Here is a 288,358-nt window from a genome sequence, read left to right as displayed (position 1 = left end):
TCAATCGAGAAAACAGGAAGAAGTTGTGTGGAAAACTGAGTAGTCCATGCGGAAGATAGGCAACATCAAGGATAGTGTGAGCTCAGGAACGCCGTGGTCCCGTGGTTAGCGTGAGCAGTTGCGGAACGAGAGGTCCTTGGTTAAAGTCTTCCCTCGAATGAAAAGTTTAATTGTTTATATAATCAACTTCGCTCTCCAAAATTCCGGGACATGTTCAGATTTGCTTGGACATATGCAGGATTTGACGGTCTACACGCGGAAAAATTTGAAAACGTTAAAAACATATGTTTTGACAGAGCTCAGGGAAAACTGCGCGACTATGAAACTGTTGCTTTCATTTGTTGCAGTTTATGTGACAAACACTTATGTTTTCATCACTTTTTTGGGAGTGATTATCACATCCACAAGTAAACCTAAATCGGGCAAGATAGAAGAATCTTTTTACCCATTCGCCAAGTGTACAAGTTAGGTGGGTCGACAAGATATTCCTGTTATGTGACGCACATGCCGTCACCAGTGTCGTATAGAATGTATCAGACGTGTTTTCCTGTGGAGGAATCGGTTGACCTATTACCTTGCGATCGAATGTTTTCGGTTCCCATTGGAGAGGCACGTCCTTTCGTCTACTAATCGCACGGTTTTGCGGTGCGGTCGCAAAACACAGACACTAAACTTATTACAGTGAACAGAGACGTCAATGAACGAACGGACATATCATAACTTTGCGAAAATAAAGAAAGTAAACATTTCACTGGAGGGAAGACTTGAACCAAGGACCTCTCGTTCCACAGCTGCTCACGCTAACCACTGGACCACGGCGCTCGTAAGCTCTTATTAGCCTTGATGTTGCCTATTTTGCTCATGGACTACTAAGTTTGTATATTTTGCTTTTTTTTTTCATTGTTCCACACAACTTCTTCCTGTTTTCTCGATTGATCTGTGTTCCGTTTTTCAAGGTCTATCCACTGTGCCAACTTGTAACTAAATCTGAGGGGAGTGCGATGGGGAGGTTCCCTTGTTAGTAGTAGGGGGTGCGTGATATGTCTGCATTTGAGCATCAGGCTTATAAAGTATGTGTTTGTGTTCCCACATATGCAAAGGAAATGACTATGTCCAGTCGTAAGAAGGGTATGGATTTGACGTGGAGTACTGTGATAGCGTGGGAACAGTATGTAAAGTCATAAGAAAGGTGCTGATATTTCTATTTCCAGAGCCACAGCCATCAACAGAGTGTATTTCCGATACTTCGCTCATTGCCGAACGTCGTTCAACTGAGACCGCGATCGTAACATTTAGTTGTAAGTACGGGGATAAAACATATATGTGACCGATTTCTTAGGACAAACATTGTACCTGTGCGTGCTCGGCCTGAGGGGGTGATTCACGTTTCCCATTAACGGTAGGAGCTGTCAGACTGAAGATGACTGTTGGAGTGTAGGAATGTATATGAATTAACCGTGTTGTCCTCTAGACGACCGAACAGCGAACTAATACTTAGTATGTGTTGGATAGCTTTCGCGAACACGTAGAAATTTGAGGAGATTCAATATGGACATGTGTTTGTGCTAGGCCATTATTCCCTCCCAGCCGGCCGAAGTGGCCGCGCGGTTCTGGCGCTGCAGTCTGGAACCGCGAGACCGCTACGGTCGCAGGTTCGAATCCTGCCTCGGGCATGGATGTGTGTGATGTCCTTAGGTTAGTTAGGTTTAACTAGTTCTAAGTTCTCGGGGACTAATGACCACAGCAGTTGAGTCCCATAGTGCTCAGAGCCATTTGAACCATATTCCCTCCCACGTGAATTGTTTGGTTTACTGTTTCTTCACATTTCCTGTCTTTATTTATTTGAGAGAAGATCGATTGCTGTGTGCGTGTCTAGCAGGCAGAAGCCACGTTTGCAGGTTCTCTAGACATGAGAAACAGCTTAGTTGACTCTGTAAATTATATGGATGATCTGGAATCTACTACATAACTGACATCTGTATTCGAGAGTGGAAATATCTATTTTCTCTATTTGTTTCGAGTTCTCAAATAAAGGTCTTCGCAGATGGGATAAGTTGCTAGTTGCTCAGTGGTCTAGAGCATGCTCCACATAGCTAATTTTTGGGGTTTGTTGAGAAAAATTCCCAGTCTGCATCTTTGGAATTATGTTGCGTGAGCGATCGGTAGGATACTGTTGTGTGCAAACCATGCGAAAATATATTTATTCTTGTAGTCCCAGAGTCTGGAGATGGGTCTAGAAAAAACCAAGCAGGGAAGCAGGTCCGTACCAGAAACAGTATCGCGTTTGTGCCTAGGGGGAAACGAGCCAGTCTTTTCACAACAGTTCTGAGAGTAACTTCGATCCACTGACGGCTTTCTGATGTAAAAGGGGTGATTTTGTATGGTGGAGGATATGAATTGTATGTTTACTACATCGACATGGTACACGGTAATATATTGCTGGGTTGGAGATGGGTTTCACATTCATGTCCTCAGTTGGAGAGCAGTGCAATTGAGAAAGAGTCTTTCCATATTTGACGATACGTATGGCACTTTGCGAGGTTTAGTTGTTGGTGCAAATGGCGATCAGTGTAAAACAGCTTTTTTGCTGCTGAAAGTCACGTCTGTAGAAAGAAAGAAAAGGCGGATCGTGCTTCCCTAGGACTGAGGAGAATCGTGACATATAGCCAGTGCAAGTGTAGGCATACCATAATTTCTTCGGGTGCTGTACAGGTATAAAAGATAACTTCACTGTTTAAAATGTGTATATACTGCATTGTAAAGTTACTGTCGCTTATGTTGTTTAAAATGTGTATATATTGCATTGTAAAGTTAGTGTGGTTTATGTTGTGGCATGACAAGAGACGATGACTGCGTGTGCTGTGGTGAGGGACTTACAGATTCAGCACATCGATAACCGCAAGGGTATGAGAGAGATTTTGTACGTGCAAAATCATGTGCGCTACAAATACTGAGATTCGTTCTACAAGCACAGCCGTCATGAGGAGACATTACCTGTACGTCGATCGGTGTCAGACTGTAGCAGCAATCGTAATATTTAAGTGTAGTTACACTGGTAAATATGTTCCTGGCTTCCAGTGTTCTTGTGAGTTTTGTATGTATTTGATGATCTGTAGAGAACTTTGTGGGTTTAACTGTCAAAGCAAGCCGGCTGGTGGGGCCGGGCAGTTCTAGTCGCTTCAGTCTGGAACCGCCCGACCACTACAGTCAGTTAGGTTTAAGTATTTCTAAGTTCTAGGGGACTGATGACCTCAGAAGTCAAGTCCCATAGTGCTCAGAGTCATCTTTGAACATGTGTAAACATGTTCTGTTAGGGCAACAATTTCCGTGCATACAAGCTGAGACATCACGAAAACTCCTAAGAAAGCGCACGTTAAGTATTTCTGGGACGCTATGCAATTTACTAGAGTAGGACTTGGTTATTATTTTAAACAGCCATGTGGCTTCAGTATAACTTTTAGAACGTTCCTAGATGCGCTTGCGATGGTATGTAGCTAATTGCGGAGATGCATCGGCCACACGTCACGCATGGTCCGTTAGAATCGCTAGGGAGAAAGCAGCTTGTGCCATTCTGGAATGGGTTTCTGCAGCGTCTTTGCCAGACCACAGGTAGAGGGAGGGTATGAAAGGGATATCGCCACCTCGTGTGTGGGACTCAAACGGGCATCTGTGTGTGGTTTGACAGCTGATGGCCGCATCACTTTGTGGGGCTGTCGTTATCCTCCTGTGCGGTCTGGTGGATGGGGAATGGCGGGCAGTGTCTGTGTACGTTGTTTGGGTGTCTGTTGCATTATTTTGTGAGCGGGTCTGTGGGCTGTGCTATGTGTTATTTGGATAGTTTATGAGTTGATTTAGTGTCTGCACATCTGTGTACTACATTATGTAGAAGGAGTTTGCATGTCTGTACTGAAATAATTTCAGTAATTTAGGAGCTGTTTTCGTGTCTGCAGAGCGTTGTTTAGGAGTAGTTTACAGGTCTGTGGGCTGTGTGGGGTGACCTCAAGCATGTCAGAGCGTGTGTTCTGTATCAGTGTGATAAATATACTTCAACCCTAAATAAATTGTTCCAAAATAAATAGAGTACGCTGCTTCCTTATTCTCCCCAGCAGCCCAGCGCAGGCTGATTTATTTTCGCGCCATTTTACCCCTCCAGACTACCATCTTGGATTACATCACAGGAGGGATGACAGCACTCTCTGGTGGCAGTACTGTGTACTAGGTCAGTTGGACTATCCCGTGGTGGAGAGACTGCCTGCAAAATAAAGACCCATGTCCAGCACAGGCAGAGTCCTTTTCCAGCACCAGAATATGCGCTAAAAGAAACTCAGAAAAGTATGGGAGGAAAACTATTCGAAATATTTAGAACTGCTGATAAGAGTTAATGCATATTTATAGCACTCATCGACTCCACAAGCGATTCTGTCTTTTTTTCGCTTGCAATGATAAATTGCGATTTGCACGAAACCTGACTGATTGGCTTTATATACAACTTAACATGGGGCAAAAAGAAGATTCGTGTTCACAATCTGCTATGAATTTCTTTATAATATTATCTATTAATGACATCTCTACATGTTTACTTGAGGGAAACTTCGTTTTGTTGCGCCTTTCTTTTCCGTATAATTTCCTGGACCTGTTTAAACAGGTAGAAGAAGCTATGTCATCAGTAAACCTTTTTTTAGAAAATATTTGCAGTGCGTCTTAGTAGCTAAAAGTTTGACAGTGAATTTCTTTCGGTGCGATTTCCTGCGATAGGTTTCGACATGTCGGACAGGACCATTCCCTTGTGAGTGCATTTCGTGAGACACTGCTTCTTCAGCTAGCCGCTGCACCACGTGCACAGAGAGATGTCATCGCACCGTCCGCTTAACGATACGTGTCAGATATCATGCATCCCTGGCACGCATCGACTTCTCTCCATACTTAGTGTGCTCCCATTCCAGTTTAGCGATTTTCAAATCGCATAAATTATACGTATCTGGACATTAATATGAATCAGAAACCCTCTTGAAATACATCGCCAGAATAATTCACTCACAGAACACTTGAGGACATTACACAGCCTGCAAACAGCAGGGTTGGCTAGCATGAATTTATCGCGGAGCCTTAGGCATGGTTAGTAGTCAGTAAACAGTGGGCGTTTTTCAGCGATATATTCGTGAAAAATGCAAAGTGAGAGCGGTTGCAGCAAGTCATCTGGTCTAGATTGCATGCCACTTACGGTTCTTTCAAGGTACACTGATGAAATACGTGTACATTTAATAATCATATACTGCCACTCGCTCATCGGGAGATTTATAGCTAAAGACTGGAGAGTAATCCAGTAGACAAGAAAGTATCACTGACATCAAATCTGCAGTAAGATTTTTGAGCATGTACCGTGCTCAAACATTATTAAATATAAGGTTCATTCAAATGAAACCTGGTCAGTGCGTCTACCTTTGCCTTACACGTAACTGGGGGTATGGTGGCGTCACTATTGGTAGAGAGACTGACATGTGTGCACCGTTTGATGTTGCATATAGCGCCAGTGTGGTTTCACGCCGAAGTGAAGGTGGTCACAAGTTATCGTCTACTACCGAACATGCAAGCGATTAAAGAGGAACAGCGAGGAGTGATTCGATTTCATGCCCAGTGTTATCAAGTCACTTCACAGAACTTTAGACGAACCATCAAGTCGAAACGCCGAGGCATATTGTCCAATGGCGTTATCCTCCTGCATGATAATGCTCGCCCAAACACAGCCAATGCCATAAAGACGACATTGCAGCAGTTTCGATGGGAAACTCTGGAACATCCACCGTACAGTCCCGACCTTTCACCGTCTAACTTTGATGTGTTTGGACCTCGAAAGTAAGCTATTCGCGGACATTGATTCGCAACGGACAACGAAGTGTGTGACTGGGTCCAGGCCTGGATCCTACAGCAGCCAACTAACTTCTTCAAGGGTGGAATTGACCGACTAGTGTCGCAATGGGATAAATGAGTCAACAGTTTTGGCGACTATTTTTGAGTGTGTGTACTATGTATAATTACATTTTTGAGTTAATATAATCGTTACCGTTACTTTACACTAGTGATCGGGTTTCATTTGAATGCCCCCTATACATCGTAGAAGGCGACACAGTCAGAACGTCGTTTGAAGAGTTGCTGCCGCAAGTACTGCGCTTTTTCCTTTCTGACGACAAAAAACTCATATTTTACACATCGAACGAACTAGACTGTAGAATAGATTGCATGACGCAATTTTGTCTGGTGAGCAAATTGCTCAGTAAGCGTGTAGATCGATTTAAAACTTCACATGTCTATTCGCCAGTTTGCACGCCGTCTATACCGTCATTCATTTGTTCATTCGTGATTTACCACGGGTCTTAAGACATGTGGGATGTATTCGCCTCTCACGGTGTGCAGATGAAGAGATCGTTCTCTAAATAACATTCAGATCTAGATTTCAAGTGACAATACAGCAATCATCAGTGTATTATAAGTGGTCATGTAGATTGAACGAAGTTATAGCGACATATATTCCAGCATAACTTAGGCATGCACAAGCATTAGTTCAACAAAGTTGTACATGCCTAAGGTAGATTAGAACATGTCTCGCTGCAATTATATTCAGTCTACATGACCGTGTCATATGATCTTGCTATAATCAGGGTTCATTTGTCAGTAGCTCTAATCAACCTGTGCCTAGTGTAGGATGCAAAACATCTGCCAGAGGAGACAATCCGAAGATGTTCCGTAACACCTACGCTACTAGCCTTGCCTAGTGCATAACCGAATGTGGTGCCACCCTATGCCATGCATAAGAAGTCTCTAGAATGTTATGCACATGTAACATTCCAACACAGTAAACTACTGAGACGAAGTATGTTACATCCTACGCTGTACCATTACCCTGTAGGTGGTAGCCAGCATGGATACGTCTAAAACAGATGCACACTCCACCAGCTGTTTTTTGGTATCTAACTCACTCACCTCATTACTATTTCAAGTCCACAAACATGTTATCCACACCTCTGGAATGTGATCTTTTGGCTGTACTTGGAATTCAGGCATAAAGTCTTAAGCCAATTACGGTAATATTCTATGGAGTTCGAAAAGTTTTGCAGACACCTGTTCGCACACACATTGGTGATAGGCACAAGCTGGCAGTTGCATTGTCATCGTCTACTGGAGTGATCGTTCTATCACTCAAAGTAGACACACATCTGATGGTAGCCCAGTAATACTGTCAGCGTGTTGCTTGCTTCCAGGTTTGGTGGAATGGAACTGTGTCTGTATTCATCAACGCCATTGTGCTCATCAATGCCCCAACTTATATGTACATATGCATTAATTCACCAACAGAAAAAAAGTGTTCTATTAACTCAATCAACCTCTGCAATAGACCGCAGGGAGAACATGTTACTTCCAGAAAGTACATGATACCACTCTTTCATACACGATCTTTGCTTAGAGATTACAAGAGCACAAGTTACTTAGTTATTTCGTTACATGTTCCATAGATTATTTGAACGATTCTTTTATCTAAATGATGTGGAACAAATAGTTTACAGTATATGTATACATGATTAGAGCTAACATTAATGTACACATTATTTTTGTTAGGCCTACTCGTGCAACTACAGTTATGAATAAGCCTCTTTTGTTTTTTCTATCACTAGCTACCAGCTTTCAAATAGAAATTTGTTACTGGAAGAGAAGGAGTTGTCGAGGAGAAATGATTTTAAGATTTAAAACTTGCTTTGCTACCTGTCACACATTTTATGTTCTTTGTCAATTGATCAAAAATGTTTCTTGCTGCATATTGAACTTCTTTCTGAGCCACTGACACTTATTAATGGGTAATAAAAATAATGCGTCCCTGTAGTGTTGTAGGTATGAACATCACATTTCTCCTCAAATTGTGATGGCTTATTTATGACGAATTTCATTAGCGAATATATGTATTGTGATAGCACAGTCAAAATGCCTAGCTTCTTGAAAATGTACCTACATGATGACTGTGTCTGGACACCCCATATTATTCTTACTGTTCGCATTCATGCAATCAGTACTTTCTTCCTAAGTGATGAGTTACTCCAGAAAATTATTCCATAAGGCATTACTGAATGGACATATGCAAAGTGTGTCAGGAAGTCATTTCCTTGTTTCTAAGATTATCAGTTATTCAAAGAACAGAAATAGCTAAATGCAACAGTTTGAGAAGTTCAGTAATATGCTTCTTCCAGTTCAAGTTTTCATCAGTATGTACATCCAAAACTTTGGAGCATTCTACACTATTTACTGACTCTTCCTCATGTGCTACATCACTTGTAGGTATGACTAATTATGTTGTATTCGAATCGAACGCAGTGTGTTTTTTCAATATTTAGGGATAGCGCATTTCCAGAGAACTACTTTACAAATCTTTGGAAAATATCACTTACCATGTCTTTCATTGCTTTCTCCCTTAAAAGGTTTTATTATAACACTGGTATCTTCTTCAAAAAGCACCAATTCTGATTCTTAAATCTTAAGCAGAAGGTGATTCACATATATAAGTAATAGGAGTGGACCCAAAATTGAGCCCTATGGGATTCCATTTGTGATTTCTCCCTAGTCACTGAAATTTTCAACCGCTCAACATTGTTTGAATTCTTCACAACAACCATTTGCATTCTGTTTGTCAAGTATGATACAAACCAGCTGACCATGAAGCTATTAACTCTACAAAACTTCAGATTTTCTAAGAGCTTAAAATTTTCTACACAGTCAAATGCCTTGGGAAGATCGCAAAAAAAAAAACAAAAACAAACAGGCTAAATTTTGTTATTGAAGATGCATACTGTTTGAGGAGTGGTTGTATAAACTGCATTCTCAGTCAAGCAACCCTTCTGGATTCCAAACTATGATCTGTTACGTAAATTGTTTGCGCTTAGGTGTGAAACTACTCTTGAGTACATTACTTTTTCGAAGATTTTGGTAAAAGATGTCAGTAGGGAAACTGGATGATAGTTGTTTAAGTCTGTCCTGTCACCTTCCTTATGAATAGGTTTAACAACTGCATATTTTAACTGGTTTGGAAAAATTCGCTGTGCTGGTGATGCCTTGCATCATATATCACTAACAAGGAATCTCTTGAATGCGAGATCGCTAAAGGCCAATGGTGTTTATGGCATTAGAAATCCCCCCCCCCCCTTCACATATTGTCTACCATGTAACCATAATATTGGCTGCTAATGACAACAGGGAGCGGGACTGGAGTTATCCAATGGTGGGGCTACAGAGAACAACTGACTGCTTAGTCACCGAGTAACTCACAACACTGTTACAGTGCTAGTGGTGTTGATACGAGGTAGGGCAATGGCAACGATAAACAAAGAAAATATTGCATTATATTTACAACAACAGTCGCCAAAGTTGACATTTCGTCACTAAGGAACCCAAGGAGTTTCAGAGTGAGAAAGAAATGGCACATTAAATATTAGCGTTTCTGCAAGATTAGTCAGTGGAAAGTATCGTATAGTGTTGTATACGCTCGGCTATGTGGAAAATGTACATGAGGAGTACAGTGTGACGATATATTCTTAAGAAGTAAAAGTGATTTTGAAACAGGTGTCGAGCCAAGTAGTTTATCACCCTTATCGGGCAAGGAGCCACAAATTCCGTCTCCAGTGAAACGTAGTAAAGGACAATTGTTGTCCAAGTAAACGTAGCAAATGACAACCGTTGTCCAAGGAGCGGGTATTAGACATAATTACGTACGTGGAAGATTATTCACAGCACAGTAAAAAAAACGGTTATGACCAGATTTCGAATAAATCTGTAGCGATGTGACTGTGTAATGCATAATAAAAACTACAGATATTCCAAGGAGCACAAGGCGTACTTGTTACAAAAACTGGCATTTGTTTCAAGGATACTCAGTACAATTAACAGGATGTTCATGATAGTGACCTCCTACATTATGCTCGTCAGATTGTGCACGACATAGATTACAGTGATTTCAAGGGAAGCAGTGGACAGCTGCATAACGTCAAACGGTGCTACGGAATTAGAAGACTAAGGTAAAAGAATTTTCAAACAAAGAGTCAACTTAAGGATGCCTGCGGAATCGGCCCAAAAATCTATAGATGAGATAAACGAACTTACCCCATCGTTCAGTAATGAATTTGTCTTCAACTCCGACCAGTCAGGATTTGAAGAGGAAATGTAATTGAAAGCAGCCCTGGAAATTAAAGGTATAAACAGAGTTGTATTAAGACCAATTAACATCAATGCCTTAAATCATTCGTATACAGTTTCGATAACTGTCAAATTGGATGGTAAATTGGCTGGAAAGTTATTTATTGTGCTGCAAGAAGTTGGAGGTGCTCTGTCCCCCACGATTCTTTCTCATGTGCATGATTTTGCAAGGACAGTAGAGAATGTTTGCGTCATAGCAAGCAAGAGTGGCAAAATGGGCGTAAGATAACTACAACTATGGTACGAGCAGTGCTTTTTGCCAATAGCTGGAAGAAATAAGTTGCTTTTGCTTGATTCCTGGTCTGAAAAAAAAGTCATACCTCTTTAGAGCAAACTATCCCTCATGAAAACAACGTGGGATTGCAGATCATACCACCTGGAACCACTGCACAAATTCAGGCACGGGATGTTGGCTTCTTCCTCGCCTATAAAACATATTATGTTACTATCTGCTGCTATGCCTTCAAGAAGAGGCAGTTTCACGATAAACTCCTTGACAAACTCTTTCGCAATCTATTGCATGCATCACAGCCCATCAGTTCTCATCACCCAGTACACCAATATGATTCCATATGCATTTTTTAAGAGTTGCATACCTAGCTGAACGTCTTGCACGATTTGTAACTCCCAAGGGGTTCACCTTCAATCTTGACGGTGCGAACCTTTGTGATCACTGTGGGGTGCCTTTTTCCATCCGATGTTGATGGTGCAAGTTAATGGTTTGTTTTGAGCATTTCTTGAATGCCGACGACGTCCATTTTGTGAAGTGTAATACATACATCCCACAGAAGGTCGATCTCTTCACTTCCTGGACACTCATTACCTGTCGCCCTCCTGATCTACATGATGAGTGATTAGCAGCCAACATTTTTCCTGTCATAATTGTTAACACAACACTTTCAAATGAGCCAAACTGAAGAATGAACTTGCGACCTTGCGCTCAAGGGGTTCTTTGTAAGAATATAGCTTATTAACGTGGAACAACTTTTCAGAATTCTGCGTTAAATTCCATCAGCAACACATGATGACTTCTGAATTCCTGTAGCGTCATAGCACATTCTAGGGTGGATAGCACCGAATCGGTGATCACGTACATGACTGCAATATGATGAATCAGTCGAAATGGAACGCAGAGTCATCAGTTATTCTGTGACTATGACAGATAGTTTAAATGTAGAGCACATGAATCACTTTCGGACAGCAGCTTGGAAACTCTCCACAACGCCGACAAACTCTACCAGTTTCCTTATGTTGTAGCTGTCTTTTATTTAAAATCATCCAGTGTGTGTGGCGTGTTATGGTAGCCAGAGTAACAAGATAATTTACACCGTGCGATGTCTAGTTTTCTGCGAGGGGCTATGGATGTCAGTTTAGAGCCTGACATAGACCTTGAAGTCGTGGCGGAAAAACAAAATGTATGGCAGTGTACAAAGCGTGTTACAGCAGGATAAAAAACAATGTTTCAAACAACGACACAGGGTCACAGTGAGCTTATCACACCAGGAAATAACATCTTAATAAAAAGTCCTTCAATATAGCAGCTTTTTAGCTTAGTATTCACATAATGTCCTTAAAACATGTCTGCAACGCTGCTGGTCCAGAAGAACTCAAAGTGTTGACACTTATGTCATATCATATTATGGGGAACTTTCTGCAATATATACACCTAAGACTGAAGATGACTAAGTTAATCGAAAGTGTCAAGTTCAACAAATTGTAGGTACAAAATAAAGTGGTCACAGCCTATGTATCAATCAAGATCACAACAGCACCAAAATTCGTGGCGAGGATCAAGAACTTGGAGCAAAATTTTAGATGGAACAGGAAATCAAGAAAAAATTGGCACAGAAAAATCTTTTGAGTCAAAATATGGATGTAATACACTTGTGTTTTTGTAATAGCAGCAGTCCATCAATTCATGACCAGTTATCCAAATTTATATATAAAAATGTGTCTTATATCAACAAAAATGTACGACTAACCCATAAAAACAAGCCGCAACGCTTACAGCGCACACCTTTCCAGTTCCACACAAGAACCGCAAATCTAACAGATGTCAATTACACGATTGATTAACAAAAATATTTGACAAGGCCATAAAGTATTATTTTAACCCAAACCGAACTTGAAATCTTTGAAACATCTCATAGCTACAACCAAACTCGCAATCGACACAGCATAATTGACAGTCACGTAACAAAATAAAATAACAGTACTAGCATCATGCATTACAGAAAAAACATTATCTCAGAATCATAGATACAACCAACAGGCAAAATTGGATTACTCTTCACTCAAGAGTAGAAACCAAAAACTCATCACAAACCGTGCAGTAGCAGCTACAGCACATAAAGGAAATAGTTTAGTCATAATAAATCACAATTATTATACAGGGTGAATCACCTAAAACGTGCACCGCAAATATATTGGAAATGGAAAGTGCTATTGACTTGAGGTTTTCATAGAATGATTGGTAGTCAGGGTCTGGTATTTCTAGACAATAAAGAGACTGTAATGATACTTATAAAGAGTATTCTTTGTGCAGACATACACTTTTTTAAATGGAACAGTGCCTATTGACATTAACAAACTAAAAGTACGGTAAATTAGAATATCAGTGGTGTTTGTTGTAGGATCCTAGTGCGAGTCGTTTTCGAGAGGTCATATTTTGAAAAGTTTCCGTACCGACACTTTTTTGTGCCATTGAACCTCTGTATGGTGCCTGAAGACGGCAAAATGAATTGCCGAAAGTGGTTGCTTTCAGAATAAAATAAAATATTTTAATGTATACGGCTGTTGGTGCAGTTTATTGACATTGAAAAATTCATTTTATGTCGATTTTGAGGTGGGCACAGGGCCGTATAGATTTTTTCAGCGCCTACGTGACGGAATATGTTTCATGTTGCAAAATCGGCCATAAACCGTCGAAAATGGCTATCGAAAATTGTGTTCGGTTTCAGTGCAGCTAACTACATGTTTTCTTCGGGTGCAAAGTCCGCTAAATGCCCAATAGCCGTGGCTGTCACTCTGCCATGTCCTTATGCAAAGCACGTGAACAGTCATCAGACTTACCAATATGGACATTCAAAGCTATCTTTCAGTCTGTTACTAATAGAAAAGATATTTTTCTTACTGAGCTTTAGGTTGGCTGCGCTGTAACAAATTCGCTGCCAATGCATTGTCTTTTGGATGGGACGAGTGTTTTGTGATGATTATCTCAGTGTCACGTATCATGCGGTTATCAAGCTTTGCGTCTGGGCTATTCAGCTTTCAATATACCGTATGTCATAAAACATCTAAAATTACCTCCATCATTATCCTCTTATTCAAAATTATCGCCAGGATCGTCGGACAGATCGTCAATTTCAGATGAATTGAGGAGCTCTATAACTTTTTCTTCTGTAAGTAGCCGTCGTCTGTCTTGGACTTGAGGCAATGTGAAATCACCGTAAGATGACTAAAAAGACAGCGAAATAATGTCCTAAATTTCTATGTTATTACAACCTTTCAATCACAATGTTCTCATTTGGAGACATGCAGAAAGTTATAAATACGTAATTTACCTTTCGTTCTGAAAGACACCTTTAGTTTTCCCCTTCAAGAATGCACCTTTCTACGCACAAATACATTTTTTTTACCTTAACTCAGAAGATATTAACCGGCTGATGGGAGGTACAAAGATGATTGGGAACCGTCCATGTGACTGTGCACATTCAGTTTAGTTTTGTGCTATCACAGATTGACAGAAGATGTCGACACTGTTCTTAAATAAACTCTCTGCTTGTGACAATATGAGGACAAAAATCAGAAATCGTAAAATTTAACGAATTTTAATATCTTAATAATTTATTTAGTATGTCCTTATATGAGGACACCATGACCGAAAGGTTTAAAAGCAATGACATAGCATAAGACTCAGTGACGTAACTATTAGAAAAAGTGATTATAAAAAGGTATGAAACGACTGAGTGGAAAATTACCGTATCCTAGGTGCACATTCAGTCACTAATACGAATGCGACCCACCATATGTTTTGGTTACTCCAGTGGATGACTGAATAATAAATGAAAACCATACTATCACTGGAACCGGGATTAACGGTATTGTGCAACGGTTCGTCGCATTTGCAGATATCAACGTTCACCTATCACCAGTCTGATGCATATTCTCATCGATCTCTCGGCGTCCTCAATGTTTCCAACCGGTGACCTTTCATCTTCCACATCCAAATCAAGTGTATCTATATTCACGTGTCGCTGCTCCCGATTCCGCTGCTTGCTCCGTGCCGGCCGCAACTGCCAATCAGGAAAAATGTTGCTGTTTTCTGCCAGTAGCGTGAAAAGTGGCACGTTTAATAAATTCTCACCACAGAATGTCTTCAGTCGTAGGCAAGTTCGCCAGTTTGCTCTAGAAATTCCCGTCTGACGTCAGTAGGCGATGGGCGAATCAGAGCATTGTTTATACACTTCCGAATTTCCAGAAGCTTAACCAATGTGACGGGAGCTCCGTGAAGCTCCTCCGCCCTCTGGGTAGGCCAGGCGTTCCAAAACTTGTGATTTCTCATCATAAATTATTAGGTGCCAGTCAGCAATTGAGACTGCCGCCCCCAGCCTTCTACAGAGCCGAAGCCTTCTACAGAGTTGAACCGTGCCGAATACCGTGAACCCCGTCTTAGCTTGATTGACAAGAGAGTTCGGTGAGCTCTATCAGGTGGGTCCTTGACACACTTAAGGCAGAACAAAGACTCTGAATGCCGTGTGGTCTCCCCTGTCACTTTCAAAGTTCTGCGCGAACTGAGAGGTTCCCACGCATTCTTAGAACAGAACTACAACACTCCACCGACAGCCGTTGCACTTTTGTGAAATACATTCCCCAGCATTGAATAACGCCATGAGACTTTTAGCAGGATGAAGCTAAAGTGTCCTGCTTATAGCCAGTCGTGACAAGGAGCAAATGAATTTAGCATATAAATGGACGGAGGAAAGTCAGATAGCTTGGATCTTTCAAGATTCCATCGAAAAACGCAGCATTGCTAGTTGGAGACTTTAATGCACAAATGGGCGAAAAACGTTAGCACAGATCAATAAGAAAATTTGGTGCACATAAAAGAACCAACGCAAACGGAGAAAGACTCTGAAGCCTGTGTAGACAGCATAATACAGTACAAAGATCTACATTCTCCAAAATACTTCCTGGAAGATAAACTACATGGGTATCACTAAATCCGATTTGTAGTAAAAAAAATAACTCGATCACGTTGGTATAAGTAGACAGATACTCGGCAATGGAGATACTCACAGAGAAAGTTTCCAAGAGCGCTGGTTTAGATTCATACCACTATCTTTGTACCATTAAATTCAAAGTTAGACGAATATTATAAATAAGAACTAATATCAGCCCAAAAAGTTCGATGTACAGAAGTTACCGGTATCTAGAAAAAATGATTACCAAATGCAGTTGGAAAAAAGAACATCTAAACGTTGGGAAGAACGTCAAAAAGACATTATTCAGACTACAGAAGAAACTACTCCTCTCAAAAAGAAATCGAAACTCGAGACACAACTGGGAGACTATTAAGCAGGAGCTAGGAAGTAAAAGTCTTGTGTAGGGCAAACACTAAATCTAAAGCATAAAGAAAGAGGACCATCAGAAACTTAAAATACAGGTTAACTTTTTTATACTTTAAAAAGGCTAATGACTCTGGTGATAGACATTTTCGAATCAACATTATAAAGGAATTCGGACTCGACAATAAAGAAACAGAAATAATTAAAGGAACTTTAACAAGCACAATATCGAAAGTAAAATTTATGGGGGAAGTGTCAAAACGTCTGGAACTAGAATCAGGAGTAAGACAGGGAAATGGTTTATCACTCCTACTCTTTGACTGTGCGTTAGAGAAGATAGCAAGAGATAGGAGAAAATCCATCAATACTAAGGGAGTTCAACTAGGAAGAAGCTCATATAAAAGCATTATAGATTTTCTAGCTTTTGCAGATGACATGGCATTAATTACTGGCCCACTGGATACTTCCAAAGAATAAATAAGTGAACTACAGAAACAAGCAGACAAAACAGGACTAAAAATATCATTTAAAAAAACATACATCGTGACAAATATCACTGATGCCCCTCCAGATCTTCCAATTAATAACAATACAATATCTAAAAAAACACAAACTCTTTTAAATACCTAGGAGAATGGATGCCAAACAATACAAAAGAAATGATAGTTGTAAAAAATAGAGTACATAAAATGTAAAAGACATTCCAGATGTCAAAACATATATATAACAAAGAACTTTGTCCTGGAACACAAAACTAAGACACTATCAAACAACGGTAAGGCCCGAAACACTTTGTGCAGCAAGAAACACTTAAACTAACCAGATTTGGGATCTTTAAAAACAGGAAAAAGTTGGAAGAAGAATTCCAGGGTAAATATTGGGGCCTAGTAGTAATAATAGTAGTGAATACAAATTACGATCAAACAGAGAGCTCTACTTGAAAAATGGAGACAATAACTGACATAATGAAGGAAAGAGGACTACAGTTTTATAGAAACACTTACCAAATGGATAGTAACAAATTAATCAAGCAGATCTTCAACTAACTAAACAGCCAGAAATCCAAAGTCGCATGATTCACCAAAATTGACAAAGATGTGAAAAACACTAGCATTAGAATGGACATAATAGATAAAAGAATACTTTTCAGAGAAGCAACTCAAAAACAGTATTTCCGGAAAGAACGAGGTCTGCGAAAGGAAGAAAATGGACCCAGGAAGAAATGGGGTAACATTCTTGTAGCATTAAGGAAGTCTGTGAGCAACGAAAATTAAACACAAACAAGCAAAACCAAAGTTGATTTATCGTACCCTCCAAAATAGTTATTCGCATAAATAAATAAAGTGTAGCTCCTCACAGAGGTCCAGAGCGGTCTGTAATTATCGTATGACAGCGAAACTTGGTAGATATGCTAATACCTTAATGCGGAACCAGTTTCCACTGGAAAAAAATTAGTTCTAATTTTGGTCAACAGGAGAAAATCCGGCTCTGTACACTGTTTGTATGATAGTATAAAATCCATGCTATTATTTGACAAGGCATAACGTGAGTGAACAGTATGGCTGTCGAGAAGAGAGATCGTGCACTGTTAGTGAAACTGTTTTATGTGAACAGCAGCAATTACAGTGCTGCATTGACAGAGTATTGCTGACTGAAAGGTGTGAGGAGTGGCCCAATGTCATTATATTGTTTAAAGAAGACGATAATGAAATTCGAAAACATGAGTGAGCTTGGTGTGGCAGCTGGAAGAGGAAGGTGTCCTATCCCACTGGAAGTTCCTGACGAGGTTGCTGTTGCTGTAACTGACTATGCGGCATGTGCATCGGTTGGAGCTAGTGCTCGTGCAGTGTCATGATAATTGACCTGCCCATGGTCACCACTACAGAAAGTTTTGTGGTCTATTCTACACTGGTACCCGAACAAGATCGAGACAGTGCAGCAACTGAAACCTCATGATCCGCAGCAATGTTCTGAATTTGCTCTTTGGTTTCTAGCACAGGTCAAAGTTGGTGACATGTGCCAGGGCAATATTCTATTGAGCGATGGCGCACATTTTACACTACAGGGTGCAGTAAATACACAGAACTGCCGAATTTGGGGTACTATTAAACCGTGTGCCGTGCACGAAGAGCCATTGCACTCGCCGTATGTGACTGTATGGTGTAGATTCACAAGCACTTTTTTCCTCGATCCGTTCTTCTTGGAAGAGAAAACAGGCAGAGGGCCTGTCAACTGTACCATGACATCTGAACGTTATCAACACCTCCTCGTATAGCATGTGATTCCTGCTTTGGAAGAGCGAAACCGCGTTTGTACGTAAGATGGAGCATCACTACATGTCGCTCGCCCAGTGAAAGATCTACTTAATGTAACCTTCCACAAACGTATTATCTCAAGAAGTTTTCCATATGAACAGCCTGCAAGATCGCCTGATCTGAATGCATTTGGCTTTTGGCTAGGGGGATATCTAAAAGGACGTGTTTATCAGGATACTTCCAGTCTCTACCTGATCCGCAGGCCAGTATACAGGAACACGTTGCTCATATTCCACCATAAATGCTGCAAGCAGCTTTGATCACATAGTTTTACGGATGCAGCATCACGACGACGTCTCCAGTGCTCATACTGAACAAATCGTGTAAGCAGTGGTTAGTAACAAAATCAACATCATGCCTTTCCCTCTAGCTTAACCTTTTCAGCACACTTCCTGTTCCTAATCCATTACACATGGAAAGATTTCTGTACCTTTTTCTTGCATTCACAGCCCCAGATTTGCTTCTGGTGGCCACAACTCGAACTAATTTTTTTCCAGCTTACATGGGTTCTGCATTAACACATTAGCATACCTACCAAGTTTCACTGCCGTACGATAATTACAGCCCACACTGGCGTGAGTAGCTGCACTTTAATTATAACTATACGTTATATTTAGCTGTATGTGTACATTTTGTGGAGACTGTAGTTTTCATGGATTGTTCGGTAGTGGTAGGATGCAATACCACAGATCGGTAATCTACTTAAAAAGAGAGGATCCGGACCTACAATGGTATATGTAACCATTAGCCGTATACCTATAGTTTTAAAGTGGGAATCGATTGCGCAAAATACAGTGATACTGGCAGTTATTTTGTAGCCAATCTAATCGTGGAATTCAACGTTACTCCACCAGATGACTGAAATCAGTTCGTCTGCCCTCGCTACTTCTTATAGAACCAAGACTGGGAAACATGTTTAATTATTCACTCGCAGCTATGGCTGACAGAAACATAGCCTTCCCAGATGTATTTCGGTTCCACCACGCAGTGCTAACGTCAGTATGGTGTTGTAAATGAGTACCTAAGATTATCCATTGAATCTATAGTTATTTATCACATACATAACGTGTTTAGGATTTTCGTGGTGTGTTACGCCAAAATACGGGATCTGATAGACAGTCTGAAACACTTAACAGGTTGGATTAATGGATGTGAGCTATAATTATCATGAGAGTATGGTACCTTGTGCGACTCACAAAAACGATGCTAGAGAGGAACATGTCTATCGATACTTAATTTCTCTTATGTTACGCAGAATGTGCGCTGGCAACAAATCTAACCTCACAGTAGTGTTTTCGCGAAAAGAGCGTTGTCCAATGTGAGTTCACGTAATACCAGTGTGTTGACTGAACCTACTGGTACCAAGTCTAGCATTACGATTTCTTTTCCGGGAAAAGTCTCCTGTTCAGTAATGGCTGTGTTACAAGCAATAAAAGATTAACTGATACGAACTATGGCCAGCAAGCTCATAGAACTGTGGTGCCCCGCCGCGCAGCCGTGCGAACGCTGGAACTTCTATCGTGGCCGACACAGCATTCGCAGCGCGCGCGCGCCGATTTACCGTTAAGCCGAAAGCCCGGCAACGGCGCGGCGCGCACAGGACATGTGAAGACAAAGCGAGAACGAGTGCGGGCCAGGCATCAGAAAGCGCCAGACGCATCGCACGAAGGGCTATGCTGCCTAGCACGTAAGTCGAGCGATCGCGGACTCCCCACATGTGCACACGCAGAAGCCGGCCCGACCGTTTATGCAGCCACTTCCGCCTCGCCCGCGAAAAACGCCGCACTCCACGGATAGTTCCGGGAGCCGGCCGTACAGAGACTTGCCCGCGAGCACACAGCTTGACAAAAAAAAAATAGAGATGGGGCCCCTCCACGCCCGCACCAACGTGGTGACCAAACCAAAATTTCTACTGTCACCTCCGTAAACATGTTAGTTGTCTAGTAAGTGGATCACAGGATGCTGGGCTGTGATGTTGTCCGTGGGTCTGGGTAAGGCTACGCATTAACACAGTCCATCAGGTGATAGATAGTGGACGAAACGCGAGTGAGGGTAGCGATTTGAAGAGCAGAGGGAAAAAAGTGCCATGGCTCGTGCCGTGGGAAGAAAACCTCTGCGACAGTGGGATGGGTAGTAAGAGCAGTAGTGGCTTACTAGCTGCGATAGCTCATGCAAGGTTGGATTTGTTAGTATAGGTATCATGCATCATTACCATGACAAGCGATGGCGATGTGTCCCAGTTGCTGCTGCTGCTGCATTCCTGGAACAATCAAGATCGTTATACAGTAGTGGGAGATCGGCCATAGATCATCTCACTGTGTGGGGGATGTGTGGAGCTTGTTTGCATGCAGTGTACGGTACAGCTTCCCTGTGTGGTGCCAGTTATTCGGCAGTGTATTCCAGCTGGATATCCAGTAATGGCGTCTGATTAACAGGGGCTCGCCTGTGCCGTTATGTTTGCGTATGGTTGGCCATAGATGTTATGTCCTTACAAGTATGTCTTTTGGTCTTTTATGTTGCCATCTATGGTTGTGGTCGTAGTTCCCCAGATTCAGAATAAACGGGTTCTGCGAATGTCTGGAGTTTCTGTATAGTCTTGTGATGAGTTTGTGGATTACCTCCGTGAGAGTCTCAAGTCGGTATTCCCGATAAAGGTCCGCGATGCGTGTGTATCGTGGAGCATTGCTTATGATTTTGAGTACTTTGTTTTGTTATGAGCTGCAGACGGCGCAGGCGTGTAGGCGCAGCGTATCCCCAGACAGGAGCTGCGTACGTCATCAGGGGTCGGATAAGTGTCATGTACATGGACCTCGACACCCTTCTGTTCAGTGTGCTACGCCTGTTGAGCATAGGATAGAGCTGTTTGAGCCTCGCGCTAGCTCGGTTGGTCATGTATTGTATGTGGTCCCCCCAGAGTAATTTCCGGTCCAGCCAGACACCGAGGTATTTGACTTTCTCGCGGAAACGTATTGGACGTGCATGTAAAGTTATTGGTCTGCAGTAGCGGTGTTTGCGCAGTTGCTTCGGTCTTCTAGTGAACAGAACGGCTTCGCACTTGTCGACGTTTACTCTAACATGCCATTTCTCCAACCAAGGCTCGGCCACTCTGAGTGCAGTCTGTAGGTGTGACGTAATGTTTGATGGTTTCCAATCTTGCGCAAGGATGGCTGTGTCATCCGCGTAGATTGCCATCATTGTGTTGTGTGTGGTTGGAAGATCGTTTATGTAGAGGTTAAACAGTAGGGGCCCTAGGATGCTTCCCTGGGGTACTCCCGCGTGTATACCGTGTCGTGTTGATTGTTTTCCCTGCACGTCAGTGTTGAAACTCCTGTCTGTGAGGTATGAGTGTATTAGACGCAGCAGCCCGTCAGGGAATCCCGCGTCCCTGAGTTTGCGGATGAGGCCGTTGTGCCATAGACGGTCGAAAGCCTTTTCGATGTCCAGGAACACTGCCCCTGTAGCTTTGTTTATGTTGAAGCCATGTGTTATACGTTCAACGACCCGTAGGAGTTGTTGTGTTGTGGAGTGGTGATTCCTGAAGCCGAATTGCTCCGGTCTCAGGATGTCATTTGTTATGCAGTGCCTAGTGATGCGTTTGAGAATCACCTTCTCAACAATCTTACTGAGCGAGCTCAGAAGGCTGATGGGTCGGTAATTTTTTGGGAGGCTGTGGTCTTTCCCCGGCTTCCTGAACATCAGGACCTTGGCCGTCTTCCAAAAGGCGGGGAAGTGTTGGTGTTTTAGTATGGCATTCGTTATGTGTGTTAGGTACTCAGTTGCTTTATCCGTGAACTCCTGGAGGACACAGTTTTGAATGCCATCATGACCAGAGGCTTTCCTAGCAGCGGAATGCATTATAGCCCAGGAGACTTCGGCTGTGCTAGCATGTCGAATGTCGTCGCGCGATGGTTGGGCTAGAATGCGTGTAACCTCTTGGCCAGTAGCAAGTGTGAACACTGGATCTGTTGGTACCAGGTTCGGTGTGAATGACGCTGCGAGTGTTCGAGCCATTAGTTCTGCTTTCTCTTCCGCTGAGTATGCAGGTCCGTCAGGCCCTTGAAGCGTTGGGGTGTATATTTTCTCCCTGGTGAAGTGTCGGGCTAGCTGCCACACGCCAGGTCGTGTGGTGTCCAGCCCTTCGAGTTTTTGATTCCACTGTTGTGTTCTATGTGTTTGTATTTTATCGTGTATGATGCCCTGTAGTCTGTTAATGTGCCGTTTGAAGTACGGACGCCTGGTGCGCTGCCATTGTCTCCTGAGGCGATTCCTCATTGAGATTAGGCCCAGGATTTCCTGGGGCAGGGCCGCACTGCGTTGTTGTGAGGTGCGAGCAGGTATGGTGCCTGCCATTGCGTCCCGGACGGCGTTAGTGAGGGTTTCTACTGCCTCGACAATTTGTCCTGTTTCGTTAATTTCGTGTATAGGTGGGATGTGGCTATCAAGCGTTTGCTTGAACAATGTCCAATTCGCACGCCCGTAGTCCAACATCTTGCGTTGTTCCGTGTGCTGCAGTGTTTCCTCAATGTATAGTATTACAGGTTGGTGGTTTGAGGGCAGATCGTTTTCAACGGCAACGTTGAGTGTCGCTGTAATGCCCTTGATGAGGGCCATGTCTATCACGTCTGGGCTGTGTCCCCTCTGATAGGGAATGTGCGTCGGTTCAGTCGGCGCTAGTATAATGTAGTTTCTGCCTAGCGAATGTTCGTGCAGTTTTTTGCCGTTGGGACTTCGTATGCGTGAATTCCATTCTGGGTGTTTTGCGTTCAGATCTCCAGCGACTATTACTCGCGGTGAAATGTTGAGTAATGTGCTGATATCGCGTGTTGAGATGCCTACAGGGCTGTTGTATACCGATATCAGTGTGGTGTAGGCTCCGTTGAACTTGACTCTGACGGCCGTAGCCTCGATTTTTTCCAGTTCAGGGAGCTCTATGTTTGTGTGCTCAATGTCTTTGTGTATGACGATTGCAGTTACACCTGCCACGGCGTCGCCCGGTCGGTCCGTACGATAGACACAATAGCCAGGAAAGTTTAACTGTTTGTGCGGTTTAAGTTTAGTCTCGCTCAGTAGCGCGACAAGGATTCCCTTGCGCTCCATGAACGCGGCAAATTCTGTCCTTTTGTTGTGGATCGAGTCTGCATTCCAGAACAGGATCTGTGATAGTGTATGCGGGTTTGCATTGTGGGCCGGGTGTGGTATATTATTCATGTAAGAGTGTGAAAGAGTGTTGTGATGGCAGTGTGTATGACAGCCCAGTATTGCCCGGGTTCGGCGCTCATGAGCTGGGTGATGAGTGTAGTGACGGCCGTCAGCACCTTGGTAAGGATTTGAACGGTCGTGTGTCGGGGGAATAGTGTTTCCAGTATTCCCCCAGGTGGTGTGTTGGTGTTGGGTGTGGCAGCCTGAGGTGCTGTTGTGGAGTTAGCGGCCGCTTGTGCGGGAATTGGTGTGTTGTTAGGAGCGGCATTTGTGCTTTGTGACAGAGGTTGTGGCGCCTGTGTTACTTCTGTGGTGAGGGGGATGGTAGTGTGAGTTACAGTCTCGGTGTCTTGTTGACTGTTTTCCTGTGTGTTACTGTTCTGTTGTTGCTGTGTGGCCTGTTGTGGTGATTTCGTGTTCCCCGCCCTGTGTTTGCGTGTACGTCTATTCCTCCTCTAGGCTTGGGGTTCGGGGGGTTCTTGTGTGGGTGTGTTTTCCTGTATATGGTGCGTTTCTTCGCAGCACGTGATTTCCGGGAGTGGGGTCGTGTTGTTTTGGGGCATAGGTGTTGGTACCGATGCTTGTTGGGTTTCAGGTGTTGCCTGTGGCTGTTGTGTGGCTGTTGCAGCGGTTCTTTCACGTGTGTGTGTAGGGCGCTGAGGTCCCGCAGCCTGTGCCGTTCCGCCAGGGCGTGCAACCGTGGCAAACGTTACGCCGTTCCTTACTGGGTTCGGCGCTGGCCTTGGACGTGGTATGTCGTACAGTACCCTACTTTTGTCTTGTTTTCGCTTCAGCGCCTGTTTGTATGAGTTGCACTGTCTGAAGTTTGCCGCATGGGGCCCACCGCAGTTAGCACAGCGTCGCTGGTTTGGTTGTGTTTGTGTGCAAGTGTTGGATCTGTTGTTGCCAGCGCATCCGCGGCAGCGAGTTGCCAGGCCACAGCGGAGGGCCGAGTGGCCGAACCGCTGGCAGTTGTTGCATTGTTGGGGGACGTTGGGTGGTTCGTAAAGTTCTACACGTACGTCCATCCGCAGAAAGCTCTTTATCTGCAGGATGGCGCGGGAATCAGCCGAGTCGGCTAACTCAACCATGTAGTGTGGTAATGGTGCGCGTGTACGGAACCCTGTCATCCGGGAGGCACTTTTACAGTCGAATCCCAGATAACAAAGGGCCGCATGTACTGTCTCGTTGGGGGTACTGGGATCCACTTCCTTGATCACGTACTGCTGGGTTCTCTCGTCCAGCGTTCTGTACGTGTAATGTTCGATCTTCCGATCTTTGAGGAAGGTCAGAAGATCTTTATATTCGTTGTCTGTGGCAACGTACAGTGAGGGCCTATCCCCCGAGTACTTTGCATGTAATGTGCTGTTTATGTGCCTTGCCGCGAATGCAGTGTTAAGGGCACTAAGGTTCCCATAGTTTTGTATAACAACTGGGGGGAAACCAGTCTTGTGTTGTGTGGGCACTGCTGTGGCTTTGTGTGCTTTGTTGTTGTTCGCCACAACTGTGTTTGCGTTTTGTTCTGTGTTAATGTTGCTAGCCTGAGATGAGTTAGTGGGTGTAGGCAACAGCGCCTTTCGGTTGCCTAGCGAGTTTGGTTGCTCGCTTGTTTGTGCTGGTGTTTTTTTTTGGGTCTGCGTTTTGGCCCTCCACCTGCTAGGGCTCTGTGTAGTGGTTTTCTGTATCCACATCCGCCGCCGCTGCCTCGGTCTCTTGAGGATGCGGCGCCGGTGGGAGAATGGTACATGACTGTCCAGTGACAGGTGAGTGTAAAGTGATGTTGAGTGTAGTTGTTTTGGTGGGAGAGACGTCCGCCCCGAAAAGTTCGGTGATTAGCCGGCGCGACTCGAGCTGCTTTTGCGCTTTCGCGCCAAGCTGTCGAGCGTCGCCAGCCGCTCCCTTGCCTTCGGTAGCGGGCGGGGCGCGAGTTTCGGCGGGTGCAGTCGATCCTCGCGCCTCTTGTGTTGCAGTCTTGCTGCGGGTGATAGCAGGGGAAGTGCTAGTAGCGTCCGCCATCTCGCACTTAGGATTATTTATTGGGTGGGAAGGGGGAAACGACAATTTTACTTTTCTCGATAGGAGAGAGAAGTGTTACTTGTTCCCTATTGAAGTGGGTGGTCCCTACTTTACGCTAACATGCGCTGTTCGTGCAAGCGCGGCACCTAAAGGAGGTGCGGAAGAAGAATGGCCTGCAGCACGCGGGCTTGGTCCCGTGAAGGAGCCCTGGTACTGCCTCAGAGTCCCTAAAAGAACGTGAGAATCACGTTGGGGGCGTTGGGTAACCGGAGGCTATCGGGAGCTGTGAGCCGGAGCTCTTTCGCGGCAGTCCGCGACTGGATGCGCGGCTTTGCGTCGAAGGGGAGCAGGCTCAACCCTTCGGCACTCGCTCCACCTCAAGCCGTCAACAGCGGTCACGCAGTCTGCGATGGACTATATCAAGCTCGACTGTATGCGTCTCAGTCACTGTAATAAATGTGTTTGCCTCACGCCGGCGTTTCATTTGTATTCAGTCACCTTGGCCTCTGAGCAGTGTGTGTGGCGCGACTATAGGGTTGGCTCATCGCACAAATAATCGTAAGCGGAATTACGAGCAATCCCGCTAGAGAACCACATTATGGTATTGGCTTGTCTGTCTGAGACCCATATCCGGTTGGGTTAATAGATGTGGAATATAATTATCGCGCAGAAGAGTCCAATAAGAAAAAATATCACGTGCAAGGCTTAAGGGCATTTTTTTTAAAAAACGTGTTGTTGCATTTACCACCTTAGAAGAGAACGATAAAAAGATTGAGTAATATCTTTCCTATAGACTCCTCCTCTCAGAAGCATCAGGCTCTGAACTTGACTTCGGTATTAGCTTATTTGCACTTCATCATCAATGACTATGTCGTAGATGGAATGTTGTTGGAGCTCTAACGATATATGTGAACCATGGGAAAGTTTGATTCGATGCAAAATCTTAAATTCGAACTCTTCACGCCTCATGATATTATTGTAATGCGTTTTTGCTACAAAATAATACGTTTTTGTTAATAAGACTGTGTGCCAGGTGTCCACGCGATTTGGATTAGCATGTCTGCTTGGCGGGCGTCGCAGTAGTGATGAGGCGGGGGCGGGGGTGGGTGGGGGCGAGGTCGGTCGGCAACTAGTCTTACGTCATGGGTGTCCAACCTGCTGGCAGCTTGCAGTCCAATACAAGTATCAATGTGGCCCAAGAAGTAAGTGAGCATCTATCACACAGTCGACAAAAATAAATAAAAATATAAACAAAAAAATTAATAAATTCGTCCATTGAAGTTGTGATAAACTGAATATTTTCAATTTCAAACTTCTGCTATACGATGCTATTCTCTCACTTGCCCATCCCGTTCCAATCTTAACATTGCCGCCCCTGCTATTCTTGAATCCCGAGTGAATGCGTGGCATGCTGATATCGCATATTTTACAGAAGTAAGGTGGCTCAGTCGATGACAGATGTTACGAAGATGGTATAGCATGATTAATGAAATCAAATCGTTCGTTGTATCAAAAGCAAAATCTGTGCTACAGTTTGACGATGACAACCAGGTGGCAGATTTAATATTTTTGATAGGTGTGGCTGCTCATTTAGATGACTTAAACAGGTATCTCCAAGGTAGAAATCTACGTACCAGTTCAGTGTTTCAAACAATAAACCAGTTCCTAATGAAACTGAAACTATGGTAAGCACGAATAACACAAACAATTTTTTTTCATTTCAACACTTTGGCCTAACATAATCCTAAATTCAGGTTAAAATATGCAGCCATACTTTCCGATCTGATGCAAGAATTTGAAAATTGATTTCAGGATTTTCGAAACAATAATCAAAATTTTTGTATCTATGCGACACCGATTACAAACAATGTAGATTCTTTGCCAGAAGATTTTCAGATGGAAAGCATAGAGTTGCAGTGTGACACTCAACTAAAAGTAAAATTTGATCATGTATCTTTGTTGGACTTTTCCAAATCATACCTGTTGAGTGACAAATATCCCTTGCTGAGCAGTCATATGCTATATACTGTAAGTCATCTTTGTCTGGAAGCACGTACGTTTGTCAACAGTTATTTTCAAGAGTAGAGTACACAAAGAATGATAATAGAACCAAACCCTCAAATGAAAACCTCGAGAACACCCTGAAAATTGCAAGCACTTTGTTTGGACCTGATATTCATACATCACCAGAGGCGCTTGAAATTGGTGGTAGCCAACAGGAACGCAGCATCCGATCACAAGGATATAAGGTGGGCCGAGCGGCTCTGCAGCCTCAGTTGCAGTCAGTCACCCAGAATGAAGCGCCAGTCGGGATCGTCCAGTGCCGTTCAGCCACAGCAACAGAATACGAAGAAGCCCCGGAAGAGTAAGTACCCCCTCCTTAATGTCTGTGTTTACTGCCGTGTGGGGGTCTTAGTGCTTCTATCATCGTTTGTAATGGTTTTTCTTTTTTACTCATCAGCAGATGCGACGTCCTCCAGCCTGTCGGGGTTTGCAACAGCAACGTGTTCCAGACTGTCGGAACCTGCAACAGTGGCAGCATCCTGGGTCATGTCGCGCACCTGGTCAACTTGATGGAGCAGAGCAATCAGCTGTCAATGTCGGTCGAAGACACCCAGCCAGCGCCTGACTCGCTGAAGTGAACCGGGGGTCCTAATCAGCATGACGCAGGTCGGTACTGGCCTCCATCATATGCGTCATCATAGAATATTCTAGTGATACTGCATAGACAAAGTGAGGATGTAGCGGATGAGAAGATACCAATTAAGCATTGTGCACCATTAATATTCTGTTCAGCGTATAATTTAACCACTAGTGGTCTGAAACGTTTACATAGTGGTATAGAAGCAACCACAGAGTGACGTATTGTGATAGAGCTCGAGAATGCAGCTAAAAGTACTAAAGTGCGATTTACGGAGGCGGAATAGGATGGACTCTGACGTGCAAAAGCGTATATCATGCAGCAGTTAACCACCGAGTATCATCCGAGCTGTCCTCCTCCAGACATTTACTATGCTGCTCCAACTCTATCCATTACAACAGTGTACAATGACTCTGCAATCCGTGTGAAATCAGGTAACACATCAATTTATCTACAGCACTCCACTGTTCAAAACTTTTTCTATCTACAGATGGTATTAGCCATTGCGTTGGAAAGACTTAACAGATGGCTGCCTTGTGTTAAAGCTGTATATAGATACATTGCAGAGTATCTAAAAAAGTATGAACAAAGTTACAAGAAGGTTTTATTTTCTATATTCTGTACTGGCGTTAAGATAAAGAAATAACCAGTTGATGTAGTGCATCCTGCGAATGATTACTGTATAAAAAAATGTATATAACCATGTATGTGTTTTTTTATTTTTTATCTCTTGTTATACTGCAAGTACTAAATCTATTGCCAAGTATTTTCACTGGAAACATGCAACAGCAGAAAATTATTTCATTTAACTAAAATCTCTGTAAAAGCCCATTGCACACCAGTATCTGAGATGGTTGGTATCATGGAAAGGGTATAGTGTTCATTATTTTCTACAAAGCCCAATGCATGCCAGTACCTGACCTAGTAGGTATCATGGCAGGCTGGGTGAAGCATCAAGACTTTGTTGTAAGCGACTGGAGTTGTGACTGTGCGCAAGAAGACTGGAAGAAGCAGAATGGCGCCCTCCTTTCCAACAACATAAGTGCAATAATTGTAGGCCCATTCAACTGCGGCAAGACAGATGTTCTCATGCCACTGCTAACAGATCTGGACAGAGTCCGTTAAGAGCATGTACGTATATTTTCAAAAACACTGTTACAGCCCAAATATCAACTATTACAGGATATTCTGCAGGATGTAGATGGTGTGACATACACGAAATTCAGTGAGAGCAGTGATATCCCTCCACCGGAGAAAGTAAAGCCAAACACGGTGTTCATATTTGATGATGTTACTGTGGAAAACCAAGATCAAATTAGGGGATATTTCTGTTTCGGTCGCCATATGGCTGCTGATGCATTTTACCTGAGTCAGACATATTCCAGAATCCCAAAACAGCTGGTGAGGGATAATGCAGACCCAATTATAGCATTCAAACAGGAAAATCTGAATTTAAAACACATTTACCAGGCTCATGAAGGAACCGACATGTCGTTCAATGATTTTGTAAAGATATGTGCAGATTGCTGGAATCAATCACAGTATGGGTTTCTCGTTATTGATAAAACAAGAAAACTGAATGATGGCAGGTACAGACGCAACTTCCAGGAGTTCCTATATATATAGCCATGCAAAGAGGTGAGTACATCAGCATACGCATCACTATGGATAAATTTGCACGATTGCCAGGAGCTGAGTTTGATAGGATGGGTGTGCATAGACAAAACATTCGCTTGTACGTGGACGCGAAAATTCAAACTCTCGAACATAAAGTTGGAGGTGTATGCAAGGAACTAGGGACGTGGACGCCTTCTGAGAGTGATCAATACACTGAATGATCAGGTTAACGCAACTGAGAAGAAAGTAAACGGCTTAACTGAAGGGGGAATAGCTGTTATTGAGAACGGGACATTGTATGAACAGGTTAACGCAACTGAAAAGAAAATAGGCGACTTAACTGAAGGGGAAATTGCTGTTATCGAGAAGGGGGAGCAGCATAAGAAGAAGAAGAGCATATACATAAAACCTCATGCTGCAAAGAAGTCCGATTAGTATACACTGAGATGTCAACTAAGCATAAAGTAATTGAGGCACAGAAGGCCGTTCGCGAAAAGTTAGGGCTGCTGAGGTTAGTGCATTTGAAGCGGGAACAGACACTGCAAGAAACCTTTAAACCAGTTATTGAATCTCTCGATGAACTCTCAGCGAAATTCCACAACTACGACGATGACACTATTGCCGATTTCATTAACTGTCTCAGCGACACTAGGTTAGACAAAACATTCGCTGTTAGTGGTGAGAAACCATATATGTTGGGCACACAGCCTATAACTTTAAATAAAAAACGATACAGAACGGCGATAAAAAAATTCAAAGAATGCCCATCTAATGAACCTGATTTTCCTAAAACCCACAAAAACTCTGAAATTATTCGCCTAAAGATCTGTAAATGTATCGTGAAATATCGCTTTTAATTGATCTGCATAAGAATACAAAAAGTCGAAGCAATGTGAAATACAAATCCATTATAAGACCTATTTTGGACGGTGAAAAAAATAGCAGTAGTGATGGTATTGACATTCAGCATCAAAGAGTGAGCAATCGACTCCCACAGTATATATATTATGATGACCCGAATGAGATAATAGGGGTTGTGTTGTTTGGGGGAGGAGACCAGCCAGCAAGGTCATCGGTCTCATTGGATTAGTGAAAGAAGTCGGCTATGCACTTTCAAAGGAACCATCCCGGCATTTGCCTGGAGCGATTTAGGGAAATCACGGAAAACATAAATCAGGTTGGCCAGATGTCTGATTGAACCGTCATTCTCCCGAATGCGAGTCCAGTGTGCTAGCCACTGTGCCACCAGTTGTTTCAATAATTTCTGAGCTTAGAGAGAGAGGCATCATCGAGTAAGTATGGAGACTGTAGTTCGAGAACTGCACAAACCAGCATGCGAAACATACCCTCGAAGATACGTTATCATTAAAGGTTTGGACGACTTGTGGCAGGTGGATTGTGTAGACATGAGGGAATATTCACGTGTGGATTATGGACTCAAATATTTCAATGCTCATTGATACTTATACTAAATATGCACGGGCATTACCCATGAAAGTGAAAACAGGGAAGGAAGTCGCACATGTGTCCAACTGACCTAGTACACACTACTGCCACCAGAGGGCACTGTCGTCTGTTCCATTACATAACCCAAGATGGTGGGGAGGAAATCGCTGGAAACAGTGTAGTTGCCACGAGGTCTGGACCTAGCACACAGTACTGTCACCAGAGGGTGCTGTTGTCTGTTCCATGACATATCCCAAGATGACTGTCTGGAGGGGAAAATGACTCAACCTGCGCTTATCTGCTGGAGAGAGGAAGGGCCTCATAACAGGAAATTTAAGGGTATACTGTTTATTTATTAAAAAAATTAATTTTGGGTGGTTGAATTTCTCTTGCTCATCATTCTCTGCTGTTTGGAAACATGTAGGTCTTGTAAGAAGTAATTAATGGAGCAAACATGCATAACCCAATGTTCGGCATTGTACTCTGGGTGTCTTAACCTAATGATTGGCCGATTGTCGGCACTTAACCTATGGTTCTGTTAAGTGGTTTTCCATGTCAGCCCCATTTCCTTAAACTATTCTACCACCTTTGATACCAAATTAAGTAATCAGTTATGTCCTCTCACCATTTCCTGGTGTACTTTTCGAATTTCACATGCTTTTGAACGTCATTTCTGGGGCATTCTTCTTTGTCACCCACCCCCTTAAACTATTGTACTGCGTTTTGCATGAAAATTATGCAAATTAACCTGTTCTGCACTTAACCTGCTGTTCTGCTCCATGTCACCCGCTCATGCACACCCTCCCCTTAATTATTGTACCACTAACATCATGTTGATATACAAAATTTATGCAAATTAATTAAATCGATATTTTTCACATGTATGGGATTGTTTTTTTAATTCACAGCATCCTGTTGGTCGGTGAAATCGATAGTATACAGTTTGAACAAAAGATAGCTAATAAAAAAACACATACCGCCACTTACCGCCTGATGCCGACGCCGCCACTGCCCTTGGCCCCGACCACACCCTGGCTGCAGCTTCCACAGCATTGCTCTGGTGTCCATGGGCTGCCCTCCCTCAGCCTAATGGGTTAGGGCTGCAGCAACCAGGCTGGTCGCAATGGCCTGATTCCGCAGTGTCTCGTCCTCCACGGTCACATCCTCACTGATCATGTGAGGTACAGCACAAAGCCCTGTCCACCTCACCACACAACTCCAAGGTGCACTCACACCGATCCCATACGCAAAACGCCTCTAGGCAGCATGTGTGTTTACCGTTGCTGACACTATACCTATGGATACCGATGTCACAGATCGCGCTATAGAAATCTGTTCTAGAATAGCACAGGCTGCTTTCTCCCTAGCGATCCTACTGGAACATACGAGCTGTGTCCAGCCATGCTTATGTGCCCCAGCATGACTGACACCTTGCCGTGAAACGTCTGCATGGACACTCACCATTTAAAAGGTTCTTAGTGTTTTTCTGACGTCACATGGCTATGTAAAATAAGAGCCATGTCGACCTCTCGGAAATTGTATAGTGTCCCAGAAACAGTTAACACTCGCTTTCTTGATGTCTCAGCTTGTATGCACGGAAATTCTTGTCGAACAGAACCTGTTTACGAAAATAGCATGGAATAACGCTGAATGCATGCTTCCTCATGGTCCTAACATGGCACCCCGTCCATCATGTTTTATCCTTACTGCTTTCAATATACTAAAACGTTCTCACCGCTATGTAGAGACTCCTATATCCCAGCACAAAGGATCTCGTGTAGAAGCACCATCCACCTTTTCTGTCTTTCTGCGGACAAGACTTTCAGTGGCAAAAAAAAAAAAAAAAAAAAAAAAAAAAAAAAAAAAAAAACCTTACAAACCACCCTACATATCGTCAAATACGGAAAGACTCTTACTCAAATACACTGCTGTCCCACCAAGGACAGAAGCTTGAATATTAGAATGTGAAACCAACCTGCAACCCATCAATATATAACCGCATACCCTACACATCGTAAAATACGGAAAGAATCCTACTCAATTACACTGCTCTCCCACCGAGGACAGGAACTTGAATATTAGAACGTGAAACCGATCTCCAACCCAGCAATATATCACTACGTACTGTGTCGATGTAATAAACATACAATTTGTATCCTGAGCCAAACAAAGTCAGCCCTTTTACATCATTTGTACATATGTAGCAAAGACAGACAGGACAGTACGTATACTCGCGGCACTAGATACTTACTATGAGGTCGGGTGGGCATCCACACCCAATGTGTTACCAGAACGCCCTCAGTGGATCGAAGTAACTCTCAGAGCTGTTCTAAAATTCAGGCTCGTTCCCCCTTGGCACAAACATATTACTGTTTCTGGTCCAGACCTGTGCGCTTGCTTGCTTTTCTACACCCATCTCCAGAATCTGGGATTACAAGAACACATGAATTTTCACATGGTTTGCCATAATATTATACCATTTTCGTGGTACTTTCCGATATCAAACACACAGTAGTATCCTACTGATTGCTCGCGCAATATAATTCCGAAGATATAGACTGGAAATTATTTATCCATAGAAACCCGAAACTTCAGCTAGGTGGGGCATGCTGTAAACCACTGACTGATTAGAAACGTCACGTCTGCGAAGACATTCACTCGGAAACTTGAAAAAAAAAATTAGAGAAAACTGATATTTCCACTTGCAATTAGTGATGTCGGTGATGTAACATATTTCCAATCATCCCTATAATTTACAAGGTCAACTAAGGTGTTTCTCATGTCTAGAGAACCAGCAAAAGTGTCTTCCACCTGCTAGATGCATACACCACAATCGATCTTCTTTCAACTAGATAAAGCCGCGAAATGTGCAGAAGAAATCAACCAAACAATACACATGGGAGCGAATAACGGTCCAGTGCAAACACATGTCTATATTCAGTCTTCTCACATTTCCACACAATCACGAAAGCTAGCCAACACATACTAAGTATTAGTTCGCTATTCGGTCGTCTAGAGGACAACACGGTTAATTCATCTACATCCTACACTCCAACCTGCCTCTCCATTCTGACAGCTCCTACCATTAATGGGAACGTGAATTACCCCCACACAGGTCACCGGTGCTGCAGGCCAAGCACTCACAGGTAGAATCATCATCCTAAGAAATCGGTCACATATATATTTTATCCCTGTACTTACAACTAAATGTTACGATCGAGGTCCCAGTTGAACGACATTCGAAAATGAGCAACGCATTGAAAAATACACCCTGTTGATGGCTGTGGCTCTGGAAATATCAGTACCATTCTTATGACTTGACATACTCTTCCCTTTGCTATCACAGTACTCAACATCAAATCCATTCCTTCCTTACAACTTGACATACTCATTTCCTTTGCATATGTTGGAACACAAACACTTACTTTATAAGCCTGATGCTCATGGAGAACCTATCACACAACCCCTACTACTCAGTATAATACTTCATCAATAACTGATCGCTGGCAATACGAAATAATACCAACTGAAAATCGACTATGGGAAGATGGACATGTCTAATAAGTTTTTCTTGCAAGTACTACCTCCGTGTCTTAGAAAGAGAGGTTTAATCGTCTTACACACCACCAGATATTAAAAAACCCGATCTCAACAACTATTGTATGTTACAGTCACAAGCGGCCTTCATTCTACATGTGCACACAAGCACCCATGTTAAAAGCTATACTGGCTTTTTAAATCCACATACGGCATCACCTACAAATCACGTGGTTTTTCCAGGCAAATACCGAGAATGTGATCGTAGGAGTGTATATTATAACACCAGCAGTCTGGTTACACATAGCCCACGATACAACCTCGTCATAAAATCGCTGAATTTTGAAAGTGATTCAGCTAAGGAACGTGGTACGAAACCGCTATTTGCAACCCTCTCACGCTGCTGCAACTAGATATTTCTCCAGTATTTGTAACTTATTCTTTCTCATTAACAACCGGGAAGTTCGAGCGTGGGACACTTGAACGAGCTTCAATGAAGTCATATGCAGTTGCTTCCCCGAATCCAAAGCGGCTGTATCGACTGCGGTGTCACCGCCAGACACCACACTTGCTAGGTGGTAGCCTTTAAATCGGCCGCGGTCCGTTAGTATACGTCGAACCCGCGTGTCGCCACTATCAGTGATTGCAGACCAAGCGCCGCCACACGGCAGCTCTAGAGAGACTTCCCAGCACTCGCTCCAGTTGTACAGCCGACTTTGCTAGCGATGGTTCACTGACAAATTACGCTCTCATTTGCCGAGACGATAGTTAGCATAGCCTTCAGCTACGTCATTTGCTACGACCTAGCAAAGCGCCATTACCAGTTACTATTGATGCTGTAAAACATGTACCGTCAAGAGCGATGTTCACCATTTACGGATTAAAGTTAAGTATTCCAACAGCCATGTCCTTTTTGCTAAAGCCTAACTTCCTTGTCCTGTTCCAGACCTCACGCCAGCCTGCGTGAGCTAAAACGCATGCCTTTCGGCTTCCTCTCATAGTGGGTTGGCTCTCTTGCCAATCCACAACATTTTGGCGACGAGGTTTTCCGCGTTCTTATCGATATTGCCCTGATTCACTTGTGTCATGGCTTCGCCACCATCTCCAGATGTACTGTCCGAATTTTATCGCTTACAGAATCAGCAGACGCAGGCATTACTGGATGCCCTTGTACAGCTCGTCCAGGGTCAACGTGCAATGCAAAACGAGGCGGCAGCCGCCGCTCCACCGCTCACGCAGCCACCACACGCAGTTCCACCAACTTTTCGTCCTTTTGATGCTGCACTGGAAAGCTGGACGGAGTGGTCACGCCAATTTGGATTCCATCTCGCCGCCTACAGAATTCAAAGTAATGAGCGGCAGCCTTTCTTATTATCTTCCGACGGAGTGACCACGTACCGTGTGATAGTCAAATTATTTCCCCGACGCGACGTAGCAACTCTGTCCTATGAAGAAATTTTGTCTGAATTAGATGCATATTTCAAAGAATCAGTCAATGTAGTTGCGAAAAGGTATACCTTCTTTCGTACAAAACGTACGGCAGGTCAGACTAATCGGGAGTGGGTTGCAACCTTGCAAGGCCTTACTGGGGATTGTGCTTTTGAGTGTCAATGTGGACTCCCTTATTCAGATACTATGGTACGCAATGCAATTGCACAGAACGTTTCTGATGTTTGTATAAGGGAACAGATTTTGGAACTAGTCAATCCCTCCCTTCAACAAGTGATGGACATATTGGATCGGCAGGACACACTTGACTTTGCTCAGGAATCGTTTGAAACTTCACCAGCCATGTGTCACATTAACCGGCCCGCCAGGCGAGCTGCACGGAGCAGTCAACAGCCCTCGCGCCCGTCCGCGCAGCTGCCCCCAGGCTCTCAGCCACGTGTGCTGCGCAGGCAAGCTAATGCAGCGCTAAAATCATGCCCGCGGTGTGCTACTAGACATTCGCGTGAGAATTGCCCGTCACGCCAGACTATTTGCTTTTTCTGTAATAAAAAAGGACATGTCCAGAGTGTTTTCCAGAAAAAGCTCGGACACTCACAACCATTCCAGGCCCTTTGCTTCGCGCCGGAATCGGAATGGAACCAAGGATACTCAGGCTTGCGACACTTCGCCCATGGAAATTCATATCGTTCATGCCCACTCTCTCTAGCAGTGTCTGTGTTCGTCCCACAAATAGTGTGCGTCGACATCGCAGGAACTCCCGTCAAGTCGCAAGTGATTTTGCACCAGTGTCAGTTCACGCTGCACGAGACAGTCGCTCTTGTCGTCAGCAGGACAATAAACTTTTTATAGACTTGGACATTAACGGCAAAGTGATACTGTTCCCGCTCGATACCGGAGCTGCAGTTTCATTGATCAATCAAGGCACTTACAAACTGCTGGGCACACCTCCGTTGCGTGCCGCAAATGTTAAGCTTACTAGCTATTCCGGTCAGCATATCCCTGTGTTAGGACAGTGCAGCCTTCTTGCAACATACAAGGGACAAACAAAACTTGTGTCATTTTACGTCCTTTGTTCTTCTGCTGCAGTGAACTTGTTTGGTTTCGATTTATTTCAGTTGTTTAACTTGTCTATAGTAAATCAGGTCCTATCATTGAACCAGACTGTGCCTTCAGACAGTGTTTGTCGTCTATGTGAAGAATTTGCAGACATTTTTGCACCGGGCCTCAGTTGCGCTAAGAACTATAAAGCACATTTGGAACTGAAAGTAAATGCGCAACCGAAATTTTTCAGAGCGCGCAATGTTCCCCACGCATTGCGTGATGAGGTCGCCAAAACATTACACGATTTGCAATCACAAGGTGTAATTGAACGTGTGCAGGCTTCTCTCTGGGCATCACCCTTAGTAATTTTGCAAAACCTTCCAGAAAATTGAGACTTTGTGTGGACTTCAAGGCAACAATGAATCCACAACTAGTGATTGCAACTTTTCCTTTACCCCGCCCGGAAGATCTTTTTGACAAACTGTGCCCGGGTAAATATTTTTCGAAGTTGGACCTAGCAGATGCGTACTTGCAAATACCGGTGGACGAAGAATCCCAGCGCGTTTTGGTGGTTAACACTCATCTTGGTTTGTATCGCTTCAAACGACTGCCATTCGGGTGTGCATCCGCCCCTGCATTGTTTCGGCAATATCTACAAACTGTTTGTGCGTCGGTCTCTACTGCAGCAAACTATCTGGACGATACTGTGATCTCGGGAAAGACGGAAGAAGAACATTTAGCCAATCTCAGAACATTATTTCAGGTCTTGCGACACAATGGTCTTCGCTTGCGGAAGGACAAATGTGTGTTTTTTGCTCGTGACTTACCCTATCTGGGACATGTACTCAATGCCCAAGGCATACATCCCAGGCCAGAGCACCTCCGTGCCATACAAGACTTGCCTTCGCCGCAGAATTTGAAGCAGCTACAGAGTGTGCTGGGAAAAATAAATTACTATAACAGATATGTGCCACATGCCTCTTCCATTTCAGCTCCGCTTCATCGCTTACGCCGTAAGGGTGTTCCGTTCGTCTGGACGACAGAATGCGAACGCGCCTTTCGCCAGATGAAATCGGCGTTGCTTTCCAATACTTGCCTTACGCCATTCGATCCCCGGAAGCCCCTTTTGTTGATGGTGGATGCATCAGATTTCGGGATCGGTGTTGTGCTGGCGCACAAAGATCGTTCGCACTATAGCCCTATTGCCTTTGCGTCCAAATTGCTCTCGCCTGCAGAAAGAAATTATTCACAGATCGAGAAAGAAGCATTGGCTCTCGTATTTGGTGTTACAAAGTTTCATGATTTCTTGTATGGTCGTCACTTTACCATCATCACAGACCACAAACCTTTGACATCGCTTTTTCATCCGACCAAGCCCGTACCTCCACGTACAGCGCAGAAATTCATTCGCTGGTCTATTTTCCTCTCGCAGTACCGCTTCGATATCTTGTATCGGTCCACTGCTACTAAGCACGGAAACGCCGATGCGTTGTCCCGTTTGCCTGTTGCTGAGGATAGAGCATTCTATTCCTCCGAACTTGGTTGCATGTTCATTGATTCGGAAACCGATGACGTGGTCGAATCGTTTCCGATTGATTTTCGTCGTGTAGCTACAGCCACAGCTGCCGACCCTGTCCTTGCTACCGTTCTGCGTTTCGTTGCTACTCAATGGCCCTTGTCAAAGTCACGGATCGGGGATCCGTTGGTTCGCCGAATTTTTGCTCACAAGGAGAGACTTCCTGTACGACGTGGTGTTTTGCTGTTGCGTTCTGATAATGATCAGTCCAGGGTCATGGTCCCACGTTCGTTACAGTCCTCTGTCTTACGGCTTCTCCACCAAGGACATTGGGGTATAATGAGAACGAAACAACTTGCTCGCAAGCACTGTACTTGGTTCGGAATCGATGCTGCGATTACGCATATGTACTCTTCTTGCATAGCGTGTGCCGAACAACAATCAGCACCACCGTGGAAATTCTTTGCATGGCCAAAAGCCACTTCCCCTTAGCAACGCTTACACATCGATTTTGCTGGTCCATTCTGGAATGCTCGATGGTTGGTTGTGGTAGATTCATTCAGTAATTTTCCTTTTGTTGTCCGGATGTCTTCCACGACGTCATCTGCCACCATCCAAGCGTTATCCGCTATCTTTTGCATTGAAGGTCTTCCACAGACTATTGTTTCCGACAATGGCCCACAATTCATGTCCGCAGAATTTTAGTCACTCTGCAAGGCCAATGGTATTCAACATCTGACGTCCGCGCCGTTTTCGACACAGTCAAACGGTGCCGCTGAACGTTTGGTCAGGACTTTCAAGTCACAGATGTAGAAGTTGAAAGCGTCGCATTCTCGGGTGGACGCGTTATTGCTCTTTTTGTCCTCGTATCGCTCTCAGCCCCGAGATGGTCGCTCGCCGGCTGAGTTGCTGCACGGTCGCCCTCATCGCACCTTGATGTCTTTGCTACATCCGCCGCATCAGGTTCCTGTGCAGCGGCAGACACCTGCTTTTGCTGCAGGCGACATTGTCTACTATCGCAACTATCGAGGTTCACGGCGTTGGCTCGCAGGGCGCATTCTTCGCTGCCTCGGCCGCGCTATGTATCTGGTTTTGGGGGCCTCTGGTGAGGTGCGTCGGCATCTCAATCAGCTGCGCCTCTGTCGTCGCACGGGATCTGCCGCTCCCCGTCTGCTTTCAGCGACGGTGCCGTCCGGTCAGCGCCCTGGGGACCCATCTACTGGCTCGCCTCAGCCCCAGGTGTTACCGACGCTGCCTTCCATTTTGCCCCATGGCGACGCGCCGCCGCCGCCGCCGCCGCCTGTTCTCCCGCCGGCGATGCCCGCAGTGAACGCGTCGCTGCAACCGCCGGGCGCCTCCCTGGGTCACGCGCCGTCGATCGCTTCTCGTGACCAGTTGTTCTCCGACATGGAACTCTTGCCCGCTCCGGACCATATGTCGTCTTCGCCCGTCGGGTGCCCCGGCCCGATGGAGGTCGACCCTTCGGCCCCTCCTGTCTCTCTACGGGCGCATACACCGCATGTTGGCGTGCACCCTGGAGCAGGTTTTCAGGCGTTTCCTAGCTCCCCTCGGTCCGAATGGCAGGGTGCGGGTGGCACAGCCTCGCCTGTTGTTAGGCTCCCCACCTCGTCGCATACGTCTACATGGGGTCCTCCCCACGGCGGGCGGAAGCCTTATGCCACTACCGTACGCCGATTTGCGGGGGAGGAATGTGGTGTCACCGCCAGACACCACACTTGCTAGGTGGTAGCCTTTAAATCGGCCGCGGTCCGTTAGTATACGTCGGACCCGCGTGTCGCCACTATCAGTGATTGCAGACCGAGCGCCGCCACACGGCAGGTCTAGAGAGACTTCCTAGCACTCACCCCAGTTGTATAGCCGACTTTGCTAGCGATGGTTCACTGACAAATTTGCCGAGACGATAGTTAGCATAGCCTTCAGCTACGTCATTTGCTACGACCTAGCAAAGCGCCATTACCAGTTACTATTGATGCTGTAAAACATGTACCGTCAAGAGCGATGTTCACCATTTACGGATTAAAGTTAAGTATTCCAACGGCTACGTCCTTTTTGCTAAAGTCTAACTTCCTTGTCCTGTTCCAGACCTCACGCCAGCCTGCGTGAGCTAAAACGCGTGCCTTTCGGCTTCCTCTCATAGTGGGTTGGCTCTCTTGCCAATCCACAACATCGACATCTGCCAGAGATACGCGGAATTACACTCGCGGAGCAATTCGAGCAAGTATTAACGTCATATGCAGACCGCTAGATGGAATTACAAGACAGTCCTGATCAATAGCAAGACTTGTGGTATAGGAGGAGGTAACTATAATTTACCTGCAATCATTACTGGTACCAGCAGAATTAAGTTGTCAACACCAATGCTGTACTGGCCAGACAAACCTGTGAGAATCATACCTACCCAGAATCTAACCTCTCTTAACGACACCTTGTATCCAGAATTTCTATACTCGATCGATAAGCTAATCACAGAAGAATAGGGACGTAATGTTACAGAACACATGTTCAGGATCAGAATGTTATTACTATAAGTGTTTCTACTACTAGCATAATCGTTTTCCTTATAGAAACTTGTATGCACTACTTACACCTGAGGCGAAAGTTACCAGTCCTTCAGACCTATCATCGCCTCAGACCCCTGTAGAATGGGTTGATGCTGTGTGTAAACAACAAGAACTAAATTTATACTTGTCGTAATACTTGATATAAGATTATAGTAATTAAAGATTAAAACTAGATTTTAAGGAATGGAATGGTAATGAGCAGTAAAAACCACTCTCTTGAGTTGTTAAACAATAAATGCTGCCGGCCGAAGTGGCCGCGCGGTTAAAGGCGCTGCAGTCTGGAACCGCAGGACCGCTACGGTCGCAGGTTCGAATCGTGCCTCGGGCATGGATGTTTGTGATGTCCTTAGGTTAGTTAGGTTTAACTAGTTCTAAGTTCTAGGGGACTAATGACCTCAGCAGTTGCGTCCCATAGTGCTCAGAGCCAGCCAATAAATGCTAAATTAAAACCTTTGTAAATATTACCTACGTATATGGAGTTGTTCTAGGGTAACACCAACCCAAAATTCAGGGTGAATGTTTTTGAGAAGAGAGGAGTGTTGCACAGCAACCCTGTTCCATGTTGCACTAATAGATTTTCGAAGCTGTTTCTCGATACAGACAGTAGAAGAACTAAGTCCGGCTCAGACCACGTGTCACAATCGTAATCTAGAGCACGCAGAGGATGCCAATATTGTAAAAGCAGAGCAACGCCCGTAATTCATTGCCACACGGCGAGGACAGACATAGAAAGAAGGGCAAACAGTGCAGTATGACAGCTCTCAAAACATCATTCAGTGAACTGTACAACAACATGGAACATCCGAGCTCCACCGATCCAAGATGTTTTAGTACTAATGACAAATGCAGAGGCAGAGAAAATGGTTCAAATGGCTCTGAGCACTATGCGACTTAACTTCTGAGGTCATCAGTCGCCTATAACTTAGAACTAATTAAACCTAACTAACCTAAGGACATCGCACACATCTATGCCCGAGGCAGGATTCGAACCTGCGACCAGAGCGGTCGCTCGGCTCCAGACTGTAGCGCCTAGAACCGCACGGCCACTCCGGCCGGCGCAGAGGCAGAGAAAACCGCCCATAATTGAGACACCACTGAATTGAGACAGTACCGCTGACACCTCTGGTTCAACGAGGACAAATGGCAGCCTAACTTGCTCCAGTGACGTGATGTCTGGCGTTAAATACTCCTGTTTCAGACATCTTATCCTCAGTCTCTGCATCACCGATCATGACGAAATGACAGTATCACTAGTTACAAGTTAACCATGCTGGCGAAACATGATGTAGTGCTTGCTGCCTGATTGGAGACTTTAACTACGAGACTGCAGCCTGTGATTAGACTTCACCACTCCTCTTCGTCGCTACCAGCCGTGACATAGAAGATGCGGATCTACAGGCCTGCCTCTTGTGAAAGACCGAACTGACTGACTCGGCGCTGCCATCTTCCATTAGCTGGGTGGGCACCTGCGTGCTGCCTCCCAGGCTGTGCGTTTACTTCCTGGTTGCATGCTGCATGTGCTGAGGAGCCCCCGTGGGTTTCCACCTTAACGACAATTGCCATCCAGAAGATGTTGTAGGAACAGGTCTAGCTGCACGTCCATCTTCCAGAACACTGAGGCCCGTTATTCCACAGAGGCACGTCCGTGGACTACCTTGCTACCACCTGCTACCGCACCCTACGCCACCTTACTGTCAGGCAGTGCGCCTGACTTGCGACACGCTATGTGAGCTGCTGGAGTCTGTGTCTAGCATTCATCGCCAATGCCTAAGCGAGCAGCCCGGACCATTTCGTGCTTGCCATGGAAGACAATTTCATTATAGAAATCATGTTGATAAAATGTTATTACAGATACCATTGTTTCACTAATGCCTTTGGGTGTAGGACGCAAAACACGCCAGTTCTCAGAGCTCAGCCTCCAACACTTGTGTTATCACGACCTCACCTGTTCAACCTCGACATCCAGTGAACTCCTGGCCCGAGGGGTGACCGATACAGTTGACATGCTTTGCGTATTTTCATTCTGTAATATCATAAGGATATAATGTTCATGGGTAAATCAACTATAAGAAAGAAAATGTTTATTGCTCAAAAATGTGCTCCAAGAATAATGTATGGCGCTCGCCCATAAGAATCTTGTAGACATTCATTTACAGAGTCAGGCGTTTCGACTACTGCTTCACAGTATTTTTATTCTCTTGCGAAATTTGTGCCACATTAAGGTTGTCTTCCGCACAAAAGGGATGCACAGCGCTGCAACCAAAATTTTTGATTACTTTCCAAGTGATATAAAATGTCTGACAGACAGCCAAGTAAAATTTGAAAATAACCTGAGAACTATTGTTGTCATGTGTAAGATGCAGTGTGCAGGAATTACTACCACGTCTACATGTTTAAAAAAAGAACACCACTGTAAACGGTCAACATGTATCCAGCCATATTTGTAAAATGATTTGTGATGTGAATATAAAATGGCTCAAGTCACATAATTCATCATTAAGATTTATCATACAAATGATCTATAGAAACTAACTAACGGACCAACTAACTGGCACAAATGTCAAAGTCACATTTGCAGAAAATACACATTGCTTTAAACTTATTGCTTTCTATTGGTCAAAGCCACAATTTCCAGTTTTTTGAGTCATTATGTTGTAGCTGGTTGTCATTGAAACTGCGCTTCCAAGGCAGCCGAAAAATTTGTGAATCATCCACTGCAGTTTTTAGTATCTGAAATTAAAATAAAATTGTAAAAGAATGTGTACATAGAGACCTATTAATTACACTGCATATAGCCGATCATTGTGTGATTAGGTGAGGGGAGGGAGGAGGGGGCTGAGGTTCAACCTTTCACCACGTACCATGGAACAATGAACATAAACACAAATTCCGTTTTAATTGAGAGAGGTAAACCTTTCCCTGAAATAAATTAATAAATTATATTTTGTTTGCTATATACACTGTTTTTACAGGATTTAGTCTATCAGTGAACACCAAAATGTCATAAAGCCCTATGTCTGGGTGGACGAAGGTTATTGGTGATATTCGTTTTATGGGTATAAGACTGTTGTCCACGGCATAATTCTCTGCCTAACATTGTATCTTCCAATGCTGGAGACATCATCAGAGGCTGTGATAACTTAGAAAGCAGTTACAGTTTCAAACAAGCTCAGCAAACCAAGGTATTTATATGTATCCATGCAACGGTCAGTTCGTAGCATCATCAGACCACTGCCTACGACAGCAGAGTAGTGCAGAACTTGTAGGGGGGGAAGAGTTGGAGCTGTTTGTTTTATTTAGCAAGATCTAATCATTACTTTGCTAGGATGTACAGGGGGACTACAGAAATTCAAAAGCACTAAAATATCTTTAACAGAATAGAGGAGGACTGAAATTACACTGATGGAAAAAAATTACAAACCGAAGAAGAAGTTGTGCGACGTAAACGAAATCTGGTAGGTGTTTTTCTGCCTCTGAAAGATTGTGTCTGTTCAAATTTGGCGGCAGTCTCATAAGAGTGGCGCTAGTAGCGCCACTATGAAGATGCAAATCAGGTTCGGTTACACCGTACGTGGTGAACTGATTCCAGTCAAGACTGCCTTTAAGGCAAAAAAGGCGCCATTATCAACACCTCACTGAGTCTGAACGAGGTCATATAATAGGGCTACGAGAATCTGAATGTTTCTTCTGCGACATTGCAGAAAAACTTGGCAGGAATGTAGCTATTGTACGCAACTGCTGGCAGTTGTGGTCACGAGAATGTACAGCACATCGAAAAAGTGCAAAGAAGGGCAGCTCGTTTCGTGTTATCGCGTAATAGAGGTGAGAGTGTCACTGACATGATACGCGAGTTGGGGTGGCAGTCACAGAAACAAAGACGGTTTTCATTGCTGCGTGATCTATTTACGAAAGTTCAATCACCAACTTTCTCTTCCAAATGCGAAAATATTTTGTTGACACCCATCTACGTAGGGAGAAATGATCATAAGAATAAAATAAGAAAAATCACAGCTCGAAAGAAAAGATTTAGGTGTTCCTTTTTCCCACGCGCCATTCGAGAGTGGAATGGTAGAGAAGTAGTATGAAAATGGTTCGATGAACCCTCTGCCAGGCACTTAAGTGTGAACTGCAGAGTAACCATGTAGATGTAGATGTAGCAAGAAGACTGGGCTCCAGGCGGCCAAGTGACAACACAGAGAGGAAAGACCATCATGTTCGGTGTATGGCTCTGGCACGCCATACTGCATCTGCAGCAGCAGTTTGAGCAGCAGTTGGCACCACAGTGACACAACAAACTGTTACAAATTGGTTACTTCAAGGACAGCTCAGAGCTGGATGACCTGTAGCGTGCATTCCATTGACAGCAGGAGCACTCTCGTGGTTATCACACACACCCTGATTGCAAAATTGCACGTCAATCTGTTGAGTCGACCTGTTGTGCTGCCATTCAACAACATTCCAGGGGGTGTTTTCCAACAGATAATGCTCGTCGACACACCGCTGTTGTAACCCAACATGCTGTACAGTGTGTCAACATGTTACCTTGGCGGCCGGCCGGGGTGCCCGAGCGGTTCTAGGCGCTACAGTCTGGAACCGTGCGACCGCTACGATCGCAGGTTCGAATCCTGCTTCAGGCATGGATGTGTGTGATGTCCTTAGGTTAGTTAGGTTTAAGTAGTTCTAAGCTGTAGGGGACTGATGACCTCAGAAGTTAAGTCCCATAGTGCTCAGAGCCATTTGTTACTTTGGCCTGCTCAATCACCAGATCTGTCTCCAATCGAGCACATATGGGACATCATCAGATGACAGCTCCAACATCATCCAAAAACAGCATTAACCGTCTCTGTACTGACTGACCAAGTGCAACAGGCATGGAAAGCCGTCCCACAAACGCCGGCCGCGGTGGCCGAGCGGTTCTAGGCACTTCATGTCCGGAATCGCGTGACTACTACGGTCGCAGGTTCGAATCCTGCCTCGGGCATGGAGGTGTGTGATGTCCTTAGGTTAGTTAGGTTTAAGCAGTTCTAAGTCAAGGGGACTGATGACCTCAGATGCTAAGTCCCATAGAGCTCAGAGCTATTTGAACCATCACACAAACTGACATCTGGCACCTATAAAACACTATGCATGAACGTTTGCACGCTTGCATTCAGCATTCTGGTAGGTACACCGGTTATTAATGTTCCAGCATTTCACGTTTGTAATTGTTTATCTCGTGCTTACATTAACCTGTGACCTCGCAATGTTAATCACTTAAATATGTTACCTAGACAAATGCATCCCCGAAATTTCATTACCCCTACCTTAATTATTTTTTGGTGTTGTGGCTTTTTTTCTGTCAGTGTAGATAAGTTGTGGGTCTCTGTGCTAAATAAAATAAAGTGCGCCAACTCTTCTCCACTACAAGCTCAATAACATACGTCTGTGTGACTGCGATCTTAGGCAGTGTTCTGACAATATGATGAACCAACTATTGCATGGATACACACACTGATAAGCCAAAACATTTTGGCCACTGTCCACTGCGACTTTGGATGCCGCCTGGTGGGGTTGTGGGCATGTGTCGTGGTAACAAAAGTATGCAAGTGGAGCAGACATGGATGGGGGATCAGTCTAGCGAAGATATGGGCAGCAAATGGGGAAATTCATTGAGATAAGCGACTTTGACAAAGGGAAGATTATTATTATGCAGAACCTGTCAACGAGTATCTCGGAAACGGCGAAGCTGGTCGAATGTTCATATGCTGCTGTCATGAGGATCTACAGAAAGAGGTACTATCCATGGAACGGGCACAATGCTGGTGCATGCACAAGTGTTTCAGAGCACATCATTCATCATACGCTGTTAAACATGGAACTCCACTGCAGACCGTCCCTACATGTTTATATGTTGACCCAACAACATCTTCAATTACGACTGCAGTGGGCACTGGAGCATTGGGATTCGACGTTGATCAATGGAAATGGGTTGGCTCTTAGGATGATTCACATTTTTGTTACACTAGATCGATGGTTGTCTTGACACACACCATCATCAACGTGGCTAGAAATGTGTAGTGTGCTGCAGATGCAGACTGGCGGGAACAGTATTATGCTATGGGAGACAATCTCCTACACTTGCATAGGACCTGTGATAGTAATCAAAGACACACTGACAGCTGCATACCACTTGCATCCCTTCACACTTGATGTCTTCTCCGAAGTCGATGTCATCCTTCAGCAGTATAACTGTCCGTGTCACGGTGACAGAACCTTGCTACAGTAATTTGAGGTGCATTATAGCGAACTCACATTGATGTCTCGAGACCAAATTCGCCTGACGTAAATCCCGTAGAACCCCTCTGGGCCGCTATCGGGCGCCATCATCACATACACAAATCAGTGGCCTGTTATTTACGCGAATTGCATGACATGTGCATACACATCTAATGCCACATACCTCCGCAAACCTATCAAGAAACTGTGATATCCTCGATACGCAGAATCAGTGATCTGTTTCGTTCCAGAGACGGACAAACAAGCTATCAAGCAGGTTGTCATAATGTTTTGGCTCATCAGTGGATAAATAGTTCAGCTTGCTGAGCTCGTTTAAGACTGTAACTGCTTTCTGAGTTGTTAAAGCCTCTGATGATATTTCCAGCACTTGGACCAAGGACTTATGCTCATAACACAAACATCAGCAAAAACACAAATCCGGACCATTAAAGTCTGCATTCAGTTTATGAACATTTTTAGCAAGTATTGTCTCAAGATTACCATCCATCATACACAACATTCTGATGCTTAGTTTTGAGAGGAAAGAATTTTATGGCTCTCTTCATGTTGCATTCTTAATATGTTGTTAAGTACGAGATTTCGGATTTCTGTGACTTCTCGTCTTTGAACTAAGGTGTTCACTCACACACTCATTTACACGGAACTTTTCTGTAAATGGTTTTATGGGTCCAGAGCAACATATTAATATCCACTAAAATATCTAAATCGAATTTTTGATCGAATGCTACGCGTCCACCTACTGCACTTATTCGTCCAGGAAGAGAAAGTAATAGGGTATAGCACCTAAAATTCTAGCTCTTGTGATTACACTATCTATTTTATTCCTCATGTTGATATCAAAAAATATTTCCTCACCGACAGTGTTTAGTGGAAACCCGGAGTGGCAAATACTTTTTACGACAATGAAAGTTTTCATAGTTAATTATGAATTTCATATACATTACATTCTTATTTCGTTTTATTTCATTTATCTGTATGTCGTTACTGAAACACTTCTAATATTGTTCGTTTGATAAAAGCCGGAGTACCATCATTATCGAGACAGATATTTCCCGTGAGCACGGGCTATTACCAAAAGCACAATGCATGTGGTCTCGACCATATAATAGTTGACATTATCAGGTTCGGATCGCAAGGATTCATTGTATATTTTGACGCAGGTTCCCAGGGAAAAACTGTCTGTCATTTTTCGTACTTTTTTTAAGGCTCAAGCAAATTTCTGACTTTTTTCCGCTTGTCAAAGATGACATACGTCATGAATATTATTTGTATTGATTTTACTTATGTGGGTACTGAACTAACTCTATAAATCTTCAAAATAGGACACACGGAAAACAAAACAGAGCATTTTTTACATCAAAACTGCACAACCAGTCATGTTTCTCAAACATACTAGTTTTGACAATTCTATTGAAGATGCTACCTTTCAGTGAAATTGTTTGTATAAGCATGAAGCCAGGCGTTGGTCTTACAGGCCTTTCAATCTCGATTTTCACTTCCAGCTACCTACAGATAATGCTTATGAACTGGACTATTTATAGCATTCATTCCACTCACAGTTAATTAATATTATTAGGCTATTTGTATTTTGTAAAACACTAAAATCTCACATAGCAGGAAGAAATCGAACTTATAAAAACACAGATAAGCATATACAACTACAAACTACCATGTACTATTATAGCGCGGGAAATTCTTTGGATAGTGAGCAATTTATTTTACTCTAATCGTCATTAACGGCTTTAAAACAAAATTATAATTACAGTAATTTTATATTAATTATTAAAAATCTTTAAAGAAACATCTTTCCAAAAACGACGTGGATTAAAGAGATTTAAATGATAGAAGGAGTGGACAGAATCAAACTGATACTCCTCCAGATGCCAGCTCTTTCTTGGACACACCTCATATAATCATTTATAGATATGCAGTAGTTGTGGTCCAGTCCACAGACTGATCTGATGCAGTTCTCAATATTGGTTATACTGTGTAAGCTTTTTCATCTCTGTGTAACTACCATATTTGCATCCATTTGAACCTGCTTACTATATTCAAGCATTGTTATACCTCTACAGTATTAAAACTTCACACATCCTTCCATTACCAAATGGACAATTCCTATGCCTTCAGATGTGTCTTATCAACCAATCTCTCCTTTTTGCCAATTTGTGCCATAAATTTTTCTTTTCTGAAATGTGATTCAGTACCTTCTTATTTGTTATTCAATCTACCTATCTAATATTCAGCATTTTCTATAGCATAACATTCCAAAAGCTTCTGTTTTCTTCTTGTCTGAACCATTCATCATCTATGATTCACTCCCATGCAGGGCTACACTCAAGACAAATATCTTCAGACTACACTTTCTAACATTTAAATTGATGTTACATGTTGGCAAATTCCTCTTTTTCAGTAACTCTTTTCTTCCAGGTGGCAGTGTTAGCAATGGAAGGTATATGTCATGTCACAGATATGCAGAAAACAGTGCGGGCAGCCATTGTTGTAATGCAGAAACAGAGTGATTTATCTGGCATGGATAACTCTGTAAGCTGTTTGTGTGCCATTGTAGTTAAAGTACATGGCAAAATGGTGCTATCCAAAACTGACACCGAGGCAGCTGTGGCGCATCAGGGGCCACAAATGAAGGGGATGAACAATGGCTGCAGAGATGTGCACTGGTGAATATACTGGAACTACTGAGCAGCTGACCACCAAGATGAACCAAGGGGCCACCAGCAGTCTCCTCTCAATGACTGTTCCCAAATGTTGCTGCATATGGGCCTCTGCAACAGGTCCCTTGTTCATGCACCAATGCTGACTGCTGCTCATCAGTGACAAAAGCTGGAATTTGCATGCCAGTACGACAACTAGACACTCACTGGGTGGCGACAGAGGGTCTTTTCAGATCAATTACTTTTTGTGCTCCAATGGACAGATGGCCGTTGGCATGTACAGCATGAAATGTCTGAAGAAAACACCCCGTAACAATCACCAGAAAGATCCGGGCTGGAGGAATCTTTTAGTGACATTTTCTAGGCGATCTCATCATTCTGGAAGGTGGAAGTATGCATCTGTCCTTGGGGATCATGTGCACCCTGAAACATGGTACTTGGGAAACGGAGGATTTGGTGTGGCCGGGGCCTTACCCAGTTACCATTCGTGGCTCAGTTTTTTTTGTTTTTTTTTTTAATCGCGTACACTTTATTTGGAACCAATTGAAATGAGGTTGACAATAAGGAACAATTATGAAATTGGATGTTATGACACAATGTCTAAATAAAAAAATTCTTAAGCAAGTTGAACTCACGGCTTCGGGCCTTATTGACCAGAAATTCAAATTATTTGTCGGCTGAAGGAACCAATAGTAATAACTCAAAATTAAAATATTTTTTTTAAACAATCATCACAATCTAATCAACCAAGAGAGAAATGGGCCTCAGACAGTGCTCCAAGGATTGGCCTGGGAAAGTTGCTGAACTTCTTAACCGGTGAGACAGGCAGCCAAGAGTTGTATTCACTTAACCGGATGGCAACTAAAACTAGTGACAGTTTAATGCAGACCAACACTCTTGCAAAATCTACATAACGTCTGATAACCAACACAATGATGGAATAACCCAGGCAAGGCGGAACCGGCAGACAGCACTGCGTCTTCAGAATCCGGCATTTAGAACATCCAGAAGCAGAAGGAACCACTATGACCAAAGCAGTCCAACAGAAAAACATATCCAAACCACAATTAAGGAGGCTGTCTAACTACATGCCTTACCAGACAGCAGTGGCAAGGTGAGGAAAGGTACACTGCCGTGAAAATATGCTAACCTCCAGGGCAGGTAACTGGGGCCTTAGCGGCCACTAGGCAGAAAAATACCGCTGATTGAACTTCACCAACAAACACAAGGAATTCAATGATTAATAATAAGAAGCAGAGGATGGCTAACTAATTTCACCAACTCCAAACACTTCACTCTCGCTCTTCGTCTCAGCGACCCTGCGAGCAACAACATGCGAAGAAACGGCGTGATCTCAAGATGGTGGAGGTTTCACTATTAGGTTAATGTTCACTCAACTCAAACATCCTGGGTCTGGTGGACAACGAGGTTGTGGCCCTCGCAACTACAGCCCCTCAATCCAGCAGTGCCTGTGCGCCACCAGCAGTCCCGGCATGTTGACACACTACCAGACCTCACTGTTGCTCTGTCCCAACCGAACTCCCCAACATACTTACACCCGGAAAACACTTTATGTCCTTCCAAAGATAGTACCACGGTACTAGGTATCGATAACCGCTGCTGCTGCCATTCACAGACAGACAACTCTAGCAAGCTTAGTGGCGCCAGTAAAAACAACAAGCAAATGAGGTGCCACTATCACTATTACATGATGCCAACCTACCAAGGGCACCAAAGCAAGCCACAGCACAGCTCACACCCCTACATGCAATTTGTTTTTCCTTGGCATGCAAGCATCTACCAGTAGGACTTGCAACATGTCACACAGCTCGCAGTGTACATGCATGGTTCAAAGAGCCTTAGGATGAGTTTACCATACTCCCTGTCCACAAAACCCCCTGGATTAAAACCCAATCAAGGATCTGTGGGACTACCTCGATCACAATGTTTGCATCATGGATCCTCAACCAAGAAACCTAGCACAGTTGGCGAGAGCAATGGTGTTAGCATGTCTCCACATCCCTGTTCGTACCTTCCAGAACCTTGTTGACTCTCTTACTGCATGTTCACACTGCATAAGGTGGTTATTCAGGCTTTTGACAGGTGGTCACATTAATGTGACTGGACATGTATTAATCGCTGCATGTCACTCTCATTATAACTATTGACTTCTTCTCGAGTTGTGCGCTCCACCACGGTACTGAGGATGTGTGCTGAGCATGAGAATTCCTTATATTGACGAAATGCTGTTAGAGTGTTTCTATCTCTGTCAGCAACAAACACTACATTGTGCGCAGTGCTAAATAAATTGGATGACCATAATATCTTTATAAGTTCACCTTTAATATTGTCTCTAACGTCCTTAATCTCACTCTCGATCTCACTTGTGCACAACACTCAATTCTCAAGTTTTCCGCCTTCACTTTTAATTTAATGTTCAGTCATTCACGGGTAGTTTATTTTACAGAATGAATCACACTACAAATCGACTGTTATTGAGCTTCCTATAAACCTAAAAACATTCCTCGCCGGTCTAGAAACAGCTTCCCACAGACACTCAGTGTTTTTCCTCAAATTTCTTGAAAAGGTCATTGGTTGAGTAGCAATTCCTTGTCACCCACTGCACCATGCTTGCCTCCAGATCAATAACGAAATGTGCCTCTTGAGAAATCCATTTCCACAAGCAACTTCAAAACGTAACATGTCTTTGTTGACAAGATTGATTTTTTTAAAATTTTTGTTGCAGCTACCTTCAAATTTGGTGGGACTTGAGGAGCTTTTATGTCTGCGATAGCATTTAAAAAAGGAATTGTACTATTTTGTCCAGCCTCACATCCATGTTTTAACAAATCTGAAGACCCAGATTTCTGTCCAGTGTAAGACCACACATATTTACCTACAAAACAAGCCACAAAGCCTGTGATTTTATCATTGCCATCAAATGCATAAATCAAATTTCTACCAAATCGATGATTTCAACACGACTTTTTGCAGTGATGTGAAACCACATTGTTTCACCTTAAATGAAATTATGTCCGTGGTGTGGATTTTATTAAAGCACTCTCCATAATGTTTACTATCATGCATTTGTTACACAGTCGCTCAGTCACAACAAAGCATTAATTGAAGGCAGCAGAAAGTTGGCAACTTGCACTTCTCATTTTTATCTTCCAGAATGTGCTTTACAGACTGCACGAAAGATAAGGTAGCAGCACCACATAGTCACTAGGTGCAGGCCACTTTGAAGCAGCTAAAGTGGTCATAGCCAAAAGGTAAGCATGGAAACAGACTTCCACTGTACATGGCTACAGAGATTTCAAATATACAGATAACATTACAACAGATGTACGGTACTGATTCATGCAATCTCCTTCACTGACCACAATTTCATGAAAAGCATATAATAAGAGGTTCATCGTCCTTTAATTCTGACTACAAAGCAATCATTATTTCAGATATCCACAGATAACCTACAGATCTCCTCAACAGCTTACATTTTTACTGGCAAAGTAACAATTACTGCAGATATCCATGGATAGAGGTCTGCGCGGATAAGAAAAGTGCAATCCGCATCCGCAAGGTCCTAGCCCACAACCGCATCCGCAGTAATTAATCCGCATCCGCAAGTTCCTTATCCGCATCCGCATATATTTAAGTTTTGGATGAGTAATTAATAGTAATAGACAGTAGTACTTAGAATTATGGTATGTAATGACATAGTTATTGTTAGAGTGCCATTTCTGCGACGACTTAACTACTTTTGACTTCTGAAATCACAGGAAATGCTCTATACCTACTCTAAAGCAGACAATTCCAAACAGGAAAGCATTGGCGTTCCGGAGCACACACAGTAGCAGCTCGGATCTCGTGAGATTGGAAACGCATTTAAAAAATAAAATTCATTGTAATAGCATTAAATGATGAAAATACGTGTATCGAAACAATTATATTTCGCTGCTCTTGTGCCAAGGCAGCTGAAAATGACGATGGTTTTAAACTGTTACTAGCATATTGCATCATTTACCGACAGTTTTTTTGTACTCACTGCTTGGATGTGTCAAATTTTGAAGCCATTCATGTCAGCTGATGATTATATTATAGCTTACGCGTTCAGTCCTCGTCATTTCCAGGTGAAAATATTTACAGTATTAGGCCTACACTACAAAACGCTGGCGCACCTGTGAAAAAGTTAAACTGCCAGCAATAATTGACGTTGTCTGGAAGAAATAACTTGTCTTCCGAAGAGTGACAACAAAATCAGTGGTTATAGAAATTAGGAGTCCATTTAGCCTTAGCTAAAAACATGATTGAAATCTCGAACTTCACCTTTTGGCTGATTTATCGAATTAAGACCTAGCGATAAATGAAATGTCTGTTTCATTCTCAACTAAACAAAGTTTTTCACACTTTAAAACATCCTCAACATTGGTCTAAATTACTAAGACAAAATTTGCAGTAGATTTCGCAGTTAATACTTTGAATGTTAAAAAATATTTTTTTTTCAGGGTTTAATGGAACTGCAAACGATTTCAAGATGTCTATATAAAAACCACTGTCCTATAACTTCAAATGTTAGGCACTGTTCCCTGTTAAGCAATACCGAGTTACAGTTAAAATGTTTAATTTTGTTACGAATTTCAGCCCTTATCTTTACTAATTGGCTGGTAAATTAAAAGACACATTATTATTTTGGATGATTTGAATATTTTCTAAGTTTTCAATATGATCAGAATAATTTTGCACGGGCTATCGCAGTCACAGTTTGTTGGTGGTCGTGAGCCGTAGTTTGAAGTCCCACTTGTAATTAATTACGAGGCCCGCCGTGCCACCGCTCCGACCGGGCTGTTTCACTGTTCACAAAGAGGGACAATGCTCGGCGGCTACAAATGTTACTGTAGCGCACGCTAAAATTTAGGTAGGCACTTATGAGATCATCATTACCTAGTTTAATAATATTGACGTGTTAGCTGTTGAATGTTCTTGTTGCGAAGAGTAAAAACTTAAAATTGAGCTCTTTAATATGAAAAATACAACAAAACAAATTGCTTGTTAAATATTTCCTTCTTTTACCTAATACTACTTAAATGTTCTTGTTGGCAATAGTAAAAATACTAACAATATGTCGAGGAAATTCTTTACTATAAATATTGCAATAAAAACTCACAGGCTTCAGATTAAATATTTTCATCTTCTGCTTGCTTCTGATTCAAATTCTGTAAAAGAAAGAAACAGATGAAAAAATTGTAACTAATTCAGATAAGCCCAAAAAATACAGTGAAGTAAGAGAAGCTGTACAATTACCTTTTTACTTTGGAAGATTACTATGCAGGAACATGAGCTCATCAATCGTCTGTGGCTTCAAAGACGTGCGTTGGTCCTGCATGATTTGTCCCGCAGTAGAGAAGCTTCTCTCAGATGGCGCGCTGGACGCTGGAACGCAGTGCACGAAGTATGCGAGTTTGGAAAGACGCGGATAGACGTTTTCACGTCCATGCCACCAAGCTATCAGGTCGATGCCTTCCGAAAATTGGACTTTTTCATTCGTATATCTGAGAATTTCATCTGACGCAAAGTCAAGATCTCTCGTCGATTCATCTTCTGAGGAATCTTCGAATTCATTAAAAAGTACGTCAGACTTCTGTTTTTTTGCAGGAATTCCAAATGTTGTTTCCTCCTTATCTTTTAACTGTGGACAATTTCTCGCAACATAATTTTTCGCTTCCTTTACAACTTCATCTTTTTCGGCACTGCTAAGAAATTTTAGGTTTTCATATTTTGGATTCAAAAACGTTACATGTTTATGGGTTACTGTTATGTCCCATTTGCTGATTAAAATAGATTTGGCTGTACTCTTTAAATCTATCAGAAATGGCCTGTCGTCATCATTTTTTTTCAAGGAAGGAGAGAAGTTTTAACTTCCACAACACACATAAATAAAGCGTAGGGGTTTTGGAGGCTTCGAGATCACAAGAAGCTATTTTAAATGGTGTCAGAAAGGTTATTATATCTTCCAACATCATCTTGTCTATAGAATCAATCAAATTATCTTGATTTTTCTCTGACAAAATTGACAGAACTTCAAACCATTGTGAATTAATAGACTCAAACATATCCAATTTACTGTTCCATCGTGTGTGTCTATATCTCCTTTCAATGCCTTCTGAAGGCGATTCTGAAGACCAGATCTTTTAAAGAAAGTTGTGATAGCTCGACAGGAATTTATTAGTCGCTACACGTCACTCTTCTCATCATTCGCGTCTCCTCGAGTCGTGTGCTCCAGCACAGTATTAAGAATGTGTGCTGAGCATGAGAGCCTCTTGTATTGGCGAAGTGCTGCCACAATATTTGAACCTCTATCCGTAACGAACACGATGTTATTCACAGCACTGAATAAATCGAACGACCGTAGTATATTAATTAATTCAAGTTTAATGTTTTCTCCTGTTTTTTTAATCTCACTCTCAAAAATTCTGGTGCACAACATTCGATCCCCAAGTTTCACTTCTTCATAATTAACATAATGTGCAGTCACTCCCATATAGTTTATTTTACGGTACGAATCAGTCCATAAATCGACAGTTAGTGCTCCACCTATATCTCTGAATATATTCTTCACTTCTGCGGAGACAGTTTCACGCAGACGATCGGCCGTTTCCTTCAAATTTCTGGATATGGTGGTTGGATGAGGTAGCAGTTCCTTAGCACTCACTGCACCGTACTTGGCCCCCACATCAATAAGAAACTGTGCCGTCTCGAGAAACCCAGATCCACACGCAACTTCGAATGGTAAAATGTCTTTGCTGACAAGACTGATAAGTTTTGCTGTCGCGGCTGTCTTCAAATTTGGCGGAACTTCAGGAACTTTCACGCCTCTCTTGGTATTTAAATAAGTAATTATGCTACTTTGTCCAGCCTCACACTAATGTTTCAGCAAATTTGAAGTTCCACTTTTGTGTCCAGTGTAGGAATATACTTCTTTACATGCAAAACAAGCCACTATATCTTTTATCTTTTCGTTGCCATCAAATACGTATCCGATTTTTTTCCAAATTGGCGATTTCAATTTGTTTTCCTTCAGTAATGTAAAATCACCTTTTTTCACCTTACACGAAATTGTATCCATCGATATGGTGTTCATTTGAAGAAAGAACTCTCACTGATATTTGCTACGATGCACGTTGTCACTCGGTCACTACAAAGCGCTAACTGAAGGCAGCGGAAAATTGCAACGGGCACCTGTCTGGTAGACAGTGGGCAGGTTTGCCACCCAGAGAACACTTCACGGGCCACACAAAAGACACGGTCACGGAAACGGATTAGGCGCAGGCCTCTTGGGTACAGCTACCTCAATCGTAGTCAGGGGCTGAGGACAACAGACATCCGCTCTACCCGGGCCCTGCAAGATTCCAAGAATGTCAACAGACTTGAAGTTTTCAACTAACATTGCAACATACGTACTGTGCAGACGCCTTGCTCATTATCTGCAGATGACCCGCAGATATCCGCGCAGGTCGCGATTTTATCCGCCAAGTAACAAATACCGCGGATATCCGCATCCGTGCGGACCTCTATCCATGGATGTCTGCATCCACAGAGACCTCTATCCTTGTGGCATGTACAGTGTTTGACATAAAACTTCACCGCCAGATGGCTGCCAGGACAAAGTCTGAGCCATTAACTTCAGGCACCTGAAAAACTGGCTCCTCTTCAGAATGCATTTACTGGTAACACTGTCTGTTGAAGTTCCTGGAAGAGATGTCTTCTGCTTGAGTGATTGTTCTGCTGCATCTGCTCAGGATCCAGTGGTACATGTTGCACTATGTAAATGCAAAGTTGAGGTTTTGAGTATACTCCTTCCTTTATGTTTTAAACCAAATTTAATCTGTCTGCCCAAAGCTATGCTGGGAGCTTAGAGTTAATTTACTTCACTTCCTAACCAATCAGTAATAGCAAAACCTTACAAAAAAATTCTGAAGAACTTTTGGCTGTCTGTAAATATCAGAACAACTTCTGCTCAAGGGTCTCTTGGTGCAGTGGGCAACAACGACCAACTGCTGACCATTTGATGCTAGTCAGCATCCACTGAGGTGAATGTGATGCATCGCTCATTGCATTTGGGTGATATCTGTTGCACGTTTCTGCACTCTAATTGGTAGACATATAATTATTTATTGCTGTCGTGTGTTTTTCTGTGTGAAACAAAAGCTCATAAAGTGTTGATAGAATTTGAAACAGAAATCTGAAGAGTTGTTCTAACTTGATAAATACTGTCCTTAGTGATATATGTAATGCCTCACTGGTAAAGAATTTTTCCAGATGCATTAAAAATGCTATTGTTAACCTCAACATAAGAAAGATCCCAGCAAAGAAGTAAACAAAATTATCATCCAGTTTTTCCTGGTATATTTTCCCAAAATATTCAAAAAACTAATATACACAAGAAGAGTCTCACAGTCTACTAAAAACAATTTGTTTTGCGCTTTGCAGTATGGTTTTCAGAAGCATAGTAAAACATTGTCAGTTTTATATATTTTGTGATCTGTCCAAGATGTTTCACTCTGTAGATCTTGTTAGCCATTTAGAAAAAAATTAATTTTGATGGCACTGATGACTTTAAAAACAATTACTTGAAACATACTTTTCAAACAGAATGCAAAGAGTTCTGCTGAGTAATTCAAACTATATCAGAGTCAGAGAAAATAGTAGTGATTGGGGAGAAATCACACAAAAGGAGTGCTAGAAGGTTCATTTTTGGGTCCACTCTAACTGTTACACACTCGGGTGGTAAAAGTCATGGGATACGTCCCAGTATCATGTCAGACCACCTTTTGTCCAATGTAGTGCAGGAACTTTATCTGACATGGACTCAACAAGTTGTTGGAAGGCCCCTGCAGAAATATTGAGCCATGCTGCCTTCATAGCCATTATAATTACGAGTGTTGCCGATGCAGGATTTTGTGCACAAACTGACCTCTCAGTTATGTCCCACAAATGTTCAGTGTGCTTCATGTGGGGCAATCTGGGTGACCAAGTTATTCCCTTGAATTGCTCAGAATGTTCTTAACACCAGTCACAAATAACTGTCGCCCTGTGACAATTCCATCATTTTTTGGGAACATGAAATCCCTGAATGGTTGCAAATGGTCTCCAAGTAAACATAACTGTTTCCAGTCAATGATCGGTTCAGTTGGACCAGAGGACCCAATCCATTTCATGTAAACACAATCCACAACATTATGGAGCCACCACCAGCTTGCACTGTGTCTTCTTGACAACCAGTGTCCATGACTTTGTAGGGGCTGTGTCACATTTGAATCCTATCAGCTCTTACTGACTGAAAATGGGACTCATCCGACCAGGCCACAGTTTTCAAGTCACATAGGGTCCAATTAATGTGGTCATGGACCCAGGAGAGGCACTGCAGACAATATTGTACTGCTAGTAAAGGCACTCACATCGGTTGTCTTCTGCCATAGCCCATTAACGCCAAATTTCACTGCATTGTCCTAATGGATACATTTGTTGTACATCTGACATTGATTTATGTGGTTATTTCATGCAGTGTGGCTTGTCTGTTAGCAACGACAATTCTACACAAACGTTGCTGGTCTGTCGTTAAGTGAAGGCCTTCGACCACTGCATTGTCTGTGGTGAGAGGTAATACCTGAAGCTGGGTATTCTCATCACACTCTTGATACTGTGCATCTCAGAATTTTGATGTCCCTAACAATTTCCAAAATGGAATGTCCTCCATATATAGCTTCAACCACCATTCTGCATTCAAAGTCTGTTATGTGCGGCCATAACCATGTCTGAAACCTTTTCACATGAATCATCTAAATACAAATGACAGCTCTGCCAGTACCTTGTGTACATGATACCTCTGCCATCTGTATATTTGCATATTGTTATCCCATGACTTTTGTAACCTCACTGTATAAATGTAAAACACCTTCCACTTAACACTTATCAACCAGAATTGGTACTTTTACAGACTACACTGTTGTAAAAATAAATCCCATTACAGAGAAAAACAATAGATGATATCCAAATAATTATTAAATGGTTCTCTGTAAATCATATATCCCTTAATTATGAGAAAACAGACTATATTCAGTCAGCACAACAAACAGAGTCATATCAATGATAGAGGTAGAAGTCAGTAAGCAGAGTAGAAATTTCCAAGTTTTTCTTTTTCTTTTTTTTTTTTTTGTGCATATAAAGATTCAAACTTGACCTGGAAGAAAAACGTTACTGAGCTGCTCAAGCAGTTAAATTAAATTCCTTTCCCTCTTAATATAACTGCTAGTCTTGCAAACAAATGAACTGACCTCCTAACATATTCTGCATATCTCCACTAAACAATGTCTCATGGAATAATTTTCTGTGGTAACTCATCACTTAGAAAGAAAATGGCAATTGCACAAAAGTGTGCTGTAAGAATAATAAGTGGTGTTCACCTGCAGTCATCTTGTAGTACCTCTTCAAGGAGTCAAGTATTTAACTTGTTTTATTCTGGGTGTCCCTCCTACTGGCTGTCAGGCAGCTTTTCTGTGGTGTTTCAGCAGATACTTGCAATTATGTTTTTGCAGTGTGTAGTCATCCCAACCAAATACTGCTCATCAAGTCTTTCATGCAATGGCCAGTGTTAACAGAAAGCATTGGTTTGTTTTCCATTGCAAACAAAATTATTTTTAAACGGAAATTTTATATGCTCATTTAATAGTGTGGTCGCAGATCACTCTAGTGCAATATACTTTTTATCCATCTGTGTTAACAGAGACATTAAAACATGAAGAATAAGTAGCACTCTAGCAGCAACTGAGCAGTGCTGTTGCATGTTGGCAGCAGTCGGCCCAGGGCAGGGTGCTGCTCAGTCATTGCTGAAGTACTGGTTATTCTTTGGGTTTTCATGTCCCTGTTAATATGTATTGATGAAATGAGTATCATACTAGACTAATGTGGGATTGCTCTATCTATCTAATGGGCACCTAGAATCTAATGGGCACCTAGAAAGACAGATAGAGTGAGTTTTTGCTAAAAGGAGAACTGCAGGAAATGATCTCTGATAAGGATAAGGAGCAAGAAAGGTCACATGGTCAGAAATGCATGGGTTCTATGCAACACAGTATTTATTAATTCATTGTGCCAGTACAGTACAATTGTATTCATGACATCTGTGATGAGACCCCGTTAGACAAGGTGTTCGAAGTGGCCCACTCGGGCCTCTAAGCATATGCGAACACTGTGCTGCAGCGATCAACATACACATTCAAATGTGCCATCCTGCAACTGAATGGCATCACACACAGCATGAACATGTTGTTTCAGTGTCTGCATGTTCAGGATGGGCTCCAAATATACGACTTCTTTCAAGTGCCCCAACAGGTAAAAATCTAAAGGGTTGAGGTACGAGGACTGCGCAGGCCATGCTATTGGACCCACTTGTCTGATTTGTTTGTAGGGTAGATTATGTTGAAATGCCTCTGCACAGAAATGTGGAAGTGAGCAGGAGCACGATCATGTAGTAGCCACATTACCCTTCACTATGAAAGACACGTCTTCCTGCATAAGAGGCAGGGCCACCTGCAGGAAGTGTAGATATTGTGTCACCTGTGAGGCACTGTGGAAGAATGACTGGTCCCATGAGGCGGTCACCAATCATTTCTGCCCACCTATTGAGGGTGAACCATTGCCGACAGTTCACTTCCACCATACAACGGGAATTCTCCGTAGTCCAAAGATGGGTGCTGTGAAGGGTGACGATACCATCCCTCATAAAGGTAGCTTTATCTGTGAAAAGGATAGATAACAGACACTCAGCACCACAGTGGCCTGTACAACAAAACGGTGACAACACAAACACTGCAGAGGCAACACTGTCGTCTGGTTATCCCATGCTGGTGGGCCACATGCCTAGTGCCGATACTGGGATAATATTCCATAGTGTTCCACATCTCTTCCTCTATGGCCCGTGTACATACCAGATGCACCTGCTTTCAGGATTACCCAGTCTGGTAAAAGAGACTGTCTCACACAAGTAATGAAAAAGTGCTGCAAACAGTTTATGGTGCACATGCTGTAAAGCAGCGACACTTTTTCCAATAGTAACGCTTTCACCCAAACTTTGCCACTTGCCTGTCCATGTGTAAAGGCCATGTCATCCTGTTCCTCATTTGTATACCAGGCCATTGTTTCTCTGCACAACACACGTCCACACCAAAGTGATTTGGCAACAGTGGTCAAGTGGATGTCCGCTACAGCTGATGTGCGAGTCTGTTGTCTTCATGAATGTGGAGCTAAAAACACAAGAACAGACAGAACATTCAGACTTGCCTGGTGTGTTCTCATGTGAATTTGAATCATTGAAACCTACAATGTCGCAGACCTTTTATCTCCAGCTTCAAGTGGGTGTACCTTCCATGGAACTTATTTCTAAACATACATACAAAAGACCTCCTTTCTCCTTTTCCTGCAGTTTGTCACCATTTGGAAAAAACTACTCTATTGTTTGTGTCTGAGCATCACCAGTGCAATTTTTCTTTTTGCTATGTGTAGCTAGAGTCTGCCCGAACAAATACTCCTCATCACACCTTTCATGTGATGCACAATGATGAGAGAATGCATCAGTTTGTTCCCTTTATGAAGGAAATGATTTTTAAAGCAGAATTTTACATGGCCATTCAATAGAGTGGTTCCAAATTAGTCTAGTGCAATATTCATTTTATCAACACGTATTAGCAGTGACAGCAATCTGTGAAGAATAACTAGCACTCAGCAGCAACAGGAATGCTTTGGCTTGGACTGACTGCTACTGCCATGCAGCCGTGTTGCTCAGTTGCTGTCAGAATACTGGATATTCTTCATGTTTTAATGTCTCTCTGAATACATATCAATAACAAAAAAATTGCATTGCACTTATCTGGGACCACTCTATCAAATGGACATGTAAAATTCCACTGTAAAAATAATTTTGCTTCCAATGGAAAACAAACCAATGCTTTCCATCGACAGTGGCCATTGCAGGAAGGATGTGATTAGCAGTATTTGTTTGGGTTGATTCTCACTACATATTTCAAAAATGAAATTGCAAATATCTGCTGAAACATTAGAGAAAATACACCTGGAAACTCTTAGGAGGGTCACCCAGTATGAATTAGGGAAAGCCATATAATCAGACATTCTGTTAATCATTTTTCATTAAGAGCAAATAAATTAATTCATCAGATGAATGTGAGAGTTTCCCACTTAGGCTGTACATTTATTGAGACCACTTCTTAGTTACAAAACTAGCTCAGGTGTCTAACTATGAAGAGGCCTTACAAATATTCAGGCTAAGTGGAATAATGTCGCCATCAATCAACAAATTATGGATGTTTTGCTCACTATGAAGAAGAAAATAAATAAATGTCCATCACTACAAGTAAGACATTACTGAAGAAAAATAAGTATCTCTCACCACTTATACCAATAAAACTGCCATTCACATAACTGGCAACATCTGCAAGTAACAACCAAGACATTGGACATTGATTACCACATTTCAAACGATGAGTGTCAAGTAACTGAAAACAGGGTCTGCAAATCTTTCCTTCGGGAACTAGTGATGAGAAGGAAAGTAGAAGTAGATGGTAAAAGAACTCAAGCCCTCCTATACATCTGGTGTTTTTTTTTGTTAATATCTGTTTTGTTAGCCACACCCCAACACCATCACTTTTCAGCATATCTATGCATCTTCTTAACCTTTGCCGTTAGCTCAGTCAGAAAATTCCACAGTCACAACTGTTACAGTTTTATGTGAAGCGTGTATCTAGAAAACAACAATGTTCAGTTCTTTCTTAAACATATGGTTTTCTTTATTCACTATATTCACACCAATGCTTCACAACATTGTGTTCTACATGCAATTTTATTTAATAGAGATTCACAGTATTATTTGAATATCAGACTTTATAATGATTACAAAACAATCACATTTACTGATTTAAGAACCCAGTAGTCACACTCTGTGAACAGCATATAATGTTTATTAATGTCCCGACAACCACAATTAATTGGCATGTTACCAATAAGTTATAAGCCAAAGAAGATTTACACAGTATGTACAGTGAATACAGCAACAGCTTAGTTTTTCATGTTATGTTGTAATTACAAAATGGTGATGACATAAAAATCACAATCACAATCAAACAATTAACAATGAATAAAAAATCAAACATTATTCTCAAAAAATTTAACAAATATACAAATTTTCATTGGCAATGCATTAATCTCATTACATAAAATACAAACTAATAAAATAGTTAATATGCTTTCAAATAAATATAACTTAATACTTGGAATGTGTCATGATGGGGTTTGTCTTGCATAGGGACTCCACAAAGTGAAAGACAATGTGCAGTGGCACTGTGTTTTGCAGGAAATATGCTCACCTCACAAACTACACAATAAATATAAAAATATACAAAATCAACTTAATAAGAATTCCATTACATGAAAGTGTGCACAGCGGTGACTGATTTAGTGAAAAAGTGACGCTAATAGTAAAATGCTGTGTATACGGGGAACTTTGAACTGCAGATATAACTAACTGCTTTTTATGAAACCTAACTGCAGATAGCTGGAGATAGGAAAGAACGAGTAAAAGGGGGAGGGGTGACTTACAAATGCTCAGTTATAATGTGAATACTGTATGTCCATTATGGGAAAGTTTTCTATAAAAGAATGTAGCATATATAAGACTATGTGAAACATTGAAATACAAGGCTACCACGTAAAATATTACCCAGTTTTGTGAGTTATGAACATCAATGTGAGAGACCACATACGGAATTAACCAGCTTTTGGAATCATAGTGTCTGCAATATTAGCAAGCTTCAATGAAATAGAAGCAACGGTATCCACCAAAACAGAGATCCTGATGCCAAAATGAAAACTTCACAGTGGGATTGATTAGAGTCATAGAATGAGTTACACATTATGTGAAATGCTGAAAACACACACACACACACACACACACACACACACACACACACACACACACTAAATACATTTCATGTGGTTATTTTCCACAGGCCACGCTGATTTTCATTACATATAATTCTCTGCCTTACAGCACCTATTCTAGGAACTTGAATCATCATAGCTGTATACATTATTTTAATCTACAGCAAATCCTGTCATGACTTATCTTCTTCTCTCACCATTTGTCACATTTCATTTTTGTCCAATAAACCTCAATGCACTTATCCAATTACTTTAATTTCCATCTTTCGTTTAATGGAACTTCTATCTTTCTTTTCTTTTCACCCATAAAATCTCCTCTGGATGCTTTTTTTCATTTTATGCAGGTACTAACATTCGTGTTAAATTGTGTCTGCATGTTCAAAATTTAAAGAAACTGAACAATACATATCATATTTTACCAATGTAACCTGATAAAATTGTTAATGAAACAGTAATGATTATTAATGAAAAGACACACATACATGATAAATAGGTCTTGTATAATTATTTTAACACAAGTTCATCGAATTACATTTAATGGAGTAACCATATTCTTAGGAAGCTTATTAAGGATTTCATTGCCCAATGTTTCTGAAACTTCAAGCCATGTGTATTTGTCTATTATACCAACTTCTTCGAGAGGTTTGCGAAATGAAACAAGAATGGTAAGGCAAACTCCGTCATTTATACCTTCAGGTCTGCCCGAAAATTCAACACTTAACACTCCATGTGGCTTGTGTGGTGCCACATCTGCACCAAATATTTCCTGAAAGCAACATAATTTTTATTAAACTCATTATTATTATTGATATCACCATAATCACATATACTAAACTACTTACACTGAACAACCTTTTCACTTTGAAATTACCTGACCACATAATCTTGTTATATTCCTGTGTGATGAAGATAACAAACATTCAATGGGCGTTACTTATTAGCTAGTTTGGGAAAGGGGAAATTTGTTGGCTGGTGGGAGGGGATTGACACCTCTACCATGTTACTAACAGCTAATTACAAATTAATGTAGGGAAAAATATGGATAGCACAAAGCTGTTTTACACTTGTAACATCATTCTCTCAGCACTCATCTGAAACATCACCATGGGAAACCTAAATAGTGTTCTTGTATTTGGATATGAAACTGACTCTCCTTGAAAAGTAGTAAGTCTAGTCTTCCCTGTTATCTCATTTGGTGGCTATTAATTTCATCTTATGTTTCCCTCCATCTTGAAATCAACAGCAAGAGACTTGCAAGGAAATTAAAATCCTTGTCTAGGACAATTAATTTCTGGTTGTACTATGAGGGCAATCTCAAAAGAAAGGTTTCCAAAACATTGGGGATGCACAGAAAGTGTGTGGCTGTTGACTACACTGTTGTGATTGGTGCTATCCCTCGCCCAAATTAGCATGCACACATGCATGTTGGCTGGATGCACTGTCTCGGCTTAGCAGTCATTCAGATTGGAGCTTTCGTTGAATGCTACCAACAACTGCATAGTTCATGCAGTTATTTGATTTATGAATGCAAAATGTTTTAAACTGCTTGAAATACATCATCAACTGACAGAAGTGTATGGATAGTTGTGAATGCATGTCAAAAATGTTTGCAATTGGTGTAGATAGTTTACAGCTTGTTGTACTGAAATTCAAACAAATGAACAGTAGGCCATCAATGTCCAATGTGACAGTTGAAAAGATTGAGGAAATCATGCATAAAGATGGGAGGATCACTCTGAATGCTCTCTGTATTTTGGTACCTTAGGTTTCCTGAAGCATCATCCACAGGGTTTTAATGGAAAAGTTGTGATATCAGATGGCGTGTGCAAGATGATTCTTCTCTTGAATTTCTTCACCACTATGCAGATGAAAAGGACAACTTTGTGGACTCGATTGTTAAAGGTGACAAAACCAGGACAATCAACTTTACACCTGTGACAAAACAAGTCAAAACAGGGGTGGCATCCCTCCTCACCAAAGCAGTAGAAATTCAAGCAAACACAGTCTGCCAGTAAAGTTACAGCAACTGTGTTTTGGGACCACAGGAGGATGCACTGTTGTTCAACTTTCTGCTTGCTGGGACAACGATAAATGCTGACAGGTATTGTGAAAAAATGAACAAACTTAAAATAACAATTCAGAACTGGAGAAGATGAATGTTGAGCAAAGATGAAAGCATTCCTCATGACAACACCTGCAAACATGTCACCCATCAAACTGTCAATCTCCTGTAAAAAATTGGTTTGAATGTTATCACCCACACACCATAAAGTCCAGACTTGACACCACCTATTCTCTTAGTTGAAAGAACGTTTGTCTGGACAGTGCAAAGCTGGTACTTTCTGCCGATGATACAAGTACAGCTATCATACTCAACAGACAAGAATTAACTGGTGAAATTGAAACTTCCTGGCAGATTAAAACTGTGTGCCCGACCGAGACTCGAACTCGGTCCCGAGTTCGAGTCTCGGTCAGGCACACAGTTTTAATCTGCCAGGAAGTTTCATATCAGCACACACTCCGCTGCAGAGTGAAAATCTCATTCTGGGAACTGGTGAAATTGTAAATGATGTTTTTCAGAAAATCATTAAGTGGTTCTCTGCAAATGGGCTCTCATTAAACTTTGACAAAACACAGTACATACAGTTCCACACAGTAAATGGAATGACACCATTAATAAATATAGTCTTCAATCAGAAATCGGTCGCTAAGGTAGAATATTCAAAATTTCTATGTGTATGCATTGATGAGCGGTTGAACTGGAAAAAAAAGACACTGAAGATCTGCTGAAACGATTGAGTTCAGCTACTTATGCTATTAGGGTCATTGCAAATTTTGGCGATATACATCTCAGTAAATTAGTTTACCATGCCTATTTTCATTCTCTGCTTTCATATGGCATCATTTTCTGGGGTAACTCATCATTGAGTAAATGAGTGTTCATTGCACAAAAGCATGTAATCAGAATAATTGCTGGAGCTCATCCAAGATCATCCTGCAGACACTTATTTAAAGAGCTAGAGATCTTCACTGTAGCATCACACTATATACATTCACTTATGAAATTTGTTATTAACAATCCGAACTAATTCAAAAGTAATAGCAATGTATATGGCTACAATACTAGGAGAAAGGATGATCTTCACTGTTGTTGTTGTTGTGGTCTTCAGTCCTGAGACTGGTTTGATGCAGCTCTCCATGCTACTCTATCCTGTGCAAACTTCTTCATCTCCAAATACTTACTGGAACCTACATCCTTCTGTATCTGCTTAGTGTATTCATCTCTTGGTCTCCCTCCACTTTTTTACCCCCCACGCTACCCTCAAATGCTAAGTTTGTGAGCCCTTGGTGCCTCAGAACATGTCCTACTAACTGGTCCCTTCTTCTTGTCAAGTTGTGCCACAAACTTCTCTTCTCCCCAATTCTATTCAATACCTCCTCATTAGTTATGTGATCTACCCATCTAATCTTCAGCATTCTTCTGTAGCACATTTCAAAAGCTTCTATTCTCTTCTTGTCAAACTATTTATCGTCCATGTTCCACTTCCATACATGGCTACATTCCATACAAATACTTTTAGAAATGACTTCCTGACACTTAAATCTAGACTCAATGTTAACAAATTTCGCTTCTTCAGAAACACTTTCCTTGCCATTGTCAGTCTACATTTTATGTCCTCTCTACATTGACCATCATCAGTTATTTTGCTCCCCAAATAGCAAAACTCCTTTACTGCTTTAAGTATCTCATTTCCTAATCTAATTCCCTCAGCATCACCCAACTTAATTCGACTACATTCCATTATCCTCATTTTGCTTCTGTTGATGTTCATCTTCTAGCCTCCTTTCAAGACACTGTCCATTCCGTTCCACTGCTCTTCCAAGTCCTTTGCTGTCTCTGACAGAATTACAATGTCATCGGCGAACCTTAAAGTTTTTATTTCTTCTCCATGGATTTTAATACCTACTCCAAATTTTTCTTTTGTTTCCATTACTGCATGCTCAATATACAGATTGAATAACATCGGGGAGAGGCTACAACCCTGTCTCACTCCCTTCCCAACCACTGCTTCCCTTTCATACCCCTCGACTCTTATAACTGCCATCTGGTTTCTGTACAAATTGTAAATAGCCTTTCGCTCCCTGTATTTTACCCCTACCACCTTCAGCATTCGAAAGAGAGTATTCCAGTCAACATTGTCAAAAGCTTTCTCTAAGTCTATAAATGCTAGAAACGTAGGTTTGCCTTTTCTTAATCTAGCTTCTAAGATAAGTCGTAGGGTCAGTATTGTCTCACATGTTCCAACATTTCTACGGAATCCAAACTGATCTTCCCCGAGGTTGACTTCTACCAGTTTTTCCATTCGTCTGTAAGGAATTTGCGTTAGTATTTTGCAGCCGTGACTTATTAAACTGATAGTTCGGTAATTTTCACATCTGTCAATGCCTGCTTTCTTTGGGATTGGAATTATTATATTCTTCTTGAAGTCTGAGGGTATTTCGCCTGTCTCATACATCTTGCTCACCAGATGGTAGAGTTTTGTCAGGACTGGCTCTCCCAAGGCTGTCAGTAGTTCTAGTGGAATGTTGTCTACTCCCGGGGCCTTGTTTCGACTCAGGTCTTTCAGTGCTCTGTCAAACACTTCACGCAGTATTGTATCTCTCATTTCATCTTCATCTACTTCCTCTTCCATTTCCATAATATTTTCCTCAAGTACATCGCCCTTGTATATATATATACTACGAGGGCAGTTCAATAAGTAACACAACACATTTTTTTTCTCGGCCAATTTTGTTTAAAAAACCGGAAATTTCTTGTGTAATATTTTCAAACATTCCCGCTTCGTCTCGTATAGTTTCATTGACTTCCGACAGGTGGCAGCGCTGTACGGAGCTGTTAAAATGGCGTCTGTAACGGATGTGCGTTGCAAACAATGGGCAGTGATCGAGTTTCTTTTGGCGGAAAACCAGGGCATCTCAGATATTCATAGGCGCTTGCAGAATGTCTACGGTGATCTGGCAGTGGACAAAAGCATGGTGAGTCGTTGGGCAAAGCGTGTGTCATCATCGCTGCAAGGTCAAGCAAGACTGTCTGATCTCCCGCGTGTGGGCCGGCCGTGCACAGCTGTGACTCCTGCAATGGTGGAGCGTGCGAACACACTCGTTCGAGATGATCAACGGATCACCATCAAACAACTCAGTGCTCAACTTGACATCTCTGTTGGTAGTGCTGTCACAATTGTTCACCAGTTGGGATATTCAAAGGTTTGTTCCCGCTGGGTCCCTCGTTGTCTAACTGGACACCATAAAGAGCAAAGGAGAACCATCTGTGCGGAATTGCTTGCTCGTCATGTGGCTGAGGGTGACAAGAAGGCGATGAAACATGGGTTCATCACTTCGAACCTGAAACAAAACGGCAATCAATGGAGTGGCGCCACACCCACTCCCCTACCAAGAAAAAGTTTAAAGCCATACCCTCAGCCGGTAAAGTCATGGTTACAGTCTTCTGGGACGCTGAAGGGGTTATTCTTTTCGATGTCCTTTCCCATGGTCAAACGATCAACTCTGAAGTGTATTGTGCTACTCTTCAGAAATTGAAGAAACGACTTCAGCGTGTTCGTAGGCACAAAAATCTGAACGAACTTCTCCTTCTTCATGAACACGCAAGACCTCACACAAGTCTTCGCACCCGAGAGGAGCTCACAAAACTTCAGTGGACTGTTCTTCCTCATGCACCCTACAGCCCCGATCTCGCACCGTCGGATTTCCATATGATTGGCCCAATGAAGGACGCAATCCGTGGGAGGCACTACGCGGATGAAGAAGAAGTTATTGATGCAGTACGACGTTGGCTCCGACATCGACCAGTGGAATGGTACCGTGCAGGCATACAGGCCCTCATTTCAAGGTGGCGTAAGGCCGTAGCATTGCATGGAGATTATGTTGAAAAATAGTGTTGTGTAGATAAAAGATTGGGGAATAACCTGGTGTATTTCAATGCTGAATAAAACAACCCCTGTTTCAGAAAAAAATGTGTTGCATTACTTATTGAACTGCCCTCGTACATATACTCCTATATACTCCTTCCACCTTTCTGTTTTCCCTTCTTTGCTTAGAACTGGGTTTCCATTTGAGCTCTTGATATTCATACAAGTGGTTCTTCAAAGGCCTCTTTAATTTCCCTGTAGGCAGTATCTATCTTACACGAAGTGATATAAGCCTCTACATCCTTACATTTGTCCTCTAGCCATCCCTGCTTAGCCATTTTGCACTTCCTGTCGGTCTCATTTTTGAGACGTTTATATTCCGTTTTCCTGCTTCATTTACTGCATTTTTATATTTTCTCCTTTCATCAATTAAATTCAATATTTCTTCTGTTACCCAAGGATTTCTACTAGTCCTCGTCTTTTTACCTACTTGATCCTCTGCTGCCTTCACTACTTCATCCCTCAGAGCTACCCATTGTTCTTCTACTGTATTTCTTTCCCCCATTCCTGTTAATTGTTCCCTTATGCTCTCCCTGAAACTCTGTACAACCTCTGGTTTAGTCAGTTTATCCAGGTCGAATCTCCTTAAATGCCCACCTTTTTGCAGTTTATTCAGTTTTAATCTATAATTCATAACCAATAGATTGTGGTCAGAGCCCACATTTGCCCCTGGAAATGTCTTACAATTTAAAACCTGGTTCCTAAATCTCTGCCTTACCATTATATAATCTATCTGATACCAGGATTCTTCCATGTATACAACCTTCTTTTATGATTCTTGAACCAAGAGTTAGCTATGATTAAGTTATGCTCCGTGCAAAATTCTACCAGACGGCTTTCTCTTTCATTTCTTACCCCCAATCCATATTCACCTACTATGTTTTGTTCTCTCCCTTTTCCTACTCTTGAATTCCAGTCACCCATGACTATTAAATTTTGGTCTCCCTTCACTACCTGAATATTTTTTTTTATCTTGTCATACATTTCATCAATTTCTTCATCATCTGCAGAGCTTGTTGTCATATAGACTTGTACTACTGTCGTAGGCATGGGCTTCGTGTCTATCTTGGCCGCAATACTGTGTTCACTATGTTGTTTGCTGTAGCTTACCTGAACTCCTATTTTTTTATTCATTATTAAACCTACTCCTGCATTACCCCTATTTGATTTTGTATTTACAACCCTGTATTCACCTGACCAAAAGTCTTGTTCCTCCTACCACCAAATTTCACTAATTCCCACTATATCTAACATTAACCTATCCATTTCCCTTTTTAAATTTTCTAACCTACCTGCCTGATTAAGAGATCTGATATTCCATGCTCCGATCCATAGAACACCAGTTTTCTTTTTGGATATAGTAAAAGGGTAATTTCCCCAACCCCCACAAAAAAATAAAATAAAATAAAAATATTAAGTGTCATGTAATATTTTGTGTAATCTTGTATAGACACCTTTTATTAATCTGACAAGTTCCACATCATTACGAAGTGTCGTATTTATGATCTATGGAACAAGTACTAATCCAATCTAATCTAATCTGGTTCTGCTCTGATGATCGTTTGGAAGATGATTCAACTCTTGCTGAAGGTCTTGGCAGTGAGCTGATATGAACTGGAAATTGCAAAAATGTCTCAGCATCTACAAAAATGCATTGACCAAAATGGCAAGTTTAGATTCTTCAACTTATAAAATGATGTAAATATTATGGAAAATAAACAGTTGTTTGTATATCTAAAATAACATGAAGTCTTACTTTTCGGATTGCCCCCATAATTAACGTTATTTTGTAGCAGAGTTCCATCTACTTAAATATCATACTTACAGTTGCCAAGAGAGTAACAATGAAAAATGAATTTATGTACTTCAAGGTGTTCCTTCTGTTAGATGTGATATCAAAAGTTTTATCTTGCTATTCTTCAATGGTTTTGAGTTTTTTTTACAGAAAATACTGTGGATCAATTGCACAGACTAAAATTTATTTAATTTTCTGCTAACTTCTATGTGTAAATATGAAAAGGTTTCTCAGAAACTGCTACATCATATGTATACTAACATTACTTGAAGGAATACAGTGATCTGCCACTCTTTTGTAAAGCTTTATGTCAGGATGGATTTCAAGTTTTCACCCATTTCCAACTGTTACGTTACATTATGTATACTTTCTTCAGCACAGGCTTTTTATCAACTGTATTTTGAATGTCGCAGCCAGAGATCTGCGAGCTGGGCATTCTGTTCATTCGTACTCACTCGAGTGCATGAGAGAGAGAGAGAGAGAGAGAGAGAGAGAGAGAGAGAGAGAGAGAGAGAGTGTGCAGGCCGGTGTTGCTTCTGTCATATTCCCACAGCTGGTGGAACTACACTCATATGATCCATTAGAGAAAACAGCTAGCTTTAGGCAATTATGACAATTTGGAAACAGTGTAGAGTTTCACAAGAAAACTATGTAACTACCAAATTTTGTAATGATGGTAGGTATCTGAGTGAAAAATTACATTGCTGTTTTTTCTAACCATATCTGCTTTATCAATTCAAATTTATGTTTATCAGTTTTATCACATACCAAATTAGAAATGTAACAGGAATAAAACTGTCTCCAAATTATTATCTGCTAGTGTTGTGATTACAGTGAACTGTCAGAATTTCATCTTCCCTTTTGGATCATGTCTGCTTTGTTAGTCCAAGATATTCTTCCATGCTTACTGAAATTTCTCTTGCTAGTCACATTTGAGGTTGGAACACAAAACATTCTTCTTGCTAAATTAGATAGCTTGAGAACTGCTATGCTTCCAACTCCCAAGTGGATAACTGTTGCATAAGATTGAGTATGATGTGGCCCACAGTCTACTCACTGCAAAAACATAGACTTTATTTTTTTGCTGTTGAGTGTGGCTGACATTCTCTCAGTGGCCCTAAATAAACAGTTACAGATATCACAAAAACGGAGTAAGTTTTTAATAATTAGGCAATCAGCCACAAAGATGTTACTATTGTGTACAATGTCTGAAATTCAACTTCCTTCTCTGTGAGACAGAGACAGCGGACTTTCAGCACTCTTAGAATCTACAGTTAATACATGATAATATTACAGTTCTAGTATACTACCAAACTACTAGTGACACTGACACTGGCGTTTTGCAGTTAAGAAGTATAATTTTCATTTGCTAGACACAAAGCATATACTAAACAAGAAAACTAGATCTACAGTAATGTAAATATATATCTCTGTATCTTCAAGCCCTGTGTTACAACGACTTTTCAATTTACACATCCACTCAAAAACAAACTGAATTGTAGGATATTTCTCACCTTTGAGCACTTCTGGGGAATCTTAGAATATTTCCAAAAAGTCATGAGCTCTTTTTCAATGTCATTGATATAACCAGTACATTTTGTACATTTTACAAAGACACCCTCCTTGGCAAGTACATTCGCAATTTCATAGTGCTGCCTACTTGCAAACAGTACCATTTTAAACAAGCTGTTCCACCTAGTCTCCATTTCTTGTTTCTAACTTGTCTGTACTGAATTTATGTGTCACCAGTTTTCTTCATGAAACAGCATATCTGGCACCATATGTCATGGAATAAACTACTGCAACTTCATTTTTTAAAGACTCATGAATTAAAATGTATTTCAGATCTGTGTTCAAAACATGTATAATGCATGTATAATGCTGAATGGATTGGAATATCTTGCATCTATTTGTGCCTCAGTCTACAACACTGGAAATCTTATTAACATGCCATGGATTTACTCCTAAGTTAAATGATGTTTCCATAATGTAGTTTTCCATAAATTCACCAGATTTTTTTCCCTTAGAAAAGTAAGTTTTCACCAATAACATACTGAGCAGTACCCAATACTGATATAGAAAGGTATCACCTTTCCCAATACGTATCTTTCCACATATTTGCTGTACATGCCCATGCATGCACAACAACATCCTGGACAACTTGGACAATGCTGGACATCATACTCAATTGTTTTTCATCAGTTTCTTCTGTCTTAGGATAAGATAAAATGTTGTAGAGTCCACATGTCCTGATTCTGAATCAACATTTACAACCTCCCGACATAAGGCATGAAATCCTCCGTCTGATTCTAATATAAATGGATGAAGAGCTCTGACACATATTTCTTCAGACATTTTTTAGTTGCCGTAGCTTTGACTTAAAGTGGTAATGATTCAGAACTTACACTTTGTTGCATTCTTCAAACATGTGTCTTCAGATGTGTGGTGGTAGATCTGTAAGGCAGAGAAGCAGAGCACCTGCCACAGTATGAGTACATGTAGCCTTACCAGCCACTAATAAAAATCACTTCCAACACTACTATGACCACCATCTTTTACTCTCTTACTTTACTTACTTTACACGTGGCTAAGGCCTTATCGACCATACACCTGCTCTACGAGCCTCTTCCAATTATTTCTATCCAGGGAAATTGTTGTCCAATCAGAGTTGATGCCCATCCTGGCTGCATCTTCCCGGATATTCTCCATCCACCTAATTCGAGGTCTTCTTCTTCTTCTCTTTCCTTCTAATTTCTTAGTGGATGCTATTTTGGGTAGTCTGTTCTCCGGCATCCTTGCTACATGACCAGCCCGGTTCAGTCTTCTCTTCTTTAACATTTGCACAATGGTACTATGTTTGTACAGCTCCCGTAGTTCTTCATTTTTCCTTATCCTCCACTCCATGACATTTTCATCGAAGATTGGTCCAAATATTTTTCTTAGTATTTTTCTTTCAAATATCAACAGTTTTTCTTCATCTTTTTTCCTGAATGTAATAGCTTCACATCCATATAATGCTACAGGTACAATAGTTGACTGATAAAAACGGATTTTGAATTCAGTACTAAGTGATCTCATCCTTAAAATTTTGATAAAGCTGTAAAAAGTTCTATTAGCTGCTGCTAGACGGGCATCTATTTCTATTTCTGCTCTATTGTCTCTGCTAAAAAGACTCCCTAAGTACTTGAAGTGGTCAACTGCCTTGAAAGTGAGGCCATTTACGGTCAGTGGTGTATTCTTTTGGAGTTTTTTACTTATGACTAGATATTCTGTCTTTTCTTCATTCACATGAAGCCCAGCTTTCTCAGCTCTTTTACTCTCAGGACTTCTTTTTTTAATCTAGTTGCATTTTCACAGTTTTCTATGCCTCACATTCACACACCATGTTCTTGCAGCTGGAAACTGATCAGGTCATTTAAACATAGCATGTTCAAAAAAGCATGAAGGGATTCAAGTGCAGTTGCTCCACAGATCCAAAATACTTCCACTGACCTCTGCCAAACTTTCGTGGAACTACATGCACCGAGCAATTTGAGCGAGTGGTCAGCTATGTTCATAGACCTAATATTGCTGCCTCTAAAACTAAACAAACACCTCAGTATGATTAAAGAACTGCTCAGTATACAATATATGTACTGTAAAGAATCACACATTCTTTTCTGATGTAAAATGACTTTTAGCAATTAACATGAAAGGCTATCAACTTAGTATTGCCGAATGATAGCTAAATTATACTGAATATTATTAAAGTGATATAGGATGATTTTATCCCCATAACTAGTGATATCACATATTATACGGATAGCTAATACCTTTGCACACTGGACTAATATTTTACAATGAATAAAGCAATAAGTAAATAACTTCTATAATATACTGTTATTAAACTTTCACTTTGGGACAGAGGACAGAAAATTATAGTCTTTATTTATTTATTATGTTGCTGCCATAACTGCACTTTATGTTTAAGCTGTACACGCAGTTTATGGAAATTTCTCAGAAAAAATGTTTAGTAACACTGTTTGATCATTTATGTCATTTGGGGATGTGTACTTGTATGAATAAATTTATGTTTCTTCAAGTAGGTCCATTTTTTTTGCCTTTGGTGGCCAGGTGCAGTATTTGTGGATTATGTATTATGTCTGTCACTTGACAGCCATCTCCAGCAACATGTAATGTAGCATGGATTTCTTGGATTATTTTTAAATGTAGAGCATCCTTATGTTTGTGGAATCATATATTGAAGTTTCTTTCTGTTTGGCCTATGTCATCTTTGGGCATAAAATGCAGCTTAGCTTGTAATCCAAAACCAATTGTATGGCTTGCCATTGTTTTTAATACTATGGGTGACTTTACCCTTTACTTTATTATTTGTGCAGAAGCTAATTCTGTTGTTTGAACCACCTCAGAAAAGGTTTGCTACTTTACATGTAATTTTCCCTACCTATGGCATGCTCACATACTTATCTGACTTATCTGTTAGTTGTGATGTAGCCTTATTTGGTGTTGGCTTGTCTTTGTCATTGGGTATGTGGGAATTTATTTTACTGTTTAACTCAGGTATTAATTTTGGACTCTTAAGACGATTTCGTATATTCTGTTGAGCATTGCTCTATGTTATGCCATTTTGAACTTACCTAGGTGGCACGAGGTTTATTTCATTGTGACATCTGGTTGTGTTGGTCTCATGTATACTTGAAATTTATGTTTGCAGTTAACAGCTGTTTAAAATGATATCCAGGAAATTTAAAAGTTTGACTGTCTGGTGTTCAACAGTGAACATAATATTCCAATGCATTTTATTCATATGTTTTCCACGGGCTTCAGATTCTTCTATTGTTATATTAAATAAGATTATTATTTCCAGTAGTAAGAGAACCCTCAGACAGTTAATAAAGAAATATATTGAAAAAGATATGAAGTCAAACAAACCTGTGACCATTTTTACTGCCCACCCTTTGGCATATACATTCAATACTGACAGTATTCTGAGACATGTAGCAGACATGGTTCTTATAAAATTCAAGTCTGTCATTTGCTTTACCTACACCTGAACCTGTGTGATCATTCCATTTCTTATCCTCACAAATTATTACATCCAGGTATTTGTATGAGTTGACTGATTCAATTTGTGCCTCACAACAGCTGCCCTGAGAAAACTAATCATTTGCATTCTGTCAAGGGCACAATTTTAGATTTTTAAAAATTAAGAACAAGTTGTCAATACTTGCACCATCTTGAACTCTTATCAAGATCCAACTGAATATCTGCCAGATTTTTTCAGATAGTGCAGCATTTGCAAAATGTCTGAGATTACCATTAATACTGTCTGCCAGGTCAATAATGTACAACATGCACAGCAAAGCTCTCAACACATTTCCCTGGTATATCTTAAGTTTCTCAATACGGCTGACATTAACATCTTTATCACTAGTTTATGGAATGGTGCAAGAATTAAACAGGGGCAGTACTCCCACATCTTTCCCCACTAAGGAACATTTCAAAATTAAGTTCAGCATTTCTACTTTCCTTTTGCTGCCATCAATGAGTATTATATGAATCTTGCATAATTCAGTCCACTAAAACCTAGCACCACAATTAAATGACATAATTAACCTACACTAGCAATTCGAAGTAACTCAATTACAAGAAATGCTCTACAAATACCTTGAAGTCTAATTTACTTGCAGTCTCATTTACTTGCATGAACTCTTACTTGATCACATTTGATTTCTGCACACAGTTCACATGAACTTCTAACAATGAGATGTGACTATACTTCTTCAACCAACTTGCACTCTCTCTCCTGTAGGCCTGTCACTGGCTTGATCCAGTTCAATTTCTGCTTTATTTGGTATGTGTGCAAATGTTTTTGTTCTTCATGTGTCCATTATTCCTTTCTTTTTTCCCTACCCATGTCTTTTGCAATTTTTTACTCTTTTCTTTAACATCATCTATTTGTCATATCTGAACATTTTTATTTACTCTTTCTCTGCATTCCTGCATTTCTATATATGTGTCTGCAAATTCTTGAAGCACTCTGCAAGGGTGCCTACTTAAAACCTTTTGGGAATTGTTCTCACTTCCTCATCTGCCTTCTGTTTAGTTACTGAGTGTGTGGTTTTTTTCCTTCTTCATCACTGTCTCAGAACCTAATTTTTATCAGCATCATCTCAAAAATGGCCTTTGCTCCAGAAAGTACAATGACCTGAATTTTTTATGCATATAGATGTTCTTTGCATAGTTATTTTCACCACCACTGATTAAAGGCTTTATATAGCTTTAACTGTACCTGTATTTGTAACTTTCAGCTGTTATTTCTATACAAGGTAAAACCTTATACTTACTGTCATAAATGTCTTCAGTATTGAGTGTAAGCTCTTCCTTGGATTTATTTCACAGAGTGGTAAATGTATATCATTTTTCTCTGACAGCAATATGTGAACACGATTACTGGAAATTATAAAATAATTATGAAAGTCCATATTTTTTATATTACTTTACATTTCTAAAACACTATTTAACATATACTTATTAATTTCTGGTCAATCAGCTTGCAAGAACATGCTTATCATGATTTTTCATCTGTTTAAATTTGAAAAGTTAGTTTTATGAAACATATGTACATACGCAATCCATTAAATATAACTTCCTAACTGCCTTTTCAGTACAATAGACGTTGCAAATTTTGCAAGCTCCTTGATAGAAATTTGCTAATGTTTTGTCAAATTCATTGATAACTGAGCTTAAGTTTGTCACATGCAAGAGCATTAATAGTAATTTTAACACAGTAAACATCTGATGCAAAAAAGGTAGTCACAGCCTAAATTTTCTCAGTCTGAGATCGTCTTTGACACTACCAAGCAGTGCACGTGTTTCAGCTGGAGGGCTGAAGATCAGGACATTATCTCCAGCAGGACTCACACCTGCTTCACGATTTGAATACCTCCATAAACAACTATACTAGCAAGGACATGTCACGTCAGCAGCAACACCGTCACCAAGATGTTTCTGCAGCAGTGGGCAAAAAACACTTACAAGATGTATGTTTTAGCTATTCTCTTGCAAATACACCCCAGGCTGTGGAAGTGAACCGAGTGACTGACTGATCTATGGAAATGCAAACTGGTTAGACGTAGTCTAGAAAATGTGTTTAGACACAGTCATGCCAAACACCCACCTGCTTTGAACCACACCCCCTATGTCTTTTCCCTTGGCAATCACTGCTTAGGCGGACAGGTTGTAGTGGCATCATCCAGGAGGGATTTGGGGGGAGGGAGGGATATATAGTGAAGTTACCCTATGTCACTATGGAAACCAAACAGCTGTTGGCCACTGTGGTGCAAATATCCACAGGGCAGCTGTCGTCAGGAGCACCCTCTGACAAGACCACACCAGAATCTGGCATATAAGCTGGCCCAGAGCCAGTCTGAGACAGTTGTAATGTGATATGGAGAGTGTGTGGTTAATGTAACACATCAAGCTTTGCCTAATGAGCAGTACAATACACATGTTCAATACACAATACAATTCTAAATTTCATTTTTCATTGCTGATCTTTTAATTATTCTATTTCTTCAAAGTACTACATTAGTGTTATTGAATTGTGTTCACTTCTCCATATTTTTTCTTTTATTTACAGTTCTTATTCTATAAATGAAATAATTGACCAAATGAATCAAAAACAGGGATATGCAAGACACTGAATTGTACCTTAATGACCATATATGGGCATATTACTGAGAGCATGAGCAGTGTATTGCAGAAACACTGATGGCTGGTGAGTTCAGGATGTTGTCACTGTAATAACTCAATAAGGCCAAAGTAATGTTGTGAGCCAGGCCACCTTGCTGAAACAGTCAACTCAATGGTATTGCATAGTCTAATGCAGCAAGGGGCAAAGCAGATTTCCACACTGACAGTAGCAGTACTATTTTAACATACGTGACTGGTTGTAGCAAACATGCACAGCAAGCACGCTGCTGCTAATTATAAGCACTGGTCATTTTTGTAATAGAATTTTTCCAAGGCTCACAGCCCTGCCAGGATGATAGGACTCTGCCAGACGAGGAGTTGGCATGGGCCTGCCACTAGGAGTCGGCAGTTCGAGACCACAGCAGGGCGATCATTCTATGCGCTAAGCCCACCCCAGACTTAGTGCCATGGTACAGCAGGCCACACAAGGTCATATTCAGGGGTACAGCTGACTCTTGCTTGGGGGGGGGGCAGCAGGTTGCTCCCCGTGCACACGAGCCATCTACTGCCATAAGAGGATGGGCGTCTCAGCATGGGGCATCCTCTACCACGATGTGGCCAGGTGTTGCCAGGGCCCGCAGCAGATACGCCATCATCGAGAACACACCACATGGTATGTAAACCACAAGGCTGGCTTATGTAATGTGGCTGCTGGTGCGGTGAAGTAGCCAAGTCAGCATCGCAGGGTGTGCAGGCAGCCAGTCCAGCAGAATTCAGCAGCTTGCCAGCAACTGACCCAGTATATCGAGCAGCACAGATGCATAAATAAAAGCACTTGTTACATTTGTAGCTGCCTTTCTCTGGAGCCTCCTGCATCCCCACCTCACTCCACCATCCTGGCTCATAGCTGCTCCACATTGCATCAGGGGCACTATAGTTTGGTGTCAGAATTTGCAGCATCGTCTTGAATCAGGACAGTGTCTGGACCATGGCTGGTGTCAATATCGTGCAGTGAGTGATGAATCATTTGGTTATGTTACGGAGGGTGTACAGACACGGAAGGAAGGCATGACTGTCATCATAACTGAAAGGTTACCTTCTTTAGGCCGGCAGAGCAGACTGATTTATCTGAGTTTAAGGGTAATGGTAGAGAGCAGTATTTGGTGTCTGTAGGGTGTATGCAATGTAACTTAGCTGGGCGTACTGTGCCATGCATGGAGGCAGTGCCTCTAACCTTTTATACATGTCATCAGTATGGTCATAATGCTAGGCAGTGTAGAGTGTCTAGGTGACTGACGACAAAATGTAAAGACTAACTTCTAGTGATCTTTTGGCATTGTAATTAATTTTTGTATTACTGTATGTAATGGAGAGTAAGTGTTCTAATGGCAGAGTCATAGATGAAAAGTTTGCTGAAGCCGGAAGCAGTATGGATATTGTTAGAAAAGACAGCACAGCTAACAGCAGATAATATGCAGTTACATGGGCAGTTGACAGTTAAGGATGAATAGTTAGCAGTGCTTCAGGTACCTCAGTATGAGAAGGATCCAGCTACTTCAGGATTAACTGTTTTCCCTTTGTGAAAAATCATCTCAGGATGTACAGTCATTCTTAGAGGACCTTAATATGTCAGCGGAGATGGGTGGCTAGAATGATAGTCAATTACTCAAAAAAATGGTTCAAATGTCTCTGAGCACTATGGAACTTAACTTCTGAGGTCATCAGTCCTCTAGAACTTAGAACTACTTAAACCTTACTAACCTAAGGACATCACACACATCCATGCCGGTCGCGCGGTTCCAGATTGTAGCACCTAGAACCACTCTGCCACCCTGGCCGGCAGACAATTACTGTTGGTAGCAAAATTGTGACCAATTGGAGAAGCAATAACATACATGAGGTGTATAGAATTGCTATAGAATGCAGCAAGAACACAGCAACCTTTGAACAGTTGGAGAAGGGGCCTTTGAAAAGGTATCAAGAAACATTACCATGGAGGTATTTTCGGGAGCAGTTGAGCACTACTGTGAAGAGGCACGGAGAAACAGTGGCAGATTCCATGAACAGGATAAGGAAATGTAATGAACATGGGTATGAGTCATGGCAGAGTGATGCAGTAAACACAGTTTTGTTGCAAGAAGCTGATCACAGGACAATCAATGCTTTTCTGAGGGAATTGCTGTGATACAAATCAATAAAGGTGCAGACAGGTGCAGCAGTGCATCTGCAGTCTGTTATTAGGTTAGCGATGGAATGTGAAGAAACTGACATATCATGAGGGGTATGAGATAGATGTGGGGTATTTTCTGTGAACAATAAGTGTTATAGGTTTGGACAGAATGGACATTCACATAGGCAGTGTCAACAGCCTAAGGGAAACAGAGGAAATTGAACGTGTCATCAACAGAATTTTGGTAATGGATTTAAGGATGACACAGCAGTGCAAGTATCAGTTGCCAGTAGAGACTTAGTGGGTCAAAGACAGTGGAACCTGCCATGTTATAGGTTATGTAGGGTCAGTGATAATTATGTGAGACTGTTGAGGTTGGCGGACATAGATTTATACATAGGGGCTGTTTGATTTGAACAGAGGATATAGGTAGTACAGCATCTAAGTGAGACCTACAGCATAATCCTGGGGTTAGAATTTTTGCATCATCATTGTGCTAAAACTATCTTCAGAAATGTACAGTAGAACTTACAAGGGAATAGTCCAATATGACTTCTCGAAACATGCCCTGAAATTTTTTATACATGAAGAATATGCATAAAAAAGCAACATCACAATGTCAAAATTTTAGCTGTTAAAACACTAGCAAGTGTTCTTTAAAAAAATGTCAAAAACTGCCAAATTCGTAGCTCGCCACGTGGCTGGAAAAATGCACACCCCTACCACAGCTGTAGTATACAGTGAGTGTGTGCAGCACAGCAAGTGCACGGCCTTGGTTGATGGCTCAATGGTAAACAGATAACATAGCACAATGCAATCATCATTTGTAAGGCAAATTTGAGTTTCCATTGATAATTTCTCTCACACAATTGTTCACAGTTACTATTCACTCAAATTTGCAACTCAGTTAATATCCATAATACACTACTGGCCATTAAAACTGCTACACCAAGAAGAAATGCAGATGATAAATGGGTATTCATTAGACAAATATATTATACTAGAACTGACATGTGATTACGTTTTCACGCAATTTGGGTGCATAGATCCTGAGAAATCAGTATCCAGAACAACCACCTCTGGCCGTAATAACGGCCTTGATACGCCTGGGCATTGACTCAAACAGAGCTTGGATGGTGTGTACAGGTACAGCTGTCCATGCAGCTTCAACATAATACCACAGTTCGTCAAGAGTAGTGACTGGCGTATTGTGACGAGCCAGTTGCTCGGCCACCATTGACCAGACATTTCCAATTGGTGAGAGATCTGGAGAATGTGCTGGCCAGGGCAGCAGTCAAACATTTTCTGTATCCAGAAAGGCCCGTACAGGTCCTGCAACATGCGGTCGTGCATTATCCTGCTGAAATGTAGGGTTTCGCAGGGATCGAATGAAGGGTAGAGCCACAGGTCATAACACATCTGAAATGTAACGACCACTGTTCAAAGTGCCGTCAATGCGAACAAGAGGTGACCGAGGCGTGTAACCAATGGCACCCCATACCATAACGCTGGGTGATATGCCAGTATGGCGATGATGAATACACACTTCCAATATGCGTACACCGCGATGTCGCCAAACACGGATGCGACTATCATGATGCTGTAAACAGAACCTGGATTCATCCGAAAAAATGATGTTTTGCCATTCGTGCACCCAGGTTCGTCATTGAGTACATCATCGCAGGTGCTCCTGTCTGTGATGCAGTGTTAAGGGTAACCGCAGCCATGGTCTCCGAGCTGATAGTCCATGCTGCGCAAACGTCGTCGAACTTTTCATGCAGATGGTTGTTGTCTTGCAAATGTCCCCATCTGTTGACTCAGGGATCGAGACGTGGCTGCACGATCCATTACAGCCATGCGGATAAGATGCCCGTCATCTCTACTGCTAGTGATACGAGGCCGTTGGGATCCAGCACAGCGTTCTGTATTACCCTCCTGAACCCACCAATTCCATATTCTGCTAACAGTCATTGGATCTCGACCAATGCGAGCAGCAATGTCGTGATACGATAAACTGCAATCGTGATAGGCTACAATCCGATCTTTATCAAAGTCAGAAACGTACGCATTTCTCCCCCTTACACGAGACATCACAACAACGTTACGCTGGTCAACTGCTGTTTGTGTATGAGAAATCGGTTGGAAACTTTCCTCCTGTCAGTACGCTGTAGGTGTCGCCACTGGCGCCAAGCTTGTGTGAATGCTCTGAAAAGCTAATCATTTGCATATCACAGCATCTTCTTCCTGTAGGTTAAATTTTGCACCTGTAGCACGTCATCTTCGTGGTGCAGCAATTTTAATGGCCAGTAGTGTAATTAGCAGTTGCCTTTTCAATATCACTTAAGTGTTAGCAATGGAAATAAAACTGAATTAATATTCTTTGCTTGCTAATAGCATCTGTCATAATGTGAAATCAAATTAATGTTTTCAATCTTGCAAACATGAAAATTGAAGGACATGGTTTACAGTCACAATCACCTACTTTTCCTGAAGACCTACATATGTATTATTTATTAGTTCATTTCTGGTACATCCATTAGAAATTGTAGAAATGCGAGTTTTAGAAGAAACAGGAAATAACTTGGACAATTCTGTGAAACATAGTTTGAATGATAGTTAAGTCCAGAACAAAAACAAACTACCTTCCAAGCCCAAATAAAACATATGCATAGCTTTCAGTGATAAAAGAAAAAGTCTGCAAATTTTTTGGTTAAATGAAGGAGGGAGAAAATCTTATAGTTAAGCAGTGTACAAAACCGGTCTCATTTTGTAAAAGCTGAACATGAACTGTATAAAAGGAAGAAAGATTTATAGAAACTATTATGTATGTGCCCAAATTAAAATCACAAAAGTTTCAAAGAAAAACTATTCCAAAGATATAGAACTGCTTGTGATAGTGGAATGTTAGTGAGGGAGATCTACAATACTGCAACAATACAATACTGAATTGCACATGGGATGAACATTATGATTTCCTGGCTTCTTTGACCTAGTTACACAGATTCGGGAAATTATATGGATAAGGAAGTCACAAAATTATGACTTTTACTTCAAGTAAACATGTAGAGGAGATGTCATTAATAAGTCCTACTACAGGGAAATTCATAGCTGATGTAAACTGAAGCTTTTTGTTATCCCCTAAAATGCTGTGTATAAAGCCAGCCAGTCAGTCAGGTTTTGTGCAAGATCAGGGTGCAAATCACAATATATAATCTGAGCAAAAAAAATGAGTCGCTTTGCACTCAGTGAATGCTGTGACACATTTGTATACAAGAATCAGTAATCCACTGATAAGTATCAGTGGACTACTGTTTCCACAACTTTATATCTTTCTTTAGGGACCTTGAGGCAAATTAGGAACAAAAATTTTAAAAAATAACCATTTAGTTGCAAAAAATCTTGTAATCAACATGGCAAAAACTGGAAGAATGGGTGAGAGACAGTTTCAATATTACATCCAAAACATCTTCATACTAGTCACAGAAAATAATTCATTGTTCTTATTGGACTCTTCACCTAGACATAACAACACCTTTGTCTTTAGGAGGGCAATGAAAAGACTTAATGTTGTGGGTTGGCAGGAGAGCCAACACCGGGTACTAGAGGAAGCCGAAAGGCACGCGTTTTAGCTCACGCAGGCTGGCGTGAGGTCTGGAACAGGACAAGGAATTTAGACTTTAGAAAAACGGACGTAGCTGGTGGAATACTTAACTTTAATCCATTAATGATGAGCGTCGCTCTTGACTGTACATGACTCAGTATCAATAGTAACTGGTAATGGCACCTTGCTAGGTCGTAGCAAATGATGTAGCTGAAGGCTATGCTAACTATCATCTCGGCAAATGAGAGTGTATTTTGTCAGTGAACCATTGCTAGCAAAGTCGGTTGTACAACTGGGGCGAGTGCTAGGAAGTCTCTCTAGACCTGCCGTATGGCGGCGCTCGATCTGCAATCACTGATAGCGGCGACACGCGGGTCCAACATATACTAACAGACCGCGGCCGATTTAAAGGCTACCACCTAGCAAGTGTGGTGTCTGGCGGTGACACCACACTTAATATAATTCATATTCCACCTGGAACTAATACCATGATTTAGTCTCCCGATAAAGAAATTTTTCAACAGTGTGAAGCATTTTTCAGAAAATTGTCAACCAGTACAACTGCACTCTATGTCATTTCAGGTTTATCAGTGCAACAGTATTGTTAAACTTCAGACAACTGAGCAGTGTCAGTTTGCATCACCATGTTTTATGAATCTTCCTCCATCCCTATTCTGTCTAAATAAAACTACTAGTTACTGAGAAGTGCCAGAATGCATTAACTTTTCTTTACTCAGGTGTGCCTGATGTAAGGATAATGTTTGTTTTTGTCATTCAATAGACATGTTTCACTTTTGTGATGACAGGGAATAAACAAGGGACTGTTTCGTTGTTACTGAAATACACATAACTGAAAAATATCATAATAATTGTGCTATGAGGAATCGTTATATTTCATGTCAACAAATTAATGTGCTGATTAGGAGGAAGTTGTCTGTAATGTAACATCATACACTGCCTTGATTTTCTTTCCTCTATTACTCACTTGTGTAACAATTACATCTGCAAAAGTTTAGCTGCCAATATGAACTTTAAGTTACTCAAAAAGTCAATTATTTGGGGGATTTTTGGTATTGTTTAAGTGCTTAAAATTTGCATGTGTGCATTCTGGACTTCATGCTGTGCAGCACTACCTTCTCTCATCCTAACTGTAACTGCTTATTGGCCAATGCACGTGCTACATGGGAAGTACAAACAACTGTTATAAGCGACTCTTTGTGCGACAAAAATAAGTAATTTTAACATTAAAAAGAAAAATACTTATAATACAACTTAGCAGCTACAAATCTGACAGTGCATTTATTTTGATGTATTCTTCCTGTGTGAAAAATTTCACAGTAGGTTTCAATATGTTGGACTGGACCATTTCGTTCTTAGTGCAATGAAATTCTAGTTAGGGAATCTGTTACCAGCGTAGAACTGTCGCAAGGGACATCTAGCATATTGGACAAACCAGTTGAAATGCGTAAAACTGCACTAAGGCTTGATTCACATGACTGTGTGCCAAGTGGTATGGGGAAGTCGCTTTGGGTGAAGGTCGAGCCAGATCTACCTTTGAGTTTGTAATGTACTGTAGAGCCTCTGGAGGAGAATGATATACTGGATCCAGTTTATTGTTTTATCAAGAGGAGTGTTGCCCATGTACATGAGCAGTATGGTGGGAGAGTGGTATCTATAAATATAGATAATTTTGGCACCAAGGAAGTGAAATTATGGAGGGGGTGTTAATAGTGAGTTTAGACATTCCGTAGGAGGAGTGGTGCACAAGGAGTGTGAACCTAAAGCAGCCATGAGCTGCTGTTAAGACAGTGTTATATACAAAAGTGGAGCATCTAAAGGGAATAAAGAAAGAGTGGATAGAAGAACTGCTGTTTGAGTTTGAAGATTTAATTTTTGACGGGGTCTGTTTCCAGCAACACCAGTGTCTCAGCACCAAATACCAATAGGCAACAAAGCACCGGTACACCAGAAACCAGATCTCATTCCTAGGTATTTACACCCAATTGTGGATGATTAACCAGCAGTTAGTGAAATGGTCATGCAAAAAAAGTCAATGGGTGGTTCTAGACAACACAGGTTCTGCTGTGATTACCGTCACGTGAAGAGCAAGACTGTAACAGATGCATATCCCATCCCCAACATTACTGAGACTGTCGATAACTTGAGACTATGTCAGTACTTTTTGACCATGGGTTTGAGGAGTGGTTACCATCAACTGGAGGTTTTTCATGAAGACTGACCACAGAGAGCATTTTTGGTACTATGGGTGCACTATCAGTTGAAGAAAATGCAGTTTGGATTGCAAAATGTGCCTGAAATATTTCAGAGATTATTGGACAACATGTTATGTCATTTGAAATGGCATCAGTTTATTGATTACGTAGACAATATTATCGCCGTAGTCTCAAAAGAAATGGCTCAGCATAGACAGCTTCTGAAGGAAGTGTTTAAGAGATTGTGGGTTGCATGTCTGACATTGAGCAGAGAGGTGCCATTCTGCATTAGAAGAGGTTTTGCGCATGTGATAAGTAAAGATGGTGTAAGGATATATCCGAGGCAAGTGCAAGCAGTAACAACAGATCTCAGTGTCTAAGGCAATTAAGGAACAGCAATCTTCTTTGCGGATCTCAAATTACTACAGCAAATTCGTGAAATGGCATTATCACACATCCAGTTGTTAAGAAGAGGTGTGTGATTCATATGGACAGAAGCATGTCAGGACATGTTTGAAGAAATCAAGAGTGTTTTGACGTACTACTCAGTTCTAATATTTCCAGATTTTCAGATGGAGTTTATCCTTTCAGGTGCCACATCTAATCATGCTTTAGGATGCGTTTTGAGCCAGGAGATTTTAGCGGTGAAGAGCATCTTGTAGTCTGCATGTCAAGAGAGCAAAATGCACCAGAGAAGAACAACAGAGGAGGAGATGTTGAGCCTCATTGATGGTGTCACATATTTTAAATGTTATCATGAACTGTAGTGGCAAGGTTGTTACAAGCATTAGCGAGACACACAAGGGGTAGTGACAAACTTGCATGGACAACCGAGTGCTAATCTTTTGCCGCCTGAACAGTACTTGTCCAGGTTACAGAAAGCAAGGAGCAAGCTACTGCCTGAGTTAAGCATCTCACAACCACAGTTGTATTGGCCAGTTGTACCAAAGGAGTTGTTACTAGCACTGACGATAACATTTTTGAATCAAATTTTAGAACCTGACCTAATTCATTCTGTGGATCAATTCGTTGCTGGGCCAATGGATGCATTTCAACTGAGCAGTTAATGCAATACATAAAGTAGTTCTGAGAACGACAATAACTTGTGATGGTGATTTTGAATGCTGCAATACTAAGCACCACAGTGGCTCTAGCTCTTCTCTGAATAACTTTTATTATTTGAGGTGGAGAGCCAATTGTCAGCATAAACCACTAACAGAACAGATTCCAGTAGACTGAATACCTAGAGAATAAGAGAGACTGAGAGTATAACCTTGTAGTGTGAATGCAGGATAGGTGTAAATTTATGTTTAAGAGAAAAGAAGCAATGGGGCAGGCAGTGAAGGTTTCAATTGCCAGAAGTGAAAACAAGTGTGATTTCTACACTCATAAGAAAACAGCATAATAAGAAAGATTGGATGCAATACCTAAGACATGTGAACAAGTCATCAATTGTGTTAGTTATAAAATTTCTCCATATTTTGTGCAAACATACAGCATGAGGTGAAACTTGTTTTTAAGGTCAACTTTAAGAACTGGGTCTTGTTCACAGAGGGGGTAATGCAGCGTAATGACCATATATGGGCATAATAGTGTGATCCTCAGTGGTGTATTGCAGTGCTGAATGCAGGCAAATGCAAGATGTAGTCACTGTAGTAATTTAACAAGGCCAACACAGTGTTGCAAGGCAGATTAGCTTGCCGAAACAGCAAACTCAGTAGTACTCCACCAACTAAAGCAGCAAGGGGCAAGGCAAATTTCCACAATGACAGTGGCAGCAGCCTTTACAAGACTGGTAATGGCACATGAGCACAACAAGTGCGGCACTGCCAACTATAAGTACTGATCACTTTTGTAATAGGATCATTCTTGCAGCCCTACAAGGACGGCGAGGCTGCACTAGATGAAGAAACCACATGAACCTGCCAGCAGAAGACACTGGTTCAAAACCACAGCAGGGCAACAGCTTTACACACTAAGTCCCTCCCTGGATTTAGTGCCATGGTGCAGTGGGCCACACCTAGTCGCCTCCAGCAGCATTGCTGACTCCTGCCCAGGGGGAAGTGGGCTGCTCCCTGTGCACACAAGCTATCTACTGCCATTATGGGATGCGCATCTCAATGCAGTGGACATCCCTTGCTGTTACACAGCTGGATGTCACCAGGAGCCATAGCAAATACATCATCGTACAGAACATGTTATTGGCGTAAAAGTCATGCGACTGGCTTACATAATGAGGCTGCTGGCACAGTGATGTAGCCACATCGGCATCATGGGGTGTGTAGGCAACCAGCCCGACAGAATTCAGCTACCAGCCAGCCACTGACTGGGTGTATCAAGCAGCACAGGTGCATGAATAACAGAACTTGTTACATCTGCAGCTGCCTGAGCTCCCACCTCACCTCAACTATCTGTTCGCACCATCCTGGCTCACAGCCACCACACCCTGCACCAGGGAGTGTTATAGAATTTTTAATGTTTCATAATACATGAAATTTTCTTTAAAATACAATCATTTTGAAAAACTTACAATTATTGGAGAATGCTAACACTAATTATTATTCTAATTCTTGTGGGCAAATGTCAAAACCCAAAGTAAATAAAGAAAAAAATATTAAAATACCTTATAGGTGAAAAGCCTGGTAATTCCATAAAAAAGAGAAAGTGTTGATAGAAATCTCCCTTGTAATCATATTTCTTAAATGTCAAGTAAATTTAACATTAAATGTGTAAAAAAATCTTTTGGCTTATGAAATTGTAATTACACAGTGTGTTCAGAAATTCCCATTAGAAACTTCTAGGACTTGTAGGGGAGAGTGATTACATAACATTTTGAATAGGAACCCATGTTCAGAAACGTACTGTTCCATTCTATGACAGTTTCAGCTCAAATGTTGAACTCATCCACTTCCATTTAAGTACATTTGTTTGTATTAACACTTAAGCATTACATGTTTAAATTATTCCAAAACAAAAAAGAACCCAGTATACCGCCAGTGCAGAATTGTACCGATGCATTACAACAGCGGCTCGATGTGGCAACCACCAATGTCGTTACAGACATTGTACCTACAAGGCACGTGCTGGTATGCACTCTCCGTCCCAACTGGTGTCTCTTCAATTTCTAATGCAGTGGCTAGAACTCATGCCAGCAGATCTTCCTCTGTCTCTACAGGCATTAAATAGGTCCCACAGCAAGTCAGATGTTAAGTGCCATCAGATGACCGTCTGACATAGTACACGTCGTCCTGTCTACCCTATTGCATATCAGGAGAAGCAACTCTGAGACTTTTCTCTTTCCCTCAGCAGATGCGGATGCATTACACACCTGAATTGAAACCATCGTAGAATGGAAATGGTGCATTTCTGGACATGGGTTCCTATTCAAAATATTATGTACTCACTCCCCTCAACAACTCCTAGAAGTTTGTAATGGAAATTTCCAAACACTCTGTATTGTAAGTCATAATAAAATGGTTCAAATGGCTCTGAGCACTATGGGACCCAACACCTGAGGTCATCAGTCCCCTAGAACTTAGAACTACTTAAACCTAACTAACCTAAGGACATCACACACATCCATGCCCGAGGCAGGATTCGAACCTGCGACTGTAGCAGCAGCGCAGCTCCAGACTGTAGTGCCTAGAACCGCACGGCCACCACGGCTGGCAAGTCATAACAAAGAAGTAAACTTTCTGGATTGGTAAGATATTATACAGGGGATCGCAGCGGCAGCCATAGATGTGGGACTTTCTGTCAAGGAGTTGAGTTCAATTCAGTTTGTCTTTCAGTGAGAGTCAGGGAGTGTAAGTTTGGTTTGTTTGTTACAAAGAGTTGTTATGAATAAACAAATTTTTTTAAAGTAACTGAGTTTTCACCAGACTTTTATTTAGCAAAATCCTTGCAATCACATAAGGATATGAAATTATCCAAAAAAATCTCCTTGGGACTTCTGCAGCAAAAATGAATAATATTGATATATGACCAACAACTGTACTCACTTCCAAGTCAGTATTGTAAATAACTAATTTTTTATGTAATTTTTTCCTGCTCCAAAACTATTATTTACTATTTTGCAAGAACCATGATATCATAATGTGAATACTACAAATGATAAATATTTTTTAACTAAAATTTTGACTAGATTTTTCACCTATAATGTGAGCAAGTGTGTCATAAGTGGTACAGTTAAGCTGAAATTACCTCTCAGATCTCATATTCTTATATGGGATTTTTGAGTTTTTCAAGTAATGCAAAATACTTAAATGAATTAACTGTAGAAATACCGTATTTACTCGAATCTAAGCCGCACTTTTTTCCGGTTTTTGTAATCCAAAAAACCGCCTGCGGCTTAGAATCGAGTGCAAAGTAAGTAGAAGTTCTGAAAAATGTTGGTAGGTGCCGCCACAACTAACTTCTGCTGTCGAATATATGTAGCGCTACATAGGCATGCTTTGCAGGCACAAAGATAAATACTGGTGTCAAAACCTCTGAGTCAGTAAATAAATTTAAAAAAAAAGGTGGAAGACGAGCATTTTTCTGCGCCTCAAGTTTCGACCACTGCATTTTCATACATTATCCTACGAAGTAAATACAAATTCCGTATTGTTCATCTTCGAATGTAGCAGAATTCCAATGTACTACGAAAATCCGACTGGCAAAACTGTTTGGGATGTTTGTCAATATGGCCAACTCTACGTTCTGAATTTTTTCCTACCTGTGAGAAGAGATGGTTGGTAATAGGAACCTGATGAAATGTGAATCACATGCAGTATTCTCTTCACCATAAGAATAATACAAATATAAACAGTTTGCCATGTATTCTTTCGTATTTTCTGCTATCTCATTTAAGTCCCGTCTGCCTAATAAACTACGAAACTAGAGTGAGACAACAGCAAATGCGGAAGAATATGCATATAATGTCATGTTTATATTCGTATTATTCTTATGCCTAATAGTGATACAGTCAGAAATGAAGCACAACAATTGACTAGATTTTTAAATGTAAGATGACTCTAATTTCTGTGCAGAATGTAATGTACTGAAGAGGCGTCTGCAAAGATTTTCAAACGGAGAAATATTTTCCCTAAACTCTCGTTCAGACCATCTGCTATCATACACAGTCTATTACTGGGTTCTTGTTGATCATTATCAAAGAAAGCAGCAGTGTAACAACAAATAGCAGTCTCTTGCCATTGTTTCGCTAATAAGACTACTACTACTACTACTACTACTACTCTCTCTCTCTCTCTCTCTCTCTCTCTCTCTCTCTCTCTCTCTCTTTTTTTTTTTTTTTTTTTTTTTAATTGTAAGCGGTGGTAGCACGCACAAAAGCAAGCCATGCCACGAGCGGTGACAGGCCGTAAACACTCATTATCAGAATGCGACAAACAATGCATGACACAGTACAGTAATGCATTTTCAGCCTAGAGTGACGTAAACACCTATAACACAGAGAACGGCACTTATCAGATCAAAGAAAAATAAGCAATCAAATCAAACCAGATGAAGTACGTGAAAAAGGAAGGGCACCTGTATAAATACGGACGGGGAGCCAGACGCATAGCAATGACTACCTGGTAAAGCTTAACTGCTAAGCTTACGACTCGAACCAAACTACTGCAGCTGTGTCATCATTCATTCGACCTAAATTGTGTCTCATATTACAATGGACCAACTTTGTTTCGATCTGGAGGTGCGGCCTAAAACTTTCCTCTCCCCTTGAATTTCGAGTCTCAAATTTCAGGTGCAGCTTAGATTTGGGAAAATTTTTTTTCCTTGATTTCGAGTCTCATTTTTCAGGTGCGACTTAGATTCGAGTGCGGCTTAGATTTGAGTAAATACAGTATGCTCAATTACATATTGGAAATAAAGCCAAAAAATATCGATGATGTGAAAATTGGACTTAGTGTTGTAGACTGCACTGTTTTCTGTCTTATGGAAAAATTAAAAAGATAAGCATTCAAACTTAATTTTTATCATCATTTTGTCTTCAGTGAAGCAGAGACTTTTGGGGAAACACTGCATGTGATGTATTTTTTCTTTCTTAATTTTGACCTGTTAATGCACTCAGATGTGATGAAAACAAGTACTGAACTTGTACTAAAAGCAGTGGTGAGGGATCATTTCAGTAAGAAGTGGAAATACTTGAGAGAGAACTGAGAAAATTAAAAGATGATTTGAGAACTGAAGATATTAAAAGATGATTTTTGTAGACAAATATTATAATCATTCAGATAGTTAAAAATTTGGATAATAACTTAGAAGAAATGTGTAATGGACTGGATAGTCAAATTAAAGAAAGGTATAACAACACAAAAGAAATGAATGTGAACTTGGTTGTCAATCAATGGAAACAAATGACAAAATTTTACCATTAAATTATGAATTAAAACATGAAATATGTGTCAATATTGTAGAACCAAGAAACAAACTAAAATTTGAATTTCAGAACAGTAACATTCAGCTTGCAAAAATGAAACCAGAAATACTACAATTAAAACTTACTATTGAATCAGGGCAGAAACAGTCAAATGCTCATGTGGTATTTGGTTTGGAACTTGAGAAAATTACTGTAGGTAATGCTGAAAAAATGGTTCAAATGGCTCTGAGCACTATGGGACTTAACTTCTGAGGTCATCAGTCCCCTAGAACTTAGAACTACTTAAACCTAACTAACCTAAGGACATCACACACATCCATGCCCGAAGCAGGATTCGAACCTGCGACTGTAGCGGTCGCGCGGTTTCAGACTGTAGCGCCTAGAAGCGCTCGGCCACTCCGGGTGGCCGTATTGCTGAAAACACTGATGTACTTGATGTAGTTAGGATTGATGGTGTGAATTCACATAATGATTTGAGTGAAGCAGATGAAAAAATAAAATGTTTTCTCATTTTAAAAGATGAGTTTTTGTCAAAGGAAAGTGAAAGTGTTCTGTTCGAGTTATTAAAAGCACATGAATTTTCAGCATTAACTGCAGAAAAATACTCAAAATCTATTGCATGTAGAAAATTGCAACTTGACTTGTGGGAGAAGTATCAGAACAGACTTTGTAAACAGTTTAAAAGTAATCTGAAAGTACTTTGTGCAATTTAGTAGCTGATGTAAATTTCTACAAAATTTTCTGGTGGGAAAATTCATAATTTTGACTTGTCAATTACTTTAAGGTAATAAGTAATTGAGTAACTGAGTATGTGGAAGTAGAGTTATTTTTGTTTCTGTTCAAAAGGCACACAGTTGTGGTTTGATGGCTGATTTAATGGAGAGAAGCTGTAATATGTAAAAGTGGGATTGTGTATAGTTATGAGATCACGATGGAAAAGGTACAAATTGAGGCGATAAATACTTTTTCACTGTGATCATGTTTTGTGTGGTCTGTCAGCATAATTTGCTACTTATTTGATTTTCATTCAAATAATTATTAAGCTACATCTTATAAAATTATAGTTATGATAAAGCCACTTAATGGGAAGACCTGTCAGTCTGTCTTTTTTTTTCTACAGTAATGATACAGCTATGAAGTCACTCCTATGGTAGAGCAGATTTGATGTCAGTCTCAATGGGAGTATTTATTATGGTGTACAGCTTCCACTAACTACTGCACTCATACACTGATGTGTTTATGATGTATTGGAAAAGAACAAAAGTTTTGGGCAAAGTGAGACTGTGTAAAGTAATGAAGAATCTTGTTATGATTAGGATAAAGTAATGTTGAATAAGCACTGTTGATGACACTGAGAATGTTTTGTCTGTATTGTAGTGTACTATTTTCATGATGTGGCAATCAGTGAGAGATATCTTTGAGCTGATGTGTTTAAGACTATTACGAAATATTGAGGATTTATTATGGGATATGATTGTGATGATGTGTTACAGTTCTTCCTGAATAATTAATCATTATTATTATTATTATTATTATTATTATTATTATTCTTTCTTTCTTTTCTCAAACGTTATGTCTGGTCAAAAATGGAAAGTAACGCGGACCTTGATCAATTGTGACTCCCTTTTAACTGTACAGTATATGTTATATTGCATTTACGAACTTTCGGGTAATTGAACATGTATCAATAATTATGGATTTCTGTAGTTGTATATATAAGTTTGGATGTAGCTGTATTGCATTGATGTACTGGTGGATATTGTGTGGTATGACTCCTGTAGTTGACAATATAATTGGTATAATGTCAACTTGATCCTGATGCCACATGCCCTTGACTTCCTCAGCCAGTTGGATGCATTTTTCAACTTTTTCTCCTGTTTTCTTTTGTATTTATAACTTTTGTCTTGTTTCTTGCTGTCAAATCTGTTTTCAGTATTTTTGTTAGTCTTTGTCTATATTTTTCTTTTAGTTCTTCTTTAATATTTGTATTATCTATTCCTATTTTTTGTCTGTATCCTAGATATTTATAGGCATCTGTTTTTTCCATCGCTTCTATGCAGTCACTGTGGTTATCCAATATGTAATCTTCTTGTTTAGTGTGTTTTCCCTTGACTATGCTATTTTTCTTACATTTGTCTGTTCCAAAAGCCATATTTATATCATTGCTGAATACTTCTGACATCTTTAGTAATTGGTTGAGTTGTTGATTTGTTGCTGCTAGTAGTTTTGGATCATCCATGTATAGCAGATGTGTGATTTTGTGTGGGTATGTTCCAGTAATATTGTATCCATAATTTGTATTATTTAGCATGTTGGATAGTGGGTTCAGAGCAAGGCAGAACCAGAAAGGACTTAATGAGTCTCCTTGGTATATTCCACCCTTAATCTGTATTAGCTGTGATGTGATATTATTTGAATTTGTTTGGATATTAAGTGTGGTTTTCCAATTTTTCGTTACTATGTTTAGGAGCTGTATCAATTTAGGATCTACTTTGTATATTTCCAATATTTGTAGTAACCATGAGTGGGGTACACTATCAGAAGCTTTTTGGTAATCAATGTATGCATAGTGTAGCGACCTTTGTTTAGTTTTAGCTTGATATGTCACCTCTGCATCTATTATCAGTTGCTCTTTACATCCTCGTGCTCCTTTGCAACAGCCTTTTTGTTCTTCATTTATAATTTTGTTCTGTGTTGTATGTGTCATTAATTTCTGTGTAATGACTGAAGTTAATATTTTGTATATTGTTGGTAGGCATGTTATGGGGCAATATTTAGCTGGGTTTGCTGTGTCTGCTTGATCTTTAGGTTTCAGATAAGTTATTCCATGTGTAAGTGTATAAGGGAATGTGTATGGGTCTGCAATGTAACTGTTAAATAATTTATCTAAAAACACAGATGACGTGACTTACCGAATGAAAGTGCTGGCAGGTCGATAGACACACAAACAAACACAAACATACACATGAAATTCAAGCTTTCGCAACAAACTGTTGCCTCATCAGGAAAGAGGGAAGGAGAGGGATAGATGAAAGGATGTGGGTTTTAAGGGAGAGGGTAAGGAGTCATTCCAATCCCGAGAGTGGAAAGACTTACCTTAGGGGGAAAAAAGGACAGGTATACACTCGCACACACACACATATCCATCTGCACATACACAGACACAAGCAGACATTTGTAAAGGCAAAGAGTTTGGGCAGAGATGTCAGTCAAGGTGGAAGTACAAAGGCAAAGATGTTGTTGAAAGACAGGTGAGGTATGAGTGGCGGCAAATTGAAATTAGCGGAGATTGAGGCCTGGCGGATAACGAGAAGAGAGGATATACTGAAGGGCAAGTTCCCATCTCCGGAGTTCTGATAGGTTGGTGTTAGTGGGAAGTATCCAGATAACCCGGACGGTGTAACACTGTGCCAAGATGTGCTGGCCGTGCACCAAGGCATGTTTAGCCACAGGGTGATCCTCATTACCAACAAACACTGTCTGCCTGTGTCCATTCATGCGAATGGACAGTTTGTTGCTGGTCATTCCCACATAGAAAGCTTCACAGTGTAGGCAGGTCAGTTGGTAAATCACGTGGGTGCTTTCACATGTGGCTCTGCCTTTGATCGTGTACACCTTCCGGGTTACAGGACTGGAGTAGGTGGTGGTGGGAGGGTGCATGGGAGAGGTTTTACACCGGGGGCAGTTACAAGGGTAGGAGCCAGAAGGTAGGGAAGGTGGTTTGGGGATTTCATAGGGATGAACTAAGAGGTTACGAAGGTTAGGTGGACGGTGGAAAGACACTCTTGGTGGAGATGGGAGGATTTCATGAAGGATGGATCTCATTTCAGGGCAGGATTTGAGGAAGTCGTATCCCTGCTGGAGAGCCACATTCAGAGTTTGATCCAGTCCCGGAAAGTATCCTGTCACAAGTGGGACACTTTTGGGGTTCTTCTGTGGGAGGTTCTGGGTTTGAGGAGATGAGGAAGTGGCTCTGGTTATTTGCTTCTGTACCAGGTCGGGAGGGTAGTTGCGGGATGCGAAAGCTGTTTTCAGGTTGTTGGTGTAATGGTTCAGCGATTCCGGACTGGAGCAGATTCGTTTGCCACGAAGACCTAGGCTGTAGGGAAGGGACCGTTTCATGTGGAATGGGTGGCAGCTGTCATAATGGAGGTACTGTTGCTTGTTGGTGGGTTTGATGTGGACGGACGTGTGAAGCTGGCCATTGGACAGGTGGAGGTCAACGTCAAGGAAAGTGGCATGGGATCTGGAGTAGGACCAGGTGAATCTGATGGAACCAAAGGAGTTGAGGTTGGAGAGGAAATTCTGGAGTTCTTCTTCACTGTGAGTCCAGATCATGAAGATGTCATCAATAAATCTGTACCAAACTTTGGGTTGGCAGGCCTGGGTAACCAAGAAGGCTTCCTCTAAGCGACCCATGAATAGGTTGGCGTTAAATAGTTTAGTTAGATGTGAATGTGTTGAGGTGAATTTCTTTAGCCAGAAATTTGCTATTTTATCTTTTCCAGGGGCTTTCCAATTGTGAGTAGAATTAATTGCTTGGGTGACTTCATGTTGCAAAATTAGCCCTTCAGGCATTTGTGGTATCATCTTGTATGTATCTGTTTCTGCTTGTATCCACCGTGCATGCCTGTTATGTTGTACCGGGTTTGACCATGCGTTGCTCCAGAAGTGATCCATGTCTGTTATGTTTGGTGGATTGTCTATTTTAATGTGTGTGTTATCTATTGTCTGGTAAAATTTGTTTTGGTTTGTGTTGAATGTTTGGTTTTGTTTCCTTCTATTTTCATTTTTTTTTTTGTATCTTCTAAGGCATTTGGCCAATGCTTGTAATTTCTGCTTCTTTTCATCTAATTGCTCTATCACTTCTTGTTGTGAGATTTTACCTAACCTTTTTCGTTTTTTTTCTGACATTTCATTTCTTATAAATTGTCTTAGCTGTCCGATGTCTTTTCTCAGTTTTTCTATTCTGATCTGTAGCCTGTGTTGCCATGCTGGTTTTGTGGGTTTCTTCTGTGTGTTGGTTGGTTCTGATCTCTGCCTAGTGTGTATATTTAGTGTAGTGAGTGCTCCTATATAAACCAGTAGTTGTAACTCTTCCATAGTTGTGTTTTCATTTATTTTGTTGTGTATGATTGTGTTGATAGTTTTTATTGTTGTTTCGACTTGTGGGTTATTTGGCGGTCTATGCAAGAATGGTCTAATGTCTGTATTTGTGTCTTTGTGTTCTATATATGTCAGCTGAAATTTTTCTTCTATATCTAACATGTGTGTTACTTCGAGTTCTATTTGTGCTTGTTCTGGTGGCTGTCTTAAGATTTCGTTTTCCTCTGACTGTTTAATTGATGCTTGTTGTTCTGTTTTTGTTTGCTCTGGGATGTTTGAGTCCATTACTGTATTTTCTTCTTCTTCTGATTGCACATTATTTTGTTCCAGTATTTGTTGTACTTGTTGTTTGATGTTTTCTAATTCTGACTGGGGTATCCTGTTATTTTTGATTATTACACAGATCTGATCAGCTAGTCGTTGTTCTGTTAAAAATTTTAATTCTGGGTATCTGGTAATAAATGTTGTGTATACTTGTGATCTGTATCCAGTTGTGTTGGTTCCTAGGTTTGTTGCTTGGTAACAACAGAACATGAGGTGTCGATTAACTTCATCTGACCATCTCATCCTCTGTCTTTGTTTTCCTTCTAGGGTGGTTGCAGGAAGCATATCCTGCAAAACACCTCTATTTGGATTTAAATCATTTTCCAGTTGGCTAGCAGTGTCATTACCATTGTGGGCGGGCATAGGGTTCAAACGTCGTCCCCGACCATGACGGCGCTTGTCCAAGGCTTCTTTAGTTGTGTCCTGAACCAAGTAATCACACTAAAAGGGGGGGTTAGCCCTATTAGTGGTTTGTTCTTTTCGTCGCCTTTTACGAGTGGCAGAACATACCGGAGGCCTATTCTTTTCCCGGGCCTCCACAGGGTATTATTATTATTATGTTGTATTATGGAAGATTATGAAGTATTATCTGTATTACTGAAGTACTGTGAGGAATATGATTATGAAATTATGATTAGAGATTACTTATCACGAAAATACTGAGTCGCATGAAAGGTTTCAAAAGGTGGAAGTAATTTAGGAGAATAATCACAAGTTTGGTCATTGACAAGATGAAATGTAATATGATGTCTGTGCATTGGTTGCTTTGGTGATGCTCATGAGTAGCAATGCTTGGTTTAAATTGTCCACTTAATAATTATTACAAGCACGTGGGATAATGAATTTATGATGATCAAATGTCATGTTGCTTGCTGTGATGAGTACCGTCTCAAAGCAAAGAAGTAAAAAGTCCTGACAGGCAAATAAACATTACAGTTAGTGGAGAATTTAAGAAAGAGTCTGGGAGGTTAGTATCACTGAAATGATGTGGGAGACTTTGACTGTCATGTAATAATTTATAAGGGGCAGTCAAATGAAAATGAGACAGACAGAAAAAAGTACATAAACCTTTTGTTATTTCAAAAGGAATCACAATAACTGTTAATACGTTATCCCACTGCGTGAAAGGATGATCAGTGCCTTCATTGAAAAATGTTTGCAGTTGACTACTGAACCATGACTGTACCCAGGCATGTACCTTTTTGTCCAAAGCATATCGATGGCCACAAATGTCTTTCTTAAGGGCTCCAAAAATATGGAAAGCACATGGGGAGAGATCAGGATTGTATGGAGGATGTGTAAGAGCTTCCCAGCAAAACTTCACCAGCATAATAAAAACAGCCTTGGCAATATGTGGGCAGGCATTATCCTCCAACAGAATGATGCTGACCATCAACATCCCTGGGCGTTTAGACTTGATGGTACACTTCAATTTTTGCAAAGTGTCCACATGGACAGCACCTAGGATATTACCAAGGGAGATTTAGATCCTGGAGAAGCTGCTTGGAACAGATAATCACTTTAAAATTGGTAATGGATGTCTAAAAAATACAAAAAAAAAAAAAATAGCAAATCATAACCTTTGTAAACTTCAAAAAAGCTTATGATTGTATCCACAGATCTTCAATGTTGGACATATTAAGGTACTCTGAACTTCATCCCAAATTAATAAAAATGATGAAATTAACTCTCAACGAGCACCAAATTCAAGATAATATTCAGAGGATAACTATCTAAGCTGGTAATAATTACAACAGGGCTAAGAAAGGGTGATGGTCTATCGTCACTACTCTTCAAATAAATAGTACAAGGAAAATTCTAAGAAAATACGAAACTGGACCCAATAATGGTCAAATAAATTTAAATTGCTTATAATCCACAAACAACTTAGTGTTACTAGCTATAAAAATACAAGAAGCCAGAAATGAATTAATAAGCCTGCAAAACATAGCATAAAAAATAGGACATCAGGTATCATTCAAAAAGACTGATACGAAGGTAACAGACTAATTGGTAATAAACCACATAACAGTAAATGACAGAAAAATAAAAATATTGAAACAATTTAAATACCTAGAAGAAATTATGACATACAACTTGAATGGAAAACATGCGGCCCAACAAAGAACTAATAAAACCATAAAAGTTCAAAAACTAACATGGTCTACATACAATAAAAAACATCTATCAATAAAAACAAAATGAAAACGCTACAAAATGGTGGTTCAGCAGGGATCACATATGCAAGTGAAACTCTTTTTGAAGTCACTCAGAGAAACAGAATCAAAAAAAATCCCAACTGTAGGGAGGAGAACATGTACAAATAAAATATATATCAGAAAGAAGGACAATGGAGGGTAGTGCCACATGAATTGGTGTACAAGGAACTGAGGCCCATTACAGATGCTACACATAAGAACAGGGTTTCTTTCTTTGGTCACATCACAAGGACACCAGAATCAAGATAAACACAAAAAGAATGATATAGAAACTCTGGAATCTGAAACAACAAGTAGGGTGTATTAACAAAATCAGAGAAGGTATGGAACAACTAGAAGTAAGTCCAGATGATCTGCAAAACAAAACAAAAATCTCAAGAAACTGAAAAACAGGAATATAAGATTTAAACCAAAAACAGACAAACAACACGCAGTGAAAAGGAAATTTACAGATGAGGAAAGATAGAATAGATCACAGCGAATGAAGAGATATTGGGCAATTTGGAAGGAATAAAATATGCACTTAGGAATGAAGATGACCAGCCAATGATTGACTGAAGTGGTCCAATGAAGCCATAAAAGTGAATAACAATAATCTCTTAAAATACTCTGCTGGGCATTAAAACTGCAGTGCCACAAAGCAGGCATGCAACAAACATCAAATTGGCATGAAGATTACTACAAGCTTGACTATGCAAGTGATTACCATTTCAACACAGCTGCACAGATTAAATAGGAATAATACCATTTATGGTCTACATGTATGGCAAGATTATGCAATAGGTTTCTCATTCACAAATCATATTCAAATGTTGAGGTGCTGAGTCATCGAAAGGCACATAAACATACCTAAAAATCTGCTAGTTTTCAGATGAATATTTTTTCAAGCAAGAGCACTTACACACACACACACACACACACACACACACACACACACACACACACAGGATATGTTTTTAGATGGTTTTCCACATCCCGCTCAGTCATTACAGGCTGGCATCCAAGTCCCACCTCAGTTACACAATTCACAAATATTTTGAAAATTTGTGCCCATTCTTCCATGAATAACACTACATGCAGACACCTGTGGTATACATATTCCATCCCAAGAGGTAACAGGGTAGTGACAGGAAGAATGTCTAGCCACCCATTAAAACTAACCATCCAAATCCATAAACAAACATGTCAATCTTGTGCTGATGTGGGACAAAGGTGCAAGAAAAAGAAAACAGAAGAAGAAGAATGTTGGTTGGTTGTGAGAAGATTATTTATGCCTCCTGCAAGAAGAATAAATGTAGAATTCTTGGGTGTTAATCCCACTCCGGTCGCAATTACTCTACGAAATTTCAATAAAGAGACCCATTGCCACCTTCAGGTGGTCCATAATGAGAAATATCAAGACATGTCAGTGTTTGACAGCAGTAGGGTTGTGGTCTGTTGACACTGCAGTTTATCATCAGTGGCTGTGACTTATCTTTGTGGGTGCTGTGATATTATATTTCAACAAGCTAACGCAAAAATGTATGTTGCTCCTGTTGTTGTCCTGGCCAGCACATAATCTAGATTCCTCATCCATTGGTAACATCTGGTGATGGGTTGCCTAAAGTGTGGCTCACCACTATTAGCCAACCACTCTGACACAGAGTTGAAGTAGCATGGAACAACATACCCGTCTCACTCATCCAAGCTAATTTCAACTCAGTGTCCAGACAGGGCAGAGCTGTTGCTGCTGCCAAAGGTGGAAACTCTGTGTACTAAATTCTAGACCAAGTATACCTCTAAGTCACTTCCAAATTTAAACCATATATTCTTCCTACTCTACTGTACATGGACAAAATGTAAACATTTGCTATTTGCTATCTTTCCTCATGTTGCAGTTTTCAAGGTTAGCAGCGTACATGTAAGGACTAAGAAAATTCATCTTTACTTTAAAATAAGAGTTTAATGTTGGTCAGTAGTGAGGCTGTAGAACAGCTTTCTGAACATTGGTTAAATTCTACAGGTCTTCATGTAGGTCATTCATCCTCTTTGTGATGGAATCATGGTAGGTCTCATTAGTTTCACAGTGAACTGGAATGAGTTAGTTTTGCAGTGCACTAGACTGAAAATCTATTATCTGACAGTGGAGTAAATATATTGGGAAGTGGTGGTAAGTATACTGTCTTTCATAAAAAGAGAAAAATATGATGTTGAAGATACAATGCACATAATTCAAATCATATTTTTCACGAAGGGGATTTTCTTTGATATGGGCAAATGGATTCAAAAATTTACCACATAAATAGTAGAAGTACCTGATAGAGGAAGGAACTTCGAAAAGTAAGTTACACATTATTATCACAGACTGAGTAACTTTTACTGAACACTGCACTACACTTAAAAGTGACATAAATACATAAAACCATTTTCCAACATAGCCACCAAGACTCTGTAAACAACGTTGGAAAGTTCTACCAATCATTCAATTCCTTAACAATAGAAACCGACTTCTTGATCACAGAGCCATTCAAAACCCACTGTGTTAATGTTCTCATCATTGGGAAAGCCCTCAGACATTCTTTTGACTTGCAGAAAAATGAAAATTGCATGGTGCAAGAACTCAGCAGTATGGTGGATGCTTCAAAACCTCCCATCAAAAACAATGAAGTAAATTGTATTGTATAAATAAATTTTACATGCACACATTTCATACTCTCGGCCTTGATTATACAGACACACACATGTATGTAATAGACCACATATAATACACAGATAAATCTACATGTACACATTTCTTATTTTGGCCTTAATTGTATAAACTATTTAAATTTTTCACATATTTACATTGTAGGTAAAAATTCATCAACAGTATAGTAGCAATTCTGTAGCAAGTAGTCATTCACTGCAGTTTTGAATTTATGTGGCAGTTATTGCCTTAATTTTTTTAGGTAGTTTGTTATACAGTTTTTTCCTGCTTGCAATGGTCCTTTTTGTTTTAGTGTTGTATGTGAAAACTGCATATGTAAATCTTTATTATTCCTTGTGTTGTATGAATGGATATTTTGGTTTTTTGGAGCAATCTTGCTATTTTCATCTACGATTTTCCTTATAAATATTATTGTTTCTAGGATATATAGGCATGATAATGGAAGAATATGAAGCTTTTTAAATAAGGGTTTGCATGAAGATCGAGGTGCTGAGCCTTCCATTGCTCTTATAATTCTTTTTTGTGCAATAAAACAGCTTTTGCTGGGTGGTGAATTTCCCCAGCAAATTAAACCATATCTTAGTAGTGATTCTGCTTGGGCAAAGTACACATTTTTTATGGCTTGCATTGATGTGCATCCAGCAAGAATTTTTATACTATCACAGATGGTATTTAATTTACTACATAGGTGTTGTGTGTGTTTCTGCCATCTTAGGTCATCTTGGATCCAAACTCCCAAAAATGTTGTGTGCAGTTCTTGTAGGATTTTGCATTGTCATGCTGGAGAATAACACATTTACTAAATTTTCCACACCTCATGTTTTTTATGACCTTGTACAGTAATGTCAGTGCTTCACAGTATGAATCAGGATTAATGCTTCTGCCATTTGCCATAAACTCTTGTGTACAGAGCCCCTCCATAGTTACAGAAAATGGTGGCCACGACCTTCCCTGTTCATGACATGGAGGCAAGGGAGTGTGATTCCATTCCACAGTCACTCTCTCTGTTGCAGGTGTGAAACGATGGACCCATGTCTCATCCCCCGTAATGACACACCTCAGGAAGTCATGGGGTAATGCTCAAGGAAGTCCAGAGCTGCCCTAAACCTTGCACCTTTGTGGGAGGAGCAGTGATCACAGAATCCAGCACGAGCACAATTTATGATACTGCCAGGGATCTCAGATGATGAATGAGTATTACCTATAGAAATGAACATCTGCTGAGCAACATCTGCAATAGTCACTCTGCGATTGCTGTGAATCAGTTCCTCGGTTGCCTGGACATTGTCATCTGTGGTCCAGATCAACAGTCTTTCTTGCCAATCAGCATCACTCACATCTGTGCGGCCTTGGTCAGCTTGTTGGCACCATTTCACAACAGTCAGATTTGCTACTGCATTTAGTCCATGTACCACCAGACTTCCACAGTGAATCTGTATCCAATTTAGATATTTCGCCCACAGGAATCATACTCTCCCACCGCATACTTAAACTTTAGAGCACATTTCCAGCTGTTGCACTATTCCACTTGCACACTATGATGCATCTGTTATCTGTACCACAGTAGAACTGTCTCTCCGGGAAACCTGAAAATGTATTCTCTTCTGACAATGCGCCACTCTTGTTGAGCAATAGTCTCAGAATGAAATGACATGTGTAACTTACTTTCTGAATTCCCTGCAAAAGTGTGGCAGAAATGTCCCAAACATTTGAAACATTCCCAAAGGTAAATGTAGCAAGGCTCAAGAGGGCACAGTGTTCAAAGATAAGCCTGCAATATATATTGATATACGAGACTAAAACAGTATGCCATTTGTATCTGCTGAATTTCTTGTACAGTAAGTATCTGCATTCAGTGATCAGAGTGGAACTAGAGTTAGTTAGTTATTTTTAGATTTATTGACAGTGGATTTATTTTTAAGGTCAAGAGATCTGCCAGGAATCTTCTGGCATCAGCCTCTACATCCACATACACTATGAAGTGCCTGGCAGAGGGTACTTTCCATTGTATCAGTTATTAGAGCTTCTTCCCGTCACATTTACATACGGAGTGTGGGAAGAATGATTGTTTAAACACCTCTGTATACACAGCAATTAGACTAATTCCATCCTCATGTTCCCTATTGGAGCCATACATATAGGGTTGTAGTATATTTCTTTATTAGTCATTTAAAGTTGGTTCCTGAAACTTGGTAAGTAGGCTTTCTCATGATAGTTTGCAGCTATCTTCAAGTGTGTGCCAGTTCAGGTTCTTCAGCATTTCCATGACACACTGCCATGAGTTGAACACATCTGTGACCATTTGTGCTGTCCTTCTATGTATATGTTTAATATCCCCCGTTAGTCGTATACGGTATGGGTCCCATGCACTTACGCAATATTCTAGGATTGGTCACACGAGTGTTTTCTAAGTAATCTCTTCTGTGGACTGATTGCATTTCCAAGTACTCTGCCATTGAACTGAAGTTTGCCCATTGCTTTATCTATGATTGAGCCAATGTGATCAATTCATTTCATATCCCTACAAATTCTTACACCCAGGTATTTGTACGATTTGAACAATTCCAACTGTGACTCTCTGATATTTTGGTCAGGGATAATACATTCTTTTAATTTTCTGAAGTGCACAGTTTTACATTCCTGAACATTTAAAGCAAGATGCTGATGTGTGCACACTTTTGAAATCTCATCCAGGTCCTAACGAATATTTGTGCAGCCTTCTTTAGATAGTACCTCATTACAGAGAACTGTGTCATCTGCAAAAAGTGTGAAGTTACAATTAATAATGTCTGCAAGGTTATTAATATACAAAATGAACAGCAAGGGACCAAACAAACTTCCCTGGAGTACTTCTGAAGTTACTCCTGTGCGTCTGCTGATGACTTGCTATGTAAGGTAGCATATTGTGCCCTCCATAGTGAGAAATCCTTAATTCAGTCACGAATTTCGCTTGATATCCCCATACAGTTATACTTTTGACAGTAAGTGTAGGCGTGGTATTGAGTGAAATATTTTTCAGAAATCAGAGAATTCCTGAATGTCTTGATCCATGCCCTCCATAGTGAGAAATCCTTAATTCAGTCACGAATTTTGCTTGATATCCCCATACAGTTGTACTTTCGACAGTAAGTGTAGGCGTGGTATTGAGTGAAATATTTTTCAGAAATCAGAGAATTCCTGAATGTCTTGATCCATGACTTTCAGGATGTTACATGAGGAAAGTGCAAGCTGGGTTTTGCATTATTGATATTTTCAGAACCCATGGTGATCAGCATGTAGGGTGTCATTCTGTTCAAGATATCTCATTACACTTGAGCTTAGAATACTTCCAAAATGTCTAGGACAGATGGATGTTAAGGATATTGGACAGTAGTTCGAGGATCACCTCTATATCTTTCTTGTAGACTGGTGTGATCTGTGCTTTCTTCCAACTAGTGGGCACAATTTCTTATTTGAGCAATCCATGGTATATTATGGTTAATAGAGGGGCTAACTCAGCTGCTAATTCTGCATGAAATCCAATAGTGATCCCACTGGGCCCTAAAGCTTCATTCAATTTCAGCAATTTCAACTGTTTTTCAACAACACTGACACTAATATCAAGATCACTCATCTTTCCAATGGTGCAGGCATTGAATAGGGGCAATATGTATGGATGATATTTTATAAGAGAACATTTGAAAATGGAGTTAAGCACTTCTTCTTTGCTACCCTTGATTTCTGTATCTGTGTCATCTACGAGTATATGAACACTAACATTGGCAGCCTTCATACATGACCAGAATTCTTTTGGGTTTCGTGACAGATCTTTCAATAATCTTCTACTGCAGTAGTGATTGAGGGCTTCATGCACTGCCCTCTTGACAGCCAAATATGTGCCATTCAGCATCTTTCTACCTATAACCTTAAATACTGTTTCTTTTGTTTCACACCTCTTATGGAGTAGCTGTCCCTCCCATCATGACCTGTTCTACTAGGTATGTATCAGTCAAGTGCACAGTCAACTAATCTTTTGAACTTGAGTCACAGTTCTTCTGTCCACTCCTCACCGTAGCTAAATGTTTCAAGTTCCTTATTAAGATACAAGATTATGCCTACATATCTAGTTTGCTGAAAGTCTAATTCCTTCTGTTTGTTTTAGTTGCCTTTTATACTTTTACAGTCTTTGTAGCTACAACTGCCTCATGATCACTGACATCAGTTTCAATGTGGACATCCTCACAGAGGGTCAGGTCTCTTTGTTGCCCTTACATCTAACACATTTCCATCATGAGTGCATTTCTGAACTATCTGTTCTAGGGAGTTTTCTGAAAATGCATTTAGTAATATTTCACAGGATGTCCTGTCATTCCCAACACTTACAAAAGTGTAATTTTCCCAACTGATTGTTGGATGACTGAAGTCTTCTCTGATGATTACAGTAGGATTGAGGAATTCACATACTAGTTGACCGAGGTTTTTCTCTAAAATTCTTGGTTACATCTGGAGATGAATTCTTTGGTCGAAAGAAGGACCCAATTATAAGTTCATGCCCACCTTTGATACTAAGTCCTGCCCAAACAATCCAAATACTATTTCAATTTCCATCTCATTGGATTCAAATTTCTTGTCTATTGTGACAAATAAACTACCTCCATTTTCCATTAGAATATCATTTCAACAGACACTTAAATTTTCCCTAAAAATTTCATTACTAATATTTTCGGATTTGAACCAGCATTATGCGCATACATGGTCCAGTCACATTAATGTGACCAACACTTATGTTTGAAATCAGTGTGCAATAACCATCCATAGACTGTAGGTGGCTGCACTAGCAGTGTAGGGTTTATAAAGCATGTTGGGGTGATGCACAAACCAGTGCAATCACCATCATAATGTGGAAACTGAGTGATTTATCTTATGTCCAAAAGGGCATGGTAATTGGCTTTTGAGCCAAGGGTCAAAACATTTTTGAAACAGCTAAGTTTGTAAACACTGTTTGCATGCCGCTATGGTTAAAGTGTACCATGCATGGCAAAAGGCACAATCCAAAACTGGTGCTGAGGGAACTGTGGTACACCACGGGCCATAGACGACTGGGATGAATGACAGCTATGTAGGCTTGTACGGGCAATAGACACGCAACTGCCGTGCAACTGATCACCCAGATGAACCAAGGGGCTACCAACAGTGTCTCCTCAATGATAGTTCAGTGAATGTTGCTGTGTATGTGCCTAAGCAGCAAGCGCCTGGTTCATGCACCTAAGCTGACTGCTGTTCATCGGTGATGAAGGCTGGAATTTCCATAACAATACCGCAATTGGACATCCTCTGAGTGGCAACAGGTGACCTTACAGATGAATCACATTTTATGCTCCATGGTCATTGGCATGAAATGTCTGAAAGCAGACAAGGAGGAAACAGTATGGTCTGGTGAATATTTTTGTGGCATTCCCTGGGTGATCTCATCATTCTGGAAGGCACATTGGCACAATAAGTATGCATCTATCCTTGGGGACCATGTCCGCCCCTACATCCAGTTTGTTTTTTCTCGCATGATGGCATCTACCAGAAGCAGAATTCAACATACCACACAGCCTGCAGCATACATGTATGGCGTAAAAAGCACCAGGATGAGTTTGCCATACTCCCCTGACCACCAAACCCCCTGGATTTAAAACCAATTGAGAATTTCTGGGACCACTTCAATCAGGCAGTTCGCCCCATGAATCCTCAATTGAGAAAACTAGCTCAGCTCGGGCCACAATCTGCAACTTGTTGCTCCCTATTCCTTCAATGTGTGCCAGTAGAGCAGCTGCTATTATCAGAATACTAGTATCATAAAAAAACAATGAACTTGAATTTCGCAGCACAAACGTAATTAATGTCCCATATATGAGGACTAGGAGCTGATGAAAGACAGAGTTTTGAGGGAGTTCTATGAAGCAGTAGGGCTCTGCCAATCACAACCAGAGGGATCATTCAGAACTTTACTAATAGGGATATATTTTACTTCCACTTGGCTTACAAAAGTTTCACCAATTAGTGAGCTTGACAGTGAACTCAACATAGTGACAAAACTGACTACAGTAAGAAGATAATATGCAGATTTTAAAAGAAATTTAATAATTCTGACTTTTAGCAGTAAGCATCTGCTAACACATTGGAAATGTGTTGGAAGCAGAAAGAGAGAAGAGGGAGAGAAGGGGGGGGGGGGGGGAGAGAGAGAGAGGGGGGGAGGGACGGAGAGACGGAGAGACAGAGAGAGAGAGAGAGAGAGAGAGAGAGAGAGAGAGAGAGAGAGAGAGAGAGGGGGGTTGGAAGGGGGATGGGGTTTGGATTTGCACTGGATTCCCAAACGCTATGACATCTTACTTATATTCAAACAGGTGCAGTTAAAGAAGGTCAAACTGCTTTACAAGAGACGTAGATTACCTGAAGGTGCCTCCCATGTAGATATAATTAATTATGGACAATTCAATGACATGTTTCAGAATGTTGCTCCAAACAAAATTCTGTACATCAACTGCATTGAACAAAATTCTGTACATCAACTGCATTGCATGTGACATAGTTTGAAACGAAGACATGAATACCTCCTCTTTCCCTATGTTTTCTGTTGTAAGATGTCACTCATTTATTACTTGCTTACTGCTCACTGCAAGATACTACATAGGTATAGACTACACCTTCATGGTAATTCACAAAGACTGTACGTTTATTTCATTTTTACTGCATTAGGGTGAAAAATGGTAACTCCTTTTTTCCTCTCAGAAGCAATTACTTCACTTTCTCTAACAATGGACAATGCATTAAACACACAGAATAGAGTTGACACAGATAATACAGTTTCACAGCTTGACACAAACTAGGCACACCACAGCCATGAACCATGTAGGATGTGGAAACCAAGATGTGTGCAAAGTCATTGGCCAAAAATGTTGAAGGGTTACAGATGCAAGCACAAATCAGCACCACAAACAAAGCCAAAATTATATTAACACAAGACACACAATCAGAGTTCCAATTCGAAGTCCAGATGCAGAACGTGAGGTAATTATCGCACTTGAGGCAGGGCAGCCCATGAGGGGGCAACCCTGAAAAATGTTGGGGGCCTGGGCTTTTCAAGGGCCCATGGCAAGAAATCATGTCTCTATGCATATTTCTGTTCTTTATTTAATTGTGAATTTTTTCAGGATGGAAATTTTTGCTGAACTGTCTGTGCTAGGTGATTGTACAAGCACATTTGGTCAATGTTGCTAGTGATGCTTTTGTTAGTTAACAAATTACAAAGTAAATTTATGCCACAAGAAGATTTTCTAGTTTGTCAAACTTTTCTTTAGGCAATGCCACCTGGTACTGCTTGGCACTCATCAACAAAATCCGCAAGTTTTTGTAACACTTCCCACTGTGCTTTTCAGTGCTGCCACTCTATGCAAACTGACACTGAGTACCACTGCAGTAGCTATTATGGAATACTCTGCTTATTGTTTGGCCTTCAGCTATGACCTTAATTTAATTTCAAATCACTTTCATTGCTACAAATAGGCACCACATGTGAACATGAAATGTGCTTTCATAAAAGCTTGTTACTTCCACAAGTCATTTCCTTTACAGCGAGTGTTCAGAATGTAGTGCAAGCTGCAAATATTGTCAGCACTGCCAGAGACATTCTCTCCACAACATTCCTCATGCTTCAGCCACCATAGTGCATATCCTTTTATTCCCTGAACTAGCTTCCAACATGAATCAAGAAAAGTTGGACAAGCTATATAACCTTGTAACTATCAAATTCAATTTTACAACACACATTGATAATCGACTGCAGCAATGACTGAACACCACTATCGCCAAATCACATGATAAATCCCAACATCCAGTGTTTGGCACATTTGTTAGTGACAAAATCATAACTTTCCTAGAGATTAAATATGTTTAAATACAGATTGAGCAAATTTCTAAAATCCCTTTTGTGAGAAGAGTAGCATTTATATAGGAATTTGGGGACTCTAGCATTGCTAATTTCCCATTTTCATAACAATGGTGTTGGCGGCAATACTGAAGACCGTAATTTTCACATATGACTCTATTTTCAGTATCCTAATGTTTTACATATGGTGTGTTTCAAATTTAAGTGTTGTGTTTACTTTCATTTATTCATTAAATGTTAGAAGTGACAGCAGCGTGCAAGTTGTTGTTTTCATGAAAATTATGCTTCTGTTATGGCACAGAATAGTAAAGGTTATGGAATTAGAAATTTTTATTCAAACTCTAACACTGCCACAGGCAAAATCAAGTTATCCCAGAGACCGAGGTGGAAGCAGGAGGTGAGCCAGTATGTCACAAGTGGGTGAAGCCCTTGACACATTACAACACCATGTGCCTAGTGATTATACGCACTCAACACAAAGAAGACTGTGACAGAAAACCAAAGGAAGTAAGACATGCACATTCATTAGCTCCAGCACAGTCTATTAAATAGCCACAGATGAACTCAAGATGATGGACTTCATCTGATGAACATCCTGCTGCTTGCCACCTACCATCTACTGACAGAGAAACTAGCTGTCTACTGTCAGCACCACATCAGAGAGTGCTGCCAGAACTGAACTTCAACGTGGAGGCCACCAACAGGACATCTTGGGGCCCATATTCCTGTTCTACATCCAGGCACCTCTGGGTGCTGAAACCTATCAGATCAGTAGGGAGGAGCTCAACCAACCACACAACTACCGACAACAGGTACACTGCTGATGAGTCAAGGGTCATCACAGCACTCTGAGTGGGACTGAGAACACTTCAGCAGCCAGCACGAGACCACTTTGTCCTGGGCAACGGCCATGCCTGCTCGCCAGCAACTCAACGTGGCGCTAAGGTTGGTAACACCTCACCTGTGCATGCACATGCTCATCTGACTCGACAGATGTTTGTGACAGTGCCACGACATTTAAGAGTGCTGCCACGTCAGTACGCGCAAACAGCGATAGAGGCGCTCCGCAACTCGGCTGAGCGTGGGAGCACCACCTAGCTACGAACGACGCCGACTGCATGTCACAGCACAGCAGTCGAATGACCGATACAGAATTGGTAGCATGTAACCAGCTATTGTTGCTACGTTTGTATAACCACGCAATTTATTAGTGATTAAAGGTTATAACACTTTTTGGCAATGAGGATGGGATATTTTTGTTCCTGCGTTGTGGATTTGTGCGTTCGTGTCGGGGCAGACATGGAACAGCTTATGCAAGCGCTCATTGAACAACAAACACAGCTGACAGCTGCTATTCAGGCGCTGTCGACGTCGCTTACTCATCGTCTGTCTTCCTCTTCTCCGCCTCCGTTCCCTCCTTACGACGAGGCCGCTGAAGACTGGGAGGATTATGAGAAGCGTTTGCGGCAACACTTCTTGGCTTTCGGCATTGTTGACGCTCCTATGTGTAAGTCGTTATTTCTATCTTGGATTTCCCCACGGATCTATCAGCTGCTATCTCAGTTAGCTCCGCTGCGGGAACCTGCCTCTCTGTCCTTCCAAGAAATGTGTGACTTATTGTCTAACTATTACCGAAAAAACACCCACGTCGTTGCCGCCCGCGTGGCGTTCTACTGGTGTCGTAAACAGCCCCATCAATCTTACCGGGCTTGGGCGGCGGAACTACACGGTCTGAGTAGGAAATGTCAGTTTGTCACGGACACTCATCATGAGTCTTATGCTGATTCAATGGTTAGGGATGCTATTCTACGGCTTGCTCCTGATAAAGAAGTTCGGCAACATGCCTTACAACTGCCAAACCCGTTGTTGTCAGAAGTTCTAAGAATCCCTCAATCTTTTGAAGTGTCCACGCTGCTGGTGCGCAAATAGACGCGTGGTGTGATGTAGGTGCTATACAGACCACTTTCGACACTGACAATTTGCCTGTTTCCCAGGGGACCGACGATGTGGCGGCGGTTCACTCGCGTCAACAACGTCGCGTTGTGCCGCCACGCTCGCAGCGAAAACAGCAACCACAAAAGCAGGTTCGTTCCGCACTTCCTTCTTGTCCACGTTGTTTCGTACAGCATGACAGGGCCGTGTGTCCAAAACGTTGGGCCACGTGTAATTTATGTAGGAAAAAAGGCCACATTGCTTCTGTGTGTCAGTCCCCTAAAGTTCCTGTCGACGAGGACGAGGCATCGGACATGGATGTTAACTGTGTGCTTTCTCAAACAAATAAGTTGTTTGTTACTGTTCGTGTTCTGGATAAAGACATTCGCATGCAAGTGGACACTGGCTCTGCAGTACCTCTCATTAATTCTCGCACGTATTTGGAGTTGGGCTCCCCTCCCTTGTCTCCAGTTACGCGAAATCTGAGAACTTATAATAAACAGAAAATTCCTATCGTTGGCCAGTTTGATGCTTCCACTGCCTACAAGTCTGTTGTTTGGCCCCTCATGTTTTATGTGGTGGATCATGCGAGCACTGAAAACCTGTTCGGTTATGATGCTTTCCAGTTGTTCGGGTTCTCCATTGATGATGATGTGCACCTCATATCTGAGGATATTCCGTATCAACAGCTGGATGGATTGTGTTCTGAATTCTCGTCCGTGTTCTCTGCTGGTCTGGGTCGTGCCAAGGATTTTGAAGCCCACATTACTCTTAAACCTACAGCTCGCCCTAAGTTTTTCCGGGCATGCCCTATTCCGGTGGCGTTGCATGCACCTGTCAAGGCTGAGATAGACAGGTTAACAGCTTCAGGGATTCTCCTTCCTGTTACCTCCAGTGAATGGGCATCGCCAATCGTGGTGGTTTCTAAACCAAACGGGAGTCTGCAATTGTGTGGTGATTTTAAAGCCACTGTCAACGCTCAGAGCCTCATTGACACTTATCCTCTTCCCCGTCCTGAGGAGTTATTTACCAAGCTCGCTGGAAGCCAGTTCTTTCCCAAACTTGACTTATCGGAGGCGTACCATCAGTTGCCGTTGGATGCGTCTTCCAAGGAATTTCTCGTCATCAACACTCCTTGTGGGTTGTATCAGTACCAACGGTTACCGTTTGGCGTCGCTAGTGCGCCGGCCATTTTTCAGTGGTTTTTGGAACAGCTCACGGCTTCCGTTCCCATCTGCATAAACTATCTGGATGACATTGTTGTCAGGGGGCCTCCACTGAGGAGCACCTTTGCAATTTGCGTTCACTGTTTCGGGTTCTGCATTTGGCTGGGTTGAAGTGCAATCTGGACAAGTCACAGTTCTTCCAGCCCTCCATCGTGTATCTTGGTTTCCACTTGTCCCGTGAGGGTATACGTCCTCTACGTCAGCATGTTGTGGCCATTACCGCTCTACCTCGGCCGTCTACAGTAAAAGAACTTCAGGCCTTTCTAGGCAAGATTGCTTATTATCACAAATTCATTCCATCCGCGGTGGCAGTAGCTCATCCTCTACATCAGCTGTTACGCAAAAACGTTCCTTTCTGTTGGTCCAACGAGTGTGAGCAGGCTTTTGTCCGACTGAAGGCTCATTTGCAGTCGGCGCCTTGTCTTGCCACATTCCGTCTGGGTCAGCACTTGGTTCTGGCGACTGACGCGTCCCAGTATGGCCTAGGGGCTGTTCTCGCCCATCGGTATGAGGATGGGTTGGAACAACCCATCGCCTATGCTTCCAAGACCCTCAACGATGCGCAACGGCATTATTCTCAAATCGAAAAGGAGACGCTCGCTATCATTTATGCTCTAAAAAAGTTCAGCGTTTTTTTGTATGGTTCTAAGTTTCACCTCATCACCGACCACAAGCCGCTGGTCTCTCTGTTCAGCCCATCGGCGTCACTTCCGGATGAGGCAGCTCACCGCCTGCAACGTTGGGCCTTATACTTGTCTCGTTTTCACTATGAGATTCACTATCGCCCCATGGCCCAGCATGCCAACACTGACGCGTTGTCGCGTTTGCTGATGGGCCCCGACCCGGTTTTCGATCGAGATGAACTACTCTGTTTCCACATTGATGAGGCAGAACGTTGTGCGGTCGAGGGTTTTCCGCTTACAGGTTCGCAGGCCGCTTCGGCTACTGCGCGGGACCCGGTCCTGCGTCAGGTGATCGGTTTTATTCAACGGGGTTGGCCGGACAGGACCAAGGGCCGGGCATCGGATCCCCTTCGCAACTACCATGCCTTGCGCCTTCGTCTGTCTGTTCGTGATGGTGTTGTTCTTCTGGCCACGGACGGCGCATCTCCACGGGTCGTGGTGCCAGCCTCTCTTCGCAAAGATGTTCTCAAACTGTTGCATGAGGGCCATGGGGGGATTTCTCGGACTAAGTCCCTGGCCCGCAGGCACGTTTATTGGCCCGGTATTGATTCGGACATCGCCCACATGGTCGCTGCATGTGGTCAGTGTGCTCAACAACTGGCTGCACCCCGTACAATGCTCTCTCCGTGGCCTGACCCGGCGCAGCCATGGGAACGGGTGCACGCTGACTTTGCCAGCCCCTTCCTTGGCACTTATTGGCTGCTGTTGATTGACGCCTTCTCGAAGTTTCCATTTGTTGTTCGATGTCCGTCACAAACCACTGCGGCAACGATGCTGGCTTTGTCCAAATTCTTTGCGCTAGAAGGTCTTCCATCCACGATCGTCACGGACAATGGCCCTCAGTTCTCTTCGCAGGCCTTCCGTGATTTTTGTACTGGACACAGGATTCATCATGTTACAGCACCGCCCTTCCATCCGCAATCGAATGGGGAGGTCGAGCGCCTTGTCCGCACTTTCAAAAGCCAGATGAAAAAATTCCTTAGTGATTTTTCCACAGATGACGCTCTGTTGCATTTTCTGAGTTCTTATCGCTTCACGCCTCTGGGTGATCGCAGCCCTGCTGCACTCTTGCATGGCCGCCAACCGTGCACTCTACTGCACCTGCTTCACCCTGTCAGGCCTTGTACTGTGTCCCCTCGTGTGGGAAAATACTCGGTGGGCGCCGACGTGTGGGCACGAGGGTATGGATCTCACCCTAAACGGATTCCGGGGGTGGTCAAGGCTCTTCACGGCCGCCGGCTTTGTGAAATACTTACGGACGACGGCATGGTTGTTCGCCATTACAACCAGATGCGCCCACGAGTGGTGGCCACGCCGGTGCCACCGCCCCTTCCTTCGCCTCCACCAGCCTGAGAAGCCAGTCCTGTCGCTGCTGCCGATCTCCCGTGCATGTTGCTGCAGCTGACGTCGCTACCGCTTCCGAGTGCACCGGAACCGGCCCCAGTCACGACGCCGCCTTCTCCGGGACCCGTCTCGCTGGAGCACACCCTCAGGTCCATGACACCTATGGATGTTGCTCCGGAGTTTTCACCAATCATCTCATCCAGGAGGCACGTTCCACGCACGGGCTTCCGTCCTGGACATTTTCGACCGTACTCTCGTGTTTCTCCGCGGGATCTTCTCGGGGCCTCCCAAAAGGCCATGGATGTCTCCGCGCTGTCCGTGTCTCCCAGGAAGTGAGTGTCTTTTTCAAGGGGGGAAAAGTGTTGTGACAGTGCCATGACATTTAAGAGTGCCGCCACGTCAGTACGCGCAAACGGCGATAGAGGCGCTCCGCAACTCGGCTGAGCGCGGGAGCGCCACCTAGCTACGAACGTCGCCGACCGCATGTCACGGCATGGCAGTCGAATGACCGATACGGAATTGGTAGCATGTAACCAGCTATTGTTGTTACGTTTGTATATCCACGCAATTTATTAGTGATTAAAGGTTATAACAACAGACATCAGCTAGAATCCTACACACAGCTGAATGAAGCATCAGCTGAGGCTGGTGCAGAAGAATGATGACTTGTAAACATTGTGAATAAATGATTGAACTCTAATAATGTTTTACTAGTGTCAAATATGCTTCCCAGGTTCCCAACAGCTATCATAACTTCATGTAGAGGTGTGTCTGCTTGGCCCCTGTGTACTTCTTTGCTTGTGTAGGTACTACAGGTATCCGTGAATCTATCAGGCAATTCTTTCAAAATTATTTTAAAGCCGTGGCAAGTTATAACACTTTAAAAATCATTTAGTACTACTGCTTTCACTGTTATTTATAGCTTTCCTTGTCCGTGTAAACATATTTTAGTAGGTATTTCTTTCCAAGATAATGTCACATTATGTTATGTTATGCACACAAATCTGGTGCGCACAAGTGGTCAGAAAAATGTGAACTCAATGAAAAATTTGTGAAAAGGCTACAGAAAAAAAATAAATCAGTAGCTACTTTTTGCCAGAAGATATCCAGTGTTGAATATAAGTAACCCTTAAACATCAGCAGAAGCAGAAACAGTAGTAGTAGTAGTAGTAGTAGAGGGGTTTTTGGGCGCACGACAGCAAGGTCTTCAGCGCCCGTTCAGTAACATAGGGAGACGGGTGTCAAGAAAAATCCCAGAACAGGAATATAATACGGAACATAAAACACGGGTAACAATCGTTGAAAAATATGTGCTCATCCACACCGAAGTGTGGGATGAAGCAGGGTGTCAACAGTAAAACATGGGCAACACAGGAAGAAAATGATAGAGGGAGCTAAAACAATGTAGCAGATGGAAGTGGCTGGCTGACTCTGCAATACACTAAAACCTCCAGCCTAAAAGTTTAGGCCAGAGTCCAGACACGTCACAGAACTTAAAAACCCTAGACACACACGTCTCATCATTAGCTAAAACAGAAGGCAGATCCCCATCAGCTTGTGCTTCTGCCCGTGCATCATGGTATAAAATGCAGTCTTTTAAAATATGCCGGACAGAGATGTGCACACCACAAGCATCACAAAATGGAGGATCCTCCCGCCGTAATAAAAAGCTATGTGTGAGAGGACAGTGCCCGATCCGAAGACGTGTGAGGGCCACCTCTTCCCGCCTGAGCAACCGGCAGGAGGAATGCCACGGCCGAGTGGTTGACTTTACCAACCGCAGTTTATTGGCCGTCACCGCCAGCCATTCGTCCTCCCACAACTCCATGCACATCCTGTGGAGTGCAGCAATGACCAACTGCAAGGGGATAGGACACTGGACCACATCCTGCTCTCTGCAGGCCTCCTTGGCAGCCCGATCGGCCTGTTCATTGCCCCATATGCCGACATGACCAGGCACCCAGCAGAAGGATACCTCTTTACCCCGCCGTTGGAGCAAGTACAGTTGGTCATGTATCAGCTGGACCATCTCCTCGGTCGGGTATAGGTTCTGCAGTGATTGTAAGGCACTAAGAGAATCGGAGCAGAGAAGAAATCGATCGCCCCGAACACGATGCATCAGCTCCAGTGCCTTCAGAATCGGGTGGAGCTCCGCTGCGAAAACAGTATATTCAGCAGGGAGGTGAATCCGGGTAACATGATCAGGGAACACCACAGAACAGCCAAGGAAATTCTCCTGTTTGGAGCCATCAGTGTAAACGACAGTGAAACCGTGATACACATCTAAAATGTTAAAAAACAGTGACTGGAATGTAAAATCTGGCGTGCCATCCTTCTTAAAACAAGTCAAATCTAAAATAAGTTTGGGTCTCTGGAGGAGCCAAGGTGGAGATCTGCTCCAACCGCGACGTAAAACACGAAGACCAGCCATAGACATGGCAGCGGGGCAATCCTGTGCGCGAATCCCATAGGGCTGCGTCGCACGTTGCCGGTTATGAAATAACCATGCCAGAGGAGGCTGAGCAACGGTATGGTATGCAGGTGTGTATGGTGCAGACAAAGTTTTATACGCCTGGCGTACCGTAAGTAGCTGTCGCCACATATGAAGTGGCGGTTCACCTGCCTCTGCACAGAGGCTTGGTATGGGGCTAGTTCGGAATGCCCCAGTGGCCAACCGAAGCCCTTCGTGGTGGACAACGTCCAAAATCTTTAAGTAAGAAGGCCTCGCAGACCCATACACCGTGCACCCATAATCGAGCTGAGATCGCACAAACGCCCTGTAAAACTGGAGCAGACAAGTCCTGTCAGTTCCCCATGTACTGTGGCTAAGACATTTTAAAATACTTAAAGCCTGAAGCGACCGCCATTTCAGGTCTTTAAGATGAGGTAACCACGTGAGCCTCGAGTCAAAAATGAGCCCCAGAAATCTCACCGTGTCTTTAAAAGTAAGAATAGTGTCCCTCAACCGCAACTCAGGAAAGGTTAAAATCGAACGAGAACAGTTAAAAAGAACACATACAGACTTCTCGGTGGAAAACTTAAAGCCACTCGTCTGCGCCCAGTCATCCAAATGCCTAATCGTAAGTTGCAACTGACGAGTTGTCATTGCAAGGCTTGAAGAAGAGCAGAACAAAGAGAAATCATCCACAAACAAAGAACACTGGACAGGACTTTTGACTATGGACGTAATGCTATTAATAGCGATGGCAAAGAGAGTCACACTTAAAACGCTACCCTGAGGGACACCATTCTCCTGCTCAAAGCGATCAGACAGGACGTCATCAATTCGGTATCTAAAATATCGTGGCGAGAGGAAAGACTGAATAAAAAGAAGAAGATAACCACGAAAACCCCATTCGTGAAGCTGCTCCAGGATGAGATGCCTCCAAGTGGTATCGTAGGCCTTCTCGATGTTGAAAAATACACCTAGAAGGTGATGACGGCGGAGGAAAGCTTGTTGTATAGCCGCCTCCAGGAGGGCAAGGTTATTGAAGGTGGAACGAAACCTCCTGAACCCACACTGAAAGCGACTAAGGAGTTGCCGGGATTCTAACATCCAGACAAGGCGGCGGTTGACCATCCGCTCCAAGGTCTTCCCTATGCAACTAGTGAGGGCAATACTACGGTAGCTACTTGGGCTCGTGCGGTCTTTCCCAGGTTTTAAAAAAGGGATTAAAACTGCCTCACGCCACGCGTCAGGAAAGTGACCCGATGCCCAAATGTCATTAAAAAGTGCGAGGAGGAGTTCTCTGTTGCGCATTGTGGGTTCCATAGCATACTGTAATGGATCCTGTCGTGACCAGGGGATGTGTCACGAGCTCCAGACAATGCAGAATCCAGCTCCCACATAGAAAATGGGCAGTTGTAAACTTCATGAGAGGTGGACTGGAAGTTCAGACTACATTTCTCAGCAACCGCTCTATGGCACTGGAAACCTGGATCCTGACTGGTTGTTGCAGTAACTGTGGCAAAATACGCTGCCATAGTCTGGGCAATGTCTCGCGGATCTGTGTGGAGAGTGGCGTTAGTCATTACACCAGCTATGGGGCACCTCCCTCCTCTGCCAGAAATTCTCCTGATGGTCTCCCACACAATGGAACTTTTGGTGGAACGATTAATGGTGTTCAGGAACATTTGCCACGACCTCTTCTTGCTCTCACGAATAATGTGGCGACATCTTGCCCTCGCCACCTGAAAGGCTGCAAGATTCTCAGCAGTCGGCCGACACTTGAACCGACGCAGAGCCGCACGCCTGGTCCTGATTGCAGAGCGGCATTCGGCACTCCACCAAGGCACAGGTGGCCTCTTCCGGTGGCCTGTGGACTGTGGAATAGATGCTGCAGCAGCGTGGTGGACCGTTTTGGTAATATGATCCACCCACACCTCAACATTCGCACAGTGTTCGAATTGGGCCAACTGGCTATAAAGTGTCCAGTCAGCTCCGCTGAGCACCCATCGTGGTGGTCTCCTTTCGGGCCCCACGCCATCTGGCAGGTGAATTCAGATTGGGAAATGATCACTGACATGCAAGTCAGCAACCACTTCCCAGTGAGCACTGGCGGCAAGAGCTGGAGAGCAAAGCGAGAGATCAATGGCAGGGAACGACCCAGTCGCCGTGCAGAAATGAGTACTCTGTCCTCCATTGAGCAAGTAGGCACAGGATGACAGGAGAAGCCTCTCAATCGCTCTACCCCTGGGGCAGGTAATTGTAGAGCCCCAAAGCACATTGTGGGCATTAAAATCACCACAAATAATGAATGGCTGGGGGAGCTGTGTAAGAAGGTCGGTGAGGGCCGCTTCATCAAGAGCATCATGTGGGGGCAAGTAAAGTGAACATACAGTCAATGGATGACGCACATGCACGGACACAGCGACGGCCTGTAAAGTTGTCGTAAGTGAGAGAGGCGAGGAGTGGTAGTCCGTCCTGACGAAAATACCTACGCCTCCTCTAGCTCTCTCTCCACGCAGGTCGTCCTTTTTGTGGAGTGTATAGCCCCATATCTCAGCGGAGTATGATGGATGGAAATACGTCTCCTGGAGACAGAGACACAGTGGTCTACCCCGAGAGAGTAGACGAAGTTCCTCCACATGCGTCCTGAACCCTTGCAAGTTCCACTGGAGTATGGGAGCCATCTATGTTGGGGGTAGCACCTTCATCCTGTCTCTCCGACGGGGCAGGGAGACCGCAGCAGGTGGAGGGGCAGGCGTGGGACGAGATGATTGCCCCACACATACATCGTACTCCATCAACTCTGGGGAAGTCAGATGAAGCTTCACGTAAAACAACATCTGCATGGTCAGATGGTTTACCACGGGATTTGACCCGCTGTTGCTGCTGTACAGTAGCTTTCTGTGGTTTGGTGGACCTTGGGGGAGCTGATGTGGGAGTGGTAATTGGCGCACTGGGCTTGGGAACAACCTCAGCTGTTGGAGGCGCGAGGGGCTGGACCAAGTTCGCCACTGTACCTTTGTCTGCCGTTTGAGTAGAGGCTACTGGCTCTGAAACACTGGCTGCGTTGCAAGAGCACTGACAGCTGCAAGTGTTAGTGCCAACACTCACCACCTCAGTCTGCGTTGAGGCATCGACTTTTGGAGTAGGCTTCTGTACCAGGGATGCAAAAGATGTAGCAAATGTGTGAGGTTGCATCAACTTATAAATCTTCTTGGCCTCACCATAGGGGATACGCTTGGTTGTTTTTATTTCCTGGACCTTGCGTTCCTCTAAAAATATGCGGCAGTCCCTACTCCAAACAGGGTGCTTCCCAGAGCAATTAATACATTTAGCCGGAGACGAGCAACCAACTCCTTCATGAGCAGCCTGACCACAGTTTCCAGAAGTCGCATCGCCTTTACAGCCTAAGGTGGTATGCCCAAAACGCTGGCATTTAAAACAGCGCATTGGGGTCGGGAAATAAGGCCTCACACTAAGGCGAAGGAAGCCAGCATTTACATGTTCAGGAAGTTTTGTGCTACTGAAGGTCAGAATAAAGGAGTCGGATTTGACAAGAGTGCCATCAACCCTCTTCATGATGTGTTGGACATCAACGATACCTTCTGGAGCCCACTCACGTTGCAGTTCTTCCTTGGGAATATCAACTAGATCCCGGCATGTCACAACACCTTTGCTGTAGTTCAAGGTGCTGTGCAGTTCAGTGTCTATGGCGTACTCTCCAAGGCATTTAGCAGATTGGAGGTTAGTTGCTTGCTGGGAAGTGGAAGTTTCCACTAGCAAGGTCCCATTACGTAAGCGCTTCACCGATTTTAAGGAGCCACAGATGCCCTCCAATCCCTTTTGTATATAGAAGGGCGAAACCTTCTCAAAACTACCCTCCTTCCGTTTCACAATGAGAAACACATTTGGATTACCAGAATGCATTCTGTTACCTAAGACTGGACTTTTTAAAGAAGCGCCGGAGTCAGGGGGACTGACTGCAAGGGCCCTCTTAAGAGACTGGGCGTTAGAACCTTCCAGCGGCCCACCCTTTCCGCTGGGAGGAAGAAAAGAGGATTTTGAAGGATCTATCGCGGTCCCACGAGCAGCTAGGGAACAGAAGTCCACCTAGACAGAGCCCCGCGTGCCTAGGTAAGCCTTATACAACTGAGGTGCGGCAGGTTCCCCAGAGGTTGCCCACTATCGACTGTTCCACCTCAACAGCCATGCATCTCATCAGCGCGCAGCACACCTTGAGATTGAGGGTTTTTTTATAGAGGTTTATTCCATCCTCGCGATCCGGGCAGTCAAGCCAAGATCCCCATTCCCTGAGACACACAACGTTCCACCGCCGTGCCGCACAGTGGTCGCTGAAGTATGCTCAGAGGTTACGGTGACAGGGGACTGGCAGCGCTTACCAGTCCCCAGCTCAGGAACCCCGGAGTCGCCAAGCCCGTACCCAGCAAATGAATGCTGAGCCCCTGGGGGCAGAAGCAGAAACATGTTGAAAGTAAAAACCTAAGTTAACTGCATCTGGTGTAGGCATTTTGCCCCCTGATGCAGGAGATGTAAGCAAACAGAAGTCAGAGTCTGATGGATGTAGTGACTGTGACTGGAATCCAAGTGATCCTTGGTAATGGTCATACCCATTTAATAACCGGGATGAATATAGAATTGTTAGAAAGGGCATTTCAAGCACTGACCTTTGAACAGTTCAATGGTTTTTTGTCATACAGAGTACAAAACTTACCAAACATCACTTGTATGCTCAATGCTCTATCAATGAATTTGAAGTAAAACAAAGATTGGCTTGTGAGGAGTCACCACCATAAAAAACTCTTATGTTGACCATGCTCATTATTTCAGAATGATCCCAAAAAGCCTGTTACATCTAGGTTAGCTGACCTACATGAAGGAATTGACTACACAAAAATAACTTGGAAAAAGCTATACACTATTATTCCTGACCATGAGAATAGTTTGATGCATAAAAATAATTATTTAGCATAGAGATGTTATGAACAAAGTGCAGTACATAGCAGTGTGCATTGCATTTTCCAGAAACTATTGCTGAAAGAATTTTACATGTTACTATATTTTTGGCCTCTCAAAATTTGCCTTTTAGGGGAAGTTGCCACAAATTCCGAGCCAGATAATGGTAACTTCTTGGGTTAATTGAGTTATTGGCTAAATTTGACCCACTTTTTAAGAGAATATACCATTTATGTTAAAAGTTGTACAAAGAAACACTATTTATCTCAGAGAGCACAGAACACACTTTTATCATTGTAAAGGTATAATATATTAAAGAAAATCTTTAAGGCAGGAAGCTATGTATTTTTCAATAATTTGTGTTGTTCTTCCAGATGTGTCTCAGACCAAACAGAATATTCTGATTTTAAGACACCTTTTTAACAAAGAGGAAAATAAATGGGAAATTCATGAGAGGTTTCTGGAATATTCTGATTTGCAGAAAAAGCCAGGTGATGCAGATAGTAACGCTATCATAGATGTATTTCACAAGCATTGAGTTGATTTACAGCACTGTCATCCATGACCATCATCGCCAGGGAGGGATGGGGAAGGTATCCACCCCTCCCGTCCCCTCCCCTCCCCTCCCTTCCCCCCCCCCCCCCCCCCCCACGTGCCATTTATTGTTTGAAAAGTAATTTCAATTTTTTGCGTCTTAGTTAACAAAAAGCGATACAATTGAATGAACATATCCAAGCTAAACAATTACACATATTAAAAGCTCTTCTGTAGAAGGAATTAATGGTTTGTAGGATTTGCTAATGTGCCAGTAAACCAAATCTCCTTATATTATTCACTAAAAAGACAGTATTCCAAGTCTAGTGAGTTGTATTCATGCGACTACAAGTGATGAAGGAATGGGGTAGATAAGCATGAATATGCTTGGTTTTGCTGTAGGTATGTAGGAGGAGTGGCCAGAGGCAGATGGCTTACAATCGAACCCCACATGACAACCACTTGCAGTTTTACTGCTCTACAACATCTGTCTTCAATAATGATGCAGCAGAGGCTCAACCATGTAGCAGTTTGCAGTGTGCACAAGCTGCTGTTGGATGAAATAGACTTAAGAATGTTGCTAAAATATTCATATCCAATTTTGGCTACAGGAGAAATGTAGTGGATTACAATAAGGTGAACTTTGCAAGATTATTTCGCCTTATGTTCCTAACACCATATTATACAACTTTTTTTATACTTGGTAAAATACATTTTAATCCAGGCTGAAATTTGCATGCTTTAGGCATTTTAAGTGCCACCGAAATATATCACACGAGGCATTCAGAATGCTCCAGAAGGTGGTTTTCAGTCCTTATTTTTTGCAACTCTTTTCAAGGGATCTCCTGTTTAGACTCCTTGTGATCAAAACCCTATCTACTGATTTGCCCTCCCCAATAATTTAGAGTTGGTGACATTCATGCAGTCATGGTCAGTGCTTTGATTATGGATCATGTATGGCTGGGCAAATAAAAGATGTGCAAGCGAAGATTGAAGACATTTATCCACTGGCAACCTTTTCTCCTTGTGTGACTCATAATCTGAACTTGGTAGGATTACATGCAAGGAGAAGTAATTTAATAGTAGGCACATTCTTCATGTGTCTCAACCAGTTGCATAATTTCTTCAGGCAATTAAAATACACTGGCTGTCAATCTCTTCATCAGCTCTCTGAAACAAGATGGAGCTCAAGAATTAAGACAGTGAAATCTACAGCAGAAAAATTACCAAAATTAATGGAAGCTTTAAATACACAAAGAGACAGTGCAGTTTGTCTCATGATGGGACAGCAGAAGCATACAGACTGATCAATGATTTATCAGGAACACTGATTCTCTTGAATGTTTGGGGGGAGACTTTAGACCATTGAATGTATGAAGTTTGATTCCACAGTTAAAAGATTTATTCCTTGATACTGAAATGAAAAATCTTAAATGTCTTATGGTTTCCACAGATAAGGATGTAAGAGCTCTCTGGCCTGAATTCTTAAGCAGAACTAAAACAAATGGCTACTAAAACTGGGACCAAGGCAGTTTTTTTCAAAAATGAGAGACAGGAGAAGGAAGGTTTTCTTTTATGAATCTGCTTGGGTAGTAATGGAGTGCCTGACACACTCCAAGATGAAACTGAAGAACAATTTCAAAAAGGGGATTCTGACGTAATCACATACAAGATTGTTTCTCAGATTGATTCTCAGTATGAAGAAATGAGAAATATTTGTGCAACTTTTGAAGCCATTCTCAGGATAAACACACTTAAAAAATTAATTAGAACTTCTCCTGATGATATGAGTGATAATCTTATTAAAGAAATACAAATGTTCCAGTAAGTGAGTGCAGCTGCTTCTCCAGATTTGACAAAAACAACAGAACACAAACATCTTCTATTTCCTATGCTAGATGTAATCTGTAAGTTGAGGACTGCACTCAGAATTTTCATTATGCCAAAAGTGACTGTTGCTTCAGGTGATAGATGATTTAGTACATTAGAATTAATAAAAAGTCATTTGAGATCCACTTTAGACCAAGAGAAATTTAATCATCTGGCTGTGATATCAATAAGGCACGAACTTCATTCTAACATGAGCTTCAGTGATGTAGTGGATAACTTTATCAGCTGCAAGAATAGAAGATTCAATGTTCCATCTACACTTGCCTGAAACTGTTTAGCTGACCCTGATAGTATCAACCAGACATTTTAAATCAAGCTAACAAAGTACACTGCACATTATTAATGTGTGTACTAATGTTTGTATAGATTCAATTATTAAATGAACTGTTGACAGTGCACTGTGCAGGTAGTAATTATTTACTGCTCACATAGTACAGAAGAATCAGTATTTGTGATAATGAATTCTCATGGGCTGAGAAGGCTTGGGGATACTCACAAAAGTTTGTCTAGGGGCCCACGAAATCTACGGGTGGCCCTGTTTGAGGATCAGTGTACAGAGGCTCCAACAAGATATCAACTGCCAATTCAGGCATTAGGCCAAATATTTATTTCCAGTAATGGGTCAATGGAGATCCCCATATGACATGTTTATTGTGACACCTACAGTTAAAGCCAATGAAAGCGAAAGTATTTGCCACAAAGACAATTTTGCTGTTGCTCTGTGTGTGTCTCCATAAGTCTGGGGTGGCACATGAGCAAAGTTAATGACAATACAGATTTTGGGTGCACTGTTTTAATTTCATGCAAAAATAGACGCCTTTCAAAACATGATAATCATGATATCTTCACACAGTCTACTGTCAAGTGGTGATATAGTTTCCATAGTTGAGAATAAGTTATCGGAAGGCACACACAAAGGACTGTGATATCAAAAAGATATTAGACAGTCAAATACAAGATAAAGAAATCATTTAATTAAAGAATAATAAGTAACAATGACACTACTGGTTGAATAAGTTACTCATTTCCATTCAGGTTTTATAAGCTAAATTCATAAGGAAAATTCTTAAATCCTGCATACTTGCTCCTTTTTTTAATGCAGACCAGGAGACGTAATAACAATTTCTGATGACCTTTTATGACTGGTAATATTTTACCATGCCATGGCTCAGGTGGACTTTTGTTGTATGCTCTTGCTCGCTCAATTATAGGCACAATGTCACTAGATCGAAGACAGAGCTTCTCTACATCTTTCACCCACTGGGCCTGTAATGATTCATCATCAGACTTATCTGGTGTCTTCAGTTCACCACCTGAAAATACAGCAAATTATATTTTACAGAAGAAAAAATGTTACATCATAATGACATGCCTGGGCAAAGTTACTACCCAGGTTACTGTAGAAACTGAGGGGGGGGGGGGGGAGGGGGGGGCGGAGTTAGTTGTGTATGGTAGTGGACTGAAGAGAATGGCTAAGATGTACTCCATTCAGACATTCGCTTACAAGTGAAAGCATTACTGGTCAACATAAAAAACTCTACCAGGTTTTATGGGTATTCTTCAATCACATTCTAATTTAAATTTAGAAATGTAGACAACATTTCATATTTTTCTAATTTCTTACACGAGTACAACTAAGGAAGTTAGTGTATTAAAAACTATTTGTCAAGGGGTAGGCATTATCTTCAACAATTGAACTGTAACTACTAATATCAGTAACTTTTTGATATTCAAACAGTAGAATCAGCTGATTTGGCAAGATTTCTCATAATTTGTGGTATGTTTGTTGGTTTGCAGCCACATCTCAAAATCAAATTGACATAATATTTTGGCACACAAACACAGGTTTTCACATTAGCCTCAACAGATCTTCTATCTATTTGCATCTCTAAAGATATGGGAAATTTATCTTGCTTTGAATCTGTAATTTGTTTATGAAAAGAGATGAGATGAGCAAACACATTTATGGTATCAGCATTAAGTCAGCAGTTAATTTGTTTTCCAGTATCTAAAGTAAGTAGCTTTACTCCAACAATGAAGCTTACTGCTGAAATTATCTGGTTTTCTTCATATTTTCTTTTCTCATTTCCATAATTTAAGATGTTATATTTACAAGCACTATATTATCAATATGAGTCAAACATATCAGTTATCACAGCTACTGACAGATACATATTTGATAGGAGCAGAAAACACTTGAGTATACTGGATGCTAAGTGACAAGAATCAAATGTTTTTCTCATAATTCTGGGTCAACAGCATAGTCACTTGAGGAAAAGTAAATAACCTAGATTTCTGTAATAAAACATGTAAGATAGGTAACAACATGTTTCAGGGTAGCACCAAAAAATTCACAAATGTTTAATAATAATACTGATTTTTTGAGAACTTTTGATTTGTTTATTTTACAATGATACACAAAGAAAAAAATATGAATCAAAATAATCGCACAAAACTATACAGAAGTAACATTTCTAAGCCTTTCATTACAAGAGTCCACAGCTGAATAAATTATTTTTAAATAGTACCTACACCCTGAAAACAAATTTTGTTATTTACTCCCTTGTAAAGAGTAAATGAATGAGAAGGAAGATTTCTAGCTTTCAGAATTGTCAACCTGGGTGCTTAGTGACCTTCTCCAACAAATCCACCTTTCCTCCTTGAGTAAGGAATGTACAATTTGATATAGAATCAGCCAAAGTTGCAAGAGTCACTTTTTATTTTGTTACTCACTAGTTTTGTGTTACCAGAACCCACTTTCAAATTAACCAGACCGACTAAACAGTATTTTCCAAAACAGCATATAAACCAAGTCAAGATTATACATATGCATACCACAAAGTCAAGTGCAACCATGAAGGGTGACAAAACAAACATATATGAGTTATGCATCTGTTCTGTCACTGTTCTTGGTTAAAATTGACTTTGTTACATGAATACATATAATATTGACATGGTTTACATGCTATTTGAGAAAATACTGTTTTGTCTGCCTGGATGATTTGAAAGTGGGATCTGGCAACCCGAAACTAGTCATCAGTTACATAAAAAGTTAATCATGCAACTTTGACTGTTTCTGTACTGAACTAATTAACACTAGTTCCTGTCCTGTAATTAATCCAGCATGATGGAAATCCATAAAAGGAATATACAAGTTCCATAAGCTTTAAATAGTTTCTTCTACTCTTAAATGTTTGAATTTCATCTCCTGCACATATGGCTGGCAATCCAAACTGTAAACAGCAAGTGTTCCAAAATGATTATTCTGAAAAGTTCTCGATGTCAAATCTTCCCATGAAGAGGTACATTACAGTACTATCCACTATCATCAAATGAAATATTGAAACCCTCAATTTCTCTCTCACTTTGATTTATCATCAGAGAAGCACAATCAACAAAACAATACATCTTACCATCTTAAAACACTTTGCATAAATAGTGATATCTTATGGTGTATTAATATGATTAGGAGTGTATATAATGTACTTCCAAATACTTAACATATGAGATTTAGGTCCAAGTACATCAGGATTTATGCTAACCTTTCAACTTTCTCAAGGGAAAAATTATGTACACATTTTCTAATGAATGTTAAAAAAAAGTTACCCATTTCCAAGTTAGATTACATCAGAAAAAGTTTTAACTGAAAAGTGTGATATGACTACAAAGCTTTTACAGTAAGCAACTTGGCATCAGAGCTACCTCACTTTAATGTACAGAAGGAGAGGTTTTCTTTTCTCTCTCTCTCTCTCTCTCTCTCTCTCTCTCTCTCTCTCTCTCTCGCCCCCCCCCCCCTGCCCCCCCCCCCCCGCCCCCTGAAAGAACCTATGCTGAAAGAGTCACAAATCATACAAACCAGTCACAGAAAATCCATTAAGTTAATATTTAGTTAATTGTTGTTGTTGTTGTTGTTGTGGTCTTCAGTCCTGAGACTGGTTTGATGCAGCTCTCCATGCTACTCTATCCTGTGCAAGCTTCTTCATCGCCCAGTACCTACCGCAACCTACATCTTTCTGAATCTGCTTCGTGTATTCATCTCTTGATCTCCCTCTATGATTTTTACCCTCCACGCTGCCCTCCAATACTACATTGGTGATCCCTTGATGCCTCAGAACATGCCCTACCACCCGATCCCATTTTCTAGTCAAGTTGTACCACAAACTCCTCTTCTCCCCAATCCTATTCAATACCTCCTCATTAGTTATGTGATCTACCCATCTAATCTTCAGCATTCTTCTGTAGCACCACATTTCGAAAGCTTCTATTCTCTTCTTGTCCAAACTATTTATCGTCCACGTTTCACTTCCATACATGGCTACACTCCATACAAATACTTCCAGAAACGACTTCCTGACACTTAAAACTATACTCTATGTTAACAAATTTCGCTTCTTCAGAAGCACTTTCCTTGCCATTGCCAGTCTACATTTTATGTCCTCTCTACTTCGACCATCATCAGTTATTTTGCTCCCCAAATAGCAAAACTCCTTTACTACTTTAAGTGTCTCATTTCCTAATCTAATACCCTCAGCATCACCCAACTTAATTCGACTACATTCCATTATCCTCGTTTTCTTTCTGTTGATGTTCATCTTATATCCTCCTTTCAAGACACTGTCCATTCCGTTCAACTGCTCATCCAAGTCCTTTGCTGTCTCTGACAGAATTACAATGTCATCGGCGAACCTTAAAGTTTTTATTTCTTCTCCATGGATTTTAATACCTACTCCGAATTTTTCTTTTGTTTCCTTTACTGCATGCTCAATATACAGATTGAATAACATCGGGGAGAGGCTACAACCCTGTCTCACTCCCTTCCCACCCACTGCTTTCCTTTCATGTCCCTTGACTCTTATAACTGCCATCTGGTTTCTGTACAAATTGTAAATAGCCTTTCGCTCCCTGTATTTTACCCCTGCCACCTTCAGAATTCGAAAGAGAGTATTCCAGTCAACATTATCAAAAGCTTTCTCTAAGTCTACAAATGCTAGAAATGTAGGTTTGCCTTTTCTTAATCTAGCTTCTAAGAGAAGTCGTAGGGTCAGTATTGCCTCACATGTTCCAACATTTCTACGGAATCCAAACTGATCTTCCCCAAGGGTGACTTCTACCAGTTTTTCCATTCATCTGTAAAGAATTTGCATTAGTATTTTGCAGCCGTGACTTATTAAACTGATAGTTCGGTAATTTTCACATCTGTCAATGCCTGCTTTCTTTGGGATTGGAATTATTATATTCTTCTTGAAGTCTGAGGGTATTTCGCCTGTCTCATACATCTTGCTCACCAGATGGTAGAGTTTTGTCAGGACTGGCTTTCCCAAGGCTGTCAGTAGTTCTAGTGGAATGTTGTCTACTCCCGGGGCCTTGTTTCGACTCAGGTCTTTCAGTGCTCTGTCAAACTCTTCACGCAGTATCATCTCTCCCATTTCATCTTCATCTACATCCTCTTCCCTTTCTATAACATTGCCCTCAAGTACATTGCCCTTGTATAGACCCTCTATATACTCCTTCCACGTTTCTGCTTTCCCTTCATTGCTTAGAACTGGGTTTCCATCTGAGCTCTTGATATTCATACAAGTGGTTGTCTTTTCTCCAAAGGTCTCTTTAATTTTCCTGTACACAGTATCTATCTTACCCCTAGTGAGATAAGGCTCTACATCCTTATATTTGTCCTCTAACCATGCCTTCTTAGCTATTTTGCACTTCCTGTCGATCTCATTTTTGAGATGTTTGTATTCCTTTTTGCCTGCTTCATTAACTGCATTTTTATATTTTCTCCTTTCATCAATTAAATTCAATATTTCTTCTGTCACCCAAGGATTTCTACTAGCCCTTGTATTTTTACCTACTTGATCCTCTGTTGCCTTCACTACTTCTTCCCTCAAAGCTACCCATTCTTCTTCTACTGTATTTACTTCCCCCATTCTAGTCAATTGTTCCCTTGTGCTCTCTCTGAAACTCTATACAACATCTGGTTATTTCAGTTTATCCACGCTCCATCTCCTTAAATTCCCACCTTTCTGCAGTTTCTTCAGTTTTAAGCTACAGTTCATAACCAACAGATTGTGGTCAGAGTCCACATCTGCCCCTGGAAATGTCTTACAATTTAAAACCTGGTTCCTAAATCTCTGTCTTACCATTATGTAATCTAGCTGAAACCTGTCAGTATCTCCAGGCTTCTTCCATGTACACAACCTTCTTTTGTGATTCTTGAAGCAGCTGTTAGCTATGATTAAGTTGTTCTCTGTGCAAAATTCTACCAGACGGCTTCCTCTTTCATTTCTTACCCCCAATCCATATTCACCTACTATGTTTCGTTCTCTTCCTTTTCCTACAGTCGAATTCCAGTCACCCATGACTATTAAATTTTCATCTCCCTTCACTACCTGAATAATTTCTTTTATCTCATCACACATTTCTTCAATTTCTTTGTCATCTGCAGAGCTAGTTGGCATATAGACTTGTACTACTGTCGTAGGCGTGGGCTTCGTGTCTATCTTGGCCACAATAATGCGTTCAATATGTTGTTTGTAGTAGCTTACCCGAACTCCTATTTTTTTTATTCATTATTAAACCTACTCCTGCATTACCCCTATTTGATTTTGTATTCATAACCCTGTATTCACCTGACCAAAAGTCTTGTTCCTCCTGCCACCAAACATCACTAATTCCCACTATATCTAACTTTAACCTACCCATTTCCCTTTTTAAATTTTCTGACCTACCTGCCCGATTAAGGGATCTGACATTCCATGCTCCGATCCGTAGAACGCCAGTTTTCTTTCTCCTGAGAACGACGTCCTCTTGAGTAGTCCCTGACCAGAGATCCGAATGGGGGACTATTTTACCTCCGGAATATTTTACCCAAGAGGATGCCATCATCATTTATCCATACAGTAAAGCTGGATGCCCTCAGGAAAAATTACGGCCGTAGTTTCCCCTTGCTTTCAGCCGTTCGCAGTACCAGCACAGTAAGACCGTTTTGGTTAGTGTTACAAGGCCAGATCAGTCAATCATCCCGACTGTTGTCCCTGCAACTACTGAAAAGGCTGCTGCCCCTCTTCAGGAACCATACGTGTTTGTCTGGCCTCTAAACAGATACCCCTCCGTTTTGGTTGCACCTACGGTACGGCTATCTGTATCGCTGAGGCACGCAAGGCTCCCCACCAACGGCAAGGCCTATGGTTCATGGGGAAGATTCAGTTAATTAGGAAATTATATAATGAAACTGAACAGTACTTACCAATGCTGTCACCCACAATAACAAATCGAAACCACGATCCACTTGCAGTTTCAACAAGCAGCAATGATTTAGGCTCCATTATAATTCCAGTTTCCTCTAAAACTTCACGTTTCACTGCTTCCTAAAATAAACACACATTGTAAATAATGAGAGCACGTGCACTGACATTTAAAACATAAGCAATTGCGGTAATAAAAATCTTCACTGACGACACCTTACTACAAAGCAATGAAAGTCAGAAGTAGCATGGCTATAATGAGTTCAAAAAATCGTTTAATGATATTCCGTTTTCTACTGAAACAAAATCATCATCCAAATATAAAGAGAAACAACACTTTAAAGTATATATGTCTATGTGAAAGTTTGTTTAAAATTTCAGAACACTTCTGCTCTCATTCTGAGAGAGTCCAATATACAATAAATAATTTTCAATTAAAAGAAGACCACTCACCGAAAAGTAAAACTGCTGAATCATCGAAAGTCACACACAAAAGTAAAGAAAATTTGATAGCTTATGGAGTAATCCTTTTTTGAGCTAGACACACGCACCCCCACCCCCCGCAAATCACACATACACCTATGGTCTCACATGGTGCTGGCTGGATGCACAGTGCTGCATTTTGGCAGATGAACTAGATTGTGATGCAGGTTGTTTTGGGTGGCTTGGGTAGAGGAACAGAGAGGTGGGAGGCAGGAAGAGGGTTTGACAGTGGGTGTCTAGTGGCTCAGAGGGAGGCAGCCGGTTTGCTGGTGATAGGGAGGGCAGGCAGCTGTATGGGCTAGGCATGTGGTGCACGGACCGTGGAGTCAACATGTCAGGACGTTGAATTTGGGAGAGCGTGACAGGACACAGGAAGGGGAAACTGGGGAAGCAATGGATTGTCAAAGATTGAGACCAGGACAATTACATGGGCAAAGGATGTGTTGCAACGATTACTCCCATCTGTATAGATCACAGAAGCTGGTGGTGGATGGAAGGGGCCACGTGATTCCGTTTGTGAGGCAGCCATTGAACTCCATCACGTTATACTTAACTGGCATATTGTACCATCCAGTGGTCAACTTTGTTGTTGGCAAAATTTTGGCAATGGCCATTCACGCTGGTGGACAGCAGGCGGTTGATAGTCATACTTACAGCTGTGCAGTGTTTGCAGCTGAATTGGTATACAACACGGCTGATTTCAAAGGTGGTCTGGACTCTGATGGCGTAGGATAAGTCTGTATAAAGACTCAGGTAGGAAGTGCTGGGTGGGTGGGTGGACTGGGTATGTGCTACACCTTGGTCTACCACAAGGATAGAATTGTAGTAGCAAGGGGCTGAGAGTGGGAGAGGCATAGAGATGGACTAGCAGCATATTGCATAGATTGGATGGGCAACAAAACTATATTTTTGTAGTGGTGGGAAAGATATTGGGTAGGATGTCCCTCATTTCGGGCTATGGTGAGAAATAATCAAAGCAATGGTGAAGGGTATGGTTCTATTGTTCTAGTCGAAGGTGACACTGGGTGATGAAGGGGTGCTCCTCTGTAGCTGATTCTTGGGTATGGTGGGAGGACAGGGGGTATGTTAGGATATGGCACAGGAAATCTGTTTGCGGACTAGGTTTTGGGGCCAGTGCTTGTCTGTGAAGGCCTTGTGAGACTCCAACATACCAAGCAAGGGAGTTCTTGTCACAGATATGTCGTGCATGGGTGGCTAGGTTGTATGGGGGGAATTTTTTGGTGTAGAAGGGATATCAGCTGTCAAAATGCAGGCAGGGTGGTGATTATTGGGCTTAATATGGACAGATGAGTGAATGGAACCGTAAGAGAGGTGGAAGTCAATGCCCAGGACAGAGGCACGTTGGGTTGAGGAGGACAGGTAACGTGGATGGGAGAGAACATATTGAGGATGTGAAGGAATGAGGATAAAGTGTTTTGAGCAGTGTCCAGATCAAGAAGATATCATCAATGAACGTGAACCAGACTAGGTGTCGAAGGTTTTGGGAGGCTAGGAAGGCCCATAAACAGGTTGGAATAGGAAGGTGCTATATGGGTTCCCGTAACTGTGCCACAGACTTGTTTGTATACTTTCTCTTCAGAGGAAAAGTAGTTGCAAGTCAGAATATAGTTGGTAAGGTGAATACGGAATGAGTTGGTGGGTTTGATATTTAATGAGGTTGGACTTGTCAAAGTTCTACTCTCCCTTTCCCGATCCCTACGTTGGAAACACTTCTTTGCCACCAATCCCTCCAACAAAAGCCAACCTAATCCCAACAGTGAATCTTGCCTCTCCCAGTTCATACCACCAGTCCAACATGATCTGGCCACCCCCCATCCTACCTAACCACCCCCTGGTCACCTTCCAGAAATTCCTTAGCCCCAGCTTGGCCTCACCATCCTTCTCCAGGTCACTTCCTATGAACACCAACCTTTCAGCATAAGAAAGGACAGCCATAGACAACCTGAAAACAAATCCAGAACTTATCATTCATCCTGCAACAAAGGCTCTGCCATTGTTCTGATGAGTTGCAATGACTACCTGACAGAGACCTCCGCCAACTGTCCAACTCCTCCACCTACAAGCTCTTCCACAGAGATCCCATCCTAGAAGTCCAACATAACCTCCAATCCCTACCGAAATCCATAGGCCCTTCCCAGAGCATCTCCCCCAAGTCCATCTCTTTTTTCACCCCAACAACACCCCATACAGCACCTTATACATGCTCCCCAAATCCACAAACTCAACAACGACGCATGTTCCATTCTAGCTGGCTACTGTGCTCCCACTGAAAGGATTTCCACTCGTGTTAACAACACCTCCAACCAATTGCCAGAAACCTAGCCTCCCACATCACCTACTCTCCACCATCCCCATCCCTTTACCTCCTGGGTCCTTACTCGTCACTGTCGATGTCACCTGACTAAACACTAACATCCCTCATGTCCATTGCCCTTGCCACTATCTAACACTACCTCTCCCAACGTGCTTCAGACTTCAAACTCACCATCTCTATCCTGACTCTCAACTACTTTTCCTTCATGATCTGGACTTGGAGCAAGACACCCTATCCTCATTCCTTCACAAGCTCAACACCTTCTCTGCCACCCACTTCGGCCAGTCCTCTTCAAACCAATGTGCCACCTCCACGGTCATTTATCTCTACCTCTCTGATGGCTCCATCCACACCTCCGCCCACTTTACAGCCAACAACCCCTAAAACTGGCAGCATTTCAACAGCTGCTATCCCTTCCAAACAACCTAGCCACCCATGGATGACATAGCTGCAGTGGCAAGAACTCCCATGCCCAGTATGGTAAGGGTCTCATGAAGGCCATCACAGACAGGCACTAGCCCTCAAACCTAGTCTGCAAACAGATTTCCTGTGCCATATCCTCACATTCCCCATTCTTCCACCGCCCCCAAGAATCACCACAAAGGAGCAACCGTCACCACCCAATATCAGCCTGGACTAGACCAACTGAGCCATACCCTTTATCACTGCTTTAATTATCTCTCATCATACCCCGAAATGAGGGACATGGTACCCAATATCCTTCCCACCACCTCAAAAATATAGTTTTGTTGCTCACCCAGTCTACACAACGTCCTACAAGTCCATCTCTATGCCACTCTCACTCCCAACCCCTTGGTACAACAACCATATCACTGTAGTAGACCAAGATACAACACCTACCCAATCAACCCCACCCACCCTGCATTTCCTACACAAGTCTTTTTACAGGCTTCTCCTACCAGATCAGAATCAAGGCCACCTTTGAAATCAGCCATGTTGTATACCAGTTCAACTCTGCGAACACTGCACAGCTTTTTATGTCGGTATGATTACCAACCAGCTGTCCAACGAAAGAATGGCCATGGCCAAACTGTTGCCTAAAACAAAGTTCACAACTGGATGGCATGATATGCAGTTGAGTATAACATGCTCAAGTTCAGTGGGTGCTTCACAGCCTGAATCATCTTGATCCTTCCCTCTACCACCAGCTTCTCTGAACTATGCAGATGACAATTATCCTTGCAACACAGCCTTTGCTCCTGTGATCATCTTGGCCTCAGTCTCTGATAACCCACTGTCTCCACACCCTCCACCCAACAGTTTCCCCTTCCTCTGTCCTGTCACACCCTTCCAAATTCACCACCCCGACATCTCAACCTCAGTGTTCCCCACTCTGCACCAGCTCCAACCACCCTTCATCACATGCCTAGCCCATGCAGCTGCCGCCTCTCTCCCCCACAATTGTAGCTGGCAAACCGGCTGCCTCTCTCCAAGTTGCTAGCCACCTACCCCAACCACTCTCCCTGCTCTCCACCTCTCTGTCCCTCTACCCACTCTACCTGACACAACCTCCACTACAATCTAGTCCACGTGCCAGAATGCAGCATTGCGCATCCAGTCATGCCATGTAGGAGCATAGGTGTGTGTGTGTGTGTGTGTGTGTGTGTGTGTGTGTGTGTGTTTTTTTTGGAAGGGGGAGGGAGTGGGGTGTGACTTTGCGCTCTAGCTCAAAAAAGTATTACTCAAAAAGTTAGCAACTTTTCTTTCTTTTTGTTTGTGGCTGTTAACGATTCAATGTTTCTGCTTTTTGACAAGTGGTCTCCTTTATTCCAAATGTCTCCACAAAATTCCAATATACTGGAAAGAGAAAACTTGAAATACAGAAACACCATAGCAGGTAACTGTTGTCATATTGTGTGCTACAATTGTACTTTTTTCTCTCTTTTTTGTAAGTGTTCTGACCACAGTCATGTCTACAGAAGACTGGGTCAGCTTCTAGGGTTATATTTTTGGGGTAGCATTTATAGACTATACTTACCATGGAGAATGTAAGTTCTTTCTATTGATGGTGCTAAAAGAAATTTTTAGAAATGTTTATGCTGGGTTCTTCACATAGCTGATGATACATCATTTGTCACAGTTGGTAAGATGTCCGGCCCCCGGTAGCTGAGTGATCAGCGCGACAGAATGTCAGTCCTAAGGGCCCGGGTTCGATTCCCGGCTGGGTCGGAGATTTTCTCCGCTCAGGGACTGGGTGTTGTGTTGTCCTAATCATCATCATTTCATCCCCATCAATGCGCAAGTCGCCAAAGTGGCACCAAATCGAAAGACTTGCACCCAGCGAACAGTCTACCTGACAGGAGGCCCTAGTCACACGACATTTTTTTTAGTTGGTAAGATTGTGGACAGCTACACTGCTACTGCTGCCTACACAATTATGCTGTCCCAAAACGTGGATAGTGTTCCACAGCAGCTAATTTGTTGTGTAGAAGAATTTTAGAATGGCATATGTTGTTCCGCCCTCTTCCGTGTCATTACTACTGTCTGAAAATTGTTATATTTTACATAAACATAGCATCAAATTTGTATTCTGAATATATACAAAAATATTTTATTGTTATTGTTGAAGATTAATCAAAGCTCTGAAAGCCAGGATAAATAGCTTTCTTCGTGAATTCAGAAATGAGCAGTACAACAGACAAATTATACAAATGATGCTGGAGGGAATGGAAGATTATTTTGTATGCCAAACCAAGGAATCAGCTGTTGTGTAACTCTGTGACACTCGTGAATAAACACGCTATCAAATAACCCATGTGGCAGTATAGTTCATGAAGCAGTAGAAATGTCTCTTTCCCACACTCTCGGGACTTGGGATAACAGAAACAACATCAGTGTAAAATAGGATCCACCACTAAGACTGTGTCAAATTTCTCAACACGGCATGGCAGCTACAACAGCTGAGGGGAGAGGGAGAGGGAGGGGAAGGGAGAAGGGAGGGGAAGAGTGAGTGTGTGTGTGTGTGTGTGTGTGTGTGTGTGTGTGTGTGTGTGTGTGTGTGAGAGAGAGAGAGAGAGAGAGAGAGAGAGAGAGAGAGAGAGAATGCCAGCACCTTAGTCCACAAGTTTGACAAGTAATTGCATTTGGGAGTGAAGTCCACATTTTGAGTCATTTTGACACCCTTAATGAAACACTGGAAAACTTTTACTTTTATACCAAAAAATACTACAATAACAGCAACGTAAGTTTCTCTGAACAATGTTCCACAGGTTGGACACAATCTCAGCTTCAATTAAGCACACTAAACATACTGAAGAGAAGTCTGTAATCCACAGGGAAATTAAGTTTCAAGTCCTGGTAATGTCAATTCCTCTTAGGATTTCTATAGATTTCTAAATACATCCACAGGTGAACGGTGGGATTCTGTTACTTTAACAACACATTTATTCATTCCTTATCCAATACACACTTCCAAATTGTATAAGTTTTAAGCGATTACCATTGTACTTGTGGTTTAACTGAGATGTTCTCTTGGACTGTTAAGTTACAATTGTTACCTTATGTCCATCTAGCTATGGACAAAATTAAGCCATTTGTCAATTGCAATTCCAGTGCAGGTCATTGCCAGAAAAACAAAAAATATTTTCAAAAATGCTATGAAAAATAATTCTACCTTAAAAACTGCAATGCCCTTAAAGAGAAAATTGAAAGTAAATAGGTGTATAAATCTGACAATAAAACTGAATTGTGTGAACACTTCCTTTAGACATTAAAAAATTGTATGGCTCCTGAAAGGTCAAGGTTTACATACTATTCATTCCTGAACCAAAATATAAGCCACATAACAACTTTCACTTTGTGTGGAGAGCACAATATGTATTTCATATTATTCACACAGGAAATGCATAGAGAGAAAAACAACAATACGTGGAAAAAGACAGATTGTTACTCACTGTACAGAAGACATGTTGAGTTGCAGACACAATGATAAGGTCTTTTCATTGTGCCTGTCTGTAACTGGTGTCTTCTTTACAGTGAGTAGCAATCTACTTTTTTTCCTTATATCGTTAATATTCCAACCTGGAGTTTCCAATGTCTGATAGAAAAAAAATAATTTTAAACTACATTGTCAGAAAACAATGAAAGATATCCTCATATAAAGTTCTAAACAAGTCAATTGGAAAGGGAGACCTTGTTGAAGCAAGCTTGCTTTCCTTTATCTTAAGAGACACAGACATCACCATCAGAGCTGGATTCAAGCTAATATCACAATCACAAAGCTGCCAGTTTCCTGCTCCGGTGCCTTTGTCAGTCAGACGATATTGTCAGAGGTAATATTTCCTAATGTTTTACAAATGTATCACTTTGTAATTAAAGTAAAGATTTTCCAATTATTCACACACAGTTCAACATGTTTCATTCTTTTGTCAACCCTTGAACACACACAAATGCTCTAAAGATTTTTTCAGAGACAAATTAGAAACGTCCATTATCTTTTGCTGACACTGTATTTTCACTTGAACAGTACATTTATCTATTTTCTTGACCTAGTTTCCATCACAGTTTTATACATAGTAAGCTACTTATTTGTTAGTTCTAGCATTTTACCAAGAGAAATGACAGGTGGTGTTGATTGAAACATCACCGAGGTAGATAGAAAAATTCCACTCATTCAACCAGTCAAGTACAACAGACGCAATTTTTTTAGTTCCAGTCAGTTTTAACTTCTGTAGAGCACTGAAAATGTGACCTGTGTAAAACATATATAATGGAAACTTATTTGACCCCATAACACAATCACAGATATCAAACATTACAGTAGATGGTGAATACAAAGATGAGTCCCAATGAGCATATGCTACAAGCATTCAGTCGTGTGTAAAGCCTCTATTAGCTCAGTTCCTCTGTTGGATTGAGGGTATGCGGTGTGAAGGGACTGGGAAAGATATTTGTAAGCAAGGTTATCATGTGTTCATACCATTTTGTTTTTATATCATCACAAGAGAGAGGTAAAACAGACTTCATTGGAATGTCAACTACAGGGTGTGGCAGAGTTCACAGTAGGATATTAAAAACACACCATCAGGCAGTAACTGTAATTTATTTATTACTTCTTACGTCAATTAATAGTTAAAGGTATGCCATTTACTAATGTGTAAGTCATTGTCCATTGTGTGGATTACTTTCCGAAATGGCTCCTGTCAAATGATGCCCCCTCTGCACAACACATTCATCTAGGCAGCGTTGGAAACTTTCCATAACTCGGCGTAACGTATTCCCTGGGACATTACTGACGGCAGTTCTGATGTGATTCTTCAGCTCAGGAATGGCGGCCAGAATTTGCACGGATTTCTTCCAATAGACATTTCCCGGCAGAATAATTTCCCATTTTGGTGACATTTCCTGGCTGCCTTGATCACCTGATCTTTCATGTGCAGAATTTTCCCTTTGGGCTACCTGAAGCAAGAAGTGTTCCGAAAACGTTGTGCCACCATTCCTGAGTTGAAGGATTGCATCAGAACTGTCGTCGGCAATGTCCCAACGAATATGTTATGCCGAGTTATGGAAAGCTTCCAATGCTGCCCAGATGAATGTGTTGTGCAGAGGACAGGAGTAATCCTCGCAATGGTCAATGATTTACACATTAGTAAATGGCATACCTTTAACTAATAATTGACATAAGAGGTAATAAATAAATTACAGTTACTGCCTGACGGTGTGTTTTTAATATCCCACTATGAACGCTGCTGCACCCTGTATTACGACTGTATGCACATAGATCAATGTGTGAGTTTCTTCCCTTCATTAAGTCACAAAACTCGTGCTTATTCATCCCCTTTTGATGCATTCCAGCAACAAGCAAATGGATCTGCAAGGCTACACACAACACCTCGGAGGCACGTTCGCACTGCATATGTTATCCAGATAGATGACAACTAACAGCTATTATGTTTAGTAATATTGAATAGTGATAAAAGAAAGTGGGTCACTGGAAAGAACATGGATCGCTAGAGATCATTCAGTGAAGTTTGATCATGATCAACAGGTTTTGTTGGCCCTACACTTCCACAAGATCCCAACATACCTTCAGGTGGCTTGCGGAGTATTGATGTAGATGTAGATCACATAGCATTTGTTATGCACATTTTACACACCCCAACAGTTTCACTCTTACCACCCTTCCCCAACAATGGAGAAACTTACAGCTACAATGTGGACTACTGGAGTGGGAACAATCCTAATTTGTTAAGTCAAGATGGCTTTTCAGAGATAGTGGGGTGTAAGCATATGGTGTGGAATCACTTGTGGACATCTCACTAGTCCCACATTTCTTTCACAGCCATGTAATTGCGACATACTACTAGCAGTTTCTCCACGATGAACTCTACTGTTGCTGGAACATGTGCCACTGCTGGACCACTGCAGAACATGGTTTCAATACAAAGGGTCTCCACCACACTCATCAACGACTGTTCACAGCATCACTTCTGTTATTTATGCTGATAAATAAAAAGGAAGGATAAAAAGGTCCCCTCATCCAGCAGACTTACTTATTTGTTTTCTATAACAAACTGGGTGTGTAGAGGAACCAGCAAATCTCAACCACTTTTGACAGTTGATCACTGAGGTCTGTCAGTATATTAATAGGAAATATTCACTCATCATCATCATCATCATCATATGAAGAGTTGCACCCAGAAGTACCCAACCAATCTACTGCAAATGTGATGGATATTTTGAGTACCATCAGCTTTGCCAATGATTTTTTGCACCATTGGCTGTGCACTGTAGCAGTGGGGATGGGGTTGTGGCATCACACGCATTAGTTGATATAAGATGGTCCCAAATGGTCGCACTGGCACTATGACAGCGAGTTGTGTCAAGAGAGAGTCACCTGAACGTGTATTTTGCCCAGACTACACATCAGATAGTGGCTGCCCAGATACACGAGTCCGCAGCTCATGGTCTAGTGGCTAGTGTTGCTGCCTCTGGATTATGGGGGCCCGGGTTTGATTCCTGGCCGAGTTGGGGAGTTTCTCTGTCCGGGGACTGGATTTATGTGTTGTCGTCGTCGTCGTCATCGTCATCATCTGTGGCAATGGCTAGATTGGACTGTGTAAAAATTGGGACTTTGTACGGGCACCGATGACCAAGCAGTTTAGCGCCTCACCAATCCAACCTCATCACCATCACCCAGATAGACGAGTTCAAGTGGGGCCGCATCATGGGATTGCAAAAGGCTGGTGGTCCTATTGTATTCCATGCCACACCAGTCGCATTGACACCACCATTGCCCATTGTCAACAACGATGTGTGCAGGAAGGCTCACATGCACAACATATATTATCGGTCAATGTCTGGATGCACAGAGAAGAGTGCCATGATGATGATTAAGTTTGGAGGGCACACAACAGCAAGGTCTTTAGCACCTGTAGGGAGAGGGGGGAGAGAAGGAGGGCGGGGAGAGGGAGAGGGAGAGAGGGAGAGGGGGAGAGGGGGGAGAAGGGGAAGGGGGAGAGGGAGGGAGAGAGAATCATGAAGAGCAGTTTGTTATCACCCATCAAATGTCTCACCAGCTGGGCACAGTGGTGTAGGGAGAGAGATCCTATGGTGGCTGTCACCATTGGAATTCCTAATGGGCTCCAAACCAGCTGTACAGTATGGGGGGATGGTCTTGCAACCAGTGGCTCTGCCATTAGTGAATGCCTACGTTGATACTTTATTTCAACAGGACAATCGCTGTGCTCATAAAGTGCCACATCACGAGTGTGCCTTGGAGCTGTGCATACTCTGACATGGCCAGCCACATCACCCAATCTATCCTCGATCGAGAGTGTGTGTGGTGCCATGGAGCATGTCATCAGGACTCCACCTCTGCCCACCGGTCGGTGGTAACTGCACACTCAGGTGCAAGTGGCATGGGACAGAGTATCACAGAACTACATCCAAGAGCCATACAGGTCCATGCCGTGATGTCTCTAATGCTTGAATTCACAACCATAGGGGCCTGATGCCATGCTAGTATGTCCATTTCATGGCTGTGTAGTGTAATAAATGTCAGTCCTTTGAAGCTGAAAGTGTAATCATTTTGTATGTGTGGTACCATCTACCTGCCTGCCAACAATGGTCACAATATGCCTTGCCATTCTGGGTGCAGCTCTTTCTATGAAAATCAGTGTATGTGGCGGGTTGTCCTCCCAGTGCCATATGCAGTCTGTATGAACCATGGAAGGTATGATTTTGAGCTGGTGTTCCACTTGAACCAATGGATCAAATGCAACGCTATTTACTGTTTCTTAGTCTCATATTAGTCCAGCCTATTACACAACATGATTGGTCATTTTCTGCACCAAATAAAAACAGCCTTTGGAAATGAGTAGGTAATTTGTTGCATTCAAGATAGTAGGTGGGGACGATCGAGACAATATTATAATAATAATAAGGCTCCAACATGGGACTAACTTCCTTATGCTCAAGTCCTATTCGCTACACTATCTTTAACTGAGTCCCTGCCACAGGACTTACTACAGATACTGGCTTCCAGTGGACAGATCCCAATAATGCAATTTTTTCCTAGTTAATTCTGTGCATACAATATCTGTTGTACTGAATCTTTGTCATCATTGTCATTTCGCGAGTTCATTCTCTATTCCATTTTGAATTAAGAATGACTAACAGCTGCTGTCTTGCAGCACACAAACTCACTCATCCTGTTTTATACCTTGCTGCGTGAAGAGGTGATGATGTTTGTGTTATGTACATGAACAGCAGATTGCATAAAACTAGGATGAAATAGGCAAATAAGCCCCTCTATATATTCTACAAGTTTCTTAATTAAAATTTATTTATTGAACAAAAGAAGCTGTCTAGATTACACAATTCCAGTTTGCTTTTAAAAGTAACTTTGGTTTCTGTCAGTCATTTTACATCACTGGGCACACAAAGCAAAACAGTTAAATTTCTTCCTTTTTGAACTTCAATGGAGGTAATTATTTTTTGTAAACCAAAAGAGATGTTTCACAACAGTCATCAAACAATGTGTGTGCCATGGAGCTTTAATTAGAATGCCTATTACTTTTAAGCAGTGAACAAAAGATGACTGCAGATGAGCATCACATATTATTCTCAAAGCAAGATTTTGACCACTGAACAGTTGCTTTCTGAAAATGTAAATGCCCTGTGTCATTATACCATAATACTTTAGTGAACCTCTATGAAACATGGATCTTGCTGAGGTGTGGCTTGCAAGTCTCAACAATACGAATGTCCATACTGTAGGAACAAACCACATTTGGGGGTTTCTGTGGGGATGCCACGCTAACATATCGTTCCTGAAGAGAAACAGCACCTTTTCAGCAGTTGCAGAAGCAAAATTCTGGATGATTGACAGAATTGTCCTTTTAACATTAGCCAACAGTGACACGTTTTGTTGGTACTGCAAATGGCTGAAAGCAAAGGGAAATTATATCTACTATATTTCCCCGAGGAAATCCAGCTCTACCATATGGTTTAGTGATGACATCCTGTTGGGTAAAATATTTTGAAGGTAAAATAATCCCCCATTCAGATCTCCAATCAGTGACTACTCAGTAGGATATCCTCATCATCACAATAAACAAAACTTTCATTCTATGGGTCAGTGTATGGGAAGTTAGACCCCTAAACCAGGTATGTATGTAAGAGAACTGGAAAAGGGAGATGGATAAGTTGTAGTTAAATATAGTGGAAATTAGTTAAGAGTGGTAACAGGGAGAAAAGTACCCTTGGTCAGGTGATTACCAAATTATAAATACAAAATCAAATACAGCCAATGCAGTAGTAGGTCTAATAATGAATAAGACAATAGGAATGGAGGTAAGCTCCTAGGAACGGCAAAGTGAACACATTTAATTGATGTACAATGAGATGGAAGTAAATATTATAGTTAAGTGAGGTAAACTGTCGAATTGTCATGGGAGACTGCAATTCAATAGCACAAAAAGGAAGAGAATGAAAAATAGTATGATAATGTGGACTATGGGGAAAAAAATGAATGAGGAACGCACCTCATGGAATTCTGCACAGACCATAATTTAATCATTGCAAACATTTGGTTTAAGAATCATGAGATGAAATACTAAACACAGCACAGTATCAAACAGGTGAATACAAGTCCCAAAAGGAACCCTTGGATAACACAGGAGATACTTAAGTTAACTGACAAAAGAAGACCATATAAAAATGCAGTAAATAAATTACGCAGGCAAAAAGATATACACACATACAAAAAATGGGAATGACAGAAAGTGCAAAACCATTAAGAAAGAATGGCTAGAGGAAAAATGAAAAGCAGTTGAATGGAATGGGTAGTGTCTAGAATAGAAGTTACAAAATGAACAACAAAAGCAACACTAAGGTCATGGAATGTAGTCAAATTAAATCAGGTGATACCAAGAATTGGATTAGAAATGAGACACTAAAAGTAGTAGATGAGTTAGCTATTTGGGCAGCAAAATATCTGATGATGGTTGAACTGAGACAATATAAAATGCAGACTGGCAACAGCAGGAAAAGCGTTTCTGGAAAAAAAGAAAGTTTTGAGCATCAAATATAAATTTAAATATGGAGAAGTGTTTTCTGAAGGTATTTGTTTGTATTTTAGTCTTATACAGAAGTGAAATGAGGATGATAAACACTTCAGACAAGAGGAGAATAGAAGTCTTTGAAATTTTGAGCTACAGAAGCATGCTGTAAATCTGATGGGCAGGTCAAATAACTAATGAAGAGATACTGAATTGAATTGTGGAAAAAAAGAAATTTATAACACAACTTGATTAAAATAAGGGATCAATCCAGAGGCTTTCACAGAATAAACTAACAGGTAGAGCTGCTGCAAACCAGCCTCTGGACTGTAAACAACAACAACAACAACAACAACCAAAACTTCAGTGGATAAAAGTAAGCAAAATGCATTTACGTATTGTTTCCCTCATTGACTGTCAATGAGATAAAATTTTAAAAAGTACCAGACTTTGATGTTTTTAAAAGCTCTACATTGTCGTCTTCCAGTTAAAAGTCTCATCTACGTATATATCTAAATGTGTCCCTTAAAATTAAAAGGGGCACAGTTTCCTGAAAATACTTAAATCACTGTTTTATAATGGCAGTTTCTAGTAATATGTCACAGAACACCAACAATACATAGCATTACTTTACATAACTGATGGAAATTTTGGTTGTTTCACACTTCTCTCCCACCTACATCTCCATGACTTATTCATGTTACAGACCTTATCTTTTTCACTCCAAGGGCCCATCACAATTGCTACTGCTCTCATATCTTTGCTACCTGTTCTGAACTTGCTTCTGCAGCAATCTAACATCCTTGACCTGCATTTTCATTAAGTAAACAACTCTCCAGTCTCATCTGTCTTCAAACTTCACCCACTGAAAACATCTGGACACACATCCGAGAGACCAGCACACAGTAGCCAACATAACTGACAACCTCTGACACAGCTGAAGCAGCATAAATCATATTACCATAGCTGTCATTAAAGCTCGGTTTGATTCCTTGGCCAGCTGAGTTAGGGCAACTGTTGCTGCCAGAGGTGACAGTTCTGTTAATTAAATCTTGCTGCTTGTATACCGCATATCACCTATAAATTTAATCATCTTTCCTACTATTCTTTAAATGTGTAATAAGTAAAATTTCATTATTGCCTGTCATTTCTGGTGTTCCAATTTTAATGGTCCAAAGAGCATTTTTCATTCTTGGATCACAGGAATAGTTTCATTACCAGTTTAAAGTTCTTTTGAAGTCATTATTAAATGAATTTAAAACATTCCTTGCCAACGTAAGAGGCTAGGTGATAAGCTCACTTCAATTGACAAGTTACTATATAATGTATTAAAATCACCCAACGACGACTTCATAATTAGCTGAAACCGATAATGGAACTATTGATGTAATCCAAGCTTGAAAAGTACAATAAAACAACTTGTTTGCAAGATAATTACTGCGTTTCCATTACGCAGTATATCTAGTCTGTGTTTGTCTTGTTCATTCCTTACTCCACCCACACGTCTAACATGATAAGTTTTGGAAAGGACAATGTTTCTGTGGAGACCACAGTCATGATTGTGCCGGATAATAAATTATTTTCAAAACAACCACACTAATTTAAAATGAAATAACCATTCTGGTTGGCATTGGCCATCCTCAAACCATAAAATTTCATTTGAAATCAGTGTAATTGTGCTTGACAAATTATTTTCATCATAAGTTTTATTGTTATAAGTTATAAATTTAAATTTCAAAATCATGTTTTCATTCTCTGATGCAGTGACATAAAGTTTCCTGAAAACCATTCCATCTCCTACACCTTTGCTAGACTTCACTGTTCTCTCATTAGGTAATTTACCCACTATTTGACTCATATCCTCTACCATTTTATATGTTTGCACTTGCATTCATTAAGTCATTTGAGCTGGAGTATTGGCTGACTAATTCCTCTCCTCCTCACCTCGTCCACAATTTTGATGTGTTTTTAGCTTCAAGACAATAAAAAAGTCTGGTTCAAAAAGCTAAAATTCAATGCTTCAATCTTGAGTCTATCAGCCACATAACACACTTAGATCATAATTGTGAACTGTATTTTCTCTATCATTTGCCATACTGGAGAGCTCCATGTATCACCTATTCATTCAAACAAGGGGAAGTTCCAGTATTTTTAACAGAGTTCGTACCACTGGAGCCAGAACTTGCTTATCTTTCCTATAAATATTTAAATGCTGTATTGATTTTCCTCTTTATCACCAAAAGACAAATTTCCTCGAAAGCATGTATGAACCTTTCCTTTTTACTCTTTCGACTCACATGGAAATGAAAGTACAGTTCCTAATACTTGCTATCTCAGAAACATATTTATTACACTTTATTAACTTAGACACTGATTATGTAAGTAATCTATAATTAGAACAAGCTCTACATTAAACAGTACTACAAGTGCTCATATAGGCGTACTAAAGCTCGTGAAGCAAATGTCACAATAAATGTGCTGCAAAAGACATTAACATGCATTTTAACAATCTTTATATAGAACTAGCCACTAACTCGTATGTTTCAAATTCTATACTGTAAGATAAGCCAAACAACTACAACAAAAACTTAAGCATGGATCAGTATGGAAAATTACTCTCAACAAATCACATAATTTAAATTATAGTTTTAAACTTCTGTAGTGGCATATCTGTATGTCAAGTAAGTTTGTAGTTAATGCTTATAAACATGTTTTCAGAGCATTTGCATTTATTATTTACAGAAAGCTTATCATTCACTTTCATTATCTCTGTGTTGAATGGTATTGTGTGTCCACTAAAAACAATAAAAATCACAATAAATTCTAAATCTTAAACAAATAGTGCTAATATCTGTTGATTTTAAAAGAGCATATGATTCAATGTACAGATTCCCTCCTCAAAACCCCGAATTTTCTATAGATATGAAAACTCCAGAAATAACTAAAAAGTTCTTACAAATATAGTATCTAAAGTTAAATTTCTTTGAACAACTTCCAGACCCTTTCAAATCTTATCAGGAGACTGACAAGGATACAGCTTGTCACCATTTTTATCAACTGTGTGATGGCAAAAGTTATAAGAGAATGAAAAACAGAGGAAGAAAAAAGAAGTTAACAACCACATGAAGTTGGGTAAATCAAAAGAGGCAATAAAACTGTCTGGCCTTTGCAGATCATCTTGAAATAATAGACTGAACCTCAGGCAATGCAAAGAAAAGACTAGAACTACTCAAAACAATGGCTGAGAAGATGGGTCTACAAATATTGTTTCAAAAGAAATATTAGGTCCAATCAAGAAAAAATATGGCAATTGCATTTTAGGACCAAATAATGAAATCTAATCATTCTGCCTTAAAATAACATACCTGCTCAGGGAAACACGTGTTACACTCTATGGACATCTGGAGGGAATGAAGACAGATTAATTTTGGAAAAAAGACAAAGAAAATGGGTTGGGAACAAAGAAAGGACTTACAAGATACAGGGATTGAATGGGAGACCCTACTCAACACAGACTCATTCAGTTTAGAACTCATGAAATTCAGGGTTTTCATGAAGATAAAACAATCAGATAAATTCAGGGTGTCAAATGGGCAGACAAGCGGAAAAGAGCTCATTCCAACAAAATGAAAACATTTTGGAGGAGGATGCAGGAAAAGAGAAATAAATAGTTATCTCTACATGGTCCTTAGTGGCCTGTAATGAAAGAATAATAACAATAATAATAACAACAGTAACAGATATAAGATGAACATCAACAAATACAAAACAAGGCTAATGGAATGTTGTTAAATTAAATCAGGTGATGCTGAGGTAATTAGATTAGGAAATGACACACTTAAACCAGTAGACAAGTTTCGTTACTTGGGCAGTAAAATAACTTATGATGGCTGAAGCAGATAGGATATAAAATGTAGACTGGCAATGGCAAGGAAAGTGTTTCTGGAGAAGAGAAATTTGTTAACATCAGACTTAGATTTAAGCATTAGGAAGTCTTTTCTGAAAGTATTTGTATGAAGTGTAGCCACAAATGGAAGTGAAACATTGGATGATAAACAGTTTACACACAAAGAGAATAGAAGCTTCTGAAATGTGGTGCTACAGAAGAATGCTGATGATTATGTGGGTAGATCACATGACTAATGAGGAGGTACTGAATAGAATTAGAGAGAAAATAAATTTGTGGCACAACCCCACTAGAAGAAGGGATCGGTTGATAGGAAACATTCTGAGACATCAAGGGACCATCAATTTTGTACTGGAGGGAGGTGTGCAGAATAAAAATTGTAGAGCGACACCAAGAGATGAATACAGTAAGCAGATTCTGGAGGATATAAGCTGCAGTAGCTATTCAGAGATGAAGATGCTTGCACTGGATACAGAAGCATGGAGAGGTGCATCAAACCAGTCTTTGGACTGAAGATTACAACAACAACAACAACAATAATAATATGTTGTCATTAAGGTGCCAAATAAACCCCCCCCCCCCCCCCCCCACACACACACACACACACACACACACCTATATAAAGTTCAGCAAAAAATAACTATAACTGCAATGATATGACAGGAAAGGAAAGATTTGGAAAGGAAAAATGCTGGGAATGTTAAACATTCACCATTATGTACAATGAAACAGAATGGGTACTCAATGATAACCATATTCTCACGTCGAGCCCATGAAGCAACCACCATAATTCACAGATGAACCAGAACAGAGCTTACTTTCAATAGCACTTACAAGAACCTCCATGACAGAATAACACTGTGTGCTGGTCCATAATTTGAGTTGGCATTTTTTTTCTGCCAAGGGCAATATCCCGCCAACAATGTGCAAGCCAAATATTTGCATTCCCAAGTCCCAGACTGGTAGTCATTATTTTTCATGAAGGTTCATTTAAATAATACAACGAGTGGAGCACTGTCAAGAAAGTTACAAATTTTCAGTACTGAAAGTCATTTATTTTTATTCCAGTTCTAACATCAACATTTGTATTTTACAACCAATTAATACTTGTTAGACTATTAGGTAATAAAACTGCAATCAAGCAAAACAATTAGCATATTACAATATGTTGTTCAGTTTTCCAAAACTTTTTAGTTCATGAAAGTGACAAAGCTACATTTAAGTTTCACGACTGGCTCATCATGCATCAGAAAGGTTATTATGAGTTTTTTCTCATACACAAATCTAAATTTTTTCTTATCTTATAAAACTTAACTCCCAAATTTATTCAGGCTTTTTTTTTTCTTAGGCTACCAATAGCATCTTTAACACTTTTAGGACTCCTCCAGTGCACAAGTAAACCACCATCAGGGTTTATCTGCAATTTTTGAATTTCGCCAAAGAAATTCCAGTCTGATGCAGATGTCCTTCACATTCAGCATTTAAGTAAAGCAATTTATTTTTCCATTCTTTTCTATCTCTTTAGCATAGTTGACTTCTCTAAAGTATTTCTGCACTTTAGGTCATGTTATTGATTAATATTACTATACATGTGTTACGACTGGGGAAATTCATCAAGCCCGAGTTGAAGGATGTGTACTGACAATCACCGGAAGTACAGTTATTAAAACAAAATAGGGACGGGGAGATGGGAGCAGAGGTGGAGGAGGAGAATCAGGAGGACAAGCTTGAGATATGTATCTGGCATTTCAAGTGCTCAACGCCAAGTCACGCTATTTAACTACTCTTTCTTTAAATATATAATAGAAGTTAAGCTTTATCTCTGTCAGCCAGTGACTTTTTATCAAATTAGATGTAGAAATATATAATGGTAACAAGTGGCAATGACTGTATTGGGAATAACAGTATCAATAAAAACTACAATAGCTGTTTTTACAACAAACACATCTACTGAAGTGTTATTCTGGAAATATTTGTGTTTTGTAAGATTTTTACCTATGAAAATTTTTCATTATAAACAAACAAGTAACATTCCAAAAGGTGTAAATAATGATACAGGCTATTTTATTCACAAGGAGGTACAGTCACATACAACAGTATCATTACTGCCAAAACAGTTTTTCTAACAAGCAGTCTCATGATGCAGGGGAGGAGGAGGAGGAGGAGGAGGAGGAGGGAAGTTCCAACATGCTTTTCAAACATTTTCAGGTACTTCACATTCCTGATCTCCGATATATCTTAATGATACACAAATCCTGGACAGATGTTGTAATATCAGGAGATCTACTAATAAGATGAGTGTAATATTCTGAGCAGAGATTTCATTCAGCCTTCTTTTCTTCATAAACTGCTTGGTGTTGTGTTGGTAAAATTCCATTCACTAACTTGGCCAGAATTTAACAGGAAAAGGTCTCCAATAGGTATACATCAGCCATCCTATACAAAAGAGAGAAATTTTAAGTATTTTTCCAGTTAGAATTAATCTTTGGTATGATCTCAAAATTTGAACTTAATGTAAACAGCAACTAGTGAGTCACAACAAAATGTTTAGTTCAAAGAAGGAATAAACAACTAATTGACAAAGACTGCATGCAGATTTTCTTTTTCCTTAGTTTCATTTAGGCAAGCTTTATACACATTAACAGAAATAAATTCTTCATTAGTTATGTTAAGTAAGAAGCCACACCATAAATTAACAAAGTAGCAAGTGACTGTATTATTATTATTATTATTATTATTATTATTATTACAATATTTTACACTTCCTTTGAAAAAGAGTTAATTGGCAATGGCTGTAACACTCAAATCACACAAATACACACAAATAAAAATTCTGAATTTCCGTTATTGTTAGTTGTTTCTCTAAATTCTTATGTGAGTCTGGACAGATTCACGAGGAAACAACTTTTTTTTAAACACATTTGTGATTACCGAGTTGTTCGAATGACACGCAAGTGTTACGGAGATGCTTTAGGAACTCAAATGGGAATCCCTGGAGGGAAGGTAACATTTTATCTGAGGAATGTTATTGAGAAAATTTAGAGAACTGGCATTTGAAACTAACTGCAGAACTGTTCTGGTACCTTGAACATACAATGTGCATATCACAAAGATAAGATATGAGAAATTAGGGCTCATACAGAGGCATATAGACAGTTGTTTTTCCCTTGTTCTATTTGTGAGTGGAACAGGAAAGGAAATGACTAGTAGTGGTATGGGGTACCCTCCACCATGTGCCATAAAGCAGATTTCGGAGTATTGACGTAGACACTTTGGATTTTTAAATGAAGATTCAAAGTACTGCAGCTCAACCCACTAGCATAGAACTAAATGTAACTTTTTTGGATGATGTTTAGTCACAAAGTATATTATTATGAGTTGCTGTAGTGGTATGCAGAATACAGAATGATTTGAGCAGTTATTGAATCTTTTGACAAACAATTTGCTTTTAGAAACAGAGAAAAATGTACACCACACATTCACACACATGTTCCTACAAACTGCTCTGCAATAACACCACAAAAGTACAATAGTGAAGTCACTATCTCAGCTTTTTATAATGAATTAGTGAAAATGCTGAAGTGACTGTCCATTATCTCTTACATTTGTTAATTATCTGACTTCACACTGAAAATGCATTGCAGTCAATGTTTTTAATTGCAACCTTCAATTTATCTAGGTTTTTCCAATACCAGTTTACATTTTCTAGGGAACGAGGAACAACACCTGTAGATACTGATAAATTAATTGACAAATTTCTTCACTTCTGCATCTACATAAAAATTATAAAACTGATCCAAGTTGAGACTACTGGAACAACGGAACACTAACCATCATTGTCTCACAATATTTACAAGCTAAAGCTGAACAGTATTTAGGTTGAACAAGACCTGATAAAAAGTACAGTGCTTTATGCATTATTACAGTGAATTAAGAAGTGCCTCATCTAAAAAATCAATAATAAAGCAGACAAAGTGTTCATATACAATAAATCTTTGGGGTCTAAATTTCCGTTAGAAAACATGGGGGAAGAAACGATATGGCCAGGTGTTTTAAGGGGGTAGAAGGGAAACTTATTCTGCTCTTACACTAAGCCTGGAAGGATCTAGCAAACACACATGTACTATTTATTATGGCAACAGGAAATCTCAAGCAAAACGAGTTTCCATAAATTACACATAATCAAAATAGAAAAGGATTTCACCATGAATTGAAATTAGTTGTAGGTCTACTCCTTGCTCTCGATAGAGATGTGATTTGAAGGTAACAAAAACAATCAATTACACAGATAACATCTCAGTCATCTTTGTGCTTTTGTTGCCAGGAGAGTGTTTATTGTTAGTGAAGTTTACAGCCAAATTCATTGAAAGTTATTTGAGAACTGATTTCCAGAAAAGAATTCTCTTATTCTATGAAGCAGACCAAACAAACTCCAGTTCAACAATGCTGAATGTGCTGCAAAGCACCCAGCCAAAATTTAGTTACACTTGTGATGTATATGAAATAGCTATATCCAAAAGTAGCTGGATATCAGCGCGCGCGTTGGAACCCGGGAGAGAAATGAGTGAAGATGCAAGGTGGAAGGGCTGCATCTGGAAGAGAACATGACACCAAGTTGTCAAGCAAAAGACTGATGACTAATGACTAATGACTAATGGCTGATGAGATGTTTACTAGGACACACCCAAAGTAACCTATGCAACAATAAAGAGCATGTCGGAAAACTTCGCCACAACGATGTCAGCAGGCCAAGAGCAAAGAGAGAGAGAGAATCCAAATCACAACCAGAGAGGAAGTGTCAAGGAAGGTTATCATAAACTAGTCCATGTACAACGACAATAGCACCTGACAATATCAGATGCGAGTACAAAACTAACTGACCATTCGCTGGACAGCCATATTTATACCAGCCGCGAGGAACACTACTGGTCAGTTCATTCACGTGGAGAGATGGGTAGTGCACTCGTTGTGCAAGTGCAGTGCTGCCGTAATATTATGACCTCTAACAACCATCTAGCTCCATTTCCTCCAGAGGGCATTTAACTTTTGTGGAGCCCAATACCAGATGCTCCTCCTTTTCCCATGTTAACTCTACATGAAAATGACCAAGTCTACAATCCCTGATATTTAACTTCTCCATCCCTGTGGTTACACAGTTTTCAGAGAGAAACATCTATCACTTCAGAATTTTAAGCAGCATCTAGGCACACCATAAGCTAATCTATCTTGTTTTTCAACCCTCTAATGTTCTGACGAAACAAATTAATTTTATTTTTCTGGGAACTGTTACAGATATTGGGGTCCTGTACTGCTCTACCTTCTTCCAATACTCTGACTGTAACGCAACTCTAACCTAAAAAATGTGCCCCTATCATTCCACTAATCAGAGAGACTTTGTCTTGTGTTCTAGTGGCCCTCCTTACACTTTCTGCAAGGTGCTCAGCAAATCTTTCCTTCCCCCTCATAGCAGGTGCAGGCCATGAGCAGTGTATCCCCATCTCCCAATCGCAGCAACAGACACGGCACAGATATGAGACTGTTTCAAAGTAAATTCACTCAGCTCAAACCCCACACTAGTGCGTGCTCTTGCTGCCCCTATTTCCTCCAGGTCACCTTCAATGTTACATTCAAAGAGCTGGCAATGGGCTCACCAGAGGGTTCCACTGATTCACATGGATGTGGAGGGGATCGCCAATACAAGAATGGGGTGTTTGTAGGCACCCACCATGGGCACTGGCCATGGCATCATGGTGTCCCCAGAAGGTGGTAGAGGAGGTGGCAGTGGATGCAACACCTGTGCTTGAGGCCAGAGCCAGTTGTGGTGGTAGCACTAGAGCCCCTTTTGCATTTGGACCTATGTAGCCCACCACCCATGGGTCTCCACCACCGTCACCAGTGTCCAAGCATCAATACTCCTGTAGGAGTGGGCCGACACAGCAGCATAAAGCAGAGAGGGCTGGGAGTGGGGCTCTGAAGGTCCCTCCGATGGCCTAAACCAGTGCCAAGGCTGTGAGGGTGTCATCAGCTGTGGTGGGTGCCATGTGTACAACATATAAATACTCCAAGTAAGCAACCACAGTGATCCCAAAAACGGGCCTGCAAAATCAAAAGGGATGCAATCCCAGGAGAGGCATGGGGTATGGCTGGGGACGAAAGAGTGTGGGGGGTGTTGCCTGGTGTGGGGGTGTTGCCTGGTGTTGGGTGCATGCCATGCAGCCACAGACCACTCTTTCTGTGTTGATGTTGATGATCCCCGGCCAGTACACATGTCGGCGAGCCTTCATGTGGGGGAAATCCTGCCATGACCACAGTGCAGCAATCTTCAACACCCGTTGGTGCAGTTCTGCTGGGATGACCACCCAATGACCATCCGTCTCTGTGCCCAAAAGAATGACATCATCGACAACTGAGAGCCTGTGAGAAATATGTTTCCAGGAGTTGAATGCATTTGCCAATTATTGGGTGAGGTAGGTTGACGAGCCATGGGTCACATATCGGAGGACATACCACAAGGGGTCCCAGCATATGGCAGCAGTTATGCAGAGGGTATAAATGTATGCACTCAGGAACAATAACCAGCACCGAAGGCATTGGCCTGTCTACTCCAGAATGGTGCAGTGCGGCACAAATAATTCCGCCAAAAATTTGTGTTCTGTAATTAGAAAGGATTACACTCCAAAAAGGTAGCCACGAAATTTTTTTAACAGCAAACACAATCACCCATGACTCATTTTCCATCTGGGAATAGTGTCACTGGGCAGGAATCAATGTCCTGGATGCATATGATACAAGCTGTTCAGAGTCATCTCCATTCCTCTGCACGAAGATTGCCCTCATACCATGAGCAGAAGCATCGGCTGCCACAACCAATGGGTAACTGGGAGAGAGTATCATGGGGCAAGTGGTGGATTTCAGCTTGATTTTCAATTTGGTAAAAGCCCGATCATAGGCAGGGGTCCAGTTGTAAAGCACATCCTTTTTATGCAACTGATTGAGGGGTTGCACAATGTGGGCCACATGGGATAAACATTTTCAACAATATTTGATTGAGCCCAAAAAGAATCTCCAATACAGGTAAGTTTGCTGGGTGGGGTAAGGAGTCTATTGCGGTGACATTTTAATCAGTGGGCCCATTCCCTCTTTGGTGAGCTAATCCCCCAAATACTTGCCAGCTGAAAAAACAAAACTGCACTCCTCCAAATGACAATGCATGCCCATGCCATGCAGGGTCGTACGAAGAGTGCAAAGGAGGGAGGGTCCCATAACAATGACATCACACAAATAATTCACAAACCGTAATATGCTGCATCAGCTTTTCCATAAACATTTGGAAACTGTGGGGACTGAGGCAATGCTAAATGGGAGCTGCTCGTACATATATAATCCAAAAGGTGTATTAATGAAACTATATTTTGTGATCCCTCATATAAGGTTAAATGGAGGTAGTCATCAGTGAGATTGATCTAGAAGTAGTATTCACCTCCAGCAAGTTTGATGAAGACCTCTTCCGACCAGGGGATGGGATAAATTTCCACCTGCGATTGAGCACTTATTGTAGCCTTGAAATCTCCATACAATCAGGACAATGATTAGGCTTTCTGATGATGACTAGGGGCGTTACCCATAGAAATATAGCTGCAAATGACTGGAAAAGGACTGCAGTTGATATGACACCGACTTCATCAGAAATAGATAAAACAAACAACATAAAGGCGTCAAGGCAAAAAATGTTGGTAGCATCTGGGAGGGGGAGGGGTCAATGACAAATAATGTAATGAGTCACGTAACTCTCTTGTAGGCAGCATAGATCGAGAACCGTCCACGAAGAGGAAAAGAACCATATCTATAGGCCACCAAATGTCACAAGGGAGGGAAAACTCAGGTGATCCCAGTTGTGCATACGTCACCTGACTTGTTTAAGAAATGGTGGCCACTGAGTCCACCTAGAAAGAGATGTCCTGGTGAGGAATTCAAAGCATGAGAAACAATTTCTGAATGAAGGGGCCACCCAGAGGGGCTACTGATTGCAGTACATGTACAGTGTCCCATGCACTCATGGGGCAGGATGGGAGCAGGTTGCATGGCTTTGAAGTGCTGAGCAGAGATGCCTCTCTTTGCTACAGTGTGTGTAGAACTCCCAGCGACCTGGATGGTGTGCTTAGGAGTGAGCAGATAAACACTGCAGGCATGAAGGGAGTGGCCCCTACAGCCATCGACAAGGGGCAACTGGAGGCATGGACACCATAGAGACGGCCGATGACACCCAACCTGGAGGATTACTCTACGCCTGTGACATAGGGATGAAACACATGGTGGCACATTAGCCGCTGCAACTTGTGGCCTTGCCCGAGTTGTTTGTTAGCAGCCCGCACAATTTTGAATGAGTGTGCGATGCACAAGATGTCCTCCAATGATGGGTTATCTAGTTTCAATGCCACTGTGTGGACCTTAGGATCAGCTGCCAGTGGAACCACAACATCACCAATCCAGGAGTCCATGTACAAAGCCTCACAGCCTTGATTGGCACAAGTGGTACCACATTTGCAGCTGAGATCTTGCACCTCAGTGAACCAGGAGCACTACGATTGTTCAGGTTGTTTACAGTACTAGTGAAACTTGAGTCTGGACACTACCACATATTTTTGGGAATAATAAGAGTGTGTATTTCCTGAATAGACAGAGGTGTTAATTTGCTAAGCATAAAAAAATGTGTCTGGCAATGCCCAAGAGAGAAATAATAATTGCTGCAATGAAACACTTTGAAATGTTGCTTCACTTGATGCAAATGTATGTCCCAATCCATTGTAACATAACAGAAAGGTGGAAACAATGGGAGACAAATGGGAGCCCTCAACTGTGGGGGATGCTGAGGGTTGGAGAAAAGTGGCCTTGTGCACTCAGAGTTTGTCTGCCTGAAGCTGAGGTGACTTTTGTAACAAGTCAACCTAAAGCTGCTGCTGTTGCATTAGATGTTGCTGTGGCTTCAGCAGACAAACCAACTTTGCATCCATACAACTGAACAACTTCCTTGTCCGTTGTTGCCAATGCTATGTCTGCAGGTAGCCCAATATCAGCGCACACGTCAGAACCCAGGAGAGAAAAAAAGTTAAACCACAAGGTGGAAGGTCCACCTGCAAAAGAGAACACGACCCCAAGTGGTAGTTGAGCTAAACACAGTTAGACGGTGGACAAGACACAGACTAGGACAAGTCCAAAGCAACCTATGCAATAACGAGGTGCAAAGTGGAAACCTTCACCACAGCGATGTCAACAGGCCAAAAGCAGAGAGAGAGAGGGGGGGGGGGAGGGGGGGGAGAGAGAGAGAGAGAGAGAGAGAGAGAGAGAGAGAGAGAGAGAGACGCAATGTTGTTTTCGAATAGTCCACAGTACAACAGTGATGGTAACCAATAATATCAGGCCAAGTACAGAACTGACTGACTGCTTGGCAGCCATATTTATACCAGCTGCAAGGAACACTATTGGCCGGCATATTCACATGGCAAGATGGGTGGTGCACTCACTACATGAGCACAGTGTTGTAGTGATAATATGCCCTCTAACGTCCATCTAGGTCAAGTGCCTCCATTGGGCATTGAACTTCCAAGGAACCGGATGCCAGATGGTCATGGTACAACAGTAACATGATCAACTGAGAATAACCACACTACAAGACCTGGCCCTGGCAATGACATTTGCTGAGTTTACAATTGCCTGAAGTGTTTCAGTTTCCCAACAGACTCACAAATTTGAGACTCAGAGCAGTTACTAAGTAATCCAGCCATCTGATAATGGGCGTCCCACAAACAAAGGGGCAGAGATGGGTCCACTTACTTTGAAGGTAGCAACATTTAGACTGAATCAATGTAAAGAAATGAGATACTGAAAACCATGTGGGACTGAGGAAACTGATAGAGAATTCACCTTCATGGACAAGAATGGTCATTCATACTGAGCTGCTATGGTGGATGAACTTCTCCGAGGTGAAAAATATCCCCTGCACTGAGTGTTCAGTGAAGTCTCCAGCTCTGAACCCTACAGGTCAAACATGGGATCCCTCTGGGAGATGAACTGCAATGTATCATTATCAGGTGGCACTTAGGGCTTTCCCACACAATTCTTTTTCAGTAATGGAAGTGATTCCCAAGAGAGAGCTTTAAAACATTGTCACCAATCATTTTTGGCAGCTAGGGGTAACCATTTTGCCCCATCACTATTTTGTTTTTATGGCAGAAACTTCCCAAGTTTTCTCTGAAGTTCCAAAACTTGTCTACTTACATGTTTTAGATGCTGTTGTATGTCAATGTCATGTGTTCAACCTTCCCTTCTGCATCAACCAGACATCAAATTCAGGAAATGTGATCTCAATTAAACTTTTGAACACTAGAATAGCACTGACACAATTTTAAAAGAAACACGAGACTGACCATACGTAACTGTCAACAAGCCAATCCTTACTGTGAATTCATATGTGATCTTTCTTTTATTCCAAACAGTTACACAATTATTAATGGAAGGCCACTCCAGCTGCTGTTATATAATTTATTTAAGTCCACAACCAATTTTGGTCTTCACATCAAGGCCATTTTAAAGAGGGTCTGCAAATTCTGTGTTGGGAAGCAATGTCAAATGAAAAATTTTTCCATCTGATGTTGCTTCACAGTAGTAAAGTTTTCAGATACACTAGAAAATGGTCGGAATGTGAAGGCTGAAACAGTTGTGCACTTACAGTCTACATCAGCAACTGGAGCAGCTGTTCATTACTTGAATAAACAGCAGTCTCTGAACATGGAGAAACTAGTAATTACAGAACTGTCATACTTCCTGACATTAATTTACAATTATTAGCAGATTATGCAACAATTTAAATGCAAAGCTTGTTCATACATAATTGAATATGGGCATAGCACGACACAAAGTTACTACTGAAACCAAACAGTTATTGTGTACAACAAAAATTTAAGCAACGAACACAAAGAAAGGAAGTTCTCTCCCGAGAAAATATGTTCTGACTGCTTTCACACAAGAAACAAACCTATCACCTACAGTAAATACATATCAATTACACAGCCTCTAAAGCATAACAGCACTGTAACATTTCCCGAATAGGAGAGTGCTATACTAGTCCTCTACACATTTCTTAACTATATCTTTCAATAAAACAAATAGTATGGTCACACCCTTTCTTTCTTTAAGCCCAGAAGTGATACAGAATTTGCTACTTATGTATCATCATCCACATGCTGATTGTCATTCAGTATTAAGAGTGCAAATTCACAAATTTCCAGTTCATAATTACCTGTAAAATATTTACTTTTTATCTGTCTTCCACAGGTAATGATCATTCCTGCTGGCAGCATTAATTTTGGCCATTCTAATGTTTCAATATACTAATGCACTCATTACAGACAGAAATACTGATATGTTTGGAAGCACTTGTGTTTCTTAAGAACGTAACCTACATTAGTTTCAGAACATTTAAGCTGATTAAAAGAAATGAAGGAAGGAGAATCTTAATATAAAGTATCTAATAATAAACATCAAAATATTATTTCTGAAATGAAAACTGACAAATGTATTAAAAAATCCAGATTAAAGGTAATATTTCTGTTTAAAAAAAATGTTGTGAACATACAAAAGATCTTTCTTTTCCTCTTAAGACCTATTTATCTGAAATTAGACTTCACTTTCTCTTATAAACACTTAGTTATTCCCAAGATAATATTAATGGTTTGTTGTGAAGGAAAATTAAATAAAATTATTACAAAACAAACAAAATGTAACACATTTAATGAAGGTAAGATTAGTGCAGAGAATGAATTCACTAAATAAAATGGCAGTGAGCAGTGGAAGGCCCATGCTAGGCTTTATATGAAAAGACAGACACAAGACAAGTACCACACATCTTCTCCCAAAGGTCAGTACATGTAGGAGAATACAGATATCCTGAAATTGCAGTGTACTTGCTGCAATCCGGCCCCACACAAGAAACAAAGGTAAGTGGTGAGGAAATAATGGAAAAGTATGTCCAGAAAACAGTCTATGATGACATCAGTTAGGGAGGATTTCTAAACGCTTATCTCAACTCGTAACTTTAAACTGCACATCATTTCATAAATAACTATTCACCTGCACCGGCTTTGCATAAGTAGCACTAAGTACAGGGATTTGACAAAAATATGGAAACACAGCAAGAAATGTATGCTTTAACATTCATTTAGATGCTAGCCAAGCCTGCAGGTTGTGCTTTTGTATTTCACACAGCACCTGTGCAATATCCTCAATATATTGTAGGTGTCGGGCAGGGTCAGAAAAGTTTTTAATTTAGTTGTGAGTGCATTATGCCAGAGCAAAGTGAATTTGAATGTGGGTAAATCGTTGGTGCTTCCATAACCAAGGGAGCCCATGTGTTTGGTGCTTCAGGAGTCACCATACTGAAAATACAAAGGGAAAGTAGAAAAACATTAACCGCAAAGTCACAACGCGGACAAAAGCGTGTGTTGAGTGATCGTGATGGAGTGTCATTGAAGACGATTGTGATGAAAAATAAGGAAGACAACAGCTACAAAAGTCACCTCAGAACTAAATATCACACTAGTGAACCATGTTGGCACCAAAACAACATTAAGGGAGCTCCGTCAATAGGAAAGTGTATGGTGAGCTGGAATTTCAAAACCACACATCAGTGATGCTAATGCCCATAACAGTAAAACATGGTGCCGAAGCCATAAAACCTGGTCTATGGAGCAATGGAAGAAAGTAATTTGGTCACATGACTCTTGTTTCAAACTGTTTCCAACTTCTGGCTGAGTGAACATACCACGACTGAAACATGGTGAGCATTTGGTGGTGATATAGCTGACCATATCAAGGTATTCCACTGGCCCTGCGGTTGCTCTGCAGGGTTGCATTACTGCCAAGTACTGTGTGACCATTTCAACTGATGAAGTCCACCCCATGGCATAAAGTTTGTTGCCAAATGGTGATGCTATGTTCCATGACAGCAGAACCATTGGTCATCCAGCTTTCATTGTCCAGTACTGCTTCTGTAAGCATCAAGACGCGTTGTCATATTTCCCCTGGCCACCAGTCATCAGATCTCAACATTATCAAGCCTTTGTGGTCTTCTTTGGAGGAAAGGGTGTGTGATTACTATCCATTTCCATCATCCTTACCTGAACTTTGCCACCATTTTGCAGGCAGAATGGTACAAGATTCCTTGAGGACCATACAGGGCCTGTATTTAACCATTCTGAGACACCTGAAAGCTGTTTTGAATTCCAACAGATTTCCTACATCGTATTAGGCATGGTAATGTGTTGTTTTCCCATACTTTGGTCCATCCATGTATCTACTGTCAGGTGGCTTGTTTGCAATATGTAGTGATATACATAAGCTTTCCCTGTGAATCAGTTTATTAGTGAAAGTCATATCAAAATCCCTACAGTGGATCCAGAGATTAGACTTCACATACAGGCAGAAAAACTTGGTGAGGGACTTCAATTTATAACATTATATACCACATTTTACGGACTATAACATGCACTTTTTTCTTCAAAAAATTGGCTCCGAAATACAGATGCTCCTTATACTCAAAACTAACATAAAAAGTCCAGTGTTTTGATCTAAAATTCTCACCAGTCATAAAAATGGCCACATATTCAATCTAGTGGGAAACTGTCATATCTGGCAACACTGGATTCAACTGGCAGCACCCATGCAGTGATGCAACAAACACGAGTTGCAGGGACCCACACGCTTGATAACAATGTCTTCCAGTCATCCTGCCATCAAGAAAACCAGAACACTGTCTAGCCTATGATGTGTCATTGCAGTCTATGGTGCCAGTGAACTTAAATTGAAAATTATTTCCGTTAGGAGTAAAAGTGTAATATTTTTGTAAGTAGCTAGTTTTGTAATGGAGGGAAAAAAAAGAAAAAAAAAGGTATTCACACAATGCGGGCTATAAATTGAAAGTAGTAGCATTTGCAGAAGAATATGGAAACAGAGCAGCTGAGCACCATTTTGGCTCTACACCAACAGAAAAAACCATTTGTGATTGGCAGGCTAGTAAAGAAGAAATGAAAAATGAGGGAAACTAAATGTGCAAATAGAGAACTGAATGCAAAATGGCCAAAATTACAAGATGATGTATTGAAATGGATTAAAGAACACTGTCAAAATGACAATGGAAATAATATAAAAATTACTGAAATACACACTTGTAACATAACGATATAGTGGAACTTAACAGACTTTAAAGGTGGAGCTGGTTGGTGCTACAGGTTTATGAATCATCATGGACTTAGCATTCGATCCAAAACAGAAATATCTCAGAAAATGCCACAAAAGTATGAAGAGAAAATATTATCTTTCCATCACATTATCATTCAACATCGAAAGAAAACCAATGTGGCACTAAGCCAAATAGCAAATACAGACAAAACTTATCTGACATTTGATGTTTTAAGTAACAGAACTGTTGCCATGAAAGGTGCTAAAACTGTAACTGTAAAAACAAGAGGACATGAGAAAATGGACTACACTGCTGTCCTTTCATGTTGTGCTTTCGGTGCTAAACTTAATCCAATGATCATTTCCAAGTGCAAAACAAGGCCAAAACCTTGTGAAGTACCATCAGGTGGTGGCATTCATGTACATGACAAGGGTTGGCTGGACGAGACTGGTATGAAATTATAGATTAACGAGATGGAAAGGAGCTTAATTGCAGAGTTCTCTTCTTGTGCTGGATCGGTTTAGTAGTCATTTGAAAAATTATGTGAAAAAGGAACTGAGACAGGGAAATACACAGCTTGCTGTTATTCAGGGAGGACCTACTTTACAATTGCAACCTCCTGATGTCTCAATAAATAAACCATTTAAAGTGTATGCGAGAGAGGAAGGGAACAATTGGATGATAGATGAAACTCAACATTAATTCACACCAAAGGGAGCTTTAAACCGACCTAAGATCAAGTGTGTCAGAGGGTAAGTAGACGATGTCTAGAGTGAGAGAAGACATTATTGTTAAATCTTTCAAGATGTGTGGCATAAGTAACACTCTTGATGGTAGCGAAGACTATCTTATACATGAAGAGGATGATGATGATGAAGATGAAGAAGAAGAAGAAGAAGAAGAGAAGGAGGAGGAGGAGGAGGAGGAGAGAGAGAGAGGAGAAGAAAAAGACAATGAAAGTTCAGATGATTATTTTCGTTCAGATGATGATTTTCAGAGATTTTACAGGTCAGTTCAGTTTTAGAAACTAAGAACTTTTTATTTAGTCTGGCTTTGCAATCTAATAATAAAAAAAAATCATAAAAATGTTGCTTTAAAAAAATGCTTAAAAATTAAAATGGGCCTTATAGTCCACCTTATCTGTAAAATAAATATGGAAGAAATTGCAAATATCAGTCTTTTCTGTCACCCTTGCTGCACTCCTCCCACACAGATTAAAAAGTAAAACTAATAAGTAAAAATTTTTCAAATAATATTTATTTTATCTTTTATAGTTTGATGTAAAAAAGTATAATCTTTGACACCTTTAGCTCTGATACACTATATCTGATATGCTATATTTGTGATTCTAGTTGTTGTAAAAAAATGAATACTGCACAATATCCAAGTTGAATTTTTAATGAAACTCTGCATACAAGTAGTAAGAGAGTCTTCCTCTCCTGTTTCTTGAGTCTTTGTCCTGCATCAGCAAAGGGTCAGCATGGTTAGCAACAGATTTGGTTAGCTGGACTGTTAGTGTGAGGGATGGCCGATTGTCCTACTTGTCATAATCACTTTACCCCCCCAGTACAGAATGTGCATACCCTAATTGTCTGCACATAGTGTTATTCATGTGGGTGTGAGCAAAAGTTTTCTTAATGTTTGCAAATCATGTAACTAAGGTGGGAATTGGATATCAGCCCTGTTTTCATCCAGTGGGGTGTCGGAATCTGCCTACAAAACACATTCAAGATGACTGACAACAACCCTCATTGCTAATCTGCTGGGAAGATTCGACCAGGAGCCGGAACTCCTCCCATCCCAGAAGTGGTGCTTTAATGTGCATGGCTATTTGAGCATGCAAGTAGTACAATGGACTTTCAAACACTGCTTCATTAACAGGTAGCATAAAATTTTGATTTTTCTAAACTAACATATTTTTGTAGATACACAAAATAAAATGAGGAAAATTAAAAAATATATTAGTTTAGAAAAATAAAAATGTTATACTAACTGTTAATGAAGCATTGTTGAAAGTAAGAAGGTTTTTGCTATCATTTTCAGCTTTGAAGAAGAACACTCAGCTTTTGCAACAAACACAAGTACTGTTATGTACATGAGGACTATTGTTCATACGTTAGGATGACTTGGTACCAATGACTATACTTCATTGTAAAATTAAATGTTTGATTTTTGAGACCTTCATCACATGCAGTAGATGTATTGCTCTTTAAAAAAGGTTAAGCCATCTACAATCCAGAATTTGGTTTGAACATTGCACTGCTTTAATTGGTATAGTCCTGCTGCAAATACTATGCCCTTGCCTCCCTCTAATGCTCAAACCATCTTACCTAACCGATTTAACGTGAGCTCCAAACCATTGCGCTAATCAATGTTTTTCGCACACACAAATGTGACCAACTGGGGATTTATCCCTCGACCTTTGGAAGTTTAGTTTGCCATTTAACCACAGAGATTTGTCTGCATCTGTAACTTTCTTCATTCTTTGAAACCTCATATTTAGTTCCAAATAAATGGTGCCAATAAGATCATAAGAAAAGTGTCACTCCAAATCTAGTTACCAGTTATGACTGTCTCTCACCCTCATAAACTCCGTTTAAATGCTTCTTTATTGTCTTTATTGGTCTGTTACTGAATTTTCACTTAATAATTCATTGTTCACTGATGTTGATACCTTCATGAAACAGTTTGTTAATGATTTTATTTCTGAGAGTGTTATTCCTACAAGATCACATACAGGTCCATATTCTCAGACTGCAAAGTCTTACATACAATACTGATTTTTTTCAGTGTTTTGCACTTAATCACTAAGTAAGTAACAAAGCTGTAGATTCGATTTTGTTTTTAAGGCCTATGTCTGCAATTTTTCCTTTATATTTCTTATTCCAAAGAAGAGAAAGCTGAAAGGTGGAAGGAGTATATAGAGGGTCTATATAAGGGAGATGAAGGCAATATTATGGAAACGAAAGAGGATGTAGGTGAAGATGAAAAAGGAGGATATGATATGCAAGAAGAACTTGATAGAGCACTGAAAGACCTAAGTTGAAACGAGGCTCCATGAGTAGATGACATTCTGTTAGAACTAGTGATAGCCTTGGAAGAGCCAGCCATGACAAAATTCTTCCACCTCATGTACACAATGTATGAAACACGCGAAATACACTCAGACTTCAAAGAAAGCAGGTGCTGACAGGTATGAATATTACTGCACTATCAGTTTAATAAGTCATGGTTGCCAAATACTAAATTAATTCTTTATAGAAAAAGAGTCAGAAAACTGATAGAAGCCAACCTCGGGGAAGATCAGTTTGGATTCTGAAGAAATGTAATAACATGCAGGCCAATATTGACCCTACAACTTATCTTATAAGATAGGTTCAGGAAAGGCAAACTTATAAATATAGCATTTGTAGACTTAGAGAAGGATTTTGATAATGTTGCTTGGAAAACTCTCTTTTAAATTATCACGATAGCAGAGGTAGAATACAGGGGGTGAAAGGCTATTTACAACTTGTAAAGAAAACAGACAGCAGTTATAAGAGTTGAGGGGCATGAAAGGGAAGCAGTGGCTGAGAATGGAGTGAGATAAGGTTGTAGCCTATCTTCAACACTATTCAATCTATACATAGAATAAGCAGCAAAGGAAACCAGAGAAAAATTTGGGATATGAATTATACTCCAGGGAGAAGAAATAAAAACTTTGAGGTTCGCCAACGATATCGCAATTCTGTCAGAGATAGCAAAGGACTACGAAGAGCAGCTGAATGTGTTTCTGAAGAAGAGACATTTGCTTACATTGAATATAGATTTAAGTGTAAGGAAGTCTTTTCTGAAAGTATTTGTAAGGAGTGTAGCTATGTAAGGAAGTGAAATGTGGATGATGAACAGTTTAGAAAGGAAGAGAATAGAAGCTTTTAAAATGTGGTGCTACAGAGGAATGTTGAAGATTACATGGGTAGATCACATAACCAGTGAGGAGGTACTCAATACAATGAAACAGAGAAAAAATTTGTGGCACAATCTGAGGAAGAGGAGGAGGAGGAGGAGGAGGAGGAGGAGGGGGGGGATTGGTTGAGAGAACAAATTCTTAGGCATCAAGTGATTATCAATTTAGTACTGGAAAGGAGTTGTAGGGGTGTGTGTGTGTGTGTGTGTGTGTGTGTGTGTGTGTGTGTGTGTGTGTGTGTGTGTGGGAGGGGGGGGGGGGGGGGTAAAAATTGTAAAGGGAGAACAAGAGATGAATACAATAAGCAGATTCAGGATTCAGAAGGATCTAAGTTGCAGTAGTTATTCGGAGATGAAGAGGCTTGCACAGGAACAAGTAGCATGGTGAGTTGCGTCAAACCAGTCTTTGGACTGAAGACCACAACAACATTTCCTACACTTAAAGTACTGCACAGCCTTCAAAATGTTAACAAACCTTTTTTTCTTAAGTGCAAGATGGTATCATGCTTCACAGCCTAACACACTAGGTTTAATGACTTGGGCTAAGCCTTGGAGGTATCCACAGAGCTTTTTTTAAATCCTGCCACTGTACCATGATGTTTAAAAAAGCCTGGTCATCGATCTTCAACAAATTTAGACTGTTACATGTGCTATGGATTAAATGGCTTTCTTAATTCTTTAGGACTCAATCATCAAGTAATGGAGTCTAATGATGGTTATTTTTTATTTTTAACCTGGGTAAATGATTTACATGATTTGCCAATTTTTCACTGAAGAATTTTCAGAAATACCTCATGGACTTCATGTTCCCAAAAACATGTCACCATGCCACAACTGTTTGTGACTGGTTTGAAAAACATTTCGCACAATTCAAGCAAATAATCTGACTACCCACATTGCCCAACATGAATCCTATCCAACATTTATGGGACATAATCAAGAGGTCATTTCATGCACAAAATCCTCCACCAGCAACACTTTCACAATTATGGACGGCTAGAGAGGCAGTATGGCTCAATATTTCTGTAGGGGACTTCTAACCACTTGTTGAGTCCATGCAATGTCGAGTTGCTGCACTATGCCGGGCAAAAGGTGGTCTAACATGATATTAAGAGGTATCCCACGACTTTTGTCACCTCAGTTTATGATGGGATAGGATACATCTATGGCAGTAATGGAATGAGATGGGCAGGACGGGTTTATAGAACCAACCTTGGGCCCAGGTATTCCACAGGGATGCAAACCATGTGACAAGAGGTTGGGCCAGGTGTGGCAAAGAGTAGACGAGGATATTCTGTACTTTGTGAAGGCAGTGGTGTACTATTTTGCAAGGTGTGGCAGGATAAACATTATTTTTCAAGGCACAAGAAAATATAAATGAAGCCCTGGCAGAGGATGTAGTTAAATGGTTCCAGTTCTGGGAGATATATGGTAATAACTGTGTTGCTTCTTGGCAGCTGGTTCAGGGGGGTGATAGGAGAGAGAGGTGTATGTTTGATTATAGCATTGGAGATCTGATGCCATTCCGCCCACTTCACTCCATTGATCTACACTCTCACGTTCACCTGTGAAACATTCATAGCCCAGTCCCTTGCTGCCTGTCCCTCACAGCAGTCAAACCCCACTCCATTCACTCCAGCCCTCACCTTAACTCCCTGTCTCCTTGCTCCTCTCACCCCCTCCACCCAACACAACCCCTTATACCAGTCACCTATGAATGTGTATACGTGTGAACTTGTAATATAGTACAATATACTGTTGCATATGCTCTGCAGTCCACCTATACCACTCACGGGATGACTGTTTTTGTGCATGTGGAATACGCCACTCACTAACACATACAAAGTGAAGTAACAGGATTTACTGTCCAGTAATACTAGCCAAAACTATGGAGGAATATTTTGCAATTATGTAATATACATATGAAGTAAGGGTCTAAATGCAATATGTTTTTCACAAAAATCCCAGTCATGGTCAGTACAATTCAGTTGTAGGAAGTATATTTGCAGCATGTCATTGAGCTCCAGGCAGATAGGCATTATCAACAGTAAAAAGGAAATGCGAACAGCACCATGCATTCTGAAGAATAAAAATGTCAAAGGATACAGTCCTCACTTGTCTGAGCCACCAAGAAACCCAAACAGTTGACACTGAGGTGTGTCTGTACGCCAATGCCCATGCAGTCAGCCATCACAATATTGGAATGTTTCATACACAAATATAGAGCAGTTGTGCCCCCCCCCCCCCCCCAAGCCTCACCCTCATATTATTTAACAATGTTGATACCCAGGAACAATTGCCTCTGGAATTCTACTGTCTGAGCAATATCTCACTTATGAAATCATGTCGAGTTGACTTGTTTAGGTGAGCAAATAGCATTTATTATTTTTCCCTAGTAATAGTAAGCAGTTGTACTATGGGCTATCTCAGATAAATCCCCTTCCCATGATGTTTTATATCTTAACTGATTTTCTGACTGTTTCAACCACTGTATCTAAATAACAGCTGTTTCAGGAAGGCGCAAAAGTCATTTTAAGAGAGTACAACAAACAAAATACTGAATGTGACTAAAATGCAATCTGTGAGTATGAATTCACAATCAGTCCGGCATTGAGGATCTCATTATTAGTCTTTCTAGTTGGAAGGTGCAGGGAAGAAAGAAAATTTGAATGTATGGTCTTTCAGTTTTAAGTTGTTAAGATCACATGCTCTTTTTCATTAACTGAACATGAGCAGAGATTTCAATCATTACAGTAGTCCCTCTATGACTGACACATTTGAAAAACTATTTTTCATGAACCCAGGTTTATGTTTATTCATGCAGCCAGCACCAAACTTCACATTGCTGTCATGCAAAATTCAATTGTCTTACCTGAAGGAAGATGGTGCCACTGCAGTATGTCTTGTCCCTTATTACGAAGGCACTCTTTTCACAACCCATGACTGCCTTCATCTCAATGTGCCGAAACATCATGTCTTATTGCAAAATGACACTTCAATAATTTGTGCCTTTCAGTAACTTGTGACAATGTAGTCTATTTATCTGATGAGCTGAAACTGCTCTGCTGCTCAAGTTACATGACAATTCCTCTGCCAAACAACAGTCCCCACAGATTCAAAAATGATCCCAATATTCAATTTAATTATCAGCAAGGTACTGCTTTCAATTTACTGGTATTAACATTAGATATTTACACATACATTTAACACCACAAAAGTGTTTGTCAATTAAACCACAATATAACCAGAAAATCAAAGACAAAATCTGAAGATAACAAAAATAGGTTCCAATTGCTTACACATAACAACATTAAAAGAAGCTATAACTGCCAAAAATTAAGGTGTGCCATCTCAGAAACCTTAAAAATGTATGAGCAACATTTATTTTTATTGTAAAGAAAGTACATCTCGTTACCATACATCCAGGACAAGTCGCATCACCTCATAGATAACAAACATGGCAGAACTTCTGCTATGAAAAACAGCTGTTCCCAAGCTCACATCATCAGGTAGTGTCAAAATTTTAAGCTAAATCTGTCGATGGGTTAATTGTAAAGGTCTACAAGAATTCTGATAAGTCTTTCAACTTTGCTCAAAACTGTCTTTATCAGGCAAGACGCCATCTCTTAAATTACTGTACAACATACAAGGAATTTACTCCCCAAATCAGGCAGTAAATTTAACATTTACCAGTTCAAAAAATAATACCACAATTTTTAATTGCACACCTATTACCCACAGTGTGCTCGCTTAGAGTTAGTGGTTAAGTGTTGTAAGTTTCAAAACGTGTCCACAGTAAGTTGCCTCCACACACACACACACACACACACACACACACACACACACACACACACAGTCAGTCAGTCAGTCAGTCAGTCAGTCAAAAATCGCGAACTTACTGGAAACCTTTTACGGTGTTTCCATAAGCAAAGGATTTAGCATTCTGTTGAGCAATGATACATCACCTAATTTTCTGTGTGGTTCAACTTATCTGGCACTGACACATTCCCAATGTTGAAGCAAGACTTTGGGGAAATATTCTCCTTGAAAATGCAAGTTTTCAAATACTAAATTAAATTAATATTAAAGGAGGTTTAGAAGAAGGTGGAGAACTGAAGTTATTTCGAATGCTTGTCAATGAGAAAACCCCAAGTCAATATGACTCACATTGTGAACTTCTGAATACCAATCATCCATTAAGTGTTCTGATGGACAAAACTTCTATGCATAAAATTGTTACCCGAGATCTGCAGATGAGGAAAGCTTGTTCCAAGCCAGTATACGGAAAATCATGGGTTTCTGTCTCATGAAATTCTGAAGTACATGCAAAGTTACACGGATTTTTTGGGCAGTGTGATTCGGGGAATGGGACCCAAATTTTTCAAGAAGTTCCAGAGACAAATCATTCAAGTTAAAGCTCGTGTACTTTGGCTTCTCCATGTAGCAAAAAGGTGTGCATGAAAAAAAAAAAAAAAAAAAAAAAAAAAAGGTCATACTCAATGTGTTCTTTGTCAGCAAAAGAGTGGTCCACCTGAAGTTTTTACTTGAGGGCGCCTCTTAATGGTGCTTTCCAGGTGTAAATATTCAAAGAATTGAAGCAATTAGTCACTCATCAGTAAAGATGACAGCATATCCAGCCACACGCCTGCTACTTCATGAGCATTTTACCAAATACAATACTGCAATGAAGCCACAACCCCTGTAACCCGCTGACCTGTCTTCTGTCAGATTCTCTTTGTTCCCATAAATCAATGAATACTGAAAGGATATCAGTTTGGAACTTGACAGTAATATAAAGAATTTTTAAACAAGGGTTCTGGACACTGTTCCAGAACAGATCCTCCCCTTTTACCCCACTCCAGGAATCGTACCAAGTTTACAACTAATACGGGATAAAGTGAGGTGATTATCAACGGTACACACCCATTCATCCTCTCAAAATTCAGCAAAATTATTTTTTAGGCAGACCTTGTATAGTAATGGTTATGCACTTACCTTTGTTAAGCATATCAGAAAATAGTTTCAAAATTACTCATTAAAATGCACTAAAGTACAGCAAAAGCAGCAAGCAAAGGATAAGCTCTAACTTCTTACAAACAGCATCTGTCCCAATGACACATAACTGAGCAATTACACCTTATAAGTCATTTACACACGGTACACAGTTTAGTCTTCTAGCTATGGCAATAATGTCTTAAATACTTCAATGAATACCCAGTGTACTAAGACATGCCTTAAACTAGTCTAAATTGTTAGATTTGCAAAGTACCACACAATTCTCAAGATTATCACACAGATGTAACACGTACATTTCTGAAACATTAATTTTAGAAAAAAATATGGTATAAAATATTTATGACAGTGTATATGCCTCTGCTAAACACTTGTATGAAAATGTTCAGGGCATCTCCACTGTGATTTAAAATCTCTAATTGTTTGGCATAACACTATTCCCAATAATGCAAGCAACCCAAATTCCAAAACATTAAGCATGCCCTGTATTTCATCTTTGATTAATCTGGTATTTACTCATCCTCATATTTATCAAGAATAACTAATGCAACTGTCAACAATTCCATAGTGTCTAAGTACTTGCACAGCACCTTACTAAGTAACCAGACTGTTGCAATACATGTCACTCTTCAAAACAGTGCACACACTCAAAAAGTTTATTGTGGGATATAGTTGTTCTCTCCTTCAATCATTTCAATATGCACTCAACTGAATGACTAACTCAAGAGTGAGGTGTCTTGTACAATCAAAACGGTCATACTTTTTTTACTTCAACAATATTCACAGGTGAACAGAAAACTGAAAATAGAACTATTCATAACTCAGACAACATAGCATTTTAAAAAATACCGTCTATGATTTGAAGTTACATATATACATTTAGTAACATGAAATTTTGTGAAGTAACTCATTTTCAATCTTCTAGTGAAATTCTGCTTCATAATATACAAATTTCATCAGAGGCAGTGGAATTTCTAGTTGGTGGCAACAATGAAAACCAACTGACTAACCATGTCACCACTTGTATCAACTGCAGTTTGTTTCCACTACCATAACCAATTTAAATGATCAATCAGAAGTGGCATTACCTCATGCAACTGGTTTAATCCAAGTGGCTTTCACTAGGTGCCAGATAAAGTGAAGCAGAATACAATACCCAATGAAGGTAGCAGACAATGGCAGCATTTAGCATGAATGGTGGTTGCGTTGATCAGTTTGTTGTTTTGACAGCTGCTGCTTAAAAGAGCACGAGTTTAAACTGTCAATCAGGAATGGCAGCAGCATTACAGATGCAACGAAACTTGTCATAATAGAACATTTCTGATATATTCACAATTGTGAAGTATATGGCTGGCTACCCAAGAAATTTTCACTTGATTATATAGTGAGAAAATTCAATTACATTTCCAATTCTCACTAATTTGATCAGAAAATATAACATTATGAGGTAATTCCCTGTTGAACATTTTCTTCCTTTGTTCTGTACAAGGAAAGCATATCTTAGATGTTCATTGCTCTGTTCACTGGGGGATAGTTTGATTGACACTTCCTTAATAAATCTATTTCACACTCATAGAGATTTGAGTCAATTTTAAGAAATTTCCTGAAACAGTGACAGGAAACACAAGAACAGCTTACAGTGTCTCCTTGGTTGACCTTAATAGTATAAAGTCTTCAAGTAAAAAATGCATAAAATTATTTACAAAAACATGATCCAGGTTACTGAATTTCTTGTTCTCAACTGAAATTCAAACTGAGTCATTAGTGACCAGGGCCAATACTTACTCCAACCCTATTTTCATATATTAAAATCTACTGACTCCACTGCTCAAATCCCATTTTGTTTAACTGATCTTCTCTGATTTAACAATGAACAGTAATTTGACTGTCGTGCAAAAATGTTAAAGATCAAAATTAGGGAACTGACTTGACTGTGAAAACTTATCACACAATGTGAAATTTTGCCACTTTGTGAGAGGTGGCTTACCAACTTTGTTGCATGCATTAGGTATGCGGCTTTTCCTGAAGACAACTCTATACGGCCAAACAATTATAACCACAATTATCATCATCGCTGACTAACAACCTTAAATATGGTGATAACTTTAATTCATATATTGTACAGCTTTACCACAACTAGGACTGAACATGGACTTCATACAACAGAATGAAGGAAGACCTGTTTGTATTCCAAGCAATCTCATTTATGTACTTTAAAATGTTTCGATCCTTGAGGGATGAGTCATTCATGTATGTTTCTCATTAAATCAGAGAATCAAGTATGATTGGGGTTCCTAATTAACTACCCCCTAATAACAACAAGCTTAAGAAGATGCACTGCCAGAAACTAAACACAAACATTTCTCTGGAGAAAACTTGAAACCAGTTGTTTCTAATCAGTCTTCTAATCAACCTCCTTCAATACAATTTGCAGCTGAAGAGCAACACAAAGAAGCTGCAGCAACAACAGAAAACTTAAGTTATCCACGAATAAACAATAAACAAAACTGGATAAGAGTGCTCACTACGGAATTTAGGTGCAATTTCTACGACAAACAATAGCAACACTTCACATATTATATTATGAGGGATGACAATAGCTTTGGAGTACTGATCAAAAAACACATTACCATCTCAATTCAGAAATGTCTCCGACAGGAAATATTACAATAAAATAGAAAACTAACCAGAAGGGCCCCTTCTTCAATGGTGTATTTTAGATACTGTATGTCGATTAGATGTGCTTGCCAGTTCACCTACATGGTTATTAAGTCCAGTGACAAAAATTGTCCTTTTCTAGTAATGCTGGTATTCTCCAGCTTGTTGTTTTCATACTTGCTTTCTTGGCTTGGCTTTGCTTATTTTCACTGAGCTCTTTAGCTCCTGCTGCAGATATGTTAATTGCTTGGGGAAGGCTGTGATACTCAGTATGTTAGGTTTTGTGATGTAAACAATAAGATGATAAGCACCACCATTCTGGCCGCAAATGGGCCAATAGGCCTGACCAACTGCCTTCTCGTCCTCAGCCAATGGAGTCGCTGAGAAGCAGTACAGATGGCAGGGGACAGCATGCTGTACTCCTAGCCACTGATGGGTTATCAGGCCTGGTGCCACTACTAATTGGTCAATTATCTCCTCAACTGCCACTGTGAGGCTGAATGTACACTGTGTGACCAAAAGCATCCGGACACCCCCAAAAACATACGTTCTTCATATTAAGTGCATTGTGCTGCCACCTACTGCCAGGTACTTCATATCAACGACCTCAGTAGTCATTACACATCGTGAGAGAGCAGAATGGGGTGCTCCACAGAACTCACGAACTTCAAATATGATCAGGTGATTGGGTGTCACTTGTTTCATATGTCTGTACACGAGATTTCCACACTCCTAAACATCCCTAGGTCCACTGTTTCCGATGTGATAGTGAAGTGGAAACGTGAAGGGACACGTACAGCACAAAAGTGTACAGGACGACTTAGTCTGTTGACTGACAGAGACCGCCGACAGTTGAAGGGATCGTAGTGTGTAATAGGCAGACATCTATCCAGACCATAACACAGGAATTCCAAACTGCATCAGGATCCACTGCAAGTACTATGACAGTTAGACGGGAGGTGAGAAAACATGGATTTCATGGTTGAGCGGCTGCTCATAAGCCACACATCATGCTGGTAAATGCCAAACAACACCTCGCTCGGTGTAAGGAGAGTAAACATTGGACAACTGAACACTGGAAAAATGTTGTGTGGAGTGACTATTCACGGTACACAATTTGGCGATCCGATGGCAGGGTGTGGGTATGGCGAATGCCCAGTGAATGTCATCTGCCAGCATGTGTAGTGCCAACAGTAAAATTCAGAGGCGGTGGTGTTATGGTGTGGTTGCATTTTTCATGGAAGAGGCTTGCAGCCCTTGTTGTTTTGCGTGGCAGTATCAGAGCACAGGCCTACACTGATGTTTTAAGCACCTTCTTGCTTCCCACTGTTGAAGAGCAATTTGGGGATGGTGATTGCAATTTTTAACATGATTGAGCTTCTGCTCATAATGCACGGCCTGTGGCAGAGTGGTCACATGACAATAACATCCCTGAAATGGACTGGTCTACACGAGGTCCAGACCTAAATCCTATAGAACTCCTTTGGGATGTTTTGAAACGCCAGGCCTCACCGACTGACATTGGTACCTCTCCTCAGTGCAGCACTCCATGAAGAATGGGCTGCCATTCCCCCAGAAACCTTCCAGCACCTGACTGAATGTATGCCTGCAAGACTGGAAACTGTCATCAAGGCTAACGGTGGGCCAACACAATATTGAATTCCACCATTACCTATGGAGGGCGCCACGAACTTTCAAGTTCCTTCTTATGACAAATGGTAACATCAGTATGCAAAGGTATGTGTTGACTTTACATCTATACACCCACATATCCTGAGGCTTAGATTGCTGGTTCTGAAGTTTGAGTGGAAAGCAGTGTGGAGAAGGTATCCTCTTGTTGTCTAGTGTTAAAATATGAGGATAGTTCATAGCCCATTAGGACTACGCAAAGTACTTAGTAGTGTGCATTTGCCTTTCTTTGTGCCCAAACTTCTTTCATTCTTTTGCTGTGGGCTTCTTTTCTTTCTTGAGACCATGTTGTTTCAGTCTTCTTCTTTGGTTTCTCCTCTTGGTTAACTTGCCACTTGTGAATTTTGGATCTGAAGATTTCCCTGTTTTGGATATCCTCTGGTGTAATTCCTGCTAGTTTCAGATCTGTTTTAATTTCGCCAAATAATTTCATTGGGTCTGTTTTAGATTTACTCCTGTTTTCATAGAATTCAACTATTTGGTTTGTAAGTCTGTCCGGACTCATCCTTTTGATGTGTCCATAGAATCTTAATCTGCATTTTCTAATATCACTGAATATTAGAGTGGTGTTTGATTTCCTGTTTGCCTCTGAGCTGATACTGTTCATCTACAAGTTTTGAGCCTAAAATTTTTCTTATGATCTTCCGTTCCTTTTTCTGAATGTTTTCTATGGCTGTTTTCCTGTTTAAACTTAGTGTCTCTGATCCATATAGGCATTCTGGTTTTATGACGGTATTGTAATGTTGTGGTTTTATGTGCTTGGAGACACATTTTTTACTGTAAATATTTTGAGTGAGTTAATAAGCAGTGTCCATCTTTTGGCATCTGACTTCGTTGGCTTTCGCTTCTATTCCATTTTCCTGAATCGTTTCACTGAGATAATTAAATTGTGGTACTTGTTTAATTTTGCCATATTTTGTCTCCACAAATTTTGTTGCTCGTTTGTTGTAAGTCATATATTCTATCTTTTCAAAAGATACTTGCATGCCGACTTTTCCTGCAGTTTCTTTCAGGAGTTCAATATTTTTTTGGCTGTCGAAACACCACGAGTTAAGATGGCTAGATCGTCTGCAAATGCTAAGCTATCTACTGTTAATTTTCCTCTGCTGAGAGTAATTGGTTGGTCAATTTTGAGGACCAATTTCAGTTTGCGCCATTCTTGTATCACCTTTTCAAGGACGCGGTTGAACAGTAGTGGAGAGAGTTCATCTCCTTGTCTTACTCCTGTTTTGATCAGAGAAGGTTCAGAGATTTCCCTCATAATTTTGACTTTAGATTTTTGTGTCTATCAATGTCTGTTGTACGATTGTAAGTGTTTTCAGACCTAAACCATGTTCTTTTAATATTTGGAATAATGATTGATGATCAACTGAATCGTAGGCCTTTTTAAAGTCAACAAATGTGCAAACTACATCTTATTCTCTGATGTCTTAAGATTAGTTTTAAGTTCAGAATTTGCTCTGGACATGAACGGCCTGGTCTCAACCCTGCCTGATATTTTCCAATTTTTGGTTCTAGTTGTTGTCGTGCTCTATCGAGAAGGCACTGGGATAGAATTTTGTAAGCTACTGATATCAATGAGATTCCCCTATAATTGTTTACATATGATCTATCTCCTTTCTTGTGTAGAGGATGAATTAATGCATTTTTCCAGTCGTCTGGAATTCGTACTGTTTCCCATATGCCTTATTATTTCGGTGATTTCTTTTATAGTATTTGGGCCTGCTGATTTGAAGATTTCCACTATGATTCCATCTTCACCTGCAGCTTTATTGTTTTTAAGACGTTTGAACTGTTTGGTGATTTCCTCTACATCCAGTGATAATGAGTTTGGGTTGTGGATTCAGGTTCCTGAGGTGGAATTCTTTGTGTTGGTTCTGGGCAGTTCAACAGTTTTTCAAAATATCTTGCAAGTTCTTCACAATTGTCTTGATTGTTCAGTGCAAATTGCCTATTTCCTTTCTTGAAGCAAAGATTCTGCGGCTGATATCCTGTGAGTTTTGTTTTGAAATCCTTGTAGAAATTTCGCTGGTTGTTTCTTTCAAAGTCTTTCTCGATTTCACGTAGCTGGTCCTTTTCGAATTTCCTTTTGGTCTTTCTGATTAATTGGGCTGTCGCTTTCCTCATTGCCAAGAATGTTTTGTAATTCTTCTCAGTATTTCTGCTGTTCCAATTACTGTATGCTTTCTGTCGAGATTGGATTGCTTGTTCACATTCTTCGTTCCACCAAGGGTGCTTTTTCTTTTTCTTTTTTGCAGAGGTATCAGTTTATGTGTGGTTTTGATTAGTTTGCTTCTGAGTTGCTTCCAATTGATGGAGGTTTTTTTTTTTAATTCTTCTGTGAAAGATGATTGGATCTGGCTAGTGTCAAATTTTGGGATTAGTGGCTTCCTTTTTGTGAACCTCTGAAGTTTTAACTGTAGTTTGATTCTCACTAGGTAATGGTCTGAGTCTACATTTGCACCCTTTCTTACTTGGATACGCATGATTTCTCTGTGGTTTGGATAGGAAATTGCTACATAGTCAATTTGGAATTCACCAATGAGCGAGTTGGGATGATTTTTATTCTTATTTTTTCTTTCTTTTCTCGGACGTTATGTCTGGTCAAAAATGGAGAGTGACGTGGACCTTGATCAAGCATGACTTCCTTTTAACTGTACGGTATATGTTACATTGCATTTAGGAACTTTCGGATAATTGAACATGTATCAATAATTACAGATTTCTGTAGTTGTATAAAAATTTGGATGTAGCTGTATTGCATTGATGTACTGGTGGATATTGCGTGGTAGGACTCCTGTAGTTTATAGTATAATTGGTATAATGTCAACTTTATCCTGATGCCACATGTCCCTGACTTCCTCAGCCAGTTGGATGTATTTTTCAATTTTTTCTCCTGTTTTCTTTTGTATATTTGTTGTATTGGGTATGGATATTTCGATTAGTTGTGTTAATTTCTTCTTTTTATTGGTCAGTATGATGTCAGCTTTGTTATGTGGTGTTCTTTTATCTGTTATAATGGTTCTGTTCCAGTATAATTTGTATTCATCGTTCTCCAGTACATTTTGTGGTGCATACTTGTATGTGGGAACGTGTTGTTTTATAAGTTTATGTCGTAAGGCAAGCTGTTGATGTATTATTTTTGCTACATTGTCATGTCTTCTGGGGTATTCTGTATTTGCTAGTATTGTACATCCACTTGTGATGTGATCTACTGTTTCTATTTGTTGTTTGCAAAGTCTGCATTTATCTGTTGTGGTATTGGGATCTTTAATAATATGCTTGCTGTAATATCTGGTGTTTTTTATTTGATCTTGTATTGCAATCATGACTCCTTCCGTCTCACTGTATATATTGCCTTTTCTTAGCCATGTGTTGGATGCGTCTTGATCGATGTGTGGCTGTGTTAGATGATACAGGTGCTTGCCATGTAGTGTTTCCTTTTTCCAATTTACTTTCTTCGTATCTGTTGATGTTATGTGATCTAAAGGGTTGTAGAAATGGTTATGAAATTGCAGTGGTGTAGCCGATGTATTTATATGAGTGATTGCTTTGTGTATTTTGCTAGTTTCTGCTCGTTCTATAAAGAATTTTCTTAAATTGTCTACCTGTCCATAATGTAAGTTTTTTATGTCGATAAATCCCCTTCCTCCTCCCTTTCAGCTTAATGTGAATCTTTCAGTTGCTGAATGTATGTGATGTATTCTATATTTGTGGCATTGTGATCGTGTAAGTGTATTGAGTGCTTCTAGTTCTGTGTTACGCCATTTCACTACTCCAAATGAGTAGGTCAATATTGGTATAACATAAGTATTTATAGCTTTTGTCTTGTTTCTTGCTGTCAATTCTGTTTTCAGTATTTTTGTTAGTCTTTGTCTATATTTTTCTTTTAGTTCTTCTTTAATATTTGTATTATCTATTCCTATTTTTTGTCTGTATCCTAGATATTTATAGGCATCTGTTTTTTCCATCGCTTCTATGCAGTCGCTGTGGTTATCCAATATGTAATCTTCTTGTTTAGTGTGTTTTCCCTTGACTATGCCATTTTTCTTACATTTGTCTGTTCCACAAGCCATATTTATAACATTGCTGAATACTTCTGTTATCTTTAGTAACTGGTTGAGTTGATGATTTGTTGCTGCCAGTAGTTTTAGATCATCCATGTATAGCAAATGTGTGATTTTGTGTTGGTATGTTCCAGTAATATTGTATCCATAATTTGTATTATTTAGCATGTTCGATAGTGGGTTCAGAGCAAGGCAGAACCAGAAAGGACTTAATGAGTCTCCTGGATATATTCCACGCTTAATCTGTATTGGCTGTGATGTGATATTATTTGAATTTGTTTGGATATTAAGTGTGGTTTTCCAATTTTTCATTACTATGTTTAGGAACTGTATCAATTTAGGATCTACTTTGTATATTTCCAATATTTGTACTAACCATGAGTGGAGTACACTATCAAAAGCTTTTTGGTAATCAACGTATGCGTAGTGTGGCGACCTTTGTTTAGTTTTAGCTTGATATATCACCTCTGCATCTATTATCAGTTGCTCTTTACAGCCTCATGCTCCTTTGCAACAGCCTTTTTGTTTTTCATTTATAATTTTGTTCTGTGTTGTATGTGTCATTAATTTCTGTGTAATGACTGAAGTTAATATTTTGTATATTGTTGGTAGGCATGTTATGGGGCGATATTTTGCTGGGTTTGCTGTGTCTGCTTGATCTTTAGGTTTCAGATAAGTTATTCTATGTGTAAGTGTATCAGGGAACGTGTATGGGTCTGCAATGTAACTGTTAAATAATTTATCTAAAAACAAAGATGATGAGACTTACCAAAGAAAAGCGCTGGCAGGTCGATAGACACACAAACAAACAAAAACATACACACAAAATTCTAGCTTTCACAACCAACGGTTGCTTCGTCAGGAAAGAGGGAAGGAGAGGGAAAGACTCGCACACACACACGCATATCCATCTGCACATCACAGACACAAGCAGACGTCTGCTTGTGTCTGTGTATGTGCGGATGGATATGCGTGTGAGTGTGTGTGCGCGCGCGAGTGTATACCCGTCGTTTTTTCCCCATAAGGTAAGTCTTTCCGCTCCTGGGATTGAAATGACTCCCTACCCTCTCCCTTAAAACCCACATCCTTTCGTCTTTCCCTCTCCTTCCCTCTTTCCTGACGAAGCAACCGTTTGTTGCGAAAGCTAGAATTTTGTGTGTATGTTTGTGTTTGTTTGTGTGTCTATCAACCTGCCAGCGCTTTTGTTTGGTAAGTCTCATCATCTTTGTTTTTAGATATATTTTTCCCACGTGGAATGTTTCCATCTATTATATTCATATGTTAAATAATTTAGTTAGATGTGAATGTCTTGAGGTGAACTTCATTAGCCAGAAATTTGCTATTTTACCTTTTCCAGGGGCTTTCCAATTGAGAGTAGAATTAATTGCTTGGGTGACTTCATGTTGCAAAATTATCACTTCAGGCATTTGTGGTATCATCTTGTATGTGTCTGTTTCTGCTTGTATCCACCGTGCATGCCTGTTATGCTGTACCGGGTTTGACCATATGTTGCTCCAGAAGTGTTCCATGTCTGTTATGTTTGGTGGATTGTCTATTTTAATGTGTGTGTTATCTATTGTCTGGTAAAATTTCTTTTGGTTTGTGTTGAATGTTTGGTTCTGTTTCCTTCTATTTTCACTTTTTTTGTATCTTCTAAGTCGTTTGGCCAATGCTTGTAATTTCTGCTTCTTTTCATCTAACTGCTCTATCGCTTCTTGTTGTGAGATTTTACCTAACCTTTTTCGTTTTTTGTCTGATATTTCATTTCTTATAAATTGTCTTAGCTGTCCGATGTCTCTTCTCAGTTTTTCTATTCTGATCCGTAGCCTGTGTTGCCATGCTGGTTTTGTGGGTTTCTTCTGTGTGTTGGTTGGTTCTGACCTCTGCCTAGTGTGTATATTTAGTGTAGTGAGTGCTCCTATATAAATCAGCAGTTGTAACTCTTCCATAGCTGTATTTTCATTTATTTTGTTGTGTATGATTGTGTTGATAGTTGTTATTGTTGTTTCGACTTGTGGGTTATCTGGTGGTCTATGCAAGAATGGTCTAATGTCTGTATTTGTGTCTTTGTATTCTATATATGTCAGCTGACATTTTTCTTCTATATCTAACATGTGTGTCACTTCATGTTCTATTTGTGCTTGTTCTGGTAACTGTCTTAAGATTTCGTTTTCCCCAGATTGTTTAATTGATGCGTGTTGTTCTTTGTTTGTTTGCTCTGAGATGTTTGAGTGCATTACTGTATTTTCTTCCTCTTCTGATTGCACATTATTTTGTTCTAGTATTTGTTGTACTTGTTGTTTGATGTTTTCTAATTCTGACTTATTATTATTATTATTATTATTATTACTGCCTTGGAGCCAGCCAAATATCAAGTTTTCTTTATGGAATCCAACATATTGGGCTGCTATGCCCTGTAAACGGTATGTCATTTAGCATTCTCTCCATATTAAGAGTATCTTGGTCTTCCTAGAGACACTGGGTGCTAGTATTATGTTTATATGCTTTTTCATACACCTGCCTATGCTCATTCCTATTGTGGTGCTGTGCCTACATCTCTTCTGAGAACATTTAGCAGAGTACTACTCCTGTAATTAGAGCAGCACGTTTTCCACCTCTTCTTGAGCATGGACTGGATAACTCCAAGGTCCATGTATTTGTGATTTTATCCCCTTGACTACAAATTAAATCCATAAGGCAGTGTACACTTTCATAGAGTGTAATTTCTCCCTTCTTCAGGAGCTCAGCTGTAATCCCATCACTTCAATATACTTTGTAGTTTTTCATAAATCTGCTGGTTCTTTGTGATTCATGAAGTGTAGATTTATCAAACTGTATTTTCACTGTGTCATGTAGCAGCTTAGTGTCTGATTTACTTGCAGCTGCCAACCATGCTACATTCACACCATTATTGCTTCTCTCTTCATGCAACGTGCATTTACCGAATATGCTACATAAAGCATCTTCTTTTCCAAGTTTTGGGTTATAATCAGCCAGAAATAACATGGAGTCATACCTGGGTGTTCATTCACAGTTTTCAACTGATCATCTGATACTTTAGTACAGGCACATACACAACATTATGAAACTTTCCTTTGGCTCAAAGTGTACAGTCTCTAACTGGTTTATATTCCTGGACAGACTTTTACATACTTTGCAACACTACAAATCCAACTTCATAGAGCTTTTCTCTGTAAACATCATCTTCCCCAGAGTAGAGTAGTGAAATTTTTTATCACTGAATTTCTCCCCTTACCTTCCATCCAATCTTCAGATGAGCAAAAACACCCATTCCACATTTCAAAACCACCTCAGCAATGTTGTACATTCCTTCAGTTTGCAGGGAAGTGCACACAGTCCATGTACCAATTTTTAGTTTTGATTAGGCTTGCTGTCACTTATGGATGTGAGGCATGGGCACAAAGAAATGCTGACGAACAACAGCTTAGACTAAATTAGAGTTGAATCCCGCAAGAAATCTACAGGACCACGCAGAAAGGCACCATGTGGAGAATTGGAACAAATCTGAATTCAACCATCTAACACAAGAAATTGACACTATGAAGTTAATAAAAAAAGCAGGACGGGACATAGCCTAAGCATGGATGGCAGAAGAATAAAAAGGGTGCAGGAAAGCAGGACCTGGAATTAAGCACAACTCCAACAGGATAAACAGATGATGAGGAGGAGAATATCAAAAATTTATCAAGACAGAGGGTGGAGAATAATTGTCAGTGGCAGGGTAGAATGGAGCACAAGGTTATAACACCACACAAAGAAGATATTTTTAATACTAGTTGTAATTTAACATGATAGGGCAAAAATATGTTAACAAAACATCAGTATATGCTCAAGTCATTAATATTCTACTTGTTACATAAATTGTACACCTATAGCTTTGGAATTTCATACTGTTTTTGAAAAGTTATACACAATTTGTAGCAGCAAGTATCAAGAACAAACATATCATTAATGAGTTTTCAATTCTGATGATGCTGGAAACTCAATGCTTGGTATAAGGCTAAGGCATAGTCACTGCTCTGCAGGAGGAAGGCAGAGTTAGTTCCTTTGGCACTGTACCTCTGCCAATCTGCAGTCTATGCACTGGAGCTTTTACTTGGCTACTGACTGAGCTTTTTAAATTTGTTCATGATAACTTTGGTTTAAATTAGTGACTGTTAGTGTGATGGCAAGTAGTGTAGTACTTTTCCTCACCCTTGACAAATGCACTGGAAATGGACTTGTGACTAACAGTAGTGAAACTAGTCTCGGCAGTCACTCTCATAACGAACCTGTTTGTAGTAAATCATGCAGTATTTTAAATTGGTGACAAAGACTCAAAGCCATGTGTGTAAGCCAAGACATCACAGATGGTGAATTCTTGAAGCTGTGACAAAATCATGTACATACAACAGCAGCAACAGCAGCAGCAGCAGTGCAAAAGCCAAAGCCCCTAGTAGACCCTAGTAGCTTGTCATTTTCTGATATTTGCAGTTAGCTGTTATGAACATGATGGTGCCAAACTTAGGAAGTGGCTGCTCACCTTAAATTCAATCAGTGTCATAAGAAATGTAGATAAGCTGCTATCCCCCAAAATCATTCAAGAATAGTAATAACTTCTGGAAAAAGTAATATATTTTAGAAAATCCATACTTAACGTGGTTCAACACTTATCCACTTAATCAGCTGTGCAAAAAGGTGCGTTACAGTGGTCTGTTTAACGTCAAGATTTCATGTAGTTAAATGTTTAGGGTCCACACAGCCACTGAACCCAGTACATTATCCACTGATGCATTGCAATATGGTATAGGGCAATATTCTCGCACAAAAATGCAGATGAAACTGAGGGAGCATTTGTGTCTGTCTCCAAAAGATTATTAGTGGCAGTCAAACTACTCACAAATGGAAATAGAGGAACTGGCTATTTGACATAGTGTCAAATTCCATCATATCACCAACCACAAGAATTACATTACACTGTTCAGCCCTAGATCAAAGCACCCAGGGAAAATGGTATCGTGATTACAACAGTGGCCCTTTTCTTTAGCAATTACCATAGGCTACTTTCCTATGTTAAAATATGGTACAGATTGTTGTTATTCTGAATTATTGTAACACTCAAATTGTATTTTCAATCAATATTCTCACGAAATAACTTATTTTTATGTAATTAAAGCTTAAAAGTCATTATTTTCAAGATTTGGCCAAGTGACTGAAAACACTCTGTTACTGTCTGAAGCTCTGGTGACATCACAGGCTAGGATTAAGATGAAGCTGTGTGTTATAGGAGTGTTAAAGTTACAAGTGTTTTTCTGTGCTTTTTCAAAAACAGTTATTTAGAGATGGCAAAGACCTTTACAACTTTTAAGTAACAATGGAAACGAATTTGGTGAAGGCTGATAGTGGAAACTTTGCAAAAACTTATGCCTTTATGGTCTCTTTGTTCTTCAAAAGATTTTTGTTGCGGAAATAAGAAAAATGAATTGCATAGTGCCAGGGACAGAATTAATGTGACACAGTAATAAGTTGCAGAATTGTCTAAGGGAATCTGGAACTGGGTTATTTGCTTGGACCATGATGAAACGGTTTTCCAGGGTTACTAGCGAAAGCCTGTACAATAAAACACAGCAGAAACTTTTTTCATTCAGAAGATAATTCTGATTGTTGCTGTCGTTGTAGCCAGAATTACTACTGTTTTCCAGGAACCTCTTTTCTCAATTTTCAAATTATCAGACAGTGTAACAACACTTGTGTGAAACTGTAGATCATCATCATGTGTCTTCAGCAGCTTTACAAAGTGTATTTTTTCTGTTCCTCCATGTCAATTTCAGCGACTGGAAAATTATGTCTATAAAATATGCAGTTGATGAAGCAGAACCTTAAGATATCTGTTGTTTTAGTGCATACTTAACTGCTGCTGAAATACTATGATTTAAAAGCAGGACCAACTCTCATTATATCATAACACCCTGGTCTTATTACATTTCCTCATAGCAATCTATAATTTTTTTCTTTGTCAAATTATTTCTTTCAACAATTTGTCTGGAAAGAATAATGTGGTCAAAAATTGTTAAATGGTTTCTAAGATTCTTCAGAATAACAGGTAAATCAGGCACAAAATACCTTTCCTTGACATCATTGATGTACCTTCACACATGAAGCACGTGATTTCAGGGATTGAGCGTCCGGGACCATTCACAGGCCCACCTATAGAGCCCACCTGGGTCAAGCCAGTGGTGCGCTCTGGTGAGCTGCCAATGAAATAGTATTATTTAAGCTATCTCAAACAAGTGCTCTGCCTATTTTTAACCCTGTACATCTGTTGTCCAGTCAATGTATTCAGTGCTATGCACAAACTGTATCTTGCATGTTGCTTTATAAAGTACTATGTTCCATAAATCATGTTTGTTCTTGCTATGGCAAACTTAGAGATGTGAGAGTTACATTTTCTCTGCATGTTAATTAATGCCCATACTAAGTCACCTGACGAACTTCCCAATGGAAGAAATACTCCAACGTATCACTGTCCAGCAGCAAACTTTCACAGAACACCACCTGACTCTTGCCACCACTCTCAGTCAGGTGCCCTCTGTGTGATTGCGGCAGGTTACTCTCCCGTCAGTGCAACCATCGCCCTTTCTGGCATATGATGAATCTGCTGAAGATTGAGACACTTACAAGACATCGTTATGCTGACATTTCCAGGTTTTTCACATGGGCGATGCAAAACTTTGTAGGGCTTTCTTTATTTCCTAGCTTTCGTCATGCATTTATCAGTTGTTGTACCAACTTGAACCTTTGCAAGAACTGGTCAGCTTATCATCTGATGAAATGTGCAAGTTTCTCTCAGACTGTTATTGCGACAAAACACGTCGCTGCAATGCATGTCAAATTCTATCATTGTCAGAAATGCCCAAACCAATTTTACAAAGCCAGGGTTGCCGAATTACACGGGTTGAGATGTCATTTTAAATTTGTCACTAGCACCCATCACGAATCCTACGCCACTCACATGGTGTGTGATATTATTATTCGTCTGGCCCTGGATAGGGAAGTCCATGAAAAAGCACTTCAGTGTGAGAATCCAATGCTTATGGATGTGCTCAATATAGCACAGTTCTTTGAAGTGTCACAGGCCATAGGCAATCAGATTGCTGCGTGGGGGGAGGTATCAGAAGTTCCTAAACAAACCCCTGTTAGGCACGCTGCAAGTGTTCAGAATAACGGGCAAGCCATTTGATAAGTACAACATTTGACTCCGTGTTGCATGTGGCAGCGTTGGTTACAGCCACAGCAGTAACAGGCCACATCACAACAGTAGCTGCATGTCCCCCTTCCGCCTTTACACGAGCATGCTGCATGCCCTAAGCATTGGGCTGTTTGCAATAAGTGTTGAAAGAAAGCGAGGCACATACAATAGTACCAATGGACATAAACTGTAACTCTATAGTGACTACTGTGACTCTACAATGACTGTCTCTCCAAAGAAAGCGTTTATTCACTTGTGTGTGGCTAATAAATTGCTAAAAATACAAGTGGACACAGGAACTGCAGTGACTTGAGCTCCCCCCTACTCACACAGAAGTTGGTTAGCTACAATAAACAGCAGATTCTGATCCTAAATCAGTTCTCTGCACCGGTCTCTTACAAATCTGTTGTTCGCCCTTTCACCTTCCTGTTGTGGATCATTCCCATATTGCAGACCTGTTCGGGTTAGATGTGTGTAACTATTGCAGTTTCTCCATCACGTATGAGGTAAATTTAGTGTCTGATCAAGTTCTTTAGCAGCAACTAGAGTCCCCCTGCTTTGAGTTTTCATCTCTGTTTTCCCTGGGCTTGGTTGTGCTACCGGTTTTCAGGCCCACATCACCACGAAAGAGTCCGACCGCCATTGGTTTTTTTCTGGGCGCAGCAGGTGCCTGTCACATTGCGCGATGCTGTCAAGGCCGAATTAGACTGTCTGACATCACTTCCTTACACCATAACGTACTGTGGCTTCTACATGTCTGTCATTGGCGGCCCTCTCGCACCAAAACTTTGACGCACCAGCATGTGTATTGGCCAGACATAAATGACATTACAGGGCTTATTGCCACTTCCACTCACTGCATTCAGCAACAGGTGGCCCCATGGGCACTGTTTTCCCCCTGGCTGATGTCGCAGCACTCATGGGACCATCTAAATGTTGATTTTGCTGGGCCCTTCCTAAATCAGTATTGGCTCATTGGATGCCTATTCCAAGTTTCTCTACATGGCACGTTGTCTGTCCACATCCGCAACGACCACCATTTCGGCCGTGTCAAAGATTTTTGCAATTGAGGTAGCTCCATATACTGTGGTTTCCAATAACAGCCCCAGTATCTTTCTTGAGAATTTGCATCATTTTTTCAGGCTAGTGGTGTTCACCATTTCACAGTTGATCCATCTCATCCTCAATATAATGGTGAGGCCAAACGCATGATTCAGACATTTAATATCGCCAGCTCTGCGTTAGTTCCAGCTGGGTGCATGTCGGAGCTTCGTGGCTGGTTCCGTGTGGCCGTCATCTCCGACACTTCCTGCTCCCACCGATACCCATGGCGCCGACCACTGGCCTCGATAAGGAGTGTCATGGAGATGATGTCCTTGGTCCTGCCCTGCAGCCTCCCACGAGAGTGGTCATAGTGTGCCAAACTGCCCCTCATCACTTCCACCCCTACTCGCCAGTGCCGACATGCCACATTCTGTGCAGCCACCATCGTAAGGTGATGAAATGGACGCCAGCATTGTCACTGGAGTTTTTCATGACTCGTAATCTCAGTGCCTTCTGAGAGCAGTTCTTTTTTTCTGTACCAGTGCTTTTTTTTTTACGTACCCTGCATTTTTTATGAGCCTAGTCATATGTATGTGGCTTTCCCACCTTCTAGACTGGAAGAGTGATGTACCTTCACTAGTGACATGCGCAATTTCAGAGGGCGTGCATACATACAATTCACAGGTCCACTTATGGGGGCCAAATTCATCGGCCTTGTGGCGCATTCTAGTAAACCGTCAAGGAAACGGTATTATTTAAGCAATCGCAAACGAGTTCTCAGCCTATTCTTTACCTGTATTACTGTCATCCAGTCAATGCGTTCAGTGCTATGCACAACCTGTATCTTACATGTTGCTCTGTAAGTACTATGTTCCATAAATCGTGTTTGTTGTTGCTATAAAAATCATCCTTGAAATTCATCTAAAATTGATATGGTGCAAAATGAAGCTAACAAAGGAAAATAGATATTGAAATGTAATGTGACACAGAATTTAAAGTCAAGTTACCTCCCATTAGGAATGTGGACGCACTCAACGACTGTGATATGACTTTGAAAATGATAGAGCACAGTAATCAGTTATCCTTTCATTTCAGGTTTTATTAATCAAATCTAGATTTCGGTTAGTGCATAGCCATTACCAATACACTATTTGATAGTATCAATGCATGTCCTAGTATGTCGGTCCCCTATTGTTCAGGCTTCTGTAACAGTTCGTTCAAGACTACTGTATAATGAAGGTAGGATTTGCAGTGAACACATCGGCTGGCTGCATGGCACCCTCTATATGAACTACGCACTGTGAAAAATGCGCAGTTTTGGGAATTATTTGAGAATCGCTTGCTAGGAAGCAGTGAGGGGTTTGACCCAGGAGGTACAAACTAGCTCCTGCCGTCTTGCCAATAAGTAGCAGCCATTAACCTAACACTGTATGAGTACAATGGTTATAACACTTAACCTACATAACTTTTTCTGTGGTACATTTGTTTAGATGCATGTACATTGTTAATAACAGCAATTCCGTATATTGGTTTTATTCTACTTATAATTAAAGTCTGTTTGAAATGGCACAGAGATTAGTACTCTCTACATCTGTAATGGAATGGCAAGCCACACCAACTATCCATCTTGCTGACATTTGGCGCCATCTATGAACTATTCAGTAAATAAGAGGAACTACATACCTCGTCATAAACAACAGGGGACTGACATGCATTGATACTATGAAATCGTGCATCAATAATGACTATGCACTAAGCAAAATCTAGATTTGATTAATAAAACCTGAAATGAAAGGACAGCTGATTGCTGTGGTCCATACTTTATTTGTAATAAAGTTCTGCAAGAACTTTAAAGTGCACTTAAGAAGACAGTAGTATTAAGGAAAAAGAAACAAAAGGAAAAAACTCTCTCTGAATGAGGACCGATCTTGAGAACATTGGCGCAGAAGTCCAGTGTGCCACTGATTATGCTACAAGCAACAAAGTGTTCATATGGAGTATTTACTTACATCAAAACTATCCTCTCACACACACACACACACACACACACACACACACACATTTAGTGACCACTATGTCATTTGGATCTCTACGAGCGAGTTGCTACCACATTTTATACATCTTCCCATTCTTTGGAACACTAAAAAACAATTTTCAGGGGTTTTTATAGATATATTTGGACAATGTGGAACTAAGTACCATTTGTAACTCACTTTCCAAAATGTAAATTCCAAAACAAGAAATCACTGTGAATGAGCTTTATGAAAGCGAGAACAGCATTCTAACCAGTGACATCACAGGCATCATATGATTCAAATGGAGCATTTTAATGGGTGTTCGAATTATTAGAATTTCATTTCCATTTTTTTAAAATACTGTAATCCATGAGAAAAGAAAGCATGTTATGAGTATAAAATGATATAATTAACCATTTAGGACAATTTCCTGCATGCTATCGTGTACGCACTGTCACCCACAGCCACAGGGTCAGACAAAGAATTCGACACCCAAAAGGCACTGTGAGTTCAACACTAAGATAACATGTGACTACTGCTGGACTAATTCATCATGCAAAGTAGCTTGAACCCACACGTTGCTTCACAAGGTGGTAGTTTCAGTTCAACATGCACGGTTAGAGAATTTACTGAAAGGAGCAGATGTGACCAACCAGAACTACTACTATCTCCATCACAATCTTCAGGAATGGTGTTTTCATGCTGGCAATGGAAGTAGGTTATCAGATCATAATACCACCCACACTCTGGACATAAATTCTCCAGTTTTTACACCAGCTGATGTGGGGGATGGCCTGCATGAAGGAAGAGTTTTACTACATATACTGGTTAAAGAGAGAGAGAGAGAGAGAGAGAGAGAGAGAGAGAGAGAGAGAGAGAGAGAGAGATCAAAAGAACTGTCTGCACCTTTGTTGCACGCACCCAAAATTAGGCAGTCCCACGCCACACCACAAGTTTTTCATTGTGGCCAAAACCAGAGCACTACTGGGCTCTGGTTCTCACAGATGATGTTGGACCTTTCAGAGGTACAAGGTGGCTGTTGGTGGTGGATGCTCTCCCTATATGGCCTTAACTTGGACAGATACCCAGGCAACAATCCAGACCCTAGCAAACACATTTGCCATAGAGGGGGCAAACTACTCCATAGTAGCACACAATGCCCCATAGTTTGTGTCACCTAAGTTAGAAAATTTTAGCTCAAGTTTCTGATCATTAAACCACTCTCTTATTAAAGCATTTATGATATTTTGTCAGTATAATAGCATGCAACACCTGACCTCCCCTCCATTCCATCCTAAGCCTACATCCAATGCAAATGCTGAGCAGCAATTTAGGACATTCAAAACTCGCAAGACAGAAACACTCCCTACGTCATCAGATGACAGTACAGGGTTATTACAAATGATTGAAGTGATTTCACAGCTCTACAATAACTTAATTATTTGAGATATTTTCACAATGCTTTGCACACACATACAAAAACTCAAAAAGTTTTTTTAGGCATTCACAAATGTTCGATATGTGCCCTTCAGTGATTCGGCAGACATCAAGCCGATAATCAAGTTCCTCCCACACTCGGCGCAGCATGTCCCCATCAATGAGTTCGAAAGCATCGTTGATGCGAGCTCGCAGTTCTGGCACGTTTCTTGGTAGAGGAGGTTTAAACACTGAATCTTTCACATAACCCCACAGAAAGAAATCGCATGGGGTTAAGTCGGGAGAGCGTGGAGGCCATGACATGAATTGCTGATCATGATCTCCACCACGACCAATCCATCGGTTTTCCAATCTTCTGTTTAAGAAATGTCGAACATCGTGATGGAAGTGTGGTGGAGCACCATCCTGTTGAAAGATGAAGTCGGCGCTGTCGGTCTCCATTTGTGGCATGAGCCAATTTTCCAGCATGTCCAGATACACGTGTCCTGTAACATTTTTTTCGCAGAAGAAAAAGGGGCCGTAAACTTTAAATCGTGAGATTGCACAAAACACGTTAACTTTTGGTGAATTGCGAATTTGCTGCACGAATGCGTGAGGATTCTCTACCGCCCAGATTTGAACATTGTATCTGTTCACTTCACCATTAAGAAAAAATGTTGCTTCATCACTGAAAACAAGTTTCGCACTGAACGCATCCTCTTCCATGAGCTGTTGCAACTGCGCTGAAAAATTAAAAGTGTTTGACTTTGTCATCGGGTGTCAGGGCTTGTAGCAATTGTAAACAGTAAGGCTTCTGCTTTAGCCTTTTCTGTAAGATTTTCCAAACCGTCGGCTGTGGTACGTTTAGCTCCCTGCTTGCTTTATTCATCGACTTCCGCGGGCTACGCGTGAAACTTGCCCGCACGCGTTCAACCGTTTCTTCGCTCACTGCAGGCCGACCCGTTGATTTCCCCTTACAGAGGCATCCAGAAGCTTTAAACTGCGCATACCATCGCCGAATGGAGTTAGCAGTTGGTGGATCTTTGTTGAACTTCGTCCTGAAATGACGTTGCACTGTTATGACTGACTGATGTGAGTGCATTTCAAGCACGACATACGCTTTCTCGGCTCCTGTCGCCATTTTGTCTCACTGCGCTCTCGAGCGCTCTGGCGGCAGAAACCTGAAGTGCGGCTTCAGCCGAACAAAACTTTATGAGTTTTTCTACGTATCTGTAGTGTGTCGTGACCATATGTCAATGAATGGAGCTACAGTGAATTTATGAAATCGCTTCAAACATTTGTAATAGCCCTGTACAACAAGCACACTGCAAGTTACCTATCTGCGCCATCAATGATCCTGGTAAGGCACAGCTGTCGGACAGTCACAGGCACTGTTTGCTTTTGGACCTACTGGGCTCTGTCAAGTGAGCACAGGGCCCATGGCCCTCAACACACCATCACACAGACTCCTATGTCTGGATTCCAACTGCCCAGGCTATTTATGGCCCTACATGCTAGTTAAAGGGGGAGGTAAAGTCAGTCCCTGCCCACTAGCAATGAAAATGCAGACATTTTGCCCCAGTGGCTCAATACATCAAAAAGCACTACATTGAAATTATAACTGTGTTGAAGGGCTAAATGGATACAGTGCACGCCACTGCTCTGTTATAAGGAGCCATTTGTTAAGCGCCACAGGCAGTTTGCCTACAACCATTTTGTTCTGGACTTCCAATTTCACTTGCCTACTGACTCGAGTGTTTACATTTGTTTATGACTGCTCTAGCTTCAGTTATTGGCTCCGAGTTGGATTTCATATGTTATGGTACTCCTAATCACCCTTGAGAACACTGCATGAACTGGGCTTGTGACTGATTACAATGAAATTGTCCTAAGCAGCCACTCTTGTAATAAACCTGTTACTGGTATATCTGTGGTATACAAACACGAGTGTTGTCCAAAAATGTTTGAGTAATTTCAGTAAGTAGTAATAAAAAAACTTTCAAAAATTCTAAATGTGTACTACAAAAACAGTAGTAAAATTTACTGTCATAGATGATCATCTGCAATTGGTAATTTCTTCTTCTTCTTCTTCTTCTTCCTCTCTCTCTCTCTCTCTCTCTCTCTCTCTCTCTCTCTCTCTCTCTCCCACCCCCCCAGTGAAAATTCTACTCTGAATAACACACAAAATTACATACAAATTCCACTTAACATACCTCTATTTCTTCCCCAGGTTCAACCCGTCCTGCAGGTAGGTACCACTGGCCATAACATGAACTCTTGGCTTCCTGCATCATCAGGATCTCTCCCTCTTCATTCATGAGCACTCCAATAACAATGTACGTTACTGTAGATTTCACTAGAGGTACATAGTCCGATGATACACATGGTGTTATTCCCTTGGCAGCTGTAAGAAATAACAAAATTCCTTCAGGAGGGAAAGGAGCAGGAAGAAAAAGTTCATGGTTATTACACACTAGAAGATAATCACAATACTAAAAAATAATACAATACTCCCAAATAAAAAAATGGCAGCTTTTGCATTGGTCTTCTAGTGACATGAACAAATTTGTAGAAAGCACCACTGAACAATGTGATATAGCAAAAGGACAGGAAATATGGTGCTTGTCTCATGTTAAAAATATTTTGCACAAAATATGCAACCATTTGCCACAGCCATGGTATAAATTAAGCAAAACAAAAACTTTTTGTGCTTCTGTAAAGCCAAAATTTTCAAAAAATACCTGCTTGTCTTTGAGTACATAGAGACACTGTTCCAATTTAACATAAGCAACTGCATAAAGATGAACAAAATAACTCAGTGATCAGAAAAATCCAATGACATGGCATGGCCCACAGAAATACTCATGAACAAATATTACAGCTCAAGTCCCTGCAATTATCTTGAGATAATATTAAACCGCTCTCTTCTTAATGCAATCATGATATAGTCAACTGTATATGAAAGACTGCCATCTAGCACTGCTTAGGCCTTGGGGATCCCAGTTTGTGATGGCTTGATCTGAATTCAGCAGTGATTGGACTGTGAGGTACAGGACACAGAGGTCTTTACAGCCACTACTAAATTATGATGAGCATGTAAAACAAAAATATCACAAAAAATTTAAAAACCTTATTCCAAAAAATGAAATACTTTCTGCAAAAATTCTAATGTGCACATACAACTGTTGACACTACGGAAACCGAACACTTAGGAGACTACTGGGCCTCTGAAACAGGCCATATGTGCTGTTATTGAAAGTGTTACTAGCACATAAGTAATTGATGAACCTTCTACAGTAATACATATCAAAAAAGGACCAAGCTTCACAATATTTATATTTATGTTTATGTTTACTTTAGTTCTTTGACAAATTACACATTTTAAAATCATGGTGACAGAAAGTGTAACTATTCGCCCAAGGAAAAAGTGTAAGGTGAATTATTAAGCAATTTTTTCCTCCTAAGCTTCCAAAATTTCTTGTTCACTCAACAAATGTGACATATTTGTAGCAGAGTTACAGCAAACTGTGAAACACATCAAGTACATGCATGAAATGACGTCAATGTGATCATACAGGCACAGTCATTAATGACAGTAGCTGTTACGTTTGCTAATGTTTCTTTCAAAATAATTCTAGAAATTGACAACAGAATGCAGCACCAGTCATGAGGCAAGTCGCAAGACATCTTATCACTGTTATCATATGAAATGAGTCCAGTTTTCAAGAGATTGGTGGCTTTCACTGAATAACTGGCACTCAGTAAAATCAGTTGGCAAACTATACAATAAAATAAAGGCAAATGTTAGTAACAGAAGTACTGCAGGAAAAAAAAAGACTGACAACAAATCTACACAAGCATTTCCTACTGAGGCACATCACAAAAAATTGCTACTTATTTAAAAATACTGAGATAAAATATCTTTTTTCACAAACAACAAACTTACGACACCACTTGCCTCATGTAGTAAACATAAAAACCTCACAGTAGAATATATAAATTAGAGTTTAACAGTTGTCCTGCCTTCTTCATAGGTAAAATAGGAAGAACTTCCCATCATGCAATGAAGCCACAGCCACTTTGATAAATCCTCAGTAGCTAATCATATGTACCAACACACACAATTAACCAGAAGAATGTACAATGGATGCTTCAGTGGTGCAGCTGACACTGTTTCTAGACCCACTCAACATTCAAGCACAACAAAGTGGCTGTTAAGTATCCACTTTACCCTGTTTAGCGCCCATTTGCTGCTCTGCATGACAGGAGTTTCCAGATGAGCACGTGGTCACTGGAGCGTAGACTGTCTGCAATCTCCCACTGGGCAACATGTAAGAGGATAGTAAATCTTATTGAAAAATAAATTGACTGAGGGGAACGATCCCACAGGAGTGCTGAAATGGGGTCTCTGCCTCATGTCCTGTCAACAAAGGGGTCTCACCAGCTCTACCACAGGGCCAGATGGTGGTGATGTCCCGCACTCTATGTCCCATATTATCTGCAGATAAGAGGAATGGGGAAGGTAACTGTGTCATGTGGTTATTGAGTATCTTCTGATATACTGGTTTCTGAGGGGGTAGATACAGAGTAAATTCTAGTGACCTTATGATGCACATTTACAGTTAGTTATTTGCATGCTCTGTATCACAATTGCAACATCTTGCTATGATACAGAATGATTCAGATTTAAAACTGTGGTACATCACCTCAGTGGAAAATATGGCAACATGCAGTTCATTTAAATGATTTGTTAAGTTGGTTTTTTGTTTGTAAGTACGTGGAAAGACAAGATGTGATATGCATCAGCTGCAATGATAGTCACTCACTATTAGTTCTCTCTACACTGAGGTCACCCTTACTGTGGATGCTATATCCACTTTGCATAGAAAAGTCAAAATCCATAAAAATTGTGCTGTAAAAATTAGCACAATTGCCTTTGCTGTGCTGCAAGTTTAAGTTCCTCCACATGCATTCTGTACCCACCAATGTTCCGCTAGTGTATGGATGCCACTTTATCACGTCTCTGTACTGAAATTAATACATCCATCAGACACAAAGAGATTTGCATGGCCCAACAGTTTGCAAACTGTATTTCTCTGCACCTGAATATCCCCTTCATGCTTTTTTTTTCTTTCAGTGGAGACTGTGGTACTTTCCTGAAAGTGGCACTGCTTGTCTTTTTCTTGAGTGTCTGTCACGCAGTAGAAGCTTTACTGTGCTGGTATATACACACTTCTCTTCCTGTGTGGAAGGAGGAGCAGGTTTTGAGCTAATGCAATCTTGTGTTTCTATTTACAAAGGCAGATGTTTGAGCTGGCACTTATGTTGAAGTGTTGACTTTCAGATTGGCATTTAAAGAGCTGAGGTCAATGCGGTAGTGAATATAGGCTTACATAGCTCTGCAGACTTTTTTTCATCTAAAGTAATTTTAGGAAGTAATCTGAGGAACAAATTTCTGAGGACATGCACTGGAGCACAGCATTGTAGGATAGAGAATCATATACTGTGGAAACACTGGAAAAGAAGAGAAAGCATTTGTGATGTGGTGCTACAGAAGGATGTTGAAAATCAGATGGGCTGATAAGGTAAGAAATGAGGAGGTTCTCTGCAGTATCGGCGAACAAAGAAACATATAGAAAACAATGACAAAAAAACGGAACAGGATAATAGCACATATCTTCAGATATTGGGTAATAACTGCCATGGTTCTACACGGAGCTGTCGAAGGTAAAAATTGCAGGGGAAGACAGACTGGAATACATCCCCAACATAGGATGCAAATTCTACTCTGAGATGAAGACGATGGCAAAGAGAGGAAGCTTTGGTGGGCCTCATCAAACCAGCCAGCAGACTGATGACCAAAAGAAAAATAGTAGCAATCAGCTTCACTATCTCAGCTCCTGTATTTTTCTTTCTTCAGGGTACCCAGTGTAATCTCTACATCAGGTGAGAGCAATTATCACATGCTAGAGAAGAGAACAAATGATTCCACACTGTGCAGCCTAACCACATATGCCCCATGTTGCTTCTCCTTTACAAGCCAAAGTGGTGCAGTCAAAACATAAGCCATGTGTTCCCTAGGATACATTTTCCATTAAATGTCAAAATAAATGAAGCCATTTTTACTAATTCACCATCTATCCCCTTCCATTACAATTTGAAGAAAGTTTTCCATGCCAGTGCCTCCAAATCTTCTGATTCTTCCTCATGTGAAGTAGAACAGTGGTAAGACATTGGATTTTTATTTGCTGTACAGCTAGTAAAATAACAGACCCCTAACTCCATTAGGCATTCTTTTTCCTGGATGGGCCCTGTAATACTCCAAGACTTAAGCTGCCAACATTTATCAACTCTGTAAATTTGGTCACTTATGAGAAAAACACTACAAGTCACCACTGCAAAAAGCAAGGACAATCATATTTTCTATGATACACCAATACTTTGGCTTTGTGTCAAGTGTGACTTCTCCCAAGTCTCATGTGTAAATATTTCTCTCATTCATGCCTTTGTGGTTACATTTGCCACAGATGATCAAGTCTATATGGGAACTTTAAATCTTGCAGACCCAGTTTGGAAGACTTATCTGTATTACTAAATGGCTAATCAAGGGCACAGTCCAAAAGTTGCCCATCTAACGGCTTCCAGGGGCAAGAACAGTTTGATTTTCAATATTTTATATAGTTATTGACCGTTAACTCAATAAGTTGAAAGTATTACAATTAGCAAAATTTTTATCACTGGCACCTTTCACAAAATGATTATTATATTTTAACTGTTCATGCAATACAACTGCAGTACCATGCAAGACACTTTAATTTATTACTTCTTTACAGCTAACCCTATTCACAATATTTTTCAGACAGTATCCACATATGCCATTGAATGTACCCACAAAGGCATATCATTGTATGACACACAATACAGGTGATGCGGCATCTTACAGACGTGAGTTAGATTCCTTAAAGACTTCGGGGGTGGGGCTTTAATGGTTAGCTACAGTCCACTAATTTGAAACTACTCAATCAGCAGACTAACAAATTCAGTCCATTCAGCCATTATGGAGGAAAATTTTTATCAAAGTTACAATCATGCCTGTTTAAGCACTACCTTGAGCAACTATAAAGGTATTCTGGCATGTGCCAAGTTTTTGGATAAACTCGTATACAAAATGTCACCACTTAAATAATGTCTCTCTTCTGTCAGATTTTACAATACTGTGGCTTGCACTCCAATTTGCACAAATGTAAATCATTCAGAGAAGGAATCAAAAACTTGGGCTATATTCTCAGCAGCAATATAAACACAGCATCATAGTAATCGGTAATTGTACAATCTTCTATATTTATCCAACTTTCCACATCTAAGTAAATGGAACACTAAATCCTAATGTTCCTTCCTTTTTCCTTTTCTATCAAACATTTACAGAGTTAACAGTTTCAGTGAGTGCTAAACTACTATGCAAAGTTCATTCCAAGGTCAGCCACAATCGTGCAACCAACTTTTGCAGTTTAGCATAAAAGGAGTTCCTTTTAAATAGTTGCCTGCCTACAAACAAAATTATGCTGCACTAAAGAACAGCAATGTTGGGTCCACTTCTGAGCTAAACTCCGACTGGGAAACCATTGGTCCTAGAAGCAAACACTTCACAGTATGACATCTTTGGCACTTTAGAACACTGAAACTCCTATAACAGTGAAGACTCTGTAACTTTCACATAAAATATTCATTCCATAGGTCAAAGAAACTAATGCTAAATTGGAAAACAGGCATGGCTATTTTATATCCTATTCAAATTTCTACACCTATTTCTAAGAAAGTCATTCTGCATGGAGATATATTAAGACCTGATACTGATATTCAATAAGCTGCACAAAATAGCATACCAGTTCAGCAATTGACAGCTCTTGATCTCATAATCACAATACTTCATTTTCATACTGCTAGATAGCATGCCAATTCAGATGCCCTGTCTCTAATACCACTAAGTTTAAGCACAAAATTTGGTCAAGCAAATGAGCTTTGCTTCCAAATCAATGCAGCAGTCTTAAATTAGATGGAAAATTTTGCAATGAATGCATTCCAAAGAGGCATAAGACATGAGGCAGGATGCTCCACTATGGGCAATGCTACTATACCTAATAAATTTTTGGCCTACTAACATTAAACTGCCAGTCAATAACAGAGCTTTTTATGTCACTGCATCTTCTTAAATAAAGGCATAATATCACTGAGTACAGAAAGAGACAGACACCAGGTTGTCATTCCCCATGTCCTACATTCCAGCACCTTCCAGTTGCTACACCAAGTCTGTGAAGGGATGATTGCTGCACATTAACTATGACACAGAGTAGATAGTACAGGAATGCAAACATATGAGGTACATCAGAGCACACCTCAATAGTTCTTTACCCAAGGCCCATTACAACATAGCCTTGGGACCCCAACTACATTGACTTCAAAAGACCCTATTAGTAAACACTGTTGGTTGTAAGTGTTCACCCAATTCTCTATTTGGATAAGCTTCATTATACAGATTCTTGAGTGCACCACTGTTAAACTAGCAGATAACTGTTCTGTTAAGGCCATGTGTTCACACTATTTCACATGTTGTATTTGTACCAGTTGTCTATGGAATACACAGAATACCCATTTTTGTAGCTGAAGTTTCTAGCACATTTATGTAGTGCCTTCCACTCTGAAACAGCAGGTTGTGAAAGAAATTGTCATTACTAGTATCTGGCCAACAAGGGAGAAGTGGCAGCAAAAGTGCCAAATCACAAAACTCTTCATTAACCCCCTTAGGAAATGGATAATATCACTGAGTACAGAACGAGACAGACACCAGGTTGTCATTCCCCACGCCATACATTCCAGCACCTTCCACTTGCTACACCAGGTCTGTGAAGGGGTGATTGCTGCACACTAACTATGACACAAAATGCAGTAAATGAAGCAGGCAAAACAGAATACAAAAGTCTCAAAAATGAGATCGACAAGAAGCGCAAAATGGCTAAGCAGGGATGGCTAGAGGACAAATATAAGGATGTAGAGACTAATCTCACTATGGGTAAGATAGATACTGCCTACAGGAAAATTAAAGAGGCCTTTGAAGAAAAGAGAACCACTTGTATGAATATCAAGAGCTCAGATGGAAACCCAGTTCTAAGCAAAGAAGGGAAAGCATAAACGTGAAAGGAGTATATAGAGGATCTATACAAGGGCGATGTACTTGAGGACAATATTATGGAAATGGAAGAGGATGTAGATGAAGATGAAATGGGAGATATGATGCTGCGTGAAGAGTCTGACAGAGCTCTGAAAGACCTGAGTCGAAACAAGGCCTCGGGAGTAGACAACATTCCATTAGAACTACTGATGGCCTTGGGAGAGCCAGTCCTGACAAAACTCTACCATCTGGTGAGGAAGATGTATGAGATAGGGGAAATACCCTCTGACTTTAAGAAGAATATAATAATTCCAATCCTAAAGAAAGCATGTGTTGACAGATGTGAAAATTACCGAACTATCAGTTTAATAAGTCACAGCTGCAAAATACTAACACGAATTCTTTACAGACAAATGGAAAAACTGGTAGAAGCCAACCTCGGAGAAGATCAGTTTGGATTCCGTAGAAATGTTGGAACACATGAGGCAATACTTACCATACGACTTATCTTAGAAAATTGATTAAGGAAAGGCAAACTTACGTTTCTAGCATTTGTAGACTTAGAGAAAGTTTTTGACAATGTTGACTGGAATACTCTCTTTCGAATTCTGAAGGTGGCAGGGGTAAAATGCAGCGAGCGAAAGACTATTTACAACTTGTAAAGAAACCAGATGGCAGTTATAAGAGCCAAGGGACATGAAAGGGAAGCAGTTGTTTGGAAGGGAGTGAGACAGGGTTGTAACCTCTCCCCGATGTTATTCAATCTGTATATTGAGCATGCAGTAAAGGAAACAAAAGAAAAATTTGGAGTAGGTATTAAAATCCATGGAGAAGAAATAAAAACTTTAAGGTTCGCCGATGACATTGTAATTCTGTCAGAGACAGCAACGGACCTGGAAGAGCAGTTGAACGGAATGGACAGTGCCCTGAAAGGAGGATATAAGATGAATATCAACAAATGCAAAACGAGGATAATGGCTTGTAGTCGAATTAAATCAAGTGATGCTAAGGGAATTAGATTAGGAAATGAGACACTTAAAGGAGTTTTGCTATTTGGGGAGCAAAATAACTGATGATGGTCAAAGTAGAGAGGACATAAAATGTAGACTGACAATGGCAAGGAAAGTGTTTCTGAAGAAGCGAAATTTGTTAACATCGAGTCTAGATTTAAGTGTCAGGAAGTCATTTCTAAAAGTATTTGTATGGAGTGTAGCCATGTATGGAAGTGGAACATGGACGATAAATAGTTTGACAAGAAGAGAATAGAGGCTTTTGAAATGTGCTACAGAAGAACGCTGCAGATTAGATGGGTAGATCACATAACTAATGAGGAGGTATTGAATAGAATTGGGGAGAAGAGAAGTTTGTGGCACAACTTGACAAGAAGAAGGGACCAGTTAGTAGGACATGTTCTGAGGCATCAAGGGCTCACAAACTTAGCATTTGAGGGTAGCGTGGGGGGTAAAAAAGTAGAGGGAGATGAATACACTAAGCAGATACAGAAGGATGTAGGTTGCAGTAGGTACTGGGAGATGAAGAAGCTTGCACAGGATAGAGTAGCATGGGGATCTGCATCAAACCAGTCTCAGGACTGAAGACCACAACAACAGGAAAATTCTGAACATCCACACAGTGTCTCATCGAGTGAAAGGAAGTAGGGTGCCAAAAATTCTCTCAGGTACTAATTATCAGCCTTATCAAGCCTACGCCATTCACAGTGGGAAAACAGTAATTATAGAAGTTGTCTTCTTTGTTTTATGGCCCCATTTTTCCCCAGCTGTAGTTGTATGAGTTACATACTTTAATACCATCTTCTACGACTGCTAAATGCCTTATTGAAGTACATGAAATGGCAAGATGGCAGTGGACCTTCACAACATAAAAAACACGAATACGTTTAGCATTACTGATGGTGCTGTGTCCCAAAATCTACCACATATATGTAGAAGACTATGAAGAATGATATAAGTAACAAAAACATTTGACCACTGGAGATGCTTTAAAACAAATCTAAATGCATTTAGTCTTAATAAGGCTTTTGCTAAGTCACAAAAGTCAGTATTAACCTACTTATGGCTTGTAATTATAGTTGTTTGGCCTACTTCTGAGCTTTTCAATTGGTAAAAAAATTGCCCTTTCCTATTTTGTTGCTATTACACAAATAATGCAGTGTACTTTTAACACACTCCCATATATGGCATCAAAGTGAATTCATGAGCTAATTTTTTCAACATCCCATTTCCTAATTGTCTGTTTCGACTAATGTACTAACACCCAATGTTTTACAAAGGCTTTACACAAATAATTGTTGTTAAATGTAATGTGACAGATAGATTAGAGACATGTTCACAATAGCTACATATGGCAGGGAACTGTATACTTTACAATGTAACTGTATACTTTACAATGGCAGAAAATCACAGTGCCAAAGGCTTGCAATAGTTTAACAGGCTAAAATTGTAACAAATCTGGAACTGTTTTATAACCATTATCAGTCACAGACAATATACCCATATATAGGTAAGTTGAGTGTTGATGAAATAACACTTTAAAAATTAAATTCATTCACTGTGAATGGATGTACTGGCTGTTTAAGTGGCCACACACCTGCGATACTAACACTTCCGAAGAACCAAGAATTCAAATAATAGTAAATTACAGAAAATTTAGTTTTACGAACAAGGATAGAAAATTTAGTTTTATAAACAAGGATAGAAAATTTAGTTTTATAAACAAGGATATTGGACTCCTAATGTTGTTTCAAGTATTACACAGGCAGTTTTGTAAAAGATCTCAGGTAACACTGACGTAATTGCAAGAGTATAGTAACATTCTGCTATTTACTGTAATGAAGGTGGTCGCAACTGTCCTGAAGTGAAAATTTGTTTATCATTTTAATATAATTTGGTGTTCTGTCATTATAAAGAAAAAATAACCTTCAGGTGGCACTGTCGGGTGACATACCCTTACCATTCAGGCATAAGAAAACATTATGTTGTGCAGGATGATAATTGTTAACAGTAAGACCCATAAATACAGTAAGCAAACATCCCAAGCAAGATTTAAATATCAGTCTTATTGTGGCTTCACAGCTTTCAGCCCAGGCCTTTCTACTCACAATTTGGAGGTTTCTTGTAAAAGCATTGAAAGCATTTTGGGCGCAGAAGACTTAGGGAGAAATTGGAAGTTTGGCTAGGTCAAGAAACATAGTTCTATTCTCCTGCATATTTTTCCTACTTTTGCTCACTGCACATTACTTCTGCTTCCTGTGAATGCTCCTGTTTCACAATGCAACAGTCATACCATAGCTACAGGAAATGGTGTGCTCGTATCTTTTACTTACAAAGCTTTAGAAAAGAAACGGTCAAATTACATACATGGACACATTTAGTTTGGTTGTTAAGATAAGCATGTAAAGTTGTCCTCAATGCCTAACTTGGCTTTACCACAACAGTGCTGCTTCACCAGACATTATCCTCTGACCAATGAGCTAACAAACCCCAAATTATAGAGGAACCTACAGTTTAATGTAAACTAAAAACCATAATGTGACACGGAATTTTTGCATTTACAAATCATTGCTAGAGGTAAAAGAGGCTCTAAATGACAGAAAGAGTATCTGAACTGACTAGACATTGAAACCCTAGCCTTCAGATTTGTAGTCTGACCACTAAGCCAATGAACTATACATTTTTTACATATCTGACCTCACTGTTTAAGAGAATGTCACAAATTTGGTATTATTTTAAAGGCAGAAACAGTTATTTTAATGATCATCACAAAACACTGTATTACATTATTGTGCACATCAACATTCTCCGGCCAATCACAAATAAATGTCTCGGTTGGTTGGAAGCTTAAAGGGACCAAACTACTACCTTCTCAGACACTCTTTCGTCCAACAGTAGTCTACATTACTGTACATCAGAGGTGGCCTACCATGCAAAACCTAGGATAAGACAACCATGAGATCAAAAGGTCAATGCAGGCTACATAAGAAAGAAAAAAAAAAAAAGAAGGAAACAGGAGACGTAGGAAGAAAGGCAGGCAAGGTGCCCCATTTGGGGAGCAAACGAAAGCCCCCTGAAAGCAGAGTGCAATGACAGGACATACCACCAAGTTGAACTCAGAAAATATGATGAGACAAGAAGTTCTGGATAAAAATCGGGAGCAGTCCTCTGAGACCCCACTTGTGTAAGGTAGCGAGGATGTGTGTCACCACATGTCTTCTACGTTCTCCACAAAGAATAAGGGCTTTTTGGCCAAGAAGGGATTCCCGTCAGTCCTTGTGCAAACTGCTTATTGGGGTAGTATTTCTCTGCTTGCTGCTTAGCCCTATATTCCACACATGGCATACACAGGGAAGGGAACAATTTAGGATCATCTCTCTCTGCACTAAATGAGTACTTTCCATCCACAGATACTTCTGGGACCATATGTCCATCAGCACAAGGTAACTTCATCCACTTCATTTGCAGCTCATCCGCCATGTTGTCACCCATGGGGGCTCTCCTAATGGATGCCACCCAGCTTCAACAACGGCTACCTGGCCAGTAATCTGTTGTTTGGAGTCCCCGTGCCCCAGTCACAATGGACAAACACTGCTTGGAAGACATGGGAGTTTTCACCTGAGGCACCAACAGTGCAATCCCTGCATGGTCAGGGGGCTACCACCATGCAGGAACTTGACCCCCCCCCCCCCAATGGGATGGCTACCACGCTAGGTTTTGGGTGTACTGCCTTATTAAAGGGAAGTGTGCAAAGATGGAAATGCATATACTGCACTGTGCGACCTTCCCTTCACGCTCTACACTTGTGGAGAGTTCTGAAAATTGGTGGCAGGTCAAACCCAACAGTGGGGACCATGTATTTATTTAATGAAAAGTTGTAGACAATGTCAGAAGCGTAAACTCAATTCCCAAATCAAGCAGGGTCTGCACCAACAAAACCATCTAATGGAGATGCAGAGGGGAAAGGGATAATGGAATTATATAGTTGCAACACAGAAAGGAAGTAATGCTGCATAGGCTGGGGCATCGTGGTAGCCAAGTGGGTACTCGCAAAAGAAATGCGAGTCCCCTGGGGGGAATAAATGTCTTCCTTACTTCCTGCACTTTTAATATGGATTACACTTAGACAGCCACAGGCTTATGAAATCCTTCACAAGTATAAGAACAGGAATTGTAATTATTTCCTCCCATAACTTAGGTGAACATCAAATTCTACTTCAAATGGAGTAGTGGTCCTCCTACAACTTCCGATGATTTACAGCTCGCATACGACAATATATTAGAAACTACTTGGGTCCGTTCTGTACTGAAATATACAAAAGCCTGTTCTGCTTGCAGGTCACGATACTAGACATCTGCTTTGAACCATGATGATGCAACTGTATTGTGGTGTATGATTTCATGGTAGCACAGCATATTTGAAATGGATTGCATTTGCAGACGGCACACTCTAATTTGAGATGTCTATGTTTCTAAATTATTTGTGATTGCTGTTAGTGATTCACTGGACTTCCTGGGTTCTGTTTGTGAGAACAACACTGCAAGAGTTTGTGGTGGTTCATTAGTGGGTTATTGTGAAGTTGGCAGTTATGGGCAATAGATTCATTTTAGGGTTTGGAATTATTAGTGAAATGTGTTGTTTATGGTTGAAGATTTAATTTGGTTTCATTTTTTGTTAGTTACATATGTGACAATGTAGTTCACGAGTAGGTCTCCGCATAACACAATGGGAGACAACATGTTGTCCACGAGTAAATTTCGACAGTTGTTTGGTTTCACTGTCAAGTGTGTGAAGTGTTATGTTTGTTGAAAAGGTATGAGACTGAACAAAGTTGCTACATCCCAGACTACACACATGAAGGTGTTGTCATTGAGTGACTGCAGGAATAAACAAGATGACTTAAAGAAAATTTCTACTTGGTCTGATGAATGAGAGGTTTCTATAAATGTGGAAAAATGTAAGTTAATACAGCCGAGTAGGAGAAAGAGCCCTGTAACACTCAAATACAGCATTAGTAGCGTGCAGCTTGCCACAGTTACTTTGATTAAATATCTAGGTGTAACGTTGCAAAGCAGTATGAAATGGAATGAGTATGTCAGGTTGGTAGTAGGGAATGCAAATGTTGAACTTCAGTTTATTGGGAGAATTTTGGGAAAGTGTAGCTCATCTAGAAAGGAGACAGCATACAGAATGTTAGTGCACCCCAATCTTGAGCACTGTTCAAGTGTTTGGGATCCCCAACAGGTCAGATTAAAGAAAGTAGGTGCACTCAGCACACAAGTACTATGGAGATGTTTTGTGAATATAGGAATCACTGGAGGGAAGACTATGCTCTTTCTGCAAAACACTACCATGCAAATTTTGAGAACAAGCATTTGATGCCGACTGCAGAATGTTTCTATTGCTGCCAACATCCATTTTATGTAAGGACCATGAAGATAAGATGCAAGAAATTAGGGCTCATACAGTCATTTTTTTCTATTTGCACGTGGAACAGGAGAGAAGATGTTTAGTAGTGATACAAAGTACCCTGTGCCATGCATCATGTGGAGGTTTGTAAAGTATGCATGTAGATGTAGAGTATGTGGCACTGTCAGTGGGAGAATGTACCTCTTTCTATCTGGATGGGTTCCTGGATTGAGAAATCTAGGTTTGGCCAGTCGAGAGAAGGTGCTGATGACATTATTTTGCTATCACTCAATTGCCAGATTTGTGTGTCAGCTGACTTTTGTTGGTAAGTATGCTTTTTTGTTGCAGTATGTATGGCAAGTGAGTTTATGTGCACAAGTGGGTGTTAATGCAATTTTTACGATTGTTTTTCTTTTTTGTGTTGTGTTGACAGCTGTTGGCAGTTATACTGGATTGTGACCAATACGTATTAAGGAGGTTGTTTTACCAACAATAGTGAGGTTATGTTTTTGATATTAGTTATACGGGTCAGTTTTGTTTTATGGTACTGCAGATTTCATTTTAGCTATATAGATGAGTGAAATTTCCAGTACCGGGTTATGGAGTTATGTGTGAGTGTTTGTGGCATCGTGGACTTCGTTTGAGCTATTCAGGTTGACTGAAATTTCTGATATCAGTTTTTTTGGGCTTTTTCATTGTGATTTTGCTACTTACGGAGGACTTGCTTTGCTTTGATTTACCTATTTGTCTTTGTTTTGGTACGTTTTCATTATAGACTGCCGTACATTTAGTTTATCCCCACCTAAAGCCCCGAATTCCTATGTTGCCCCATTAGTATCACATTATTTCTACAATTAAATGTTTTTCACATTATTTGTGTCTGTTCACATATGTAGTTAATGAGTGATGTCATGGTCGCTTTACTGCATAAGCTTGCAATAGGGGTATGGCTACGAAACCTTTCACAATGGAGTCCTTGCATAAAAAGCTCAGCTCACTTGCAGCATCAAAGTCAGATAAAATTTCAAGCTCTCAATGATTGCCTCCAAAACTTTCGGAGGCTAGATCTGACTCGTGAAACTGGCAAGGCTCTCACTTTTATACCTAGAGGGTGGCATCTGTTTGGTCGGACTATGCCCTGGTGACCCCAAGGAAACAGCACGCTACGACCACAGATTATGTCACCGCTCCCAATCGAGGCTCACTTGCAGTGCTATTACTCGCATCGGATGGTAAACTGCAAGAAGTCTTCCTCCGTGCTCCTTCTTTATCAAGTGCACACTTCCATGCACTGCTAAGTGCATAGCTGATGTCTCCATTAAAGCTGTTTTCACATAGCCTAATTTCAACTGCTAGTCTAAATAGTATGATGCACGAGTAAGTTTTCTCATTTGATCAAACTAAATCTTGTGCTTTTCTAATGGGTTGCGCTCAGCCATGGCTGTTTTTTAATTCTTTTAATTCCTATATTTAAAGTGACTTTGATCCTCAGCACAGTGACCAGCAACAGTCCGTATAGACTGCTCCACTTAACTTTTGCCAGATTCAAAAGAAACATCATAAATTCCTTGTACTCTCAGGCCAAGATTATCTCAAATTTATATTAACTTCAAGGAAGTGAGGAGGACCAACACATAGCAGGGATTCCATTCTGTGGTGCAACAACTAACTAGGTAAGAGCCCTAAACAAGCATGGAATCATCAGTCTTCTGGTCATTTACAAAAATTAAAGAAATGTTGTGACCCATTACAGATGATCTTGGCCCGAGCGTATCTAGAATTTACAATATTCCTTGTGAGTGTGGCAAAAGTTGTGTAGACCAGCCTATACAGACTATTGCAAATCACTATGCTGAAAATCAGCATCATCTTAAACACATAAACTTCAAAAAATCAGCAGTGGTTGAGCCCAGCCTGTGAAATGAGGATACTTGCTCACCCATCACACTATTTGCATTCTGTGAGCAGGGAAGCAGTCGAAATTAGACTATGTGAAAACAATTTTAATAGACACACCAGCTATCTGCTTAGCAATGTATGGAAGCTTGCACTTGATAAAGAAAGAGTCGAAAGAAGACGTCTCACACTTTACTGCCCAATACGAGTGATGGTGCAGCAAGAGCAGTTGGATAGGAGTGCAACACAAATTATGGACATAGAAGCTGCCACCTCAGTACATGCCACTTATGAGGTCATCATGATGTAACCCAGCAAATCAGATGCCATCCTGTGGGTATAACAGAGAGAGCCTCGTCAGTTACTCAATAGTCAGACTTAGTCACAGCTGACAATGGAGGCAACCATTGAAGCTTGGTATTTTATCAGAATTTGCCACACAAGTAAATCAAGAACTTTAAACACATGTGTCAACCATCTTGATGGCATCGCAGGTCAAAACCAATAGGTAGTACTGCAATCTTCGGTTTTGCCCTGCTTTCTACACTGAGGAAGGTCTGGTGTATAACATAGGACAATCGTTACTTAACTCCAACATAATCATTTCTACTATACATTACTTATAAGGCAAACTTTGTTGTCACTGCGTTAGACATCATTTGCCGCCTGGAGAGTAATGGTACAATTCAAGGCTGAGAATTAAAACGCCCACAATTGTGTCCTACACATCATCAGTTACTGTCATTTGCCACTCTATGTTACGTTTCTCCTCCCTTTTGTTGCTACTAAGCTATAATGTTTTATATTTTTGTTTGATACACATTTCTCTTAATTTGAATACGAAAAGTGTAGTAGTGCAGGTAACGCTCTAATATGTTTAAGTTTAAAGAGAACTTTGGATGTTGAAATTGGAACACTATAGAAGTAAATGAACTTACTGCAATGAAAATCTCAACTTTCACATTGTAACTGTCTAAATATAATTCCATGTACCGTAACATTAAATGAAATTTTTATACTAAATACACAGATCAGTTTACAATATATTCATAGGAAGTGGTGTTTAATTTTTAGTGTGCATGCAAAATTATAAACAGAGGATAATTGTATAATTATTCCAATAACTGTTTGACCCCTGAAATGGAAAAAAAGCTGGAAGACTAAAAATTCATAATACTGATGGAGCTACAATAAGCAACAAACAACATAAGTTACTGCCAGCTTCTGATCGAGATACTAAATGTCAAATCCCTCACCCCTCCCACAACCAACAATGATGACAACAGCAACAACAATATGTGATAAATCTGCCTTTCTGTACCTTGTATCTCTTTTTCCAATTCTTAACTCAAAATGCAAATTTTCTCTTTTGTTTCAATTGGGTGACACACTTCTGAGTTGCAAAATATGTATAAACTTTATTTTTTTTCAAATTTTTGCAATGCATGGGGGCAGCAGAGGAACAATTCCTGCTCTGTGTAGACTGTTGTAGGGGGATATTGTGCAACTTTCTGAAACAATGCAGTCGTCATACCTATGCTTTGTGCTCCATATTGGGCAATGAAACTCTATGTGAGCAATGAGCTTTATTTTCTAATTGTTGTAGGTAGAATCCACAATGAACCAGGAACTATTTTGCATACGTTAGCAGAAGCTATCCAAATACAGCATAGCATAACAAAACAGAATTGGTCAACAGCTAGTCTACTAAAGTACTACTGCTTAACTTTATGAATGACAAAGTAGGCACTGATCTGAGACAAAACATTAAAAGGTCCAGATCATCTACAAACACATGTGCCCCCCCCCCCCCCAATCTCTCTCTCTCTCTCTCTCTCTCTCTCTCTCTCTCTCTCTCTCTCTCTCTCTCACACACACACACACACACACACACACCATTATTATACATTCAGCAATTCCTCTATGGGCTAGGAACTGTCAATCAGACAATTTCAGTTTGTGTTTCCATTATTTTTTTTATCATCACTAGGTGGAGATATTCATGGCTCAACACCTTACTCCTTTGTGTCACATACTAATGCTGAGTGAAGGGCAAGGTATTTCTCTTGTTTATGAATGTTGCTGTCATTTTGCAACTGTGACTGATTGACAATAAACTTTGCAATACCATAAATACACTGCAAGACTTATTTTCAGTGTTTCCAATTATTTACAGAGTCATTTACCCAGTGATTCTAAAGGTGAAACCATTTATTCTCATTATTACACGCTTCTGTACAACAAACAGTCTTCTTCACTGATGGGTTATCCCAGAATATGACTCCATATAGACATGTGAGGGGGGAAAAAGGTAAGACAACACACTACATTTTCACCTCCCTCTCAGAGTAGTCTTAACCTACAGAGCTGAAACATCTAAGAGGCCAGGTTTTAAATAAAATAAAAAAAAAAATAGTATTAAATGCTTTAGCATGTAGTTCTAACACCAGATTCACTGGAAATACGGAAGCGTCCGATCCCACCCGTCTGCTTTGACCCATGACGTCACAAATATGGCGGAAACAAAAACAAACACACACACTTTCCACAAGAAGCCTAATGACACTAACGGGACAAGCGCGGGAAATGAGGTGTTTTGGGTGGGGGGGGGGCAAACTAAATATAAACAAATTTAGACGCCTTGCGTAGCTACAACGTGTAAGTGAAGACAGCCATGCATGAATACCCACCCACCTCCCCAGGGGTCGTAACCCCTGCAACCCATAGAAGATGAAGATGCTTCAGTAGCTGATTAGTGTTTTTTGTCTTTTTTAAAAAAAATCTCACGGGATAGAACGAACAGATCAGAAAGATAAATATAATAAACTAAAACAGAAATTCGAGGAAACAGATAATTAAAATAAGTAATAAGTGTTTTTAAATTTTAAAAAAATCTCACGAGATAGAACGAACAGATCAGAAAAGTAAATAAAATAAGATAAAACAGAACTGGAGACAGCCACACTCAAACCAAACTCTGCGCCGTCATGACGTCACACGCTTCTGTCGACCCGATTCACTTTCATATTGTCCTCTAACGACCAGATAATATTGTAACAGCGACAGATACAATGATGAACATAAAAAGAACTTAGCGTACATGGTTCTGAGCATTTTAAAATTTGTGATATATCACTCCTACACTATTCATTGCGGTATTGTGGAGAAAAGTTCTAAACGAGATATCAGCTGTATAGAAGTGCCCTTAAGAAGACAATCTGAACCCTCATCTTTACTGCTCAGGGTTAGCAAAAATAGTCTTCTGTTCTTACATATTAATGTACAGTCTTTAAGAAAGAAGTTGGAAGAATTGCAGTACTGGTTAGAAACTTCCAACTGTGGTATACTTAGTGTAAACGAGCACTGGCTATATTCATCAGAAATTGACCTCAATATTCCATTTGGTTACTCCTTAGCTAGTAGTTACTGCAGATCAACAATTGGAAATGGGGGTGTTGCAATATATATTAAGAATGGACTAAATCTACAATACTTTATTACTGATGTCACAGACCTGTGTATAGACACCATCTTTGAGGCTGCAGTTGTACATATACCTAAACATAATATTATTGTTGCATCTGTATATCGCACACCATCTTCTAGTGAATATGAATTTATGGTAAATTTAAAAAAACTGTCAGTCTTACTAACTAAGCCTAAATAGAAAAACCAAAGAGTCTTAATTTTTGGTGATATTAATATGGATATCAAGGTACAGAGTCATGTCATATTGGAATTCTTGGATAGCCTAAGAGCTTTTGATTGCTATTGTTTAAATGATAAGCCTACAAGATATAATGCATGCTTAGACAATATAATAAGTAATATCCATGAAAATAATGTTGAAATTGGAGTAGTCAAGTTAGGCCTAGCTGACCATGATGGCCTATGGATTACAGTTCCAGTCAGCATTCCAGATGAACAACACAAAACTGTTAGACCTATGAATGAATGCAACATAAGAGAGATTAGAACTAGATTAAGGTCAGTTAACTGGAATGACATCTTATACAAAGATATGTGTGTGAATAACACAAGCAAATTATTTTTAGAGGAAATTGTAAGAATATTTGACGAGTGTTGTCCCAGATTGGTAAAAAGACAGAATAATAACCAAGCTCATAAACCACAGAGACTAAATAATTGGTTTACACCATACCTCAACAGCATCAGGATTATGCTTCTTATGTTTAAGGACAGATCTCATAACAGCAACGAGTACAAAGAGATGTACATTAGAATAAGAAAAATTTATAGATCTGAAATAAGTTTGGCAAAACGTAGGGCGAATGATAACTATATTCTTAAATCCAGAAACAGCTGTAAAGCTGCCTGGGAAGTATTTAAAAGTGAAATAAATGGACCAACAACTCAACTAGCTATACCCACAGCCCCAGATATCTTAAACTCACACTTTGTTAATTTCAGTTTACAACAAGATTTGTCTCCCCTCAACGCCATGCTTGATGCTAAAACTCTTAGGTTCAAATAAGTATGTAGTCCATAAATTCTGCTGGGCAACAGTAACTAAACATGATGTTAGCAAAGCAGTAGGCAAACTAAGTAGTTCCAAAGCAAAGGACTTCTATGGTCTGTCAAACTTTGTCATAAAGAAGATATCAAGTGATATTCTGCCCCCTCTAACCACTCTCATTAACCGTACATTACAGCAAGGGATTTTCCCCGACTGTTTGAAAATAGCAGTAACTATTCCCATATTTAAGAAAGGAGATAAATCAAATCCAAGTAACTATCGCCCTATCTCATTAATCCCAATAATATCTAAAATAATCGAAGACTGTGTTCACCAACAAATTAATCACTATTTTGAGAGGAATAATTTGTTAAGTAACTCACAGTATGGATTCAAGTCTAAACTATCCACAGTTAAAGCAGTTGAAAATATTGTTAGTGATACATATGATGGCTTTGAAAATAAATTAATCGGGTCGACAGAAGCGTCCGATCCCACACGTCGGCTTTGACCCGTGACGTAAGGGTGTTGTCGTGTGTGACGTCATGACGGCGCAGAGTTTGGTTTGAGTGTGGCTGTCTCCAGTTCTGTTTTATCTTATTTTATTTACTTTTCTGATCTGTTCGTTCTATCTCGTGAGATTTATTTTTTTAAATTTAAAAACACTTATTACTTATTTTAATTATGTTTCCTCGAATTTCTGTTTTAGTTTATTATATTTATCTTTCTGATCTGCTCATTCTATCCCGTGAGATTTTTTTTTTTAAAAAAAGACAAAAAACACTAATCAGCTACTGAAGCATCTTTATCTTCTATGGGTTGCAGGGGTTACGACCCCTGGGGAGGTGGGTGGGTATTCATGCATGGCTGTCTTCACTTACACGTTGTAGCTACGCAAGGCATCTAAATTTGTTTATATTTAGTTTGCCCCTCACCCAAAACACCCCATTTCCCGCGCTTGTCACGTTAGTGTCATTAGGCTTCTTGTGGAAAGTGTGTGCGTTCGTTTTTGTTTCCGCCATATTTGTGACGTCATGGGTCAAAGCAGACGGGTGGGATCGGACGCTTCCGTATTTCCAATTAATCTCCTGTGCTACTCTCCTAGACCTGAGTAAAACATTTGACACTGTATCTCATAGTACTTTGACCATGAAATTAAGACACTACGGCATGGAAGAGGACACCCTGAAATTATTAAAATCCTACTTAAGCAACAGTGTACAATTTGTTAGTGTAAATGGGCAGCTGTCAAACCCACAAACAATAAAAAGAGGTGTGCCACAGGGCTCCATACTTGGGCCCTTCCTGTTTGTAGTGTATGTTAACGATATGCCACAGTATTTACCCTGTAAAACAGTCCTCTACGCAGACAATACAACTTTTATCAATTCAGGACAGACTCTTGAATCTATACGAGAAAAAAAAAAAAAATATAATATTTGAAAAATCTGTTCATTGATTTAGTGCAAACACCGTATTCATAAATGAAACAAAAACTGAGGAAATATTCTTTAATTTTAAGGTATCAAACAAAGAAAATAAGTCCGTTAAACTGCTAGGAATGACGATTGACCAGAAACTTAGCTGGGATAAACATATCACATACGTCTGTTCTAAACTTGCACGTGCTATGTTCCTACTTTATAAGCTTAGGAGTAATGTCAGCCAAAACTTACTGCTGCATTCATATTTTTCTTATATCCACCCCCATCTTGCATATGGTATTCTGCTCTGGGGAAATTCTCCCAATTCAATATCAATTTTCAGATGGCAAAAAAAGCTCTTCGATGTATAGTGGGTTTATCTCCTAGGGATACATGCAGGGAACATTTCAAAAAACTTATCATGATGACAGTTCCTTGTTTGTACATCTATTATTGCTTACTACACGTAAAAGAAAACATAGCTCAATATCCCCTTAGGTCATCTGTCCACACCCACAAAACAAGACGAAATCACACAATTGATCTGCCATACTCTAGACTGTCTACGATACATAATAATTATATATATGTAGGCCTCGAACTGTTTAATATGCTCCCTAAAATTGTACAAACAGTATCTGAAAGTAAATTTAAGACAACATTGGGTCAATGGCTCAAAGGTAAAGCATTTTACTCAGTTGATGAATTTAAAGATTGTAATATGGCAGATTTGCTGTTTTAATATAGAGAAAGGTACCTCTGCCTGTAGTAGGACCTAAATTTGTATCAATAGCTTAGGATAATGACATAGTGTTATCAACATGTATATGATAATGACATAGTGTCATCAACATGAATACTCCCTGCTTAATATAAATCTGTATAATGTTTTCCTTTTTACTGTAAAATTAATAATATATAAAATTCCAAATGTGTCCTATTGTACTACACTAAATTTCATATGATTTATATATACATTGTTATGAGAATATAACCATCTTTATACTGTAATTGAACTTACTGACGAAGCCCATTGTATAAGAAAATACTGAACGGCTAATAAAGATTCTTATTCTTAAAAAGATCTTTAATCTTAGCCTTAAAAAAAAAAACGGCAGATAACAATGAAAACATTAAAAATGGTTGACAGGGTGTTGCTTGAAACAATGTAATGGAAACCATGGTCTCCATCCATAGAGAGAGAGAGAGAGAGAGAGAGAGAGAGAGTGAGTGTGTGGAGGGGGGTGGGGTGTCTAGAATTGGCTTTCCTGGTTCAGGCTGAGTGATGCTACATGTTTCGTACTGCAAAGCCATACGAACTAAGTTCTCCGAAGCTTAGAGGCATTACACTATTGCTCAAAAATCAGACCACAACTGCACAGTGAATGTGACTTTTTTCCCAGACAATGTTAATATCGTCACCATTCACCTCACTCGAACCACAAAAACATTCGGTAAATACACAGAGTCATCTAAACATAATAATCCTACACCTGTTTCACATCAAGGAAGTAATGGCTATTCGGTTCTCTACCATTCTTAACATTTCCTGGCATTTTATTACGCTAACTCATGAAATTTGTAAAATCACAAAACATGACAGGCACACCTACCACTTGCTTCGTTTTGTTCCTCCAATGTAAAATCGCAATAATCTTGCGTTTCATCCGCCGCGAGGCCGTTTAATATAGCCGAAATTGTGTCTTCTATTCGATCCATACTGAATTTCACACTAAGTACTGTTATAAAAAGGACAGGCGTGGCACATCAAATACAGTAAACACTGTGCACCCGTTACTTAACCTTTACTGCTGCCTACATCATCACCAACCATTACCATAAGAAACATGCATCAAGCTTCTTCGGAACGCCGTGTTTTCACAGGCAACGAAAACTTGCGCATGCAGTCGCAAACCAACACACCGCCAGTCAACTGGCCTGCTGGCTTAAAAGACGGTGGACCCACACACAACGCTCTATCTGCGCAGACAGATCGTAGGGGGTCGACAGGAGATTTTTACAGGTACGATATGTGCGCAAGTCTGGACGATGAAGGTTTGAGCAGAACTGCTCATATTTGTGCGCCCAAATCACATCAGTCCAGACAAATCGTAGCGTGTGTGTAGGGGTGCGAAACATGTTTCAGGCATCTGTCTGTTCAGTCTAGTGCTTCTCTTCTTTGCATACACAGTAAAAACTAAATTCGTTGCTATGGATCAGTCCTTTAGGGAGTTCATTGGTGCATTTATTGGAATACATTAGAGTCACACAAGTCTGTAGATAGGTAAGATCACGGGTTACATCGATCAAGAAAGCAGCTGTTTATTGTTCTTTAACAGAGAAAAGAAGAGCAATTAACCCTTTCGCAAATCGAAAATTGGTATTTTTTTTAAGTCGTTGGAAAAACAACTAAAATTATTATTCATTCAATACTGCCTGGTCCATAATCTATCGTGCAGCGTAGATAACATAATTTAAAAAAAGAAATTTGCAGAGGTATGAGATCAGAATATTGTGTTAAGTTTAAAAAGGAACATCTTGCAGCTGTCTCTTCAGAGACATCGGGGTTCTTACACTTGTGTGTCATACATTTAGTCCCTAATGGACTATGTGGTTGATAACAACTATGAATTAAAGATATATTGTACAGTTCACTACCACAATATCGTAAGTCAAACATTTCAGTACGGTAGACTACGAATTCTGAATGGAATTTTATATTTTGGTGCAAAACCCATAACAGGTTGCTTGTAGACTTCTTGTAGGGAACTGAAAATCCTATCTACTCCAAAACAAAGTAAAGATACTTCATTGGTCAATCAAAAATTGTTCAAATGGCTCTGAGCACTATGGCATTGGTCAATCCTACGATTTATTCGAATATACAGGGTGTTCGGAAATTCCCGTTACAAACTTTCAGGACTTGTAGAGGGGAGCGCAGACACAATATTTTTGAATAACATGTCCGGAGACGTACCGCTTCCTTTCTACGACGGTTTCGATTCAGATGTTTAACTCATCCACTTCTGCGTGAGGAAGTGAATTAGGCGCGACGCCGTACAGTTATTAGGTAACAATTCGAAAGGAAATACAACGTGATATCCATTTATCACTTAAGCATATTTGTTTGTAGTAACACTTAAAAATTATACGTTATGTACGTACTGTATGATGGGTTCTTTTTTGTTTTGGAATAATGTAAACACGTAATGTTTAAGTGTTAATACAACAAAGTGTGCTTAAGTGATAAATGGATGTTTCGTTCTGTTTGGTTTCGAATTGTTACCTAATAATTGTACTGCACCACGTCTAATTCAATTCTTCAAGCAGAATTGGATGAGTTAAATATCTGAATTGAAACCGTCGTAGAACTAAATGGTACTTTCCGAACATGGGTTGTAATTCAAAATATTATGTACTCACTGCCGTCTACAAGGCCTAGAAGTTTTTAACGGGAATTTCCTAACATCCTGTATGGACATACAAAAATTTAGAAAATAGCTGTAACTTGTCGCAATTGATAGTTTAAATAACTGAGATACTTCACTTATTGTCATTAAATTCTTCTTCATAACAGCATGTATAACTTTGCATGCGTCAGGTGTTATTTCGCTCAATGCTTGTTTGGACATTCCTGTAGAAAACTATGTCTTTTTAATTTCTGCCTGTTACCAGGAGCTGCGAGCGTAAATGGATATTTTTACGTCTCCATGTGAATTCCGAAATAATTTCATCAGTCGTCAGGTTTGCCGTGTAATGTGTGAAGTTAATATGAGGAGGTAGCGTTGCTCACATCTGTAGGTTTAACCTTAAAATACCCTACACGGGCCTCCTGGGTGGTGCTAATTGAGCAACAGTGATTACAGGCAGACAGACTATTTATAGGATCTCCTGGCAATGACATATCAACTAAATAGCAGAAACAGTTCTTTTCAGAGCACATTAACAAGAAACAGTGGACCAACTATCAGACTCCTTCAACTGAATATCGAAAGCATTAGCAGGGCAAAGTGTGACTACCTGTCAAAATTTTTGCTGGACAACAATATCGATGTCGTCGCCATTCAAGAAACTCGTGTTTCCAGCGAAGAAATATGTCGAAGCCGAGGTCGAATTCCTGGATATTCTGCACTTGGTGTAACTTACCACAAGGTGTATGGAATTGCTACGTATGTCCGTAACAACATAAACGAAGCTTCACTGATTTCTGTAAGTGTGGAGGCAGATATACATACAGTTGTCGTACAATTGCACGGCATTACTATTACAAATGTTTACAAACCACCCAAAACAACATGGCCCGATTTTGTCCTACACACAGCAGAACTTCCTGCAATTTACATAGGAGACCTCAATAGTCACCATGAACTTTGGAAGTACTCTCAAAATGATGAAAATGGGAACATGCTTGCAGAATGGATCGAAGAGAATAATCTTCATCTAGTGTTTGATGCCAAAGATCAAGGCACTTTCTGGTCAGCTGTTTGGGACAAGGATTCAAATCCTGACTTATGCTTTGTTAGCTGCAGCGAAACTGGCTTTCCCATCAACAACACAAGGAAAGTGATAGATGCCTTTCCTCACAGCCAACACAGACCTGTAATAATACAAATTGGCTGCACTGTTCCTATCATACGATCAACTCCACATGCTCGATGGAATTTCCAGAAAGCCGACTGGATGAAGTTTTCAACGGAACTGGATAAGACCATTCGATGGATACCTCCATCACATAATAACTATCAACGCTTCATTGGTGCAGTAACAGCAAGAGCAAAAAAGTGTATGCCAAGAGGATACCGAAAAGAATATGTTCCAGGACGGAATGAGGAAAGTGAAACACTGTACCAATACTTCCAGCAAAGTGGTGACCCAGAGATAGCTATGGAACTATTGTCCTGCTTGGACAAGTCTCGGAGGCAGAAATGGGCAGAAACAGTCAAAACTATGGACTTTACCCAGTCGAGCAGGAAAGCATGGAGTCTTCTGAGAAAACTGGGAGGAAGTGCACCAGCATGCAGAAAAAATTCCGAAATAACACCCGACCAAATTGCTTCCCACATCATTACTACCTCAAGAGTACCTCCTGACAAGAAACATACAAGACATATCAGACAGCTTCGTGACCTGAAAAAGAAGGCATCTCCCTCATCTGAGTATACCCATCCCTTCACAGTTTCAGACATTGACTCTGGACTGAAAGACCTCAAACCTCTTAAGGCACCTGGATTCGATGGTATCCATCCAGAATTCCTGATCCATATGGGAGGAAAAGCTAAGAAATGGCTGGCATCCTGCTTACTGGTCAACTTCCATCTGAGTTTAAAAAGGTGAAGATAATATCTGTTCTGAAACCTGGCAAACCCAGCAACAAGGCAGAAAACTATCGCCCCATTTCTCTACTCAGCTGCTGCTACAAGCTTTTTGAAAGGCTAATATATAACAGAATAAGTAGTGCTATCTTAGAGAACGTTCCAGTTGACCAGGCAGGCTTCAGACCAGGGCGTAGCTGCTGTGACCAAGCATTGTCTCTCACATCCTTCATAGAGTCAGGATACCAAATGAAGCAGAAAACATCTGTGGCATTTGTTGATCTAACTGCCGCCTTCGACACTGTGTGGAGGGAAGGCCTTATCTACAAATTTCTCCGCACCATACCCTGCAGAACAATGGCTCGACTGATTAACAGCATGCTAAGTGATCGGAAGTTCCAGGTAATCACTGGAAGCAAAATAAGTAAGGAGAGGAAGCTGAACAACGTATTGCCTCAAGGATCAGTTCTCTCACCCTTACTGTTCAACCTATCTATCTGATCTACCTGACAGTTTGTCCAGAAAGTACTGCTATGCCGATGACCTGGGTCTAGGCGTCAAACACCAGGAAATGAAGACAACAGAAGAGATTTTAGCCAATGACCTGTCTGCATTAGACAATTACTTCAAAATCTGGAGACTCCAACCCGGTGTGAGTAAAACAGAAGTGTGTTGCTTCCATCTAAATAACCAGTTGGCAAACGTAAAACTGGAAGTAAGTTTCAGAGGCAGAATTCTTCGTCACAATTGTAACCCAAAATGTCTTGGTGTCATCCTGGATCGTACACTATGCTTCAAACAACACCTTTTTAACTTAGCTCAAAAGCTGAGGACTCGAAACAACATCCTCCATAAGCTATGCGGAACTACCTGGGGATCTTCAGCAACCACCCTGCGAACTTCAGCTCTGGGCTTGGTATACTCAAGTGCTGAGTATTGTGCACCTGTTTGGATGAATAGTCATCATACAAGGCTTGTTGATACCCAGCTGAATACGACAATGCCCATAATATCTGGCACAATCAGATCTACTCCAGTTTATTGGCTTCCACTGTTAACCGGTATAATGCCTCCTGATCTACGCAGATGTACTGCCCTTATGAGAGAATTCCACAAGATCTCCAGGAATTCTAACCTACCCGTGCATAGCGACCTGCCACTTTTAAATCGCAAGAGACTGAAATCACGTCATCCAACTCTGTGAGATGCTGCTGACATGGTTGCTAAGAATTTCAAACCTCTTGAAGAATGGGAAGGTCCGTGGGAAGCAGTGACAGATGTGCACCTGCATAACATCTTCTCAGGTGCTAAACTTCCAAGTGGATTCGACTTACCACGCAAGACCTGGTCTACTCTCAACAGAATCCGTACCAGCCATGGGCGATGCAGGGGTGCTCTCTTTAAGTAGAAGAAGCTGCCTGATCCAGCTTGTGACTGCGGGGCTCCATACCAGACTGTTCACCACATTGTCAGTGAATGTAAGATTAGAGCCTATCACGGCGCCAAAGAGGACTTCCTGCTAGCAACTCCAGATGCAGTGTGCTGGATTGAAGGACTGGATATTCAGTTGTAAAGACAAACTTAAGTTTCTTGTGTGTCAATATGTACATATGTATATGTAATTTCATGATATGTCTGTATTAGCCATACGCTAAATAATAATATGAGGAAACTGCCGTCGCTTAAGGAGCTGCTGTCTAAGCCATTTAGAGCGTTCTTACCATCTTTAGCTCTGTGTCCGCCCCCAGTAGCTGAGTGGTCAGCGCGACAGAATGTGTGTTGTGTTGTCCTAATCATCATCATCTCATCCTCATCGACGCGCAAGTCGCCGAAGTGGCGTCAAATCGAAAGACTTGCACCCGGCGAACGGTCTACCCGATGTGGGGCCCTAGTCACACGACATTTATTTTATTAGTGCTGTGTTAATATTTTTTTAACACTATATAGTTCCGAATACAGACCACAGTAGAATTTCCTGCCCTATAAGTACGTTTCTATCAATAAAAAAAATACACGATGCACCTGAGTTGTACACCTCTGCAGCAGTGCCCAAATGTACACGTTGGAACTGCGACGTTCACGTCGACCGATTCCGCGATACACACGGGATATTAGGTTCGTTCGAACAAAGGTATCACAACCGATGGAACCGTTTTCAAACTGGTTTCACGGCCTGGATCCGCGCTTGCGCAAAAGACGGCAATAATGCGAGCAACTGGAAGCAGAAAATTTGATTTCTTGTAAACTCCTTCACTAGAATTAAACCTTTTGAGAGCTCTAGGTTCCTATTTGTCAAGTAATTATTGTCTTACGTAGTTATCATAGAATCATATTATTACTGATTTTAATTACAGGCTCAACTGTTCGTTTTGTATTATGACATTTGTTTCAGCATGGAAATTTTATCTAAACTTAGGTTTTGTTCATCGTTTTGCATATGGAGAAAGCAGTTGTCTTTGGAGCTATTGGTCTGGCAGTATCGGTAATCCCTGAGATTTTGACAGACCGATGACAACGAAAAGCCAGACATTGTTGGTTCCGATCCTGGCTAGGAGGAAGTGACAGTGGCAGGGAGAAGTACACTGAGGTGACAAAAGTCATCGGCCGGGCGCTGTGGTCTAGCGGTTCTAAGCGCTTCAGTCCGGAACTGCGCTGCTGCTACAGTCGCAGGTTCGAACCCTGCCTCGGGCATGAATGTGTGTGATGTCCTTAGGTTAGTTAGGTTTAAGTAGTTCTAAGTTCTAGGGGACTGATGACCTCAGATGTTAAGTCTCATAGTGCTTAGAGCCATTTGAACCATTTGAACAAAAGTCACCGGATACCTCTATTGTGTCAGACCTCCTTTTGCCCAGCGTAGTGCAGCAATTCGACATGGCATGGACTCATCAAGTCGATGGAAGTCCCCTGCAGAGATATTGAGCCTTGCTGCATGTCTAGCTGTTCACAACTGCGAAAATGTTGCTGGTGCAGGATTTTGTGTACTAACTGACCTCTGGATAATGTCCTATAAATGTTCAATGGGATTCATGTTGGGCGATCTGGGTGGCCAAACCATTCGCTCGAATTGTCCGCATTGTTCTTTAAACCAATTGCAACCAGCTGTGGCCCAGTGACATGACGCAGGGTCATCCATAAATATCCCATCGTTGTTTGGACGATGTGGCGCAGACGAATAGCGAAATTCTGCTTGATACGCTGAAGTGTCGGAACATCGACGCTGTCGATGACTTCCTGAATGGCTGTTTTGAGCTAAGCAATGGTTTGGGGTTATTGCCGTATGCCTTGTCTTTAATACTGCACCACAAAAAGGAGTCGCATGTGTTCAGATCCGGAGAATATGGCGGCCAATCGAGGCCCATGCCAGTGGTCTCTGGCTACCCAAGAGTCAAAATGCGATCCTCAAGTGCTCCTCCAGGACATCAGACACTCTTCTGCTTCGATAGGGTCGACCTTCGTCTTGCATGAACCACATCTGGTCGAAATCAGTGTCACTTAGGACAATGGGGATGTGGTCATCTTCCAAAACCTTCAAGATCGTTCGGTAGTCAACGTGCCATCAAGGAATATCGCACCGATTATTTCGTGACTGGACATTGCACACCACACAGTCAGTCATCTGTCGAAGGTGGAGAGACTTCTCGATCGCGAAATGCGAATTCTCACTCCCCAAATGCGCCAATTTTGCTTATTGACGAACCCATCCATATGAAAGTGGGCTTCGTTGCTAAACCAAACCATAATGCGCATTTAATTCCTATCATGGTCCGCGGTCAACCGTGCATTTTGAACGTCCTAACGCAAACCGTTCAGAAGTTATTACGATTTTATTTCATATAGTTCAACAATTGTCATCCTGCATAAGCGGAATTTCGCCGACTATCAACAGTTTCTCCTTCCTAGCGTGCTGAAATATAGCCAAGAATGCAATAAAATCAAATGGGAACTTTCGCCAATTAAGGAGTTACGTATACAAATCGAAAATCACACACGCGAAACTATATGCAATTTAGTGAGAAATAAAAGATTGCTAAGGTACCTTAATATGATACAGCGGTTCGAGAGGATTATACAGGACAGCTTTACTCACTACACACCTGCATTAGGACTCTTAATGATTGCTTGGTCCATTCCAGTCAGGACAATGAACGCGTTGCGCAATTAACTTGTATTAATAAGAAAGTCTGCTGACAAAAAATATTGGTTTTGTTTAATTAATGTATTTATTAAAATTCACTCACTGAAAAATCTGAAGTTCGCAGCTAGTCACAGATGTCAGCTATAAAGGCACCACTAAACGATCAAACAATTTGTCAAAGTGTACTATGCTGACCAAGCATTTGACTGTGTACGGTGCTGTTTGACGTGTTTGTCAAGCATAGATCGTGTTTGCGAAAAATTTTGATTCCCCGAAAATTTGACAAGATGGCGGACCTTGTTTCTGTCGACGTTTCGCCACAAATGTTTCGCAAAAATCATTTTTACACAATTTATCTCACTTTATCGTGAGTTTCCTTAACTATGGAAATTACTATCAAGGAGAAAAACAGAAACAAAACAGCACTGATTAATACCAAAATGGTGGAGGTATGACATTTCTCAGTCTTATATTACGGAGGAAGATGTCAAGAAATATAAACATTTTGCGCATAACATACAAGCGGGAGTGCAATAAAATAAAAGAAATCGAAGTTCCCCGGTTCTTCCATGGACGATGTGCGCTATATTTTAATGAACTGTCGTTAAATGGCCAAGTAGAAGATAGTAAATTTTCGTATACTTGTCTTCTTTCTCATTGTGAGGAGGAATAACTCTAAACAAATTATTAAACACTTCACTGTCCATCCGCAGAAAATTGATTTAATCATCGGATTCTGAGAGTAATATTTCCTTTAGAATATTTCCATGGGTAAACCTCTCATTTTAAGCATTGCTTGCACCAGTGTCTTGTTTTCTTCTTCTTCTTTAAACACATCGCCAAAATCAATGCCAGGGCTGCTTTGTCTGCATCTGTGGTCATTCCAACTACAGTCAAAACACTCACGAACATGAACAACCGAGCGAGGTGGCGCAGTGGTTAAACACTGGACTCGCATTCGGGAGGACGATGGTTCAATCCCGCGTGCGGCCATCCTGATTTAGGTTTTCCGTGATTTCCCTAAATCGCTCCAGGCAAATGCCGGGATGGTTCCTTTCAAAGGGCACGGCCGACTTCCTTCCCCATCCTTCCCTAATCCTATGAGACCGATGACCTTGCTGTCTGGTCTCCTTCCCCAAACAACCAAACCAAACACGAACAGCGTCTGCTTAGAAGAAGTGAGGTTAAACAGACAAACTTCGTACGTGTAGAGTCTTGACTGTCAAATCCGCTGCTAGACAAGGGTGCATTTGATAAACAAGTTTGCTTGTTTATGGGAGTCTTAACAGAACACCATAAACAATAACAAACAGAAAGCATACGCAGAATATCCCTTCTGCACCTGCGTGCATTATTGACATCTAGTGCGCATGCATGGATGCACAGGAGTTTAGAATTGGTGTATTTCCGCGCAATGAAATGCGAACCAGACGCGACTGGAACAGGAAAGGGAGGTAATGACAGTGGCACGTTCGAAAAATGGTTCAAATGGCTCTGAGCACTATGGGACTTAACATCTATGGTCATCAGTCCCCTAGAACTTAGAACTACGTAAACCTAACTAACCTAAGGACAGCACACAACACTCAGTCATCACGAGGCAGAGAAAATCCCTGACCCCGCCGGGAATCGAACCCGGGCACGGGAAGCAAGAACGCTACCGCACGACCACGAGCTGCGGACCAGTGGCACGTAAAGTGCCCTCCGCCACACACCGTTGGGTGACTTGCGGAGTATAAATGTAGATGTAGATGTAGGAGGATAATGCGTTAGTTCTCTAGTGCCACCTGCCCTGGCGCCAGATGACCGTCGCGCTAGACCAGTACAATCCGTGGTAGATCGTCGTCTCTTACCTGTCTCGAACTGAAATTGTTGTGTAAGGCTTCGTACACAGTGATAAAGGGAACGTTAGCTACAAAGTGGTGCAGCAACTGTCGTCGTAGTAAAACTGGACAGGGGCAGAAATGATCAGCGAATAGGTTGACACAGAGAAGATTCACTTAAGTTGTATTTCTCCAAGCAAAAGAAGACACATTACAAAATGCAGCAAGAATTACAGGGCAGCTCAAAAGAGTCTACAGGGAAGGGTCTTGTAGTACTAAGCACGGACTATGGTGTTGTAGCCACAGCTAGATGGCATCTACGTAGCGTCATGTGGTGAAGTGGCTCTGAGCACGGGTTGATTGAGAGGCTGCCACTGGCCATCCTATATTGCAGCAGCAGAGGACGCTCGTAGCAAAGAGCCACAGGGGGGCGTAGCTCAACAGGCACGCACCATTGGGTACGCCATATCATTCCCGACTGCTATCGGTGTCAAAAGGGAACTTGCCATTTTATTACGAAATGTGACATGCCAGTGGGGTGGTATCGGTATGTTATACCACATTCCTCCCCCTCAAACCTTCTCACCAGATTCATGGAGTGTAGACGAGCAAACGATGAAAGGGAGGAAGGCTAGATGCAGGTGGCAAAGAGGAGACAGAAGCTGGAACTGAGATCAGTGCCAAGTTCCCGCCCACGCCTCAGCATACACCGTGAGGCCGCATGGCTCCACTAGCCGAAAAATTGGGGCAGTGAGCGCACTCCCACATACAGAGATGGAGCAGCATACGACAATGTATCTGTGGCGGCATGTGGGACAGCTGCCAGGAGGTGGGGTCCAACCCCAGATGACAGTGGCTGTCGAGACAGCGACGACCATGATAGTGCATGAAGTACCATCGGCTCCGGGACCAGAAGCGATGGCGCGGGGCCCGTGAGAGCCAGATGCAGTGAGGGCTCCTGCTGTCAGAGACGCATAGAATCTGATAGCACAGAGCCTGTAGTAGGATCACGCAATTCGTATGGACAAATTTGAAACTGGTGGCGTCTCAGCAACCCTTTTGGTCCCTGTAGGAGAAACGTAGAAAATCCAACACATCGTACAATGGCGCCTTGCTCCCAGTGCCCCTGTCCGCCAAATAATCTGTAAAAGACAGAAACGTTAGTGCGACATTTTGCCTGTGTGGCTGGACTGCGCGCTGCCCACTGTGGCAGTTGCAGCAACTGAAGCAACGTCCAATGGTGCCATCCATGTAACAACTCCTCCGGCGATGGTCCGTTGTGTTGCTAGGAGTGGTAGGAATACAAGAAGAGCAACAGAGCTCGATCCCATGTGCAGGAACTTTGTCCATCTGTTGCTAAAATGTTCATACGAAGTGTTCAGCTTCGCCATTGGATTGAAGGTGAAATGGTGCACTCATGGTGTGCTTGATGCTGGAGACAGTGCAAAACTTCAAACTCGACGGCCACAAACTGAGATCTGTTGTCAGTGACAATCACTTCAGGCAAACACTCGAGGAAAAAGATCTACGACAGTACATGGATTGTGAAACAGGCCGTAGTAGAGTGCCCAGGAACCATGACGGGGAGTTTGCTGAAAGTGTCAATGATGTTGAGCCAACATGTACTCCAGCAAGGATCGCAAAATCCAAGTGTAAACTTAGCCAAGTTGCTTGAGGTTTGGGCCATTCAAAGAACTGCTGAGGTTTGGCTGACTGATGTTCAGAAGAGGCTGGGCACTAAGAAGTCAACTGTGCAATTTGCACATCCACACTGTGCCAAGTGCAATGACTTCACGGCAACTGCTTGGTGCAAATGATGTCCCAGTGACCTTTGTGTGGAGCACAAAGCACCCCAGGCTAGAGGGCCTGGGTAACCACTACATGTGACTAGTCATTATCAGTGCCTTCACTTTAGTGAACTACAAGGGTGCACCAATGGGCAAAATATCGGCGAACCATAGAGCTATGAATCCGTTTCGCTGAACATAGCCAGCAGGTGCGTATGTAGTGCAACAGAATCTGCAAATCAGGATCCACTGCTGTGGCCTTGGCAACTTTCCGGTGATTAAGGGGAAAGCTGCACAAATCATATAATCTCTGGTGCATCATTGTAGGTACAAGAAGCAGAGAACTCGTCGAATGCAGGACCTGGACGAACAGGGAGGTGAAAAAGAGCATCTGCCTTCACACACTTTGAAATGGGCCGATACAGAATCTCATAGTGGTAAGCTGACAAAAGAAGGGACCACCGTTGCAGCTTCTGTGCTGTGGGAGTTGGGACTGAAGGGCTAAACAAAAATTGCAGAAGTTTATGGTCAGTCACCAAGTAAAATTTCCTGCTGGAAAGGTACTGGTGAAAATTTAGTGACTCTATAGACAATGGTGAGAGCTTCCTTTTCGATTTGCGAATAATTACATTGAGCTTCGTTCAACAACTTCGAAGCAAAGATAATCGACCTGTCAGCAAAACCAAGTTTACGTAACGATACTGCACCAATGCTGTGAGAGGAAACATTCACAGCCAACACCACAGATTTGGGTGGATCAAAATGAACAAGTCGCCGACCACTCAGCTAAACATCTTTTAACTTCTGGAAAAAAATTGACACTCTTGCAACCAAACCAAATGCACACTATTCTTGTGTAAGCTGTGCAAGGGACCCGCGATCTGTGTGGTGTTCGGAATAAACCCTGATGTAGTATGTGAGCTTCCCTAACACAGAATGCAATTCCCACACATTATGTGGGGGTGGAAGATCACAGATAGCAAGCAAATGAAAGTGCAATGTGTGAACAGCCTGGCTATAAATGACATGTTCTATGTACTCAAGTTCGATTTGAAAAAACACACATTTGTCTCCATTACGGTTGAGAACAGATGCAAATAACACTTGGAACAGAGTAGTAGTGGTAGTATTAGTAGCTAGGTTTATTCATCTGTAGATATCTTTTTACAAGGATACAAGACATGTCAAAGCATTTACAAATTTAGATCAAATTAAAATAAGCTAATTCGTATACACATATATTTACGGACTTCTAGCAAGAGACAAACATTAGATTTACTCCTGGTATACAAAACTTTTTTTACAAATAACTTATTAAATAATATAATGCCACATTGTTCACTCATATCTCACTATCAGTCACTGCACACACTATACACACATTGTTTCATAACCACTCACTACACACACACACACACACACACACACACACACACACACACACACACACACACACTGGTGATCTCTGGGCCATTTTCTATACCGCAACTTCCCATTTGCTATCCTGAAAAACTGAGTCAGCATCCCTCCATAATGAGTGAGATGTTGAGCTCAGAAAGAGGAAGAGGTGTTAGGGTGTTAGTATTGTGCTACGCATAGCTTGGGGGTAAGTATTTCTAGAAAGGAAAGAAAGAAAGAAAAAACATAAAGTGAAGGTGTTATGTGGAATGTTGGATATTTTATAATCATTATTATTATTATTTATTTGTATAACATTTTTTATTAAACCCCTTAACCTGTTTTAGCTAAGGAATCCTTCAATGTATAAAATGCATTGCATAACAGATAATTTTTAGCTGCCTTTTTAAATATGTGTATTTTGGAAATGTTTGTCAAATTTTGCGAAGATGACCTGAGACGACAATGTCATCTAAATAATTCGAGCAAAAAGGAACTTTTGCAGTCACCTGCTCCAGAAAGCGCCGCAATATGGCCGGTGCAGGGGCACGGCCAAACGGCAATCTCAAAAATCTAAAGAGTCCCAGATGAGCATTAATGGCAAAGACCTATTGAGACTGCTTATCCGGAGGTATTATCTAGTAAGCGCTGCTCAAGTCAATTTCAGAAAACTAACGCCTGGCATCCGATTTGTCCATCAATTCTTCCGGGTGCGGCATTTGCCCATTTGAGGATTCACAGTTTTCTTAACATCAGCGCACAACCAGAGTGTGCCGGATGGTTTTTTAGAATAGTAAGATGGGACCCCAAATGACTGGCTGTAATGCGTGCTATGGCGCAGTGTCCCACATAGCAGTAATTTCCTGAGCAACTTGTTCTCGAAGAGCGCGAGGAACAGGACGAGTTCTAACAAAAAGTGGCTGTGCATTGTCCTTCATTGTGACATCATCATCATCATCATCATCATCATTTAAGACTGATTATGCCTTTCAGCATTCAGTCTGGAACATAGTCCCCCTTATAAAATTCCTCCATGATCCCCTATTCAGTGCTAACATTGGTGCCTCTTCTGATGTTAAGCCTATTACTTCAAAATCATTCTTAACCGAATCCAGGTACCTTCTCCTTGGTCAACCCCGACTCCTCCTACCCTCTACTGCTGAACCCATGAGTCTCTTGGGTAACCTTGCTTCTCCCATGCGTTGTAACATGACCCCACCATCTAAGCCTGTTCGCCCTGACTGCTACATTTATAGAGTTCATTCCCAGTTTTTCTTTGATTTCCTCATTGTGCACACCCTCCTGCCATTGTTCCCATCTACTAGTACCTGCAATCATCCTAGCTACTTTCATATCCGTAACCTCAACTTTATTGATAAGGTAACCTGAATCCACCCAGCTTTTGCTCCCATACAACAAAGTTGGTCGAAAGATTGAACGGTGCACAGATAACTTAGTCTTGGTACTGACTTCCTTCTTGCAGAAGAGAGTAGATCGTAGCTGAGCACTCACTGCATTAGCTTTGCTTCACCTCGCTTCCGGTTCTTTCACTATGTTGCCATCCTGTGAGAATATGTATCCTAAGTACTTGAAACCGTCCACCTGTTCTAACTTTGTTCCTCCTATTTGGCACTCAATCCGTTTATATCTCTTTCCCACTGACATTACTTTTGTTTTGGAGATGCTAATCTTCATACCATAGTCCTTACATTTCTGATCTAGCTCTGAAATATTACTTTGCAAACTTTCAATAGAATCTGCCATCACAGCTAAGTCATCCGCATATGCGAGACTGCTTATTTTGTGTTCACCTATCTTAATCTCCCCCAGCCAGTCTATTGTTTTCAACATATGATCCATAACCTCTAAGAGGCCTAAACCCACACTGATTTTCATCCAATTTGTCCTCAACTAATACTCGCACTTTCCTTTCAACAATACCTGAAAAGATTTTATCCACAATGCTGATCAAAGAGATGCCTCTGTAGTTGTTACAATCTTTTCTGTTTCCATGTTTAAAGATTGGTGTGATTACTGCTTTCGTCCAGTCTGATGGAACCTGTCCCGACTCCCACGCCATTTCAATTATCCTATATAGCCATTTAAGACCTGACATTCCACTGTATTTGATGAGTTCCGGCTTAATTTCATCCACCCCAGCCGCTTTATTGCACTGCAATCTATTGACCGTTTTCTCCACTTCCTCAAATGTGATCCTATTTCCATTATCATTCCTGTCCCATTGTACATCGAAATCTGAACCATTACTGATTGTATTTTCACCAACATTGAGCAACTCTTCAAAATACTCCCTCCATCTGCCCAAGGCATCAACAGGATTCACCAGCAGTTTTCCTGACCTGTCCAAAATACTTGTCATTTCCTCCTTACCTCCCTTTCGAAGACTGCTAATTACACTCCAGAATGGTTTTCCAGCAGCTTGACCCAAGGTCTCCAACCTGTTTCCAAAGACTTCCCAAGATTTCTTCTTGGATGCTGTAACTATCTGTTTGGCTTTGTTTCTTTCTTCAACATAACTTTCTCTGTCTGCCTGAGTTCTAGTATGTAGCAATTTTTGGTATGCCTTCTTTTTCCTTTTACAGGCTGCCTTGAGTGTGTCATTCCACCAAGCTGTTTGCTTCATCCTACTTTTACACACTACTGTTCCAAGACATTCTTTGGCCACTTCTAGTACTGTGTCCCTGTACCTTGTCCATTCCTTTTCCAGTGACTGCAATTGACTACATTCAACTAACTGGTACCTTTCTGTGATCACTGTTATGTACTTGTGTCTGATTTCCTTATCCTGAAGTTTCTCCACTCTTATCCTCCTACACATGGACCTTACCTCCTGCACTTTCCGCCTCACAATACCAATTTCACTGCACATTAAATAGTGATCAGTGTCATCAAAGAATCCCCTGAATACCCGTGTGTCCCTCGCAGCCTTCCTGAATTCCTGATCTGTTATTATATAATCAATGACAGACCTGGTTCCCCTGCCTTCCCAAGTGAATATTCTTATGTTTAAAAAAAGGAGTTTGTGATTACTAAGCCCATACTGGCACAGAAATCCAAGAGTTGTTTCCCATTCCTGTTGGCCTCCATATCCTCTCCAAATTTACCCATAACCTTTTCACACCCTTCTGTTCGACTTCCAATCCTGGCATTAAAATCACCCATGAGCAGAGCACTGTCCATGTCCTTTACTCTAACAACTACATCACTGAGTGCGTCATAAAAACTATCCATCTTATCTTGATCTGTCCCTTCACAATGCGAATATACTGATACAATCCTAATTTTCTTGCTAGACACTGTCAAATTTATCCACATCAGTCGTTCGTTTACATACCTTATTGCAACTACGCTGGGTTCCATTTCTTTCCTGATGAAAAGCCCTACACCCCATTGTGCTATTCCTGCTTTGACTCCTGACAGGTAGACGTTGTATTCTCCCACTTCCTCTTCTTTCTCAGCCGGCCGAAGTGGCCGCGCGGTTCTGGCGCTGCAGTCTGGAACCGCGAGACCGCTACGGTCGCAGGTTCGAATCCTGCCTCGGGCATGGATGTGTGTGATGTCCTTAGGTTAGTTAGGTTTAACTAGTTCTAAGTTCTAGGGGACTAATGACCTCAGCAGTTGAGTCCCATAGTGCTCAGAGCCATTTTTGAACCTCTTCTTTCTCACCCCTTACCCGAATGTCACTAACAGCTAAAACGTCCAGCCCCATCTTACTTGCAGCCTCTCCCAGCTCTACCTTCTTCCCAGAGTAGCCCCCATTGATATTAATAGCCCCCCATCTCGTTACCATTCTTTTGCCAAGTCGTATCTTAGGAGTCCCTGGTTTGTCAATTAGAGGTGGGACTCCGTCACCTCCAAAGGTCCGAGGCATTTTGCTCTGATTGTTGCCAGCATCATATTTATAGTACCAGGGAAGCAGGTTTCTAGCCTTACTTGCCCCGGGTCCCATTGAGTTTTACCCCTAACGGTTGAGGGACTAACCGGTGGATTTGGTAGTCGGGCAACAAAATTATTGGCTTTGCCTAAACCCTCAGAAAACAAACCCGAAATTCTGCTCATAATATAGTAACACTGTCCCTAGAATCAAAGGAAGAAACAGAAAGTGCATTCTCCTGAAAGCTTCACCCAAACAAATCAAAAGAGTCTAGACCAAAAGTGTTATCACTGTCACGGAAGGTAGGCACCGTAAATATCACTGTCTTTGTCAAATTGTGGAAAGTTGCAGGAAGGCTACAAGTGCCTAAGACAGGAATGTCTTGGCCGCTATACACCGTCAGCATATGGCGCGCTGTGCACAACTTGGGTTTGCCAACCGATTTGTATGGGCTATGGTTGAGCAGTCATTGAAGGGACAGTGTCAAGTTGCAAGTGGACTGATCGTCCAGCAATAGTGAGATACATAAAAAGTTTGTAGTCCTGTCTTCCGCGAGCCTGCAGATTGTACATGTCCCCGTTTGCCGCAAAAAAGCAAGTCGCTTCACTCGAGGAGTAAGATTGGCTAGCATGTGCCGTATTACAGTTCGGGCATGACCTCACACCTTGTGCCGAACGCGACACGTGTTTGTGGAGCGTTGTGGCTGTTGCCGGCCGGGCGCGCTGTTTGTGAGCCGGCTGTGGGGCCTGTTTGTCACGGCTATCTGTAGCATAAGCAGGCATTACCCAAAAACTGTCTTTTGTACTTTCACGAAAATCTCAATAGTTAAGAATATGCAGAACCTGTTGCAAGTAAAGGTCTGGGTATTTAAGAATCTGTTTCCGAATTCGAGAATCAGCGACACTGTGCATGATGGCATCACGAATCATTACATCACTCTAGTATTTCTTAGAGTCACATTTGAATCTACAGTCTAGTAAGGCCTTGCAAATCAGTAACGTACTGACAGTATGTCTGGCTTTGTTGCTTACGCATACCTAAGGATTTGTAAACAGCAGCCATCATCATAATACTTTGTAAGCGCCTGTAACAGTTCCTCACATTTCAGATGTTCTGGGCGAGAAAAGTGAAAAAGTTTGGCGCACAATCTATAAACAGTCATACCTGCCTGGCCAAGAAACAAAAATAAGTTTTTTTTCTTTATTGTATTTCGGGGGCGGCGGGCTGGCAGCAGTGTAATATGTCGCTCTGCAGCCTACAGATAAAGTTAAAAAAAAAAACATAATGAGGAGTCATAACAATAAAAAGAAATGATAAAACGGTGACTATTTAAAACTGGGATATGGCAAAAAAGATGTGAAGAAAACACAAAAAAATAGACAGGCACAATTAAGAAAAACACAGCGACAGTCTGGTTTCTGTTCGCAGCACTTTAAAAAGGGGACGCACAACATTGAATACACACGGAAAACACTGCACTATAGAGTACGAAGGCATATGAGTATGGCGGAGGGGGAGGAGGACCCGGACAGATAAGGGTGGGGGGAAAAGGGTGGGAACCGATGGATGGAGAGAGCACAGAAAAGGGGGAGGGGGCAGAGCAGGGCGGACGCGAGAAAGGAGTGGGGAAGACAGTGGAGGCGAAAGAAAAAAGGACTCGGGGGGGGGGGGGGGGGGGGGAGAGAGAATGGAGTCAAGGAGTGGGTAGGTGGAGAAAAAACATTATGGCAGGAGGGGGGGGGGACAAAAATGTTTGGCAGTACCACATATATGATTCGCTGTGATGTCCGCGTTTTGAACTATACGAGGTATTCATTCCAGTCTTCCTTCGCCTCGCCATACTCGCGTGTGGACGTTGGCACGGCCAATGGTTCCGGCGTCGTTTTCGAAATCATCTGCGCCGTCATGAAGCGATTCATCACTTACAAGCAGTTGCGCCATTTTTTGACTCTCAAACTGAATATCCTGAGTTAGATCAACGACAGATGGCGCAGCAGGCGATTGGAGCATGGTAGTCAGTTTGAACTAAGCAATGCACAAACACACCAACAGCAACACAAAACAGCACAGAAAGGAAGGGGGTGCGAAAGTAGCAACCTCAGAACCAAGAAAATAAACAGCACAAGCAAAACAAACATATCGTACATACAATACGTGCCCACAACCTATAAAAGCAACCAAAAAGACGACAATAAAGTGAGAAGTCAACAAAACTTTAGAGCGGCGCCTATGCTGCTGCCAGTCCCCCCCATATCGGGCATTGAAATACATCAAAGGAAAAAAAAATCTGGGGACTGCCGCGGAAAGGTGCGTTGCTGTTGCCAACTGTGAGATGCCGACGACAAAATGTTATTTAATGAACATTTCTTCATTAACTTATGTTCTCATTTATACACAGTATGTTAGTTCTGTTGTGTTAGTGCAAAAACTAAATAATTTTTCCCTTTCAGATACCTGACCTCACTTGTGAAAGAACACTCAATGGGAAAAATATCCAAGTCATCATGGAACATTTGCAATTTTCCACGAAAGCAAAGTATACTAATAAAATAAAGATTAAGGAAACACCAAAGAAAGAAATCCACCACAATTAATCGAATGTGGCGAAAATAGGTTAACTTCCAGTGTTCGCAGAGGACGATAGTGTCAAAATTTAATCTGTATCTGCATCATACTCCGCAAGCCACATAATGATGTGTTGTGGAGGGTGCTTCCAGTACCACTAACTGATCCCCCCTTCCCTGTTCCACTCGCGAGTAGTGTGTCGGAAGAATGATTGCCAGCAAGCCCTTGTATCAGCTCTAATTTCTAAAATATTCTCTTCGTAATCATTTTGCGAAATGTATGTGGGGCGAAGTAATATGTTTTCGACTCTTACCGGAAAGTGTTCTCTTGAAATTTTGAATAGTAAACCTCTTTGTGACACACACTGCCACTCTTGTAACGTCTGCCATTAAAATTTGTTGAGCATCTCTAGCGCCAACTGAACAAATCGGTGACAAAATGGGCCGCTCTTCATTGTGTTTTCTCTATCTCTTCTATCAGACCTAAGTGGTAAGAATCCAGGACTAATGAACAGTATCCAAGAATGGTCGAATAAGTGTCATATAAGCCACTTCCTTCGTGAATGAGCTACATTCCTTAAGCTTAATCCTATGAATCTCAGTCTGGCATCTGCTTCTGATACTATTGTTTATGTGGTCATTCCGCTTAAGGTCGCTCTGGATAGTTACTCCTAGATGTTTTAAGTTAGATACTGTTTGCAGTAGTCTTTCATGAATAGCGTAGTTGTACAGTGGTGGATTTCTTTTCCTATGTACGCGCAATATGTTACACTTATTCACGTTCAGCGTCAACTAGCGCGGCTTGCATCACTCATCAATCTTTTGCAAGTCACTATGCAAATCGATACTGTCTTCTGGCGTTGCTACTTTTCTATAGAAAACCGCATCGTCTGTGAACAGTCTTAAAGGGCTTCTGACGCTTTCTACTAGATCATTTATATACATCATAAACAGTAATGGTCCCATCAAATTTCCTTGGGGTACCCCGGAAAGACCTTTACATCTGTTGATTATGTTCCATTAAGGGCCACTGCTCGAAGTAATTTTCAGACAATACATTCAGAACAAGGTCACACGAATTCCTGTCTATGGAACCAGTTTTGATTGCATAACTCTCCCAATATATATAGCTAATAAGTTGAAGTCATCCCCCATTACAACAACATGGTTGTGAGGAAAATTAGTAATGATATTCTGAGAGTTATCTCTGAAGCGGTCTGCCAAAACGGCTTCTAACCCTGGAGGTCTATAAAAACATCCGATTACCATTTTTCACCGAGCTTTTGTGCTTAACTTTACCCAGATTAATCAGTGATAACCTGGCTTGGTACTGTCGACTTTCTTACTGCAATCCATATGTCACCACTATTCGGGGCTAACCTACCTTTACGATGAATATTCCAATCTGAACTAAGATTTCGTTGTTATCCACTTCCGGTTTCAACCAACTTCCTGTTCGCAGTACTATCTGGGAATTATAACCTTCGATAAGCGATACTAATTTTAGTATCTTTCTTCCCCAGAAACCTTGAACTGACGTGAAATGATGCGACATTGACGGCCTGTGTGGATGCCATCGTTTGAAATGCTTTGTGGAATGTTTTGACGTGATATGACGACCAATGTGAATTTTCCATAAAAGACAATGACAAACTGCTACCATGTATTAAAGCCAATACGCACTGGTCGTCATGTTACATCACATCAAAGCATTGTACAAAGCATTTTAACTGACGACATTAATTCAGGCCGTCAACGGGCTGTCACGTCACTTCACGTCAAGTCAAGATTTTTCGGGAAGGAAGTTCTTACGGTGTCGTCCTCTGCTAAGATCGGAAGTTAATATTTTTTTCTTTATGTGTTCTTCCACAAGCGTTGTCAGCTATCTGAAAGCGAAAAATTGTTTAGGTGTTACAAAAACAGAACAGAGCTGCCACCTACAGGATGTTTCTGTAAGCATTCCGTCTTCAGGCCACGAGTATCCTACCGGGACCATCCGACCGCCGTGTCACCCTCAATTGAGGATGCGGATAGGAGGGGCGTGGGGTCAGCACACCGCTCTCCCGGTCGTTATGGTGGTATTCTTGACCGAAGCCGCTACTAATCGGTCGAGTAGCTCCTCAGTTGGCATCACGAGGCTGAGTGCACCCCGAAAAATGGCAACAGCGCATGGCGGACCGGATAGTCACCCATCCAAGTGCCGACCACGCCCGACAGCGCTTAACTTCGGTGATCTCAAGGAAACCGATGTGGCCACTGCGGCAAGGCCGTTGCCATGTTTCTGTAAGAGCGTGCAAAAATGTAAGAGCTCATAGAGAATGCTCCACTGAACAATTTGAGGTAGGGAGAATGCTCCACTGAACAATTCGAGGTAGGGAACCTGTGGTCTGAGAAGCCAGGTTAAGGAGATGTGGAAGTAAACTTGTTCATCGATTTGTCTAGCGTTAATGTTTTCCAGCTTATTTACAACTAATATGCATACAAGTTTACTCGTACTGCCCTGTTAATTTACATGTACTTTCTTTATTTCCTGCAAGGAAACAAGGAGGACGAGCCTGATTACCAGGAAGTCACGATGCAGCTTTTGTTTACTTGTCCACAAGGTGGCTCTGTTGTATTGTACAATTCATTTACATTGTCCCATGACAGAATGTGCTATTAATCGACGACAGAACCATTCATTACTCAGTACTATTCAGAGACGTGCATCACAGTACGATGGAACTGTACTGGTACAGTATTTCCTGGTCGCTGGACTGGAAGGTGAGGTCCTATTCCAGGGCCTGCAAGGTGACCTTACCTGAATCCCCTTGGTTATTTCCTATGGGGATATCTGAAGTCACTTGTTTGTGTGATCCCACTGGATACGGAGATGGAATTAGTTGCCAGAACTGTACCTGCCTGTGATGTGATTCGAAGTACACTAGGGATATATATCAGGGTGCGTCAGAATCTTGTTCGCCAATGTCATGCTTGCATTGAGGTTGATGGCCGTCAGTTCCAGCGCATTTCGTAAGATACACTACAAATGGTACGTGTATTGTGTCAATGATGGTATTTGCAATTAACTAATGTAAACAAATAGTACACAGTAATGTGATTTTATTCCTATTATCTCCTTAAGCTGGCTTCTCCGACCCCAGGTTCCCTACCTGAAATTGTTCAGTGGGATATCCTCTATGTCCTATTAAACTTTTGCGCTCTCTTACGGAAACACCATGTATACTGTGTATAAATAAGGACATAAGCTGATGAATAAATGTTCATTAAATACATTAAATAGCTTGTTAAGTGAAAAAGTCAGCCCTAATGAAGGAGAAAAATTCAGGTGTTTATGACGTTATTAGTTGCGTAAGGAAAAAAAACGTAAAGGACAAGGTAAACAGGCTCTATTTATTCCCTTATAAATATTATTTGATGTGTATATATTTTCACTAGCAAATAAATGATGGGGTTTTGAAATGTTGGTTCCCTTTTCAGCACTTTACCACACCAAACCGACCGAGAACATACGCTATGACATCTGATTTGACCGTAAATAAGGTCTATCGCTGTTAGTTTCTTAATTCCGGTACCACACTCCGACTTTTTTAATCGCAGATACACAGTTTGGTACTGGGCTTAAGCAAATAGATGTGACGTGACATGACGCCCCACCGCTGAGGGGATGGTCACGTGACGTGATGTTCCATTGACATCTACTGTGAACCGGCCTTTAAAAGTACGAGGCACAAAATCGTCTGTAATGTTATCACACAATCGCTTAATTCAACGGAATTTCGGTATATGCTACCTCGGAGTAAACAATAAAGGTGCGTTTAGATGGGCCATATCTTATGCTGATATTTAACCACAATAGCATTTCCATCAACATTGCTGCACTGTGACTGCAATAGGTGGTAATTTTGCGGTATGGATGGACAGTATTGCTGATGTTGCAGGTTATGTAGGTAGTTGCCGACGTACTGCAGACGGGTCGCCAGTGTTGTTCACCAAAGGTGGACAATATTTCGTACTGCAGGGCAATATCTATCTGTCCTTTTTTGTAGATGCCTCTCTCTTGCAATCACGTTTGTTTCCACTTGTCTCATCGAAAGCGCTGCAGTCATGTGTCTGATGGAGTGCCGGCCGCGGTGGCCGAGCGGTTCTAGCCGCTTCAGTCCGGAACCGCGGGAATGCTACGGTCGCAGGTTCGAATCCTGCCTCGGGCATGGATGTTGTGAGTCCTTAGGTTAGTCAGGTTTAAGTAGTTCTAAGTTCTAGGGGACTGATGACCTCAGATGTTAAGTCCCATAGTGCTCAGAGCCATTTTGAACCATGTTTCTGATACACAGACAGACATTAATGCCCGGCTGCACAGATATTTCGGACCAGAAATTGACATCACGTGACCATACACATCTAGCTTCACAGAATACATGATTCTGTATGTTCTATCATTCTGAAGGTGACTGGCTAACCGTTAAGATGTGTGCTTCAGTTGCTCATTTTCATTTCACTTGCTTTCTTTGTTATTTTTGTTTTTGTTCCTGTTGTTTCGTATTTGTTGCTGGAATTTTCTTATTTCTTATATAGTTAATGCTGTTAAAAGATGAAAACAATAACCACATTCAAAAGGATTTAGCTTGCAGTAACTATTCGGAGTTGATGAGGCTTTCACAGGATAGAGTAGCGTGGAGAGCTGCATCAGACCAGTCTTTGGATTGAAGATCACAACAACAACGTTGTTATGGTGATGATTGTCACTGTTTGAATAGTCTGCTACTCATTGTCCATTACATTACTTTTAAGAAATGAGAGTCTCCGTAACGAAATATATGGTGAAGGTAGAATACCTAAACTCTTAAACTGGGCCTTACAGGAGTTTCTAGGTTTTATGATTCTAATTTATGATGATTTTATGATTCTAATTTCCTTTTTTGTAATCTAAAGACTCGCTTAGCTGTTGCCAAATTACCGCAGAATATGACCCCATATTTAAGGTGAGTGAGAACGTAGCCATAACAGGCACTCTTTAATTGTTTTTTCACGTGAAATCCATATTTTAAATAACATTGAAGTTTATGCTATGTACGCTTTACATTGAAAACGCAGCCACGGGGTTAGTAAATATGCTCAGTCAGATGGCTAGTCATTACCTAGATCTCAATTTGACATGGTAAACACACACACACTAGGTATGTAGGAAGTTGTTAAAAGTGGTTTCATTCTTCACAAATTAGAAACCATTGTATGTAGGTAGGCACCAATATGATATTTTCACGCAATGACGAGGAAGGTGGTGACTGAAATTTCATGAGAGGATCCTGCCACTACGAAAAACGCCTTCGTTTTAATGACTGCCACCTCAATTCGCGTATCATATACGTAGCACTCTCTCCCCTATTTCGCGATAACATAAAACGAGCTGCCCTTCTTTGAACTTTTTCGATATCCTCCACCAGTTCCATCTGATGTGAATCCCATTTCGCATAGTAATACTTGAGAAGAGAGCGGACAAGCGTAGTGTAAGCGGTCTCTGTACTATTAAGGGAAACGCCTGTGTCAAAGGGTGTTTATGATTTAATTAACATCTAATGGTTCCAATGTGCCACTTACATATTTATTTTTTTATTTGTTGTGTTTTTAACAGTGACCTCATAGCTGCTGTTTGTACTTAGCACCTAGACTAGGTGAAATAAAATGTATATCTTCATTCCTCAACCGATTTCCCTGCATATTACGCGGATAGCAGCACTTTCTTTTCGTCCATTTACATTCACCTCCCCATATTTATCAGTAATTTCTGTTCTCTTCACTTATCTACCTCTTAGTCATTATCTTTGATCGCACACCAGACATTGTTAATTCCAATAAAGATAATCACACCACGTTCGAGTAAAAATACACTTGCAACTGAAGAACGCCAAGGCGCACCAAAACACAGTGCGCAACTGACATGACAAAGCACAGGTGGCGGCAGAGCAGTCCGTTGGGAGGGGCGCCCCCGAGCTTGGCGTTTCGCTTGAGCGCTTCTCCCTAGATGTACTTGTAACGTTAACGAACTTTTGTGGTGGGGATTCGAACTCAGGTCGTGTCAGTGAGATAACTCTTGTAACGTTAAGAGCTCTTCTGTTGTCCGAAAAATTGGAAAATATACCCTAAAAGCTATTTAATTGTTAATAAAAATAGTACCTAACAGGTTCTGAGTATCAATTATACAATGGATAAAGCTAGCATTTGGACTTGAAGATTCGAAGTAGATACTTCAGATAAAGAGTTAACGAAAGAAACGAAAACAGCAAAACTACAGGAACTTAACAATTCACATATATTTTAACATTGCCTAAGATACATTAAAAAATTTATGAAGTACGTTTCATAACGGATGAATGAATTTTATTTTAAATGAAAGCAGAAACAAACGGAGGAAAAAATGAACAACGAGAAAGGCTGAATTTAAATCCGGCAGTGCGGCAACGGTCAGTAATGGATGGAGCTCAGCAGAAAATAGTGCTCGCCCTTAGTTCACAAGGCAATACGGCCCAAGCAGTTACAAGTGGAAGCGACAAAAAGGTGAGGAGCACCTTCTTCTCCTGTAACTTTCATATGTGAATGACTATGCAAAAACAAGTAAATGTTTGATTTGAATCTGGGTCTTTGTTTCCTAAAATTACAAAGTAAATATAAGTACAAAAATATTTTAATAAATGCGCCTTGTGACGTACTTCTTTGGATATCTCATCCATATTTGCACCTATTTAGTTGCATGCAATCCGCACTCTGCCTTCTAAATGTGGAATCTTTGACTATAACGTGAAAAATAGTAATCACATTTTAGTGGGATTAAAACAACTTTGCACCAATCACAATGTATTCTCAAATGTGCCTGGTGAAGTTACAGGCTAGCATCCTCTGCTGTATGTCAGAAGGTACATGCAGTAGATAGTATAGTGCAGGGAAATATGCACAATATAGAATCAAGTGAATCCCTGGAATTATGTGCAACCGATCTTTTCACCCCCCCCCTCCCGACATCTAGAGGAGGATGTACCCATGTTTTGTGGTGACTGACGGTTTTAGCAACTATGTCAAACTATATCCAATAGAGCTAATGCCAAAATGCTGGTAGACAAGCTGTAAGAGGACTATTTTGTTAATATTGGCAATCTAAGAGTCTTTTATCGGATATCGGAAGTAGCCATATAAGGATCTTGGGGTATTTTGCTCAGGCAAATGTGAATGAGAGGGTTATGCGTGAGTTAAATAGATCGTGTAGAACTTATTGTGCCAGGAAGCATTCAACTTTGACCGATCATATTAAAAACTCTGAGAAATCATCAACAACCTTAAACATGGTACAAGAGGTTTTGCTCTTGGTGAGATAACGTTCAACGAGGAACCCCAGAACATCCGTTAAAAACATGGTGGATTTTCCAGTCTTATCGCAGAGCGCAATACGTGAAAAGGAAGTACAGGCTAGGAGAAACATACGTAAATAAGCCTTGGACAGAAAAAGGCTGCATGATGCAAAATCTGTCCGCACTAGTTTTAACATTGGTGTTCTAGTGTTAGTTAAAAGAAAAATCCAAGAAAACTTAAGTGAAAACGCAGAAGTTTATGCATGTTTATCAATTACCATTCAGGATAATAAGTAAGCCTTATGAAAACGCGTGCCTATTGGAATACCCCAAAAGTAAAAGAGAACTGGGTCTACAAAACATGGTAGATCTGAAGCCTTTCAAAATTGACAGTAATTGTATTATGTAGGGAGTCTGCCACTATTTTGTGCCTACTCAGTTTGACGCACTGTGCAGTTCCAGCTACATGTAACTTTATCTCCATTTTTTTTACAGGTTTCATTCTCTTCTTCTGTTCTCTCTATAGTGAGCCTTCATGTTGTACATATGCTGTTAGTTTGTAATATCTCCTTAGCAAGTAAGAATGATTCCTGAAAATGACTATACCCAAATGGTCAATTACAAGAGAATATGAGAGGTAGTTTACAATAGTAAATTCCAAATATTTAAAATCACAATGGCTGACTTAGGAGCACCAATGATTTAAAAAAATTAATGGCTAAAGTAAACAAATAATAAATAGCATCCAGAAAAACGATTAGTAACAACAAAATACAGATACTTTGCGTTAGGAGAAGTAACTGAAGCTGAAAATTCCTGAAATCTTGAAAAATAAACTCTGCATAGATTAATAATTTTCTTGTTGGAAGTAAGTTTGTCTGTAGATAAGAGAGAGTAATAATATGATGCTAATAGAGAAAAACCAAAGCGGTTTGCTTTTAATTAAGGGAGATGTGTGAAATTAGTGTGAGGATCACACCAAATATATGTGTAAATAATGAGGTCAATAGCCTGACGAAGATAAACGTAGAAAGAAGCATCGAAATAAGTAGGAAACTGAAATATGTGGCTAAATGAAAATAAGGAGAAATTGGAGTAATAAAGTCAGTAGACTGACATATAAAGTAAAATGGTGGACAATTGGTGTGTAATTCCCTCATGTCTCTTAAAAAGGGTTGAGAAACGCGTAATCTTGCTTAAGGCAGGTGGTCAGTTAACAGATAAATATTGACACATACAGACAACAATACAGATAAACGAATATGTCAAGAACTGCAGATAGCAGAGTACTGATATGTCATAATAAAAACAGCTTTTCAATTATGTGTGTAACAAAGCAAAGTAACTGGTGTCAGACAAATAACTTCCTTAGTATACTAATCCACATGACAATTGAGCCATATGAAGATAGAACTTACAAAGGTGAGGCAACATCTAAGGTAATGAAGTAAATTGCAGACTAGCCCAAAATGTGGCTATTTTAAAAACCTATGTTAGCTCTCAGAACATAATAGCTATGGTTTATAAAATAAACTGCAAAATTCGTGATTCAAGCTTAATAACGAAGTAAGTGGTAAAAGTTAGCTAGAGTAACATCACGATTTTATAAAGTGGGGTATTTCCAGTAATCACTTTGAGAAGGTTAATAACAGTTTTCTAAATAGTACATTTTAAAAAGAAAAATTCTTTCTGATAATTTCTCAATTAAGTACTTAAATTATAAAGGAAAATTAAAGAATGTGTTTTGTCCTCCCTTAGATATAAGTTGAGAGTAGAATCTTAGGTTATGTTACCTGTTCCTCGGGGATATGGAGGCTTTATGAAAGTCAGCCTACAAGCCGCACAGAGAATGAAGTGAGAAGGACAGCAACCACAGGGCCACCTCACCTTTCCCTTTTTGTACTAGAGTGTTGAGAAGGACACCAACCATAATGACTTCCCACCCCCTAACCTAAATGTTTTAGTGAAAGTGTTTTAAGGACACACACCACAGTGCCTACAGTTATGATTAAATGTGTGAGTACTAAGAAACTATAAATCTCAGTTGCTGAAGGGCAAACCTACAAAATTCTGTACGACGTTAGAAATCACGGTCATCGAGTGCCTGCAGTAGTAACAGATGATAGGGATGGAAATTCTGTCGCTGCAGGATGCGAATAACACTCGTTTAGCTGATTCCACATTCTTAACAATGTGTCTCGTTCTACTGTGTGGATTCATTAGCGTCGTAACCAGAACAGCTTCCTCGTGTTCTGTGTTAGCTGTAGTCTTGTTTCTTGTTCTCTTTTTGACGTTCAAGCTGCCTGTCCAAACTAGCGTCTGAATAATTCGTGCAATTGCCTAGCGCATCGGGCACTGGCGATCCGATGCACTGTTTCTACGGCGTTTCTTTTATATTCATCATATAAAAGTAGTGTATCCAACTTCTCCTCATTGGTTTACATGTGTGCAAGCAACGAGTGTTGAAGTAAAAATGAGCGGCCTGCATTGCGGACAAGTAAACAGGCAAATATGTTGACATTCTGGTACAGCATAACAGGAGAGTTTTGCTTGGCGGTGTTTGCACCGCTAATGCCGATTCTGGCCACGGTGCTCTCGTTTTCGGTAAAAGAAAAGTAGGAAGTGAAGTCGAGAGGACTGTACACTGTAGGACATTTCTCGAATTTTTTACTATTTAAGGGTCTCAACGTCAACATTAACAAACGCTGTTTAACTGTAATTGTCTTTTCAAGAGCTGTCGAATGCAGTTAAAAAAAGTGTGTATTTGCTTCAGTATCTCCGTTGATACCAGCGCTAAAAACATTAACCAAACAAGAAAATACCTGCCCCTCGACGCTTTAACATTTTCCGAAAACCGCGTTTCGATATGTGTAACTGCTCACGAAATAAAAGGGGTGTTACGTCTTACGTGACACGCCCTTTATAATGTTTTGCTACATATGGTTAATTTTGTAGGTATAGTAAAAGGAAAATTTAGCTAAAATCAATTAATTTAAAGGAGATCAGTTATAGTAACATCACTTGTTTGTAGTATTTAATTTTGTTCAAAAATAAATTTTTTCGAGAAAATAAAGAGGGGGTTGTGAGACGAAACAAATGCTAAACCATAGACCACTGACGAAACAAATGCTGCATCACTGTACGAGGTACTGAGGCGATAGAGTGCGGCGGGGCTTACCGCGCTACATCACCATAACGCCCCTGTGCGTAACATACAAAGGATTGCACCGTAATTTGAGACTGAAATTAAAATAACTTTTCCAAACTTCATTAGTGTATGAAACTTCCTGGCAGATTAAAACTGTGTGCCCGACCGAGACTCGAACTCGGGACCTATGCCTTTCGCGGGCAAGTGCTCTACCAACTGAGCTACCGAAGCACGACACACGCCCGGTACTCACAGCTTTACTTCTGCCAGTATCTCGTCTCCTACCTTAAGGTCCCGAGTTCGAGTCTCGGTCGGGCACACAGTTTTAATCTGCCAGGAAGTTTCATATCAGCGCACACTCCGCTGCAGAGTGAAAATCTCATTCTGGATTCATTAGTGTATGCTTAATTATATTAATGTTAACACTGTTAAATCTCAGTGTAATCAAATTAATATGTTAGGCAAAATATACGATCGTAAGAGAAAAATAACTGGTGCTTAATAATAAAACTAGAAAGCTGAAAAGTGGTCAGCATATGAAAAGAAGAGTCACAATTAGAAGTTACAAGTGTCAGTTTCATAAGAGCAATATTCTGGTTAAAATCAACGTTTTTACGAAAAGTTGAAGCCGCTAAATATCAGACTAAGAAGGCTGAAAATTCATATGTAGCCTTGTTTCATGTAAAAACATTAAATATGTGACACCGGTATGCTACCTCTATTAGTTTTCGTGTTATTTACTAAAAACCAAATTTGGAATGAAAATGTGCTTCTTCATGGTAGATCAAGTAGTATTTGTATTTGTAATAGAAAGTCTTAATTGCAGTACTCGATTACGGTCATAAAATAATACGACTACACCAAATTTCAAGACTATGTTTTAAATTACAACGGTTACAAGGAATCTTAAAGAGGCAATTCAGAGGTCATGTTCTTCTGTCAGTTCCGTTCTAAAAATTCTAGTTGACAAAATGTAAATGCAATCGAGCAAAAACTGTTTCAGTAACTAAAGCAAACTTAACTCTATTTAAATAAAAATTAAGAAGATTGTAAACTGTTAAACGACAAAGGTATTAATTAATATGTGTGCGAGAAAGGGGCAATTTAGATACTGCTACTTCTGCCTAGGGCGGCTGATAGCAGACGTTCTGTTTGGCGGTCTGTTGCGCCCCTATATAAAGGGTAGCATTCATCTCACGCTAGGTGAGGAGAGCCCTACGTCATAGTGACGCAACACTACGTCATCGTGATGTAAATAAACCTAAATCGAATTCATGAGTACGTATATCGATCTTTGCAGTTGTACCACAGAGGTTTCACGGTAACATGAAAGCTAAATGTAAATACGTGTGTAGAAACGAAGTTACAGCAGTTGTGTGGTATGTTCTGCCCAGTTGAATTACTTATTAAACTGTAATCTCAACAATTTAGGATGTTATTGTGTGTTTCTTGATGTAATGAATGTCTGAACGTTATGGTTATGGTTCATAACAATAACGAAAGTGAAAAAAAGCGAGTAGTCTTTTTTTTTTAAAAATCCGATTAATTGTGCATAAATGATGTGGACACAAACGTGAAATAGGGAGAAATTAAAGTGTTTCGTATTTTTATAACAGCCAATGGATTGTACATAATTCTTCGGGGCAGAACCGTTAAACTGAGAAACTAATGTGGTTCCCAAGATAATTCCGAATGTTGCTGGAATTGTAATTTTGTTTTCATGCTGTAGATCAGCACAGAAACTTTTGCTCTTCAGAAATAAATTATTGCTGATGATTATAATCTACTGACCTGTTATAACACATGTCATTATTTTTCTTCATACGTTGTATACTGTGAAAAAACAATGACATGCAAGTCACATTTACCAGCATTTTAAGCGAGTGAAAGCAATGAGTGCTGTTGCAATTTTCAGCTACTTTTTGTATGACTCTTAGGCAATATAGAAATAGCTATAGTAACCATACCAAACATCCCTAAAATTTATACCATGTCTATTGAGAGAATAAACAAACACAGCATTCCACCATCGTATATGAAACATCACTTCGTGGTGCTAAGAACTGTCAGCTGTTCAGGTTATTTTGTCAAGTAGCTCACCCATTGTGACAGTCAGTGTTAACATCATTTGGCAAACTACTAGCAAACTTACTTTTTTTTATAGTTGATACTGCTTAAATATTAAAATGTGAGTAACAATTATAGGCGAAATATCATTGTTTTTTCACGGTATACAGCGTATAAAGAAAAATAATGACGTGTTATAAACAGGTTACATTATACATTATAATCATCAGCAATAATTTATATCTGAAGAGCAAAATTTTCTGGTTTGATCTGCAACATGAAGGCAAAATTATAATTCCAGCAACATACGGAATTATCTTTGGAACCGCAGTAATTTCTCGGTACAACGTTTCTGCCAAGAAAAATTATGTACAATCCATTGGATTTTATAAAATTGCGAAACATTTTAATTTCTCCCTATTTCACGTTTGTGTCCACATGATTTATGCACAATTAATCGGATTTTTAAAAAAATTACTATGCGCTTTTTTCACTTTCGTTATTGTTATGAACCATAACGTTCAGATATTCAGTACATCAAGAAACACACAATAACATCCAAAATTGTTGAGGTTACAGCTTAATAAGTAATTCAACTGGGCAGAACATACCACACAACTGCTGTAACTTCGTTTCTACACATGTATTTACATTTAGCTTTCATGTTACCGTGAAACCTCTGTGGTACAACTGCAAAGATCGATATACCTACTTGTGAATTCAATTTAGGTTTATTTACGTCACGATGACGTAGCGTTACGTCACTATGACGTAGGGCTCTCCTCACCTAGCGTGAGATGAATGCTACCCCTATATAAATACAGCCAGAGAGGCAGGGAGCACCCCAGCCAGTTGCCTTGCCTTTACCATTGTGTCCCACGCTCTCTCCATCTCCACACCCTCCACCTCCTTTCCCAACGCAACTTCCAGCACCTACCCCTCCCAGATAATGAGCTTCGCCCTGACGTCTACCCTTCCTACCAACTCTAACCTCACCTTCCTCCTGCCTCCTCGTCAGGGCTCCCTCTCCTCCCCCTCCCTCCTCCTGAGCGGCTTTCCCCCTCCTATGCCCCCTCCCTCTCTTGTGCTGCCCTTCAGTTTCTCTGCACTCCCTCCTGCCTCGTCTTCCCTCTTCATCTCCCGCCCTGTCATCTCCTACCTCTTGGTGCGCCCCCTGTCCCCCCCCCCTTTTCCTCTTCCTCCTGCCCCCCATTCCTCCTCCCCTCTTTTATCCTCCTCTTCGACCTCCAGTCCTTCAGCAGGTCCCTACCAACGGTTTTTATTCTTTGTGAGTTTTCTATCATTTCCAGTGGTGTTGTTTTGTAAGTGTATCGCTCTGTGTGATCTTTATACTGTGGTCGACTTTTAACTTGTGTTTGACTCCAGTGATTTTAAGTACGCAATGAATTGCCAGCTGTGTTCTTTTAACTTTATGTCAACTTTTTAATTGTCCCCCCATATCCCAATTTTAGTGTATATTTTAACACCCATCATCTCCATGTACTGTATTTTTATGCCCCCCTTTTTTTGCCCCCTCTTTTATGCAAGAGGTCCCCTTGTAGTTTTGTTAAAGCCTTTTGGCTGAAGAGCGGTGGACTGTGCTGCTGCCAGCCCTCCCCTGCCCCGTAGGGGCAGGGGAATGAAATTACAATAAAGAAAAAAAAACAGGGAGCACACACTCCTCACTGAAATATCAAACGGTCCACATCAGTAAAACTCACCCATGTGTTGTGCCTCAATTCACGCCAGAGCTGGGCAGACTTGAATGTGTTTTCGGTAAAGGTAGGAAGTAAACTCAAGATGACTGTACACCATCCTGGATCGCTTATATAAGGGGTGTTCAAAAAGAAACAAGCCAGAGTCTGGAATGCACAAACCGGTGACAGGGGGGGTAATATTGTGGTGTGTGTAACGAGGTGTGGTTCCGATCAGAGCATGGAAGTTCACAGCATGCATTAATCATCCATACAAGTGCAGGAAAGGTTATACTGACGTTCTTCTTTGGCCAAGATGGCCCCCTTCTGATTCACTTCCTGCAGCACGGGGCAACAGTGAATGCCCAGCATTAATCGCAAACCTTGACCACCCTTCGTTAAGCAATCAAATCAAAACGACCAGGCAATCTCACCTGTGGGGTCATTCTGCTCCATGACAAGCAAAGCCTCATACAGCCAACACAGTTGCGGCACTCCTGCAGAAATTCAAATGGGAGGTTCTCGGCCACCCTCCATACAGTAAAGACCTCTCTCCATGTGATTACTCCATTTTCGGTCCCCTTAAAAAGGGTCTGAGGGGCAAATGATTCACCTCGGATGATGACATCCAGCTGTACATGCGGTGCTGGTTAACATCACAGCCCTGGGAATTTTATGATACAGCCATTCACCGCCTTGTGTCACAGTGGGACAAATGTCTCTAACATACAGGTACTTGTTTCTGTAATTATGCCTCCAGCTAGTTTCTTTTTGAACGCTCCTTATATTTCATGGAAGTAACTGTTTATGTGCTACCTGTAATGTCGACAAAGCCGCGTGGCAAGTGGCGGGACTATTTTCCGCTTTTAAGATGAGTAATCAACTTTTGGTGATTAGAAGTCAGGGCGATAGACCATTTTACTTGTAACTCACCATAGAGGCCGCCTCTGAACTGGTAATAGTGCTGTTTCCGACAGGGATATTAGTTATAATACTAAGACATATATTTTCTGTGTGTGAACTTTCACAGAATATATCACTTACTTAAAACTCAAAACTTTTATTTACAGTCATAGTTCCTATCCCACTGAGTAAACAACAAGTAGGAACATTTTCTGTCAGTGAGCACAAAGAGTAATGTGGAGCTACAGACTGGAAATTGCGGTCAGTATGTTCTCCAGCGCTTTCTGGCTACCCACAAAAATAGTTTTCACGTTCTTGTAGATGGTGAAGGCAGGTGAAAAGCACACATAGACCGTTTAAGAGTTTTTTCATAACTACATAACAAAGTAACAACCATTTGATTGTTTCCTGCTGCCCCACACATCCACACATGTAAGGAATAGAAATGGACCCAAAATTGAACACTGTTGGACTCGCTAGGTGATTGTACCATAGTCACTAAAATTTTCTACCTTTCCGCCATTGTCTGAATTATTCAGCACAACCTTTTGTATTCTGTTTGTCAGCTATATGTAAACCTATCAATTACATAAAACATGAGTTTTTCTAAGACAGTAGGCCTTGAAGGGATCACAAAACTTACCAACTGGCGATATATTATTATTTAAGGTTTTTACTATTTGAAGTGAATGTATAAATAACTTTCACAGTTGAGCAACCTTTCTGTAATCCAAATTGTAAATTGTTTTCACTTAAGTGTAGGCTACTCATGAATACATTACTTTTTCAAATATACTTGCAGCATCCATATACAGGGAAATTAATGTTACACTCTCTGTCTTTAATGCTTCTAATACGTCCTACATTGTTGACAATGATTTACAAATGGTTATTTAATCATACCTCATTTCAGACAAGTTGGATCAGTGTTTATCTATATGTTAAAAGACTTCAACAACATGTAAAGTAAAATCTTTAAAGGCAGTAACTAACAACCTCTTATCCATATTTATTTACACTTGGTGTTCCTCATTTCAATAAAAAAAATGACATTAAACTAAGTGCAAAATATCTATAAAGTCATAGTTAACTTTACAAATGGGGGTCCCTTTAATTACATACAGTGAGCATAATAAGTATTCTAAAAGCACCATATTGGCACATCCATATACATAATCCAAAAATCAAAACATTTGCAAAAGGAGGTCCATTGCTCAATCGCTCATAATCTGCTTAAGCCTGAGAGTGACACCTGCAGCAAGTATGCACTGCCTGTCTTGTTTGAAATAGACTTATTTACAAACATATCATGATTATGACACATATTCCAGCATGATTATGTGCAGTAGAGAAAAAGGAGTGAATCACTACAGGTCACCATTTCTTTTTTCTTTGGATATAAGAACTGGGAATACTCAGTCACTATCAAAGGGATTACCCAACACCAACTCGCTAGTAATGGCTTATGTCGGAGTTACTGTTTTCCTTCTACCAAACCTCCTCTTCCAATCAACCTACTTATCCCTTAGTTAGTATGGCTCAAACATTAGCAATTATCTTTTACTTTTCTTTTGCATCGGAATAGCATGCAAAAATCAGGTAGACAACTTGCAAACAGTTCTCACAATGACAAGTTACCAAATCATCCCCACAAGTGCCATGAAGCCTAATAAACAAATGAAAGGCCGGCTGGAGTGACTGTGCCGTTCTAGGCGCTATGGTCTGGAACCGAGAGACCGCTATGGTCGCAGGTTCGAATCCTGCCTCGGGCATGGATGTGTGTAATGTCCTTAGTTTAGTTATGTTTAATGAGTTCTAAGTTCTAGGCGACTGATGACCTCAGAAGTTAAGTCGCATAGTGCTCAGAGCCATTTGAATCAAACAAATGAAAAAATAATCCACAAGTGTGAATGAACTAGGCCGACTGACCCACGTGGGTATATCCACTTTGGATTCCACATGAGGGCCATTGACAGATCAGCAAGACAAAATACGCTGCATCAGTACACTTATACAAGATTCATTGGAAACATTCCAACCAATGTTTACCATAGAAACACTCACCATACTCCACTTAAATCCTTTAGCTTCTTCACTACTACTCTTCACTTATTTTCCATGTGATTGTGAGTAGAGGATCAGGGGGCATAGGGGCACGAATTTCGCTGACATTAGCATCAGCATTCCTTAAATTGCGTGATTTCCCTAAATCGCTTCAGGCAAATGCCAGGATGGTTCCTTTGAAAGGGCACGGCCGATTTCCTTCTCCATCCTTCCCTCAACCGAGCTTGCGCTCCGTCTCTAATGACCTCGTTGTCGATGGGACGTTAAACACTAATATCCTCCTCCTCCTTAAATTGCTGAAATCAGCATCAGCTTCTTCCTAGACTTGCTGATTCCAGCATCCAGACCAATGACATTATTCCCAGAATTCCCTCTTCCCCTCTCGCCCTACAGCCAATAATGCTATGCATTTTTGTGAAAACATAGGATGGCCAATGGCATGCAAGTTCGGACCATCACCCTTTAAGCGAATGTCACTGATTCCTTTGTGCCTTCCTACATACATTGGAATACCATTTGTGAACTTAAGCCCTATGGACTTGATGGGTTCCGCACTTTGTGTACACTTTGGTACTGGGGGGAGGGGGATACAGGTACTGATGCATTGCTCCAGTTGGTCCATATTTACATTGTTGTTGTGCAAATACTCAACAAATTCATAGTGCTCCCAACTCACATATGACTGCAAATGGCACAATCTAACCATTGCAGTTGACAATGTACAACACAGGTCTTTAAGTTTGACAAAAGTTGAATTTTTTAGTTATATGTCATGTCCAATGAATTTAATTCCAGCATTGCCTCACCATACACTTCTTTTGTAGACACCTTACAATCAAGCATGTGGTGGTGGTGGTGGTAGTTAGTGTTTAACGTCCCGTCGACAACGAGGTCATTAGAGACGGAGCGCAAGCTCGGGTTAGGGAAGGATTGGGAAGGAAATCGGCCGTGCCCTTTCAAAGGAACCATCCCGGCATTTGCCTGAAACGATTTAGGGAAATCACGGAAAACCTAAATCAGGATGGCCGGAGACGGGATCGAACCGTCGTCCTCCCGAATGCGAGTCCAGTGTGCTAACCACTGCGCCACCTCGCTCGGTCAAGCATGTGAATGTCAGTCAGAGTAAGAGTTGCATCGTACTTGTCACCATATTCCTCTCTGTGTATTCCATTGTACCACAAATATAGTTACACTTGTACCATGAATACTGAACTTCAGCACGCAACTGCACAATTTAATGGTTCAAGTGATTCATTAGTGTGGGGTGACACCTGTATGTGGCGACAGAATTATATAATGAAACTTTATTTTGTTATTGTTCAGTTAAACAGTGATGTAACTTGTATCATATAAATTTATTTTATCATTGTTGAATTAAACTAAGATTAAATTGTGATATTGCTCATAGGTGCGTACCTTGATAGCATAAAAACTTCTTGACACATATACAAAGTTCGCTGTGTGCCTGCCCGTGTTATAAAAATCAGTGCATCTACTCAAGATATAGTGGAATCTGTGCCCCTAATAACGTTGTCTTAACATCAGGGGACTATCTACTCTGACATATGGCTCTTTGCAGTTACTATGGCTGGCAAAAAGTACTACCAATTCAGTAGTTTTCTTTGCTCAAATTACAAATTATATCATTTTTCCTTGCAAACTATCTCTTTTATGGCTTTAATAATTAGTTCAGTTTCTTCTTGTAAATCTGGTCGAGAGCATTCGGAGAGTTTAATTTTACCTCTTATTTCCAAGCATAATACTTGTTGTAACACTCCACATCTGTCTGGGAGTATGCTGCCAGCCCTTCTGCTGCAAATTCTTGTGGAATTTCCATAAAAAATACCGATGATTAATCGTCATGCTAGATCCAATCTACACTCCTGGAAATGGAAAAAAAGAACACATTGACACCGGTGTGTCAGACGCACCATACTTGCTCCGGACACTGCGAGAGGGCTGTACAAGCAATGATCACACGCACGGCACAGCGGACACACCAGGAACCGCGGTGTTGGCCGTCGAATGCGCAGCATTTGTGCACCGCCGCCGTCAGTGTCAGCCAGTTTGCCGTGGCATACGGAGCTCCATCGCAGTCTTTAACACTGGTAGCATGCCGCGACAGCGTGGACGTGAACCGTATGTGCAGTTGACGGACTTTGAGCGAGGGCGTATAGTGGGCATGCGGGAGGCCGGGTGGACGTACCGCCGAATTGCTCAACACGTGGGGCGTGAGGTCTCCACAGTACATCGATGTTGTCGCCAGTGGTCGGCGGAAGGTGCACGTGCCCGTCGACCTGGGACCGGACCGCAGCGACGCACGGATGCACGCCAAGACCGTAGGATCCTACGCAATGCCGTAGGGGACCGCACCGCCACTTCCCAGCAAATTAGGGACACTGTTGCTCCTGGGGTATCGGCGAGGACCATTCTCAACCGTCTCCATGAAGCTGGGCTACGGTCCCGCACACCGTTAGGCCGTCTTCCGCTCACGCCCCAACATCGTGCAGCCCGCCTCCAGTGGTGTCGCGACAGGCGTGAATGGAGGGACGAATGGAGACGTGTCGTCTTCAGCGATGAGAGTCGCTTCTGCCTTGGTGCCAATGATGGTCGTATGCGTGTTTGGCGCCGTGCAGGTGAGCGCCACAATCAGGACTGCATACGACCGAGGCACACAGGGCCAACACCCGGCATCATGGTGTGGGGAGCGATCTCCTTCACTGGCCGTACACCACTGGTGATCGTCGAGGGGACACTGAATAGTGCACGGTACATCCAAACCATCATCGAACCCATCGTTCTACCATTCCTAGACCGGCAAGGGAACTTGCTGTTCCAACAGAACAATGCACGTCCGCATGTATCCCGTGCCACCCAACGTGCTCTAGAAGGTGTAAGTCAACTACCCTGGCCAGCAAGATCTCCGGATCTGTCCCCCATTGAGCATGTTTGCGACTGGATGAAGCGTCGTCTCACGCGTTCTGCACGTCCAGCACGAACGCTGGTCCAACTGAGGCGCCAGGTGGAAATGGCATGGCAAGCCATTCCACAGGACTACATCCAGCATCTCTACGATCGTCTCCATGGGAGAATAGCAGCCTGCATTGCTGCGAAAGGTGGATATACACTGTACTAGTGCCGACATTGTGCATGCTCTGTTGCCTGTGTCTATGTGCCTGTGGTTCTGTCAGTGTGATCATGTGATGTATCTGACCCCAGGAATGTGTCAATAAAGTTTCCCCTTCCTGGGACAATGAATTCACGGTGTTCCTATTTCAATTTCCAGGAGTGTATAATGATAGAGGACATGCATTGGCATGTAGACTGCTTGTTTTGTGTGCTAAGCAGTGGGTGATGTGTGTGTGCACTTACAGAAATAATGAGTTCTTTATTTGATAGTAATTCAATTTCGTATTCCACTTGCAAAGGGAGCTGAGGAAAATACAGCTGTCTGTGCACTCAGTGATACGAACATGTCCGTGCTAGATGCTGGGTAGTATGGAATATCACTGCAAATCGATTCTGAAACTTGGCTGCATGCTGAATTTGTATTAGGCAACACAGTTTCCTCCCCCCCCCCCCTCTCTCTCTCTCTCCTACCTTACAAACAAATCACGATCACGTAGAGTTAGTATCACAATATACACACATATAGGAGTAGCTATAGCAGAATAGAATATGCTACTTCAAGTGAGATAGCCTCGAAGTGTTTACTAAATCCCTCCCACTTGAAATAGCTACTTAAAGGGACCTATTTTCCTGTCTAAATCTTTCATTTCGTTTATCATTTTCTTCTTAAGAATACAGTAATATTTTTTCGCAATTGTACTTTATAACATTTGTTTTTTGCTTTGTTTTTCTTTTTTAATTAACGATTTAACTATACAAAAACCAGGAAAAGTACTGTAATTCTGAAAATTGCCTAGTCTGTAGCAGCTAAGCCCCACTATAGTAACCATGGTCGTGGATCAGTCTTTAATGTTAATAAATAAATAACGTCGACTATTTTTAAGCAGTCGCACACAATTCGCCGAGAGGAGTGGGCGAACTAGCTGTGGTAAATTATACTTGCAGGGGTGTGAGGCTAGGAGCGTAATGGCGCCGGTATACACACTGTAGTAGACGGAATGCTCGACCTGACAAGCTGGGACTTGAATTGAAATACAAGCTGCCTGCCTAATCAACATGTGTTTCGAACAAACACTCTAACATACGCTATCGCTAACCCATATTCACAGCATCCGAATACTTAATGTAAGTGCATTACATGGTCTCGATATTTGTGAAGTGCTTACAGAAAATCTCCAGTGCTTTGCTGCTTGACACAAAAGGCGTTATTTGTGCTAATATTAGCTACATTTTTAGTTTCAGTCACACACACAATTCGCCTAGAGGGTTGACGTGTCTTGTAGAATTAACGCACACTATAATGTCAATGTATCTTACGTTAATATTTGCCATCATTTTGCGGAATATGCTATGACGTCAAAAACACAACAGCGTCAAAGCATCTCACCACACAATTTTTTTTAAACTCTTTAAGCATCGACTCTTTGGTGGGTTGTAAACATTCGTCTTTCTTTCTAGTGGAGTCAGTGCCCCTAATCGCTTTACCTTTATATCAGGCACCTAATTCTAACAATTTACTTGTATTCCGTTCCTTTTTTACTGCTGGTTACATTTAACAAGGATGGCTTGTGGTCATGCTAACGTCATTTTATTATTAACTATATTCTTTCTGCATACAGCCTTAGAAACTACACAGACTCCAACAAATACGGCACAGAGGCGCTATATTAACCCTTAACTCACGATGTGTGGTCTCTCAGACCGCGCCAGAATTTTCCGAGTCGCATGCGTAGATCAATTATGGCGGCACGTTTTTATACACCACCTTAAGGATTTAATTTGGCTCCCTCTCATACATTATCAATTTACAACTGACAGTCACAGTCACTCATTGTTATGATATATTCCTCCCGTTTACTTGTCAGTCCAAACAAACTCGATGTAGGACAAGCCGGCCGAAGTGGCCGCGCGGTTCTGGCGCTGCAGTCTCGAACCGCGAGACCGCTGCGGTCGCAGGTTCGAATCCTGCCTCGGGCATGGATGTGTGTGATGTCCTTAGGTTAGTTAGGTTTAACTAGTTCTAAGTTCTAGGGGACTAATGACCTCAGCAGTTGAGTCCCATAGTGCTCAGAGCCATTTGAACCATTTTGATGTAGGAGGCTGCTACTGTGGCACGTGGAACACCTCTAAGTGCCAGTCCAGCACTAAATTAGTGGCTCTTTAGGTTGCAGGCGGTTGCGGCTGTGGCTGTGCTATGACACAGTCGAACGACAGCAGGTCAAGACAGAGGCATCCATGCCCTTATCTGTAAGAAGCACAGCAGTGGAGAAGTTCGCCGCTTAGCAGGACGTCTCAAAGACAAAGTAGGGAGCAATGACCCGACATCGTGAGGTATAGCTGTGTGTAGTGTGAATGCGGTGTATACAGTGGCCTAACATCGTCATATACGTAGATGTTTCATACACAACATCCAATTCGACAAGCAGACAGAATGTTTATTCTGACAAGCTGGGGGCTTGCAAAAATACCTATCTAAAACTTTTGGTTGGCCTCATGTTCCTCTCTAATAGCTGAGGGATGTTTTTCACTTTGGAGGAATCCATGTTGACACTTACCACCACCACAGAAGACTGGTTGTGGGAACAATATTTCCCTTGCCTACAGCCATATGCTCCTCCATTATCATGCCTTTCCCATTCTTGATGCAGAAAGCTGTAAGCACATTTCTCAGCACCCGATCCCCTCAACACAGAGCACAGGTCTCGAATGGCGAGCAACAGTGCGTGACCGATAAATAATCCATGTCCTTCTGAGCACTAAATTAATTATGGGCATTGATGCAATGTTGCATCAGTGTAACGCCAAGGTGATGCGACTGCAACGTCCACATAACACCAGACTCCGATGCAGTGTCAGTGTGACACTGGCGTGATCCTATGCGACGCCATCACGACGCCAACGAGACGCCAGACGCCGATGCAACGCCAGTATGACACCATCGTGAAGTCAACATGACGTCACCGTGGTTCGATCAGATAGTTCAAATACTTTTGGATTAGACAGGATCTTCTGTGTGTCCTCATTTCTAATAATAACAACAAAAACCATAAAGTTATTAATTTATTACAATAGGTCAAGACGTCTGTGCATGGAAGCAGTATAATGTTGAAGTGCTGTCATGAGCGCACACAAAGTAACCACATTATTAGAGCAAAAAAGAAAATTCACATATACTTACTGATTGTATTCTTCTCCCCAGCTTACCGCTGCTGCTGCTGGCGGTGCTTTATGCTGGGTGAATATACCGATGGTAAATGACAGTGCTCACGCAGTTGAACTATAAAAACTAAATTTGCTCAAAGGATGGAAGACTGAGCTTGTGTGCCATTGGCCACCCCAGGTTTTTGCAAGAGCGCATAACACCGTTGGCTACAGGGGGAGAGGTTGAGGGGCGTTTCCAGGAATAATTTCTTTGCCCAAAAACCGGATGTTGGTGTCAGTGATGCCGGGAAAAGCTGAAGCTGACGACAGCATTTCCAGGAGTACCGATGCTGTCAGCGATTATGGCCAGAAGATACACTGCTCCTCTATTATTGTGTGCTTAAGGGTGAGCAAAAAATGGTTCAAATGGCTCTGAGCACTATGGGACTTAACATCTGAGGTCATCAGTCCCCTAGCACTTAGAACTACTTAAACCTAACTAACCTAAGGATATCACACACATCCATGCCCGAGGCAGGGTTCGAACCTGCGACCGTAGCAGTCACGCGGTTCCGGACTGAAGCGCCTAGAACCGCTCGGCCACCGTGGCCGGCAAGGGTGAGCATTGGAGCTCTCAATTCATACATCCTCCTTTTTAAAAATTTACTAGTGGGTCACACCTCGCACGTGCGGCTGTGTAACATTTATTCCAACTTAATATCTCATACGTAGCACCTGAATTGGACTGCCGACTGTGAACAGACACACGCATCATTAATTGCAACACGTCCTTTCACCACAACAAGATAAAATAATCACTCTCTCCAGATCTAAAATTAAATGCAACCTTAGGTCGTCCTTAGTAACTATCATACTTCAGGTGACGTCACATATTTATGTTTCCTTCCATTCACTGCTTGGTCTTCACACTACTTTCTAGCTTCACTAAAACGCTGTTTAATCGTCATCTTTTCTTCATTTCGTTATCATTCATTCCTTTTCTTTACAATGGCTGTGATACACACTACCTTTTCCGAAACATAACACGCTAAAGCATCCTCTGCTCTCATGGTTCTCTTGAACCGACTCATCCTCCATCCAGCGCTCCCACTGCACAACAAAACGATCTCTATGGGCATCATTCTTCCATGGGTATAACTATAAGTGAAGAAAACCATGTAAAACATCACTGTGCTCCAATGGCGCAGTTAAATCATAAATTCCTTCAACAGCTCAACAGACTTCTCTTTAAACTACTCATCAAGTATTCTCAAGTGCACAACTTCTCAGTGTCGGTATTTCCTAAAGATCAATCAAAGCATCCTTCTCTATCTCTTGCCACCGAACACCAACTAATTCTACTGGACCTGCGCACATAATTCCTACTAAAACATTAAAAAAAAGACTCTCCCTTGTTCTGTTGTTCTTCACTCTCTGAATATCTTTCCTCTAGTCATTTCGACTTTACTGTGTTCGAGTGTATCTCTCTACATACACAATGAAAAATTTTCTAGTCAAAAATCAATACTCCTTCGATAACCAATGCCTCTTGAAAAGAATTTCGTCACTCTCCTTCAAGACCAGTTGACATACTCGACCGCTCTGCCTCTGTTGCGTACTTTATGATTCCTTCTTCATTTGACTGAATGCCATGCTGACTTTCTCTGAATGCCGTTGTTTTCACTCAGTAGAAAGTCTACTAACTCCCTTACTTTATAAGGAGGTGCCTGGTAGTTAAACACTGCTATCAGACATATACCGGTAGCTCCATGTGGCTTTTCGTTGATCTCACCTTGAAAATCTTGAACAAATTCCAACTTCAATGATAGCAGCTACAGTAAATGAGACATAGCTTACCTACCCAGTTCTTTAATTACTCGTTTGGACCCAGGTTTGAGGCCAGGTGAAATTTCGAGTGCAGTTTTAAACCTATTTCACCCCGAATGGCTTGCCACAGCTTCGGTTTGCATTGCGGTCCATTATCAGTAATAATTCTTTCAACATGACCTACTTCTTTAATGAAATGCTTCACAAAAGCTGCGGTCACATTTCTCGTGGTTGCTTTCTGCAGGAGTACAAAAGTCACTTACTTTGACGTCTATTCTACAACGATAAACACATACTTATAAGCACTCATCATACTGCACAGGGGCCAAGCAGGTCAGTTACCGCGAATTCTTTCAAACGAGCCGGAACGAGTGGGTATAAATTGGCCTTACGAGAGGTGGAAGAGGACTTAGCCATCTGACAAACTACGCAAGTATGAAGCACTTGCTTCACTCACCTCTCCGCGCCGTTGAAATACACAGACATCGGGTTACTTCTGGTAGCACTTTCTATCTCAAAAATTTCCATTACTAAGATAATAATACCAAATAAATTCATTAACTGTTTTCTTCAGAATGCATACTACCCAGCTAGACTTATCCAGGTGTTCCCTATAGAACAGAACACTATCCCTTACTGAATAGAAATTCTTTAATTGCACTTCCTTCACATTTTGTAATCTGGACTTTATCATACTCAAAATTGGGGGGTAGTTAGGCCTTCCATCCTGCTGAACCTTTCGTAGAAATTTACTAATCCTAGATATGCAAGTAAATGTGTTTTTGTCTTAGGTTCGGGATACTCTCTGACTGTCTCTAGTTTTTCAGGATCAGGCCGAATTCCCCTTGGACTCACAGTATGACTTAAAATTGCACTTCTCCCGAGTTCGGATTTGCCAAGGTTAATAGTTGCATCATGGCTGTCAAATGATTGCTATACCCGATTTCATATGTCATTAAGTTTGCCCAAGATTTCTTGGCGATTAAAATGTCATTGGCATAAAGAATGGTACTGTTTCGTAAGGGTTCTGGTATTATGGTTTGAATGAATACTGCATACGAAACACTGAGTTTTTAAATACATAACAGCTTCCACTCCACAGAAAAGCGATGCAGTTGCTACAAGACGGCTCCAGCTCCACCTGCCAGTAGCTCATCCTCGTATCTAATAAGCTTTAATACCATGTAATTTCTGTACTAATTCACCTAACATTTTCTTCCTGGCTCTCTCTATATCAATAATTGTATTAATCTGCCTCGAATCTAGTCAAGCCTCACAGATCAATTTTTTTTCGGCACACACAATACTCGACTGTTATAAGAACTTACTCCTACTTCGATAACAACTTGCTCTAAAATTAACTCTATTTCCTTCAACACCTTCTCTCTGTTAACGAGTGATACTACCAATGGTCACACAAAAAGGGTTTATGTGGTTTGACCTGAAATTTATAAGTAAAATTACGTACGGTTCCAATGCAACTGGAAAATACTCTCCTACTCCTCTGCAATTTTCACCTTAACTCTTCGCATACTTCATCTGTCCTGTATGCTCAAAATTCTGATCGATGAACTCCTTTGCATGCGCTCTCATCTCGTTAATCTTCCTTTATGATTCGATGTTTACTTCGCAATCCTCATCACAACACTCTCCTGAGTCTACTGTCAACGCAAGTGATTCAATCACTGGACTTACTCCAGTCACTGACTCATCAAAAGTTAAAGTTACCTCCCCTTCATTGATAATTAAGGCGCAAATCCATTCTGAAAATTGAAATTAGCCTGATACTGAAGCAGAAAGTCAAGCCTAAGGATAGTCTCCGTGGTTAATTTGGAAACAATCAAGAAAACTACAATGAATAACGTCATTGACACATGAAATTGACCTGACTTTGCTGTACAACGTCAATGCTCTTTCCCCGAACAGCTCATCTGACTTCTGTATTCTGTAAAGACAACATTGGCCAATTATTTAATGAAGTGCAACAAATAAAAACATTTTCCCTTATCACAGATGCCTGACTCTCCAGAGTCCAAAACATAAGGAACAGTTACATTGTTAATTGATACCTTAGGGATTCCACCTCTTCAGTTTTTTCGAGTAATATCTCTCTCATTGCTCCATAACCCGTGGACCACATCTTTCTTTTGTCTCCACTAAACTTAGATTCAGTGTTCACTTCACTTAGTCATCTCCTCCCCACCATTTCCTCTTGACTTCTAATATTGTGGTGTGGGTCAGCTGACCTTAGAAAGCTACGTGCGGCAGAGAGCGATTGTCCGTCCATAGTCTGTTTCCATAAAAACCTCACCTATAATTGTCAGGAGGATGGTGTCCCCACGGTCTGTGATCTCTACTCCTACATCAATGATTAAAATTTTGATTCAGTGCAAAGCTCGGCTTCCTATCTCTCTGATCTTGCTCTTCATTACGAGAACGCACAACTTCTTCCCTTCTTTGATTGGGATCATTTGGTCCCTGACCACAACTCAGTTCTTGCAGTAAGTTTTGAAAAGAAGCTGTATCCTGCATTGGCATATGATGACCATTGGAGCCCTGCAAACGGTTGGCCTACCCGCATTGCCCGCACGCGCCTGCTGCATGGGAGAGGGAGCACGAATACAAATCGTAAACTTTGGCCCAAGTTACCGAAGATTACCGATGCTAATGACAGCTGCGTGAGCGCTGGTAAATCAGTGCTTGTTCAGAGCCATGCGGATTTCAAGTGCCTGGATTCACTTGCACACAGGCTGCGAATTTACAGTGTGCACATGTGCGATGTGCTTCGCTAATCACCAGAGTTCTGCAAAATTTATGAGAATGACGATTAAGAATAAAAATATAAATTATTATTCGAGAACAACAAATATTATTCGAAACGTTATTCACATACTCGAATAAAAACAATTATTCGCCACCTGTGAATAAAAAGTGTTATGAATAATAGATAAATATGAAATCCAATATTATTTATTGTTCCAATTTTTTGTCATTTGCCGGCCGCGGTGGTCTAGCGGTTCTAGGCGCTCAGTCCGGAACCGCGCGACTGCTACGGTCGCAGGTTCGAATCCTGCCTCGGGCATGGATGTGTGTGCTGTCCTTAGGTTAGTTAGGTTTAAGTAGTTCTAAGTTCTAGGGGACTGATGACCACAGATGTTAAGTCCCATAGTGCTCAGAGCCATTTTTGTCATTTATTAAATGAATGTACTTTTTGTTTCTTTTAAATTAGTTTTAAGAACAATTCATTTTTCAAACATTAAAGACATCTGATAGTGTTAGCAATCGTTGTACAATGAAGAATGGTGTTGCAGGCTTTCTGTTGGTTACATTATAAACTTTGGCTACTTATGTAGAGTACTTACGCATGTTAGCAGAGGGAGGGGAGAAGTACAGACAAGTGTGCAGTCAGTTGAATTGAGCCCCGTCGGTAGTGTAACTGCTAAGGCTGTCCGCAGATGAAGTATTTTTGTGTAACATTTGTTTCACTGCAATGCAAATAAAGCTGTGCTCAATCCGAAAGTTGGTTTGAACTCTGCAGTGCTTTATTAGTCGTAGGTGATGTGCCCTTGACTTTCTCTCACCTCTGAACCGACTTATACAACCAGTTAGAAAGGTGCCTACAGTTCAACATTTACTCCGAAATGTGGTGCAACTTAATTTGACGGTTTTCTCATTGTCAGAGATGAAAGCAGTTATAAGTAACAGAAAACATCGTAGGACCAATGTGTGGCCTAGCGCAAAATCTTTAGCTTTGTAGAATGGAACTTATCACACTATCTTTTCGTCATTTTGTCTGTCTGTTTCTTCGTCATTTTTCGTCATAATTCCTGTGCGGATTAACCGACTGAGGCACATTTACGTATAATCCATTGATAAGTTATTTATCAGATAAAAACTGCACTGACAAGGGGACCAGACGGCTATCGAATTTTTGTAATTTTTTGTATTTATGGCATGTGAAGTTCAAAACTTAAATATACTTCTCCCAAAGCAGTTCGATGCAACTCTAAGAAGTTCACAAGAAAATCTACTTCGAAGTTTTCAATATATTCTAAAATAAGGGAGGTTTTTTTTATATATATACAAGCAACGTGATTCTGTGGTAGAGTGCTTGGTAGGTGTGTATTCGCTAGGTTCGATTCCATGTGGATCCACAGTTGTTTTTTTTTAAAAAAAAGTGGATGTATATCAACATTTACATGAAGTTTAAAATACAAAAGGACAGAAAAAAATAATTTGTAGTATTCTTAAATTTTACAGTGTTGGGTTGTTTAGGGGAAGAGACCAAACTGCTAGGTTTCCGGTCTAATCGAATTAGGGAAGGACGGGGAAGGAAGTCGGCCGTGCCCTTTCAAAGCAACCATTCCGGCATTTGCCTAGAGCGATTTAGGGAAATCACGGAAAACCCAAATCAGGATGGCCTGACGCGGAACTGAACCGTCGTCCTCACGAATGCGAGTCCAGTGTGCTAACCATTGCGCCACCTCGGTAAGAATTTTTGTTTGCAGTGTGTTAATTATCATATATTTCATGAATTTTATAATTAATTAATGATGTAGGTATTCGAACTGAACGAAAGAAACGAAAAAAAAATAATGACCGAAACGAGACTTGATCTATCAATCACTAGTCTCGTGAACTTTATGTATACTACTCTTCATGGAAATGCTCTTTAGAACACGCACCTTTGTTTAAACACTTGAATCCATTTCAAACTGAACCCATTCCTCTCACACACTCTATCACAGTGACGCACTGCTTGTCAGACTTGTCGAAATAAATCTACCTTATTTTAGCATATTAAACATGGTCGGAAAGCTCCAAATTCAGTTTTCTCGAAAATTTTTTAGAGTAGCATCAAAATGCTTTGGGAGAAGTACATTTGAGTTCTGAGCTTCGCGTATCATAAATACAAGAAAAAAAAGCAAAAATCTGACTGTTGCGAGACAATGGAACAAAAAACTCAGTGCAAGAAGTAAAAAAATGCAGTGGTATTCCACGTTGTTAGCAACTGAGTTACAAATAATTAATTCGTGAATAAATTTGTTTGAATTATTTATTTATTCGAATAAACCCACTACTGCTCACCTCTACAACTTACGCTTCCTTTCACTTTCCGTTCATTGCAGTTCACATTATCAACTGTAATGAATGCTATTGGTTCATTTGCTCGATTTACTCACGAAATCATATAGTGTAACTGTATTGAAGTTTTTTTGTTAATTACAAACCAAATTGACAATTATAGTCTATCACGCTCCTCCACATGAATCTTTTTAATCTGTTCTGTCTAAAATAATCCTGTCTCACCGTCAGTGCGGTTTTAGCAGCAGATTGAATGCGAGCATTATTTCATCAGCTGTTCTTTCACGCAAATTTACCGTTCCATAGCTAAAACAATGACCTTCAATAACATTCGGTATTTGATTATCACTTTAATTTTCGTTATACATGATCACATTCAGCCACTGTGGTGACACTTGATGACTCTTAGGTAAACCGCGCACACTTCTTCATAGAAAACGGGGAAAATCGACAGCTAAAAGGAAATTCTAATTATAAATGTATTCGAACGCTTGCCACTCCCATTAGTGTCGCAACGTTGTGACGAAGTTGTGTAGAGTCCATGTTTCTTTAGTTGCCCAGCACTCAGTGAGTCAGCATCTTTTATAGGAAACAATTACAGTAGTTTCTGGCTTTAAACTCGCCGCTGACACTTCGGTAGATCACCTCTGCAAGATCAACAGAATTGAAATCCCATTTTGCTCTCCTTTTAAGCAAATTTAATAACAACTTCCTCAAAGGTTTGTTCCTTATTTCTGAGTTCTCCCAATAGGCGAACTTTAATTGAAATAATTCCAAGATGAGACAGACGCTCTTCTCCAGTAGAATTTCGAGAGTAGCTTTTGATTCTCTCCAACGCTGAAAACGACCTTTCTGTTTAAGACATACTCACAGGAATTGTATACAGTAATGATACTAACATATTAAATTGCTGAAAACTTCTGTTTAGCATTGATTAGTTCTCAGTACTTTTGCAGGTTAATTCGTGGTTTTATTTTTAGCGTTTTCAGTACTGTACACTACACTAAGCTCATTTTTCAGTCGAATGGAGCTAAAAAACTTTCCATACACATCTAAGGGACTTCGGAAGCTGCTTACGGGGGCCTGGTTAGTGTTTTGTCCATAGATCTCATGTGACAAATTTAAAAAAATTCAGTTTAGAATAATTTTCAAATCTTAAATTCAAGTGGCTATAAGTGTTATCGAACACTTAGCAATATATGCGTTTATGTGTTTATAGTTCATATTTTTCCTCTTCGAACGTTTACTACTTGAGACACCATTCTTGAAAAACTTGTTCCCTGTCGTCATGTAGCATAACTATGGAGCGGCGAGTACCTTGGGTCTTCTGTTCATAGTACAAAATATCACATTTGGGTTCTGCAGGACGTTTTACAACACATCGTTGAAGTAAACATTTTGTCGAAAAATGCTCAAGAAAAAAACAAATTTTGAACCTTCTAAAACTGCCAAAAAGTCATTAATTGGTGCTAAAATATCTGAATCAATTTATTGAGGATGTTCTAGCAAGGCGCTAAACACATCACAAAGTTTATTTCTGTCCATGGACACAGTATTCACCAATCTTGACGATTAATTCCATCGCGTTGGACAGACGTGCGGAAGAGGACGTTGCAAAAAGTATCCAAAAATTTAAAAAATATTTTACGCTTCGTCTTTTGGCTGGGGCTTTGAGACAAAGCGAAGTTTGGTACATGCACATAACACCTAAAAAATATGGCTTCAGTATGTGTGACTTTTATTAATGCTTTGAATCCCATTCATATTTCCCTCCGTAGTCACCGCACCATCAAACGTTTGTGCAATCAATGTTTCATTTCATTGGAATTTCGATAAGACACGACAGATAAGTTCTATAATGGCACAGAACTCCTTCGTATACGTAACTGAGGACAACAGAGAGCTGAGCTTTATTTGCCACATCTGAAGTTTCGTCAACCATGACGGCTACAAAAGAGGCATGCACAATTTTCCGTTTTAAACCTCGTAAAGCGGTTGAAACAGCGGCTTGTACTAGATCATTGGATTTGATTAGAAATTCCTTTAAACACAGTAAAGGTTTCTGTGTGTTTTGGTCAAAAGGGGATCATACCCTGCAGTGTACTTCAACAATTCCACATAACTTCCCCGATTAATGGAATTGTTCTAGAAAACACACTGCATTAATATGCCTCTTAAGGATGTTCCTGTTCAGTCTTACCTTTTTATTGTGTAGAGTTATTTCATTTTTAAGTTGGTCGTTAAAAGCAGATTCTGTTCTGCTTTCCCCAAAAGCAGCTGTAGCTACAGGCGATCAGAGATAGTTAACAGGCAGTAGGTGCTCGGTTATCGATTTCATTAAATTTCCCAAATTCGTGTACCCAGTTTTGGTCCATCCATTATTTCTATCCTTTAGAAACAACAGACAGTGGCAGCAAAACACCGCATTTAAGTCACCTTTGCGGGATAACCAGTCGCACTTGGTATAAATATTATAATGAAAATGTCTTGTGAATTTACTGATCTTTTGAACCATCTCTTTGGTTGGCTCAGTGTTTATGGATACTGTATGGTGTGCAGAAGACTCAAATTTGAACAAGAAGGTGGACATTTTATCTTTCTACACCTCAGTAAGGTGTGCTAAGGCTCAGCAGTGAAGTTCACGTGAGAGGCACTTCATCTCTCTCTGATCTCCTGGGCTGTGATACTACTGCCAGCAACACCTGACCCTATTCTTGAAAGTTTTCAAATCTTGGATGAGTTGGAAGAGATCTTCATGATAAGCCATAAGGTAGGAGGTGGTGAGTGATGCCTGTTTGTAAACTCGTTGAATTAGCCGAGTTAGTTTGTCAATGGTTTCATCAATTTGAGGTACAGACGAAACGTCTGCAGTAGATCAGGCAATGTTTTGCAGCTACCACTAAAACTGGTCCCAATATGTCGATGTTTTCATTTATGCCGCATTGTGTGCAAAGCAAATGTGTGTAAATTCCTAAGTGACCAAACTGCTGAGGTCATAGGTCCCTATACTTACACACTACTTAAACTGACTTAAACTAACTTATGCTAAGAGCAACACACACACACACTAATGCCCGAGGGAGGATTCGCACCTCCGGCGGGAGGCGCCGCGCAATCCGTGACATGGCGCCTCAAAACGCCTAGCCACTCCGCGCCGCTGTGTGCAAAGCCTCTGAGATTACGCCCAAGAGTGGTTGGTGGTTCGAGATCAAGTCGTTGATCGTCTGCAATTGCAAATCCAGTCTCTGATTCTTAAGCATCGCGATGTCCAGAACAACTGGTCTATGGTGTGGATTCGACAGAATGTTCGCTGTACTATCAGGCGCAGACGTTATAGCATCAAGTCTTTCTTACAAAACACAGAGTCTCTCACCCCGTAGGTTATTGCTCTGACAGTGCCATGCAAAGTGCTTTGGGTTGAGGTCACCACACATCAAGATTTTCTCAAATCGGTCAAATATCGCAAGCAGATCCTCTGTAATGACTTGCCTGTTAGAGCTGAAGTATGAAGAGATGAAGGTGAAGAGACCATAGAAATTAGAAATGATGTTGGTCGTGGCTTCGAGGTTTTCCAGTTGTGGGAGAATCGTCAGTACACGTGTGATGGAATTCTTGATAAAAGTGACCGTAGCTCCCCTGCAGCCACTAACAGTCTGTCCTATAGCAGGCATGTTGCGAAACTTAAAAGTTTGTGAAGGATGAAGGTGCGTTTCAGTAACAAATAGGAAGTCCACGCGATGACGAAAGATTGATTCTTCCAACCGTCTTGTCATTTAAAACTCCAGTGGCATTAAATATACGAAGCGGAAGATTCCTTAGCATAGCTGGCCTACGGGCCCTAGCTAGGTTCAAACAGTCTCATGGTAGCTTCGAAGATGGCCATCCGTTTGGAGATAATGGTTGGTGCTTTGATACATTTCTTCAGTGTAGTCGTAATTATGGCAAAGATGTTCTGTTGTAACTTAGAGAGGAAGTCAGAAATGATTGACAAACTCTACAGAGTTCTGTGTAGTCGAACGAGGACAGTTCTTGTGGAGTTGCCATTCGTGGTCGTCATCCTTGTAGCCATGCGATTGTCTCGTTGAGGAGCCTGATGGAGCCTGTCAGACTGGAAGTCATGGGAAGTGCTTCGTTCTGTTTGGAGCTGGTGGTGATGTTTTCGCCGCTTGCTGTTCTTGTACCTGTGCAGCTCAGTCACATAAAATAGAACCAATAGGAAGCAAGAACTCTCCCTACGTCAGATGCTGCATCACATTTGTCATGTTTAGTACTAGTAGAAGCCCATATTCAGTAGGTTTTATGTTATATGTTACACTCTATGAATATATGCTGTTTCTAAATGCCAACACATTGTATGTCTCGAGAACGAATTGTTATTGCTACGATTTGTTGTTGTAAAATGGCGGGAAACGTCATATTGATGGTTAAAGTATTATTGTATTTAGTTTTTTTTTAACATTATAACTCGTGTGTTATGAGAGTAAGCTGCTTTAAGGTAGCAACCCATTGAAAATTCATGAAAACTGTCGTTGTTGTCAGAATTTGTTACAATTAAGTATCAGCAACATTTCAGCTATTAAAGCCTTTAAAAGACGGTAACATAAAATTCGATGCAGTGTTTCGGCATTGTGTAGTTGGTTGAGGGTGGATCAGTAGAGTCTTCATGTCATGTTGTGTATGATTTTGGTTTCACCTCCGCGTTTTCTAAAAGGTTGTGGGAGTTTCCTATGTAATTAATAGAAATGATTCCTGTAATGTATGTTATGTAAATATAAGTGCACCCTCTGTCAGGAGTGAGTTTGTTAGATTTGGTGAACTTTTATAAGCTGATGTCCTTACTGAGTGGACATATACAGTACACATTCAATCTTTGTCTTATTATACATTCACAGATACTGATGTGTTTTAGTAATGTATACCACACCAGAACAACATGACTACTATTTTTTTTTTCTTTTTCTTTGGGTCATGAGTCGTCTGACTGCTTTCATGTGGCCTGCCATGAATTCCTCTCCTGTACCAACTTCTTCATCTCAGTGTAGCACTTGCAACCTATGTGCTCAATTATTTGCTGGGTGTATTCCAAACTATATCTTCCTCCACAGTTTTTGCCCTCTACAGCTCCCTCTAGTACCATGGATGTCATTCCCTTATGTCTAAACAGATGTCCTATCATCTTGTACCTTTTCATTATCAATGCTTTCCACATATTCCTTACTTCTCCAATTCTGTGCAGAATCTCCTCATTCCTTACCATATAAGTCCACCTAATTTTCAACATTCGTCTGTAGCACCATATCTCAAATGCTTCGATTATCTTCAGTTCCGATTTTCCCACAGTTCATGTTTCACTACCATACACTGCTGTACTCCAGACGTACATTCTCTGAAATTTCTTCTCCAAATTACGTCCTATGTTTGATACTAGTAAGCTTCTCTGGGCTAGGAATGCCCTTTTTTCCATTGCTAGTCTGCCTTTGATGTTCTCGTTACTCCATCCGTCATTGGTTATTTTACTGCCTAGGTAGCAGAATTCCTTAACTTCATCTACTTCGTGACCATCAATCCTGATGTTAAGTTTCTTACTGTTCTCATTTCTGATACTTCTCATTACTTTCGACTTTCTTCGATTTACTCTCAATCCATACTCTGTACTCATTAGATTGTTTATTCCATTCAGCAGATCATGTGATTCTTCTTTCACTCATGATAGCAATGTCATCAGCGAATTGTATCATTGATATCCCTTCACCTTTAATTTTAATTCCACTCCTAAACCTTCCTTTTATTTCAATCATTGCTTCTTCGACTATAAATTGAACAGCAGATGCCAAAGACTACATCCCTGTCTTACACCCTTTTTAATCTGAGCACATCATTCTTGGTCATTTACTCTTATTATTCCCGCTTGGCTCTTGTATATACTGTACGAGTATATTACTCGTCTTTCCCTATATGGTCAAGAAAGGAAATGTACGTTTTAATAGAACTGACATACGAATTATATGTATATCCATTTTCGTGAACAAACCGTATGGTTTGCAAGCCAAATAAAACCGACAACTGCTACTGGAGAGCTCAAAATCACGATAACCAGCTTTTGCGATATGCTGTTGGCACTGTGTCTCATGACAATCAATATGCCTGGTCCCATGTGCCGACAGTAAGTCTCAGCCTTCACTTTTGTGAATATGATATGATGGATGTCATAAATCGAGTCACTCATCAGGGGGGCAGAGAGTGACACACAGTAGCCTGATTGAGGCATTAAACCATTCATCGTGGCATCTCTCGCTTTGCATTGGCGCATCACAGCTTGCGTAGGCCTAATAACATTGAAATCAGTCTCAGCTTTGTCCGTCATAATTTCGACCTTGAGCATTTTCTCACTTCGAGGTTGGTGTGTATACAACGGAATTTTTGCGTTCTGGAAGAACTGCAGTGCTGTCCGTTGATCCACCATCGTTTCGAAGTACTACTTGATCGATTCCCCTTTATAGATAGTCTTTATTGGTCCAGCCACATGTCTCTTCAGTACAGAGTTCAGTGAAAGATATTTGCCACTTGTACTGTATGGTTATTAGAGGAATTTTTGTCAGTGAAAGTTTAGGTGGCTGTCTTGCGTCACAGGTGGAAGCTTGGTGTACATCTTCCATCAGTTCGCCTCCCACTTACAATGGAGCAACCAGGTTAGAGGCTGGCAATTGTGCTTGCCACTTGGTAGCTTTAGTGATGTATTGTGAGTTTTTCCTCTTTCGTCTGGTTCGTTTGTTTCAGACAAGTTGAAATATCTCATCTTTTCCCAATGGATGAGATGCTCCAAATCAGATTCGGTCGCTGGAATTGGTGTATGGTCAGAATCTGGAGAGTCATTGTTGTGGTGTCTTGGCTTGATTTCGCCGCATCTGGCGGCTATATCACGCGCCAGTTGGTCTCGTTTTCTTCGATCGTCGTTTGTTATACGCTGTTCATAGTCGTCTTTAGTCGTTGGAATGTTGATAGCTGGTGGGGTGTGTGTTCCTACTGCGACTTTCCTCCTTGTGGAGTTGTGACGGGTTCAAATGGCTCTGAGCACTATGGGACTTGCCACCTGAGGTCATCAGTCCCCTAGACTTAGAACTACTTAAGCCTAACTAACCTAAGGACAGCCGGCCGCTGTGGCCGAGCGGTTCTAGGAGCTTCAGTCCAGAGCTGCGCGACTGCTACGGCGCAGGTTCTAATTCTGCCTCGGCCATGGATATGTGTGATGTCCTTAGGTTAGTTAGGTTTAAGTAGTTCTAAGTTCTAGTAGAATCACCACCCTACTGCCATAAAAATGACAGCAAGTAGTAATAATAATTTTTAGACATTTGATACCAAGCTGTCACAACCAAAAAAAGATCCACTACAGTAACAATAACCATAAGTACGCCGCCCTTCTCATTAAACTCATTATTTTAGAGTTTATAATTTACTCCTACAATTTTTGATGAAGATTTGTTCCTATTTATGGTTTCCCATAAACCTGCACTTTCAGTCCAAAGTTTCGAAACTAAATCCCGATTATGATATTTTTCAACCTCAAAATGTCCAAAATCACTCTTTCTTTAACCCTCCCACTACCAGAATTCCTTTTTTATACTGAGTACCACCGGGGTCAATATGACCCCAAGTAATTAACACAGGATATACTGGCGATATTTTATTTATTTTAATGAACTGACATAAAAGCATACATTACTGATTGAAACAAGGTAAACTATAAGCACTTATAAATCTTGTCTTAATCCTTAATCTTATAGATCCTTATATCTAAAATAAAGCAACTCTTTATATTTAAAACAAAGAATCTCTGAAAGTTGTTTACATACAAAAGAAAAGCATCTTCTGCACGGTTCTGAATGTTTTCTATCCGCTGAACGTTCGTATAGGGAGCACCGTCCACAATTTGTCTCCGTATGCACTTCTGCTGAAGGGGGAGGACGAGGAAGAGAAGCTTTGCTGCGCCGACTTATGTTTTTCTGTGCTAGACTTGTTCCCAGTTCCAGAAGAAATTATCTTCTTTTGTAGTTGTTTTTTCTTATTCCAGTCAGGATTTAAATCCATCCAAACTATGAAAGCAAATACAAAGCATATACAAAATATTATAAAAAATAACCATGGGCCATCTTCTTGTCATATGTTTTAAGGTGTAGGTCCTGACTAACTTGTCCATTGTGTCTACACCTGACTTAGTTGCGTTATAGTCTAGGACCATAATAGGTTTTGCTACTTCACCGTCCCCCCCCCCCCCCCCCCCCATGAACCACGGACCTTGCCGTTGGTGGGGAGGCTTGCGTGCCTCAGCGATACAGATAGCCGTACCGTAGGTGCAACCACAACGGAGGGATATCTGTTGAGAGGCCAGACAAACGTGTGGTTCCTGAAGAGGGGCAGCAGCCTTTTCAGTAGTTGCAAGGGCAACAGTCTGGATGATTGACTAATCTGACCTTGTAACAATAACCAAAACGGCCTTGCTGTGCTGGTACTGCGAACGGCTGAAAGCAAGGGGAAACTAAAGCCGTAATTTTTCCTGAGGGCATGCAGCTTTACTGTATGATTAAATGATGATGGCGTCCTCTTGGGTAAAATATTCCGGAGGTAAAATAGTCCCCCATTCGGATCTCCGGGCGGGGACTACTCAAGAGGATGTCGTTATCAGGAGAAAGAAAACTGGCGTTCTACGGATCGGAGCGTGGAATGTCAGATCCCTTAATCGGGCAGGTAGGTTAGAAAATTTAAAAAGGGAAATGGATAGGTTAAAGTTAGATATAGTGGGAATTAGTGAAGTTCGGTGGCAGGAGGAACAAGACTTCTGGTCAGGTGAATACAGGGTTATAAACACAAAATCAAATAGGGGTAATGCAGGAGTAGGTTTAATAATGAATAGGAAAATAGGAATGCAGGTAAGCTACTACAAACAGCATAGTGAACGCATTATTGTGGCCAAGATACACTCCTGGAAATGGAAAAAAGAACACATTGACACCGGTGTGTCAGACCCACCATACTTGCTCCGGACACTGCGAGAGGGCTGTACAAGCAATGATCACACGCACGGCACAGCGGACACACCAGGAACCGCGGTGTTGGCCGTCGAATGGCGCTAGCTGCGCAGCATTTGTGCACCGCCGCCGTCAGTGTCAGCCAGTTTGCCGTGGCATACGGAGCTCCATCGCAGTCTTTAACACTGGTAGCATGCCGCGACAGCGTGGACGTGAACCGTATGTGCAGTTGACGGACTTTGAGCGAGGGCGTATAGTGGGCATGCGGGAGGCCGGGTGGACGTACCGCCGAATTGCTCAACACGTGGGGCGTGAGGTCTCCACAGTACATCGATGTTGTCGCCAGTGGTCGGCGGAAGGTGCACGTGCCCGTGGACCTGGGACCGGACCGCAGCGACGCACGGATGCACGCCAAGACCGTAGGATCCTACGCAGTGCCGTAGGGGACCGCACCGCCACTTCCCAGCAAATTAGGGACACTGTTGCTCCTGGGGTATCGGCGAGGACCATTCGCAACCGTCTCCATGAAGCTGGGCTACGGTCCCGCACACCGTTAGGCCGTCTTCCGCTCACGCCCCAACATCGTGCAGCCCGCCTCCAGTGGTGTCGCGACAGGCGTGAATGGAGGGACGAATGGAGACGTGTCGTCTTCAGCGATGAGAGTCGCTTCTGCCTTGGTGCCAATGATGGTCGTATGCGTGTTTGGCGCCGTGCAGGTGAGCGCCACAATCAGGACTGCATACGACCGAGGCACACAGGGCCAACACCCGGCATCGTGGTGTGGGGAGCGATCTCCTACACTGGCCGTACACCACTGGTGATCGTCGAGGGGACACTGAATAGTGCACGGTACATCCAAACCGTCATCGAACCCATCGTTCTACCATTCCTAGACCGGCAAGGGAACTTGCTGTTCCAACAGGACAATGCACGTCCGCATGTATCCCGTGCCACCCAACGTGCTCTAGAAGGTGTAAGTCAACTACCCTGGTCAGCAAGATCTCCGGATCTGTCCCCCATTGAGCATGTTTGGGACTGGATGAAGCGTCGCCTCACGCGGTCTGCACGTCCAGCACGAACGCTGGTCCAACTGAGGCGCCAGGTGGAAATGGCATGGCAAGCCGTTCCACAGGACTACATCCAGCATCTCTACGATCGTCTCCATGGGAGAATAGCAGCCTGCATTGCTGCGAAAGGTGGATATACACTGTACTAGTGCCGACATTGTGCATGCTCTGTTGCCTGTGTCTATGTGCCTGTGGTTCTGTCAGTGTGATCATGTGATGTATCTGACCCCAGGAATGTGTCAATAAAGTTTCCCCTTCCTGGGACAATGAATTCACGGTGTTCTTATTTCAATTTCCAGGAGTGTAGATACGAAGCCCACACCTACTACAGTAGTACAAGTTTATATGCCAACTGGCTCTGCAGATGACGAAGAAATTGAAGAAATGTATGACGAAATAAAAGAAATTTTCAGATTGTGAAGGGAGACGAAAATTTAATAGTCATGGGTGACTGGAATTCGAGTGTAGGAAAACGGAGAGAAGGAAACATAGTAGGTGAATATGGATTGGGTGTAAGAAATGAAAGAGGAAGCCGCCTGGTAGAATTTTGCACAGAGCACAACATAATCATAGCTAACACTTGGTTCAAGAATCATAAAAGAAGGTTGTATACCTGGAAGAATCCTGGAGATACTAAAAGGTATCAGATAGATTATATAATGGTAAGACAGAGATTTAGGAACCAGGTTTTAAATTGTAAGACATTTCCAGGGGCAGATGTGGACTCTGACCACAATCTATTGGTTATGACCTGCAGATTAAAACTGAAGAAACTGCAAAAAGGTGGGAATTTAAGGAGATGGGATCTGGATAAACTGACTAAGCCAGAGGTTGTAGAGGGTTTCAGGGAGAGCATAAGGAAACAATTGACAGGAATGGGGGAAATAAATACTGTAGAAGAAGAATGGGTAGCTCTGAGGGATGAAGTAGTGAAGGCAGCAGACAATCAAGTAGGTAAAAAGACGAGGGCGGGTAGAAATCCTTGGGTAACAGAAGAAATATTGAATTTAATTGATGAAAGGAGAAAATATAAAAATGCAGTAAATGAAGCAGGCAAAAAGGAATACAAACGTCTCAAAAATGAGATCGACAGCAAGTGCAAAATGGCTAAGCAGGGATGGCTAGAGGACAAATGTAAGGATGTAGAGGCCTATCTCACTAGGGGTAAGATAGATACTGCCTACAGGAAAATTAAAGAGACCTTTGGAGATAAGAGAACGACTTGTATGAATATCAAGAGCTCAGATGGAAACCCATTTCTAAGCAAAGAAGGGAAAGCAGAAAGGTGGAAGGAGTATATAGAGGGTCTATACGAGGGCGATGTACTTGAGGACAATATTATGGAAATGGAAGAGGATGTAGATGAGGATGAAATGGGAGATATGATACTGCGTGAAGAGTTTGACAGAGCACTGAAAGACCTGAGTCGAAACAAGGCCCCCCGGAGTAGACAACATTCCATTGGAACTACTGACGGCCTTGGGAGAGCCAGTCCTGACAAAACTCTACCATCTGGTGAGCAAGATGTATGAAACAGGCGAAATACCCTCAGACTACAAGAAGAATGTAATAATTCCAATCCCAAAGAAAGCAGGTGTTGACAGATGTCAAAATTACCGAACTATCAGTTTAATAAGTCACAGCTGCAAAATACTAACACGAATTCTTTACAGACGAATGGAAAAACTGGTAGAAGCCAACCTCAGGGAAGATCAGTTTGGATTCCGTAGAAACACTGGAACACGTGAGGCAATACTGACCTTACAACGTATCTTAGAAGAAAGATTAAGGAAAGGCAAACCTACGTTTCTAGCATTTGTAGACTTAGAGAAAGCTTTTGACAATGTTGACTGGAATACTCTCTTTCAAATTCTAAAGGTGGCAGGGGTAAAATACAGGGAGCGAAAGGCTATTTACAATTTGTACAGAAACCAGATGGCAGTTATAAGAGTCGAGGGACATGAAAGGGAAGCAGTGGTTGGGAAGGGAGTAAGACAGGGTTGTAGCCTCTCCCCGATATTGTTCAATCTGTATATTGAGCAAGCAGTAAAGGAAACAAAAGAAAAATTGGGAGTAGGTATTAAAATTCATGGAGAAGAAATAAAAACTATGAGGTTCGCCGATGACATTGTAATTCTGTCAGAGACAGCAAAGGACTTGGAAGAGCAGTTGAATGGAATGGACAGTGTCTTGAAAGGAGGATATAAGATGAACATCAACAAAAGCAAAACAAGGATAATGGAATGTAGTCTAATTAAGTCGGGTGATGCTGAGGGAATTAGATTAGGAAACGAGGCACTTATAGTAGTAAAGGAGTTGCGCTATTTGGGGAGCAAAATAACTGATGATGGTCGAAGTAGAGGGGATATAAAATGTAGGCTGGCAATGGCAAGGAAAGCGTTTCTGAAGAAGAGAAATTTGTTAACATCCAGTATTGATTTAAGTGTCAGAAAGTCATTTCTGAAAGTATTCGTATGGAGTGTAGCCATGTATGGAAGTGAAACATGGACGATAAATAGTTTGGACAAGAAGAGAATAGAAGCTTTCGAAATGTGATGCTACAGAAGAATGCTGAAGGTTAGATGGGTAGATCACATAACTAATGAGGAAGTATTGAATAGGATTGGGGAGAAGAGAAGTTTGTGGCACAACTTGACCAGAAGAAGGGATCGGTTGGTAGGACATGTTCTGAGGCATCAAGGGATCACCAATTTATTACTGGAGGGCAGCGTGAAGGGTAAAAATCGTAGAGGGAGACCAAGAGATGAATACACTAAGCAGATTCAGAAGGATGTAGGTTGCAGTAGGTACTGGGAGATGAAAAAGCTTGCACAAGATAGAGTAGCATGGAGAGCTGCATCAAACCAGTCTCAGGATTGAAGACCACAACAACAACAAACAACTTCACCGTCACCTATTTCCTCTCCGAAATGCATAGTACTCGTCACTATCTTACCATTTTTTTGGGCAATAGAAGACTATTATAGCTGATTTCTGGAATCTGAAGAGATATGAAGCTGCAGTTCTTCCCCTTTGTTCGATAAATTCAGCAGGTGGTTCGCAACGACTTTTTCTTAGTGTCCCTAGCAGAGTCATTTGTTTTCTCTCTAGTTCCTTTGCTAACTCCAAACTTGTAAAGAAATTATGTGTTGTGATATTTCTTCCATTCCGAGATAAATGTTCTGTCAATTCTAACACTACTCTTTTTCCCTGATTTATTTATCTAGGCTGGCCTTCAATCTTTCCTGTGTACATCTGCAGGTGTGTGACATAGTAATTAGTGCTATTCAATGCAGCCCATATCTTTATACCAAACTTTCCAGGTTTTGACGGGATGTATGGGCGAAATGGATACGTACCCCTAGAAGTTGCCAGTTGTTCATCAACTGCAATATTCTCGTGTGGTTCATATGCATCACGTAATGTGCTTACCCACTGTTCAAATAAATCCCTTATAGGAGCCAATTTATCAGGGCTACGATTCTGTCGCTAGTGCTGAGCGTTATCAAACCGAATACAGCATGCTATTTCTATTAAGCGGTTCCTAGCCATAGAACTACTGAAAATAGGCTGGTCATGCTCTTTGTTCCATAAGTTCACTATACCCTCATTGTGACCTTTGTACTCCCTCAAGAATAAACAGGCCAAGAAAGCATTCAAATTGTTCTCTATCAAGATCTGTCCATTTGTTACCGAAAGTAATGTTACCTTCTTTGTTTCTCCATCCAGAATAATCTGGAAAATGCTAGACTTCATAAATAATTCAAATGCTGAGTACACAGTATTTACGTTCCTTACAGTATGCCTCGTGGGACCTGGAACTGTCTTCAATACATTTCATGCTGGTTGTCTCTCACGTAATCTTCCGCGATTTTCTTCCCATGTTTCATTTCAATTTCTCGACCTGAAAAAGTATGGGATTACTATTTTAGATATGTACTTTCATATTATTATTATTATTAGTACTATCATTAAAGTTCTTGCAAACATATGGTAGATTATATATACTTACTTGAAAACATTCCATTTTGGGGTGTCAGTGACTTCAGGAAGCGCAGTTTCCAAATCTCCAACATCTGCATCAGAATCATTAGTTGATTCACTACCTCCAGAAATAATAGCATCAATCTCTTCATCGTCATCAGATGGTATATCTCCTAATTCCTCTTCTTCATTCAAAAGTGCTTGTATTTCAGCACTACTCAAACGTTTTCTAATCAAAATGTAGTTCTCGCACATGCTGAGGCAAAACATTAGCAACAACTGAGGCAATACATAACAACAGCTGACGCAAGAAACGGCAACAATGGGTATAAATAATAAGTGAGAAATGTTAGTTTCATTGTTGCAGGTGTTTCGTATAACATCTGTTCAATGTAACATTCGCAATGTAACAACGAAGGTCGCAGGTTCGAATCCTGCCTTGGGCATGGATGTGTCTGATGTCCTTAGGTTAGTTAGGTTTAAGTAGTTCTAAGTTTTGAAAACAAGAGACATATATATTTCAAATGTACTTATGGGGTCATATTGACCTCAGTGGTACTAGGAGTGTTAATTAGACTTATCATTTTCTCACAGTCCATATTCCACGTGTCAGAACGTCGGTCGATTTCGCTGAAGAAAACAAACTGACTTGAATTTCACCGATTGTCATTCGAAGTCTGTACGTCCGGAAGATAAGCTCGGCTATGGTGTGACTGCCTACGTAGTGGCGTACTAATTTGAAAAAATCGGCCGTCTCCGGCCGATGTCGGTCGGCGGCGGGATCCACTGATATCGGAGTCATTGTGACCGCAGCTGAGATCTCAGCTTCTGAGGTGGCTGCCTCGGCCGCGCAGGCGTTCCGATCCGCTGGCTTGTGTATCGCGAACTCGAATGGATCAGCCTCTCGAGACGCTCATGAATAAATTTTAATATGTTGTAAATGTAAAACTGAACAATATGTCATTGAATAAAAGCAACTTAGAGAGACAAAGTCAGCCGGCCGCGTGTGGCCGAACGGTTCTAGGCTCTTCAGTCTGGAACCGCTCGACCACGAAGGTCGTAGGTTCGAATCCTGCCTTGGGCATGGATTTGTGTGATGTCCTTAGGTTAGTTAGGTTTAAGTAGTTCTAAGTACTAGGGTACTGATGACCTCAGATGTTAAGTCCCATAGTGCTCAGAGCCATTTGAACCCTGCATTTTTCTTGGGACTTTTACCCAGCAGATGTCAAAAATGAGTGATTTATATACCACAACGTTTCGGGACTACATTATCCGATTATCAGGTCCTATAAGCAAGGAAACATAAATAATTACACTCCTGGAAATGGAAAAAAGAACACATTGACACCGGTGTGTCAGACCCACCATACTTGCTCCGGACACTGCGAGAGGGCTGTACAAGCAATGATCACACGCACGGCACAGCGGACACACCAGGAACCGCGGTGTTGGCCGTCGAATGGCGCTAGCTGCGCAGCATTTGTGCACCGCCGCCGTCAGTGTCAGCCAGTTTGCCGTGGCATACGGAGCTCCATCGCAGTCTTTAACACTGGTAGCATGCCGCGACAGCGTGGACGTGAACCGTATGTGCAGTTGACGGACTTTGAGCGAGGGCGTATAGTGGGCATGCGGGAGGCCGGGTGGACGTACCGCCGAATTGCTCAACACGTGGGGCGTGAGATCTCCACAGTACATCGATGTTGTCGCCAGTGGTCGGCGGAAGGTGCACGTGCCCGTCGACCTGGGACCGGACCGCAGCGACGCACGGATGCACGCCAAGACCGTAGGATCCTACGCACTGCCGTAGGGGACCGCACCGCCACTTCCCAGCAAATTAGGGACACTGTTGCTCCTGGGGTATCGGCGAGGACCATTCGCAACCGTCTCCATGAAGCTGGGCTACGGTCCCGCACACCGTTAGGCCGTCTTCCGCTCACGCCCCAACATCGTGCAGCCCGCCTCCAGTGGTGTCGCGACAGGTGTGAATGGAGGGACGAATGGAGACGTGTCGTCTTCAGCGATGAGAGTCGCTTCTGCCTTGGTGCCAATGATGGTCGTATGCGTGTTTGGCGCCGTGCAGGTGAGCGCCACAATCAGGACTGCATACGACCGAGGCACACAGGGCCAACACCCGGCATCATGGTGTGGGGAGCGATCTCCTACACTGGCCGTACACCACTGGTGATCGTCGAGGGGACACTGAATAGTGCACGGTACATCCAAACCGTCATCGAACCCATCGTTCTACCATTCCTAGACCGGCAAGGGAACTTGCTGTTCCAACAGGACTATGCACGTCCGCATGTATCCCGTGCCACCCAACGTGCTCTAGAAGGTGTAAGTCAACTACCCTGGCCAGCAAGATCTCCGGATCTGTCTCCCATTGAGCATGTTTGGGACTGGATGAAGCGTCGTCTCACGCGGTCTGCACGTCCAGCACGAACGCTGGTCCAACTGAGGCGCCAGGTGGAAATGGCATGGCAAGCCGTTCCACAGGACTACATCCAGCATCTCTACGATCGTCTCCATGGGAGAATAGCAGCCTGCATTGCTGCGAAAGGTGGATATACACTGTACTAGGGCCGACATTGTGCATGCTCTGTTGCCTGTGTCCATGTGCCTGTGGTTCTGTCAGTGTGATCATGTGATGTATCTGACCCCAGGAATGTGTCAATAAAGTTTCCCCTTCCTGGGACAATGATTTCACGGTGTTCTTATTTCAATTTCCAGGAGTGTATATCGCAATACCACGCATACTGACACCCATATCTACATTGCCCTGTAGTATTACATACCTTAAAGGTGTGTAATTAAAGTTTTTGAATACTTAGTGCGCAGCTCGTGGTCTAGTGGCTAGCGTTGCTGTTTCTGGATTCACAGGGTCCTGGGCTCAATTCCCAGCTTGGTTGGGGATTTTCTCTGCATGGGGACTGGGTGTTTGTGTTGTCCTCATCATTTCATCGTCATCATTTGTGGCAGTGGCTCTAGTGGACTGTGAAAAAATTTGACTGTGTAAGAACTGGGACTTTCTACGGGCTTTGATGACAGCACAGTTGAGCGCCCAACAAACTAGTGCTCAGAGCCATTTGAACCATTTAGATTTACATGGTTGTCAGTATGTGTGATATTGCGTTGTAATGGCTTGTGTTTCTTTGTTTTATAGCACTTGATAGTGGGATAATGTAGTCCCGAAACATGTTGTGGTAAATAAATAAAACATTTGCAACAACTGGTGTGTAACATTCACAGTACTGATTCATGATAGAGTTGTGCTATGGTTTCACAACAGGTAACCAAATTACCTAAATCTGAATGTCCGGAGAGACATCCATTCTCCCGAATATGAATGTCTTAACAACTGCTCTGCCTCATTCGATTGGTACCCATTGTACAATGTTCTTTTGACCACACACAATTTGCATTACACGGATTAACTATGTAATAGTCTATTTGCTAGAGTAAATGACCTTAACTGATTCTCATGGTCATGCTGCCTCCAAAACTGCTCCGGCGGTATAAGTGATACGATTATCAAAAGA

The 288,358-nt window shown here is 41.1% G+C and overlaps 1 protein-coding gene across 1 annotated transcript; it reads right to left on the bottom strand.

The window, feature by feature from the left end:
• Window positions 1-63,959: 63,959 nt before the first annotated feature.
• Window positions 63,960-221,563, bottom strand: LOC124554958 (8-oxo-dGDP phosphatase NUDT18). The gene is made up of 6 exons (XM_047128662.1): window positions 221,047-221,563; window positions 198,264-198,454; window positions 135,476-135,596; window positions 129,314-129,545; window positions 79,240-79,345; window positions 63,960-65,876 (listed from the first exon to the last, which is right to left on the bottom strand). The coding sequence occupies exons 1-6, from the start codon at window positions 221,150-221,152 to the stop codon at window positions 65,631-65,633; spliced, it is 1,002 nt and encodes a 333-aa protein (XP_046984618.1). The 5' UTR covers window positions 221,153-221,563; the 3' UTR covers window positions 63,960-65,630.
• Window positions 221,564-288,358: the final 66,795 nt, after the last annotated feature.

Source organism: Schistocerca americana, chromosome X, assembly GCF_021461395.2.
Source record: "Schistocerca americana isolate TAMUIC-IGC-003095 chromosome X, iqSchAmer2.1, whole genome shotgun sequence".
NCBI classification, from domain to species: Eukaryota; Metazoa; Arthropoda; class Insecta; order Orthoptera; family Acrididae; genus Schistocerca; species Schistocerca americana.
This window is presented reverse-complemented; position numbering and strand designations above follow the sequence as displayed.

Bases quoted from the DNA above. Each gene is read 5' to 3' on its own strand.
- LOC124554958 (XM_047128662.1), bottom strand. From the start codon at position 221,152: ATGGATCGAATAGAAGACACAATTTCGGCTATATTAAACGGCCTCGCG. The intron at 135,597-198,263 runs GTATGTTAAGTG...TGTTTATTTTAG, and splicing joins AACCTGGGGAAGAAATAGAG to GAAGCAGTGAAACGTGAAGT. The intron at 79,346-129,313 runs GTATGCAGGATT...TATAATTTCCAG, and splicing joins TGCATTAAAAAAAGGAGCAA to TAATCGTGTTCACATATTGC.